Source organism: Anolis sagrei, chromosome 7 (assembly GCF_037176765.1).
Source record: "Anolis sagrei isolate rAnoSag1 chromosome 7, rAnoSag1.mat, whole genome shotgun sequence".
Classification (NCBI taxonomy): Eukaryota; Metazoa; Chordata; class Lepidosauria; order Squamata; family Dactyloidae; genus Anolis; species Anolis sagrei.
The window spans coordinates 10,996,481-11,272,395 of NC_090027.1; the positions used below are offsets into that span (position 1 = coordinate 10,996,481).

Genomic DNA, 275,915 nt, shown 5'->3' on the forward strand with positions numbered 1-275,915 from the left:
TACTGCTTTTCTCAGCCCTCAGGCGACTCAAAGCGGTGAACAACATTGATACAAAACATCACGAGACAAGTATAGGGCAATTAAAAACAATTGTAACATAAATCATTAAACATCCGAATAACAATCATTAGCGCCTCAACAGTAAAATCAGAATCCAGTCTCATCATTCATTATTCCGTATTCCTATGTTCAATTACACTGTTTAATCAAATGCTTGTTCAAACAGCCAGGTCTTCACTTTCCTCCAAAACGCCAGCAGGGATCCTTTTTTATTGAAGAAAAATGGTTACAAAATAAAGGAAAAATGCAAGTCAAAAGCCACAGCAAAATCAGCAAACATGAATTTAAATGGACAAAGCAAAACCAAAAGCCTCACTGGGAAATACTGGAACCTGTTAGCAATCCACTAACCATACTTGATATCCTAGAAATCTTCCCAAACTATGGCCAGGGAATCGGAAGAACTGCCAAGGTCTTCATCAATTCTGAAACGATGCCTGAACTGAGTCAGTCAGCCTGGCGTAAGGCAATTAAAACTCAAGAATTGGTTCCGTGAACCGCCCTTCTTTTTTAAAGCCAATGTTTTTAATTCTTGAATTAGGGAGGATCGATGCAAACTGAGTGATTTACTTCTGTCTTCCCAAATTTGGCCCCGTCTGTTGTCATTACAGTTAACAGGTGCAGAAGGGAGGGAAAGTTCAAGGTCTCCCTCTGGAACATTCTCATGAACACTGGTACTTTCATTTTCCAAATCTACAGAGTTCCTTCCTCACTAATTTCAGGAACATTGGCATTTTCCAAACCTACAGCAGATTCTTCCTCACTAATTTCAGGAGCATTGGCATCAAAAGGTACATTTCCATTAGCATCAGTAAATATACTTTCATTAGCATCAGGAGGAACAAACAGAGAATCAGGTTCAAGTTCAAACTCAGGCTGAACCCCAACACCTGTTAGCAACCTGGCTGCCGAACGCTGGACCATTTGAAGATTCCAAGCAGTCTTCAAAGGCAACCCCATATAGAGAGCGTTGCAGTAGTCTATACGGGATGTTCCCAGAGTGTGGACTACCGTGGCCAAGTCAGACTTCCCAAGGTATGGGCGCAGCTGGTGGCGGGGTATAAATAAAGCTTTATTATTATTATTATTATTATTATTATTATTATTATTATTATTAGTAGTAGTAGTAGTAGTAGTAGTAGTAACCCACTGCACCACTGGGGGCTCCACCATGAACAGGTGAATCAGCACAACTGAAGGTATATCAACAATAGTGTGATAATAGTGCAATAGCAGGTTTGTATGATAAAGTACTAAGTCTTGAGGGCACTCTGTAAATATAATCAAGCTTTGTTTAATTTATTTCCAAGGAGAGAAGTTGGTGATGATATCATTGAGGAAATGAAAAAAAAATGAATGTTTTGGGTCGGAAGTCTCAGAGCTCGATGTGACCCAAAACCTACTTCTCCAAAACACGGTATAGCTTCTACCTTCATATTGATGGAAGCCACAACCAAGTGACGATAACTTCCTCCTTCCTTTCCCTTTGCACTTAGTTTGCCGTCAAGGTGTCTCGTGAACATAACATGCCAGGCTTGAAAAAGATTACAGGATAGGTTTGGGTAATTCCTGTTTGGCAGGACAGAGGCCTTCAAGGAGTAACAGGATGACAAGGAGCAATTAATGGGTTGGGAACTTGAATGATGCAGGAGAGAAAATGTCTCCAAGATGTCTGTGTAAATGCTTATGGCTTTTTCATAGAATCATAGAATCAAAGAGTTGGAAGAGACCTCATGGGCCACCCAGTCCAACCCCCTGCCAAGAAGCAGGAATATTGCATTCAAATCACCCCTGACAGATGGCCATCCAGCCTCTGTTTAAAACTTCCAAAGAAGGAGCCTCCACCACACTCCGGGGCAGAGAGTTCCACTGCTGAACGGCTCTCACAGTCAGGAAGTTCTTCCTAATGTTCAGATGGAATCTCCTCTCTTGTAGTTTGAAGCCATTGTTCCGCGTCCTAGTCTCCAAGGAAGCAGAAAACAAGCTTGCTCCCTCCTCCCTGTGGCTTCCTCTCACATATTTATACATGGCTATCATATCTCCTCTCAGCCTTCTCTTCTTCAGGCTAAACATGCCCAGTTCCCTAAGCCGCTCCTCATAGGGCTTGTTCTCCAGACCTTTTATCATTTTAGTCGCCCTCCTCGGGACACATTCCAGCTTGTCAATATCTCTCTTGAATTGTGGTGCCCAGAATTGGACACAATATTCCAGATGTGGTCTAACCAAAGCAGAATAGAGGGGTAGCATTACTTCCTTAGATCTAGACACTATGCTCCTATTGATGCAGGCCAAAATCCCATTGGCTTTTTTTGCTGCCACATCACATTGTTGGCTCATGTTTAACTTGTTGTCCACGAGGACTCCAAGATCTTTTTCACACGTACTGCTCTCGAGCCAGGCGTCACCCATTCTGTATCTTTGCATTTCATTTTTTCTGCCAAAGTGGAGTATCTTGCATTTGTCCCTGTTGAACTTCATTTTGTTAGTTTTGGCCATTCATCTCTCTAATCTGTCAAGATCGTTTTGAATCATGCTCCTGTCCTCTGGACTATTGGCTATCCCTCCCAATTTGGTGTCGTCTGCAAACTTGATGATCCTGCCTTCTAGCCCTTCATCTAAGTCATTAATAAAGATGTTGAACAGGACCGGGCCCAGGACGGAACTCTGCGGCACTCCGCTCGTCACTTCTTTCCAAGATGAAGAGGAAGCATTAGTGAGCACTCTCTGTGTTCGTCCACTTAACCAATTACAGATCCACCTCACCGTAGTTTTGCCTAGCCCACATTGGACTAGTTTCCTTGCCAGAAGGTCATGGGGGACCTTGTCGAAGGCCTTCCTGAAATCCAGGTACGCTACATCCACGGCATTCCCCGCATCTACCCAGCTTGTAGCTCTATCGAAGAAAGAGATCAGATGAGTCTGGCATGACTTGTTTTTGATAAATCCATGTTGACTATTAGCGATGACTGCATTAGTTTCTAAGTGTTTGCAGACCACTTCCTTAACAATCTTTTCCAGAATCTTGGTGTCTAGCTCAATGGAATGAAGCATTCAGAGGGAGAACAGAAAACACTGAAGGAATGTTAAGGTGCCTTACTGACTCGGGGTGCATCTACACTACAGAATTAATGCAGTTTGACACCAGTTCAAGGTCATGGATCATTGACAAAAGTAGCTCAAAAAATTAATAGAGTATGAAAATTTACATTTATCTTGGTTTAGTAAAAATGAAAATACTTCCGAAGATAAATTTTATATTTCGAATGCTGCCACTTCAGATTACAGAAGAAGTTCTAAATAGATGGCAATAAATCTATATAAATAAAAATGTAATGTTCGTTTGTGGGATTAACATAACTCAAATACTACTGTATGAATTGCTGCCAAATTTGGCCACAAGACACCTACTAACCCAAGGAGTGACCATCACTCAAAAAATTGATTTTGTCATTTTGGAGTTGTAATAATAATAATAATAATAATAATAATTTATTTATACCCCGCTACGATCTCCCCAAGGGACTCAGTGTGGCTTACGTGAGGCTGAGCCCACAATACATAAATAATAAAAGCAATAACAAACAACAATACAAAACATTTAAAATAAATCTCATAAACAAAAAAATAAGCAATAAACATTGACAATAGCACAACAAACGTTTCAAAACCTGTGGAGTTGTAGCTGCTGGGATTTATAGTTCACCTACAATCAAAGAGTATTCTGAACTCCACCAGTGATGGAATTGAACCAATCTTGGCACACAGAACTCCAATGACAAACAGAGAATATTGTAAGGGTTTGGTGGGCACTGACCTTGAGTTTGGGAGTTGTAGTTCACCTACATCCAGAGAGCCCTATGGACTCAAACAAAGATGGATCTGGACCAAACTTGGCACTGATACTCCATATGCCCAAATATGAACACAGATGGAGTTTGGGGGAAATAGACCTTGATCAGGGCCGTAGCCAGAAAAATTTTTTGGGGAGGGTTGACAATTTGGGGGGGGGGGGGTGAAAGTTTCGGGGAGGGTTGAAAATTTTGGGGGTGGGTGGGGTTGAAACCTGCCTCCTAGCTCACGCTGAAGCAAAGAGCACAGCAGGGGGCAGAGCGACCTTCAATAGCCTGCAGCTCTGCCCCTGTCAACCACCTCCACCAAGTCTGGCCTCCTTAATGAGAGCATTCAACACACACACGCCCAACTTGGTTGCTTCACTACATCGGCTATTGCTGCAAGTAATGACAGTATGAATAAATTGTCAATATTTGCTTGAGATAGTGCTTACAGTTCTGGAGGGACTCCTAATTTTTTTTCATCTCATAGACTTAGCAGCATGGGAATTTGGTTAACCAGTTAAAATTCATGAGTAAACCAGGTTTTTTAAAAAAATCTGAAACATTTCGGGGGGGGGGGAGGTTGAACCCCTAAAACCACCCCCTCGCTACAGGCCTGACCTTGATATTTGGGAGTTGTAGTTGCTGGGATTTATAGTTCACCTACAATCAAAGAGCATTCTGAACACCACCAATGCTAGAATTGGGCCAAACCTCCTACACAGAACCCCCATGTGGGCCACAGCAACGCGTGGCAGGGGACAGCTAGTGATAAATAAATATTGTAATGGTAGTAAAATTTATTTTATTTATTTACAGCATTTCCACCCCTCTTCTCACCCCGCAGGGGGACTCAGAGCGGCTAACAATGGCAACGATTTGATGTCGCAATAATTACATTTATAAAAGCAAGATAAAATCATACAATACATTAAAACAACATTAGTTATCCAATCATAAAGGCATTTCCATTATAACAACCGTCTAGTCCAATTCACTGTTCAGGTGCCGTTATATCCATTAGTCAAAAGTCTGGTTTCTTTCAGAAGAAAACTGAAGACTGAGAGGAGATATGATAGCCATGTATAAATATGTGAGAGGAAGCCACAGGGAGGAGGGAGCAAGCTTGTTTTCTGCTTCCTTGGAGACTAGGACGCGGAACAATGGCTTCAAACTACAAGAGAGGAGATTCCATCTGAACATGAGGAAGAACTTCCTGACTGTGAGAGCCGTTCAGCAGTGGAACTCTCTGCCCCGGAGTGTGGTGGAGGCTCCTTCTTTGGAAGCTTTTAAGCAGAGGCTGGATGGCCATTTGTCAGGGGTGATTTGAATGCAATATTCCTGCTTCTTGGCAGAATGGGGTTGGACTGGATGGCCCATGAGGTCTCTTCCAACTCTTTGATTCTATGATTCTATGATTCTATGATTCTACGTGGTTGTGGAACCAGACTGTTTCGTATGATACGAAAGGTTGGAATGAAGAAGGAAATGATCAGGGAAGAATTTAGAGAAATAAAATCGACATGGTTCCATTGTTTACAATTAGAACAATGGTTTAAAAACTGGATAAAAAACAATAAAAATGGAAGTAAGCTTAATCAGTTTGAACGGTCATGGATCAATGCTATGGAATAATGGAGATTGTATCCCTTACATAAATTGGCAAAAGTGATGGCTAAATCCGTGGATTCAGAATCTATGAATGCTGACAATATGGGCCAATGGAGTAAGGCAGCGCATGCATGTTGCCATTATATTGTACAGTTTCCTCCCTATAATTGTACGTGGAGAATGATACGCTTTCTTGCTATTATTATGAAAGGGAGGGACAATAATGTTTTGCTCTGTTTTCCTAACTCACGCGTCTGCTAAGCTTTAAATACAACTTCAAAAGCACCTTATTACTATAGAACTATACTTTGTTTATTTACGTAGCAGTAGCCTACACCCCACTCATTTCCAGATCACGGTGTTACCAAACTGGCCCTGTTTTCAACATTTAGTAATGTTCAACAGAATGTCTAAGCATAGAATATGTATCTCTGTGCAACCTTTTTTTTCTTGACAGAGTGATAACATTTTGGAAAATGTTCATCATTCAGTGGAATAGTATATAGCTGGACGGCAAATTGGAAAATTCAAATTCAAGTCCTCATGGAGTAATTACATTTACAACTTGACCTGTTGTGGTGGTGGTGGTATGCATGCAAGCTACTTCTGACCTATGGTGGACCTATCCCAGGGTCTTCTTGGCAGGATCTGAGGCTGAGAGGGTGATTTTCCCAAGACTGCCCAGTGGGTTTCCAAGGTTGAACAAAGATTATAATTATGGTTTCCACAGGACTAATCTAACACCCAAAGCACTACACCACACTGGCTGTTTTGGAGCCCCCAGTAGCGTAATGGGTTACACCAGTGATTCTCAACCTTCCTAATTCTGCGACCCCTTAATACAGTTCCTCATGTGGTGGCCCCCCCCCCCCCCAACCATAAAATTATTTTCGTTGCTACTTCATAACTGTAATTTTGCTACTATTATGAATTGTAATGTAAATATCTGATATTTATTATTTATTTATTTATTTATTTACTACATTTGCAGACCGCCCTTCTCAGCCCTAGGGCGACTCACGGCGGTGTACAACATATAAAAACCAGGTACAATTTCAACAAAGCAATTACACATCAACAATAAACAACAGCACTATCAATAATACAGTTACACTAAATCATTCGCCACATCTCATCGTTGAATCATAATCCGAATCTCATTATCCATGTTCCGTTCTAATCGTCATTGCCAATTGTTGCAGCACTTACACAAATGCCTTCTCAAAGAACCACGTCTTTAGTCTCTTGAGGAATGTCATGAGGGAGGGCGCCACTCTGATGTCCACAGGGAGGGTGTTCCACAGCCGGGGGGCCACCACCGAGAAGGCCCTATCCCTAGTCCCCGCCAGGCGTGCCTGAGAGGCGGGCGGGATCGAGAGAAGGGCCTCCCCGGACGATCTCAAATATGCGGGATGTATTTTCATTCACTGGACCAAATTTGGCACAAATACCCGATATGCCCAAATTTGAATACTGGTAGGGTTGGGGGGTGGGTGGGTTTGATTTTGTCATTTGGGAGTTGTAGTTGCTGGGATTTAGAGTTCACCTACAATCAGAGAGCATTCTGAACTCCACCAACGATGGAATTGAACCAAACTTGGTGCCCAGAACTCCCATGGCCAACAGAAAATACTGGAAGGGTTTGGTGGGCATTGACCTTGAGTTTGGGAGTTGTAGTTCACCTACATCCAGAGAGCACTGTGAACTCAAACAATGATAGATCTGGACCAAACTTGGTACGAATACTCAATATGCCCAAATATGAACACTGGTGGAGTTTGGGGAAAATATATCTTGACATTTGGGAGTTGTAGTTGCTGGGATTTATAGTTCACCTACAATAAAAAGCATTCTGAATCCCACCAACGATAGAATTGGGCCAAACCTCCCACACAGAACCCCTATGACCAACAAAAAAAATTTCTGATGGTCTTTGGTGACCCCTCTCACACACCTCTCGTATGTGTTCCAACCCCCAGGATGAGAAACACTGGATTAAATGAGGATTGTTTTCAAGTTATTTTCACCCAGATGATTCTTGGAACCTTAAACAATGCCTACTGCCATTGGTTAAGGAATCATTTAATACACGGTGGAATTTTCCAGTAGAATTTTTTGTTGCATAGATCATTGTTTCAGTTGTCCAAATGTGAACACTGGTGGAGTTTGGGGAAAATAGACCTTGACATTTGGGAGTTGTAGTTGCTGGGATTTATAGTGCATCTACAATCAAAGAGCCCCTTAAACCTCACCAATGATAGAATTGAGCAAAATTTCCACACAGAACCCCAATGCCATACCTCCCTCCAGCCTCACACGCTCTCCCTTTCTCACACATATGCACCACACTGCCATGCATCAAGCATTCCTGTTCTCCACTCCGCCCTCCCCTTGACTGAGTGGCCAGCTGAGAGGGGCTGGCCAATCACAGCAGGAGGAGGACTTTTGGTGGGAGGATTTGCCCTCTGTTTCCAAAAAAGAAGAGAAGGACAGGTGGAGAGATCTTCAGCCTTCTCCCTGCAAAGGGGTTCCAGAGACCAACAAAAATATATGTTTTCTGGTGGTCTTTGGCAACCCCTCTGAAGCTCCCTCACAACCCGCCCCCAGCAGTCCCGACCCCAGTTGAGAAACAGTGTGCTAACCTTAAGAAATGGGGCTACAAAGTGGAGTCAACGACATGCAAGTGTGGAGAACAGCAAACCACAGACCACCTAATACAATACAACCTGAGCCCTGCCACATTTACCATGGTGGACTTTCTCACAGCGACACCAGAGGCTCTCTTAAGTGGCCAGCTTCTGGTCAAAGAACGTTTAGTTGTTGTAGGTTTTTCGGGCTGTATGGTGAGCTTTCATCTATCAGCTCCAGCTTCCCATGCAGGAACATGCGAGAAGCCTCCCACAAGATGGTAAAACATCTGAGGGTACCTTGGGCAATTCCCTTGCAGATGGCCAATTCTCTCACACCAGAAGTGACTTGCAGTTTTGAAGTCAATAGGAACTTTAAAAGGGTCTACCCCAGGAGGAGAGACCCTGCGGTCTCACCAAAGAGAGATCGCTACATTGGTGAGCAAAGAGAAGCCTAATTTTAAGCCATTTATTTTCCCTAAGTTCCCAAAAAGAATCTCATCAAATTTGAAGAAAGCGCCACTGAGATGTTTATTAGCGATTCAGCTGAAAAGGATGCAAAGTGGCAATCATTCGCTAAGCTAAGCATACATGTATACAAAGAAATGCCATTTTTATAGAAAAAACAGAGTGTGTGGTTTGAATCCCCCCCCCCCCCCTGGCCTGGTTTGAAGGTGATTGTCTGGTGCCTCAACAGCTATGAAGAGGCTTGTCTGCCCTTCGAGCGCCTGGGCCAATCACAGGGCTTCTGCCGCCTTGGCGCGTCAACGAATCAGGAGGGAGGGAGGTGGGACAAGGGAATACAATGCATTCTTGAATGGATTATGGAGTCACAGGAAATGTCCAGGGGGCCTAACGAGTCCAGACTGGCCTACAAGAAAAGCCAATCTATTGTGTCATGATTGATCTGAGAAAAAGATCGATGTGAGCGATACTCCTCTTGCGGTCAGGTAGGGGCACAATGGGGGAGATTTTGGTGAATGTCTTTAATGGAAAGGCTTGAAAGGAAATGGGTCAGAAGTAAGAAGACTTTCCAAAGGTCCTCTTTCCTCCTATTGTAATATGATTAAAAAGTCTGCCAAGTGATTATCCCCTTGATGGTCAGCCTCCGAAGTCAAGGAGATATTTCTTTGTTATTTTTCCATGCAAGAAATGTTCTAAGATAAGGGTTTCCACAATCGCTAATTGTCTCTTCAGAGGCAGGGCAACTTCCTTATACATTTTTCCTCAAGGAGATGGGAAGGGGGCAAAAGGGTCAGGGCCAAGTCAAATACATGAAGGGAAATACAGAAATACAGGAGAAAATATAAAAATATAGAAATCATAATACAGAGAGTAAACCCAACTACCCTCCCCCAGTGTCCATAGTTCATATTATTCATAGGAAGGTCCATAAAGGGAAATATATCCATGAGGGGGAAAGAGAGTCCCTTGCTTGTGAGATGGGGGACCATCAGGAGCCCAGGTGTGCCTCAGGTGGAAAAAGTCAAATACTTTTGTGGCATGATTTTCAGTAATAAATTGGTTACCTTCTGCTATAAACATATGAAAATAGGGCATAAAGCCTTTATTAAATGATACACACCAAACTGACCAAGGTTTAACCCTTATTTTTAGTGTCTAGATCTAGGGAAGGAATGCTACCCCTCTGTTCTGTTTTGGTTAGACCACACTTGGAATATTGTGTCCAATTCTGGGCACCACAATTCAAGAGAGATATTGACAAGCTGGAATGTGTCCAGAGGAGGGCGACTAAAATGATCAAGGGTCTGGAGAACAAGCCCTATGAAGAGCGGCTTAAGGAGCTGGGCATGTTTAGCCTGAAGAAGAAAAGGCTGAGAGGAGATATGATAGCCATGTATAAATACGTGAGAGGAAGCCACAGCGAGGAGGGAAAAAGCTTGTTTTCTGCTTCCCTGGAGACTAGGACCCGAAACAATGGCTTCAAACGACAAGAAGGGAGATTCCATCTGAACATGAGGAAGAACTTCCTGACTGTTAGAGCCGTTCAGCAGTGGAACTCTCTGCCCCGGAGTGTGGTGGAGGCTTCTTCTTTGAAAGCTTTTAAACAGAGGCTGGATGGCCACCTGTCAGGGGTGATTTGAATGAAATATTCTTGCTTCTTGGCAGAATGGGGTTGGACTGGATGGCCCATGAGGTCTCTTCCAACTCTTTGATTCTATGATTCTATGATTATCCAGTCTGGTGTCCTTGCCCTTAGTAAAACTATAAGTTACTATCTCTAATGGGGGGTCATGTTTGACTTCAGTTTCTCAAGTCACCACTGACACACACACATACACACAAACCTGGCTGTCTTATGTTTATCTTTAGCTTGGACTAAATGGTCTGCTCAAACCTGTCCAAATAGCTCTTCCTTTCCATGGTGTAAAATCTATTCCTATTCGCTCCATGTTATTTCTGCCTTTACTAGCAAAGTTTCTGTTACAGAGGTGATGCCTAAAAGAAAATCTCCATGTAACAGAAACAAAGTGAGCATTCCAAAGAAGGTGTATATATGAAAGGGAAGTTCACGCTGAAAACTTTCAAAAACACAAATACTGCACAGGTTTAAAATAAGAGATGGTAAGAACTTTGCATGTGGCAGAAATATTTAATATAATGGAAGGTATTTGTTTGACCAAGGACAAATACCTTACCTGGACCTTCCTTGCAGCGTCAAAAATGAATGGGCACCATGCTGCTTATTTGTGTTCAGAGACATCAAAAACAAGTACCTCTTTGATCTGTGGTATTTGAATAAATAAATACGACTGGCTCACTAGATCTGGTTTTTCCTCTTTGCTCCCAACTCTGTGTTTTCACCAGAAGGCAAACACATGTTGGGGAAAGAGATTGCATGAGCAGGCCACAAGATTATTTGATTCTTCTCCCTTATGAGTACTTCTTTATTTCTCCAGCTAAGCAATGAACTTGGTCATAAGCTAGAAACAAAAGCAGATTATCTTCAAAAATAAAAAAAAAATAGTCTAAAAAGTTTATTGTCGAAGGCTTTCATGGCTGGAATCACTGGGTTGTTGTAGGTTTTTTCGGGCTATATGGCCATGTTCTAGAGGCATTCTCTCCTGACGTTTCGCCTGCATCTATTTATTTATTTATTTATTTACTGTCCTTGTATACCGCCATTTCTCAGCCTAATTGGCGACTCAACGCGGTTTACAACAAAATATACAGTGCACAGTATACAATTAAAACCATAAAAAAACATAATACACAATATTACACGAAATCACAATCCAATACATCTCCTAACTAAAATCGTGGTCCAATTGCATCATCCATATTACCAATCTGTAATCAACACATTCATTGCACCGAATTAGCCAAATGCCTGCTTGAACATCCAAGTTTTTAGTCTTCTTCGGAATACCATCAGCGAGGAGGCTGATCTTACCTCCATGGGAAGGGCGTTCCAGAGCCGAGGGGCCACCACAGAAAAGGCACTGTCTCTCGTCCCCGCCAGCCGCACCTGTGAAGCAGGCGGGATAGAGAGCAAGGCCTCCCCAGAAGATCTTAGGGTCCTGGTGGGCTGATAGGCCGAGATACGTTCGGATAGGTAGGTTGGGCCAGAACCGTTTAGGGCTTTAAAGGCCAACGCCAGCACTTTGAATTGAGCCCGGTAGCAAATCGGCAGCCAGTGGAGCTGGTGCAGCAGAGGAGTTGTGTGCTCCCTGCGCTCCGCTCCAGTTAGTATCTATTAGTTAGTATCTATGGCAAGCATCCTCGGAGGTAGTGAGGTCTGTTGGAATTAGGAAAATGGGTTTATATATCTGTGGAAAGACCAGGGTGAGACAAAGGACTCTTCTCTGCTGGAGCTAGGTGTGAATGTTTCAACTGACCACCTTGGTTAGGATTTGATAGCCTGTCAGTGCCTGGAGCAATCTTTTGTTGTGAGATGATTAGATGTCCCTGATTGTTTTCCCTCTGCTGTTTTGCTGTTTTAATTTTAGAGTTTTTTAATACTGGTAGCCAGATTTTGTTCATTTTCAGGGTTCCCTCCTTTCTGTTGAAATTGTCCACATGTCAGACTACACAGAGAAGCCATTGAAATCCACAAGCATGTGGACAATCCCAGACTCAGGAAGCCAGAAGCATGCTGCGAAAAGCCAAGGAAAATCTCCAGAAGTTAACATGGGAAGAGCAATGTTGGACTGACAACTGCCTGTCAGCTACGAGACTAAATACCCTTTGCGAACATGAAAGCATTGCGTTGACCTTGGGCACCTTTGACTTCTCCGAAGCCTTAATTGCAAACGATCTTGTCTACTCATTAATTCATTATCTGCAAGGCTATGCAACCCCTTATCTGGGTCCAGCTGGGACGGATCCTCTACCTAGCCGTGTGGGATTTTACTCTCGCTATCAGTCTCTCTAACTGCAGGAACATTCCTTTCCCGGGGAACTGACTTGTTGTTTCTGTTTTTCCTTCAGCAGCCACACTATCAGCCCCGTCTGAAACATGCACAGGAATCTGTAACCCATCAGCCTCCTCGTCGTCCTGCAGGAAATCAGGCTCGGAAGACCCAAAGTCAGGCTCAGAAGGCCCAAACAGCTCAGCTTTAGACTCAGAGTCAAGCTGAGTCACAACACGATGGTCCTCCACCATCAACTTTGCTTGAACAGCCACATTGTCCAAATGCTCGATCACTGTCTCCCAAAGCAGTTGCTCTACTCCGAACTCAAGAACGGAAAATTGAAAAGTTAACTTGTGGAAACAAGTACTGACAATAAAGCTTCAGTGGAGACACCATTTCCCCCATGATAATTCTTTCAGGAGTAAATTTCCCTTCCTAGGGGTTGTTTTCTCTCACTTCCTGTTGTCTCATTCCTGTTCTTAACTATGAGTCATTTGTAAGTCGGATGTTTGTAACTCGGGGACTGCCTGTACATGTGAAGGGGAAAACTGGCAAAGGAAGGAGGGATTCAGCCTGTTCGTTTGATTCACATCTGTCAAGGCAAATTCTCTCTAATATATAAGTGTGTATGATAATTATTAGGTACTAGCTGTCCCCTGCCACGCGTTGCTGTGGCCCTGCCTGGTGATCTGAAAAATAAAGTAATGAGAAAGTGTTGGTTTCTAATATATGTAATTTATTTATGCTTGTAGGTAAACAGTATTTCTTCTTGTTTCTTTGTCATTGTTGATGTGATTTGCCTACTCTGGAAAATGCAACATATAATTGTCCTTCTTTAGGAGTCCCTTTCAAATCTGTGATACTATATCTCTCTCTGTGTGAAATATATATATATATATATATATATATATATATATAGCTGGATGGGTCTTTGTCAGGAAAGCTTTGATTACGTTTTCTTGCCCTGGTGAAGGGAGTTGGACTGGATGGCCTTAAGGCAGCATTTCTGTTGGTCATGGGAGTTCTCTGTGGGAAGTTTGGCCCAATTCTCTCGTTGGTGTGGTTCAGAATGCTCTTTGATTGTAGGTGAACTATAAATCAACTCCCAAATGTCAAGGTCTATTTTCCCCAAACTCCATCTGTATTCATATTTGGACATATGGAATATTCGTGCCAAGTTTGGTCCAGATCCATAATTGTTTGAGTCCACAGTGCTTTCTTAATGTAGGTGAACTACATCTCCAAAACCCAAGGCCAATGCCCACCAAACCCTTCCAGTATTTTCTGTTGGTCATGGGAGTTCTGTGTGCCAAGTTTGGTTCAATTCCATCATTGGTGGAGTTCAGAATGCTGTTTGATTGTAGGTTAATTATAAATCCCAGCAACTACAACTCCCAAATGACAAAATCATAATATTTTGAGTGATGGTCACTCCTTGTGTTGTGAGACATTTTGTTGCCAAATTTGGTGTGATTTCGTTCATTGGTTCTTTTGTTTTTAAGGTACTCATTATGCACAGAGCATTTATATATATATAGATTATAATTATAAGGTATAGCAGAGGTTACTGTAAGTTCTCTACTGGTGGTTTTCACCTACAAATGACACCCTCCAAATGCAAATTTGAGCACTCGTGTTTCGGGAAATGACATGAAGGTCCTTCATGACTTCCATGGCCACGTAATGATGGGAATCTAAGGACATTATCATATAGACCTGCCATCACACAGACTGCAGTTACACAATCATTGATTAAAAGATACATAAAGGACTAAGCACCTCCGTTATTGCACTTCTCATCAACCACCCAATTGTGATTGCTTTTACCCATCAGTAGCTAGAAATGGGATAATCACGGAGAGGGAGCACACTGGGAATGGGATGCACACTATGTCATGCTATGGGGCAGTGCTTCTCAGCCTGGGGGTCGGGACCCCTGGGGGGGTTGCAAGGGGATGTCAGAGGGGTCAACAAAGACCATCAGAAAACAGTATTTTCTGTTGGTCATGGGAGAAGGGAGAGCAGGCGTGCTTGGCGCATGGCAGCATAGTGTGCATGTGCGGGTGAGGGAGAGCATACAAGGCTGGAGGGAGGCTCATGCAAGTGAGTCCCTTCAAGGCATGGGGGTTCTGTGTGGGAAGTTTGGCCCAATTCTATCCTTGGTGCTCTTTGATTGTAGGGGAACTATAAATCCCAGTAACGACAACTCCCAAGTGTCAAGGTGTATTTTCCCCAAACGCCACCAGTGTTCACATTTGGGCATATTGAATATTAATGCCAATTTTGGTCCGGATTCATAATTGTTTAAGTCCACAGTGCTCTCTGGATGTAGGTGAACTACAACTCCCAAACTCAAGGTCAATGATCACCAAACCCTTCTAGTGTTTTCTGTTGGTCATGGGAGTCTCGTGTGCCAAGATTGGTTCAATTCCATCGTTGGTGGTGTTCAGAATGCTCTTTGATTGTAGGTGAACTATAAATCCCAGCAATTACAACTCCCAAATGACAAAATCACACACACACACACACCCCAAAACCCCACCAGTATTCAAATGTGGGCGTACCGGGTATTTGTGCCAGATTTGGTCCAGTGAATGAAAATACATCTTGCATATCAGATATTTACATTACAATTCATAATAGTAGCAAAATTACAGTTACAAATTAGCAACGAAAATAATTTTATGGTTGGGGGTCACCACCACATGGGGAACTATATTAAGGGGTCATGGCATTAGGAAGGTTGAGAAACACTGCTATAGGGGCTTTTGGTGATGGTCCAGCTACATTACCAGTAAGCCTTCCTCGTGCAGTAAAGTACTAAGTCAGAAGAAAGAGTCGGAAAACTTTCCAGTCCATTCCATTGCCTTCTGTAACTGCTAGGCACAAGTATACAGCTTTTGTGTACAAGGAAAACTTGGCACAGAAGGCTCTTCTTGGGCAGCTTTCCAAGCAGGTAAGGAAACAGGTGACACTCAGTCATGCACAAATGAATAACTATCCCCATTCTCGAATCAAGGAGCACCACACCCTTCAAAGCATAGCACAGCCATGAGACAACAAACACCGAAACTCCCCAGCACACTTTCCGCTTGCCTGCTCCCTTCTCTATAAAGAACAGTTCTGGTACTAAATTATTGGGTACACAATGGAGAAGGAAGAAGGAAGGAGCCATTGATACTAATTGTTCTGCATTATGTTTGTTGTTGGCCTATGTTGGTCGTTTCTGCGAAGCTGGGAGATTGAACAACTATTTCAGGCTGTTGGCAAGATATGTAGGTATACCTGGAAGGTGCACATGTGCTTGGGTAAATACAGCCACCGCCCTACATCTCCCAAGGTGGTTCTGTCATTGAATTATGATGGCGTGAGTTGGTCTTGTGCTGACAACTCAATTTTTGGGTTGCTCCAGAAGTCTGTTCTAACTATCAACAACCAATATTCCCAACTGATCACTCCCCAAACCTACCGCATAAACTACAAAAGCCTCCCCGCCAACATAGTCATTTCCAGGCTTTTGGAGAATGATGGGATCCATAGTGTCCTTAGTGCTATATGCCTACGAAACGTGGACTGTCTACAGACATCACATGCAACTCCTGGAACGATTCCATCAGAGCTGTCTCCGGAAAATCCTGCAAATCTTTTGGGAAAACAGGCGGACAAACGTCAGCATGCTGGAAGTAGCAAAAGACCACCAGCATTGAAACGATGGTCCTCCGCCATCAACTCCACTGGACCGGTCACACTGTCTGGATGCCCAACCACCGTCTCCCAAAGCAGTTGCTCTATTCCGAACTCAAGAACGGAAAATTGGGACATCTATTTACCTCTCAACAAAAGTTTGCTCCAGGCACAGTCAGCCCATTGTATGTTAATCAAGGTGGTCAGTTGAAACATTCACACCTAGCTCCAGCAGACAAGAGTTCCTTGTCCAACCCTGGTCTTTCCACAGATATATAAACCCCTTTTTCCTAGTTCCAACAGACCTCACTACCTCTGAGGATGCTTGCCATAGATGCAGGCGAAACGTCAGGAGAGAATGCCTCTAGACCATGACCATACAGCCCGAAAAAAACCTACAACAACCCAATAAGCACAGTATTAACAGCCAAATCATCATTCCAGTTGAATTCCATATCAAAAGACTATTTATGCCTGCTGTCCAAAAGCCTGGCCCCAGAACCAGGCTTTTGAAAGACAGGAGGGATGAAGGCGATCTTACCTCGGTGGGAAGTGAGTTCCATGGGGGGAGGGCACAGCCGAGAAGGCCCTGTCTCTCGTCCCAGCCAGATGCATTTGCGACGCTGGCGGGAGCGAGAGCAGGGACTCTCCGGATGATCTTAAACTGTGAGGCAGGATGTAGAGGGAGATGCGTTAGGACAAATAAGATTGAAGACTTCGTGGTTTCACCAGGCCTTTGAGAACGACTAGGACTAGCTCCAGCCCCTGGTCACTGTTCCGGCGGGAAGGTAATGGTGCTCCATGCAGTCATGCCGGCCACATGACCTTTGGAGGTGTCTACGGACAATGCTGGCTCTTCAGCTTAGAAATGGAGATGAGCACGACCTGCCAGGTTCAGACACGACTGGACTCTGGTTGAAGTAGTCTGCAGTGCCTTTCATGTTCCTTGATTCGTGTTTGGGCAACGCTGCGTTTAGCGGTCCTATGTAGACTTGTCCACAGCTGCATGGTATACGGTAGACTCCTGCAGAGGTGAGAGGATCCCTCTTGTCCTTTGCTGAACGTAGCATTTGTTGGATTTTCTTGGTGGGTCTGTAGATAGTTTGTATGTTGTGTTTCCTCATCAGCTTCCCTCTGCGGTCAGTGGTTCCCTTGATGTATGGCAAGAGCACTTTCCCTCTGGGTGGATCTTGGTCTTTACTCTTGTGGCTTGTTCTCGATCTTGCCGCTCTTCTGATGTCTGAGGTGGAGTCTCCATTGGCATCACTACCTCTGAGACCTCACAGACCTCACTACCTCTGAGGATGCTTGCCATAGATGCAGGCGAAACGTCAGGAGAAAATGCCTCTAGAACATGGCCATAAAAAACCTACAATAACCCAGTGATTCCGACCATGAAAGCCTTCAACAATAAATTGTATGTGGCTTTGTAAACCAGTTTAGCCTAACCTTTTTTTTTTTAATGTGTATCTCAGAACTAGCAACCCAGAGGAGGAAATTCCACACTGCGGAAGAATGTGCTGTGTCATACGTCGTTTCCTGCTGTGTCTGTCTTGCAACACGCTCAAACATCAGAAGAGAGATGGACCTATAAATAAAAGGGAATTCAGCAGATTAGACATGCGATACAGAAAAGAGGCTTAAACAAGGAAAATATTTGGCACGGGAGGGGAAAGGGATATTGTTGCATCCAAACACAGTGTTGGCAACAATGTGTTAGACTACAACTATTTTTGTGGTCTGACTATTATATTGGTTTTGCATTTTATGTATTTTATTTCTGGTTTTGTTATGCTTTTGTGTTATATTGTGTTACTGTATTTTTGGGCATGGCCTCATGTACGCCGCACTGAGTCCCCCTGGGGGAGATGGAGCGGGATATAAATAAAGTTCAATGTATTGTCGAAGGCTTTCATGGCTGGAATCACTAGGTTCTTGTGGGTTTTTTCGGGCTATAGAGCCATGTTCTAGAGGCATTTCTCCTGACGTTTCGCCTGCATCTATGGCAAGCATCCTCAGAGGTTGAGAAGGTCTGTTGGAAGTAGGAAAAATGGGTTTATATATCTGTGGAATGGCTGGGGTGGGGCAAGGAGCTCTTCCCTGCTGCAGTTAGGTGTGAATGTTTAGCTGATCACCTTCATTAGCATTTGAAGGCCTGCCTGAGTCTGGGAAAATCTGTTGCTGGGAGGTTTTAATCTGTGCCTGGTTTTTTCCTCTCTGTTGTTTAGCTGTGAAGGTGATCAGCTAAACATTCACACCTAACTGCAGCAGGGAAGAGCTCCTTGCCCCACCCCAGCCATTCCACAGATATATAAACCCATTTTTCCTACTTCCAACAGACCTTCTCAACCTCTGAGGATGCTTGCCATAGATGCAGGCGAAACGTCAGGAGAAATGCCTCTAGAACATGGCTCTATAGCCCGAAAAAACCCACAAGAACCTTATAAATAAAGTTTTTATTAGGTTGTTGTGGGTTTTTCAGGGCTATATGGCCATGTTCTAGAGGAAATTTTTCTCCTGACGTTTCGCCTGCATCTATGGCAAGCATCTTCAGAGGTAATGAGGATGCTTGCCATAGATGCAGGCGAAACGTTAGGAGAAAAATTGCCTCCAGAACATGGCCATGTAGCCCGGAAAAACCCACAACAACCCATGGATTCCGGCCATGAAAGCCTTCGACAAAGTTTTTATTGTTATTACTAGCCGCCCCCTGCGTTGCTCTAGCCCAGTCTGGTGATCTGGAAAATAATGAGAAAGTTTTGGTTTCTAATATAAGTAATTTCTTTCTGCTTGTGGGTAAACAGTATTTCTTACTGTTTCTTTAGCAGTGTTGATGCGGAGACTGTCTGGTTTGCCTGCTCTGGAACATGCAACATATCATTGTCCTTCTTTAGGGGTCCCTTTCAAATCCATGATACTATATATCTTTCTGTGTGTGAATCATATCTATCTATCTATATCTATGGCTGGATGGCTCTTTGTCAGAAGGGCTTTGATTACATTTTCTTGCCCCGGTGAAGGGAGTTGGACTGGATGGCCTCAAGTATTTTCTTTTGGTCCTGCAGGTTCTGTGTGGGAAGTTTAGCCCAATTCTGCCATTGGTGGGGTTCAGCATGCTCTTTGATTGTAGGTGAACTATAAATCCCAGAAACTACAACTCCCAAATGTCAGGGTCCATTCCACCAAACTCCATCTGTGTTCATATTTGGGCATATTGAGCATTCGTGCCAAGTTTGGTCAATATTCATCATTGTTTGAGTCGACAGTGGTCTCTGGATGTAGGTGAACTATTTATTTATTGTGTCAGGAGCAACCAGACAATTGTATTACATTTTTAACAAAGCAAACAAACAGACAGACAAAACGCAAAGTTTGCAAGCTTGGTAGTTGATTAAATTTCCTTTGACCAGTATCTGGCCACTCGGAGTGCCTCTGGTGTTGCTGCAAGAAGGTCCTCCCTTGTGCATGTGGCAGGGCTCAGGTTGCATTGCAGCAGGTGGTCAGTAGTTTGCTCCTCTCCACACTTGCATGTCGTGGATTCCACTTTGTGGCCCCATTTCTTGAGGTTGGCTCTGCATCTCGTGGTGCCAGAACGCAGTCTGTTCAGCGCCTTCCAAGTCACCCAGTCTTCTGTGTGCCCAGGGGGGAGTCTCTCATTTAGTATTAGCCATTGATTGAGGTGCTGGGTTTGAGCCTGACACCTTTGGACTCTCGCTTGCTGAGGTGTTCCAGCGAGTGTCTCTGTAGATCTTAGAAAACTATGTCTAGATTTAAGTTGTTGACATGCTGGCTGATACCCAAACAAGGGATGAGCTGGAGATGTCTCTGCCTTGGTCCTTTTACTATTGGCTGTCAGGGGTGATTTGAATGCAATATTCCTGCTTCTTGGCGGAATGGGGTTGGACTGGATGGCCCTTGAGGTCTCTTCCATTCAGCAGTGGAACTCTCTGCCCTGGAGTGTGGTGGAGGCTCCTTCTTTGGAAGCTTTTAAACAGAGGCTGGATGGCCATCTGTCAGGGGTGATTTGAATGCAATATTCCTGCTTCTTGGCAGAAAGGGGTTGGACTGGATGGCCCATGAGGTCTCTTCCATTCAGCTGTGGAACTCTCTGCCCTGGAGTGTGGTGGAGGCTCCTTCTTTGGAAGCTTTTAAACAGAGGCTGGATGGCCATCTGTCAGGGGTGATTTGAATGCAGTATTCCTGCTTCTTGGCAGAAAGGGGTTGGACTGGATGGCCCATGAGGTCTCTTCCATTCAGCTGTGGAACTCTCTGCCCTAGAGTGTGGTGGAGGCTCCTTCTTTGAAAGCTTTTAAACAGAGGCTGGATGGCCATCTGTCAGGGGTGATTTGAATGCAATATTTCTGCTTCTTGGCAGAATGGGGTTGGACTGGATGGCCCATGAGGTCTCTTCCATTCAGCAGTGGAACTCTCTGCCCCGGAGTGTGGTGAAGGCTCCTTCTTTAGAAGCTTTTAAGCAGAGGCTGGATGGCCATCTGTCAGGGGTGATTTGAATGCAATATTCCTGCTTCTTGGCAGAATGGGGTTGGACTGGATGGCCCATGAGGTCTCTTCCATTCAGCAGTGGAACTCTCTGCCCCGGAGTGTGGTGGAGGCTCCTTCTTTAGAAGCTTTTAAGCAGAGGCTGGATGGCCATCTGTCAGGGGTGCTTTGAATGCAATATTCCTGCTTCTTGGCAGAAAGGAGTTGGACTGGATGGCCCATGAGGTCTCTTCCATTCAGCTGTGGAACTCTCTGCCCCAGAGTGTGGTGGAGGCTCCTTCTTTGGAAGCTTTTAAACAGAGGCTGGGTGGTGATTTGTCAGGGGTGATTTAAATGCAATATTTCTGCTTCTTGGCAGAATTGGGTTGGACTGGATGGCCCATGAGGTCTCTTCCAACTCTTGGATTCTATGATTCTTCTGAATGTGCACAGACGACGTTGTCATCAGCATACTGGGGTTCTATGACAGTGCAAGAATAGGTAGCAAAGGAGGAAAGGGGAGAAAGGGGAAGGGAAAGAAAAGATGGGGGATGGAAGGGAAGAAGAAGAGAAGAAAGGAAGGAGAGAAAGAAGAGAAAGAGGAAAGGAAGGTTGACCACAGCAACGTGTGGCGGGTACAGATAGTGTTCAATCAAAATCTAATAAAAAAAGGAAGGTTGGGAACCACGGGGTTAGCAGATGCTGATATTTGTTTACACCCAGCATTAGCCCCGCCCCCAATGTCCACGCGGCCCCGCCCCTTCCAATGTCCCGTCAGGTGGCAACTCTCGCGAGAGCGGTCGCGTTAAAGGCTTTCCTTCTTCCGCCTTCCCTTCAGTGTTGTTTTGAGGCGACGCGATGACGGATTCTGGGCCTTAGGCCGGGCTTCCGCGTTTGAGGGGTTGGAAGGGAGCGTCCGCCATGTCTCTGCCGGGCTCGCCTTCGTCGTCCCTGGGCTCGCGGTGGGCGCCGACCCACGTCCAGGTGACGGTGCTTCAGGCGCGGGGCCTGCGTGCCAAGGCCAAAGGCGGGCAGGGCAGCGACGCCTACGCCGTGATGGCGCTGGGCAAGGAGAAGTTCGCCACCTCGGTGGCCGAGCGCTGCTCGGGCGCGCCCATCTGGCGGGAGGAGGCCACCTTCGAGCTCCCGCCGCCGCCGAGACAGCGAGGAGGAAGAAGAGGCGGCCTGGGCCTGGTCCACGACGAAGGGGACGCCGAAGGGCCGGCTCCGCTCGCCGCCCTCCACCTCACCGTCTTTCACCGCGCTCTGCTCGGCCTCGACAAGTTCCTAGGCCGCGCCGAGATCAGCCTGGCCGAGCTGCAGGCCCAAGGGGGCCGCCACGCCAAGAGGTGAGAACTTGGGCCTTCCCTCCAGCTCTTTTGGACTCGTGTTTTTGGGGCCTGGGTCTGGCCAGAACACACTACAGCAGTGGTTCTCCACCTGTGGGTCCCCAGATGTTTTGCCCTTCAACTCCCAGAAATCCTAACAGCTGGTAAACTGGCTGGGATTTCTGGGAGTTGTAGGCTAAAACACCTGGGGACCCACAGGTTGAGAACCACTGCACTACAGTGTTCCCTCACTTATCACGGGTGTTACGTTCCAAGATCACCCACAGAAAGTGAAAATCCACAAATTAGGGATGCTCCATGCAGTCATGCCGGCCACATGACCTTGGAGGTGTCTACGGACAACGCTGGCTCTTCGGCTTAGAAATGGAGATGAGCACCACACTCCAGAGTCAGACATGACTGGACTTAATGTCACCTTTACCTTTTACCTAGCTCAGTGTTTCTCAACCTAGGGGTCGCAAGGGGGTGTCAGAGGGGTCACCAAAGACCATCAGAAAACACAGTATTTTCTGATGGTCATGGGGATTCCATGTGGGAAGTTTGAGCCAATTCTATTGTTGGTGGAGTTCAGAATGTTCTTTGATTGTAATGAACTATAAATCCCAGCAACTACAACTCCCAAATGTCAAGGTCTATTTTCTCCAAACCCCACTAGTGTTTACATTTGGGTATATTGAGTATTTGTGCCAAGTTTGGTCCAGATCCATCATTGTTTGTGTCCACAGTGATCTCTGGATATAGGTGAACTACAACTCCTAAAACTCAATGTCAATGCATGCCAAGCCCTTCCAGTATTTTCTGTTGGTCACGGGAGTTCTGTGTGCCAAGTTTGATTCAATTCCATCATTGATGGAGTTCAGAAGGCTCTTGGATTGTAGGTGAACTATAAGTCCCAGCAACTACAACTCCCAAATGTCATGGTCTATTTTCCCCAAACCCCACTAGTGTTTACATTTGGGTATATTGAGAATTCATGCTAAGTTTGGTCCAGATCCATCATTGTTTGAATCCACAGTGCTTTCTGGATGTAGGGAAACTACAACTCCAAAACCAAAGGACACTTCCCACCAAACCCTTCCAGTATTTTCTGCTGGTCATGGGAGAACTGTGTGCCAAGTTTGGTTCAATTCCAACACTGGTGGAGTTCAGAATGCTCTTTGATTGTAGGTGAACTATAAATCCCAGCAACTACAACTCCCAAATGACAAAATCAAAACTTTTTGAGTGATGGTCACTTCTTGGGTTAATAGGTGTCTTGTGGCCAAATTTGGTGGCAATTTGTCCAGTGGTTTTTGAGTTATGTTAATCCCACCAATGGACATTATATTTTATTTATATAGATTTATTTTCAACATTTATATGTCGCCCTTCTCATCCCGAAGGGGACTCAGAGCGTCTTGCAAATAAAATGTTAATACATAGCACAGTATTAATATTTCATATTGCATTGTACTATAAAATTATACTGTAATATTATTAGTAATGTTACATCTAATATATAAATATAAATATACTATCATATTATTAGTAGTATTATATAGTAATACATTATAATATCAATATTTTATGTATATATATTCATAAATGCCATAAATAAATAAAGTAAATATATACAATATATTATATTATATTGTATTATATTATATTATAAGCACAGTGCAGGAGACAAGATGGAACTGGCTTTCTGACACCTCTCTTCTCTCCGATCTTAGAACAATAGTTGGTGCTGGGGGGGGGGGGGGTGCTTCCAACTGATGACACTGGAGGCAAGATGGATAACTGCCTTCCTGGCCCCTCTCTTCGCTCTGAAGAAAGGGGTCTGGCATCAGAAGATGATGTGCTTGGTGCACATCATCTTCTGAGGGGGGGGGGGGGGAGGAAGGGGCCTGGTGCTGAAAGAATGCACCGTAGTTTCTGGTTGCTTCAGAGTTAGTGTTAAAATAGACCTAGCTCATAAACCATATCATAAATTCTGTATTTATTTATTAAAACTTTGGTAATAGTATGAAAGCTGGGTCCGGAAGCTCTGAACCTTACGCTCTTTCCGCTTCGCTCCTTCGGGAGCGCTGTTTGCGCAACGCAGAACAGAACACTGATATTATAGAAGGAATGTAAGAATTCTTTAATGGTAAAACCCTAAGCATGACCCTTAACCCTAAGCCTAACCCCTAAGCCTCATTCTAACCCTCACCCTACGCCAAACCCTAAACCTTACCCTAAACTTAATCCTACTCCTCCCCTCCTTTCTATCCTTCCACCAAATTGAAGTACAGTATATTCCCGCCCTCAATGTGCCGCTCTCCCCTTCCCTTATTCACAACTGCCGTTGTAGAATGTGCATATCGCTCGGAGCTTCCAGACCCAACTATCATACTATTCACCAAAACTTTTGTATCCCAATCTTCTCTACCTCCATAGAGGTACGCAGACCAGCTAACAGCAAGTATTCATTGCTCACAAACAAACATTTAAAACATCATATAAAACAGTAAGTTAAAAATACGTAACAGATAAAAAGCATAATAAAACATTCTCCAGGATAAAAACAATGTCCAACTCAGTTGTGGTCAATACCTTAATCAATTACCGGTCTCAGCCATCACTCTGTAAATGCCTTGTTCTACAACTTCACTGGCTTCCTAAAGGTCAGGAGGGAGGGGGCTGATCTAATTTCATTCAGGAGAGAGTTCCATAGCCGGGGAGCCACCACAGAAAAGGCCCTGTCTCTCGTCCCCACTAAATGCGACTACGAAGGTGGCAGGACCAAGATCAGGGCCTCTCCAGAAGATCTTAACGCCCTTGAGGGTTCATAGGGGAGAATATGTTCAGACAGGTAAACTGTATAAATAGTATTTATACTGAAATACAGTAATAAAAATTAAGACTAACTTAACTCAATGTAATGCAGGTTGTATTATAATAACAGTTTAGTTTGAAGTATTATTTCCTTGATTTTTTTACTGTTTGCTTGAGAATTCTGGTTGCTTGAAATCCGGTTAACTGAAAACCTCTACTGTATTTAAAAGGATACTACATTGAGGAGGGGACAAGCTTATTTGCTGCTGGTCTAAAGACTAGGACACAGAGCAAATGATTCAAGTGGCAAGAAGACAAATTCCACCTAAACATTAGAGAAGTCTGGTGTTAAGAGCTGTTTCACTGTGAAATACGTTGCCTGAGAGTTTTCTGGAGGTTTTTATGACAAGGCTAAGTGGTAATCTGTCAGGAAGGCTTTGATTACATTTTCCTGCATGGGAGGGGGTTGGATTGGATAGTCCTTCAAATCTCCTCCAACTGTATAAGTCTAGGTTCGAAGCAGAAAAGGGAGAGAAGGAGAGAGCTTCCAGGGTAGCGTGACACAAAAATACCTGTGTCATGCTACCCATCTTTCCCTGCTATGGCAATTCTGGGATGTGTAGTGTGGTGAAGCATTGGAGCCCTTTGTTTGAAACGCAACTGGAGTATCCCTTGTCCAAAATGCTTGGGGACTGATGTTTTCCATATTGGAATACTTGCTTATCTGAGGAGAGCTCTTGGAGAAGAGATCCAAACATTTATGTTTCATATACATAGTATGAAGATAAATGTATGTGTGATACTTATTTGTTGCTGAAACCAAGTTTGCACACATTGAAGCATCAGGGAGCAAAGTTGCGATCGCAGCCACTCAAGTTGATGATTTTGGAAATGTGGTTAAGAGATGCTCAGCATGAGCTGTAAATCCAAGGATTTGACTGGAATGAGTTGTTCCCAGTCCTTGGTTTTTCAGATATTTTGGACTTCAGCTCCCACAATCCCACATGCCTGATAATTCTGACAAACTTATAAGAGTTGATGTACAAATCAGGCGGCGGTTCAAAGGTTGGGAAACTCTGGAATAAAACCATGGCAGTTAAAATGGAATTGTAGTGCTGTGATCACATAGAATGGAAGAGCCTTATATGTGCAAAGCAAAAGCTCACGTCGATGTGCAGACATGTTTCAGTTTAACAAAGCCTTTACAAATAAATTTGTTTTTCCAAAGTCTTTTTTTACTTCTTTTGGCCCACAAACTCTCCTTGGCCTCTATGTACAAGTGGCTTTGGCACTGAGATGGTGGAGGGCACCTGTAAAAGCACAAACTTCTGGTGCTGGGTTTCAGCAGTGTGTCCGCAGTAAACACAGCATGACAAAACCTGCATTGAGAAAGACTGGGATTCTACTTCAGTTAATCCTACTGTACCAGAATTTCCTTGCATGCAATGTGTGAGGTCGATAACAACTGGTTTGTTTTCATTGAGCATATTGCGTTTTGGATAGGGTTCTTCCCTAAACAGAGGACTAAATACCTGTTTTCAGTTATCAACTCTTCCATTTCCTAGAAAAAACAATAATTTTGATTTTTTAATCTTGTGCACTAGTTATTGTCTCTCCTTTTTGTCCTTTGTATGTGGGTTGTGGCTGTGTGCATACCTGAAGATTAGTCACCCAAGAGCATGGTGTATGATAATTGTTGTCTTACTAATTGAATCTAAATGCCATGTTTAGGTACAGTGTACCCACATGTGACCAAGTACATGTCAGAGAGTTAGATATGAGGCTATCAGCTTCATCCTTTCACATTTCACTCAGGTTTATACATTCCATCAGAAATTATAATTTAAGAGGAAAAATGTAAACAAATAGAATATGCTAAAATCAAATAAAACTGTTAGTATACTTTTATAAAATAAAAAGATCCTAACTATTACAACTATGCGCATGCAATAAGATGAGAAATACAAGGGTTATTTTTTAAGTAAGGTCCTTTGGAAGATAAGTACACAATGAAAGTTTGTTTCAAAAAAGGATGTTTATTTTCAGAAAGTACATACTTCACTCTATTTTTCGACATAGTTGCCAAGTTTGTTCAAACACTTCTCATACCTCTGAACCAATTTTAAAATACCCTCTTCATAAAAACTTGCTGCCACCAAAAGCCACCAAATAGTCTGTAATCAAAGAAGGGCGACCGGAGCAGTCCTTATCATGGACGTTGTCACGGCCATCTTTGAATTGTCGTACCCACTTACGCACTTTGCTTTCACTACAACAGTATCACCGTACACTTCACAAATCTGTTGATGAATTTCTGCAGCAGGCAGGTTCCTTACTGACAAAAACCGTATCACTGAGCGAACCTCACATGCGGAGGGGGAGTTGATAGTCCTAAACATTTTTAAAGCACAGAACAGAACTGTACAGGTTACCTACGGAGTGGAAACTAAGCACAGTTGTTCCCGAGGCATGCCGGTACACAACGCACGCGCTCGTTGCGGTATGCGCATGAACTACTAGTGTCTACAACAAAACGGACCTTACTTTAAAAATACCCCTCATAGTTTAGCTTTTACAAATGTCATTCTGTAGTCAATCCAAATAATGATTATTAAAATGAAGACACCAACATTTTAAAATGATAAGTACCAGTTGCAGATGAAAGTGAGGAGAGGATCAGAAAAAAAGAATAAGATAAAGAAAAAAACAAGATTCAATTAGTAATTTTAATGCTAGCATAGGGGAAGGAATATGAAATATTTGAGGCAAATGTGTGTTGTAGTTTGGTATGAAATAACTTTTGCATAGTTATTTATTTCCCCAGATTATTCACACCCCATGATCCAAGATGTTGTAGAACATTTTAAAAACAATACAGTTTAAAAAACTGTTAGTATAAAAGTTAAAACTATTCTTAAAATACCAGTTAAAAACAGTAATTAAAAAACTTAAACTGTACTGCCTCCCTAAAAGCATTATCAACCATGTGCACTAAAAACCAAAAGCTTCCGTAAATAGAGTTCATCAGTCTGTAACACTTGGTGGAAAGATAGCAGGAAAGTTATATTACCACAGAAACTTGTCTCTGGTCCGGTGCCTGTCTAGACCATTTGAGAGATAGAGTGAGGAGTGAACAAAGTATATTGTTACAGATGACTATATGAGGCGAAAGAAATGGAAAAACATCATGGCTGGAATATTAGCAGTACAGATGTATGGCAATACCTATTTTGAATGGCCACAAAAGACAGTTCCTATTATCCTCATATTGCAATGAAGGGCCCAGTAAATCCACTTATGGTCCTCATGCCACAGTGACCGTAGGGATTCCAGGTATGTTGTTTAGCAGCATATTTATACTTTCAAGTGAACTATCAGGACATTGTCATCCCTGCTGTTTGAAGACTTCCGCATCTAAAGACTGATTCGACTAAGTGTAAATAGAAATAAGTGTTATCCCAGTCATTGCTTCTCTATATCTGTTTTAGCAGATATTTTAAATGTATGTCGCACACCATATGAAACTGAAGTTCTACATCAGTATGCATTCTTGTTCGTTATGTACTAAGTAAAATGTCACTAAGCAAGAAAAAAAAGCATGAGCCTTCATTTGGCTCTTAAACTGAGCTCATACCCTCGTTTTTCAGTGTAAGTCATCATTTATGATGAGATCATTATTTATAAAAGACACTCCTTTATAAGTGTGTATCAAAGTACAAAAATTGCAGCTTTATGATACAGGAAGCTTGAAATATTTAACAATACAAGTCCAGCAAGCTTAACAAGTTTTGCCTTGTGAGATCATATGGTTTACACAGCAATTATATGTATGTGAAGTATGTTTGAAATTGATATTTCAAACATACTTCATATTTCAAAAGTCGTCTTCGTAATTCTTATCAGGATGAACAGCAAGGTTCAGATTCAAAGTTCCCAACTTATTTTACAAGTGAAAATTAAGGACAGAGTCCAGTGGTGTATTTCCAGTGGCAGAACCCATGGGATTTAGAAGAATTCTCTTTTTTCCCAGTTTAGCCCCTCTCTGTGTTCCCAAAACTGACTCAAGGACTGGGAGAACCTACAGAACTGGTTTTGGGTGGCAAGAAAGGCTACAGTACGGAAGAGCAGGAAGAAAATAGAGACCTTTGCAAAGGAGTAGTTCAGTCCAGAGCATACAAGTTTTAATTGATCAGAGGAATTTAAGAGAGACCAAATTACAAATATTTGACTAGACTGCCAGATAAAAACTTGCAGTCTAACTGGTTTCTGTGTTCTCCTCAAAAGCTGTCCGTATCTGGAATTTCAAATTTGTCATTGAGTATAAAGGATTGTGTGACAATGCAGATTTATAAACAAGACATGCTTCATTTCACAGATGTAAAGGGGTGATTTCTCATATTGTCTTTTTAAGTATAATGTTATAGTACAATGTAATATATAATATTAATATTGTGCTATGGTAATAATATAATATATTGTATTTACTTGTTACTTGTAAACCGCTCTGAGTCCCCTTCAGGGTGAGAAGGGCGGCATTTACTAGGGGTATTTTTTAAGTAAGGTCCGTTTGAACATAAGTACACAATGAAAGTTTATTTCAAAAAAGTAAATTTATTTTCAGAAAGTACATACTTCACTCTATTTTTCGACATAGTTGTCAAGTTTGTTCAAACACTTATCATACCTCTGAATGAATTTTAAAATACCCTCTTCATAAAAACTTGCCACCTGCTCCAATAACCAAGAGTTCACTCAAATCTTTGGTTTTTGTGGTTCTCTGTTAGGAGTTTCGGGACCCAACGGGAGCACAGTTTCCTAAACTTTAGGTGTTCAGAAACAATGTTGTAAAGCACTGATCTTGACACGTCAGGAAATTCGTTTGAGAGACCTGTTATTGTGAAGCGCCTGTTCTCACGAATCCTCGCATCAACTGAAGCCACCAAATCATCTGTGATCAAAGAAGGGCGACCGGAGCGGTCCTCATCATGGACATTGTCACGGCCATCTTTGAATTGTCGTACCCACTTACACACTTTGCTTTCACTCATAACAGTATCACCGTACACTTCACAAATCTGTCAATGAATTTCTGCAGCAGGCAGGTTCCTTGCTGACAAAAACCGTATCACTGAGCGAACCTCACATGCGGAGGGTGAGTTGAGAGTCTTAAACATTTTTAAAGAACAGAACAGAACTGTACAGGTTAGCTACAGAGTGGAAACTGAGCACAGTTGTTCCCGAGGCATGTCGGTACACGACGCACGCGCTCGTTGCTGTATGCGCGCGAACTACTAGTGTCTACAACAAAACGGACCTTACTTTAAAAAATACCCCTCATAAATGTCGTAAATTAATAAATAAAGACACATTTTGTTAGCTACAGAGAATATTTACAGAATGAGGAAGTTCTTAACTGTAGAGTATCCCACCGTGATGCATTCCACAATTGGTTTTGTCATCTTCTTTGTTCTTAGAAAGCATTTGGGGAAATCATAGCTTGTAAGTTGAGAGAGAACCACTTTCTTGTTTCTGATTCCTCTTGCTCTGCCATTCTACTCCTTTGTTTCCTTTCCTTGTCTGATGCGTAAACTGTCTGACATGCAGCATTTTGATAATATTATGGCAGTTCCTCTTATTTTGCAGAGAAAATGCTTGTTTCTGCTCTAAAATCTTTTCTGGTAATGACTTTCTCTTTTTCTCTCTTTCTAGTTCTGCTTTATGCTCTCCTGTTTCGAACTCCATTCAAGACTATCCTACAGGCCTTCACTTGGTTCTTATTGTGGCTATAAGGGAGCAAAAAGGTTAAATGAAGGTGACTTGCATTTTAGGCTTCAGCTCAGAAATAGCCTGTTTGCTCTCTAATTCTTTGATGCTATGTATGATCCTATGCAGTTGCCTTAAGTTTATAATCCTATGTGGAGAAGTGATTTTTGACTGTAGGAGTGCCCTTGTCATGTTCATAGGAAAGCTTAAATAGGATTTATAAGTTCAAGAGTACTTGGAGAGTGTACATTTCCCTCCCCTCCAAATGCATCTATATTGCAAGCAAAGCATTTCATACTAATTCGTCCAGCTTGTCCGGCTGTATATTGATGAATGGTTCTTTCGTTAAGATGCCCACAAATTTGTTGGCAGATATGTTCCATATATCTAACTGATTTCATCTGTATAATACAATCACATTTTAGGGGGAAACTTTTAAATGATTGCCTCTTTTTTTGTATATCTCTGTGAATACTCATTTGAATGTGTGACCATTTTTTTCCTAAAACATCTTGGGAGAATGTTTAGCATACCAACAGTAGGATTATTTTTTCTTCTGACACATGTGCAGATCCTCAATTCCTAGGATTTTTAGCATTTTATAAATTTTTCTCTTTGCAAAGTGTTTCTGAGAATCACATAGTAAAATATAGGAATAAATGGCAATGCAGAAGCACTACTTCATGGTTAACCAGACAGCTTTGATTCTTTTCCTTTTATGTTTATTTACAGTGCATTTGGCAATGATTTTCCTTTTGTTTTGTCAAATACAATTCAAATCAGTCTGCACCATCTGTCTGTTAATTTACTAAAATAGACAACTAATTTTTCTTAAACTAAACAGATGATTTTATTGAAGTCAGTTTCCTAAAGTGGTATTACCTAGTGGTAATTTGAATTCCTACTTGTTTATTTACTTATCCAGCTGGTACAAGCTTCACTCCAAACCAGGAAAGAAGGAAAAAGAGCGGGGTGAGATTGAAGTGGATATCCAATTCATGAGGAGCAACATGACAGCCAGCATGTTTGATCTCTCCATGAAGGACAAGTCCCGGAATCCATTTGGCAAGCTGAAAGACAAACTGAAGGGGAAGCGTGGCAACGGACTACCGGACACAGCTTCAGCCATTATTCCTAGCATTAGTCACTCTCCAGCCGACAGTGAGGAAGAATCAAATGAGAAAGAGAAGAAAAAATCAAAGTTCAAGACACTATTCTCCAAGCCGGGCTTGCAGAAGAACAATCTCTCCCAGTCTATGTCTGTGCTCCCCAGTCTTCAGCCAGTGTCAGAAAAAGTTGTACTTAGACCCAGTGACTTCCAGTCCAAGTGGGATGATGATGATGACGACGACGACAAAACTTTGACCCCAGTTTCAGACAGTAAGTATTTTCTCTTGGTAAGAGAAAAATTATTCCTTAAAATCTTCATGATTTTTAAATTATTTATTGAAATGTTGTATAGCAAAAGGTATTTTTATTTTTTGTATTGACATTTTCTCTTTATAAGCTCCATATATATCGAGGCACTATGTCAGGAATTGTCATGAGTGTAATAATTGTCACTAGAAACAAACAAGTCTGTGTAACATAGCACAGATGTTAGCAACCATATGAATGGTTGCTAATATCCCTAAGTTGGTTTAGACAGGAATTTTTGGGATCATTGGGACCTGTGCTTTCATAATTCTGGTACTGATTTCATTCTAATTTCATTCTATCTTTTCAGAACCTTCTAGAACTGAAGCTAATATTTTTTATCCCCCATCTGAAACATCTCACAAGAGAACAGGGAGTGGAGATAATAAGCAATTAAACCAGACAGCTGGTAGCAACACCAAAAAAGATTCCCATTCTCTGTTTGGTGGCCTGAAATCCAAAACTGATCCAGCTTCCCGGTCCAATGTATGTATCAATGGCAGCCATGTTTACATGGAAACTAAAAGTGACACTCTCCCAAAAGACAGCACTCCATCTTCCCCTTCCTCTCAAGCGTTTCAGCGGAAACGTCTCTTTCTCTCTCAGGAGAATTTGGCTTCTGAAGTCACTAAGGAACCTGAAGCTACTGGAAGATTGCCCCCTGAGAAGGTTCCACCTGGATCTTCCTCACTGGAATCATTTAAAGCCATGACTCTGCCATCATACAAACTGCTCAGTGGTGGGGATTTGCTTGAAAGCCACACTCCCACTCCAGTTATCTCAGACACTCCAAAAGAAACCAAAGAGAACAAAAAACCGGAGAATAAGAAACCCGGCTTGCTGTCTCTGGTGACAGGAAAAAAGGAAACTAAAATCACCGAAGAGGGGGACGAGAGTTCCGATAACTCTCTAAAGGCGAAGGGAGCAAAACATAATGAGAAGGAACTGCCAAAGAAAGAGACAAATCCTTTTGAAGTCCCTGTGGATCGCAAAAAAGGACATGGCCCAGAGAAGGGCAGTGGCACAGGTGTCCCAAATACAAAGGCATCTCTGAACCCTTTTAATGAAAGTGTTGTGGAAGAGGAGCAACCAGAGAAAAGTTCAGTTGCTGTGAAACCATCTCAGACCAAGCAAGTCAAGCCCAGGTTAGTTTTGACACACAAGTTCAGATTTGATCAGAAATTACTATTTCTATGGTCTCCTATTATGGGCCATGCTGTTAGCTGATGCAGGCCAGTGGTTCTCAATCTGTAGGTTCCCAGGTGTTTTGGCCTACCACTCCCAGAAATCCCAGTCAGTTTACCAGCTGTTAGGATTTCTGGGAGTTGAAGACCAAAACATCTGGAGACCCACAGGTTGAGAACCACTGTCATAGGCCAACACAACTTGGGGTGGGGAGAAGTTACCCACCACTACTTTAGCCTTTGTTGCCCATTCCCTTTCACTGTGTATGCGATCATTAGAAAATAATCATTTGTTTGAGAATGACCTATTGGTAACACTTCCCTAAGATGAGAGAGAAATGGTAACATTCTGGGTGCGGCATCCTGTAGTATGCGTGGCCTCTTTTTTAAAGGAGGGAAAGGGAGCGGGTCTCTCCTCCCCACAGAATGGAACCTTGTCTGATGAATTTGTTCCGCAGCTGGCCAAACCCATCCTTTTTTCTTTCCACCACAGGGAAAGTCATGGAAAGAAAAAACATGCAGCAGTCTATTGTTTCCCATCCTAGTTAAGTGTAGCTGAAAACAATCTTGCTCTTTTTGTGCTAAGATGAAAGGGAGGTCTAGAAGACCGAGGGACCTATATTTATAGTAATTTGCTGGCCCCAAAATTATGTTAGCAGTTGCTCTCTTTTTGGGGTTGTGGATCTGATAGAATCATGAATGTGCATTATAGGTTTGTCAACATATAATGGTCATTGTTTACGAACTGAGGTTCTTTAGTTCTTTCCAAGCTTAAGGACTTTTTCCTCCAGTTTGGGAAATACAAACTTCCACTAATGCTGTATGGTGACAAAGCAGGGGATATTAATAGCAGTAACAGCCTCTTTCTACCAGAGTTGGAGAACAATGTTCTAAGAGCAAAGGCAATAGTAATGTGTAGGAATGCCCTAGGTCAGTGGTTCTCAAACTGTGGGTCCCCAGATGTTTTGGCCTTCAACTCCCAGAAATCCTAACAGTTGGTAAACTGGCTGGGAATTCTGAGAGTTGAAGGCCAAAATACCTGGGGGGACACAGGCTGAGACCCACTGGTGAATAAAGTTGGGACAGGTCATGATAATTATCTAGACAAGGGGTCCTCAAACTTTTAAACCTATGGAACCGTTTTTGAAGGAAACGCTTTCCGTGGAGCCCCAAGAAACTTTTGGACATAGGGGCCGCATTGCATTTTAAAATTTGATAGATAGGCAGGGCCAGTGGCAGATGGATGGAGAATGTTTGCGCGAACTAATTGAAAAAAATTCCTATGCACGCTGCACATTTTGTTTGTAGTACAAAAGAGAAAGGAGAAATGGAGGAAAGAAAGAGGAGGGAGGAAAGGAATCAAAAAAAGAAGGAAGCAAGTTAGGAAAGAAGGAAGGCAAAGAAGGGAAGGGAGGGGAAAGGAGGGAAGAAAGAAAAGGGGAAGGAAGAAAGAAAGGCTGGAATAAGAAGGGGAGGGAAGGCAAGCAGGTACCCTGAGGTCTCAGTCACAAACCACATTCACCTTTTGTCAGCTGTGCCACGGACAAGGAGGACCAAGGGGCTGTGGCTGGCTGGCCACACCACTCCCAATGCCTCCTCCTTCGTAGCCACTCCTCCCTATGCACTTTAGAAACCTCGTAGGCTGTGCTGCCTAGGAAGCACAAAGCATTGCCAGCAGCGCACCCTATGAGGCCTCCCTAGCGCCACTGGTGCTTTGGAGACCTGGTAGGCCACGCTGCCAGCAGCGCTGATGAGTGCCTTTTGCTTCTTCTCTGTGACCAGGCTCTCAGATGGTGGTGCCTTGGAGGTCTGGTAGGCTGCTTTGCCTAATAAGGACTCCATGGAGCACAGTTTGAGAACCACTGATCTAGCCTATCTCCCATTACTTGAAGAAGGGATCTTCGGTGTTCATATGTGTCAGTTGATGTTTAAATAATTAAATTTCAACATACATATTTGTAATACTATAGTGACTTGCTTTATTATTTATGTGCATAACTGATTGTTTATAAAAACGCCTAGGCGTTGTAACATAACTCATTTCCGTTCTTTATAGTCTTAACATTTGTCATGATTGAAATACAGGAGTGATGGGTTTTTTGTTTCTATTTAATGCCTCAAATGACTAAGTTTTTGTATCCTTCTGCTGTATAAAATATTTTTTGCTATGGCTTGGGAAATACATTGTTTAAAAGCAGTAAACAGCAGAAGAAATTTATTGTTATCTATAGCCTTTGTATCCTCAACGAGATACATTTTGAGTTTGCCACTAATAAACAGTAAGGCTCCTTTGTCTGCAGATTCATTTTCCATGGTTTCATTGGAAATATAGGACTTTGGTTCTGCCCATGGTTTCAGGCATCCAAGAGTGGGAGAGGTTCTGGTAACATATCTCCTGCAGATGAGGGGGTCTTTCTGCAATATGTTATTTTAACTGGGATTTAAAGTATGTGTTTAATTGAATCTAGACCTTCTATGATTGCTTTCCCTCTTAAGAATTAGCTTTAGTTAAAACACATGCACATAGAGATATGTTTGTTAGTTTATTATGGCATCCTTATGTGTACGAAGTACATTTCTAAAATGAACCAGGCATAATAAACTTGTCTCCAGAATGTTTCTGCCTGTCTCATGTTGCATCTGCAACTGACATGCAGGTTTCATTTTGTCCCTTTTACAGACTGGGCGTGTCTTCAGAGGATGAAACCAAAGCCACTTTCTCTCTCCCTGTCTCTCCGTCTGCTTCTTCTTCATTCTATCCTTCTTATAGATCTCATAGTGAGAACAACCCTTTTACCTTTAAAGAGGAAGCTGAGCAGAAAAGTCAGGCTTCTGAAAGATTTGCTAATTTACAGCATCGCAGTAATCCTTTCTCTCCAACATGGGAAGAACAATCCAAACAACAAGACTCAGATTCGTCTGCAGTGACGTCTCTGCACCATATTTCTCCTGTTTCTGGGAAGGAAAACAACCCCTTTTCTCCTCATTGGGGACTAGAATCCCAGGCAGAGGGGCCTGAAAATGTTGCTAAACCCTCGTTGGATTTCCAACATCCTCCTGTAACTCCTGTTATTGAAACACAACCTTTTTCTTCTCAACCTTCTAATGTAAATGACTCTTTTGTATCTGAAGAGGGGAAAGACTCTGAAATTTTAGAGAGTGCTTCTACTTCTTTTGCTTCTACCTCTCTAGCTCCAAAGCTTTCTGATTCCTTGATCATTCATGTTGTGCCTTCAGAGAAGTCTCAGACTAAAGGTGTGAGTAATCAAACAGATCCTGAATCTGTCTCTAACTCTGCAAGTTCTTATGATCAAGTTGAAATGATAACGAATCGAGCTGATGAGAATGTACACATAGTGCCTCCATTTGAAGAAAACAATGGAAGAATGAAGAAGTCGGTGACCTTTGTCCTCAGTGAGCCAAAAGATAATGATGTCGAGAGTAGTGGTGATGAAGACGTTTTGGGCGAAGATCAAGTTGAGATGTGGTCTGATGATGAAAATGATGTTCTAAAATCTGCTGAAAGGGACCAAAGACAAAAACTTGAACTGGACATAGAGCCTAGCTCTGCTTCCGTGTCCTGTGATGCTCCTAACAACAAGAATGCTCCCAAAGATGAAGCTACATCAGATTCCTTACTTGATGTTGAGCCACCAGTCCCAGTTCCAAGGGTCCGTGTGCCTTTGCCAAAGGAAGTAACTACATCTAGTAGCAGTTCTCGCCCTGCGCCTCCAAAGCCAGCACCAAGAAGTGCTCCAAAACAAATAAATGCATCGCCTCCTCAAACCAGTGTTTCAGGAGCAGGTGATGTGCCTGTTTTTAAAGAATTATCTTCAAATAATTCAGTCTCCAGTGGAAAGTTAGCCAATACTAGTTCTATAACAACTTCAGACTCAACAGGAGATGTTAGCAATATAGATCATTCTGGAAGCGTTAGTAATCAACCCAACCATGTAATAAGCACACAAACTTGTATTGCAGTTACCGGAGAGCTGAATTTAAAATGCTCTGCCCTTCCTGTTATTCCCGAAGTAGGATCAGATGATGAACAGCTGAATGATGATCACAAGAGCACTGACAAAACGGGAGCTTGTGGAGATTTGCCAAGGAGTGGAAATGATTTCAGAGAGAAAAAGCCGGCATCAGTTCGAAAAGCTACTGATGAGAAGCAAACTCCGTCTGTTCTAGTGAAAGAGAATAGATCTGAGAGTTCTTTAAAGCCTGAAGACTTACCAGCCAGTCCTTCAGCAGTAATACAGAGTTCAAGGGGATTGGAGGAGAAGGATAGCAAAATTGTTAAGGAAAAAAGTCAAAATGATTGTCCTTTCTCTGATAAGGCTGTTCCTCTTTCTAATTCTTCTTTCCATTCTGATGGTCTTGGCTGTAATAATGCAGAACCTCTGAAAACAGCTACGACAGAAGGCTTGGATGCCAAAGTGGAGGTCTCTGGCCAGAAGAAGCTGCTTCAGGCATGGGTTTCACCCTCTGAAACACATCCCATTCAAACGCCTCAGAGTGGTGGATCATATCCTCCTAAGCTCAGGTGAGAAGAACTGGGGTGCTAACAAAGTGTCACACGTAACTCTGATTACCTTCCACCCTATATCTTAAAATATAGTATGAGGTTGGGTGACACAAAATTTACCTTGCCTGTTAATTTGGAGCAACTTCCTAAAGAGATCCAGTGTGATTGGATTTTGAGTCCTTACTAAGCCATGAAATTAGTAAATGAGTAGCCTTGGGCAAGTCATACTTCTCAGCTTGACCATGCCTTGTATAACTTTCTCAGAATCGCAGTGGATCAGTAGATTCAAAGAAAATTTTATTTTATAAAATAATCAGATTTAATTTTAACAGTGACAAATATCACAATCTATATAAATAAAAATGTAATGTTCGTTTGTGGGATTAACATAACTCAAAAACTACTGGACGAATTGACACCAAATTTGGACACAAGACACCTATCGGGCCAACGAGTGACCCTCACGCCTAAAAACACTGAAAAACACAACAAAAGAGACATAAAAAGCCAAAAAACAAAACAAGAAAAACATTACAGCACATGTGCAAAACCACATATATATATACGCCACACATATATAAATAATAAATAATATGAAATTGACTGGAATGATAATACAGCTATTAAACCTGTTTTTTACTGTTTTAATTAATGTTTTAATTGTTATTATATTGCTCTGCTATATGTAGTGACATCGAATTGCTGCCAAATGTAAGCTGTCCTGAGTCCCCCTTCGGGGGTTGAGAAGGAACGGGATACAGATACCGGAAATAAATAAATATACACACATATACACAGACTGGGCCACAGCAACACGTTGTGCAGGGGACAGCTAGTAGTGTATAAAAAGGTTCAAGTACGTTCTGAGTACTTTTCTTATTTTCTCAGTTTAATCATATTAAAATTTGATTTCATGGCTTTTCCATCACAGTAAGTAGCAACAGACAGATACATATTTAACTTGTTCTCAGTAACAAAGCTTGAATGTAGTAGCATTCCTTGTGGTCCAAATTTGTTTTGAACCTCTGAAAATGCTAGCCACAGATGCAGGGAAAAGGTCAGGAGAGAATGCTACTGGAACATGGCCATACAGCCTGAAAAACCCTCAGCAACCCTGTGGTTTTGGCCCTGAAAGTCTTTGACAACACATTTTTTGATTTGATCCGAACTATTACTTTAAACAGCCCCCCCTGGTGACGCAGTGGGTTAAACTGCTGAACTTGCTGAATGCAAGGTTGGTGATTCAAATCCAGGGAGTGGGGTGAGCTCCTGCTGTCAGGCCCAGCTTCTGCAGCCTAGCAGTTGGAAAACATGGAAATGTGAATAGATCAGTAGGTACTGCCTTGGTGGGAAGGTAACAGTGCTCCATGCAGTCATGCTGGCCACATGATTTTGGAGGTGTCCACTGACCACGCTGGCTCTTCGGCTTAGAAATGGAGATGAGCACCACCCCCCAGAGTCAGACACAACTAGACTTAGTGTCAGGGAAACCTCTACCTTTACTATTACTGTAAGCAGATACTGGAGTAAATGCATGCATTTTCCAAATTTTGAATTTAACATTCACTTAAGAACTATAGCTGAATTCAAATTTAGTCTGTGTTATAGGTCCTACACTGGGTAAACAACAGTCCCTGCTTTGAAAAAATACATATAAGATGAGAATATTATTTTAATAACTTGGCTCAAATAAACAAACAAAAAACAAAGCAAGTTTTCATTTGTGCACATGGCCTCAAGCAGAACCTCAAACCAAATTGTACAAAAGTGTTCAGTCATTCTGCTTTAAGGTGTTGCGATGGTGTTGCTTAAATTAAATCGTCTCTCTTTCAGACTTCAGCCTGTAAAGCCAATGAATACTACACCGAGCAAACCACCAGCAAAAACGTCAAACATAGCTACTAAGATTATGGATAACCGGAATGAAGCTAATCTAAAGGTATATGATCTAATATTTTAAAATTGAATTTGGTATTCTAAGACTTTAGCTACCTTTCTGGTAATTTAAGCAGATGAGATTGTCTAGTAAAACAGTGGCTTCCTAAAATTATTATATAAAACTAATTTAGAGAAAATCTATTTGTTGTGTTAGATAAAAGAGGAGAGAGAGATTTATTTGGAGACAGAAGTATACCTTAGTTCAGTGTTTCCTTGCAGATCTTTCTGATAAGGAAAGAGCTATTATAAGTTATTTTTAACAGGAAGGTAAAATATACATACATAAGTGGAAGTTGTGATTAAGATTTTATGATTAATGGTTTTATTGGGGGGGGTTCATGTCAGGAGCGACTTGAGAAACTGCAAGTCGCTTCTGGTATGAGAGAATTGGCCGTCTGCAAGGACATTGCCCAGGGGTCGCCTGGATGTTTTATCATCCTGTGGGAGACTTTGCTTATGTCCCCACATGAGAAGCTGGAGCTGACAGGTGGGAGCTCACACTGCTCCCCATATTCAAACCACTGACTTTTTGGTCAGCAGTCCTGCCAGCACAAGGGCTTAACCCATTGTGCCACTGGGAGCTCCTATTGCTAAATGATATATTGGATATTTGGCTATAGAACTTGAACAGTGTATTGACTAAAAACTGCTGCAGTTGTTTATATTTATATTTATCTGTAAAGGTAGCCTTGTCAACTGTTTTTCCTCCAGTGTTTGCCACTTGGCACAAAAGGTCAGAGATGGTCACACACTTATTGGCATATTTATATCTATGGCATACTGTAAAGATGGTACCGGGACTGTGGCGCAGCTGGCTGGGAGTCGGCTGCATTAAGATCACTACTGACCGAAAGGTCATGAGAGCAGGGAGGCAAATTTAACTAATTCTGCCTATATCATCAGTTGGGAGGCCCCTCCCCCCTCTGGCACCAATGGCTGCTCTGGCCAGAGCGAAGACAGAGGGGAGCAGAAGATGTTTCCATCTTGTCTTTACTAATAATATAATATAGTATATTGTATAGACACAGGGCCATAGCCAGAAAAAAAATTCGGGGAGGGTTGACAATTTGGGGGGGGGGGTGAAAATTTTGGGGAGGGTTGACAATTTCGGGGGGGGGGGTTTGAAACCTGCCTCCTAGCTCACGCTGAAGCATAGAGCACAGCAGGGGGCAGAACAACCTTCAGTAGCCTGCAGCTCCACCCCTGTCAACCACCTCCACCAAGTCTGGCCTCCTTAATGTGACCACTCAACACTCCCCCCCCCCCCAACTTGGTTGCTTCGCTACATCAGCTATTGCTGCAAGTAATGACAGTGTGAATAAATTGTCAATATTTGCTTGAGATAGTGCTTACAGTTCTGGAGGGACTCTTAATTTTTTTGCATCTCATAGACTTAGCATGGGGATTTGGTTAACCAGCTAAAATTCATGAGTAAACCAGGTTTTTAAAAAAAATCTGAAACATTTCGGGGGGGGGGGGGGGTTTGAACCCCCAAAACCACCCCCTCGCTACAGGCCTGTATATACATATAATATTTATAATATTATAATGTAATACAATATAATACTAGTAATAATAATACAATATTATAATTATTATTATATATTTACATTACATGTAATACTAATAATATTAGAATATAATTGTATAGTGCAATATAGTAATATATAATACTGATATTGTACTATGCTAATAATATAATATATTATAATTATAATATAATATATTGTATGAAAATATATATTGTAAGCTGAGTTCCCTTCGGGGTGAGAAGGGCGGCATATAAATGCCGTAAACAAATAAATAAATACATAATTTGCGAGGCCATAAAAATCTCCAAGCATGCAAAGAATGAGGAAGTACTTCATCAGTGTCACAAATGGTCGGTGAAAGAACAGCTCCCCTGGTGGCCAGAGTACCCTCAAGAGAAAGCTGGAATGTTAAATTGCTTCTGTGTCTGTCTATATATGTTGTGTGTCTATGGCATTGAATGTTTGCCATGTATATGTACATTGTAATCAGCCCTGAGTCCCTTGTGGGGTGAGAAGGGCGGAATATAAATTGTGTAAATAAATAAAGATGGCCTTATTAGCTGTTTTCCCACTAGTGTTTGCCACTTGGCACAGAAGGTCACAGAATGGCCCATAAACATACTTACTAGCAGATACTGAATTTACTGGTTTTGTTAATATATAATAAGTTTCAGCAGTTGTTTAGGATTGTGTCTTCGGGCAAACACAATTCCAGGGATTCTTCAGTAAGCCCTGAAACCAACACCCGTCCTTGGGATACCTCTGTGTCTCAAATGACTAACCTTTTCTCATTCTTCCTTCCTGAAGAAGTATGACTCTTCCGATCCCGCCTATGCTTATGCTCAGTTAACGCATGATGAGCTGATCCAGCTGGTTTTGAAGCAGAAGGAGTTGATTACCAAGCGAGATCTCCAAGTACGGGAATTGGAAAACTACATAGATGACTTGCTTGTCAAAGTCATGGAAGAAACACCTAACATTCTTCGGGTTCAAGCGTTCACAAACAAGAAAGCTGGAAAGATCTGAAATGGCCGTACTTACCGGTCGGAGGATTTTTGTTTGCTCCAGGGAGAATGTGTTCTTCAAATAATGATTGCTTGTACCAAAAATCGGGTTGTCTGTCTCTTAAGTTAATGACTAGCTTTATTTCGGAGACTGGTTAATATATTCTTGTAGTCCAAAGTGACCTTTAATATCACACAAACAAAAACAGCCTCATACGTTTCAGTACACCGTTTATATATTTTGCTGCTCTCTCAAGGTTAAAGGCCTTCGATTATAGTACTTTGGAAGGAGGTGTGAGCCAGTTTTTCGCTGTGAATTGGGACATTTTAATCGTCTTCTCTTTTAAAGTGTAGTTTTCAAACCCAAGCATTTGACTTGCGGTCCTTCCACACAGCCCAGAATATCAAGGCAGAAAAATCCCACATTATCTGAGTGTGGAATCAAAGCAGATATTGTAGGAATTTTCTGCCTTGATATTCTGGGCTGTGTGGCTTCTTTTAAAGGGTATTTTAAGTATTGGGTTATACTATAAGTGTTCCTATTCTAATTAAGATGTTGGACAAACTGATATCATCACAAAGTGCCTTGTTCTGATGGGAGTTTTGAGAAAATAAGGAACCAGGGTGCCCTTAAAGCAACAGAAGTCATTTGACTTTTTGCTGCACTACTTCAGTGATTTGTTCAAAGCATAGCTGTGCTGTTACGTTCTATGTTCCAGTTAGTTCAGTGGTTTCCCCTGCTCTTCACCAGCTCTACAGTCGTTCTGATATGGGGATGTGTGCTTTGGCTGCTGCAAAGGGAAGAAGGAAATATTAGCGTTTGCACAAGGCTTAGGCTAACTTAGACTTGTATCTACTATTAGACCATGCATGGGCAAACTTGGGCCCTCCCTCCAGGTGTTTTGGACTTCTACAATTCCTAACAGCTTCAGGCCCTTTCTTTTTCCCCCTCAGCCGCTTAAGCGGCTGAGGGGGAAAAAGAAGGGGCCTGAAGCTGTTAGGAATTGTAGAAGTCCAAAACACCTGGAAGGAGGGCCCAAGTTTGCCCATGCCTGTATTGGACATAAGGTATGTTCAGTATTTAGTAATCTGGCTATAGTTGTTTCAGATTCCTTGGCTGCTTTCTTTCCTAAACTATAATTATCTGAGGAATGGAGTTCTGAGTATGTTATTTTCATTTTTTTTGTATTCAGTTGAATTCTCTTGATTCAGGAGAGCTTCCATATGTGCCTTCGATCTGCATTTATTTCATCCAAGGCCCAAATAATAAATTTAATCACGGCTTGGAACATAATAGTATGTTGGTATCCTTGTATTTCTCTGTTGAAGGTTCCTAGCAGTTTTGCTCCTCTAGTTAAACTGGGGACAACTCTTCATAGTTATGAAAAAGGAAAAGTTCAGTTCTGCTGTGGTTGCTATAAAATGTAACTGATCTACAGCTCTATTATGCTTATAACTAATGCCATTATGCAAACTAAATATTAAACTGGAGAGTCATCGTTTAAAAGATGTATAAAACAGATTGGAGTTTGTATTGTTGAAGGGTTTCATGGTCGGAATCACTGGGTTGTTGTGAGTTTTCCGGGCTCTATAGCCATGTTTCAGAAGCATTCTCTCCCGATGTTTCACCCATATCTATGGCAGGCAACCTCAGAGGTTGTGAGGTCTGTTGGAAATGAGGCGAGTGAGGTTTATTTTTCTGTGGAATGTCAATATGTCTTCTTGAGGCAAGACAGGAGTTCTTTTCCCCACCCAGGACATTCCACAGATATATAAACTTCACTTGCCTAGTTTCCAACAGACCCCACAAGTTCTAAGGATGCCTGCCATAGATGCAGGTGAAACGTCAGGAGAGAATGCTTCTGAAACATGGCCATACAGCCTGGAAACCTCACAACAACCCAGACTGGAATTTCTTCCTGTCCTGGTTTATTAAAAAAATATATGTGTTACGATGTATTCCAAAGATGAGGATATAATCTCAGATAAAGGACAGCCTTTTACAATCTCATTGACTTCTTAAGCTGGTTTGATTACGTTTTCTAAAACAGTTCCAGAATGAACAAGTTTACCTAACGTTTTGCTGGGTTGTACTCTTGAGTTTTTTTTTAAAGTTTAAATTCAGTGAAATTTTACTATGAATCAAAGGAGGAAACTGGCATGTATTGGTTTTTGTTTCAACTTTGCTGTTTCTCTTTTTTTAGGGCTAGGCATTGCTCCATTACTTGGATTAATAAGATTCTAAGTTTTAATTTATTTCATAATCAAACGAAACTTTCCTTTATCAAGTGTGTTAAGTGAATCCATTAGTTTCTACAATACCGATGTCTGAGGTTAAATTGAGTGTTGATTGAAGTGCAATAGAAGATAGAAAAATATAAAGAATCACAAGGCATTTTGGCTGAGAGCAGCAGTGGCAATGAGAGAGCTTATATGTGCCCGTCTTGCCCATCGCAACTTCTCTTTCATTCCCAAGTAGCTTTACACACAGAGAAGCAGTGCGATCTAGCACTATAATAGTCATTTGGATTCCATCTTGGAACAACTGGAACATCCTGAAAATGGACTAGAAGTGATGAGAACATTATTAACGGTGCTTTGAAATGATGGTAGTGTGGCCCCTGCAGAATTGGCTGGAGTTACAAAATGTCCTTCATCCATCTTTGAATGCCCACCTTGATAGAGAGCCAAGCTATGTCCTCTTCACTTTTCATCCAGTTACATCTGCAAGCTGATTTCTATTAGTTTTAATAATAACTTGGAAACCTATATATACAATGGATTTTAAAAAAATACATTGATTTCCAGGACGTAGCTGCTCCAGCAGCTATTTGAAAGGTTGTTACTTTTGGGGTGTTTAACCTATACTTTTTATTGTGGTTATTATTCCTTCCATATGCACTTTACAGGAGGTGGGCGGTGGTTGGCACTGAATCACCTCAGTCCTGCCATTGCAGTCATGACACTGGACTATTAAGCTTTTCGGTTGAATTCAAAGATCTTGATGTTTGCTGAACGGTGCACTGTTAATGGATCTTGGTACTGTAAATTCTGACTTGTGTTCACCAAAGAATAGGTAACTTGAGCAGTTACAGTACATATTCTTCAAGAAGAGGTACTGTTTATATTTTTTGCGGCGATGCAATTATAGCCTAACTATTAAGATTTTGGTGTCAAGTCATGACTTTGAACACACAACTCGGAGTGAACAGTTATACTGTATTCCCTTTTGGCCTGTATGGAACGTGGCTTGTTCCCATCTCTTTTGCATAATAATACTTTTGAGTATATCCAGTTGTAACTAGAATTAGAACAATGGTTCCAGATATTTGCAAGGAGACAACCGGACATCTCTGGTGTTCAGGGTATGTGCAAATGCACACTTTGATGCAAAAGCAACGTTCTGTTGCTTGGTCATTCTAGTCAAAATTTCACTCTAAATATCTTGAGTTCTTCTGGAGTCATGCCTGCTAACACTGAAAGAATATACTTTCTGAGAATTCATATGCCCAGTTGGAATAATTTCCTAGGAATGATTCTGTCACAGCAAAGGGAGTTGTACACTTAAACTGCATTTGTATGGTGTTTCAATGACATGGGTTAACTTAATAATAGGGGATTCCATTGGGAAACCATCTTGGTGGATTGTGGAATCATATGAGGTCATAACTTGCCCTAAAATCTCCAATGACCTGGTGGTTAGTGGATAACTTACACTGGGGCAACATGCAGAGCAAACCTCTGTTGGACCACAATTCTAGTACACTCTGTTACACAAAAATCCCATCAATTGTATACTACTCAATAAGATATGAGCAATGGGCAGTGGGATTTGTGCCCAATGGGAGTTGTGCCTATAATTCATACCCATATGCTATATATCCTTTCAAGTGAAAGGATACATAGCTTACTTTCCCTTGTGCAATCATTTGCTCAGTGCTTAATATTGAAGGATTTGAATGTGTGTTACATTTTCTGCCTCGTTCTTGGTACGTTTTCCATTGGTTTTTATACAAAGACCTTCAGCCTAACGAACTATTGAAATAAAGTTATTTAAACCTGTTCACACACTTGTACTTATACATTTTTATGAATCTAAACGTATGCGGCATTTATAGTGACATGTTTGTTGTTGTTCATTCGTTCAGTCGTCTCCGACTCTTCGTGACCTCATGGACCAGCCTACGCCAGAGCTCCCTGTCAGCCGTTACCACCCCCAGCTCCTTCAAGGTCAGTCCAGTCACTTCAAGGATGCCATCCATCCATCTTGCCCTTGGTCGGCCCCTCTTCCTTTTGCCTTCCACTTTCCCCAGCATAATTGTCTTCTCTAGGCTTTCCTGTCTCCTCATGATGTGGCCAAAGTACTTCAACTTTGTCTCTAGTATCTTTCCCTCCAGTGAGCAGTCAGGCTTTATTTCCTGGAGGATGGACTGGTTGGATCTTCTCGCAGTCCAAGGCACTCTCAGCACTTTCCTCCAACACCACAGCTCAAAAGCATCGATCTTCCTTCGCTCAGCCTTCCCTAAGGTCCAGCTCTCACATCCGTAGGTGACTACAGGGAATACCATGGCTTTGACTAGGCGGATCTTTGTTGCCAGTCTGATGTCTCTACTCTTCACTATTTTATCGAGACTGGACATTGCTCTCCTCCCAAGAAGTAAGCGTCTTCTGATTTCCTGGCCACAATCTGCATCTGCAGTAATCTTTGCACCTAGAAATACAAAGTCTGTCACGGCCTCCACGGTTTCTCCCTCTATTTTCCAGATGTCCATCATTCTTGTTGCCATAATCTTGGTTTTTTTGACGTTTAGCCGCAACCCGGCTTTTGCGCTTTCTTCTTTCACCTTGATTAGAAGGTTCCTCAGCTCCTCCTCGCTTTCGGCCATCAGAGTGGTGTCATCTGCATATCTGAGGTTGTTAATGTTTCTTCCAGCAATTTTCACCCCAGCTTTGCATTCATCCAGCCCCGCACATCCTCGCATGATGTGTTCTGCATACAAGTTAAAAAGGTTGGGTGAGAGTATGCAGCCTTGCCGGACGCCTTTCCCAATCTTGAACCAGTCTGTTGTTCCGTGGTCAGTTCTGACTGTTGCTACTTGGTCCTTGTACAGATTCCTCAGGAGAGAGACAAGGTGGCTTGGGATGCCCATCTCACCAAGAACTTGCCACAATTTATTATGATCCACACAGTCAAAGGCTTTAGAATTTGAAGATTAATTCAGGTCATTTTTCTGTCTAGCAGGACAACTGAAACAATGATCTATGCAACAAAAAATTCTACTGGAAAATTCCCCCGTGTATTAAATGATTCCTTAACCAGTGGCATTAAGCATTGTTTAAGGTTCGAAGAATCATCTGGGTGAAAATAACCTGAAAACAACCTTCATTTAATCCAGCGTTTCTCAACCTGGGGGTCAGGACACATACAAGGGCTGTGTGAGAGGGGTCGCCAAACACCATCAGAAAGTATTTTCTGTTGGTCAAAAGGGTTCTGTTGGTCAAACATCTGGCCCAATTCTATTGTTGGTGGGCTTCAGAATGCTCTTTGATTGCAGGTGAACTATAAATCCCAGCAGCTACCAACTCCCAAATGTAAAGGTCTATTTTTCCCAAACTCCATCGGTGTTTACATTTGGGCATATTGAGTATTTGTGCCAAGTTTGGTCCAGATCCATCATAGTTTGAGTACACAGTGCTCTCTGGATGTAGGTGAACTGCAACTCCAAAACTCAACGTCAACGCCCACCAAATCCAGTATTTTCTGTTGGTCATGGCGGTTCTGTGTGCCAGGTTTGGCTCAATTCCATCATTGGTGGAGTTCAGAATGCTCTTTGATTGTAGGTTAACTATAAACCCCAGCAACTACAACTCCTAAATGACTAAATCAGTCGTCCCCCCAAACCTCACCAGTATTCAAATTTGGGCGTATCGGGTATTTGTGCCAAATTTGGTCCAGTGAATGAAAATACATCCCCCATACCAGGTATTTACATTATGATCCATAGCAGTGGCAAAAGTAAAGAAGTAGCAATAATAATAATGGAGAAAATGTATCTAGAACATGGCCATATAGCCTGAAAAAATCTACAACAACCCAACAATAATGTTATTATTGGGGAGGGGGGTGTCACCACAACATGAGGAGCGGTTTTAAGGGATTGCAGCATTAGGAATGGTGAGAACCACTGATTTATCAGTGTTTTCATATTTTCTCTGGTCACTTTTCCCCATTTTATTCTTGATTTTCCTGAATTCTCTTTATTTTCTGTGGCCAGATCTGGGAATCTATGAAATGGGCCAAAACTAACAAAATGAAGTTTAACAGGGACAAATGCAAGATACTCCACTTAGGCAGAAAAAACAAAATGCAAAGATACAGAATGGGAGATGCCTGGCTTGAGAGCAGTACGCGTGAAAAGAGCTTGGAGTCCTCGTAGACAACAAATTAAACATGAGCCAACAATGTGATGTGGCAGCAAAAAAAGCCAATGGGATTTTAGCCTGCATCAAGAGGAGCATCGTGTCTAGATCTAGGGAAGTAATGCTACCCATGCTCTATTCCGCTTTGGTTAGACCACACCTGGAATATTGTGTCCAATTCTGGGCACCACAATTCAAGAGCGATATTGACAAGCTGGACTGTGTCCAGAGGAGGGCAACTAAAATGATCAAAGGTCTGGAGAACAAGCCCTATGAGGAGCGGCTTAAGGAACTGGGCATGTTTAGCCTGAAGAAGAGAAGTCTGAGAGGAGATATGATAGCCATGTATAAATATGTGAGAGGAAGCCATAGGGAGGAGGGAGCAAGCTTGTTTTCTGCTTCCCTGGAGACTAGGACAAGGAACTATGGCTTCAAACTTCATGAGAGGAGATTCCATCTGAACATGAGGAAGAACCTTCTGACTGAGAGCCGTTCAGCAGTGGAACTTTGCCCCAGAGTGTGGTGGAGGTTTCTTTGGAAGCTTTTAAACAGAGGCTGGATGGCCATCTGTCAGGGTGATTTGAATGCAATATTCCTGCTTCTTGGCAGGGGTTGGACTGGATGGCCCATGAGGTCTCTTCCAATTCTATGATTTATTTGCATTCTTTACTCACATAATCTTCTCGATAAGCACTGCCTCTCTTCTGCCAACATCCAACATGTGTGAGTATTGCCAAGCATTACTATCACAAGGCCAATGCAATGCAACTGTAGAAAATAGACAGAATTCTGTTTTTTAAAAAGTAAATCTTCCCTTGGTGTATGGAACCAAAAACATGGGCACTCTCCAAAGTGAAGGGAAAGTCTTGCAGTAAGGCTTTGTAGTTCTCTTGCCGTTGCTTTTCTGTTTGGAAAATAAGCTTTATAGAGCTGTGAAAAATGGCCTATCTCATGCAAACATTCGTCCTAGTTAGTAGCAAAGAACAGTAGATATCTCAGTCCAGCCACATGAAAAATAAACATCCCACATAGAATCAAAGAGTTGGAAGAGACCTCCTCATGGGCCATCCAGTCCAACCCCCTGCCAAGAAGCATTCAATATTGCATTCAAATCATCCCTGACAGATGGCCATCCAGCCTCTGTTTAAAAGCTTCCAAAGAAGGAGCCTCCACCACACTCCGGGGCAGAGAGTTCCACTGCTAAATGGCTCTCACAGTCAGGAAGTTCTTCCTCATGTTCAGATGGAATCTCCTTTCTTGAGGGTTCCATGTGAAACTTCTACCAAGGTTAGGCCAGAGCTCTGGCTTGTAGTTAACCTGGATTACATATAAGTACTGGCTTTGACATCCTGTAGTATCAAATCAAATATGTACTCCCTTTGTGGCATGAAGCATAACTGAGCATGCCAAGCAAAACCAGCTTGAAAATGATTGTGAGAAACCTGCAGAGCAGGAAGGAACGGTGACTCATATGTCCCAATGAGATTGAAATGGAAATACAGCACATGGGAAATATTCAACGTAATACATTCCGTTTTCATAACATAATAAATACTTCAGATGATAATTCACTTAGGTAGGATCCAAATGACCAATCACTTCACATTCCAATACTGGAAACATTCATGACACTGATGTTTTGCCTGTTATAAACAGAGAAAAATGAATATAAACAATATATTAATTAGGGGGAAAATTAGACTGGATAAAACATTTTCTCATACGGAGCTTGTCTCAAATCTATATAAATAAAAATGTAATGTTAGTTTGTGGGATTAACAGAACTCAAAAACCACTGGACGAATTGACACCAAATTTGGACACAAGACACCTAACAACCCAATGTATGTCCTTTACTAAAAAAAATGATTTTGTCATTTGGGAGTTGTAGTTGCTGGAATTTAAAGTTCACCTACAATCAAAGAACATTCTGAACCCCATCAACGATGGAATTGAACCAAACTTTGCACACAGTTCTCCCATGACCAACAGAAAATACTGGAAGGGTTTGGTGGGCAGTGTCCTTTGGTTTTGGAGTTGTAGTTCACCTACATCCAAACATCATTGTGGACTCAAACAGTGATGGATCTGGACCAAACGCTACAAGAATACTCAATATGCCCAAATGTGAACACTGGTGGAATTTGGGGGAAATAGAATCTTGACATTTGGGAGTCGTAGTTGCTGGGATTTATAGTTCACCTACAATCACAGCATTCTGAACCCCACCAACGATGGAATTGGGCCAAACCTCCCATACAGAATCCCCATGTGGGCCACAGCAACATGTGGCAGGGGGTGGCTAGTACTAAATAAAATTAAAACAAAATATGTTTCAGTGCAGAATTTGTCCAGTTAGTTATCCATCATATGTGCTGTGATTGCTCTCCACAGTGACTTAGAAATTAAGTGTGTGATGCTCATGATGTGGTTGATGTAATAGCTGTTGACATGCCCAATGCCGAACCCTCCCTTAAAGCACATGAGTAGCCTTTTATAGCAAATCAGAGAGCTGTTCCCTTTTAAAAGTTTTAAGCAAATGCTGTGTGAATTCTATGTTACATCAAGAGTTTCTAGGCCAGTGTTTCTCAACCTGGGAGTTGTGAGGGGGTGTCAGAGGGGTCACCAAAGACCACCAGAAGACACAGCATTTTCTGTTGGTCATGTAGGTGCTGTGTGTGAAGTTTGGTCCAATTCTATCATTGGTGGGGTTCAGAATTTTCTTTGATTGCTGGTGAACTATAAATCCCGGCAACTACAACTCCCAAATGTCAAGGTCTATTTCCCCCAAACTCCACCAGTGTTCACCTTTGGGTATATTGGGTATTTGTGCCAAATTTAGTCCAGATCCATCATTGTTTGAGACCACAGTGCTCTCTGGATGTAGGTGAACTACAATTCCAAAACACAAGGTCAATGCCCACCAAAATCTTCCAATTACAATTCACAACAGTAGCAAAATTACAGTTGTAAAATAGCAACAAAGATAATTTTATGGCTGAGGGTCACCACAACATGAGGAACTGGAATAAGGGGTCGCGGCATTAGGAAGGTTGAGAAACACTGCCATAGAGTCATGACTCACAGTACTTTCAAAGATATTAGCTCATCAAAGACTCCGTATTGGAGGCTGGAGAAAATATTCCCTGACATGTTCCTGTCAAAAAGAATGGGTGAAATGTGAAGAGCCCCATTAAGTCAGAAAAAAATGTCCATCTAAACCAGTGTTCCTCAACCTAGGGGTCGGGACCCCGGGAGGGGGGGGTGTCGCGAGGGGGGTCAATTCTATCCTTGGTGAGATTCGGAACCCCTCTTTGATTGTAGGTGAACTATAAATCCCTGCAATAATAACTCTCAAATGTCAAGGTCTATTTCCCCCAAACTCCACCAGTGTTCACATTTGAGCATATTGAGTATCCGTGCCAAGTTTGGTCCAGATCCATCATTGTTTGAGTCCACAGTGCTCTCTGGATGTAGGTGAACTACAACTCCCAAACTCAAGGTCAATGCCCACCAAACCCTTCCAGTACTTCTGTTGGTCATGGGCGTTCTGTGTTCAATTCCAGCTCAGAATGCTCTTTGATTGTAGGTGAATTATAAATCCCAGCAACTACAACTCCCAAATGACAAAATCAATCCCCCCAACCCCACCAATTTTTAAATTTAGGCATATGGGATATTTGTGCCAAATTTGGACCAGTGAATGAAAATACACCTTGCATATCAGATATTTACGTTACAGTTCTTAACAGTTGCAAAATTAAGGGTTATGAAGTAGCAATGAAAATAATTTTATGGTTGGGGGGTCGCCACAACATGAGGAACTATATTAAAGGGCCGTGGCATTAGGAAGGTTGAGAACCACTGTTCTAGGTACATCTACAGCATTCAAAGTGTCTTCACTAAGTAGATATAAAGGGGAGCTGCAGGGAAATGTAGTGGGAATTGTCCGTGTTTACTCTTCCATTCACCATCCCATTATCCTCTTATTGTTATTAATCCCTCATGCACAACCTGGGGATCACAACCAGACACAGTGAATGAAATTACTTACACAGATATAAAATTACTTACCACAAGTAATGTCCCGACCTACAAGAAGCACTGCCTGAATATCAAGCAAAAAGTGGGCACTAGAAATAATATCATACGAAAGCTGACTAGCACAACCTGGGGATCACAACCAGACACAGTGAAGACATCTGCCCTTGCGCTATGCTACTCTGCTGCTGAGTATGCATGCCTAGTGTGGAACACATCTCACCACGCTAAAACAGTGGATGTTGCTCTTTATGAGACATGCTGCATTATCACGGGGTGTCTGTGCCCAACACCACTGGAGAAATTACACTGTATAGCCGGTATCACACCACCTAACATCCGCCGGGAAGTAGCAGCCAATCGTGAAAGGACCAAGGCAGTGACATCTCCAACCCATCCCTTGTTTGGGTATCAGCCAGCACGACTTAAATCAAGAAATAGTTTTCTAAGATCTACAGAGACACTCACTGGAACACCCCAGCAAGCGAGAGTCCAAAAGTGGCAGGCTCAAACCCAGAACCTGATACCAAATGAGAGACTCCCCCCTGGGCACAGAGAAAACTGGACAACTTGGAAGGCGCTGAACAGACTGCACTCTGGCACCACGAGATGCAGAGCCAACCTTAAGAAATGGGGCCACAAAGTGGAATCCACGACATGCGAGTGTGGAGAAGAGCAAACTACAGACCACCTGCTGCAATGCAACCTGAGCCCTGCCACATGCACAAGGGAGGACCTTCTTGCGGCAACACCAGAGGCACTCCAAGTGGCCAGATACTGGTCAAAGGACATTTAATCAACTACCAAGCTTGCAAATTCTGTGTTTTGTCTGTTTGTTTGCATTGTTAAAAATGTCAACCTGCATTATAAGCCTGCTGTGTATGCTGCACCCTCTTTACCCCACCCCTTTTTTCCCCATCAAGATTATGGTATTTATAGCTCTGCAAATACCAAAGCTTGGCTGACACATGCAGGCATTGTAATGATATCATGCTCCATTTCCATCAGAAGGCAAAAATAGTGTAATGATAAACGCTAGGAGATGAGAGCCATTCACTAACACCGTCCCACCCCCAGTGGAATGAATCCGGTGAATTGTAGGATAAAAGCCACAGCTGAAAGAATTGGACCAGAAGCTTCCTAAAGGCTTGGTCTAGAATAAACACAACAAGCAAAATTAACAGCAAGTTGGTGGAGGGAAGAATAATAGAATCAAAGAGTTGGAAGAGACCTCATGGGCCATCCAGTCCAACCCCCTGCCAAGAAGCAGGGATATTGCATTCAAATCACCCCTGACAGATAGCCATCCAGCCTCTGTTTAAAAGCTTCCAAAGAAGGAGCCTCCACCACACTCCGGGGCAGAGAGTTCCACTGCTGAACAGCTCTCACAGTCAGGAAGTTCTTCCTAATGTTCAGATGGAATCTGAACATTAGTAAAGGTAAGAGGTCCAAATCCTCACTGAAATAAACTTGATTGACACATAATAATAATAATAATAATCATCATCATCATCATCATCATAGAATCAAAGAGTTGGAGGAGACCTCGTGGGCCATCCAGTCCAACCCCCTGCCAAGAAGCAGGGATATTGCATTCAAATCACCCCTGACAGATAGCCATCCAGCCTCTGTTTAAAAGCTTCCAAAGAAGGAGCAGAGAGTTCCACTGCTGAACGGCTCTCAGTCAGGAAGTTCTTCCTAATGTTCAGATGGAATCTCCTTTCTTGTAGTTTGAAGCCATTGTTCTGCGTCCTAGTCTCCAGGACAGCAGTAAACAAGCTTGCCCCCCCCCCCTCCCTGTGGCTTCCTCTCACATATGTGTGAAAAAAATATATAGTAACATCCCCTCATCCAAATTGTACCTGGAATCAAGAAAGTGTCCTGCAAGCTTAATTAGAGTCATCCGGCATGGTGCAAAATAAATACATCTCCTATGGCAACAAAGGGACAAAGAAGCAATAGCTGTTTTCCTTTCCAAAAACATAAAAGCCAGATGTTGCTTGCATCTTTCTCTATCGCTGCTTGGAACACTCTTGTAAAACAGAAAGAAAATAGGAAAACATTGTAAACATATTAGCAAAGCTGGAGGAACATAGCGTACCCTTAGACTCCCATCTCCAGCGCCTGTCCTTTGATCTTTCTGTGAATATACCATCGTTGTTACTGGCAATTTTTCTTCATTTTCAAAGTCATAAGGAATAGGAGCTTATTTTGAAACGGGAAAGAAAAACACACCTATTCTTGATGTCCTATTCTCTATTCAGCTCCCAAATTCAGACTTATCAAGATCCATTGTATTACTATTATGGTATATACATTTTCAGCATTATGAGGATATGAAATAGTTGTTGTTGATGATGATAATGATAATAATAATAATAATAAACTTTATTTCTATTCCGTCCTCCTCCCCGAGAGGACTCAGAGCGGATTACAGCATTTACATACATTCAATGCCTTTACAATCATATACAGTGAGACACATAAAGAAAGGTAAAGGCTTCTCCTTTCATTTCCGGCTTCTGGAGACGGTGGTCATCTCTGGCTCTGTGGAGGTGCTTTCTCCATTTTCAAGCCAATTGTCACCTCCTGGTTGTGTGGCCAGCAAGATTGCTTGGAGAGTCTCTTTGCCTTTTTCCGCCGAAGCAGTACCTATTTATCTACTCACATTTACATGTTTTTGTACTGCTAGGTTGGCTGGAGCTGGAGCTGACAGATGGGAACTCACCCCATCTTACGGATTCGAACTGCTGACCTTCAGTTCAGCAGCACAAGGATTTAACCCATTGTGCCGCCCCAAAGGGCTTGGAAATATTTATCCTTACCCTTGTCCTCATTGGTTATATTGAGTAGAATATATGCAGTCAGCACATAAAAAGCAAGCTTCCTTACTTGCCCACAGTCAACATCATGATCATAGAATCATAGAATCAAAGAGTTGGAAGAGACCTCATGGGCCATCCAGTCCAACCCCCTGCCAAGAAGCAGGAATATTGCATTCAAATCACCCCTGACAAATGGCCATCCAGCCTCTGCTTAAAAGCTTCCAAAGAAGGAGCCTCCACCACACTCCGGGGCAGAGAGTTCCACTGCTGAACGGCTCTCACAGTCAGGAAGTTCTTCCTCATGTTCAGATGGAATCTCCTCTCTTGTAGTTTGAAGCCATTGTTCCGCGTCCTAGTCTCCAAGGAAGCAGAAAACAAGCTTCACTCTTATTTTGAGAGACTGTGAGAGTAACTTGCCTAATGCTGAGCAAAGAGCTTTCCAGACATTTCAAGTTGGTGACACTTTTTGAGACACGTATCATTTTGGGACACTGTAATGATGCTGACTCCAAGGATCTCCCAATGCACTGCAACATAAATCAGGTTTAAGCCAATTAATACATTTGTCCAGTGTACAGGTTTATATAAATCAGGCATGGGGAAAGTTCAGCTCTCCAGGTGTTTTGCACTTCAACTCCCACAATTCCTAACATCCCCAGGCCCCTTCCTTTTCCTCCTCAGCCGCTAAAGCCATATAGTTTATAGTACTTGACTGTACTTCATACTAGACTACGAAATTCTTCACTTTTATTGTGACGCCACCTATGTGTAGAACTGCTAGTTGCAAGATTTAAACTGTTGTATCATGCTTAATCCTGCCTTTTACCCTGCTTGAATTGATTGGTTATTTATAGCTGTCAATCAATGTTGTTTGCACCAGTTGAATTGCTTTCTCAAGCTCAATTGTTTGGCTCCACTTCTTCCTGGAGGAGGGGAGTGCTTCCCTTTTTTCATTCTGCCATCAGAATTTCTATCAGATGGACGTGAGTAAGAGACTTGGTTCTAAAAGCCTCTGCTTAAATTACCTTTCAGCACCAATTCTAAGGTTTTTTACCCTTGGGACTCATGCTTTATGTCCAGATCGTCCTGGACAACATTGAGGAGACCAAAGCGCCTTCAAACCGGTTCTTTTGGCACCAGAGGAAGGTCTTGTCCCTTCAACTTAGGCCATTGGACTGGGGTTGTGTTTATTCCGATATTCACAGCCATTGAGAAAAGAGGAAACAGGAAAAGCTTCTCAGCTGCAAACTCCTTGGACTTTATAGATTGTAAAGTATATTTCCTTTATCCCTGTTGAAACATCAAGCTTATGCCTGAGAAAGATAACTCACTGTGAACAATAAATACCATTTTGAGTTATCTGTTGTGTTTTGGTCTTTGGGAGTTCCAGTTTCCTAAAGGAGGGCAAGAAGCAATCCCCTGGGGAAAGATGTCACGTCCATGCCTCTTCCACTAAGAGCTATAGCCCCCAGGGGCAACGGCACATTTATATATAAAGAGACATGATAACCATGCATAATATATGAAATGATGTCACAAGGAAGAGGGAGCAGGCTTGTTTTCTGCTACCCTGGAAACTATGAACCATGGGTTCAAATGACAGGGAAGGAGATTCCGCCTGAACATTAGGAAGAACTTCCTGACTTTAAGAAGAGATGTTCAACAGTGGAACTCTCTGCCTTGGAGTCTGGAAGCTCCTTCCTTGGAAGCTTTCAAACAGAAGCTGGATGGTAATCTGTCAGGTTGCTTTGATTGTGTTTTTCCTGAATAGCAGGGGGTTGGACTAAATGGCCCATTTGGTCTCTTCCAACTCTGTTATTCTGTGTGGGCTGCTGTGAGTTTTCCAGGCTGTATGGCTGTGTCCCAGAAGCATGCTTTCCTGACATTTCACCTGCATCTATGGCAGGCAGCCTCAGAGATGGAGAAGTCTGTTGGAAGCTAAGCAAGTGAGGTTTATATATCTGTGGATTGTTCAGGGTGGGAGAAAAAACTCTTCTCAGTTGGAGGCAAGTGTGAATGTTGCAACTGGCCCCCTGATTAGTATTGAATGGCCTTGCAGCTTCAAAGACTGGCTGTGGAAGGTCCAGGGTGGGAGAAAGAACTCTTATCCGTTGGAGGCAAGTGTGAATGTTGCAATCAGCTACCTTGATTAGCAATGAATGGCCTTGCAGCTTCAAAGCCTGGCTGCTTCTATTATTCTAACTTACTTAGGTGATCCTCATAGTCCGAGGATGATGGTCCTCCAAGTGATGTGTCTTGGCGGTGGATACGTAAGCGACTCTGGAGCCCTATTCCTGACCTGCATGTTCTCCCATAGCGAGGGCACTGCTTTCCAGGTGGAAAGAGGTCATCAAGCCAACCCCAACCGGGACCGCCTTGCACCTGGAAACCGATGTCCTCAGTGCAGGAGAAGATGCAGGTCAAGAATAGGGTGCCATAGTCACCTACGTACCCACCGCCAGTACACTACACTTGGAGGACCATCATTCTCATACTACGAGGAATCGCCTAAGTAAGTATGCTAATAATATAATATATTGCATGTATGTATATTTTGTAAGTCGCTCTAAGTTCCCTTCGGGGTGAGAAGGGTGGCATATAAATTTCACAAACCAACAAACAAACAAATAACATGAGGAAAACTTCCTGACTGTGAGACCTGTTCAGCAGTGGAACTCTCTGCCCCGGAGTGCGGTGGAGGCTCCTTCTTTGGAGGCTTTTAAACAGAGGCTGGATGGCCATCTGTCAGGGGTGATTTGAATGCAATATTCCTGCTTCTTGGCAGGGGGTTGGACTGGATGGCCCATGAGGTCTCTTCCAACTCGAGGATTCTATGATTCTATAAGTCAGTGTTTCTCAACCTTCCTAATGCCATGACCCCCTTAATACGCTTCCTCATGTTATGGTGACCCCCAACCATAAAATTAGTTTCGTTGCTACTTCATAACTCATTTTGCTGCTGTTATGAATGGTAACATATTGGGGAAGGATATTGATTTTGTCCTGGGAGAGTTATAATTGCTGGGATTTATAGTTCACCTACAATCAAAGAGCATTCTGAACTCCACCAACAATGGAACTGAATCAAACTTGGCACACAGAATTCCCATGACCAACAGAAAATACTGGAAGGTTTGGTGGGCACTGACCTTGAGTTTTGGGAGTTGTAGTTTACCTACATCCAGAGAGAACTGTAGACTCAAACAATGATGGATCTGGACCAAACTTGGCACGAATTCTCAGTATATCCAAATGTAAACACCAGTGAAGTTTGGGGGAAATAGACCTTGACATTTGGGAGTTGTAGGTGCTGGGATTTATAGTTCACCTACAATCAAAGAGCATTCGAACCCTACCAAGGATTGAATTGGGCCAAACTTCCCACACAGAACCTCCATGACCAACAGAAAATACTGTGTTTTCTCGTGGTCTTTGGCGACCCCTCTGATACCCCCTCGTGACCCCTCCAGGGGTCTCGACCCCCAGGTTGAGAAACATTGCTAAAAGTAAACAGGTCCAATCCGGAACCTTTGTCCGCTCTTTGTTTCCCTACCGGAAGCATTTTCTAGTCGTTCGCTCCTCAGCTTAGTGAGTGCCCGGTTGTCATGGCGCTTGCTTTTAAAAAGTGGGTCCGACGTGGAAACAGTTCCCCCGCGCGACGACTTCCGGTCTCAGAAGGAAAACAACGGGGCTGCGTAGGAGACGTTGGAAGGTGATTCTTTGAGGCTGGCAGGGAAAGTCCGTCCGCGGCCCTGCTCTGGGGCAGGTTGGGAAAGGCTTGTGCTGTTTCCTGGCTGTTCCCTGCCTCCTTTTCCAGGCTGCAAAGATGGCGGGCCCCAAAAAGTGCCCAGACTGCGGCTCCCTGGACATCGTGGAGGACTCCCACTACGCCCAGAACCAGCTGGTGTGCGCAGACTGTGGCTTCGTTCTCACCGAAGGGCTCCTCACCACCACCTTCGCCGAGGAGCAGCACCTCCAAGGTGAGGCAGGCCGAGAGTGGCCACAACGTTGTGGTTTCCCCTGCCACGCGTTGCTCTGGCCCAATCTATGTATATGTGTTTTGTGTGTGTGTATATGTGTGTGTTTGCATATATATATATATATATATATATATATATATAGTTTTGCACATGCATTGTAATGTATTTTGGATTTTTAAATCGCTTCTGCGGTGTTTTTCAGTGTTTGTATGAATGATGGTCACTCATTGGCCTGATCTTGTATCCAAATTTGGTGTCAATTCGTTCAGTGGTTTTCGAGTTATGTTAGTCCCACAAACAAACACCCCTTTTTTCATTTATATAGATGCTAGCCGTCCCCTGCCACGCGTTGCTGTGGCCCACATGGGGGTTCTGTGTGGGAGGTTTAGCCCAATTCTATCATTGGTGTGGTTCAGAATTCTATCATTGGTGTGGTTCAGAATGCTCTGTGATTGTAGGTGAACTATAAATCCCAGCAACTACAACTTCCAAATGTCAAGATTCTATTTTCCCCAAACTCCACCAGTGTTCACATTTGGGCATATGGAGGATTCGTGTAGAGTTTGGCCCAGATCCATCATTGTTTGAGTCCACAGTGATCTCTAGATGTAGGCGAACTACAACTCCAAAACCAAAGGGCACTGCCCACCAAACCCTTCCAGTATTTTCTGTTGGTCTCTCTTCACTCTGACCCAGAGTGGCAGAAAGTTGTGTGATCAGAATTGAACTGAACAGCAGCTGTGGCAGCATGAGCTGAGGTTTATACTGAAGCCTTTTTGTGCCCAGAATACGAGGGAAAGGAGAAAACTCCACATATCATAGAATTATAGTTGGAAGACTCCATGGACCATCCCAGTCCAACCCCATTCTGCCAAGAAGCAGGAAAATCACATTCAAAGCACCCCCAACAGGTGGCCATCTGGGTGATTTCAATACTCAGTTTTTGAAAGGAAGAAGAAAGAAAAACAAAATAGTAGTTTGAGAAATGAATTTCACACCATTGAGTCTCTGCATCTGACATTTGGGGGATATCCAAACTATGGATGGTTAGGTTGATACCATGGTTCCAATTTGCTCTGAATAAGTATATCTACACTATATCTGTGTATCTGATGTGGTAATTTTTCTTTCTTTTCAGAAGTGACATACTCACGCAGTACTGGTGAGAGCGAGCAGTTGGGCCATTGTCTGCAGAGAGGCAAGTATTTTGCATCTTCCATCAGTACCTTTTGGTGTATTCCAAAAATGAATGTCAGCGCCAGTATGGTGTAGTGGCAGGAGTTTTAAACTTGGACTCTTGGAAACCAGGGTTCAAATCCCTACTCAGCCAGGGAGACCCACATTTGGAGAAAGGGGGGGGGGCAACGGAAGAAAAACCTTATTAGATTACCTTAATGCATTAGCAAGAGAGCCATTGTGGTGTCAGAGTAGCACAATACAGTAATTTGAATGTTGAACCAAAACTCCAGATTAGGTTTCAACTCTCTGCTCAGCCATGGACAAGTCATACTGTTTCAGTCTCAGAAGAAGACACTGACAAATCTCTTCTGATAAGAACATCCTGTATTTGATGTTATCATAAGTGAGTTGATTTGAAGGTACATAGTAAGTAGTAGGTCCTTTTTAACTTGTGGAATTGTGCAATATAATAATTTTATTCAGCCAGCACCTTAAACACTCTGACATGGACACCACCTCAGCCCTGTTGACATGTAAATGCCTTTTTACTTTTAATGTTTTGATTGGTTTCTATTATTAGATCTAGTAGTAAACATGTTCTAAATGTTTGATTTATATATTTAATTTTCTAAGTTTGTTATTTTTGAGTTGTTCTATAAGTACACTTGATGTTGTTTATTTTATATTATATGATTTAATTTGTTTTTTATGTTATGCCGGCATTGAATATTTGCCAATTTTAATCCACCCTGAGTCCCCTCAGGGAGATAGGATGGCATAGAAATAATGTTGTGTATTATTATTGTTGTTGTTATTATTATTATTATTATATCCTTGGAAAACTCTGAGCAGCATGTGAAAAATAAATGCAAATGTGTATTATACGGTGTCTCCCTTACAGGAATCAAACGTGTCCGGGATCTCTGCAAAGTTCTCCATCTTCCTTCTCTGTTTGAAGAAACAGCAGTGAGTTATTACCAACAGGCCATCAAGCGTCCCTGCTTCAGATTGGTCAGCTTGGAGAAGAAGGAGATGATTGTGGGCTGCTGTGTCTTTGTCACCTGCCGGCAACACAACTGGCCCCTGACTATGGGCACAGTCTGCTTGCTACTCTATGCTGATAAAGAATTGTTTGCTGGGGTATACTTGCAGTTTTTGAAGGAAATGTCATTGGATGTTCCTTCTCTGAGCTTGATAGATTTAGTGAAGACACACCTCAACAGGTACGTTATTATCCCTCTTCCCTTTTCCTGATATATGTCTCAAAGTTGGGAATGTTTTTTTGAAATGAACACGTAGTGTGCATTGCTTCCATCATGGAAGAAAGACTCTCTCTGTGTGTGTAATAATATAATAATAATAAAACTTTATTTATACCCCACCACCATCTCCCCAAGAGGACTCAGGGTGGCTTACATGAGGCCAAGCCCACCAACACATCAATAAACAACAAAGCAGCAAGCAAATAAAACAGTACAATTAATATAACTTACATATAAAAAATAACACAGAGAATTTAAAACCTTATGGCCAGGCCAGATGTGTTAAATTAATTTTTTTTAAATAAACACTGGGTGTGAACAGAGGTAGGATGTATCTGAGCAGGAGAGTTTTAAAAGATAATGTAGGGAGAGCAACCCAATGGGTAGTAAAGTGCAGAGAATTAATCAGAGCAGGGCATTGTTTCCTTATTCAGGGAAGGCACACTGGAACAGCCACGTTTTCAGGCTCCTCCTAAAGACTGCCAATGTGGGGGCTTGTCTGATATCCTTGGGGAGTGAGATCCAGAGTCGGGGGGCCACCACAGAGAAGGCCCTCTCTCTCGTCCCCACCAATCGCACCTGCGAAGGGAGTGAGAGCAGGGCCTCTCCACCCAAGAGATCGCATAGGTTCGTACACAGAAATGCGGTCACGCAGTAGGTGGGTCCCAAACCATTCAGGGCTTTGTAGGTAAGAACCTGCACCTTGAATTGGGACCGGAAAATGAACAGCAGCCAATGGAGCTCCTTAAACAGGGGGGTTGACCGCTCCCTGTAAGTCATTCCAGTTAATAACCTGCCTGCTGCCCATTGTATATACATATATACTTTTTTGTAAAGACTGGTGGCTATCTGTTTGATTGCATTTGACAGGGGCATTGGGCCTTCTAACATGGTAGAGAAGGTACAGTTTGAATTCTAAATTATGTGGGAAACTCTTGGATAGATATTTCATCTGCTTTAAAACAATAGAGATGTTAGCTGCTTCAAATACAAAAAGCTCTTGGAAAATCCGACATTGTGATCTAGAAGTTTGAAGGTTGGACACAATGGTTGAGCTTGGGCCCATCACTTTTTCAGGCTATCCTTCCACACCAGGTACTTATTGAGATCAAGTGGAGAGGAGTTGTGTATGGCATTTTATTTATTATGTTAGGATTCTGGGCAAGTGCAATGTGCAGAGAGTCTTAAGCTCTAATAAAGTGCTTCTGGGACGTAGTGCTGGAGGTTATACTATTCAGGAAAGGCACATCGGAATAGCCAGGTCTTCAAGTTCTTCCTAAAGACTGCAACATAGGTGCTAGTCTAATGTCTTTGGGGAGGGTGTTCCAAAGTCGGGGGCAACCACAGAGAAGGCCCTGTCCCTCGTCCCCACCAAACGTGCCTGTGACGCAGGTGGAATCGTGAGCAGGGCCTCTCCGGATGAACGGAGGGAGCGCGTGGCTTTGTATACGGAGATGTGGTCACGCAGGCAGGCAGGTCCCAAACCGTTTAGGGCTTTGTAGGTAAGCACCTGCACCTTGAATTGGGCTCGGTGGGTAAACGGCAGCCAATGGAGCTCCTTAAACAGGAGGGTTGACCTCTCTCTGTAAGGGGCGCCAGTTAACATCCTGGCCACCGCCCGTTGAACCAGTTGGAATTTCCGAGCCGTTTTCAAGGGCAGCCCCACGTAGAGCACATTACAGTAATCCAACCTAGAGGTGACTAAGGCATGGACCACCCTGACCAGATCAGCCTAGACTGCTGATTGACCATAGTAACTGATAGGGTGGCCGTAGCCAGTTATACTCGGCTGTTCTCAGAGAATGGCAATCCCCTCTGAACAAATCTGGCCATGAAATGCCCATTATGTGACTGCTGAAAGTCAGGAATGAAGGCACACAACATCGTTATGTCAAGTGCTTTCCTCTGCTACCCATGTACCAGCTTGCCTTTGCATACTACAAACATGGCCATATTTGCTCAATCACTTTTGCTCTCAGCACCTCCCATCATATGTCTAGACAGAGTAATCCTTGTAAATAGCATGCTTGCTTTCCTTCCTTTCCAGTTTCAAGCTTTTTCAGCAGTCATCAGGCATCCCACCCAAATTTGTTGAAGACAAAGAGCAGCTGGTGGAGAGGACTATTCAGATGGTGGAGCTTGCCAGTGAAACATGGCTGGTGACTGGCCGGCATCCCATCCCCATTGTGATGGCAGCAGCCTTCCTGGCATGGCAGTCTCTGCGACCCGTTGATCGCCTCAGTTGCACTCTTTCTAAGTTCTGCAAACTTGCAGGCACAGATGCGCCCCGGCCAGCTCACCAGAGGCTGAAGGAGCTGCATAACATCCTTCTCCAGATGGCTTCTCATTTGGCCTGGCTGCGAGTGCTCAAGGTGGATCAGAGGACTGTGGCAAAGTATGTTGGTGACCTGCTGCAGCATCGCCGTGTGCTTTTGCAGTCTGCCTTTTCCAGAATGGATAGCACTGATGGCTGTAATATAGAGGGCTCAGAACCAGGGACACCACAGCAGCTTATAAAAGAAAGTTCTGTAATGACAGAAGAGATTTCCCTTCCAGGAGAGGGGCAGAAAGGGGGCAATAAGCGGGCACCTTTGCTCCCACCTTGCATGCTGAATCCCAAGAAGAAGTTGAGGACTCCCGATCTGCGCCCTGAAGACTATGCTATCACCGGGGATGAGGCCATTTCGGATAGCGAGATAGAACAATACATCCGAACGTCAGAAGAAAAGGAGGCATTTAGGGAGGCTCAGGGATCCTTAAATAGACACAAATGATTCTGGGAATGTACAACCAGCAGTCGGCGTTGGTTCATCCTAGAGCTATTTCCTTTTATTTTAGGGGCTCTTGCACCCACATCAAAAAGGGTATGTATGAAACAAAAGAACTTCATATCCCAGTTAATAAAGCCTTTCTTTTGGCCCCCAGCTTTTCTTCTTCGTCCTCTATAATATAATTGTGAAGAAAGGCTGGAGATAAACACAAGTCTTCCTGACTTGTTCGTTACATTTCACATGTAGATATTATTGGTTCTGAATGAAATTAGTTGAAACTCGGAGAATTGTTCTTCTTTTTTGTGATGTTTATTATTTATTTACGACATTTATATTTTGCCCTTCTCACCCCGAAGGGGATTCAGAGCAGCTTACAAGGTATAGATACATAGGTAAAGGTAGTCCCCTGACACTAAGTCCAGTCATGTCTGACTCTGGGGTATGGTGCTCATCTCCATTTCTAAGTCGAAGAGCCAGCGTTGTCCGTAGACACCTCCAAGGTCATGTGGCCAGCATGACTGCATGGAGCGCCGTTACCTTCCCACCGGAGTGGTACCTATTGATCTACTCACATTTGCATGTTTTCGAACTGCTAGGTTGGCAGAAGCTAGGGCTGACAGCGGAAGCTCACGCCGCTCCCCGGAATCGAACCTGCGACCTATCGATCAACAAGCTCAGCAGCTCAGTGCTTTAACCCACTGCGCCACTGGGGACTCCTTATATATACATACAATATATTATATTATTAGCATAGTGCAATATAAGTATTAAATATTACTATATTGTACTATACCATTATTTTGTTGTTCATTCATTCAGTCGTCTCCGACTCTTCGTGACCTCATGGACCAGCCCACGCCAGAGCTCCCTGTCGGCCGTCACCACCCCCAGCTCCTTCAAGGTCAGTCCAGTCATTTCAAGGATGCCATCCATCCATCTTGCCCTTGGTCAGCCCCTCTTCCTTTTACTTCCCAGCATAATTGTCTTCTCTAGGCTTTGCTCTCTCCTCATGATGTGGCCAAAGTACTTCAACTACTATACCATTATATTGTAATATTATTAATAATATTACATGTAATATAAATATATAATTATAATATATTAGTAGTAGTATATTGCCTTACATTATAATATTATAAATATTACATGTATATACATTATATTATATTAATACATTGTAATATATTATAGATTCAGGTTGAATATACCTTATTCAAAATGCTGAGATAAGTATTTTGTATATTTTTAAGATTTTGGACTAACTGTTGCAGCATATATATGATGTTCCTATTCTTTCCACATTGCATTCTGCATTCTCTGTGATGCCCAGGAACACTTTACTACATTAACTGAGATATTATTGTACTAGCTGTGCCTGCCATGCGTTGCTGTGGCCAACCTTCCTCTCTCTCTCTCTCTCTCTCTCTCTCTCTCTCTCTTTTTCTCTCTCTCCTTCCTTCTTTCCTTCCCTCTCCCTTTCCTTCCCTTTTTCTTTCCTACTCTCCTTCCTTCCTTCTCTCCTATTCTTCCCCTTTCTCCCCTTTTTTTCCTTTTCCCCCTTTTCACCCTTTTTTCTGCCTGTTCTTGGACTGCAACTCCCAGCAGTCCTCCTGATCTGTCTATCTACCTACCTACCTATTTATCTCCATCTAATCTATCTATCTGGAGGATTGCTGGGAGTTGCAATCCAGGAATAGGAAATTGGAAATATGCAGGGATTGGGATGCTCTCAAAAGAAATCTAAAGAGAAGAAAGCTTGTATCTTGGAAGCAGTGCATTTGGATCATCCTCCTCCTCTCCTAAAGGGCCTGGTCTATGGGATGCTGAGAGCGGTAGTCCAAAAAGAGAGTGTGGGTATGCTATTATTATTATTATTTACAGCTTTTATATTCCGCCCTTCTCACCCCGCTGGGGACTCAGGGCGGATTCCAGTGTACATATATATGGGAAACATTCAATGCCAATTTTGACATACAACATATACAGACATAGACAGAGGCTATTTAACTTTTTCTGGCCGCCAGGGGAGTTGTCACTTTCATCATCCATCTGCGACACTGATGAAGTAATTCCGCATTCCCCGCATGCTTTTTGCTGGAATGCTTTCTGGAGTCTTTTTTTATGGCCTCATAAATTAGTTAATTTAGCCTCCCCAAACTTTAAGGTGGTACCTAATTTTCCTACTTGACAGATGCAACTGTCTTTCGGGTTGCAAAGGTCGACAACAGGCTACACAATTGGTTGGGAACCCACTCCAACCCGGGCTGGCTTCAAACTCATGACCTTTGGTCAGAGTGATCTTACGTGTTTTGTTTGCCAGAGGGAGTCGTTTTTGCACATGCACTGTAGTGGCTTTTTGCTTTTTTTGGCTTTTTAAGCCTCTTCCACTATGTTTTTCGGTGTTTTTATGAGTGATGTTCACTCATTGGCCTGATAGGTGTCTTGTGTCCAAATTTTGTGTCAATTCATCCAGTGGCTTTTGAGTTATGTTAATCCCACAAATGAACATTACATTTTTTATTTATATAGATACCATTTCACATTGCCTTGAATTATCTCCCCATTTTTGCGCTTAAGGAAAAGCTACTTTTATTTCACAGAATGGACGAATATCGTATATACTCGAAGATAAGTGAGTTTTTCAGCCCTTTGTTTTGAGCTGAAAAAAGCCACCCTTGGCTTATAATGGGGTCAAGGCTAGGCAGCAGAGCCTATTTTTTTGTGTATCTAAATGTATTAACTTTATATGTACATTTTTTTTACCTTGGAAGTTTTCCCCTCATATGTTTGCAGGTCTTTGCAAATCCTATACATATAGATATCTAAATATTTCCATGTACCTGTATATCTATATCTATACATTATTTTCATATGAATTTTCCCCTCACGTTTGCAAGTCTCTGCAAATCCTATATAGATATAGTTATCTATATATAGAGAGATATCTAGATAGATAAATATGAACATAGATATATAGGGCTTGTAAATATTGCAGGAGGGGAATGCACATATATAGAGGGAGGATTTGCAAATGTTTCAGGGGAAAATGCATATGTGCAATTAGTATATTTAATTATAGATCTATATCTAGCTCTGCATTGTTTATATGGGCATTGAATGCCTGTTACTATGTTGGTAGCTAGCCTAATTCCCCATGGGGAGATAGGGCGGGATACAAATGAAGTTCTATTTATTATTATTATTATTATTAGTAGTAGTAGTAGTAGTAGTAGTATTTGAAACACAACAAGATGTGTCCACAGCAAACACTCTGCTGGCTGTTGTATTGGATCACATGTCGGACACTTCCCAAGTGTCTAGGACTGTGTGATATATGGCTGAATTATTTATTTATTTATTTATTTATTTATTTACTATTCTTGTATACCGCTGTATCTCAAGCCCAAGGGCGACTCACAGCGGTTTCCAGACAGCAAACAACAAAGACAATAAAAACAGCAATAATTAATATACCATAACAGTTAAATTACACATTTCCATTACTAGCTAATAAACAAACATCAATACACAGTTATCACAAAACCCACCCCCGATCGCCTCATCATCCAAGCGTGATCCAAATTCGACGTCCATTGTTCCATTCCTATGTTCAAATTACCAGAATTGCACTGAATTACTCAAACGCCTGCACAAACATCCAGGTCTTCAACTTTCTACAGAATGTCATGAGGGATGGTGCCAGCCTAACATCTACAGGAAGGGCGTTCCACAGCCGAGGAGCCACCACCGAGAAGGCCCTCTCTCTCGTCCCTGCCAACCGCGCATGAGAGGCTGGCGGGATCGAGAGCAGGGCCTCCCCGGAAGATCTCAAAGTCCGGGTGGGTTCATAGGCCGAGATGCGGTCAGCTAGGTATCTTGGGCCGGAACCGTTTCGGGCTTTATAGGCCAGTACCAACACCTTGAATTGGGCCCGGTAGCAAATCGGCAGCCAGTGGAGCTGGTGCAACGGGGGGTTGTGTGCTCCCTGCGCTCCGCTCCTGTTAGAATCATGGCTGCCGCGCGTTGGACTAGTTGCAGCTTCCGGGCCATCTTCAGGGGCAGCCCCACGTAGAGAGCGTTGCAGTAGTCTAGGCGGGATGTGACAATAATGTGTGCAGATCCCAGTAAGGTGGCCTTTTGCAGCTAGCAGATGGTAATTTTGTTAGCGCCGATTGTGTTTAAGTGTATTCAGGGTCTTTAGCCACTGCACCCAGTGTTCCAGTCACCACTGGGACCACCTTTACTGGTTTATGCCAGAGTCTTTGCAGTTTGATTTTTAAATCTTCATATTGTGTTATCTTTTCCAGTTGTTTCTCTTCAACCCTGCTGGCAACTGGAATTGCAACATCAACAATCCATATTTTGTTTTTTAACATGATTGTGAGGTCAGGAGTATTGTGCTCCAAAACTCTGTCTGTCTGAATCCGGAAGTCCCAGAGTAACTTGACGTGTTTGTTTTGTGTAACTTTTTCCGGCGTGTGGTCCCACCAGTTCTTTGTCGCAGGCGGATAGTATTTGTGGCACAAGTACCAATGAATTATTATTATTATTATTATTATTATTATTAGATTATTCTTGATACTATATTTTTGTTGATTCCACTTTTCCACTCACAGGGCTAGTTTACTGTTTTTCTTTGAAATACGATAAATATTCAAAAACATTTAACCTACTGATGCCTCAATTAGTGTGATTTGATTGGTATCTATTTTTATATTGAAATTTAGCAGTATCATAGAATCATAGAATCAAAGAGTTGGAAGAGACCTCATGGGCCATCCAGTCCAACCCCCTGCCAAGAAGCAGGAATATTGCATTTAAATCACCCCTGATAGATGGCCATCCAGCCTCTGGTTTAAAAGCTTCCAAAGAAGGAACCTCCACCACACTCCGGGGCAGAGAGTTCCACTGCTTCCACGCGGGGCTTCTTTCTCATGCAGATAAACAGCTTCGCTCTCACAGAGCCTCTTCTCACATCAAACTTACACAGGAGCATCATACAGTAGCGTTTTACACACAACAGTCTTCACACTGGAGCTTTACACATGAGGCCTTCAACCTGGGGCTTCTCTCACTGAAGCCTTCTCACACGAGGCCTTACGCACACTAAAGGTCTACTAACTCTGAGGCTTACCTCACACTGAGGCCTCTCTCAGAGTCATTGCATTCATTTAAAAGCTTCCAAAGAAGGAGCCTCTACCACACTCCAGGGCAGAGAGTTCCACTGCTGAATGGCTCTCACAGTCAGGAAGTTCTTCCTCATTTTCAGATGGAATCTCCTCTCTTGTAGTTTGAAGCCATTGTTTCGCGTCCTAGTCTCCAAGGAAGCAGAAAACAAGCTTGCTCCCTCCTCCCTGTGGCTTCCTCTCACATATTTATACATGGCTATCATATCTCCTCTCAGCCTTCTCTTCTTCAGGCTAAACATGCCCAGCTCCTTAAGCCACTCCTCATAGGCCTTGTTCTCCAGACCCTTGATCATTTGAGTCGCCCTCCTCTGGACATATTCCAGCTTGTCAATATCTCTCTTGAATTGTGGTGCCCAGAATTGGACACAATATTCCAGGTGTGGTCTAACCAAAGCGGAATAGAGCATGGGGAGCATGACTTCCCTAGATCTAGACACTAGGCTCCTATTGATGCAGGCCAAAATCCCATTGGCTTTTTTTGCCACCACATCACATTGTTGGCTCATGTTTAACTTGTTGTCCACATGGACTCCAAGATCTTTTTCACACGTACTGCTCTCGATCCAGGCATTGTCTCCCATTCTGTATCTTTGCATTTCGTTTTTCCTCCCAAAGTGGAGTATCTTGCATTTGTCCCCGTTGAACTCCATTGTGTTAGTTTTGGCCAATCATCTCTCTAATCTGTCAAGATCGTTTTGAATCCTGCTCCTGTCCTCTGGAGTATTGGCTATCCCTCCCAATTTGATGTCGTCTGCAAACTTGATGATCATGCCTTCTAACCCTTCATCTGAGTCATTAATAAAGATGTTGAACAAGACCTTCAGTTCATACTCGAGTCAATAAGCTTTCCCAGTTTTTTGTAGTAATATTAGGTGCCTCAGCTTGTATTCGGGTCGGCTTATACTCTGGTATATATGTTACTTGGATTTTTGGAAAATGCATGCGTTGCTAGAAGCATCAGAAATTCCAGAAAAGTATAGCTCACATATTGGATGTTGCAAATCTTTAATATATTAAAGAAGAAACATCTGCTAGAAACAGTTCATTTATATAAAATGCAAAACAAAACAAGAAACCCAACCAAACACACAAAACAACTATTTTAAATGCTTTCTTTGGCACAGTTATCTCTCAAAGAGCTTTCTGTCTGATATGTCATTTTTGCTTATAATGTAAACAGATGAACAAATACAAAGCTTTTCCAATAATACTGTTTCGGTGTAGCAAGCATATATAAACAAGTTCAGCACCGCCGATATGTGAGTTGTAGTACTGACCTATAAATGATTGAGGCTTTATTAAATATACATATAAAACCGAGAAGGCTTTTCTTTCCAGAGATGGGAGGGAAGGAGTAACTCTCAGGCAAGACCGAAAGAAGCACCTGTCAACAGTTTTTGGAAGATTCAGGGATTAAGTGCTATATAACCTCATCGGCTACAATTTCCAAAGGCAGGCCTGAGCCCATGGCTCCTTTCTCTTGGCTTGAAGCCCCATACAAGTTGGGCTAAAACAATCCTGTAGTTCCTTGGAGGTAGGTTTTTATATAGGCAAGGAAGTGGCTCGTATGTGCTCATACATACAGAAGGCCATTTTTACTTTTTTTGCTTTCAGTTAGGGAAATGTGTTTTTCTGCTTATCATGCAGTGGTAAGAATAAGGCACAAGAGTTTTGTGTAGGCATGTGGACCAAGAATACGTTTGTTTCCCATTTGTAGTCCCTGCCCACACGTTTCTCCACAATTCTCTTCTCATTTCTTTGCAAGAGAGTTGGAACAGTCTGTCCCCCTTTCCATGTCAGTTGTGTTTCCAAGGTTTTTTTGTCGTGTCAGGAGCGACTTGAGAAACTGCAAGTCGCTTCTGGTGTGAGAGAATTGGCTGTCTGCAAGGACGTTGCCCAGGGGACGCCCGGATGATTTTGATATACCTTTTCTGTTCATTGTGGGAGTTCTGTGTGCCATATTTGGTTCAATTCCATCATTGGAGGAGTTCAGAATGCTCTTTGATTGTAGGTGAACTATACATCCCAATAACTACAACTTGCAGAAACAACAACAACATGGGGGTTCTGTGTAGGAAGTTTGGCCCAATTCTATTGTTGGTGGGATTCAGAATGATCTTTGATTATATAGGTGAACTATAAATCCCAACAACTACAACTCTCAAATGTCAAGGTCTGTTTCCCTCAAACTCTATCAGTGTTCACATTTGGGCATATTGAGTATTGGTGCCAAGTTGTTGTTGTTTTTTTTGTCGTGTCAGGAGCAACAGCTCCTGTTGTGAGAGAATTGGCCGTCTGCAAGGACATTGCCCAGGGGACGCCTGGATGATTTTTTGATGTTTTATCATCCTTGTGGGAGGCTTCTCTCATGTCCCCGCATGAGGAGCTGGAGCTGATAGAGGGAGCTCATCCATCTCTCCCAGGATTCGAACCTGCGACCTGTCGGTCTTCAGTCCTGCCGGCACAGGGGTTTAACCCACTGCGCCACCGGGGGCTCCAAGGTGATCATAGAGAAAAAGGTAGGTTTGCTTATTGCGACTAAAGGTGCTACTAACCTGCATCCTATTTATTTATTCACCTGCTCAAAATTTGTGGAAACCGATAGCTTTTAAGTCATTATACTGAGTTGTGCAGTGGGTTAAAGCACTGAGCTGCTGAGCTTGTTGATCGAAAGGTCACAAGTTCGATTTCGGGGAGCGGCATGAGCTTCCGCTGTCAGCCCTAGCTTCTGCCAACCTAGCAGTTCGAAAACATGCAAAATGTGAGTTAGCGGGAAGGTAACGGCGCTCCATGCAGTCATGCCGGCCACATGACCTTGGAGGTGTCTACGGACAACGCCGGCTCTTCGGCTTAGAAATGGAGATGACCACCACACCCCAGAGTCAGACATGACTGGACTTAATGTCAGGGAACAACCTTTACCTTTACCTATTGGTTATTGATTGTGCTATATGGAGCTCAAGTGCCCAATCACGCCTGTTAATTTTTTTTTATAAAACTAAAAAACCAAGTGATTTTTTATTTGTAATAAAGAAAAGGTAATACCTTTAGGTAAAGGTTTCCCCTGACATTAAGTCTAGCTATGTCCGATTTTGGGAGGTGGTGCTCATCTCCATTTCTAGGCTGAAGAGCCAGCATTGTCCATACACACCTCCAAGGTCCTGTGGCCAGCATGACTGCATGGAGCGCCGTTACCTACCCGCAGAAGTGGTACCTATCTATTAAGGTAAAGGTTTCCCCTTGTCTTTAAGTCTAGTCGTGTCTGACTCTGGGAGGTGGTGCTCATCTCCATTTCTAAGCTGAAGAGCCAGCATTGTCCATAGACACCTCCTAGGTTATGTGGCCAGCATGACTGCAAGGAGTGCCATTACCTTCCTGCCAGAGTAGTATCTATTGATCTACTCACATTTGCATGTTTTTGAACTGCTAGGTTGGCAGAAGGTGGGACTAACAGCGGGAGCTCACCCCACTCCCCAGATTTGAAGCACTGATCTTTCAGTCAGCAAGTTCATCAGCTCAGCGGTTTAACTTGCTGAGCCACTTTGGGGGGGGGGGGGGTGTAATTCCTTTAGTGGCTACTAAAAACATTGCCAAAAAGAGGAAATATGTTACCCAAAAAGGAACAGGTTTGTATTAAAATTTCAAAAGTATTGTAAGAATTTAAATCAAAATGCAGTACATTTGTAACCAGGTGACTTGTAGTTCTGCTACTCAGGCGTACTATTCATTGGCAAATTCAGGGACCCTGTATTGGGTTCTTTATAAACCAAACTGGCCCTTTACAGAGGACTCTGTGTAAAGCAACACATACGGCTAACCTAGACTCCACGCTCTTGCTGCCCTTTTAGACTATATGTGTTATTGTGGAAGATAGTCTTTGATGGCTTCATCCCTTCTGAAATAATGTGCTGGCATGGTGGGATATACTGACTTATGAATGCACACAAACAAACCTTGGTGTCTGTATCATTTGTGTGATTTCGTATTGAACATGCAGAAGAACAACATTTCTGAAAAAAGCATACTTGGCATTAACAGGCAACATGGCCAAGAGAACTCTTCACGACAGAAAGGAGAATGATGCTTTTAAGCAGTTCTGGTAAGTGCTTGTATGTAACTTAGGTTATTAATCTGTTACCTAAACTAATCTGCAGTCCAATTAACCATTAATTTCATTTATATGGCAATCTAAGGACACATTCAGACAGGCCCAAAAAAACTGGGATCTGTCTTGGGGAGCCACCGGTGGCGCAGTGGGTTAAACCCCTGTGCCAGCAGGACTGAAGACCGGTTGCAGGTTCGAATCCAGGGAGAGCGTGGATGAGCTCCCTCTATCAGCTCCAGCTCCTCATGCGGTGACATGAGAGAAGCCTCCCACAAGGATGATAAAACATCAAAAACATCCGGCCATCCCCATGGCGATGTCCTTGCAGACAGTCAATTCTCTCACACCAGAAGCAACTTGCAGTTTCTCAAGTTGTTCCTGACATGACCAAAAAAAATATTACTACATGTACAACAACAACAACAAAATTAAAAGGAGATCAGAGTACATAGATCAGATAGGGGTGCTGTGTAGGGGAGACGAGGATAGTTGATGCATATATCTATGGCTAAGCTACATTGGTTTTAAGTTGATAAATTCCTATATATTTGTATTCTATTTTAATAGGACCAGATGTATGTTGTATGTTGTGCTTGCACTGTCTGTTTTTGATAAGGCCAACTGGCTAATCAATAAAAATTGTTGTTGTTGTTGGGATCTGTCTTGGGTTTTACCAGCGGCACCCATGTGACGCCTCCAGTAAAAATAAATTAATTCGGAACAAACCAGGGTTTTCTTGGCTTGTTCTGAATTAATTAGATACCGCATTAGATCCGGGCCTTCCTGAAAGTTTGTTAAAAGTTGTTGTTTTTGTCGTGTCGGGAGCGACTTGAAAAACTGCAAGTCGCTTCTGGTGTGAGAGAATTGGCCGTCTGCAAGGTTGATGCCCAGGGGATACCTGGATGTTTTGATGTTTAACCACCCTTGTGGGAGGCTTCTCTTATGTCCCCGCATGGAGAGCTGGAGCTGATAGAGGGAGCTCATCTGTGCTCTCCCTAGATTCAAACCTGCGACCTGTTGGTCTTCAGTTCTGCCAGCACAAGGGTTTAACCCAATGTGCCATTAAGGTTTTCCTCGCATCCTCCTGGCACGAGGAAATGATGTGTGAGAAGACCGGAAAGGGGGAAGGGGGAGGATTTTCCTCCTCGTTCCATCTCCCAAAGTGTAATTCCCTCATACCAGGAGGATGTGAAGACCTTTATTGCATCAAGGTACTTTTTAATTAACTTTTAGGGGGAAATTGGGGGGCTTAAGGGTGGCTTCATACCATCCCAATTTCAATAAGGATGACACGTAGCCACTTCCCCAGGAAAGCCTGGGGTTTTGATGGGGGAATGGGAACAGGAACCAATGCTGAAGTGGGTTGCTTAAACCCACTTCAGCATGGGTTTTGGCACTGTGTGGAAGTGCCACAATACATCCGTTTTCAGAGGAAAGTCCCACTAGTAAGAATTCCAACTCTTTCCTCCCAACTGGAGAACTGCTGCTTGTGTGGCCCATGCTCTCCTTCAGCCTTTAAACTGATTTTGCAAGGAAGTTCAGTGTTAAGAAATTTCTGAGTATGTTACCAACAGGATCTGGCCCATTTCTGCTATGCTTTCTGCCAATCCTCCAAGTCCAAACGTAGGAGGAAACCTGGGGATTGTTTGGAAGCTGCATGTTTTCCTCGCTCCAAGTAGAATTCATTGGCAACTCATATTCCCCAACTCGATTTCATGTTCCTGAGCAAGAAAGATGGGTAATAGAAAGCATTGTCTGCTGTTTCTTGGATATACAATAATACTTCTGGGCAATGGCACACAGCATTCCTTTCTTTTGGAAAAGACTAGCAGGAGAGAGGGGCACATGGTACTATGTGCATTTTTTGGGCAGCAATACCCATGCTCTTCTTATCCGGCCTTTCTCAAAAATATATGGGGACAGCTTGGCCAGCCAAAATTGCTGACTTTTTGATCATGGTGCAAACATTAATAACAGATTTTGCAAGGGTTGTTGTAGGTTTTTCCGGGCTATATGGCCATGTTCTAGAGGCATTTTCTCCTGACGTTTTGCCTGCATCTATGGCAAGCATCCTCAGAAATAGTGAGATCTGTTGGAAATAGGAAAATGGGTTTATATATCTGTGGAATGACCAGGGTGGGACAAAGGACTTTTGTCTGCCGCAGCTAGGTGTGAATATTTCAACTGACCACCTTGATTAGCATTTAATGGCTTGGAAGTGTCTGGGGGAATCTTTTGTTGAGAGGTGATTTGATATGCCTGATTGTTTACTCTCTGTTGTTTTGCTGTTGTAATTTTTGAGTTAATACTGGTAGCCAGATTTTGTTCATTTTCATGGTTTCTTCCTTTCTGTTGAAATTGTCCACATGCTTGTGGATTTCAATAGCTTCTCTGTGTAGTCTGACACGGTGGTTGTGAGAGTGGTCCAGCATTTCTGTGTTCTCAAATAATATGCTGTGTCCAGGTTGGTTCATCAGGTGCTCTGCTATGGCTGACTTCTCTGGTTGAAGTAGTCTGGAAAGGCACTCTCAACAAAAGATTCCCCCCAGGCACTTCCAAGCCATTAAATGCTAATCAAGGTGGTCAGTTGAAACATTCACACCTAGCTGCAGCAGACAAAAGTCCTTTGTCCCACCCTGGTTTTTTTTTTTTTCGTGTCAGGAGTGACCTGAGAAACTGCAATTCGCTTCTGGTGTGAGAGAATTGGCCGTCTGCAAGGACGTTGCCCAGGGGACACCTGGATGATTTGATGTTTTATCATCCTTGTGGGAGGCTTCTCTCATGTCCCCGATGAGGAGCTGGAGCTGATAGAGGGAGCTCATCCGCCTCTCCCCGGATTTGAACTTGCGACCTGTCGATCTTCAGTCCTGCCAGCACAGGGGTTTAACCCACTGTGCCACCGGGGGCTCCCACCCTGGTCATTCCACAGATATATAAACCCATTTTCCTACTTCCAACAGACCTCACTACCTCTGAGGATGCTTGCCATAGATGCAGGCGAAATGTCAGGAGAAAATGCCTCTAGAACATGGCCATATAGCCCGGAAAAACCTACAACAACCCAGTGATTCCGGCCATGAAAGCCTTCGACAATACAGATTTTGCAAGCTTAGATGCAAAATCCTGCAAGATACAGGTGTAGTTTTCACTTTTCTTCAATGCTTAACTGGTACAAAATTAAAAGTAAAACCCTTCTATTTAGGAAAAAAGGGGTGTCAAGGAGAATGGATTCTCAACCTGTGGATCATGGAATGGAAATAATATGTGTGCACATCACCTTAAATTCCTCATGCATTGCAGAGCTGTGTCAAAACACCTCGCCAAGCAGGTTCATTCAAGGCACCCAAAATGAGCCAAAACTTAGACACGTGATGTGGCCCTGAGCTCAGCCGGAGTAGACACCCCCTTTACAGAACATGGGATTGTTTTGGCAAAAAGTCTGCAGGCACTTTCATCAAATAGCACATTTGGCCTATACACATGGACACATGATACTAGAGCTTTCAGCTTATAAATAATACTGCCTTTGGTATATTATACAAAAGCGACTGAGGATCTATGTGACATGCAAAAGGGATATAAGATTGCAACGCTCCAGAATGCTTTTTAAAAAGCCTAAACGATTGTCTTCCACCTTACAAACCTTAGTGCCTTGCGGGATACTCATCTGCTTCTCATTCCAGGGAAACGGAAATGTTCCCCTCGGACCAGCATTAGCTGGTGAATTAAGCAACAGAGATGGGGCATGCACTGCGATGCTTGTGATGTGATACACAGACATGCCCAACCACCTCTGCCACTCAAATATCTGTGGACTTTCCTCCGTATTGCAGGCACTCTGGCAAGGAGTGCGACCACTCCCGCTAAAACTGCCTGAGCGTACATAGTGCATAACAGCCACTTTGGCAGCTTGCTCTGGCAATACTATGTCTTACATCTTCCTGTCTGGGAAGTAAGGGCTGGGGCAGTTTAAATGGTAGTCACCCGGCCCTTTGGGCTTCCCCTATACTGTCGTCTCGCTCTTCCAGAGGCCTGTTTTCATGCCAGCTGCACTGTCAGCACTTGTGAGGTTAATGTCATATTTGCTGCCTTTCAGGCCGCCATTCTGATTGGTGGTATTGAGCGGGAACGATCGCCTCTTAGTCTCTTTTTCCATAGCTTGGTGCTTGAGGTTGTCTCTGCTGGTGCTTCTCTGCTTGGCACGGCCAAAATCTGACGACTGATGCCCACCGCTGCCATCGCTCAGGTCGGACTGCGTCAGGGCTGATTCCAGGTTTGGTACCATCCCTGGGTACCAATTGTTCAACGGGCTGTTCCGACTACTTTGGTAACTCTCCGAATGGCTGTTGTGGAGACTCCCACTTTCACTGGTGGGGTGTTCTGCGGAAGGCCCCCGTAGCACCTTCAGACGTTGGTGTTTCCCTTCTCGGTACTGCTTAGTCCGACTTTTGTGGTGCCGATTGCGCCCATGCAAGTTGTTGGCATACCTTGCCGGTGGGGTGCTCTTGCTATTGGAAGGCTCGGCTTCTTCGCAGCAGACAGGTGGCAAAGGGTTCACATCTGCCTGGCTAAGGGCCACTTGCAAGTTGTTGAGCTTGCACGGTCCTGGGGCTGAGTTAGTGCTGCTGGGGGAGGATGAAGACTTGACAGATGGGGCCACCTCGGGGCTGCAACCAATGAAGATCTGGGAACCATCCTCCACACCCACCCCAGGGTGCACATAAGCTTGCATGGGTAAAGCATTCCTATAAGATGGGCAGCAGGCAAACCATGAACTCTGCACATCCTGACGACGGGCACAGTGGTAAACAAAGATGAAGATCCCCAAAGCACCAGCTATCACTCCATAGAGGCAACTGAAGATGACTTTGAGGAGGAACCAGCGCTGGGAAACCGCCATGGCCCCAAACATCCAAAGAGTGATGTACAGAAAATGGGTGATCACGAGGGCCCAGAATTGTACTCCTAGGGAGTAGACACCATCTACTTCGACAGTGTGTGGCCCAGAATTCAGCGTGACAGAGATGGAACCTGAGTCAGTTAAAAGATTGCTGCTGCCACCGAGGTGCTGCCGAGTTTCCAGGGGCTTGGGCATCTCTTTGGGTTTCTTGGATTGGCACTTCAAACAGATTCCGGCGCACAGGAAATAGATCCAGGTGACAAGCACAATGAAAGCTGCAGGCACGTAGAAGGCCCCAATGCTTGGACGACAAGCCAGCCAGCAACTGCGTTGGGTGATGTTGCGGAGGAAAGAGAAAAGAAAAAGACAGATTCAGAAAAGTTAGCAATAGTCATGCTAACCTATGGCTTGCAGCAAAAAGAAGACTATAATAACAACCTTACTGACCTCAAACTAAGATTTGCATCACCTCAATTTGTTATGGAATTGTTAAAGATACAAGGTTCTTGTGGGTTTTTTCGGGCTATAGAGCCATGTTCTAGAGGCATTTCTCCTGACGTTTCGCCTGCATCTATGGCAAGCATCCTCAGAGGTAGAGGTCTGTTGGAATTAGGACAATGGGTTTATAAATTAACACCTCCCAGCAACAGATTTTCCCAGGCGCAGGCAGGCCTTCAAATGCTAATGAAGGTGATCAGCTGAACATTCACACCTAACTGCAGCAGGGAAGAGCTCCTTGCCCCACCCCAGCCATTCCACAGATATTTATAAACCCATTGTCCTAATTCCAACAGACCTCTACCTCTGAGGATGCTTGCCATAGATGCAGGCGAAACGTCAGGAGAAATGCCTTTAGAACATGGCTCTATAGCCCGAAAAAACCCACAAGAACCTAGTGATTCCAGCCATGAAAGCCTTCGACAATATGTTAAAGATACAGTTCCAGGAGCTTAAGATCGTCTGAGGAGGCCCTGCTCTCGATCCCGCCCGCTTCACAAGCATGTTCACAAGCATGTTATGTCAGCTCCACTGGCTGCCGATCCAGTTCCGAGCACAATTCAAAGTGCTGGTTTTGACCTACAAAACCCTATACGGTTCCGGCCCAGCGTATCTGTCCGAACGCATCTCTTCTACGTCCCATCTCGGAGTTTAAGATCTTCTGAGGAGGCACTGCTCTCGGCCCCACCTCTATCACAAGTGAGATTCGTGGGGACGAGGAGCAGGGCCTTCTCGGTGGTGGCCTCTCACCTGTGGAATTCACTCCCCGGGGAAATTAGGTCATCGACATCCCTCCTCTCTTTTAGAAGGAAATTAAAAACATGGATATGGGACCAGGCTTTTGGGTAATCTGGCAGATAGACAAAGGACAAAGGACGACCAGAATTGATGGATTTGACAATATGGAATGAATTTACGGACTCTGAGCTGGCAAACGTTGAGCACTAGACTGGTTTTTATTGATTATGATGTATAATGGATTGTTTTAATTGTTTTAATCACGGTTTATATATGTTTTATTTTTATCTTATTGTTGTGTTGGCATCGAAGTGGGCCTTTTGTAAGCCGCCCTGAGTCCCCCGTCAGGGGTTGAGAAGGGCAGGGTAGAAGTGCGAGAAATAAATAAAGAAATGTTTGGCGGGGCCGAGAGACAGGGCCTTCTCTGTGGTGGCCCCTTGGCTGTGCAACTCCCTACCTAGGGATATTAGATCAGCCCCCTTCCTCCTGACCTTTTGAAAAAGAGTGAAAACCTGGCTCTTTGAGCAAGCGTTTGGAACCACAGCATGACCAGAAAAACTCAAATCGGAAAATGAACTAGGAACAGCTAAGACGATGGAACGGATGAGGATTTTAACAAGATGAGGATTTTAACAAGAAGATATAGTTATTTATTGTTTTAAGGTTTTAAATGCATTTTTTGCTTTTTATGGATGTATGTCTTTTATATATGGCATCTAATTGTGCCGACTTGTACACCGCCCTGAGTCGCCTTTCGGCTGATATGCACGGACCATAAATAAAGTGCTACTGAGGTCATTTAGTGCAATTTTTGGTCAGGGAGTACTTTACGTTCAATCACTGAAGGAACATTGGAATAACCAGGTTTTCAGATTCCTCCTGAAGATTGCCAGCTTGGGGGCTTGCCTAACATCTTTGGGAAGTGAGTTCCAGAGTCGAGGGGCCACCACAGAGAAGGCTCTCTCTCTTGTCCCCACAAATCGCACTTATGATGCAGGCAGGAGCGAGAGAAGAGCCTCTCCAGAAGATTGAAGAGATTGTGTGGGTTCATAAATGGAAATGCGGTCATGAAGGTAAATGACTGAGCTGTCAAACTTGCTGACTGAAAGGCTGGCAGTTCAAATTCAGAGAGCTGGGTGAGCTCCTGCTGATAGGCCCAGCTTCTGCCAACTTCACAGTTCAAAAACATGCAAATGTGAGCAGATCAATAGGTACCGCTTCTGTAGGAAGGTAATGATGCTCCATGCAGTCATGCTGGCCACATGACCTAGGAGGTGTCTACGGACAACGCCGACTCTTCAGCTTAGGACTGGAGATGAGCATTACTCCCCAGAGTCAGACACAACCAGACTTAATGTCAAAGGGGAAACCTTTATCTTTAATATGTGGTACTACAGTATAAAAAATAGAGATTGCGATTACTTACTAGAACTCATGATCTCCATAATTGTGGATATTGACTGCAGCTGTAATCCCGCAGATAATTAGAGGAATCCCACCAGCAATCAGGTAGAATCTGAAAATATAAAGAAAGCCACCATTGCAGAACTTGCCTCCCAGATAAGGGATTTAGGTAAGCACTGGGACATAGCACTGGGACAAAGACTAAAATTGGTATCTATCAAAAGAAGCACTCTAACTGTGGAGAACAGAAGAGTTGGGCCCTGCACTGGATCTGGGGCATCTCAAGTGGGCCAGCAAAACGGCCATTATGCCTTCCCCTATGATCTATAGTCCCTCCCCTCCCCAAAAGCTGTCTTTCTTCCTCCGTACCGCAGCATTGGGCGTGGGGCTGGCGGGGGTGTCTCCCCTTCCTGTAGCTGTGGCGCCTTCCACGTGGCCTCCTTATAGATCACTCGTGCCATCACTGCCATCCATAAAAGTGTGGATAAGGAGGAATAGTGGAGAATGATGCCAACCTGTGAGGGAGGAAACACACTTATTAGAACACGGCAATAGGGAGTGCTGGGGGTCGGTGGTACTACTGCCAAAAGCTTCTGCATGGGTGCAGATAACCTATTTGTGTGGATCCCGGACACCATGAAGAAGAATCTGTGACCCTCCAGATGTTGCTGGACAAAAAATCCCATTACTTATTAATACCAAAAGCGTTACGAAACAGTTTTTGGTCAACTTTAGATTCAGTTTGGTTATTTGGGATGGTGATTCAGAAAATTGCATTGGATAGACCACATCAGCTCTAGTTTCTGATACAGAACATATGCCATCCCGTAGTTGCCACCTGCTCGCCCACAGAAAATAATCTTAAATAAGCCTCGTCACTATAAGAGGGTTTTGCAAGATTAGTCACTCTCGTTGCAATGGTGAAATAACTAACAGTGAGTTTGTGGACCATATTTTAGTTCTTGCGGACCACTGGTGGTCCACGCACCACAGATTGGGAACTACTGAGGTACATGAATTCCAAAATCTGGAAAAAATAAATCAAATTCCAAAACACTTCTGCTTCCAAACATGTTGGATAAGGGATACTCAATCTGTACATAGCTGGGTAGAACATCTTCATGTTGACAGTCATGTCATAGAATCATAGAGTTGGAAAAGACCTCGTGGGCCATTCAGTCCAACCCCATTCTGCCAAGTAGCAGGACAATTGCATTCAAGGCACCCCCAACAGATGGCCATCCAGCCTCTGTTTAAAAGCCTCCATAGAAGGAGACTCCACCACACTTTGGGTTAGAGAGTTCCAGTGCTGAACAGCTCTCACAGTCAGGAAGTTCTTCCTAATGTTCAGGTGGAATCTCCTTTCCTGTAGCTTGAAGCCACTGCTCCACGTCCAAGTCTCCAGGGCAGCGGAAAACAAGCTTGCTCCCTCCTCCCTATGACTTCCTCTCACATATTTATACATGCCTATCATGTCTCCTCTCAGCCTTCTCTTCTGCAGGCTAAACATGCCCAGCTCTTTAAGCCGCTCCTCATAGGGCTTGTTCTCCAGTTTAAATGGGATAGGAAGAATGTTTTAGGAAAGGTGGACGTGCAGACAGTTCTAAATCTCTCATAAAGTGCATTGAGGACATATTGCTTAAGATTCCTTATTCTGGGAAGGCACACTGGAACATCCAGGTTTTCAAGCTCCTTCTAAAGACTGCCAATGTTGGGGCTTGCCTGATGTCTTTGGGGAGGGAGTTCCAGAGTCGTGGGGCCACCACCGAGAAGGCCCTGTCCCTCGTTCCCTCGTTGCGCCTGTGAAGCAGGTGGGATTGTGAGCAGGGCCTCACCAGATGAATGAAGAGACCGTGTGGGTTCGTATACAGAAATGCGGTTGCAAAGGTAGATGGGTCCCAAACTGTTTAGGGCTTTGTAGGTAAGCACCTGCACCTTGAATTGGGCCCGGAAAATGAATGGCAGCCAATGGAGCTCCTTAAACAGAAGGGTTGACCTCTCTCTGTAAGGAGCACAAGTTAACAGTCTGGCCGCCCCCCGCTGAACCAACTGGAATTTCCGAGCCGTTTTCAAGGGCAGCCCCATGTATAGTGCATTACAGTAGTCCAATCCAGAGGTGACTAAGGCATGGACCACCCCGGCCAGATCCATCTTCACGAGGTACGGTCGCAGTTGGCGCACGAGTCTCAATTGTGCAAAGGCCCTCGCAGCCACCACCGACGCCTGAGATTCAAACGTAAATGATGAGTCCAGGAGGACACCCAAACTGCGGACCTGTGACTTCAGGGGGAGTGTAACCCCATCCAGCACTGGTTGACCACTCTATACCTCGATCTGGTTTACGATCGACCAGGAGGACCTCTGTCTTGTCAGGATTAATCTTCAGCTTGTTCCTCCTCATCCAGCCAGCCACAGCGGCCAGGCACCCATCCAACACCCGAGGGGCTTCCTTGGAATTAGGTGGAAAAGAATAGTAGAGTTGTGTGTCATCTGCGTAGAGCTGGCACCTAACTCCAAAACTCCGGATGACCTCTTCCAGCGGTTTCATGTAGATGTTAAAAAGCATGGGAGACAGAATGGAGCCTTGCGGGACCCCACAGGTCAAAGGCCAGGGTTATGCTGCTGTTGTGCTGAATTTGCCTTCTAGAGCAAATGCTCCAATAGGAGTGAAATAATTCTTGGCAAAACATAATAATAATAATAATAATAATAATAATAATAATAATAATAATAAAATACATAAAACTTTATTTGTACCCCGCTACTATCTCCCCAAGGGACTCGGTGTGGCTTACATGAGGCCGAGCCCAAATACAACAATATAAGCAATAATAACAACAATACAAGTAATTAAAGTAAATTTATAATTTCTACGCTTCCCCCTACTCCAAAATTACAAAAGGAACATTGCAAAGGCCATTGGGGATTTGGAAGATCCCCTTTGTGGTATTCTCTTTGTGCACCATGCAAGTTTATCCTTGTATTGTCAAAGGCTTTCATGGCTGGAATCACTGGGTTGTTGTAGGTTTTTCGGGCTATATGGCCATGTTCTAGAAGCATTCTCTCCTGACGTTTCAGCTGCATCTATGGCAAGCATCCTCAGAGGACCTCACAACCCCTGAGGATGCTTGCCATAGATGCAGGCGAAACGTCAGGAGAGAATGCTTCTAGAACATGGCCATATAGTCCAAAAAATCTACAACAACCCAAGTTTATCCTTACTACAGTACTGCATAAGGTGTGTGTGAAGCCATCAGAAATGCCATTGTTAAGAGCTCTGGGCCCTTCATCATACTTACCGCTTGGCAGATGGCCACATAGTTGGTGAGGGTGATGCCGCCTGCAAACACGGCCGACGTCATGGCGATGTGGAAACACAGATTCAGCAGCATGTGCCAGCACTTACGGGAGATGTGAATGGTGCTAAAATAAAGAAACAGATGAATGCCAGTAAGGAAGTTTGGGAGGTACAATACGGCACACATGTTATGGATGCAGAAAGTCTCTGACAAAAAGGCAAAAGGAGAGAACATTGGAGTAGTTCTGTCTTCCAGGATATACAATGTTGGGCTAGATCAGGACTGGGATGCACACAAGTTACATGTGGCACCCCAGGGTAGTGTTTGCAGTCACTAAAAGGTTCCCAATGAGCCCCGGTGCTGCAGCAGGTAAAACTGCCAAGCTTGCTGACTGAAAGGTCAGCAGTTCGAATCTGGGGGGTGGAGTGAGCTCCCACTGTTAGCCCCAGCTTCTGTCAATGTAGCAGTGCTGCTTAGCTTGCTGATCAGATGGGATCTGGCACCTTTAGGATATTTAGGATAATACTCTAAATACCCTAAAGTTAACCTGCTTTAGTTTACCTGGGTTAAATCGCTGAGCTGCTGAATTTGCTGACTGAATAGTTGGCAGTTCAAATCCAGGGAGCAGAGTGAGCTCCCGCTGTTAGCCCCAGCTTCTGCCAACCTAGCAGTTCGAAAACATGCAAATGTAAGTAGATCAATAGGTACCATTCTGGCAGGAAGGTAATGTCACTCCATGCAGTCATGCTGGCCACATGACCTTGGAGGTGTCTACGGACAACGTTGGCTCTTCAGCTTAGAAATGGAGATGAACATCACTCCCTTTGACTTAATGTTAAGGGGAAACCTTTAAATTTATTACATCTGGCCGGCCATAGGTTTTTAATCTTTGTGTGTTACTGTTTATATGTGAGTTATATTAATTGTATTGTTTTATTTGCTTATTGCTTTGTTGTTTTTACTGATGTGTTGTTGGGCTTGGCCTCATGTAAGCTGCCCCGAGTCCCCTTGGGAGATGGTGGTGGGGTATAAATAAAGTTTGATGATGATGATGATTATTATTATTATTATTAACCTTTACTTAAAAGGTCCCCTGGACTTCCAGAACTTTCCCACCCTGGGCTAGATGGTGAAATAATATGACTGATGGCAGCTTTCCTTGGCTGATTTACATATTGCAGATCAAATCCAATTGTAGTCCCAACAGGAGTAAACAGGTTGAAATGAATTAAAATTGTTAACCATTGCTTGTGCAGATTTGAGTTTCAATATGCCTGCCCTAGTTGTGTCTAAAATTAGATTTAGATATTTTTTTTTAGAATGAAACAAGAACTGGGGCATTGTGTAAGATGCACTCTCTTCCTATTATTATTATTATTATTATTATTATTATTATTATTATTATTATTAAAAACTTTTATACCCCAGTCTTCTCAACCTCCGCAGGGACTCAGGCCAGCTTACAGCATAAAATTAGTACACAAATACAATTAAAAACATAATCACATCAAAAGTTAAATACAACAGAATAAATACAGAAACCAAGTCTCCAAGATAAAATCACGTTCATATCAATCCGCCAGTGTGGTCAGTAGTTATTACTATTAGCTAATTGCTGAACTTCCCAATCATTCTGAGAATGCTATGTCCCAGAGCCAGGATTTCACTAGTTTTCTGAATGTCAAGAGGGAAGGGGCAGATCTAATCTCCATTGGGAGAGAGTTCCACAACCGAAGGGCCACCACCGAGAAGGCCCTGTCTCTCGTCCCCACCAGACGTGTTTGCGAAAGTGGTGTGACTGAGAGCAGGGTCCCTCCAGAAGATCTTAACAACCTTGATGGCTCCAATGCAGTTGTGTGTCTGGCAGCATACACAAACATGTAGGAAGAAAAAGAAAAGCCATCCCCTTATGAAAAACTAGCCGTCCCCTGCCACGCGTTGCTGTGGACCACATGGGGGCTCTGTGTGTGTGTGTGTGGGGGGGGGGGGGGGGGGGTTGGCCCAATTCTGTCATTGGGTGGGTTCAGAATGTTCTTTGATTGTAGGTGAACTATAAATCCCAGCAACTACAACTCCCAGATATCAATATTTTCCCAAATTCCACCAGTGTTCACATTTGGGCATATTGAGTATTCGTGTAGAGTTTGGTCCAGATCCATCATTGTTTGAGTCCACAGTGCTCTCTAGATGTTGGTTGAACTACAACTCCAAAACTTAAGGTCAATGCCCACCAAACCCTTCTAGTGTTTTCTGTTGTTCAGGGGAATCCTGTGTGCCAAGTTTGGTTCAATTCCATCATTGGTGGAGTTCAGAATGCTCTTTGATTATAGGTGAACTATAAATCCCAGCAACTACAACTCCCAAATGACAAAATCATAATTTTTGAGTGATGGTCACTCCTTGTGTTGAGACGTTTTGTTGCCAAATTTGGTGTGAATTCGTTCATTGGTTCTTTTGTTTTTAAGGTACTCATTATGCACAGAGCATTTATATATATATAGATAGATAGATAGATAGATAGATAGATAGATAGACAGACAGACAGACAGATAGATAGATGATAGATAGATAGATAAGCTCAGGTGCCCCACAATATTTTGGGATCAAAAGCCCTATCTTGTTCCTTGACACTAAAAGGTCTCTGATTCTGCAAATTGAATACATCTGGCTTCTATTTATGTGGCAAGACGTCTTCCACAACACCAGAGGGCAGCAAGCTACCTTACGGGCACACTGTGGTTAACTGCACTGAAACTCCGTTCTCCAAATAGTTCCCTGCCTCAAAGTCCTCTGCTAATCCATATGGAGAAATGTAAGGCCCTCAGAAGCAGACCTTTTGCGACAACTCACCTGTGGTTAATGATGTAGGTGATGATGGTGGTGAAGAGGCACAGGAGGAGGAGGGCGGTGCAGCTATAAATGACAGGATGCAGCACTTCTGTTGGGCTCTGCGACTCATGCGGGAAATTGCTTAGCTCCTGCATTCGAGAAAACGGTTCAAAAGTGTGCAATGTCAAGTAGGTGGCAGTTTAGAACACTTCCCTGTATGTGTGAGCGGATGATGGTATTGTCCTCCAAGCAGAGGCCATGTGGTATCTGGGTTTTAAGTCTATCAATCATAGAATCCTAGAGTTGGAAGAGACCTCATGGGCCATCCAGTCCAACCCCATTCTGCCAAGAAGCAGGAATATTGCATTCAAATCACCCCTGACAGATGGCCACCCAGCCTCTGTTTAAAAGCTTCCAAAGAAGGAGCCTCCACCACACTCCGGGGCAGAGAGTTCCACTGCTGAACGGCTCTCACAGTCAGGAAGTTTTTCCTCATAGTCAGATGGAATCTCCTATCTTGTAGTTTGAAGCCATTGTTCCGCATCATAATCTCCAGGGAAGCAGAAAACAAGCTTGCTCGCTCCTCCCTGTGGCTTCCTCTCACTTCAACGCACACCGCACTTATACTTTAATCTCATATCCCCCCGACACTTTTTTCAGCACTTTTAACCCTGTACCCCACTTCAGCCGGCTCAGTTTTTAATAATGTCCTGTTGTATTGTTATCGCTGTTGTTTTTCTTCTTTAACTGTTTTATTTGCTATATATTGTATTGTTGTACTGTTGTATTGTGTTGTGTTGGGCCTGTTGTAAGCCGCATCGAATCCCTTGGGAGATGCTAGCTGGGTACAAATAAAGTTTAATAATAATAATAATAATAATATTTATACATGGCTATCATATCTCCTCTCAGCCTTCTCTTCTTCAGGCTAAACATGCCCAGCTCCTTAAGCCGCTCCTCATAGGGCTTGTTCTCCAGACCTTGATCATTTTAGTCACCCACCTCTGGACTCATTCCAGCTTGTCAATATCTCTCTTCAATTGTGGTGCTCAGAATTGGACACAGTATTCCAGGTGTGGTCTAATAGAAGGGTAGCATGACTTCCCTAGATCTAGACACTATGCTTCTATTGATGCAGGCCAAAATCCCATTGGCTTTTTTTGCTGCCACATCACATTCCTGGCTCATGTTTAACTTGTTGTCCACGTGGACTCCAAGATCTTTTTCACACGTCCTGCTCTCGAGCCAGGCATTGTCCCCCATTCTGTATCTTTGCAATTTGTTTTTCCTGCCAAAGTGGAGTATCTTGCATTTGTCCCTGTTGAACTTCATTTTATTAGTTTTGGCCCATCATCTCTCTAATCTGTCAAGATCATTTTGAATTCTGTTCCTGTCCTGTCCAAAAATCCTCCCTTTTGTCCAAAATCTCTTAAGAAATGACAGCTCAGTATCAAACAGAGGTAAGTCAGAGAGGCTGAGATATTCTGAACTGAAATGTCTGGTCAGGATTACAGGTTTAGACTTCCTGAAAGGTATAGCTGACATGTGTACACGTTTCAGGTACCGTAACTGAAGAAATCTGATGTTACCTCTTTCATTTCTGAATCTATCTAGGAGCCCCAGGTGGTGCAATGGGTTAAACCCTTGTGCTGGCAGGACTGCTGACCGACAGGTCAGCGGTTTGAATCCGCGGAGCGGGGTGAGCTTAATCTGTCAGCTCCAGCTTCCCACGTGGGGACATGAAGGAAGCCTCCCACAGGATGGTGAAAACATCCAGGCATCACCTGGGCAATGTCCTTGCCGGCGGCCAATTCTCTCACACCAGAAGCAACTTGCAGTTTCTCAAGTCGCTCCTGACACAAAAAAAAAATCTATCTATCTAATCTAGTGCATTGGAGCCCCCGGTGGTGCAATGGGTTGAACCCTTGTGCTGGCAGGACTGCTGACTGACAGGTCAGCGGTTTGAATCCAGGGAGCAGGAAGTGCTTCATCTGTCAGCTTCAGCTTCCCATGCAGGGACATGAAAGAAGCCTCCCACAGGATGGTAACAACATCCAGGCGACACCTGGGCAACGTCCTTGCAGACGGCCAATTCTCTCACACCAGAAGCAACTTGCAGTTTCTCAAGTAGCTCCTGACATGAAAAAAAATCTATCTATCTATCTATCTAATCTAATCTAGTGCATTGGAGCCCCTGGTGGTGCAATTGGTTAAACCCTTGTGCTGGCAGGACTGCTGACCGATAGGTCGGCGGTTTGAATCCAAGGAGCGGGAAGAGCTTCGTCTGTCAGCTCCAGCTTCCCATGCAGGGACATGAAAGAAGCCTCCCACAGGATGGTAAAAACATCCAGGCAACACCTCTCTGCCCCGGAGTGTGGTGGAGGCTCCTTCTTTGGAAGCTTTTAAACAGAGGCTGGATGGCCATCTGTCAGGGGTGATTTGAATACAATATTCCTGCTTCTTGGCAGAATGGGGTTGGACTGGATGGCCAATGAGGTCTCTTCCAACTATATGATTCTATGACTCTCCTGCCATCTCACTCCAAGTCATAGCCATGTTGATTCTATGATTCTTTGATTCTACCTGGGCAACGTCCTTGCAGACGGCCAACTCTCTCACACCAGAAGCAACTTGCAGTTTCTCAAGTAGCTCCTGACATGAAAAAAAAACCTATCTATTGATTCTACTGCATCAAAGCCCCCGGTGGTGTAATGGGTTAAACCCTTGTGACGGCAGGACTGAAGACCGACAGGTCAGAGCTCCCTCTGTCAGCTTCAGCTCCCCATACAGGGACATGAGAAAAGTCTCCCTCAAGGATGGTAAAACATCAAAACATCCAGGCATCCCCTAGGCAATGTCCTTGCAGATGGCCAATTCTCTCACACCAGAAGCGACTTGTAGTTTCTCAAGTCACTCCTGACATGGAAAAAAAAAATCTACCGCATCCAACTGGGCTCCAAAACAAACTTCGGAAAACTACTGTTGAGTTGCTTTATAACCATTATACTATTTTACATATTACTTCCAAGAGCTACTGTGCCCTTGAAAACATTTTGGAACACTTCAACTACTGGACTCCATTGGCATCCCACCAGCCTCTCCCATACCTACCATCAGCACAGCCACATTACTGAGGTGCCGGCAGCTCATGGTGGTGACGTTGGGCCCCATGCCAATCAGTTGACAGCCTTCCATTCTCCATCCACCGTAGCCCCCCAGAATGTCAAAGTTCCAATAAGCAGCCACACGGTCCATCCCTTCGTCCAAATGCCGCAGAGAAATGAGGACAGGCTCAGTCAGGTTGCTCACTCCACAGCCACCTGGGTTTGGGAGAAGCAAGAGTTTTTGTTGGCTTCTTAAAGCATTCTGCATGCAGGTTGGTTCTTAGAAAGAGAAAAGTAGCAGATTTGGGAACTCAGTCTATGGTGTCTTTTCTTGAAGCAGAGAAATAACTTGATTCTAGTGACAAGAGGGACTTGCAACAAGATGTCATCACACGGAATTGCTCCTGCCCAGCCTTCAATCTATGAGCTAATTGCACAAGTTTTTCCCCCCTGAAATTGTAACTGTCTCTGTAGCAAATTTGTTGATCTATGTTAAATTTTTGATGTATAGCTCTATGTTGCAATTTGGGAGAAATGGCAGAAATAGGGTAGCAATAGTAGAGGCAAGATTAATTTGCATACGTGCAGTAGATTGGTCGTATGCAGATGAGTGTAGGCCAGGATTTGAAAGGGCCACTGAGCCAGAATGACAGTTGAGGGGAAGAGAGCTGAACATTCCAAAAGGGCGGAGTTAAGTTTAAAAATAGGTGGTTAGAGAGTCAAAAAGTTTCAGTTAGGGATTCCTGTTTGTGAAGGACAGTTAGGAACTTCTGTGAGAGAAAAGCAGTTAGGAAAATGGAGCTTAAGTTTTAAGGAAAATAAAGAAGTGCCAGTGTGGTTTAAGGCGGAATATAGTTCTGTCAAGAGTGTATGAAAAAGTAACATATTTGTGGATGTGAAACAGTTGAAGTTTGATAAGAAAAGTTAACTAAGTGAATGATATTGAATGTAAGACTCAAGACTGTAACAGAAGACACAAATGTAACCATAAGCATTGGAGCCAGAAGCTATAAATAAACTTTGTTACTTTGTTTACTACAAGAGTGTCTCAAGCCTGTAATATAAAAGCCTCAAGGAAAAATCTCACAAGAAAGCCTCAGCCAATTTAAAAAGGGGATATATCAATATAAAATATATCAATACAAGGCAGTAAAAAGTTTTAAAAGAAAATATTTCTCCCCCCCCCCCCCCCCCACATCGTCACATGTAAAAAGACACCTGAAAAAGGACTAAAGTAGTGAAAGGTCGTCACAGCCTCCCACTCCATTTTTCAATTTCCACACCTAACAAACATGTTCAATTCTCATAAGTATGGGATTTTATGCTTGAGTCAAGGTTATTTATTGTTTTACTTACTGTTGTTGTTGTTATTATTATTATTTTAATTTCATTTATTCTTTTATTCTATTTATGATTATTGCATTTATCATTTTACTCTACTATTATACATTTATTCCATATGCCCAAATATAAACACAGATGGAGTTTGGGGGAAAATAGACCTTGACATTTGGGAGTTGTACTTACTGGGATTTATAGTTCACCTACAATCAAAGAGCATTCTGAACCCCACCAACAACAGAATTGGGTCAAACTTCCCACACAGAATTCCCATGACCAACAGAAAATCCTGTGTTTTCTGATGGTCTTTGGCGACCCCTCTGACATCACCTTGCGACCCCCCCCCCCCCGGGCTTCCGACCCCCAGGTTGAGAAATGCTGTACTACAGCCTTCATTCCATGCAGACTGGGGCTAAAGAGAGTTGTAGCCCAAATGTAGCTGTAGGACAGCAGGGTGCGCCCTCTCCCTCTCCCTGCCATTGCAACCAGGTCCTTACGTGTGCCTGCATAGATCACTGGCGTGGCCACATTGCGCCGCTTGCCGTCATCAGCCAGATGCGAGGAGTTTCCAATGCTGCGGAAGAGCTTGCCATTTCGGAAAACCAGGAACTGCAGCTTACACTGGGGAGGTGTGGGGTGGGAAGGAGCCGGTGGGGAGAAGAGGCCAGGAGGCAGCTGAATGGAGGCCAGAGCGATGCTGTTCTGATGGGAGAGGGAACCAAGGGGTCAGTGGTGGAACATAGGGCATCTCAATCCCACCCCGGGAAAATAAGACTGGACACTTCTGTACAAAAACTGCCTTTCAACTCCATTAGATTACTGTCCATTTCACCTGCTACGGAAGGCTCAAAACTATATAAATCTCATAAATAAATAAATAGTGCAATACTATGTATTGTCGAAGGCTTTCATGGCTGGAATCACTGGGTTGTTGTAGGTTTTTTCGGGCTATATGGCCATGGTCTAGAGGCATTTTATCCTGACATTTCACCTGCATCTATGGCAAGCATCCTCAGAGGCAGTGAGGTCTGTTGGAACCAGGAAAATGGGTTTATATATCTGTGGAATGACCAGGGTGGGAACATTCACACCTAGCTCCAGCAGACAAGAGTCCTTTGTCCCACCCTGGTCATTCCACAGATATATAAACCCATTTTCCTACTTCCAACAGACCTCACTACCTCTGAGGATGCTTGCCATAGATGCAGGCGAAACGTCAGGATAAAATGCCTCTAGACCATGGCCATATAGCCCGAAAAAACCTACAACAACCCAGTGCAATACTAATTTGGGATCCAATTATATCTTTGAATGAAAAAAAATTCTTGCAGTGTTTTTTGCATAGATAAAGGTTTCCCTTGACATTAAGTCCAGTCGTGTCGGACTCTGGAGGATGGTGCTCATCCCCATTTCTAAGCCAAAGAGCCGGCATTGTCTGTAGATATCTCCTAGGTTATGTGGCCAGCATGACTGCAAGGAGCGGCGTTACCTTCCCGAAGAAGCGGGTACCTATTGATCTACTTACATTTGCATGTTTTTGAACTGCTAGTTTGGCAGAAGCTGGGCCTAACAGCAGGAGTTCACCCCACTCCCCAGATGTGAACTGCTGACCTTTCGGTCAGCAGCTCAGAGGTTTAGCCAGGTGTGCCACCAGGGCCTCCCAAAAAGCTCTAGTAGCTCCTTCAAAAGTCTCATGCTATTTTCTGTAATTACAAATAGCAGGAACCGAATCTGGAACTGAGTTTAACATCTGCATAAAATGGCGAAAGATTTATACGATCTGAAGAGAAACCAGAGTATACCCACGGGATAAGTTTGCAATTTTCTATTACAGTTTTGCAACTTTAAATACATAGAATAAAGAGTTTGCAACTTTATATCCATGGGATAAGTTTGCAATTTTCTATTATAGTTTTGCAATTTCAAATCCATAGAATAAAAAAAAAATCTGCATAAAATAATAATAATAATAATAATAATGCTTGCCATAGATGCAGGCGAAACGTCAGGAGAGAATGCCTCTAGAACATGGCCATATAGCCCGGAAAAAAAACTACAACAACCCAGTGATTCCGGCCATGAACGCCTTCGACAATACAATAATAATAATAATAATAATGCTTGCCATACATGCAGGCGAAAGGTCAGGAGAGAATGCTTCTAGAACATGGCCATATAGCCTGAAAAAACCTACAACAACCCAGTGATTCCGGCCATGAAAACCTTCGACAATACAATAATAATAATAATAATAATAATGCTTGCCATAGATGCAGGCGAAATGTCAGGAGAGAATGCTTCTAGAACATGGCCATATAGCCCGAAAAAAACCTACAACAACCCAGTGATTCCGGCTGTGAAAGCCGTCGACAATACAATAATAATAATAATAATGCTTGCCATAGATGCAGGCGAAACGTCAGGAGAGAATGCTTCTAGAACATGGCCATACAGCCCGAAAAAAACCTACAACAACCCAGTGATTCCGGCCATGAAAACCTTCGACAATACAATAATAATAATAATAATAATAATAATAATAATGCTTGCCATAGATGCAGGCGAAACGTCAGGAGAGAATGCTTCTATAACATGGCCATATAGCCCGAAAAAAACCTACAACAACCCAGTGATTCCGGCCATGAAAACCTTCGACAATACAATAATAATAATAATAATAATAATAATAATGCTTGCCATAGATGCAGGCGAAACGTCAGGAGAGAATGCTTCTAGAACATGGCCATATAGCCCGAAAAAAACCTACAACAACCCAGTGATTCCGGCCATGAAAACCTTCGACAATACAATAATAATAATAATAATAATAATGCTTGCCATAGATGCAGGCGAAACGTCAGGAGAGAATGCTTCTAGAACATGGCCATATAGCCCGAAAAAAACCTACAACAACCCAGTGATTCTGGCCATGAAAACCTTCGACAATACAATAATAATAATAATAATGCTTGCCATAGATGCAGGCGAAATGTCAGGAGAGAATGCTTCTAGAACATGGCCATATAGCCCGAAAAAACCTACAACAACCCAGTGATTCCGGCTGTGAAAGCCGTCGACAATACAATAATAATAATAATAATAATAATAATAATAATGCTTGCCATAGATGCAGGCGAAAGGTCAGGAGAGAATGCCTCTAGAACATGGCCATATAGCCAGAAAAAAACCTACAACAACCCAGTGATTCTGGCCATGAAAGCCTTCGACAATACAACAACAACAATAATAATAATAATAATAATAATAATAATAATAATAATAATCTTTATTTATATCCCGCCACCATCTCCCCAAAGGGAACCTGGGCGGTTTACATGAGGCCAAGCTCAACAGTACATTACAACAAAACAAAACCAAAACAACAAAACAAACATCACAATTAAATAAATAAAAACATGAGAATGCAATAAAACAATACAATATAACACAATGTGTATATTCCACTCTTCAGCTATGGCCCCTCGCCAATTTATTTATCAATTCTGGCTACTCCTATGAAGTTTACATGTTAAGTCTATTTCGAGTTGACGGGTCGCAGAATTCAATTAATTCTGCTCATCCTACCATACAAGTCTACTAGAATAGGTTCTTGTGGGTTTTTTCGGGCTATAGGGCCATTTTCTTCTGACATTTCGCCTGCATCTATGGCAAGCATCCTCAGAGGTAGTGAGGATGCTTGCCATAGATGCAGGCGAAACGTCAGGAGAAAATGCCTCTAGAACATGGCCCTATAGCCCGAAAAAACCCACAAGAACCTAGTGATTCCAGCCATGAAAGCCTTCGACAATACATTCTACTAGAATACTTTCTGCCCCTTCTTCTTCTCCACTTCCACCTCACCTTGATGTGGAAGCTGGTCAGGGAGATGTTTGGCCGGCCTGTTGTGCAGCGGAACTTGATCTGTTGGTCGGCCAAGGGTTCAGTGTACCGCTCCTGCCGTGGGGGCCGGCCACCGAGCATCATGTCCCGCTTCTGAAAGGCTGTGCAACTCAGACCCACATAACTATCTGGCTTGATCAGGTAAGCCTCAAAAGCGATATTCCTGGAGTTCTGTAAATGGAAAGTCAAGAGAATCAATACAGCAGTGGTTCTCAACCTTCTTAGTGCCACGATCCCTTAATACTCTTCCTCATGTTATGGTGACTCCCAACCATAAAATTAGTTTCATTGCTACTTCATAACTGTCATTTTGTCAGTTGATTTTGTCCTGTAGTTGCTGGGATTTATAGTTCACCTACAATCAAAGAGCATTCTGAACTCCACCAACGATGGAATTGAATCATACTTGGCACACAGAACTCCCATGACCAAGAGAAAATACTGGAAGGGCTTGGTGTGCATTGACCTTGGGTTTTGGGAGTTGTAGTCCACCTACATCCAGAGAGCACTGTGGACTCAAACTTGGCACAAATTCTCAATATACCCAAATGTAAACACTAGTGGGGTTTGGGGAAAATAGACCTTGACATTTGGGAGTTATAGTTGCTGGGATTTATAGTTCACCTACAATGCCAAACTTCCCACACAGAACCAACAGAAAATACTGTGTTTTCTGGTAGTCTTTGGTGACCCCTCTGACACCCCCTTGCGATCCCTCCAGAGGTCCCGACCCCCAGGTTGAGAAACACTGCAATACAGCAAAGGGTTGTAGGAGTCAGAATCAGGACAGCTTGGCTTTCATGTCTTCTTGGGTTCACCCCCACCCAAATTGCAATTCTTTTAGTATTTTTTCCAAGGTTCCCTGACAACATGTCCTGTGTTGTGCTTTCTTCTTTCACCTGTTGCTTCTACAGGCCCACACTTTTCTAATAGTAGCATATAAGAGGTCAACCCTCTTGTTTAAGGAGCTCCGTTCATTTTCCGGTCCCAATTCAAGGTGCAGGTGCTTACCTTGATTTTGTCATTTGGGAGTTGTAGTTGCTGGGATTTATAGTTAGCCTTCAATCAAAGAGCGTTCTGAACTCCAGCAATGATGGAATTGAACCAAACTTGGCACACAAAACTCCCATGGCCAACAGAAAACACGGGAAGGGTTTGGTGGGCAATGACCTTGAGTTTGGGAGCTGTAGTTCACCTACATCCAGAGAGCACCGTGGACTCAAACAATGATGGATCTGGACCAAACTCTACATGAATACTCAATATGCCCAAATGTGAACACTGGTGGAATTTGGGGAAAAACAGACCTTGACATTTGCGAGTTGTAGTTGCTGGGATTTATAGTTCACCTACACTCAAAGAGCATTCTGAACCCCACCAACAATTAAATTGTACCAAAATTCCCACACAGAACCCCCATGACCAACAGAAAATACTGTTTTCTGATGATCTTTGGCGACTCCTTTGACACTCCCTGGCGACCCCCGCAGGGGTCCCGACCCCCCAGGTTGAGAAACACTGCCATAAAACAATGTGGCTGAGATAAAAGTCATAGCTGGATTCAGGCTCAGTGAGTGTAACAATTCCTAAAAGGAGCCAATTAAAAGTGCGGAGATCAAATGTGTGGGACTAGGGCATAACCTTAATAAAGTGACAAAGAGGGCCGGAATAAAGTGCCGGATTTAGAGTGGGTTGAGATAATACTCTAGTGAAACTGTCTAATCAAAGGCACAACAGGTTCAATCCTCAAGACAGGACACCTGACTCTTCACAACCACCTGGACTCTAGCAGTTGTCAAAATCCTGGTGCTGACTGCAATTTTTGATACTTGTCAATCTACAATGCTTTCCCCATCATCTCAGACTGAAGTTCTTCCAGGTCATCAGTTGGTTCTTTTCTCCTCTAAACTTTTGTCCATGTTCTTGATCAGAAACCCCCTTCAGCTGAACATTGTGCTTTCTCTACTCCTTTCCCAGCTCACCATCCCAGAAAAACTTGGATCTTTACCACGGCCACATGCTGAGAATTCGCGCTGAGGGTGTAGCTGGCAATCTTTTCCAGAGAACGAACGATACTGGTGCAGGCCTTGTCCTCGATCTGTGCCAGCCAAAGAACGTGGTCATCCACTAGCATCATGTTGCTGGCCATCTCCACAATCACATCCATGAGCTGGGAAAACATAGACAAGTGAGAAACAAAGCATTAGCAGGAAGCCTCAAGGCAGCAGCAGCTAAATATTTGGGTTCTTGTAGGTTTTTCGGGCTATATGGTCAAGTCTAGAACCATTATCTCCTGACGTTTCGTCTGCATCTATGGCAAGCATCCTCACAACCTCTGTAGGTGAAACATCAGGAGAGAATGCTTCTAGAACATGGCCATATAGCCCAAAAAAACCTACAAGAACCCAGTGATTCCAGCCATGAAAGCCTTCAACAAAGTTAAGTATTTGTTCAAATGCTCTGTGTTATGTATTGTGTAAAAGCAATTTTGCCCCCGGTGGTGAAGTGGGTTCAACCCCTGTGCCGGCAGGACTGAAGACCGACAAGTCGCAGGTTCGAATCCAGGGAGAGCGTGGATGAGCTCCCTCTGTCAGCTCCAGCTCCTCATGTGGGGACATGAGAGAATCCTCCCACAAGGATGGTACAAACATCAAAACATCCGGGCATCCCCTGGGCAACGTCCTTGAAGACGGCCAATTCTCTCACACCAGAAGCGACTTGCAGTTTCTCAAGTCGCTTCTGACATGACAAAAAAAAAAAAGCACTTTTACCCAGCAGGTAAAAAAATGGACAAAAATGGAACAGGAAAAAGGCTCAAGAAGTTGGGAGGAACAAGATAACACTTCTCCAATTCCGTATACAGGTTGTGTGTGCCTTATCTGAAATCTGAAATATAACAAATCTGTCCTCACAGATGACTTAGTGACACTTTTGCTCTCTGATGGTTCCATGGTCCCAAACTTTGTCTTATGCACAATTTTTTTAACAAATATTGGGCCTATGTATATACAGTGCATATGATGCTATTTATTTATTTATTTGTTTGTTTGTTTGTTTATTTATTTATTTCGGGGGGTGGGGTGGGTCAGGGTGGCTTCCAGCCGGCACATATTCGATGTCTACAATTAAACTCAATAAAACACACAACAAACAGTAATGATAAATAATCAAAACATTACATTAATACAATAAAATCTACTAGAAAAGAAGCCAGCCTGGTGGCCATCGTTTCATTGAGTTCTGTAATTCATAAATCCATTCAGGTTATAATCCATTTCCAAAGCTCTTGTTGTCATTGTCCTTGTCAGTCTGCCAGATTACCCAAAGGCCTGGTCCCATATCCATGTTTTTAATTTCCTTCTGAAAGAGAGGAGGGATGATGATGATCTAATTTCCCTGGAGAGTGAATTCCACAGGCGGGGGGCCACTACCAAGAAGGCCCTGTCCCTCGTCCCAGCCAGTCTCGTTTGTGACAAGGACGGGGTCAAGAGCAGAGCCTCTCCAGAAGATCTTAAATTCTAGGCGGGACGTAGAAGGAGATACGTTCGGACAGGTATGCCGATACCAGTGAGTGTTGTGTGTAGACCTGGTCCGGTCTTTGTGACAACTTGTCATGTATTGCAAAATCCATACAAATCCAAAATACAAAATATGTCTGGCCCCCATGCATTTCAGATAAGAGATGCCCAACCTGTATACTATAGTTGGAAGAAAGGGCTATCAGGGATATTTCTCAGCATGCTCGAGACCTTCCTAATGCCGTGACTCCTTAATACAATTCCTCATGTTGTAGTGACCCCGAAACCGTAAAATTATTTTCGTTGCTACTTCATAACTGTAATTCCGCTACTGTTATAAATCATAATGTAAATATCTGATTTGCAGGATGTATTTGGCACAAATACCCGATATGCCCAAATTTGAATGCTGATGGGGTTTGGGGTGGTTGATTTTGTCATTTAGGAGTTGTAGTTGCTGGGATTTATAGTTCACCTACAATCAAAGAGCATTCTAAGCTCCACCAATGATGGAATTGAAGCCAACTTGGCACACAGAACTCCCATGACTGGATCAAACTTGGTTTGAATATTCAATATGCCCAAATGGTGGAGTTTGGGGGAAATAGACCTTGACATTTGGGAATTGTAGTTTCTGGGATTTATAGTTCACCTACAATCAGAGAGCATTCAGAACCCCACCAATGATGGAATCATTTCCACACAGAACCCACATGACCTAAAGAAAGCCAAACTTTCCACACAGAACCCCCACGACCAACAGAAAATACTGGAAGGGCTTTGTGGGCATTGACCTTGAGTTTTGGAGTTGTAGTTCACCTACATCCAGAGAGCACTATGGACTCAAATAATCATGGACCTAATTTGGCACAAATATTCAATATGCCCGATTGTGAGCACTGTTGGGACTTTGGGGAAAATAGACCTTACCATTTGGGAGTTGTAGTTGCTGGGATGTATAGTTCACCAACAATCAAAGAACATTCTGAACTCCATCAATTATAGAATTGGGCCAAACTTCCCACACAGAACACCCATGACCTACAGAAAATACTATGTTTTCTGATGGGCTTTGTTGACCTCTCTGACACCCCCTCACACCCCTCCCCACAGGGGTCCCGACCCCCAGGTTGAGAAACGCTGCTCCAAACCATCATCAAAGCCTTTTACTTTGTTTTTCTATAGTTTCAACCCTTTCCCAACATCTTTAGTGAAGGCCATCACAGTGTAAACGTTACAAATGACACAACCTCTCTTTCTCAATTAGAGGGTAATTTCAGATTGTTCAGATTACGGATAATTTTTGGAAGCTTGTTCAAACTATTGCAAAAAAAATGGCAAGATCTTTTGTAACAGAAACCCTCATTAATTACCAGTTGGGACTTCCTGGAAAAACATTTCCCAACTGGCAAAGGAGACAGGATGAAGGAAGCTGGGTTAGTTAGCAGTTAGGTCAACAAACATTTGGATTTCATAATGGCAGAGACAATGGGCCAATCACGGCTCTCTCCTTTGCTCTGAATCCAGCAAAGAGTCCCATCAAAAATAGGTAACTCCATCGTATCTTTTTTACCTGCTTAATCTGGTCCACGTAGCCAGTGAATTTTTCAATCATCTGGGACACATAGATTACATCCATCATGTCTGAAAAGTTTGCAGCTTCGGCTGTGTAGACACGCAGTTGGTGAGCCAGGGTCAGTGCGTTGGAAGCATTGATGGGCATCTGTGAGGATGGAAAAAGAGTGCTAGTGATCTTTGCAATGAATTCAAGACCGAGGATTTGTTTTTAAACAGCAATTACTTTACCACTGCTTCTGGCTATGGCCGTATTCCAGTCTTTGGTCCCCCCAATGTCTTAGATTTCAATTCTCAGAGGTCCCAGAAAGTGCGGCCAATCACCAAAGATTCTGGGACTCATCTCAAATATAAGAACTATGGCCATAGACAATGCAAAAACATGTAGAGCAAGAATGGGGAATCATAGAATCATAGAATCAAAGAGTTGGAAGAGACCTCATGGGCCATCCAGTCCAACCCCATTCTGCCAAGAAGCAGGAATATTGCATTCAAATCACCCCTGACAAATGGCCATCCAGCCTCTGCTTAAAAGCTTCCAAAGAAGGAGCCTCCACCACACTCCGGGGCAGAGAGTTCCACTGCTGAACGGCTCTCACAGTCAGGAAGTTCTTCCTAATGTTCAGATGGAATCTCCTCTCTTTTAGTTTGAAGCCATTGTTCCGCGTCCTAGTCTCCAAGGAAGCAGAAAACAAGCTTGCTCCCTCCTCCCTGTGGCTTCCTCTCACATATTTATACATGGCTATCATATCTCCTCTCAGTCTTCTCTTCTTCAGGCTAAACATGCCCAGCTCCTTAAGCCGCTCCTCATAGGGCTTGTTTTCCAGACCCTTGATCATTTTAGTCGCCCTCCTCTGGACAGAATGTTCCAGTCTGTGGGTTGGATACAACCTATGGGCCAGTTATATCTCATGGGAGTTCTCCATCTGCCTTACAAGTTGCTTTTCCATCTATCTATCTATCTATCTATCTATCTATCATCTATCTATCTATCTATCTATCTATCTATCATCCTATCTATCTGAAGTCTCATCTGGCCACAGTCGTCCACGCTCTGGTTACATCCTGAATAGATTACTGCAACGCGCTCTACGTGGGGCTGCCTTTGAAGACAGTTCGGAAACTCCAGCTAGTCCAACGGGCGGCAGCCAGATTACTATCTGGGGCGGCATATAGGGAGCATACCACTCCCTTGTTATGTCAGCTCCACTGGCTGCCGGTCCATCTCCGAGCCCAATTCAAAGTGCTGGTTTTGACTTGTAAAGCTCTATACGGTTCTGGCCAAGCTTACTAGTCCGAACACATATACCCCTACGTCCCATCTCGTAATCTAAGATCATCTGAGGAGGCCCTGCTCTCGCTCCCATCAACAGCGCAAATGCGCCTGTCGGGGACGAGAGACAGGGCCTTCTCGGCTGTGGCCCCCCGCCTAAGGAACACTCTCCCAAATGAGGTAAGATCCGCTCCGTCCCTCCTGGCTTTTAGGAAAAAATTAAAAACATGGATTTGGGACCAGGCCTTTGGGCAGTAGAAACAAATCTATGTAGCATTTCGGAAAGACAATGACTGGAACGGCGATTCGACGGATGAGACTTTTTTACTGTTTTAATGATTGTTCTACTGTTTATGGATGTATTTTAATTTGATTTATGTCTAACTGTAATTGTATAATTGTAATTGTTTGTGCTGGAATTGAATTTTGCCATTACCTATGTGGAAACCGCTTTGAGTCCCCTTCGGGGTGAGAAAAGCGGTATACAAATACTGTAAATAATATCTATCTATCTATCATCCATCCATCCATCCATCTGAGTGCAGCAGGTAAAATCACTGAGCTTCTGAACTTGCCGATCTTTCGGTCAGCAATTCAAATCCAGGGAGCAGAGTGAGTCCCCGCTGTTAGCCTTAGTTATGCCAACCTAGCTGTTCGAAAACATGCAAGTGTGAGTAGATCAATGGATACTACTTTGGCAGGAAGGTAATGACACTACATGCAGTCATGCTGGCCACATGGCCTTGGGGGCATCTACCAACAACACGGGCACTTCAGCTTAGAAATGGAGATGAGCACCACCTCCCAGAGTTGGACACTACTAGACTCAAAGTCAAGGGAAAACCTTTACCATCTCTCTATCTCTATCTATCTATCTATCTATCTATCTATCTATCTATCTATCATTTTATCTTTCCCTTCTGCAAGCTGCTTTTCATCTATCCTATCTATCTATCTATCTATCTATCTATCTATCTATCTATCTATCTATCTATCTATCATCTATCTATCTATCTATCTATCTATCTATCTATCCATCTATCTAGTGGAGGCCCCGGTGGCGCAGTGGGTTAAACTGCTGAGCTGAACTTGCTGACTGAAAGGTTGGCGGTTCGAATCTGGGGAGGAGGGTGAGCTCCCAATGTTAGCCCCAGCTTCTGCCAACCTAGCAGTTTGAAAACATGCAAATGTGAATAGATCAATAGGTACCACTTCAGCTGGAAGGTAACGGTACTCCATGCAGTCATGCTGGCCACATGACCTTGGAGGCGTCTACGGGCAACGCCGGCACTTAGGTTTAGAAATGGAGATAAGCACTAACCCCCAGAATAGGATACACCTAGACTTAATGTCAAGGGGAAACCTTTACCATCTATCTATCTATCAATCATTTTATCTTTCCCCCTGCACAACAACAGAAGTAGCTACCTGAATACAGCTCTCCTTTACTGTTTTACTGACCCTCAATACACATGTGTGGAACTGATTTGTTTTGTATGTTGGCCATTAAATGCTCCATTTGGTAAACATGACATTGCTTTAACCCAGGGGTCCTCAAACTAAGGTTAAACACAAATAATCCACTTATAAGGATAAGATAATGAATAAGTCCAACAGATAGGTAAATTGTGAAACTTAGACTGTTCAATTCACAGTAATCACAAAATTAAGCAATATGCAATAAGTTCTGTACAAAGCAATATGAAATAAGTTGTGTACAGTCTTTTAGTGATGTCGTTGTATGTTCATAAATCAGCCTCCCACGACCGGTTTCGGCCTTAGCTTCAGGCCTTCTTCGGGTGGTCTGCAATTTTACATACATAAATACATTTTACAATTGTATGGGTTGAACATAATGTAATAGAATGCATTTAGAAATACTTACAAAGTTCAGTCTTTTACATATGTTCTCATAAGAGATACTTAAGTTTTTTGTAATGGGATCTAGGTGAAAGGAACAAATTGTGGCTATTAACATTTAAAAATTACATATATCAAAATAAATATTTTCCCAATATATTTCACCAATTTACATACATAAATACATTTTACAATTGTATAGGTTGAACATAATGTAATAGAATGCATTTAGAAATACTCACAAAGTTCAGTCTTTTACATATGTTCTCATAAGAGATACTTAAGTTTTTTGCAAAGGGATCTAGGTAAAAGGAACAAATTGTGGCTATTAACATTTAAAAATTACATATATCCAAATAAATGTTTTCCCAATATATTTCACCAATTAGGTGTATACTCACAAGATACTCTGCTTCTGAGTTTGATTCTAATTGCGAGTATGAACAGGATCTGGGGGTTTCCTCTATTTAAAGAGGAAAATGAACATCAGATGTAGAGGAGACAGAAAAGTTGATTTAAGGTTCATTTAAAGTTATAGGTGTGGAAAATGTCAACACTAGATGGCGTTGTGAGTAATGTACTTCCCAGGGATGTGTAGTATACAAGGGATAATGCAAAAAACCTCAAAGTTATATATAGCAACTGTATGAATTATGTTCATTGAGACCATATGGGTGTTCCGTCCGTAATCTGAAGATCCAATATGTTTCCCTTTGTAGGAGTTTAGTGTTAAAGTCCATGTGTTTGGATTGTGTGACTACTTCTAATATGTGGTATTTAAAAGATTCAGGGTTGTGCCGTAGATCATCAAAATGTTTATACAGTATGGAATCTCTGGAATTAGTTCTAATTTTGCTCCGGTGTTCTATAATCCTAGACTTCACTTCTCGACGAGTTTGGCCAACGTACATCAGATTGCATTCACAAATAATCCCGTAAATAACCCCCTTGGTTGTGCATGTGGCAAAATGGGAGAATTTAATTATCAATGGTGGGTGTTGGTGTGTAAAGATTTTAGTCTCCGAACATTATGTGTTAAATCTGAATGTACCAAAAAATCCCCAATGCTCTTGGTTCTTTTATATGCTATTAGTGGGGGTCTTTCACAGCCCGGGATGTCCCTTATTCAAGACTAGACCTAGAGTAGAAAGATTAATATGGCCACTTACTCTCACTAACATGTCCAATTTAGCCATCAGAACAATTAAAAAATACTGGAACTTAATAAGGGACATCCCGGGCTGTGAAAGACCCCCACTAATAGCATATAAAAGAACCAAGAGCATTGGGGATTTTTTGGTACATTCAGATTTAACACATAATGTTCGGACCATGAAATCAAATCTAATTGGCAATTATCGGTGCCATCATTGCTCAGTGTGTAACCAATTGGTGGAGACTAAAATCTTTACACACCAACACCCACCATTGATAATTAAATTCTCCCATTTTGCCACATGCACAACCAAGGGGGTTATTTACGGGATTATTTGTGAATGCAATCTGATGTACGTTGGCCAAACTCGTCGAGAAGTGAAGTCTAGGATTATAGAACACCGGAGCAAAATTAGAACTAATTCCAGAGATTCCATACTGTATAAACATTTTGATGATCTACGGCACAACCCTGAATCTTTTAAATACCACATATTAGAAGTAGTCACACAATCCAAACACATGGACTTTAACACTAAACTCCTACAAAGGGAAACATATTGGATCTTCAGATTACGGACGGAACACCCATATGGTCTCAATGAACATAATTCATACAGTTGCTATATATAACTTTGAGGTTTTTTGCATTATCCCTTGTATACTACACATCCCTGGGAAGTACATTACTCACAACGCCATCTAGTGTTGACATTTTCCACACCTATAACTTTAAATGAACCTTAAATCAACTTTTCTGTCTCCTCTACATCTGATGTTCATTTTCCTCTTTAAATAGAGGAAACCCCCAGATCCTGTTCATACTCGCAATTAGAATCAAACTCAGAAGCAGAGTATCTTGTGAGTATACACCTAATTGGTGAAATATATTGGGAAAACATTTATTTGGATATATGTAATTTTTAAATGTTAACAGCCACAATTTGTTCTTTTCACCTAGATCCCATTACAAAAAACTTAAGTATCTCTTATGAGAACATATGTAAAAGACTGAACTTTGTAAGTATTTCTAAATGCATTCTATTACATTATGTTCAACCCATACAATTGTAAAATGTATTTATGTATGTAAAATTGCAGACCACCCGAAGAAGGCCTGAAGCTAAGGCCGAAACCGGTCGTGGGAGGCTGATTTATGAACATACAACGACATCACTAAAAGACTGTACACAACTTATTTCATATTGCTTTGTACAGAACTTATTGCATATTGCTTAATTTTGTGATTACTGTGAATTGAACAGTCTAAGTTTCACAATTTACCTATCTGTTGGACTTATTCATTATCTTATCCTTATAAGTGGATTATTTGTGTTTAACCTGTCTACCAAGGAACCCATTCATATTGTATTGTCCTCAAACTAAGGCCCGGGGGCCAAATATGGCCCTCCAAGGTCATTTACCCGGCCCTCGCTCAGGGTCAACCTAAGTCTGAAATAACTTGAAAGCACACAACAACAACAACAACAACAACAATCCTATCCCATCATGCAAAAGCAGGCCCACACTTCCCATTGAAATACTAATAAGTTTATATTTGTTAACATTGTTCTTCATTTGAATTATTGTATTGTTTTAAGTGTTCTTTGCACTACAAATAAGATATATGCAGTGTGTGTAGGAATTCATTCCTGTTTTTTTCTTTTTTCGTATTATAATCCAGCCATCCAACAGTTTGAGGGACTGTGACCTGGCCCTCTGTTTAAAAAGTTTAACCCAACCCAGTATCCAAACCCCTTTCTTGATGACATCCTTCTCATCCGAAGATCCTTTCCAAAAAGTCCTACAGACTTGTTTTTAACATTTCCCTGCCCTTATGTGGAAGAAGCTCACCAAAACAAAGGTGTAGAGAACGCGGGTAATATCATTGGTGTACAGGCAATGGGAGTAGTTCCCCTCCTCCCAGCGCCCTGTGCGGTCGCAGCGCCTCCACGCTTGCTTCTCGCGGCCGGGTCCGCCATTCCCGGAGGTGAAGGGGTGCTGGAGGCAGGACTGGTATGCTGTAATGCCCGCCAACGTCCGTGGCCATCTAAAGGAAGAAATGAAGAAGAAGATGAGTAAAAATGCTATCTCCCTTTGTGCTGGTACGGCTATACCAGGAGCTCCAAACTCCCTTTCGTTCTTTGAGCATTTGCATGTGCTTGTTCTGGCCTTGCATTTTGCAGTTGGATGGTTCCTGCTAGGCTGCAGTCATGGGGCTAGCCACCTGTCTATCATCGTTAAGTTTTAGTTCCGCCCTTTTTTCCAGGTTCAGGAGGGAAAGGGAACCGTTTTAGTTCAGTCTTACAGTTGGAAGCTCAGCTACAGGACGTGAAAAGTTTCTACCTGTAGAGAAATTATTTTCATTGTTACTTTGTAACTGTAATTTTGCTACTGTTATGAATCGTAATGTAACTATCTGATGTGCAGGATGTATTTTCATTCACTGGACCAAATTTGGTACAAATTCCCAATATGTCCAAATTTGTCATTTGAGAGTTGTAGTTGCTGGGATTTATAGTTCATCTGCAACAGTGGTTGTTGTTATTATTATTATTATTAAACTTTATTTGTACCCCGCTAGCATCTCCCAAAGGACTCGACGCGGCTTACAAAGGCCAAGGCCTCAACACAACAACAGCAAACAATAACAATACGATACAAAGCAAAAATTAAAACATAAGCAATGACAAAACATTACACTATTACACAGTAAAAACCAGAGCCGGGTCAGTGATGGGTACAGGTTAAAAAGTGCTGGATGTGACGGTAGTATGTTGGAATTCTGGGCAAGTGCAATGTGCAGAGAGTCTTAACTCTAATACAGTGCTTCTGGGACATAGTGCTGGGGGTTATCCTATTCTGGAAAGGCACATCAGAATAGCCAGGTCTTCAAGTTCTTCCTAAAGACTGCCAACGTGGGTGCCTTTGAGAGTCGGGGGGCAACCAGAGTCGGGGGGCAACCACAGAGAAGACCCTGTCCCTCGTCACCACCAAACGCGCCTGTGACGCAGGTGGGATCGCGAGCAGGGCTTCTCTGGATGAACGAAGGGAGCGTGTGGGTTCATAAACGGAGATGCGGTCACGCAGGTAGGCAGGTCCCAAACCATTCAGGGCTTTGTAGGTAAGCACCTGCAAAGGTGGTTCTCAACCTATGGGTCCCCAGGTGTTTTGGTCTACAACTCCCAGAAATCCTAGCTAGTTTACCAGCTGTTAGGATCTCTGGGAGTTGAAGGCCAAAGTATCTGGGGACCCACAGGTTGAGAACCACCAATGACAGAATTGGGGCAAACTTCCCACACAGAACCCCCATGACCAACAGAAAATACGTAAGGCCATCCAATCCAACTCCCTTCACCAGGGCAAGAAAACGTAATCAAAGCCCTCCTGACAAAGAGCGTGCTGGTACGGCTGTACCGGGAGCTCCAAACTCCCTTTTGTTCTTTGAGCATTTGCATGTGCTTGTTCTGGCCATGCATTTTGGAGTTGGATGGTTCCTGCTAGACTACGGTCATGCAACATTCACACTGTTGCAATTGGCCACCTTGATTAGCATTAAGAAGTCAGTTTCAAGGTCTGGCTTCTTACTGCCTGGGGGAATCCTTTGTTGGGAGGTGATTATTTATTTATTTATTTATTTATGTATTTCCTATATTTATACCTTACCCTTCTCACCCCCAAGGGGGGACTCAGGGCAGCCTCACAAAAGCGAATGCTGCAATTGGCCTCCTTGATTATCATTTACGCAATCGCCTTGCTAACACCTCCCAACAAAGGATCCCCCAGACTGCAACCAGCCAGACTTTGAATCTGCAAGGCCATTAAATGCTAATCAAGGTGGCCAACTGCAACATTCACACTGTTGTAATTGGCCTCCTTGATTAGCATACACGCAATAGCCTTGCTAACACCTCCCAAAAAAGGATCCCCCAGGCAGCAACCAGCCAGGTTTTGAAGCTGCAAGGCCATTCAATGCTAATCAAGGCAGCCGATTGCAACATTCACACTGTTGCAATTGGCCACCTTGATTAACATATATGCAATAGCCTTGCTAACACCTCCCAAAAAAGGATCCTCCAGGCTGCAACCAGCCAGACTTTGAATCTGCAAGGCCATTAAATGCTAATCAAGGTGGGCAATTGCAACATTCACACTGTTGCAATCGGCCACCTTGATTAGCATATATGCAATAGCCTTGCTAACACCTCCCAACAAAGGATCCCCCAGGCAGCAACCAGTCAGGTTTTGAAGCTGCAAAGCCATTAAATGCTATTCAAGGTGGCCAATTGCAACATTCACACTTGCCTCAAACAGACAAGAGCTCTTTCTCCCATGCTGGACATTCCACAGATATATAAACAGTAAACACCACTTGTCTACTTTCCAACAGACATCACAACCTCTGAGGATGCCTGCAGTAGATGTGGGCGAAACGTCAGGAGAGAATGCTTCTGGAACATGGACAGACAGCCCAGAAAACTCACAACAACCCAGTGAGTCTGGCCGTGAAAGCCTTCGACAATACATCAATCATACTGTCCCTATCAAATCAGGGCAGTTGGAGGATATATCTCAGAATTCAGATGTGGGCAAAACGTCAGGAGAGAATGCTTCTGGAACACCGCCAGTAAGCCCAGAAAACTCACAACAACCCAGTGAGTTTGGCCATGAAAGCCTTTGACAATACATCAATCAAACTGTCCCTACCAAATCAGGGCAGTTGGAGGATATACCTCAGAATTTAGATGTTGGCAAAACATCAGGAGAGAATGCTTCTGGAACATGGCCAGTCAGCCCAGAAAACTCACAACAACCCAGTGAGTCTGGCCATGAAAGCCTTCGGCAATACGTCAATCATACTGTCCCTACCAAATCAGGGCAGTTGGAGGATATATCTCAGAATTTAAGTTTTCCCCTAAATTTGGAAAAGTTTTGGATTACAGCTTGCAGTTAGAATCATAGAATCATAGAATTGAGTTGGAAGAGACCTCATGGGCCATCCAGTCCAACCCCCTGCCAAGAAGCAGGAATATTGCATTCAAATCACCCCTGACAGATGGCCATCCAGCCTCTGTTTAAAAGCTTCCAAAGAAGGAGCCTCCACCACACTCCGGGGCAGAGAGTTCCACTACTGAACGGCTCTCACACTCAGGAAGTTTGCTCCAGGCAGCATGGCCAAAAAAAGTAACTTGCCCAAGCTCTGGCCTCCAAGTATATCAGAAATCCCCATTGTCCACAGCAGCTTTATCAGTGTCATTGAACACAGATGAAAGAACCCTGATTGGGAAAGGAAGGCTTGCATGCAAGCAGATACAGATTGATGCAATTGCAAAGAAAGGGATGAGGGGGATGAGGCAGACTGTTGCATATGTAAAAGATAAAAGTCCCATCGTGGGGGTGGGGAGAGGGGGTGGAATGCCTTCATGTGATTCCTTAGAGTTCTCAGCAAGAAGACAACATCAGATGCCAAGAGATATTTTTTTTATGGGGGGAATTTATTTCCTTCCCTGGAACGCAGTACTTGGCCCAGCTGCTTCCACATCTGGCTTCTAAGACTTTTCATACATCCCTTCCCTCTTTCCAATTCCAACAGCTGGATGGACTGAAGAAAGGCATATGTTGGTCACATGGCCTTCCCCTATACATATTTCTAAGCCAAGAGGTCCCTCCTCACAGCTCTCCCACTCATTTGAACTAGAATGCAGTTGTCTCCACTGAAAGATGGCTTCATCCCATGCGGGCAAGAGGAGTCAGAGTTGTAATTGTTAGAGCAGCTGTAGCCAATCAGAGAGACCGCCCCACCAAAACACAAAAAGCCCTTTCATCGAGTGTCAGAAAAATCCACTCTGAAGTACATTCCTGTAAAAAAATTATTATTATTATTATTATTATTATTATTATTAGAAACGCAACAAGATGAGTCCACAGCAGACACTCTGCTGGCAGTTGTATTGGATCATAGAATCATAGAATCAAAGAGTTGGAAGAGACCTCATGGGCCATCCAGTCCAACCCCCTGCCAAGAAGCAGGACAATCACATTCAAATCACCCCTGACAGATGGCCATCCAGCCTCTGTTTAAAAGCTTCCAAAGAAGGAGCGTCCACCACACTCCGGGGCAGAGAGTTCCACTGCTGAACGGCTCTCACAGTCAGGAAGTTCTTCCTCATGTTCAGATGGAATCTCCTCTCTTGTAGTTTGAAGCCATTGTTCCGCGTCCTAGTCTCCAAGGAAGCAGAAAACAAGCTTGCTCCCTCCTCCCTGTGGCTTCCTCTCACATATTTATACATGGCTATCATATCTCCTCTCAGCCTTCTCTTCTTCAGGCTAAACATGCCCAGCTCCTTAAGCCGCTCCTCATAGGGCTTGTTCTTCAGACTCTTGATCATTTTAGTCGCCCTCCTCTGGACACATTCCAGCTTGTCAATATCTCTCTTGAATTGTGGTTCCCAGAATTGGACACAATATTCCAGGTGTGGTCTAACCAAAGCGGAATATAGGGGTAGCATTACTTCCCTAGATCTAGACACTAGGCTCCTCTTGATGCACGCCAAAATCCCATTGGCTTTTTTTGCCGCCACATCACATTGTTGGCTCATGTTTAACTTGTTGTCCACGAGGACTCCAAGATCTTTTTCACACGTACTGCTCTCAAGCCAGGCCTCCCCCAATCACACGTTGGACACTTCCCAAGTGTCTAGGACTCTATTATTGCTTATTATTATTATTATTATTATTATTATTATTATTATTATTATTATTACAATTACAACAGCAAAACAGCAGAGAGGAAACAACCAGGCACATCTCAACAAAAGATTCCCCCAGGCTCAGCCAGGCCTTTCAATGCTAATGAAGGTGGTCAGTTGAAACATTCACACCTAGCTCCAGCAGTCTTTGCCCCACCCCAGGCATTCCACAGATATATAAACCCATTTTCCTAATTCCAAAAGACCTTACTACCGCTGAGGATGCTTGCCATAGATGCAGGCGAAACGTCAGGAGAAAATGCCTCTAGAACATTGCCATATAGCCCAAAAAACCCCACAAGAGCAGCATTTATAGCATTTATAGCAGCATTTCTCAACCTGGAGATCAGGATCCTGGGGGGGTGGTCACGAGGGTATGTCAGAACAGTCGCCAAAGACAGTCAGAAAACAGAGCAATTTCCATTGATCATGGGGATCTCTGTGTCAGAAGTTTGGCCCAAGTCTATCATTGGTGGGGTTCAGAATGCTCTCTGATTGTAGATGAACTATAAATCCCAGTAACTATAACTCCCAAATGTCGAGGTCTATTTTCACCAAACTCCACCAGTATTCACATTTGGGCATATTGAGGATTCATGCCAAGTTTGGTCCACATCTTACATTGCTGGAATACAGAGTGCTCTCTGGATGTAGGTGAACTAAAACTCCAAAACTCAAGGTCAATGCCCACAAAGCCTTCCAGTATTTTCTGTTGGTCATGGGCCAAAACTAACAAAATGAAGTTCAACAGTGACAAACGCAAGATACTCCACTTAGGCAGAAAAAATGAAATGCAAAGATACAGAATGGGGGACAATGCCTGGCTCGAGAGCAGTACGTGTGAAAAAGATCTTGGAGTCCTCGTGGACAGGAAGGTGAACATGAGCCAGCAAAGTGATGGGGTGGCAAAAAAGCCAACGGATTTTGACCTGCATCAATAGGAGCATAGTATCTAGATCTAGGTAAGTCATGCTACCCCTCTATTCTGCTTTGGTTAGACCACACCTGGAATATTGTGTCCAATCCTGGGCACCACAATTGAAGGGAGATGTTGACAAGCTGGAATGTGTCCAGAGGAAGGCGACTAAAACGATCAAGGGTCTGGGGAACAAGACCTATGAGGAGCAGCTTAAAAACTGGGCATGTTTAGCCTGGAGAAGAGAAGGCTGAGCGGAGATATGATGAGAGCCATGTATAAGTATGTGAGAGGAAGCCACAGGGAGGAGGGAGCAAGCTTGTTTTCTGCTGCCCTGGAGACTAGGATACGGAACAATGGCTTCAAACTACAAGAAAGGAGATTCCATCTGAACATTAGGAAGAACTTCCTGACTGTGAGAGCTGTTCAGCAGTGGAACTCTCTGCCCCGGAGTGTGGTGGAGGCTCCTTTGGAGGCTTTTAAACAGAGGCTGGATGGTCCACGCTCTTGTTACATCCCGGATAGATTACTGCAACGCACTCTACGTGGGGTTGCCTTTGAAGACTGTTCGGAAACTTCAATTAGTCCAGCGGGAGGCAGCCAGACTGCTCACTGGAGCATCATACAGGGAGCATACCACCCCACTGTTATGCCAGCTCCACTGGCTGCCGATCCAGTTCCGAGCACAATTCAAAGTGCTGGTTTTGACCTACAAAACCCTATACAGTTCCGGCCCAGCGTATCTGTCCGAATGCATCTCCCTTTACGTCCCATCTCGGAGTCTGAGATCCTCTGGGGAGGCCCTGCTCTCAGCCCCGCCTCTGTCACAAGTGAGACTGGCGGGGACGAGGGGCAGGGCCTTCTCAGTGGTGGCCCCTCACCTATGGAATTCACTCCCCGGGGAGATTAGATCAGCAACATCCCTCCTTTCCTTCAGAAAGAAATTAAAAACATGGATGTGGGACCAGGCGTTTGGGCAATCTGGCAGATGAATAAAGGACTGTGACGATGGATAGGAATTGGACAAGGTGGAACGAAATATGAACTCTGAGTTGGTGAACGCTGTGTCTGAGATTGGTTATTGATTGTGTGATATATTGTTGTTTTAATTGTTGACCATTTAATTGCTGGTTTTATATGTTATTGTATTTGTGTAGGCACCAAGATGTGTCTTTTTGTAAGCCGCCCTGAGTCCCCCCTCGGGGGTTGAGAAGGGCGGGGTAGAAGTATACAAAATAAATAAACAAATAAATAAACAAACAAATAAATAAATAAATAAGATGGTCATCTGTTGGGGGTGCTTTGAATGCAATATTCCTGCTTCTTGGCAGAATGGGGTTGGACTGGATGGCCCATGAGGTCTCTTCCAACTCTAGGATTCTATGATCCTTTGTTGGGAGGTGTTAGATGGGCCCTCGACATTATTCCACAGATATATAAGGCCCATATGCCTAATTTCCAAACGATCTCACAACCTCTGAGGCCACCTGTCGGGGGTGCTTTGAATGCAATTTTCCTGCTTCTTGGCAGAATGGGGTTGGACTGGATGACCCATGAGGTCTCTTCCAACTCTAGGATTCTATGACTCTCCTGCCATCTCACTCCAAGTCATAGCCATGTTAAGGAGGAGGAGGAGGAGGAAGAGTTGGAGACGGGAAAGGAAGGAGGGGAGAAGAAGAGAAGACAGGCCCACTGTTAATTTAAGCCACATTGACTTCACAGTAATTTATATTCCATCAAGACCCCGCCAAGGTTACAGCGGGCTCCATAAGCCTTTTTTCTCTTGCCAGAGAAATTCCAACACCTCCTGCTTCTGGAGTCTGTCTGCGCTGCCAGAGCGAGGCCTCTTCGGCGGCCTCCCTCCCGCGCAACAGCAGACGCTTAATCATTCCCAGGCCCCCGTCGCCAAAGCCTTCCCACCAGCACTTCTTCCCTACCATTGGGGCTCCGGGGCAGCCCAGTCAGACCAGTTTACCCCTAGCCCAGTGGTTCTCAACCTTCCTGATGCCGCGACCCCTTAACACAGTTTCTTATGTTGTGGTGACCCCCAACCATAATTTTCATTCCTATTTCAGAACTGTAATTTTGCGACTGTTATGAATCGTTCACTGGACCAAATTTGGGACAAATACCCAATACACCCAAATTTGAATACTGGTGGGGTTGGGGGGGGGGGGGGGGGTTGTCATTTGGGAGTTGCAGTTGCTGGGATTTATAGTATACCTATAACTCTGAACTCCACCAACAATGAAATTGAACCAAATGAACCAAACTTAGCACAAAGAACTCCCATGACCAACAGAAATTACTGGAAAGGTTTGGTGGGCATTGACCTAGAGTTTTGGAGTTGTAGTTCACCTACATCCAGAGAGAACTGTAGACTCAAAGCATGATGGATCTGGACCAAAGCTGGCACGAATACACAATATGCCCAAATGTGATCACTGGTGGAGTTTGGGGAAAACAGAGCTTGACATTTGGGAGTTTTAGTTGCTGGGATTTATAGTTCACCTACAATCAAAGAGAATTCTGAACCCCATGAACAATAAAATTGGGCCAAACTTCCTACACAGAACCCCCATCAACAACAGAAAATGCTGTGTTTTGTGGTGGTCTTTGGCGACCCCTCTGACACCCCCTAGCGACCCCCCCAGGGGTCCCGACCCCCAGGTTGAGAAACCCTGCCCTAGCCAAACCTCACTGCTGAATGGGATTTGGTGACTGGGGCTCCCACCGAAATGAAAAACACTAGGAGTCACGGAAAGCCAGTACAAACGATTTGCATCCCCAGGCAAAGCCTCTGTACAAAATCTGCATGCGAAGAGAAGAGGAGGGACAGCATTACTGCACTATTTAAATACTTAAAAGAGATACTTAAAAGAGATGTCACGCAACACCACTATCCCAATTGCATGATCACAGATAGTAGCGACGTATTGGGATTACCATCCTTGCCATTGCACTTCGCCGCATTCATGCAATTGCACTCATTCTTGGCCCCACATCTGTACTTTCACTTAGCCTTGCAAACTTGCTCTCTCACAGGGTTGTTGTAGGTTTTTACGGGCTATATGGCCATGTTCTGGAGGCAATTTTTCTCCTGACGTTTCGCCTGTATCTATGGCAAGCATCCTCAGAGGTAGTGAGGTCTGTTGGAACTGGGAAAAATGGGTTTATATATCTGTGGAATGACCAGGGTGGGTCAAAGGACTTTTGTCTGCTGGGGCTAGCTGTGAATGTTTCAGCTGATCACCTTGATTAACATTCAATGGCTTGGAAGTGCCTGGGGGGAATCTCTTGTTGAGAGTGATTTTATGTGCCTGTTTGTTTCCAATGGCACTTCCAAGCCATTGAATGCTAATCAAGGTGATCAGCTGAAACATTCACAGCTAGCCCCAGCAGACAAGAGTCCTTTGTCTCACCCTGGTCATTCCACAGATATATAAACCCATTTTTCCTACTTCCAACAGACCTCATTACCTCTGAGAATGCTTGCCATAGATGCAGGCGAAACATCAGGAGAAAAATTGCCTCCAGAACATGGCCATATAGCCCGGAAAAACCTACAACAACCCATGGATTCCGGCCATGAAAGCCTTCGACAATACATTGCTCTCTCACAGTTCTGTTGGGCAAGTGGGCCTACTAACAAAAGACCTTCCTCATAAATGTACAGCAGAGTAACTTATTACCAGTAGTGTGACCCAGTACCATTAACCAAAAGTGATAAAAAGAACAAAAACACACAGACCGATGTTATATCTTCCATAGGAGGCCTTTCTTTATAGCAAAATAATATGGTTGCACTATTTACGAAAACAAGGTTTCGATAAAATCAACGAAGTACTTTCTACTTCCTTCTTTGCTTCCACGCTGGGCTTCTCTCTCATGCAGATAAACAGCTTCACTCTCACAGAGTCTCTTCTCACATCAAACTTACACAGGAGCATCATACAGTAGCCTTTTACACACAGCAGCCTTCACACAGGAGCTTTACACATGAGGCCTTCAACCTGGGGCTTCTCTCACTGAAGCTTTCTCACACCAGGCCTTTCACACACCAAAGGCCTACAAATTCTGAGGCCTCTCTCAAACTGAAGCCTCTTCAAACTAACTCTGAGGCCTACCTCACACTGAGGCCTCTCTCAAAGTCATTGCATTCATTTAAAAGCTTCCAAAGAAGGAGCCTCCACCACACTCTGGGGCAGAGTTCCACTGCTGAATGGCTCTCACAGTCAGGAAGTTCTTCCTAATGTTCAGATGGAATCTCCTTTCTTGTAGATTGAAGCCATTATTCCACACACAGCAGCCTTCACACTGGAGCCTTACACATGAGGCCTTCAACCTGGGGCTTCTCTCACTAAAGCCTTCTCCCACCAGGCCTTTCACACACTGAAGGCCTACTAACTCTGAGGCCTCTCTCAAACCGAAGCCTCTTCAAACTAACTCTGAGGCCTACCTCACACTGAGGCCTCTCTCAAAGTCATTGCATTCATTTAAAAGCTTCCAAAGAAGGAGCCTCTACCACACTCCAGGGCAGAGAGTTCCACTGCTGAATGGCTCTCACAGTCAGAAAGTTCTTCCTAATGTTCAGATGGAATCTCCTTTCTTGTAGATTGAAGCCATTGTTCCACACACAGCAGCCTTCACACTGGAGCTTTACACACAAGGCCTTCAACCTGGGGCTTCTCTCACTAAAGCCTTCTCCCACCAGGCCTTTCACACACTGAAGGCCTACTAACTCTGAGGCCTCTCTCAAACTGAAGCCTCTTCAAACTAACTCTGAGGCCTACCTCACACTGAGGCCTCTCTCAAAGTCATTGCAGTCATTTAAAAGCTTCCAAAGAAGGAGCCTCCACCACACTCCGGGGCAGAGAGTTCCACTGCTGAATGGCTCTCACAGTCAGGAAGTTCTTCCTAATGTTCAGATGGAATCTCCTTTCTTGTAGATTGAAGCCATTATTCCACACACAGCAGCCTTCACACTGGAGCCTTACACATGAGGCCTTCAACCTGGGGCTTCTCTCACTAAAGCCTTCTCCCACCAGGCCTTTCACACACTGAAGGCCTACTAACTCTGAGGCCTCTCTCAAACTGAAGCCTCTTCAAACTAACTCTGAGGCCTACCTCACACTGAGGCTGCTCTCAAAGTCATTGCAGTCATTTAAAAGCTTCCAAAGAAGGAGCCTCCACCACACTCCGGGGCAGAGAGTTCCACTGCTGAATGGCTCTCACAGTCAGGAAGTTCTTCCTCATGTTCAGATGGAATCTCCTCTCTTGTAGTTTGAAGCCATTATTCTACGTCCTAGTCTCCAGGGCAGCAGAAAACAAGCTTGCTCTCTCCTCCCGATGACTTCCTCTCACATATTTATACATGGCTATCATGTCTCCTCTCAGCCTTCTCTTCTTCAGTCTAAACATGCCCAGCTCTTTAAGCTGGTCCTCATAGGGTTTGTTCTCCAGACCCTTGATCATTTGAGTCGCCCTCCTCTGGACACATTCCAGCTTGTCACTATCTCTCTTGAATTGTGGAGCCCAGAATTGGACACAATATTCCAGGTGTGGTCTAACCAAGGCAGAATAGAGCACGGGTAGCATGACTTCCCTGGATCTAGACACTAGACTCCTATTGATGCAGGCCAAAATCCTGTTGGCTTTTTTTGTCACCGCATCACATTGTTGACTCATATTTAACTTGTTGTCCACGAGGACTCCAAAATCTTTTTCACACGTACTGCTCTCGAGCCATCACATTGTTGGCTCATGTTTAACTTGTTGTCCCAGAGCCTCTTCTCACACTAAACTTATATAGGAGCATCATACAATAGCCTTTTACACACAGCAGCCTTCACACTGGAGCTTCTCTCATCGAAGCCTTCTCACACTGAGGCCTCTCTCACACTGAGGCCTACTAACTCTGAGGCCTATCTCACACTAAGGCCTCTCTCAAACTGAAGCCTCTTCAAACTTAGGGCAACTAACACTGAGGCATACCAAGCCACAGGCACACCTGCTTATATTGAACTGCAGCTTTTCCTGAGTCATTGCATCCATTTAACCCTTTCAGTGGACTCACATTTTGTAATTAAAAATATCTAGTTAATTTTTAATATTTCTAACAAATATTCAGTAACTATTTTGGGGGACTTTTAAAAATAGTTTTCCACACTGCGGTTTTCTATCATAAACAAGCCTTTGAAGAGATGCTCTTTCTTACTCTGGCCTTCTTTAAAATACAAGCACCAAGGCAGCAGAGGGCAGACGAGAGAAGATATCCCAATGTTCATGCAACAGTTCCTGCCAGCTTCCTGTGAAGCACTGCGTCCCAGTTGTTACACTGCTGGACAAACTGGTGGATGTGAGTTTGGTACAATAATGATCCTCACCTGAAATCTCCACGGTTGTTGGCAACCCGCTCTGGTGGGCAGTAGGACGCTGACGTCTCCAGCACAACGATCTCCACTTTCTTGCTAACGTTGCCCTGAGCAGTGAGGATGGTGCATTCCCATTCGCCACTGGCCGAGACATGGATGTTGGACAGGATGAGCTCACTGAGGACAGATCATGCATGCTTTCAGAAACTGTGCAGGTTTGGTCATTTGTAACCAACCACCCTTCCCACATGGCATAACATATTCCTTCTACACCAGAGTCTCAATATTTTGATTCACAACATTTCACTGACAAAAGGCTTGGAAAACACCATTCAAGTAGCAGAGAAGTTAAATGGTTGAAGATGGTGATTACCAAGTGCGACGATGTGTAACTTTTATTCTTATGGTTATGGGTTGTTTAAACAGTAGTTAATAAATGGTAAGTATGTAGGATTATATTTTGTTAGAGATAGTGGCTGATTTAGCCTGAGCTGAGTTGCCATAGCAACGGGGGCGGAGCCAACTGTCACTTCACGGCACAGCTTTTTGAAAGTGGCAGTCTGTAAGCCGGTGAGCTACAGGGAAGACTTGATTTCTCTAGTGAGAGAATCAGGGAAGAGTCTGTGACCAAAGAGTTACAGGAGAAGGTAGTTGATCCTGTGGTGTGTGGAAAACCATCAGGAATACTATAGTTAGAGAACTATAGGGAGGACTGGTTCTTTAATATTTGGGTTTGGCTGGGAGCCAATATAGTTAGATAAGTCAGGTGGCTTATTTGTAGTAAAAGAACGCTTGTTGAAGAAAGATATATCTACTCAAAGAAACCTCTTAAAAGTCTGTACCTAAAGTTACTCATGAAACCTTACTGATGTAACCTATTAAGATTTGTGCCTCTAGAAACATCGAATCTGTTATACCTTGCTTGTTCCAATAAACTTGTTACTGTTTTCCTCAAGCCTTACCTGATACAGTTTCTCCTAAGTCAAACAGCCTGCATAAGTAGTAAAACCAAACCAGGGACATTAAACACTACGCTATCAAATAAATAAATACTTCTGTAAATAATAGTTCCTTTATAAACCAGCTCCTAAGTTGATGCTGAGAACTACTGGGCTTCCTCACAGATTAGGTGGCAGTAATTTTACCCTCCTTCACACCAAGGAATTTCCTTAGGAAGGACTTCACCCATAAACGTATTTTTATGAAGATAGATGGTGGAAGTGCTGCCTTCAAATTATTTATCAGATCCCCCTGACTCACTCCCTCGCCCTCCAATCCACCCAAGCTAGGCTCCAGTACCTTGTGATAAAGGTGCAATCGTGGACAAGGCTCTCTTCCAGGATTACACCACTGTGTTCATCTTCCTGGACCAGGGCATGGTTGTGGTACCAAAGGATGTGTGTACTATTGTCCAGGTAGGTGGCTGTACACTGGAAAGGTAAGCGGTCACCTTGGAAAACAACCTGCCGCAGGGATGGGATGAGCTGGTGGGTGTGTAGCTCCGGAGCACCTTCTGTAAGATGGAGAAGGAGAACTCATTGAAGTTATATTAGAAGGAAGAGGGAGAAGATCTTGATGATGGCTGTGTAATGGGAACAACATCACAGTTCTTGGGAAGCTGCCCCTTCACTGTCACTCCCTCAGATGCCCACAAATGTTCACAAACACCTTCTAGTTAATGTGGGGTTGTTTTTGTCATGTCACTGAACTATAACCCCTGACCTGACCAAACCTTGCAAAATAACGTCCTCAGAAGCACTTTATTTTCTACTTATTAGTGCAATTAAACCCTACTTTCGTCCCTCTGATCCCCTGTCCAGATACAATACATTGCCTTCTCACATAGTGTTCTGTCGCCGCTGGACCTGAAATGAAGTGCCTTTAAGAGAGGATATATGGCTTGAATCCAGCGGGAAGCCAGGGGACCCGAAAAGGAGCCTTTAGAGAAATGTCCCTCATTAAACAGTCTTTAGGAGGCTTGAGCTTAAATATAACAGTCTTTTATTGATGAACAAACAGGAATTGTAAAGCTTTCTAGGTAAAAAAAAAACAGTTCTCTCAAACTTGTCCACAGGGAACAGGCACTATCTTCAATAACTTTGTTCAAAGGAAAATTCCCCTTTCTAGCTCCTCCCAGGCTACTGTGAACCTAAACCTGACTGATTTGAATCCACTACCAGCTGAACTGCGTCTCAGAACCAAGCAGACGTACCAGCAGGCCTGTAGTCACTTAGCTGGAGATCTTGACGATTAGAGCTGTTATTCCCTCTGAAATTCCTCAGGGCTGTAAGGCTGTTTCCCTGGAACCTTTGGGAATCTTTAGAGGCTCTTAAGACTGTTCTCCCCCGGAAAGTCTTAAAGGACGAAGCCTTTGTACAGGAGGACGTCTGAATACATCCTCTGCATTGACTTCCTTTGCTGAGACTAACTGAAAAATGGCCCCTTCCCTCCAAAAAACCCAGAGAGGGGCGGGACCAGGGATCCTAACTATTATTGACAGGTGGCTTGCCCTATGAATGCAGCCAAAGGAAGCCACCTATCTGCAAAGTCCCTGCAATTTAGGACTATGAACAAAATTGGAGCCCCTGGAACAGCCGTTCCAGAACACATAGTGTTTTTAAACTTTTTAATCCTTGCTATCAGCCCTGCCAACTGTGATATATTTTCTGTGTTTAAATTATTGTGATTTTACATTGTTTATGTTTATTTATATTGGTTTTAGTATTTATTTTTAATTTTTAGTTTTTTACTGTCATTGTACGTTGTTTATTTGCATTGCTGTATTGTTGGGCTTGGCCTCATGTAAGCCACCCCGAGTCCTCTTGGGAAGATGATGATGATGATGATTATTATTATTATTAGAAACACAACAAGATGAGTCCACAGCAGTCACTCTGCTGGCTGTTGAATTGGATGACATGTTGGACACTTCCCAAGTGTCTAGGACTGTGTGATGTATCGGCGAATAATGCGTGCAGATCCCAGTAAGTTGTTGTTGTTGTTATTATTATTATTATTATTATTATTATTATTATTATTATTATGTTTTACACTTCTTTGGGCCATTTCAGGAAATAAGATGTGCAAGTGAAAGTCCTTTTCTCGGCCTAATTTGCAAAAATGGCAAAAATGTTCCCATGCTCCCGAAAGGGATGTTGAGAGCATCTTGGTGCAAATTTCTTTAGGGAGTCTAAGTCCATAAGTACAGCCTTGTACAGATAGCAAGTTGTCCATATTTCACACTTTGCCTACCCTTGTCTTAGAAGCTCTATAGCGTCAAGCCTGGTTAGGACTTGGAAGCTGGGGACACAGAAATTTCAGTTGTTTTTTTCTTTGTGTCAGGAGTGACTTGAGAAACTGCAAGTTGCTTCTGGCGTGAGAGAATTGGCTGTCTGCAAGGACATTGCCCAGATGCCCGGATATTCAATGTTTTACTATCCTTGTGGGAGGTTTCTCTCATGTCCCTGCATGGGGAGCTGGAGCTGACAGAGGGAGCTCATCTACACTCTCCCCGGATTTGAACTTCTGACCTGTCGGTCTTCAGTCCTGCCAGCACAAGGGTTTAACCTACAGCATCACTGGGGACTTGTATTTCCTATTCTTTCAAAGGAAGAGAATGGCAAACCACCTCTCAGGGTTCTTTAATAATAATAATAATAATAATAATAATAATAATAATAATAATAATAATTGGAAACAATAAACATCAACAAAATGACGATCTGTCAACTGCAAAAGGCCACCTTACTTGGATCTGCGCACATCATTCGAAAATACACCTACCTTACTTAGGCGATCCCTCGTTTTCCGAGAAGGATTGTCTTCCAATATTCTTGTGGGTCCGTATGTGGCTGTGGAGCCCTATTCTTGCTCTGCATCTTCTTCCGCAGTGAGGACATTGGTTTCCAGGTGGAAGGCGGTCTCGGTCAGGGTTGGCTTGACGCGTCTTCCTCTTGGCACGCTTCTCCCTTTCACCCTCCATTCGTGCCTCCTCGAATTCTGCAGCACTGCTGGTCACAGCTGACCTCCAGCTGGAGTGGTCACGGGCCAGGGCTTCCCAGTTCTCAGTGTTTATGCTGGAGTTTTTAAGGTTGGCTTTGAGCCCATCTTTCAATCTCTTTTCCTGCCCACCAACATTCCGTTTTCCATTCTTGAGTTTGGAGTAGAGCAACTGCTTTGGGAGACAGTGGTCAGGCATCCGGACAACGTGGCCGGTCCAGCGGAGTTGATGACTACCAGACTTCAAGACTGGTAGTCTTGAAGTCTGGTAGACTACCAGACATCGCACAGTCCTAGACACTTGGGAAGTGTTCGACTTGTGATTTTGTGATACGAAATCCAGCATATAGATCTCGTTTGCTGTGACATACTGTGCTTTTGTGTCAATAATAATAATAATAGTAATAATCTTTATATATAACCCACCACCATCTCCCCAAAGGGAGTGGCTAACATGAGGCTGGGCCCAAAATAATAATAAATAGTTGTTGTTGTTATTATTATTATTATTGCCTAAGAAAACCTTCTGAGATTAATGGAGTTGCCCTAAGTTGGTAAGTAACTTGAAGGCATATACACATACTCCACAAAAGTAACTTTCCCAACTCCTGCTGCAATGTAAACAGCCAGGCCACTCACCACAACGCATCTGGCCCTCTCTGGTATTCCGAAGCGGCTTCCCATGTAGGCTGCTGGGGTAGATGCACAAGGTCTTGTCGGATATCTGGATGGAATGATTCTTTGACCAGGCCAGGACCCAATGCAAGTTGCAGTCACATGTCAAGTGTTCTGTGGCAAAGTCTCTGGAGAGGGGCAGAGCCACATTTTGTGGTTGGTAGGGATGGATAGAAAGGTTCCAGGAAAAAAAGCAAAACAAGAAGCAACATATTTAAGGAACTCTGCATCCATAGCCTTCCGATTTTGGAAAGGCATAACCTTTCAGAGAATATAACCTTTTGGAAAATATGATCTTCCTAAGAAGAGTTAAATACTTGTATTGTCGATGTGCTGTCGCACGCTGGGCCTGTGCATAAGACTGTAGACAGGACATACATTCTGTGTGCCCAACGGGACGCCGGGGCTGCCTCAGATTAAAGGCCTTTGAATTTCCTTAAAACAGAGTCTTTAGATTGCTTAAAGGTTCAACAATGTTCTTTATTAATGAAAACAAACAGGTATTTCAAGGCTTTCTTAACAGTCTATTGGCTCTCTCTCAATCTTGTCCACAGGGAACAGGCACTATCTTCATAATTGTAACTAGTGGGGAAATCCTTAACTTCTAATCTGGGCAGTCTGTCTTTGCCTCTGATGGCGTGGAGCCCCTACACCCGGTACCAACTGCTTCTGGCTTCCGCGAGTGACCCTTACCAAGCAGAGCTTTGTAGACTTCCAAGGGAAAAGGAGTTCAGGTTTCAGTGATGGCTGACTGAAGTCCCTCCGCAAAGGAGCTGTAAGGCTGTATGATCCTCAGCCAAGTTGTGGGCTGTATAACCCTGGCCAAGCTGTGGGGCCTTTTCTCCCCGGCCAAGCCATAGGCTGTATATCTCCCCAGCCAAGCCGTAGGCTGTATATCTCCCTGGCCAAGCCGTAGGCTATATATCTCCCCAGCCAAGCCTTAGAAGACGAAGCTTTCTACAGGAGCTCTTGGTATTATGTCCTGTGCGAAAGGCTTCTCTGTGTGGACTGAACCCAAAAAGGCTCCTATTCCCTCCAAAAACCCCAAAAGGGGGTGGGACCAGGGAACCTAACTATAATTGACAGGTGGCTTGCCCTATGATTGCAGCCAAAAGAAGCCACCTATCTGCAGAGTCCCTGAAACTCAGGACTACAAAAACATTCAACGCAAAGCAAACAAAATTGGAACTCCTGGTACAGCTGTACCTGCACAGTCGAAGACTTTCATGGCCGGAATCACTGGGTTGTTGTAGGTTTTTTCAGGCTATATGGCCATGTTCTTTCCCCCCCAATTTTTTTCCCCAACCACCATGTCAGACTATACAGAGATGCCATTGAAATCCACAAGCGTGTGGACAATTTCAACAGAAAGGAGAAAACCATGAAAATGAACAAAATCTGGCTACCAGTATTAAAAAACTCTAAAATTACAACAGCAAAACAACAGAGGGGAAACAATCAGAGACATCTTTCTCTCTTTCTCTCTGCCATCCTCCAAGTCCTTCTCCTGTTCCTTCCCGAAGTCTTGCTTTGCTTCCGAGCACAAAGAAGAGCCAGACTTTGGCAAGAAGGACATTTGCATCTCAAGCAAAAAGACCGGGTCGCTGCTAAAGGATACCAATGTAGGCGCAACGTCAGGAGAAAATGCCTCTAGAACATGGCCATATAACCTGAAAAAGCCTACAACAACCCAGAGACATCTAATCACCTCTCAACAAAAGATTGCCCAAGGCACAAACAACAGTCAGGTCATCAAATGCTAATCAAGGTGGTCAGTTGAAACATTCACACCTAGCTCCAACAGACAAGAGTCCTTTGTCCCACCCTGGTCATTCCACAGATATATAAATCCATTTTCTTAGTCCCAACAGACCTCACTACCTCTGAGGATGCTTGCCATAGATGCAGGCAAAACGTCAGGAGAGAATGCCTCTAGAACATGGCCATATAGCCCGAAAAAACCTACAACAACCCAGAGACATCTAATCACCTCTCAACAAAAGATTGCCCCAGGCACTAACAACAGCCGGGCCATCAAATGCTAATGAAGGTGGTCAGTTGAAACATTCACACCTAGCTCCAACAGACAAGAGTCTTTTGTCCCACCCTGGTCATTCCACAGATATATAAACCCATTTTCCTAGTCCCGACAGACCTCACTACCTCTGAGGATGCTTGCCATAAATGCAGGCAAAACATCAGGGGAGAATGCCTCTAGAACATGGCCATATAGCCCGCAAAAAACTACAACAACCCAGTTAAATATTTGTTTGAGTTAATCTTCTTCTTAGGGGCAAATATCCAATAGTATTCATGCAAGGCAAATTAGGCTTCTCAGTTGTTAGACTGATATACCTGGTTATCTCTGCAATATGCAAATACACTCTGCAATATGCAAATATATGTAAATATGCAAATATATGCAAATACACAGAATATATAGCAGATCTTCAGCTATACAGCTACTCTCCCATAAAATATATTGCTTTTAAATCATGTTCTCAAGAGACCATAGTTGATTTACTTATAAACTTCATGTATTCACCATTAGCGTTTAAACAGTCTGTTCTCTAAAGCATTTTGTTTAATCTCTTCTCTGTTGCACTCTCTTCAGTCTAATACATTAATGAACATTCACTCAATACAGACTGACTACTCACTGCAGCATACTGACACTACCAACTGCATACTGCACTGATTTCTAAAATGGAGTCTCAGTCTCATTAGTCCCAGATCTGGTCACATGGTCTGTAGTCCCTCCCACAACCGTAAACAACATAGAGTTAAGGGGAAAGCTGCATATCAATATATATATATATATATATAGATATAGATATAGATATAAATATAGATAGATAGATAGATAGATAATATAGTAAGCAATCACAATTATATACATAACAAATAACTACTATAGGAGGCTTGTAGAAGGTTGCTATTTCCAACACCTGAGAGGTTAGCAACGGTTCTGAGACTAGTTCCAGTTTGCATAAGAAGGCCTTCACTTTGTTGACATCTCATGTCTAGCACCAATCACTTTGAAAGCAACTCTCTTCCCTGCCTTCCCTTTCTTTTAAATGCACATAAAAGGAAATACTCACAGTACTTTCAAAGATATTAGCTCATCGAAGACTCCGTACTGGAGGCTGGAGAAAATATTCCCTGACATGTTCCTGTCAAAAAGAATGGAGGAAATGAGAAGAGCCTCATAAAGTCAGAAAAAATGTCCATCTAGACCAGTGTTGTCAACTTGGGGGTCGGGACCCCTGGAGGGGGTCACAAGGGGGTGTTCGACCATGCTGTGTAGGAAGTTTGGCCCAATTCTATCCTTGGTGAGGATCAGAACCCTCTTTGATTTTAGGTGAACTATAAATCCCAGCAACTACAACTCTCAAATGTCAAGGTCTATTTTCCCCAAACTCCACCAGTGTTGACATTTGGGTATATTGAGTATTCGAGCTAGGTTTGGTCCAGATCCATCAGTGTTTGAATCCACAGTGCTCTCTCTAGATGTAGGTGAACTACAACTCCAAAACTCAAGGTCAATGCCCACCAAACCCTTCCAGTATTTTTTGTTGGCCATGGAAGTTCTGTGCAGGAAGTTTGGTTCAGTTCCATCGTTAGTGGAGTTCATAATGTCCTTTTGATTGTAGGTGAACTATAAATTCCAGCAACTACAACTCTCAAATGACAAAATCAATCCCCCCCCAACCCCACCAGTATTCAAATTTGAGCATATTGTGTATTTGTGCCAAATTTTGTCCAGTGAATGAAAATACATCCTGCATATCAGATATTTACATCACGATTCATAACAGTAGAAAAATTACATTCTGAAGTGTAATGGTTGGAGGTCACCACAACATGGGGAACTATATTAAGGGGTCATGGCATTAGGAAGGTTGAGAAACACTGATCCAGATAAACAAGTTACTTTCCTCAAGAGCCTGGAAACTGCTTGTTATGGGTATGTTGGGCAACTGCACAGACAGAAAGGACTGAGAGTCAGTCTTGGGAACCTATGGCTTCCATATTGATGGATTCCAGAATCCCTACTCTTATCCTAAGGTGTATCTATGCTGTAGAAGTTCCTCGAGTTTTGGACTACATGATATAACTCTGAGTTCCATCAATTCACAAACATAATTCAGGGTGAGAAGGGCGGCATATAAAAGTCATAAATAAATAAAAATGTCTATATAATTTCGAGGTGGGCAATATGGCAGCTCCATCTGAAGGACATCTACTCAATTAGACCAAAGATCTTTGTAGCCCAGCAATTCTGTTTCCTGTAAGATATTGATGAGGTCCTATAGGTAAGATTTCAGGGCAATTGACTTCTCCCATGGCTAGTGTTCAGAGGCATTTGTCTTTTTTCTGAACCGTGGATACGGAAACCCATCGGGTCCCTGTATCCACGGGTCTACGGATCGCTCGAAAATCGGTGCCATTCTTCTAGACTAATTTCAAGACTATCAAGGCTATCTCACTTTTGCTCCGCTAACCTCTCCGCCCTGTGAATAACCCTTTTTGCCCCCCAAACCCGACATACTACATAGCCAGAAGGCATTAGTAGCGTCCTCATGTAGTTTAAAGGCAGGCCTGCATAACCTATGGCTCTTCAGATGTGTGGGTCTCCAACTCCGAGAAGCCTTAGCCAGTTTGTCCAATGGCCAGAAATTCTGGGATCTGAAGTTCGAAACACATGGAGGGTCACTGGTTGTGCAGACCTTATGTAAGGAGAATTAACTAGTAATTTGAGCTACTCCATTTAGGCATGATGGTACTACTGTGGGTTGTGTGTGCTCATGCACATCCACACAAACTTTTGTGACATTCACTGCAAACCTGAAGTTGCCTCCACTGGCTATATCTATGGCTCACTCCTACTAGAGAGTTACAACAGGAGAAGACCAAAACTAGAAAGATGGAGATCTTTAATACAGCTTTGTCAGCAAAAGGGATCATTCAGATGATTGGGAGGAAGGCATGCCAGGGACTTGGATTGAAAGATCATCACCACCCTCCATGCTACCCACTACTTACAAACGGATGAGACTGGTCAGACCCTGGAAGATGCCAGTGTTGAGGCAGCCGATGCGGTTGTTAGAGAGATCCCTGTCAAAAAAACAGAGGAAGCAAAGAATATAGAACGGGAACCATGGCGGATCTGGTAAGATCTGGCATTGCAACATTTGAAGACCAAGGAGGGAAGCTACATGCATTTTTATGCATGTGTGACTATCTGTAGATACATAGATGGTCACACATTTTGAGCTACATGGTAATTACTTGCTTGGAGTTAGGAGAGAGAGCAGAAGAGGGTAAGAGTGTGTGAGTGAAATGTGAGTGATAAGATTAATTTGATAATGTGAGAACTGGACCGATGAGTAAGGTTTTGGGTTGGTTTAGAGTGGAACATCACTCTAAGAGTGTCTCAACTTGAGAGTGTTTTGAGTTAAGCACCACTGCTCAGCCTAGATTTAGCTTTGACATCTGAGCAATGTTTTGAGTTAAGAGCCAGCGCCAGAGGGAAAGTGTTATGTATCATGTCCTGCAGTTGATGGTGGTTGGTGTTGGTAGGTCTGGCAGTTGGTGATGGAAAGGTAAATGTAAGTCTTAGTTCTAAAGGGTTGAGTAATTTGTAAGTAAGAGTTCATAGGTGAAAGCAATTAAGGGTGGAGGTACGCAAGAGATGGGTTGCAGCTGGGTGTTTCAGGATATAAGGAGCTAGCCTTGGGACTGATCTTCGGGAGAAAAGTATTTGTCTTATTTTGGTGGTAGGTGCTGCTGGTCTCCCCCCAGGTTTGTTGGATTTTCAGTATCCTGACCTGTCTCCTGTAATCTTGGAACCCTAGAACCTTGAACCTCTGGACTGGACAAAAAGTATTTGTCTTATTTTGGTGGTAGATGCTGCTGGTTTCCCCCAGGTTTGTTGGATTTTCAGTATCCTGGCCTGTCTCCTGTAATCTTGGAACCCTGGAACCTTGAACCTCTGGACTGGCTTTTGACTATGATATACACTCTTGATCCCTGGTCTTTGTTTATTGAACTCTTGGCGTTTGACCACTGGACTGGACCCTTTGTCTACGGTATAGCATTTGCTATCAGTTTTTGTTTATTCTGTGGCTGAGTGCTATCTTTACGTTTTATATTTTGGACTATTAAAGCAGCCAGAAAGTAAGTACTGTTTTAATTAAATTGTTTAACACAAACTGGGTGTTTGTTTGATTCCTTCCTTCCCTCTTTTTTCTTTTCCTTCCTTTTTCTCTCCTTCTCTCCTCCTCTGCCTTTTTCCTTCCTCCCTTTGCTCTTTGCCTCCCCACTTCCTTCCCTCTTTCCTTCTTTCTTGCTCTTTCTTTCTCTCTTTCTCTCTTTCTTTCTCTCCTTCCTTGCTTCCTTCCCTCTTCCTTCCCTTTTTTCTGTATGTCATTTAGCTGTTTTGGGTTTTTAAGTCCTTTCTGCCCTTTTTGGGGTGGGGTGGTGGTGGTGGTTATGAGTGATGGTCGCTCGTTGGTCTGTTAGGGGTATGGTGTCCAAATTTCATAACAATTCGTCCAGTGGTTTTTGAGTTATGTTAATTCCACAAACGAACATTACATTTTTATTTATATAGAAAACAAATATATATATAATTACATGTAAAAACATGTAACAATTGGGGGGGGGGCATCAGGGGGCCGGCATTTCAATTGGAAAATTATATTTGAGATAAGAGCGATTTGAGTTAAGAGCTCAGTCACGGAACAAATTAAATTTTTAACTCAAGGTATCACTGTACTTACAGACGTTTCAGATCGGAGAGACCAAGGAAAGCTCCAGGCTGGATGGTGCTGATCAGGTTGTTCTTTAGATCCCTGGAAAAAGGGAAGCAAATCCATTAGGTTTGAGGGTTATGTGGGAACTGACAGAACTGGAAAAAGTATGTGGTTAAATGCAAATTCTCAGAATTCCCCAACCAAGCCCGTGACCAGGCTAGAGACTTCTGGGGATCATCATTCCCCAGAGTTATTGCTCTCAATGTGTCAGTTCTGTGAAGGATTGAAGCAAAATGCCCTGCTCAATGAGATGCTTCTAGGTCATATCAGATTACAATTAGGCTCTGCAGTGTTGACCTAGTTAGCTTTCCACATTCAGTGGGGTTAGAGGTACAGGGTCCCCCTTTATTTTCATGTCAGGAGTGACTTGAGAAACTGCAAGTTGTTTCTGGTGTGAGAGAATCAGCCATCTGCAAGGACATTGCCCACAGAACGCCCAGATGTTTTGATGTTTTACCATCCTTGTGTTCTCTTATGTCCCTGCATGGGGAGCTGGAGCTGACAGAGGGGGCTCATCTGCACTCTCCCCAGATTCAAACCTCTGACCTGTTGGTCTTCAGTCCAGATAACACCTTCCAACAAGAGCAGCAACCAGCCAGGCTTTGAAGCTGCAATACCATTAAATGATAATCAAGGTGGCCAATTCCAACATTTATTTATGTATTTATTTATTTAGATCTTTTATAACCCGGTCTTCTCGACCTCCGAAGAGGGACTCAGGCCGGCTAACAGCAGAAAATTCAACACAAATATAGTAAAAATAATAGCATCATAATACATTAATACAAAATACACTAAAATACAGATCACACAATATCATACAATTACAAAAGCCACGTCGTAAGAATAAAATCACAAATTCATCACCATCGGCCGGTGTGGTCAGCCGTTATTGATTCGATTATCATTCTGCAAATGCTATATTCTAAAGTCAGGTTTTTACTAGCTTTCTGAAAGTCAGGAGGGAAGAGGCGGCTCTAATCTCCAATGGGAGAGAGTTCCAGAGCCGAGGGGCCACCACCGAGAAGGACCTGTCCTTCGTCCCCACCAGACGCGATTGTGAGGGTGGTGGGACCGAGAGCAGGGCCCCTCCAGAAGATCTTAACAACCTTGATGGTTCATAGAGGAGAATCCGTTCGGACAGATAAACTGGGCCGGAGTCGTTTAGGGATTTATAGGTCAGCACCAGCACTTTGAATTGTGCTCAGAAGCCGATTGGCAGCTAGTGGAGCTGACGCAGCAGAGGAGTAGTATGCTCCCTGTACCCTGCTCCTGTTAGTAATCTGGCTGCCGCTCGTTGGACTAGTTGAAGCTTCTGGGCAATCTTCAGAGGCAACCCCACATAGAGAGCGTTGCAGGGATGTAACCAGAGCGTGGACCACTGCCTCCATCCGATAAGAGTTTTTTCTTCCACCCTGAACATTATTCCATAGATTTATAAAACCCACTTGCTTAGTTTCCAACACACCTCACAACTTCTGAGGATGCCAGCCATAGATGTGGGTTATTTATTTATTTATCGTGTCAGGGGCAACCAGACAATTGCATTACATGTTATAATATAATATATTGTATATACATATAATATTTATAATATTGTAATGTAATGCAATATAATACTAGTAATTGTTTTTAAATGCATAATGATTTTGTATTCTGTATATCTAAACTGTTGTAAACCGCTCTGAGTCGCCTAAAGGCTGAGAAGAGCGGTATACAAATAAAGTAAATAAATAAATAAATAAATAAATTTCTAACAGAACAAAACAAACAAACAGACAGACAAAACACAAAATTTGCGAGCTTGGTAGTTGATTAAATGTCCTTTGACAAGTATCTGGCTACTTGGAGTACTTCTGGTGTTGCTGGAAGAAGGTCCTCCATTGTGCATGTGGTGGGGCTCAAGTTGCATTGCAGCAGGTGGTCAGTGGTTTGCTCTTCTCCACATTCGCATGTCGACGATTCCACTTTGTGGCCCCATTTCTGAAGGTTGGCTCTGCATCTCGTGGTGCCAGAGCGCAGTCTGTTCAGTGCCTTCCAAGTCAACCAGTCTTCTGTGTGCCCAGGAGGGAGTCTCTCATTTGGTATCAGCCATTGGGTTTGAGCCTGCCACTTTTGGACTCTCGCTTGCTGAGGTGTTCCAGCGAGTGTCTCTGTAGATCTTAGAAAACTCTTGATTTAAGTCATTGATGTGCTGGTTGATATCTAAACAAGGGATGAGTTGGAGATGTCTCTGCCTTGGTCCTTTCGCTATTGGCTGCTACTTCCCGGCGGATGTCAGGTGGTGCAATGCCGGCTAAGCAGTGTAATTTCTCCAGTGGTGTAGGGCGCAGACACCCCGTGATAATGCGGCATGTCTCATTAAGAGCCACATCCACTGTTTTAGCGTGGTGAGATGTGTTCCACACTGGGCGTGCATACTCAGCAGCAGAGTAGCATAGCACAAGGGCAGATGTCTTCACTGTGTCTGGTTGTGATCCCCAGGTTGTGCCAGTCCGCTTTCATATGATATTGTTTCTAGCACCCACTCTTTACTTGATGTTCAGGCAGTGCTTCTTGTAGGTAAGAGCATGGTCCAGAGTGACTCCCAGGTATTTGGGTGTGCTGCAATGCTCCAGTGGGATTCCTTCCCAGGTAATCCTCAGAGCTCGGGATGCTTGTCTGTTCTTAAGGTGAAAGGCACATGTCTGTGTTTTAGATGGGTTAGGGATCAGCTGGTTTTCCCTGTAATAGGCAGTAAGGGCACCTAGAGCTTTGGAGAGCTTCTGTTCAACCATCTCAAAGCTCCCTGCTTAAGCAGTAATGGCACGATCATCAGCATAGATGAAGCTCTCTGTCCCTTCTGGTAGTGGCTGGTGGGATTCCTTCCCAGGTCATCCTCAGAGCTCGGGATACTTGTCTGTTCTTAAGGTGAAAGGCACATGTCTGTGTTTTAATAGATTTAGATAGATGTGGGTGAAACATCAGGAGAAAACACCTCTGGAACATGGACATACAGCCCGGAAATCTCACAGAAACACAGACTTGCCCTTCCCTCTATTTGTTCTCAATTACCATTGAATTTGACTTAATGAGATGCCGCCAGATGACCCTTCCTTCTACAGTCTTGCTAAAGTCTTCCAAACCTGTGGCTTCCTTGATGGAGCCTATCAACCTGCAATGTCATCTTATCCTTCTCCCTATTTTGTTTCTTTCCCCACCTCTTTCTTTTCCTGGGAAATAAAGTGTTGGATTTTCATCCCATGGAGACAAGGAGACAAGACTACAGAGCCTACAGGCACTTGGTACTATTAACTTGACATCAAAGCATGCTTGGAACTGCAGGAGGTTTGCTCTTGCTCTGCAATTCATTAAAGTCCCTCATTGGGCCTTTCCTCACTCCAGTTAATTGTTACTTCTCCATCACAATCACAATTTGCGCTATGTAGTAAGGCACCAGCAACATACAGGCACACTTGGCTAAAAGCTCTGGTAAGGCAGAATGAATGTGGCAAAAAGAAAGCCCATCCACCCAGCTCTCGGAAAGGAGAGAACCTCTTGGCTTGACATGCACCCACCTTTGAAATATTTTAATCTTAGAGAATCAAATAGAGACCAAATTTAGAATATAATAAAAGGATCCAGGGCTATCTGATTATTTATAATAGGTTCAGCATCTATTATCCAAAATACTTGGACCCAGAAATATTTCGGGCATGTGTTTTTGTTTTTATTTTCAAATACTTGTATTTACATATACAGGCAGTCCCCAAGTTATGAACAAGATAGGTTCTATAGCAATGTTTCTCAACCTGGGGGTCGGGACCCCTGAGGGGGTCGTGAACAGGTGTCAAAGGGGTCACCAAAGACCATCAGAAAACACAGTATTTTCTGTTGGTCATGGGGGTTCTGTGTGGGATGTCTGGCCCAATTCTATTGTTGGTGGGGTTCTGAATGCTCTTTGATTGTAAGTGAACTATAAATCCCAGCAACTACAGCTCCCAAATGACAAGGTCTATTTTCCCCAAACTCCACCAGTGTTCACATTTGGGCATATTGAGTATTCGTGCCAAGTTTGGTCCAGATCCATCATTGTTTGAGTCCGCAGTGCTCTCTGGATGTAGGTGAACTGCAACTCCAAAACTCAAGGTCAATGCCCACCAAACCCTTCCAGTATTTTCTGTTGGTCATGGGAGTTCTTTGTGCCAAATGTGGTTCAATTCCATTATTGGTGGAGTTCAAAATGCTCTTTGATAGTAGGTGAACTATAAATCCCAGCAACTCTCAAATGACAAAAATCAGCCCCCCACACCACCAGTATTCAAATTTGGGCATATCGGATATTTGTGTCAAGTTTTGTCTAGTGAATGAAAATACATCCTATGTATCATTTATTTATAATTCATAACAATAGCAAAATTACAGTTATGAAGTAGCAACAAAAATAATTTTCTGATTGGGGCTCACCACAACATGAGGAACTGTATTAAGGGGTCACTGCATTACGAGGGTTGAGAACCACTGTTCTATAAGTTTGTTCTTAGGTTGAATTTGTTTAAAAGTCGGAACAGGTACATTTTTAAAAGCACAATTCCATATATATGTGTATGTGTAAAGGTTTCCCCTTGACATAAAGTCTATAGCTGCCATTGTCCGTAGACACCTCCTAGGTCACATGGCCAGCATGACTGCATGGAGAGCCGTTGCCGTCCCACAGAAGCGGTACCTATTGACCTACTCACATTTGCGTGTAGTCGAACTGCTAGATTGGCAGAAGCTGGGGCTAACAGTGGGAGCTCACCCTGCTCCCCGGATTCGAACCACCGACTTTTTGGGAGCGGTAGTTTTTCATGTCAGGAGTGACTTGAGAAACTGCAAGTTTCTGGTGTGAGAGAACTGGCCGTCTGCAAGGATGTTGCTCAGGGGATGCCTGGATGTTTGATGTTTTACCATCCTTGTGGGAGGCTTCTCTCATGTCCTTGAATGAGGAGCTGGAGCTGATAGGAGGAGCTCATCTGCACTCTCGCCAGATTTGAACTTCTGGCACAAAAGCCTAACCCATTGTGCCACCAGAGGCTCTGGAGGCTTCTGGGAGTTGTAGTTTTACAAAGTCTTTATCCTTCTCAGCCAAAGAGTGTTGCAGCTTTACCAAACCACAATTTCTAGGGTTCCATAGCACCGAGCCATGGCAATTAAAAGTGGTTTTAAACTGCATTAATTCCACACTGTAAGTGCCCCCTAAAGCAAAAAACAATAGCAACAACAGCTGCAGTCCTTCCTAATTTATGTCTTCTTTCTCATAAATACATTTTTCCCATTTTGACCACTCTCTGATCTTACTTGGCCATATGTTCTGGTTTTCATCTGTGAAATATTGGAGGGCATGCTACCACACTAAATAAATCTCTCTTTCCCCTCACAATCTCTAGAGACAGGCAAAAAACACGGGCACGTTGCCTGAAAATTACTCATTTTGGAAACTTGTGGGTGATAAAATCGGAATCTGTAGCCTTCCAGACAAATATTAACCTGTTGCTGTTCCCTTCGCTTCCTCTGCCCGACTCTGGGGAAAAGGAAAGATGAGCAAAGTCGGGCAAGCCACGTTGTCCGCAGCTGCTGCCCCGAATCATACTTTAAAGCCGAAAAAGAACAAAAGCTGCAAGAGAAACCATTCCCCTAATCCCAAGAAGACAGCTGGACTCAGAAACCGGGATTGGAAAGCATTAAGAGAAGGCTCTTCTTCAAACGCCTGACTCACAGAGAGCCATACACAGCCCAGTGCGTGTGTCAAGTAAACCATCTTTCCAAGAGTCCTATTGTCCAATACTTCACAAAGACAAATGGGTGTGCTTGCAACATCCTCAGTTCTCCAACTACAAATCATTGCCAGATTTCATTGTTGCTATTGCTACACATGCATGAATCCTTCTATTCAGGATCCAGGTCCGACAGCTAAGCCCAAGTCCATTGCAGGCCATCCTCTTTCTTTTCTCTGAGTCAGGCAAGCAATATTCTGTGTCCACTAATACGACTTTCCCATGAATTTCAACTAGTTGTCAAAATCCATAATCTGATCAGTTTGCTTCTAAATACCAGTTGAGCATCCCTCTAGGGAATTCCAAAAAAGTCTCCATGTGTGGCTGAGATGACGATGCCTCTGTGTTCTGTACAAAAACATTGTACAAAATTACTTCCAGGTTATGTGTCTAAAGTGTATATGAAATACAAATTGATTTCATGTTCTGATTTGGGTTGCCAGCTATATCATGTAGATCAGTGTTTCTCAACCTGGGGGTCAGGACCCATGGGGGGGGGGGGGTTGCGAGGGGGTTACCAAAGACCATCAGAACACATAGTATTTTCTCTTGGTCATTGGAGTTCTGTGTGCCAAGTTTGGTTCAATTCCATCGTTGATGGGGTTCAGAATGCTCTTTGATTGTAGGTGAACTATAAATCTAGTTTCCCCAAACCCCACCAGTGTTCCCATTTGGGCTTATTGAGTATTTGTGCCAAGTTTGGTCCAGATCCATCATTGTTTGAGTCCACAGTGCTCTCTGGATGTAGGTGAACTACAACTCCAAAACTCAAGGTCAATGCCCACCAAACACTTCCAGCATTTTCTGTTGACCATGGGAGTTCTGTGCACCAAGGTTGGTTCAATTCAATCATTGGTGGAGTTCAGAATGCTCTTTGATTGTAGGTGAACTATAAATCCCAGCAACTACAACTCCCAAATGTCAAGGTCTATTTTCCCCAAACTCCACCAGTGTTCACATTTGGGCACATTGAGTATTCCTGCCAAGTTTGGTCCTATCCATCATCATTTGAGTCCACAGTGCTCTCCGGATGTAGGCGATCTACAACTCCAAAACTCAAGGTCAATGCCCACCAAACCCTTCCAGTATTTTCTGTTGGTCATGGGAGTTCTGTGCACCAAGGTTGGTTCAATTCCATCATTGGTGGAGTTCAGAATGCTCTTTGATTGTAGGTGAACTATAAATCCCAGCAACTACAACTCCCAAATGTCAAGGTCTATTTTCCCCAAACTCCACCAGTGTTCACATTTGGGCACATTGAGTATTCCTGCCAAGTTTGGTCTTATCCATCATCATTTGAGTCCACAGTGCTCTCCGGATGTAGGCGATCTACAACTCCAAAACTCAAGGTCAATGCCCTCCAAACCCTTCTAGTATTTTCTATTGGTCATGGGAGTTCTGTGCACCAAGTTTGGTTCAATTCCATCATTGGTGGAGTTCAGAATGCTCTCTGATTGTAGGTGAACTATACATCCCAAATGACAAAATCAATCTCCCCTCAACCCCACCAGTATTGAAAATTGCGTGTATCGGGTATTTGTGCCAAATTTGGTCCAGTGAATATACATCTTGCATATCAAATATTTACATTATTATTCATAACAGTTCTGAAGTAGCAATGAAAATAATGTTATGGTTGGGGGGCCGCCACAATATGAGGAACTGTATTAAGGGGTTGTGGCATTAGGAAGGTTGGGAAACACTGACGTATATGATGCGTTCCCTTCTGATGCTACATTGGGCATGCTCCAATGAAACTCTTTTCCCATTTGGCACAAATCCTTCCCAGCCAGGACTGTGGAACATAGAGCCTTTGTTTAAATGAAGTTTTATTTCAGAGAATTAATAAACAAAGAGAAACAAAGAGAAGAAGGAAAAAAACAGGATGGAAGCTTCTTGGCAATTCAAATGGCTGGCAGTCATGATAACACGTGGGAGATGTCTCCTCTCCAACTTCTGGGAGATAAGGAATAAAACCAAACAAAGGAAGAAGCACAAAAAAAAACCAAAAAAAAAAAAAAAACAAGAGATTCATGCATTCTGTAATGTCAACTGCCTGTGCCAACAACCTTCATGGCTGACTTTGCTTACATTGTTTTGCCACAGATGCTTCAAGGTTTGAGAAAATTTACTAATTGAAATTCAACAAATTGAAATTGAATCCAGACAAGACAGAGGTATTCCTGGTTAGTCGTAAGGCCGAACAGGGTATAGGGTTACAGCCTGTGCTGGACGGGGTCGCAATCCCCCTGAAGACGCAGGTTCGCAGTTTGGGTGTGATCCTGGATTCATCGCTGAGCCTGGAACCCCAGGTTTCGGCGGTGACCAGGGGAGCATTCGCACAGTTAAAACCCGTGCGCCAACTGCGCCCGTACCTTGGGAAGTCTGACTTGGCCACGGTAGTCCATGCTCTGGTTACATCCTGTCTAGACTACTGCAACGCTCTCTACGTGGGGTTGCCTTTGAAGACGGCTCGGAAGCTCCAGCTAGTCCAACGCTCGGCAGCCATGATACTAACAGGAGAGGAGCGCAGGGAGCATACAACTCCTCTGCTGCACCAGCTCCACTGGCTGCCAATCTGCTACCGGGCTCAATTCAAAGTGCTGGCGTTGGCCTATAAAGCCCTAAACGGTTCTGGCCCAAGTTACCTATCCGAACGTATCTCTGCCTATCAGCCCGCCAGGACCCTAAGATCTTCTGGGGAGGCCCTGCTCTCTATCCCACCTGCTTCACAGGTGCGGCTGGTGGGGATGAGAGACAGGGCCTTTTCTGTGGTGGCCCCCCGGCTGTGGAACGCCCTTCCTATGGAGGTAAGATCAGCCCCCTCGCTAATGGTGTTCCGAAGAAGATTAAAAACTTGGATGTTCGAATGGGCATTCGATTAAACAGTGCAATGAATGTGATGATTACAGGAATGGAAATTTGGACGACGGATTGGATCACGACTCCAGTTATGAGACGTATTGTGTTGTCTATGGTTGTGTCAATATTGTATATTATGCTTTTATGGTTTTAAATTGTATATCATTGATTGTTTTTTATCCTTGTTGTAAACCGCGTTGAGTCGCCTGTTGGGCTGAGAAACTGCGGTATACAAGTAAAGTAAATTAATAAATAATAAATAAATAAATAGTTCCCTACATAGAATGAGAATGCTGGACTAGGATTCTGAGAGACCAGGGTCCACATCCCTGTTTAGCCATGGAAATTTCTTGGGTGGCCTTTGGCAAGACATATCTTCTCAGCCGCAGAGACTAGGCAACTCCCTCTAATCCTGTGGTCCTCAACCTGAGGGTCGCGACCCCCAAGAGGGTTGTGAGGGGTTGTCAGAGGGGTCGCCAAACACCATCAGAAAACACAGTAATTTTTGTTGGTCATGAGGGTTCTGTGTTTGGCCCAGTTGTTGATGGGGTTCAGAACTTCAGTAGTTCAGAGGTGAACTACAACTCCAAAATTTAAGGTCAATGCCCACCAAACCCTTCCAGTATTTTCTGTTGGCCATGGGAGTTCTGTGTTCCAAGGTTCGCAGCTTGGGTGTGACCCTGGATTCATCGTTGAGCCTGGACCCCCAGGTTTCAGCGGTGATCAGGGGAGCATTTGCACAGCTTAGGCTCGTGCGCCAGCTGCGCCCGTACCTCGGGAAGTCTGACTTGGCCACGGTGGTACACGCTCTGGTCACATCCCGCCTTGACTACTGCAACGCTCTCTACGTGGGGCTGCCCTTGAAGACGGCCCAGAAGCTTCAGCTAGTCCAGCGCGCGGCAGCCATGCTACTAACAGGAGCGGGACGCAGGGAGCATACAACGCCCTTGTTGTTCCAGCTCCACTGGCTGCCGATATGCTACCGGGCCCAATTTAAGGTGCTGGTGTTATCCTACAAAGCCCTAAACGGTTCCGGCCCAAAATACCTTTCGGACCGCATCTCGGCCTATGAGCCCACGAGGGCCTTGAGATCGTCTGGGGAGGCCCTTCTCTCGATCCCGCCTGCTTCACAGGCACGTCTGGCGGGGACGAGAGAGAGGGCCTTCTCGGTGGTGGCCCCCTGGCTGTGGAACACCCTCCCTGTTGACATCAGGCAGGCGCCCTCCCTTATGCCGTTTCGTAAGAGCCTAAAGACATGGCTATTCGAGAAGGCATTTAACTGAGTGTACATCAACTGGTAATGACAACTGGAACGGAATATGGACTACGAGTTTGGTTATGATTCTATGATAAGACGGAGCGGATTATTTTAGTGTAATTATATTAGTGTGTATTAGTGATATGTTGATTTTTCGTCGTGCTTTATTGTAAACTGTCTTTTATATGTTGTACACCGCCGTGAGTCGCCTTAGGGCTGAGAACGGCGGTCAACAAATGCAACGAATAAAATAAAATAAATTTGGTTCAATTCCATCATTGGTGGAGTTCCGAATGCTCTTTGATTGAAGGTGAACTATAAATCCCAGCAACTGCAACTCAGAAATGACAAAATCAACCCTCCCCCAACCAGAATTCAAATTTGGGTGTATTGAATATTTGTGCCAAATTTGGTCCAGTGAATATACATCCCGCATATCAGATATTGGAGCCCCCAGTGGCGCAGTGGGTTTTATCAGAAATGACAAAAACAACCCTCCCCCAACCCCACCAGAATTCAAATTTGGGTGTATTGAGTATTTGTGCCAAATTTGGTCCAGTGAATATACATCCCGCATATCAGATATTGGAGCCCCAGTGGCACAGTGGGTTAAACCCCTGTGCCGGCAGGACTGAAGACCGACAGGTCGCAGGTTCGAATCCAGGGAGAGGCGAATGAGCTCCCTCTATCAACTCCAGCTCCTCATGCGGGGACATCAGAGAAGCCTCCCACAAGGATGACAAAACATCAAATCATCCGGGCATCCCCTGGGCAACGCCCTTGCAGACGGCCAATTCTCTCACGCCAGAAGCAACTTGCAGTTTCTCAAGTCGCTCCTGACACGACAAAAAAAAATCAGATATCTACATTGCGATTCAGAACAGTTCTGAAGTAGCAATGAAAATAATGTTTGGTTGGGGGGTCACCACAACATGAGGAACTGTATTAAGGGGTCACGACAATAGGAAGGTTGAGAAACACTGCCTTAGAGACATCTGGAGAACCTGGAAAAATCCCAAAGAAGACATATTTTGATAGATACAAGTAGGTGAAACCCAGACCCTGGTTCCACAAGTATAGGATTCATGATATATCACCAATTCTACATCACACCTTGTGGAGAGCCATAACTTAGTGACTTAGTAGCCAAAGTTCCATGCTACAACATCAGCATGTCCACATTTAACAATCGGGTTCCATCCAATATTAATTTCTTGTCTCTATATGTAGAAATCAGACATCATAGCAAACTTGCTCTTTAGACCAGCTGGCAATGCTGAGCAGAGCAGTTGAAGGAGCAATGAACACATGCCAAAGACCTTAGGGCAAAGTTGTTACTTCAGCTGCAACTATCTCATAAGCATGTGATAACTAAGCATGAAGGGCTCTTCTCAAGGCAGCCAACAAAGGTTCTCTGTCTAGAGTTCTCTTTGGAGGAAGCTCAAAAGTTTTCATTAGCTCTCTCTTGGAGGATCTTGTGGGTAAATGCAGATGTGTGAGAACTGTGATGGAGCAAGACTGAATGCACAATATAGCTACCCATAGCTGCGATGGACACTATGTAGATCTCTGCAGGGCAGTAGTAGCCCTGTTTTGTGTCATAACGACAAGTTTGATTGTTGGTTGGGAAACGACTGAGTCATGGAATAGAAGACGGTAACTTCAGGAGAGCATATCTCACTTCAATAGATACTAATGTATTTTGAGACTAATCCCCCAACATCAACATACTGTCATTTAATGTATGGTGATCTGATTCCATGCATGCAGGATACACAACTCATTTCAGTGCCAAGCCAAGTTCATCAAGTAATTCCTGCATGGATCCATTAATCTTCAATAATTTTTTTTGTCGTGTCAGGAGCGACCTGAGAAACTGCAAGTCACTTCTGGTGTGAGAGAATTGGCCGTCTGTAAGGACGTTGCCCAGGGGACGCCCGGATGATTTGTTGTTTTATCATCCTTGTGGGAGGCTACTCATGTCCCCGCATGAGGAGCTGGAGCTGATAGAGGGAGCTCATCCATGCTCTCCCCGGATTCGAACCTGCAACCTGTCGGGCTTCAGTCCTGCCGGCACAGGGGTTTAACCCACTGCGCCACCGGGGGCTCCTTCAATGAACTGATGAAGAAGCTGCTTGGGGAAGTGGAGTTCAGGGGATTTGGAAAAGATACTTCTGATGAATCTTCTGCTACTCCACTTTCTGCATTGCTTTTAAAGATGTCCCAGTATCTCTCTCCTCCTCCCAATTTCTCCCTCTTTGCTATCCACTTGCTTCAATTACTGCAAAATAAATTCAAATTGCAAAAGGGAGGGGAGAGCATAAGTGTGATCAAAGGAGAGGCAGCACCTTGCTCTTCTATGTAGACCAGCGTTTCTCAACCTGGGAGTTAGGACCCATGGGGGGATCGAGAGGGGGTGTGAGAGGGGTCGCTAAAGACCATCAGAAAATGCAGTATTTTCTGTTGGTCATGGGGGTTCTGAGTGGGAAGTTTGGCCCACTTCTGCCGTTAGTGCGGTTCAGAATTCTCCTTGATAGTAGGTGAACTATAAATCACAGTAACTACACCTCTCAAATGTCAAGGTCTATTTTCCCAAACTCCACCAGTGTTCACATTTGAGCATATTGAGTATTCCTGCCAAGTTTGGTCCAGATCCATCATTGTTTGAGTCCACAGTGCTCTCTGGATGTAGTGAACTACAACTCCAAAACTCACGGTCAATGCCCACCAAACCCTTCCAGTATTTTCTGTTGGTCATGGGATTCTGTGTGCCAAGTTTGGTTCAGTTCCATTGTTGGTGGAGTTCAGAATGCTCTTTGATTGTAGGTGAACTATAAATCCCAGCAACTACAACTTCCAAATATCCAGGTCTATTTTCCCCATGCTTTTTTTCAAATTATAATCCAGCCCTCCAACAGTTTGAGGGTCTGTGACATGGCCCTCTGTTTAAAAAGTTTGAGGACACCTGATCTAAAGTGTATATGAAATATAAATTAATTTCATGTTCCGATTTGGGTTCCAATCTCTATCATGTAGACAAATGTTTCTCAACCTGGGGGTCGGGACCCATTGGTGGTGGGTGGGGGTGTGTTGCGAGAAGCTGTCAGAGGGGTCGCCAAAGACCATCAGAACACACAGTATTTTCTGTTGGTCATGCGGGTTCTGTGTGGGAAGTTTGGCCCAATTCTATCATTGGTGGGGTTCAGAATGCTCTCTGATTGTAGGAATACTATATATCCCAACAACTACAACTCCCAAATGTTAAGTCTATTTTCCCCATACTTCACCAGTGTTCACATTTGGACATATTGAGTATTCATGCAAGTTTGGTCCAGATCCATCATTGTTTGAGTCCACAGTGCTCTCTGGATGTAGGTGAACTACAACTCCAAAATTCATAGTCAATGCCCACCAAACCCTTCCAGTATGTTCTGTTTGTCATGGGAGTTTTATCTGCCTAGTTTGGTTCAATTCCATCGTTGGAGGAATTCCGAATGCTCTTTGATTGTAGGTGAACTCTAAATCCCAGCAAATACAACTCCCAAATGACAAAATCAACCCTCCCAACACCATCAGTACTCAAATTTGGGTGCATTGGGTATTTTGCCAAATTTGGTCCAGTGAATGAAAATACATCCTGCATATCATTTATTTACATTATCATTCATAACAATAGCAAAATTACAGTTGTGAAAAAGTAAAGAAAATAATTTTATGGCTGGGGGTCTTAACAGCCGACAATTCCTATCGAATGTTAGGAATTGAGGGAGTTGAAGTCCAAAACACCTGGAGGGCCAAAGTTTGCCCATGCCTGGTTTATAACATCACTGGCAATGAACATGGCAGGGGGACATTGCTGGGGTAGCAGCGAGAATAACAATTCCTGCTTGAACATGGTTGATGGGTGATTTATTTATATGTCGTGTCAGGGCAAGCAGTCAATTGTATTACATTTCTAACAGAACAAAACAAACAAACAAACAAACAGACAAAATACAAATTTGATAGTTGATTCAATGTCCTTTGACCAGTATCTGGCCACTTGGAGTGCTTCTGGTGTTGCCGCAAAAAGATCCTCCATTGTGCATGTGGCAGGGCTCAGGTTGCATTGCAGCAGGTGGTCTGTAGTTTGCTCTTCTCCACACTCGCATGTTGTGGATTCCACTTTGTGGCCCCATTTCTTGAGGTTGGCTCTCCATCTCGTGGTGCCAGAGAGCAGTCTGTTCAGCGCCTTCCAAGTCGCCCAGTCTTCTGTGTGCCCAGGGGGGATTCTCTCATCTGGTATCAGCCATTGATTGAGGGTCTGGGTTTGAGCCTGCCACTTTTGGACTCTCGCTTGCTGAGGTGTTACAGCGAGTGTCTTTGTAGATCTTAGAAAACTATTTCTTGATTTAAGTCATTGACGTGCTGGCTGATACCCAAACAGGGGATGAGCTGGAGATGTCTCTGCCTTGGTCCTTTCACTATTGGCTGCTACTTCCCGGCGGATGTCAGGTGGTGCAATACCGGCTAAACAGTGTAATTTCTCCAGTGGTGTGGGGTGCAGACACCCTGTGATAATGCGGCATGTCTCATTAAGAGCCACATCTACTGTTTTAGTGTGGTGAGATGGGTTCCACACTGGGCATGCGTACTCAGCAGCAGAGTAGCATAGCGCAAGGGCAGATGTCTTCATTGTGTCTGGTTGTGATCCTCAGGTTGTGCCAGTCAGCTTTCGTATGATGTTGTTTCTAGCGCCCACTTTTTGTTTGATGTTCAGGCAGTGCTTCTTGTAGGTCAGAGCACGGTCCAAAGTGACTCCCAGGTATTTGGGTGTGTTGCAATGCTCCAGTGGGATCCCTTCCCAGGTAATCCTCAGAGCTCGGGATGCTTGTCTGTTCTTAAGGTGAAAGGCCCATGTCTGTTTTAGATGGATTAGGGATCAGTTGGTTTTCCCTGTAATAGGCAGTAAGAGCACCTAGAGCTTCGGAGAGCTTCTGTTCTACCATCTCAAAGCTCCCTGCTTGAGCAGTAATGGCACAATCATCAGCAAAGATGAAGCTCTCTGTCCCAGTGTGAGGCGAGGGAGAGAGACTATTTCCTCTTTAAAAACCTCTTTGCTGTCTTATACTGATTCAGTTTCTTCTTTTATATTGGCTGGGACTTTCTGCGTGCTGTTAAACCTTTGTACTTCATATCGCAGACAATGAAACACTCTTGTGTGTAACCAAGTGACACAGTTTATTTATCACTTCTGGCTCCAACGCTTGTGGTTACATTTGTGTTTTGTTGCAATCTTGAGGCTTACAGTCAGTATCATTTACTTGGTTAACTTTTCTGAATAAACTATCAATGTTGCACATTCACAAACATGTCACTTGCTTTACACACTCTTGGCTGAATTATCTTCTGAACTAAGGCAACACTAGCCTCCTTTATGTTCCTTAAAACTCGAGCACTATTTAGCTAACTGCTTCTCTATATCAGAAGTCTTTAACACATCTTCATAACTACTTATTTCTATCAGGCACTAAAAAACCAACTCTCCTCTTCACACACAGATTCCTAACTGTCATTTTCAAACTCCCTCACTCTTAACTGCCTCTTTCAGAACCTTAGCTCCGCCCCTTTGGAATGTTCAGCTCTGCTCTCCCCAACTGTCATTTTGGCCTAGCAGCCTTTTCAAATCCTGGGCCTACACTAATCTGCATATGACCAATCGGCTGCACATATGCAAATGAATCCTATCTCTGCAGTTGCTACCCTGTCTGTGCCTATTCTTCCCTATTTGCCATATGTAAACATAGAGCTATACACCAAAACTTTAACATAGAGTAACAATTTCACTACACAGTGGCTGGTCATTTGTGTAGATGTTGAACATGGATGGAGCAAGCACGCTCCCCTGAGGCAGGGGATGATGATGGGTGATGATTTTGCCTGAAAAAGAGGAGGGCATGGCAATCTCTACCCCAGTTAATGATGAAAGGCTGAAAGGGAAGGAAAGGGAAATAGCTCCTTCTCAAAGTTCTGGCTGTTAAATTTATTGCACACATCTGGAATGGGCAGCTGGGTAAGGACTTACTACAGAGTCAGCAAGCACAGGAAGGAAATCCATCCAGATTTCACAAGGAGCGAAAGGGGGAAAGGAAAGTGAGCACGCATGTTTTCTATGCAGACAATACCATCAGGTTATATTCAAATGGGGTCAGAAGGAGCATTTCTCATTTTTTTCTTCTCTTGTTTTAGTTTCAAGATGGGTGAAAAATAGGAGAGGAGGGTAGGATAGCTCCTTGGCCGTCTGCCAGGAGGGGTTGGGTGGTGTCCTTCCCAAGAACTGAATGGGTTGGAGGTGCGGTCTCCCAGCTCAAAGAGCAGCAGCCCAGGCCTGAGGCTTCCTCTCTTGTTGTTGTTGTTGTTGTTGCTATTGTTTATTTCTCTTCCCTGCCTTCAAAGCCAGGTGATTCAGGGCACCACAAAAAGTGGGATTCATAGTTTTTGAAAACTGCCATAGAGAAGCCATGGAGAGCCGGTAGTTCTGAACACAGCTTTCTTATATCGCATTACTTGGATACCAGAGAAGGAAATTACTTTTGCTTTGAAGTAAATAGCCTTGAAATGCATTTTGGGGGGTGGGTTGATTTTGTCATTTGGGAGTTGTAGTTGCTGGGATTTATAGTTCACTTGCAATCAAAGAGCATTCTGAATACCACCAATGATAGAATTGCGACAAACAGAACTCCCATGACCAACAGAAAATACTGGAAGGGTTTGGTGGGCACTGACCATGAGTTTGGGAGTTGTAGTTCACCTACATCCAGAGAGACTCAAACAATGATGGATCTGGACCAAACTTGGCATGAATACTCAATATGCCCAAATGTGAACACTGATGGAGGTAGGGGAAAATAGATCTGGACACTTGGGAGGTGTAGTTGCTGGGATTTATAGTTCACGTGCAATCAAAGAGCATTCTGAACTCCAACAACGATGGGATTGATTCGAACTTGGTGCACAGAACTCCCATGACCAACAGAAAATACTGGAAGGGTTTGGTGGGCATTGACCATGAGTTTGGGAGTTGCAGTTCACCAACATCCAGAGAGCACTGTAGACTCAAACAATGATGGATCTGGACCAAACTTGGCACGAATACTCAATATACCCAAATGTGAACACTGGTGGAGTTTGGGGGGAAATAGACCTGGACATTTGGGAGATGTCGTTGCTGGGATTTATAGTTCACTTACAATCAAAGAGCATTCTGAACTCCACCAACAATGGAATTGATTCAAACTTGGTGCACAGCACTCCCATGACCAACAGAACATGCTGGAAGGGTTTGGTGGGCATTGACCATGAGTTTGGGAGTTGTAGTTCACCTACATCCAGAGAGCACTGTAGACACAAACAATGATGGATCTGGACCAAACTTGGCACAAATAAAAATATGCCCAAATGTGAACACTGATGGAGTTAGGGGGAAATAGATCTGGACTATTGGGTGGTGTAGTTGCTGGGTTTTATAGTTCACTTACAACCAAAGAGCATTCTGAACCCCACCAATAAAAAGAAGGGTACTTTGAGGGAAGAAACAGACTGGAAACAAGCATCAGCATATTTAATAATATCAGTATCAATGCTTTTGCTGCAGAAGTGGAGTATTCAAATAACTGGGGATTGGAAATCCATGAGCTCACAGCCGTTGCCAAAGTATGGATTCCTCTGAAGCCTTGTAAACAGTAGCCATCGCATAAAGGAAGGGGAAGGGAACCCCTTGCCCGGCTCTCCTTGTAATTCTAGCTCTGCATTCCTGCCTTGTCCCTCTTCATTTCCTGCTCTTTTCCTATCAAACAGCTGCCACACGTCACCCTACAGATGGTTACAGCTGCATGGTGTTTAAAAGCAATTACTCGCAAGGCGCAGACACAAATGGAGATTGTAGGCGCATGTATGGAGATGCACACACACACATATATTTCTCTGCCTTCCACAACACAAAGGTCTGTTAGGAGGACTTTTTTTCCATCTTAAAGGCAACATCTGTCAACATAGCGGCCTGCTGTAAATAAGATTAAATAGCCAGTCGTGGTTGCTGGCACCAGTGGGATAGCTCTTAAGCTAGCTGGAGTTTCAGAGAAGTAAACGCAGGATGTCAAAGACAATTCACAGGGTTGTTGTAGGTTTTTTCGGGCTATATGGCCATGTTCTAGAGGCATTCTCTCCTGATGTTTCGTCTGCATCTATGGCAAGCATCCTCAGAGGTAGTGAGGTCTGTTGGAACTAGGAAAATGGGTTTATATATCTGTGGAAAGACCAGGGTGGGACAAAGGACTCTTATCTGTTGGAGCTAGGTGTGAATATATAAAAACCCTTTTTCCTATTTCCAACAGACCTCACTACCTCTGAGGATGCTTGCCATAGATGCAGGCGAAACTTCATAAGAAAATGCCTTTAGAACATGGCCATATAGCCCGAAAAAACCTACAACAACCTAGGTGTGAATGTTTCAACTGACCACCTTGATTAGCATTTGATAGCATGGCAGTGCCTGGAGCAATCTCTTGTTGAGAGATGATTAGATGTCCCTGATTGTTTTCCCTCTGCTGTTTTGCTGTTTTAATTTTAGTTTTTTTAATACTGGTAGCCAGATTTTGTTCATCTTCATGATTTCCTCCTTTCTGTTGAAATTGTCCACATGCTTGTGGATTTCAATGGTTTCTCTGTGTAGTCTGACATGGTGGTTGTGAGAGTGGTCCAGCATTTCTGTGTTCTCATAGAATCATAGAATTATAGAATCAAAAAGTTGGAAGAGACCTCATGGGCCATCTAGTCCAATCCGCTGCCAAGAAGCAGGAATATTGCATTCAAATCACCCCTGACAGATGGCTATCCAGCCTCTGTTTAAAAGCTTCCAAAGAAGGAGCCTCCACCACACCCCGGGGCAGAGAGTTCCACTGCTGAATGGCTCTCACAGTCAGGAAGTTCTTCCTCATTTTCAGATGGAATCTCCTCTCTTGTAGTTTGAAGCCATTGTTTCGCGTCGTAGTCTCCAGGGAAGCAGAAAACAAGCTTGGTCCCTCCTCCCTGTGGCTTCCTCTCACATATTTACACAATGCTATCATGTCTCCTCTCAGCCTTCTCTTCTTCAGGCTAAACATGCCCAGCTCCTTAAGCCGCTCCTCATAGGGCTTGTTCTCCAGACCCTTGATCATTTTAGTCACCCTCCTCTGGACACATTCCAGCTTGTCAATATCTCTCTTGAATTGTGGTGCCCAGAATTGGACACGATATTCCAGGTGTGGTCTAACCAAAGCAGAATAGAGGGGTAGCATTACTTCCTTAGATCTAGACACTAGACTCCTCTTGATGCAGGCCAAAATCCCACTGGCTTTTTTTGCCGCCACATCACATTGTTGGCTCATGTTTAACTTGTTGTCCACAAGGACTCCAAGATCTTTTTCACACGTACTGCTCTCAAGCCAGTCGTCCCCCATTCTGTATCTTTGCATTTCGTTTTTCCTGCCTAAATGGATTATCTGCTTTGAACTGGATTATATGGCAGTGTAGACTCACATAATCCAGTTCAAAGGAGACTATGTGGATTTGATAATCTGGATGATATGACAGTGTAGAAGGGGTCCTACTATCGCTAAAGGATTGTCTTTCCCCACTTTCTAGGTGACTCAACTACTAAGTAACTGCATGGCACCAGCAAATGTCTCTTAAGGAAGGGGTAACCTTGTTGTAAAAACCACCTGCTGCTAAAACTCCCCCACTGCTGGCAGTTGAATGAAGCCACAGTCCCCCAGGAGACAAAGGAGGCCTTCAACTAAGAGAAGTCCACCACCAAGGTCAGGAAAAAACAAGCTGGGAGAGGAGGCCTTTATTGTCGCAAAGGAAATGAACATCCATCGAACGAGAACAGGGCGATCTTTGTTCTGGGAGGTTACGTGAGCCCTGTGGGTTGACTCCTGGCTGAGTGTATATGCATTGCCCAGGCTCTCAACTCTGTATGTGGTGGAATATGGTTTGTTCCTTTCCAGCTCCAGCTCCTCTCAAGCCATACTTGAAATGGAGGCATGCTCCCAGCTGGTTTTTCCAGATGGGAATGTGTTTGCATGGCGAAATGGGGCGACGATCCGAAAGAGAAAGGAACTCCAGTTTTGCAACTGAAATGTGCTATCCATAATCACAACAATAACAATTTATTTGTAGTCCGCCCTATCTCCCAGAAGGGACTGAGGGCAGATTCCAGCATATACAGAGACATAAGGATAACATTCATTGCCTCGAAACAATGAAACACAGACACACACCCTTCACTTCCAGCTCTGGGGGTGATGCTCATCTCCATTTCTAAGCCAAAGAGCCTGTGTTGTCCGTAGACACCTCTAAGGTCATGTGGCCAGCATGACTGCATGGAGTGCCATTTACCTTCCTACCAAGGCTGTACCTATTGATCTACTCACATTCGCATGCTAGGTTGGCATGAGCTGGGGCTAACAGTGGGAGCTCACCCTGTCCCACAGATTTGAACCGCCAATCTTCTGATCAGCAAGTTCAGCAGCTCAACGGTTTAACCCACTGCACCTCCTGGGCTACAGTGCTGACACGAGACATTTTGCTACTTGAGCCAAAGCACCAAGTGATCGGTTCCCTGTCTTTCTGCTCCAGATACAGAAGTTAACAGAGCTCTGAGTTAAATCTTACCAAAACATCCCCAACAGGATCTTATTTATGTACATGTATAAATATATATACCATTTCTATATCAAAAGGATTTCAGTGCAGCATGCAAATAACATTAAAACAACAGAATTGCGGCAGTAAAAAGCCAGACTTTGAAACTGCTAGGCCATTAAATGCTAAAGGTGGGCAATTGAAACAGTCACACCTAATTTCTTCCATCCTGGACATTCCACAGATATAGGTAAAGATAAAAGTTTTCCCCTGACATTAAGTCCAGTCATGTCCAACTCTGCGGGTTGGTGCTCATCTCAATTTCGAAGCCGAAGAGCCGGCGCTGTCCATAGACACCTCCAAGGTCATGTGGCCAGCATGACTGCATGGAGCACTGTTACCTTCCTGCCAGAGTGGTATATATATCTATTTATATAACCACAGATATATAAACCCCGTTTTCCTAGTTTCCAATGGACCTCACAACCTCTGAGGATGCCTGCCATAGATGCAGGCGAAACATCAGGAGGTGGGAACATCTGACTTTCATGACAAACAAAGAGTTGGTTGTCCTGTGACAGCAACCACTGAATTTCACAAGCAAAAGGTTGACAGATTGATTCAGGGCAATCATCATATCACTCAGAGAGGAATTTCAAGCAAGTTAAAGAGCACATTCTAAGGATTATTCCTGCATTTGATTTATTAAAATATTCCCATCCAAACCCAAGTAACGAAGGTGGAGGCATTACTTTTCATTCAACCCTAATAGTAGCTATTTCAGAATATAACACTCCAGGTAAGGCTGGTGCTGAAAGGACAGCTCCCACTCACCTGGGTAATGTCTAAGCAGGTAAATAAGCAGCAAGAAGAAGAGGAATCAAATAGCTAACTTAAAAACATCAACTGCTCTGCAAGCAAACAGGCTCTGTATTCTATTTATATTCATCCACTGAATCCATGGATCTTAATTCTGAGCAGAGACACTGAGGGCTGAAGCAACAATATACGAGGGTCGAATGAAAAGTAATGCCTCCACCTTTGTTACTTGGGTTTGAATGGGAATATTTTAATAAATCAAACACAGAAATAATCCTTAGAATGTGCTCTTTAACGACCACTATTCACTTTTCCACATAATCACCAGACAATTAGATACATTTCTGCCAACGATGAACAAGTTTTCTGAAGCCATCACGGAAGAAGTCGACACTCTGTTTCCACAACCCATCGTGCACAGATCCTCCGATAGCCAAGCAAAGCAATAATGTGACCCACACATTCTTGTGAAATGCTGATTATGTTTGAAATTTCTCTCTGAGTGATACGACGATCGTCCTGAATCAATCTGTCAACTTTTTCTTGTGAAACTCGGTGGTTGCTGTCACAGGACGTCCAACTCTGTCACGCAAGTCAGATGTTCCTACCTCAACATCTTTAAACTTACTCGGCCAACGACGCACAGTACTCACATCAACACAACAACCATAAACAACTTGCATTCTCTGATGAATCTCTTTTAGGGTGACACCTTCTGCTGTCAAGAATTCAATGACTGCACGTTGCTTAAGTTGCATTGACTGACTGCGCAGGGTTCCATACTTCGCACTTTAACAACACAACCATTCAATGCTAAGGCTTCTCACCAAAATGAAACTGTAGAAGAGAGTCTACTGAACAAGCCAGAACCTGCTGCATACCAGTACTGCCATCTGTTGAGGAGTTACGAAGGTGGAGGCATTACTTTTCATTCAACCCTCGTAGTTGCCCAAAAATATCTACACTCTCTTAAAATATATTTCCCTTTAAATCATGCTTTTGAGAGACATAAATAAGTAGACTTTTTTTAAAGGTTACATAGTTGGTTTACTCACAAACGTCATGTATTCCGCAGTGTTCGCAATGGCAAGGGTACTATAAAATTCCATATCTTCTGAACAACCCTGATGCATTCTTTCGTGAGACTGTTGCAAATTTTATCCTTGAGATGTGTAATTTTTATGTATGTTTTTTTTTTAAATCAGTGACTTCCTCTTGTTGTATATACCTGTGTTGTGATTTTGTTGTTATAGACCAATCAAAGCTGTGTGTGTGACTCACGCAATCCACAGTTGAATGATAAATCAACATATAAACCCCACAAACCTCACAATCCTCTGAGGATGCCTGCCATAGATGCAGGCAAAACGTAATGAGAAAATGCTATTGGAACATGGCCATAAACTCTGAAAAACACACAGCAACCCAATAAACCCCACAGATCCCAATATGTATTGTTGCTAGTTGGGTATCAATTAGCAACAATACATATTTATGGCACCAGCATAGAACCATTTTCAAAATCAAAGGCAGTATCAAACTCTGAACAACACTTCTGTTGAAGTTCATTTCCATGTAAAGATAAACATTAAGTCCAGTCTGACTCTGGGGGTTGGTGCTCATCTCCATTTCCAAGCCGAAAGAGCCGGTATTGTCCGTAGACACCTCCAAGATCATGTGGCTGGCATGACTGCATGGAGTGCCGTACCCTTCCTGTTGGAGCAGTAACTACTGATCTGCTCACATTTGCATATTTTCAAACTTCTAGGTTGGCACCGGGACTGTGGCGCAGCTGGCTGGGAGTCAGCTACATTAAAATCACTACTGACCTGTCAGCAGCCTATGATACTGTGAACCACCGCCTCCTCCTGAGAAAAATGTAGAAAATCAGAAAGGACTACCACCTCACACACCTCATAGGAAACCTGCTACAAAACAGGAGCTTTTTTGTTGAGTGCCAGGGCCAAAGAAGTAGATGGCGGAAACAGAAGAACGGCCTGCCTCAGGGGAGCGTGCTTGCTCCATCCATGTTCAAATGACCAGCCACTGCCAGAAGGGACAGAGAGTTTCATCTATCCTGATGATAGTGCCATTACTGCTCAAGCAGGGAGCTTTGAGATGGTAGAACAGAAGCTCTCCGAAGCTCTAGGTGCTCTTACTGCCTATTACAGGGAAAACCAGCTGATCCCCAACCCATCCAAAACACAGACATGTGCTTTTCATCTCAAGAACAGACAAGGCAGTGACATCTCCAGCTCATCCCCTGTTTGCGTATCAGCCAGCACTTCAACGACTTAAATCTAGAAATAGTTTTTGAAGATCTACAGAGACACTCGGCAAGCAAGAGTCCAAAAGTGGCAGGCTCAAACCCAGAACCTCAACCAATGACTGATACCAAATGAGAGACTCCCCCCTGGGCACACACAAGACTGGACAACTTGGAAGGCGCTGAACAGACTGCACTCTGGCACCACGAGATGCAGAGCCAACCTCAAGAAATGGGGCCACAAAGTAGAATTCACAACATGCGAGTGTGGAGAGGAGCAAACCACTGACCACCTGCTGCAATGCACTGTGAGCCCTGCCACATGCACAATGGAGAACCTCCTTGTGGCAACACCAGAGGCACTCCAAGTGGCCAGATACTGGTCAAAGAACATTTAATCAACTACCAAACTTGCAAATTTTGTGTTTTGTCTGTTTGTTTGTTTTGTTCTGTTAGAAATGTAATACAATTGACTGGTTGCCCTGACACGACAAATAAAAAAAACCTACTGACCAAAACGTCATGAGTTTGAAGCCAGCCCAGGTCAAAGTGAGCTTCCGACCAATTTGTGTAGCTTGCTGTCAACCTTTGCTGCCTGAAAGACAGTTGCCCAAGTAGGAAATTTAGGTACCGCTTATGCTGCTTATGCAGGGAGGCTAATTTAGGATACCATAAAAATCTCCAGCAAGCATGTAAAGAATGAGGAATTACTTCATCAGTGTCACAAATGGACGGTGAAGCGACTGCTCCCCTGGTGGCCAGAATACCCTCATGAAAAATCTGGAATGTTAAATAGCCTCTGTGTGTCTGTCTATATATGTTGTATGTCTAATTTATAATATTATATTGTAATACAATATAATACTAGTAATAATAATACAATATTATAATTATATATTTACATTACATATAATATTACAATATAATGGTATAGTGCAATATAGTAATATAATATACTGATATTGTACCATGCTAATACTATAATATATTGTATGAAAATATATCTTGTAAGCCGCTCTGAGCCCCCTTTGGGGTGAGAAGGGCAGAATATAAATACTGTAAATAAATAAGTAAACAAATATATAAACCCATTTTCCTATTTCCAACAGACCTCACTACCTCTGAGGAAGCTTGCCATAGATGCAGGTGAAACGTCAGGAGAAATGCCTCTAGAACACGGCCCTATAGCCCGAAAAAACCTACAAGAACCTAGTGATTCCAGCCATGAAAGCCTTCGACAATACAAGTAAACAAATGGCAGACACTGGGGCTAAAAGCAAGAGCTCACGCTGCTCCCAGGATTCAAACCTGCAACCTAAATGCCATATAAATGCCATAAATAAATAAATGAATAAATAATTGGCATTGAATGTTTGCTATGTATATGTACATTGCAATCTGCCCTGAGTCCCCTGCGGGGTGAGAAGGGCGGAATATAAATACTGTAAATAAATAAGTAAACAAATGGCAGACACTGGGGCTAAAAGCAGGAGCTCACACCGCTCCCAGGATTCGAACCTGCGACCTTTCGACCAGCAAGTTCAGCGGTTTAACCCACTGCGCCACCGGGGGCTCCTTTTTTCCATGAGGAACACTCAAATTAGAGCTTTTTCACAAAGGGTTAATAAATCCTCCTGCATTTTCCTTCAAGCAATGACTGTTGGCAAAGCCCTCGCAGAGCCGGCTCATATTCTACTACAGAGATTGCAATTTGGACACATACCAGAGACTTTCCTAGTATGAACATAAGCAGCCCAAGATAATATAAACTCCCGCTGCCCCGTAGGACCCCTGGGACAGCTGTGTCTCTGGGACTTTAACCCCACATTCCACCCAGAGCATAAGCAAGGGATAGCCAAAGGGCTGAGCCAAACAGCGCCTCTCTGTTCAAGTCAACCCTTGCTTCCTGGGAATGCTAGAGGCAAGTACTGTGTAGGTCCTGGAAGGCAAAAAATGGCATTTATGCTTGGTGTGCTCAACAAGGCTGCATTCAGGATGACTGGGGTTAATGGCAAATGCCATTCCCAGACCAGCTGCAAAAGGCAGCAACAATAAGCAGACTCCACAGCTGGCACAAGCTGGCACATTGCGTGAAACCCGTGAGACCAAGAGATTAAGGATCTGGACCAGTTATGTTAAGTATGTGAAACCACAAGTACTAGACCAGTGGTTCTCAACCTGGGGGTCGGGACCCCTGGAGGGGTCATGAGGGAGTATCAGAGGGATCACTAAAGACCACCAGAAAACACAGTACTTTCTGTTGGTCATGGGGGTTCTATGTGGGAAGTTTGGCCCAATTCTGTCATTGGTGGGGTTCAGAATGCTCTTTGATTGTGGGTGAGCTATAAATCCCAGCAACTACAAAATATCAAGATCTATTTTCCCCAAACTCCACCAGTGTTCACATTTGGGCATACTGAGTATTCATGCCAAGTTTAGTCCAGATCCATCATTGTTTGAGTGCACAGCGCTCTCGGGATATAGGCGAACTACAACTCCAAAACTCAAGGTCAATGCCCACCAAACCCTTCCAGTATTTTCTGTTGGTTAAGAGAGTTCTGTGTGCCAAGTTTGGCCCAATTCCATCGCTGGTGGAGTTCAGAATGCTCTTTGATTGCAGGTGAACTATAAATCCCAGCAACTACAACTCCCAAATGACAACATCAATTTCCCCGCAACCTCACCAGTATTCCAATTTGAGTGTTCGGGTAATGGTGCCAAATTTGGTTCAGTGAATAAGAATTCATCCTGCACATCAGATATTAACATTATGATTCATAACAGGAGCAAAATGACAGTTATGAAATAGGAAGGAAAATAATTTTATGGTTGGGGGTCACCACAACATGCGGAATTGTGTTAAGGGGTCACAGCATGAGGAAGGTTGAGAACCACTGTACTAGACCTTTAAGATAATGAAAAAGATCTTGGAGTCCTCATGGACAACAAGTTAAACATGAGCCAACAATGTGATGTGGCAGCAAAAAAAGCCAATGGGATTTTGGCCTGCATCAATAGGAGCATAGTGTCTAGATCTAAGGAAGTCATGCTACCCCCTCTATTCTGCTTTGGTTAGATCACACCTGGAATATTGTGTCCAATTTTGGGCACCACAATTCAAGAGATACTGACAAGCTGGAATGTGTCCAGAGGAGGGCGACTAAAATGATCAAGGGTCTGGAGAACAAGCCCTATGAGGAGTGGCTTAAGGAGCTGGGCATGTTTAGCCTGAAGAAGAGAAGGATGAGATATGATAGCCATGTATAAATATGTGAGAGGAAGCCACAGGGAGGAGGGAGCAAGCTTGTTTTCTGCTTCCTTGGAGACTAGGACACGGAACAATGGCTTCAAACTACAAGAGAGGAGATTCCATCTGAACATGAGGAAGAACTTCCTGACTGTGAGAGCCGTTCAGCAGTGGAACTCTCTGCCCTGGAGTGTGGTGGAGGCTCCTTCTTTGGAGACTTTTAAACAGAGGCTGGATGGCCATCTGTCAGGGGTGATTTGAATGCAATATTCCTGCTTCTTGGCAGGGGGTTGGACTGTATGTCCTATGAGGTCTCTTCCAACTCTTTGATTCTATGATTCTATGCATAACCTTCGAGCGAAGGAGGAAGTAGCAATGACATAACATCTCAGAAGAAAGAGAAAAGGGTGGTGACAATAAAGTCCAGTGGATGTGGATTTGATGCCAAGATGGAAATCTCATGTTTGTAATAGATTCACTGCAAGGTCCTCTGCTGAGTTACTCCTTCACGTTATCACACAAAACCTCTATGAGTAAAATCAGAAAGACTGGGGTCTCAAAAGACCTTAGTGGTGACCAAGTATACAAGCTATTTACAATATAAACAATAATGGAGTCTTCATGTGGGGTGATGACAGAAGCCCCACAGAGAAGGAAAACAAGAGGGAAAATGAATGTTTACTGAACATGAGTCAAGATTACAACATCCTCAGTGACCACACCATCATCCAACTCTCCTTATAAATCTTATGCACTGGCAAGATGTAGCTGCATTAATGTGGAGCAGAGTTTTTCAATCTGGGGGTCGAGACCCTTGGGGGAGTTTGCAAGGGGGTGTCAGAAGGGTTGCCGAAGACCATCAGAAAACACAGTACTTTCTGTTGGTCATGGGAGTTCTGTGTGCCAAGATTGGTTCAATTCCATCGTTTGTGTTCTGAATGCTCTATGATTGTAGGTGAACTATAAATCCCAGCAACTACAATTCCCGAATGTCAAGGTCTATTTTTCCCAAACTCCACCATTTGGGCATATTGGGCATATTGAGTATTCATGCCAAGTTTGGTCCAGATCCATAATTATTTGTGTTTTAATGTTTGATTTTATATTGCTGTGTTGCTTATTACATTGGTTTTGCATCTGATGTATTTTATTTTCTGTTTTTTTGTAATGCTTTTGTGTTATATTGTGGTTACTGTATTGATGGACATGGTCTCATGTAAGCCGCCCCGAGTCCACTTGGGTGAGACGGAGGCGGGGTATAAATAAAGTTGTTGTTGTTGTTATTATCATTATCATTATTATTGTTGTTATTGTTATATATTGAGCATTCGAGCCAAGTTTGGTCCAGATCCATCATTGTTTGAAACCACAGTGCTCTCTGGATGTAGGTGAACTACAACTCCAAAACTCAAGGTCAACGTCCACCAAACCTTTCAGTATTTTCTGTTGGTCATGGGAGTTCTGTGTGCCAAGTTTGGTTCAATTTTATTGTTAGTGGAGTTCAGAATGCTCTTTGATTGTAGGTGAACTATAACTCCCAGCAACTACAACTCCCAAATGTCAAGGTCTATTTTCCCCAAACTCCACTAGTGTTCATATTTGGGTATATTGAGTATCTGTGCCAAGTTTGGTTCAGATCCATCATTGTTTGACTCCACAATCTCTCTGGATGTAAGTGAACGAAAACTCCAAAACTAAAGGTCACTGCCCACCAAACCCTTCCAATATTTTCTGTTGGTCATGGGAGTTCTGTGTGCCAAGTCTGGTTAATTTCCATCATTGATGGAGTTCAGAATGCCCTTTGATTGTAGGTGAACTATAAATTCCAGCAACTACAACTCCCAATTGACAAAATCACACTCCCAACCCCACCAGTATTCAAATTTGGGCGTATTGGGTATTTGTGCCAAATGTGGTCCAGTGAATGAAAATACATCCTGCATATCAGATATTTATATCACAATTCATAACAGTAGCAAAATTACAGTTATGAAGTAGCAATGAAAATAATGCTATGGTTGTGGGTCACAACAACATGAAGGACTGTATTAAGGGGTCACGGCATTAGGAAGGTTGAGAAACACTTATGTAGAGTGATGACTGCACAAGAATTATATGACTTGCATATATAGAGGCCACCCTTGCAAACCTAGTCCTGCCATAATTTTTCTAAAAATTGCCATTAAAAGTAACATAATCATAGAATCATAGAATCAAAGAGTTGGAAGAGACCTCATGGGCCATCCAGTCCAACCCCTTTCTGCCAAGAAGCAGGAATACTGCATTCAAATCACCCCTGACAGATGGCCATCCAGCCTCTGTTCAAAAGCTTCCAAAGAAGGAGCCTCCACCACACTCCGGAGCAGAGAGTTCCACTGCTGAACGGCTCTCAGTCAGGAAGAAACTAACTAGAACTATTTATCCATATGCTAAAAATGTAACTTAGCTCTTGCTCTTGTTACACTGATTTAAAGACCCAGCTCCATCACTCCTTTGTTGCAGCTAGTTACAAGTAACCATCTTCCTTGTAACTTATTTGTTTTGGACCCAAAAGAAGTATAAATCAAGGAAATAAACAAATAACAATTCGGAGAAGAAGCAGTACATAAGTCAAGTTGCATGCATTGACGCATCAATCAGGACCACTGATCAAACTATTGGAATGCTCAATCCAAATAGAACACATAAACACATCACGGTTGTGCAAAAGCTAAGACATCTTCCAAAATATGTTATTGCCAGTTGCGCAGCTGCTCAGTCTAATTGGCCTTTCATCTGAGGTTGTTGTTTTCTAAAGCCAAATAATCCCAACGAATAGAGATAAGAATGTCCTGGGAGGAGGATGTGTTCCTTTGCTGGTCTCTGTTAAGTTTCAGCTTTAATGCTGTCTTTAGAGATCTGAGCAACAACCAAAACTGGGTTGTTGTAGGTTTTTCCGGGCTATATGGCCATGTTCTGGAGGCAATTTTTCTCCTGATGTTTCGCCTGTATCTATGGAAAGCATCCTCAGAGGTAGTGAGGTCTGTTGGAAGTATAAACCCATTTTTCCTACTTCCAACAGACCTCACTACCTCTGAGAATGCTTGCCATAGATGCAGGCGAAACGTCAGGAGAAAAATTGCCTTCAGAACATGGCCATATAGCCCGGAAAAACTTACAACAACCCAGTGATCCCGGCCATGAAAGCCTTCGACAATACAACAACCAAAACTGTTTACATGTATTTGCTGTAAGCAACCTTTGGAAGGTCTATGACCCAGCACACTTCGATATGGAACCCACTTGTATTTGAAGGCTGAATTGCAGCTAAAGTTATGAGGAAAAGACAAGTGTAAGTGGAACTGCAGATGACATTTATTTATATTGTATCAAAAGCATTGCATAAATTAGTAGGTTGTTGTAGGTTTTTTCGGGCTATATGGCCATGGTCTAGAGGCATTCTCTCCTGATGTTTCGCCTGCATCTATGGCAAGCATCCTCAGAGGTAGTGAGGTCTGTTGGAACTAGGAAAAAGGGGTTTATATATCTGTGAAAGACCATGGTGGGACAAGGAACTCTTGTCTGCTGGAGCTAGTTGTGAATGTTTCAACTGACCACCTTGATTAGCATACAAAGGCCTGACAGTGCCTGGAGCAAACTTTTGTTGAGAAGTGATTAGATGTCCCTGCCTGCTTCCTCTCTGTTGTTGTGCTGTTGCAATTTTAGACTTTTTTTTAATACTGGTAGCCAGATTTTGTTTATTTTCATGGTTTCCTCCTTTCTGTTGAAATTGTCCACATGCTTGTGGATTTCAATGGCTTCTCTGTGTAGTCTGACATGGTGGTTGTGAGAGTGGTCCAGCATTTCTGTGTTCTCAGATAAAATGCTGTGTCCAGGTTGGTTCATCAGGTTGGTTCATCTAATTACCTCTCAACCAAAGTTTGCTCCAGGCACAGTCAGCCCACTGTATGCTAATCAAGGTGGTCAGTTGAAACATTCACACCTAGCTCCAGCAGACGAGAGTCCTTTGTCTCACCCTGGTCATTCCACAGATATATAAACCCTTTTTCCTAGTTCCAACAGACCTCACTACCTCTGAGGATGCTTGCCATAGATGCAGGTGAAACGTCAGGAGAGAATGCCTCTAGACCATGGCCATACAGCCTGAAAAAACCTACACCAACCCAGTGATTCCGGCCATGAAAGCCTTCGACAATACATTAGTATTTAATTTATCGTGTCATCAGCAACCATACCATTGTATTACAATTCTAACAGAGCAAAACAAACACACAGATTAAAAAGAAAAAGAAAAAAAACACACAGATTTTGCAAATTTGGTAGTTGGTTAAATGTCCTTTGACCAGTATCTGGCCACTTGGAGTGCCTCTGGGGTTGCCGCAAGAAGGTCCTCCATTGTTCAATACATTAGTATATAACCGATAAAAATAGAAGAAGCGCAGGTGACTAAATATCTTTTGACTAAAAACAGGCAACAGCAGTGGCGTTGTCTGTAGCCTCCACCAATTCTTCCTCTGTGCATGAGGCAGGGCATAGTGGACAAGCATCCAGATGAGTTGTCTGTTCTGCTCCACAGTCACATAAGGTATGGGATTCTTTTAGGTCGTACCATTTTGCCAGGTTGTCTTTTGATCTGCCCACTCCATTTCTGAGTCTGTTCAGGGACTTCCAAGTTGCCCATTCTTGGTTTGCCCCTGGAGGAAGACCCTCGTGGGGGGCCAACCAGTTGGGATTCCCTGGTTTAGATACCCAGAGGGATACCCTTGCTATTGCTGGGGGAATGCCAAGAGGAATGATAGATCTCATAAAGCTTTTCCTTGATTTGAGTCTACTGGGAGGAGGCTGTTAGCCATGTAGTGGATGGCTTTCACAGTGTTCAACCTTATTTCTCTCTCATTTAGTAGCAACTTCCCATTGCACATCGGGGGGGGGGGGGGGTGTCGCAACTCGGGGTAGTTTTCACCTTGCTCAAGACACCATCACACACCAAGGCTGTAGGTTTTGTAATTTATTGAGAAAAAGCAAAAATCAAAACAGAGAAATAAAGATGCAAAAGTTCAACAGGCAAAACGGAGTCTTAAATGCAAAGGCAAAGTTTCCAAGATCCAAAGGCAAATAACATGAAGCATAATCCCTTAGCAATGGTCCAACAAGAGTCCATGGTAGACAGGTAACATCAGGATCAAAATCCAAGTCTCAAAGAAGCCAGAAGCGTTCTGCAAAAGCCAAGGTATTTCCACAGAAGTTAACAAGGAAGGAGCAACATTGGACTGACAGAAAATGCCTGTCGGCTTCATCATTAAATAAGTTTCCCTGACATGAACGCATTGCATTGACCTTTGGCTTCATGTTTGCTAGCAAGGTGTGTGCTTCTGTGAACTCTTAACTGTAAACGATCCTGTCTACTCATTAATTCACTATTATCTTCAAGGCTAGACAACTCAATATCTTGGCCCAGCTGGGCCTGATCACCCTGGGAACTGAAAGGAGTCTCCACCTGCAGTTGTGGAGTTTCACTATCTTTATCTAAAGACACATTCCTTTCTCCAGGGTTTCTTCCTCAGAAGCCACACTATCAGCCCCATCTGGAACATGTACAGAAATCTGTAACCCATCAGCCTCATTGTCATCCTGCAGAAAGTCAGGCTCAGAAGGCTCAGCAGGTCCAGAAGGCCCAGTATAAGGTCGACAGACTCAGTCTCAGACTAAGTCACAATGGGGGTGGGGGGGCATGCTAGCTAGCTTGTAGAGTTTATCAACAGGTATAGGTTTAAGACTTCCTGTGATTATTCTGCATGTTTCATTCAATGCTATGTTCACTTGCTTTGCATGGGCAGACCTATGCCAAGCAGAGCAGGCATACTCGGCAGTTGAGTAAGACAAAGCCAGGGCTGATGTTCTTACTAATTTTGGGTATGCACCCCATGTGCTGCCAGTAAGTTTACGAAGGATGTTATTGCATGCAGATACTTTGTGCTTGGTGTTCAAGAAGTGTTTACTATATGCTAGTGTTTGATCTAAGGCGACACCGAGATATTTAGGATGGAAACAGTGTTCAAGCTCTTGACCTTCCCAGGTGACTTTCAATTTCCTGTTGGCTTCATGGTTGCATAGGTGGAAAGCACAGACTTGTGTTTTGGCAGGGTTAAGCTTCAGGTGGTTATCTTGGAGTAGCTGGAGAGATCTTTCAAGGCATTAGTAAGTGTTTCAAAGGGGGACACGGAAAGAGCCTCCTCGAAGACTGAGTAAATACAGTCGGGCGTCCCCCGGGCAACGTTTCTTATAAACGGCTAATCTTTCCAAACCCAAAAGCATTATTTTTTAAACATTTGAAACTTTTTAAATTGGAGGTGTGTCCTTTTTTTCCTCCACATATGGATGAACACCAAAGGTCTTTATCACGACCATTCTAACTATTGTGTCTATTAATGTGCTGTCACACATTAATAGCAGTTGGCAGTTGGCTTTTGAACAGGATGTGCTCTTTGTGCCCAGCGGGAAGCCGGGGTGCCTCGAGTGAGAGGCCTTAAGGATTTTCCTATACAGAGGCTTTAGAAGCTTGAAAGGATTAACAAAGTCCTATTATTGCTTAAGTCTTCAACAAACAATCAAATACTTCTTAGATCTTTGACAAATTAAACAAATGCTTCAAGGCTTTGAATCAACTGGTGGCTTTCTTAATCTTGTCCACAAGGGACAGGCAACTGGCTTCATGAACTGTTTCTTTTCTTTAAGAGGAAAACCCTTTTTAACCCCTCCTTGGGCAATCTACTTTCTAAACTTTGCTGGTGTGGGCTCAACTCCCGGCTCCAAACTGCTTCTTGGGTCCCAAGTAGACCTACCAGTCAAGGCTTTGTAGATTCTCCAGCTGGAGTCCTTTGCAACTGTTTTCCTTCGGAATTTCCCCCGGATGCTGTGAGAAACGAAGCTTCTCTACAGGTGGAGCTAATCCACGTCCTGTAGCTAAGCTTTCCAATGCAAGACTGACCTAAAATGGCTCCCTCTCCTCCCAGAGCCCTGGGGAAAGGGGCGGAACCAAAACTTAACAATGATTGATGGGTCATTGGCCCTATAATTGCAAACCAAGAGAAGCCACCTTAATGCAAAATGCATGGAACTTTGGAATACATGCAAACACTCAAAGAAAGAAAAGGAAGTTGGAGCTTTTGGTACAGCCGTACCAGTACAATTAATATAGAAGGGTTGTCACTTGCAGATGACATAATAGCTTCTGGGGATCAGAAAGTCCTGTCACTTGGACCCTTTGAGCCCTGGACACCATAACATCACTGACTCAAAGGCCAACATGGGAACTGCAAGCTCACAAGATATGTAAGCCCTCAAATATCCCAATCCTGGACTGAGGGGAATTGCAAGCCCACAGATAAAGTAATTCTTCCACATTTTTGGTTTTGAATTTTGCAGATTTGATTACTTGTGGACTTGATTTAAAACTCTCTCAGAAAACCATCACAGAAAACCTGATTCTGCAGAAGACATCAACCATAACAGAAAGACCGGTTTTGAGAGCAAGTTGGCAATTTGGCAGATGTCATGATCCTTCTGCCACTATTTCAGGCATTGGAAAGAAAATCTCTCTCTCTCTCTTTTATACACACACTCTCTTTGCAATTTATCGGCACAGGACATCTGGTTACTATCAGCCAACACATATTTATAAGTTCAGTGTGAGAGTTCGCAGCTGTCACTTTTCATCAGGATTAACTCTTCATATGACACAGAAATCCTTTACAATTTCCCTAAATTCTGCTTTTCTTCCACAAAGAAGAATGGAAACAGAAAGAGCAGAAAGAAACTCAAATGCCCCTTGAACCCAAAGGAGTGATGGACAAGGAAGCAATATCGCAAACTGAGAATATACACAAGTTTCAAAATGCATAAAAATGGGGTGGAGAGGACTTTTATAAACCATTCCTTTTCGAGGATGACCAGGTATAAGAAACAGTTTTTTTTCCCCATGTCAGGAGCAACCTGAGAAACTGCAAGTCGCTTCTGGTGTGAGAGAATTGGCCGTCTGCAAGGATGTTGCCCAGGGGATGCCCAGATGTTTTGATGTTTTACCATCCTTGTGGGAGGCTTCTCTCATGTCCCCGTAAGGCAGTGGTTCTCAACCTGGGGTCCCCAGATGTTTTTGGCCTACAACTCCCAGAAATCCTAACAGCTGGTAAACTGGCTGGGATTTCTGGGAGTTGTAGGCCAAAAACATCTGGGGACCCAAGGTTGAGAACCACTGCCATAAGGGGAGCTGGAGCTGACAGAGGGAGCTCATCTGTGCTCACCCTAGATTTGAACCTCCGACCTGTCAGTCTTCAGTCATGCCAGCACAAGACTTTAACCCATAACACCATTGAGGGTCCTATAAGAAATTATTATTATTATTGAGTCCACAGCAGACAAGATCACTCTGCTGGCTTTTGAATTGGATCACACGTCGGACACTTCCCAAGTGTCTAGGACTGTGTGATGTATAGGCAAATAATGTGTGACGATCCCAGTAAGGTGGCCTTCTGCAGCTGGCAGATGGTAATTTTGTCAGCACTGATTATGTTTAAGTGCAGGCCAAGGTCATTAGGCACTGCACCCAGTATGCCCATCACCACTGGGACCACCTTGACTGGCTTGTGCCAGAGTCTTTGCAGTTCAATCTTTAAATCCTCATATCGTGTCAGCTTTTCCAGTTGTTTCTCTTCAATCCTGCTGTCACCTGGGATTGCACCATGAGATGCAGAGCTAATCTTCAGAAATGGAGCTACAAAGCGGAGTCCACAACATGTGAGTGTGGAGAAGAGCAAACCACAGACCACTCACTACAATGCAACCTGAGCCCTGCCACATGCACATTGGAGGACCTTCTTACAGTGACACCAGAGGCACTCCAAATGGCCAGCTTCTGGTCAAAGGACATTTAGTATAATGCTAAGTTCTTAACTTTGTTTGTGTTTTAAAATACATTATAACTGTACCCAGTGTGGAATACATCTCACCACATTGAAATCATGAATCTTGCTCTTAATGAGACATGTCACATTATCACAAGATGCCTACTCCCTACACAACTGGAGAAATTATATTATTTAGCTAGTATTGCACCACCTGACATCTGTCCAGAAGGAGCAGCCAATAAAGAAAGGACCAAGGCATTGGCATCTCCAGCCCATCCGCTGTTCGGATATCTGCCAGCACACCAATGCCCCCTCAACGTCCCGCCTCAGAGTTTAAGATCTTCTGGGGAGGCCCTGCTCTCGGCCCCACCTCTATCACAAGTGAGATTGGTGGGGACGAGGAGCAGGGCCTTCTCGGTGGTGGCCCCTCACCTGTGGAATTCACTCCCCAGGGAAATCAGGTAATCGACATCCCTCCTCTCTTTTAGAAGGAAACTAAAAACATGGATATGGGACCAGGCTTTTGGGTAACCTGGCAGATAAATAAAGGACAATGACGACTAGAACTGATAGGATTTGACAATGTGGAATGAATTTACGGATTCTGAACTGGCGAACATTGAGCATGAGATTGGTTTTATCGATTGTGATGTATACTTTATTGTTTTAATTGTTTATAATTGCTGTTTATATATGTTTTATTTTATTGTTTGTGTAGGCATCGAATTGTGCCTTTTGTAAGCCGCCCTGAGTCCCCCCTCGGGGGTTGAGAAGGGCAGGGTAGAAATGTACGAAATAAATAAATAAATAAATAAAATGAAGAAATAGTTTTCTAAGATCCACAGAACCACTCACAGGAACACCTCAGCAAGCGAGAGTCCAAAAGTGGCAGGCTCAAACCCAGAACCTCAATCAGTTGCTGATACTGGATAAGAAACTCCCTCCTGGGCACACAGAAGACTGGATGTCTTGGAAGGCACTGAACAGACTGTGCTGTGGCACCACAAGATGCTGAGCCATCCTTAAGAAATGGGGGCCACAAAGTGGAGACCACAACATGCGAGTGTGGAGAAGAGCAAACCACAGACCACTTACTATGATGCAACCTGAGCCCTGCCACATGCACAATGGAGGACCTTCTTACAGCAACACCAGAGACACTCCAAGTGGCCAGCTTCTGGTCAAAGGATAATTAGTATGAATCCAAATAAAATGGCAAGGACAAACTCACCAAACACACCAATCAAATGGGAGGTGTCAAATGACTGAACCAAACTAAACCTGGAAAGACTGGAAGAGGAGATGGAAGATAAGGCAGATGAACAATCAAAAGATGGAGTGGAGGCTTAAATGTTTTTCTAACAACGCTAACAGTTTAAATTCGCCCAACAAAAGGAGAAAGATCTTTAGTCAAATCAGAAAAGGGAATTACGACGTAATTGCACTTCAAGAAACACATATTTCACAGAAACATAGCGCACTCCTAACACAAACACATCTAGGAAAGGAATTTCATTCATCCACGACTGAAAAAAAGAAAAGAGTAGTGATTTATGTAAAAGAAAACCTACCACCAAAAATGGCATTCAAGGACTTAGAAGGAATTGTTCATAAACCAAAAATTAAAACTTGGGAAATTGAGACTAAATGAAACTCTGCTAAGATCTGAAGAAGAGATAGATAAGAATAGGAAAATCTTGAAAGAAAACTTTGTTTGTGTTTTTAAATACATTATAACTGTACCCTCAATTCTCTTCTGACACAATAAATAAAATAAATAGTTATTTTTCAGTTTGCTCGTATATAGAATGCCCTCTTCTCTCTTCTCCGCAGACCATTATGTGTTTTCCAAATCACAACAACATTCCACAGATCAAACCAAACTATAAACCGAGGCAAAACATGAGTGTGATGTCCTACAGGGACCTATTAAAAGAAGCTGCAAAAGTGGCATGCTGGATGTAATGACGCAAGCCCATTTTGAAAGAAGAGTTAAGCACTCAAAGCCTTGGGCTCCTAGTGAATCAATCTGCAATTTTGGTTTCTGCTGCATTCCATTTCGTACATACTTTCAAAGTTGTTTCCATCTTTGAATATGAAAGAAGTGCCAATTTTAGTAAGCTGCTATCAAAAATGAACTGAAAGAAAACGTCCCCTTGTCCTTAGTGGGAAAATGACCGTGGAACAAGACGCACTGTTAACGGCTTTTTTTTTTTTTTGGTCGTGTCAGGAGCAACTTGAGAAACTGCAAGTCACTTCTGGTGTGAGAGAATTGGCCGTCTGCAAGGATGTTGCCAAGGGGACAACCAGATGTTTTGATGTTTTACAAGCCTTGTGGGAGGCTTCTCTCATGTCCCCGAATGGGGAGCTGGAGCTAACAAAGGGAGCTCATTCGCCTCTCCCCGGATTCGAACGTGCGACCTGTCGGTCTTCAGTCCTGCCGGCACAGGGGTTTAACCCACTGCGCCACCAAATTTCGGGTACAGAACCATAAAGACATCCCCTAGGACTGTGGTTCTCACCTTCTGAATGCCGTGACCCTTTAATACAGTTCCTCATGTGGTGGTAACCCCCGACCATCACATTATTTTCATTGCTACTTCATAACTGTAATTTTTCTACTGTTATGAATCGTAATGTAAACATCTGATATGCAGGATGTATTTTCATTCACTGGACCAAATTTGGCACAAATACCCAATAGACCCAAATTTGAATACTGGTGGGATTGATTTTGCCATTTGGGAGTTGTAGTTGCTGGGATGTATAGTTCACCTACAATCAAAGAGCAGACTGAACTCCACCAACGATGGAATTGAACCAAACTTGGCACACAGAACTCCCATGACCAACAAAAAACCACTGGAAGGGTTTGGTGGTTATTGACCTTGAGTTTTGGAGTTTTTTGTTTTGTTTTGTTTTGTTTTTTTCTCATGTCAGGAGCGACTTGAGAAACTGCAAGTCGCTTCTAGTGTGAGAGAATTGGCCGTCTGCAAGGACGTTGCCCAGGGAACGCCCAGATGATTTGATGTTTTTATCATCCTTGTGAGAGGCTTCACTCATGTCCCCCATGAGGAGCTGGAGCTGATAGAGGGAGCTCATCCGCCTTTCCCCGGATTTAAACCTGCAACCTGTCGGTCTTCAGTCCTGCCGGCACAGGGGTTTAACCCACTGCGCCACAAGTTTTGGAGTTGTAGTTCACCTACATGCAGAGAGGACTGTGAACTCAAACAATGATGGATCTGGACCAAACTTGGCACGAATACTCAACAGGCCCAAATGTGTACACTGGTGGAGTTTGGGGAAGATAGACCTTGACATTTGGGAGCTGTATTTGCTGGTGACCTCTCTGACACCCCCCTTGTGACCCCCCCCCCGAGGTCTCGACCCCCAGGTTGGGAAATGCTGACCTAAGAGGAAAACAACAGCAATCCAACTCCGAACATATCCTTCCAAGAAAATCCTGTGATAGCTTTGCCTTGAGGCTGCCATAATTCAGAAACAACTTGAAGGACCGAAACAACAAACTACAGACGAATCATTCTTTAGAATACCAGTTTGCTCAAGGATGTAAACAGAAGGCTGCTTCAAAAGTAAAGTCCTGCTATACAGATATAGAAAGGTTGATTAAAAAATATAGAAAATCCTCCCTTTTCCTCCCTTTTCCTAGTTTACCTGGAATCAAAGCGCATTCTGAACTCCACCAATGATAGACTTGGGCCAAACTTCCCACATGGTCAACAGAAAATACTCTGTTTTCTGATGGTCTTTGGAGACCCCTCTGACACTCCCTCGCGATCATGGCTCTTTTCCAGTGGAGGAAATGCATCTACACTGGCCCAGTTTCCCAGCTTACCTGTCTGAATGGATTCTCCCCTATGAACCATCAAAGTTGTTAAGATCTTCTGGAGGGGCCCTGCTCTCAGTCCCAGCACCCTCGCAATGGCGTCTGGTGGGGATGAGGGACAGGGCCTTCTTGGTGGTGGCCCCTCAGCTCTGGAACTCTCTCCCATTGGAGATTAGAACTGCCCCTTCCCTCCTGACCTTCAGAAAGTTGGTGAAAACCTGGCTCTGGAACCTGGCATTTGATGAGTGAGTCAATAACCCTTGACCACACGGACGGATGGTGATGAATTATGATTTTATTCTGACGACTTGGCCTTATGTAATTATATGATTGTATTTTAATGTGTTTTATATAGAGTTTTATAGGGTGTGATGTTTTAACTATTGTGTATGAACTCCTCTGTTGTAAACCGGCCTGAGTCCCTAGTCGGAGGTGAGAAGACCTGTATATAAAAGTTCTAAATAAAATAAATAATAAATAAATAAACATTCTCAACTCCATCAAATGTTAGCAAACTTAGAATTACCAGCTTTCCTCACTGTTTTCTTTAGGCGGCTTTCACTTCATGCTATCATTCAGACCGAAACCGCCCTGGGTGAGGATAAACCCCACCCAGCATTTCTGGAAAGGAAAAGGCTCAAATTATAGCTGCCACACTAGGCACACAAGAGACCAAGTGCCATTCAGGTTTTCCTCAACAGACAGAGGGGTAATTCTTTCGCCTCCCCTACGGCAAGAGCTTTCAAGCCGCTGCAAAAGGCTGAGCTTAGACACAAGGGGCTGCGATGACGCCAAGCCTCCACTTCATCCCAACCCAAAGGAGCTGTTGACCTTGGCATTGCCACTGTGTGTTTTACATCTATTCTCTTCCGTGGCAGCAGGTGGCCAAACGCCATGGGATGTTTGCTCTGAAGAGCCCCGATGTGGGGGAACGGCTTGCCTTGATGGACTCCGGAGATGCCTGAAATGAGTCGGAGTTTGTTTGCTCCACTGTGATACAAGCTCTTGGACGATCACGCAAAGCACACATGGACAAAGGAATGGATGGACACATTCAAAACTCTGGAAAGTTAACTTTATGGATCACAATGCCATAATCCAGGGATTCAAGGAGTTGTTTGAACCTTTCACACAATACTATTAGAGCACTACCCTGGCCATCACACATTTTGGTGTCTCAAGTGTTATTATTTATTTATTATTTACTTTATTTATATACTGCTTTTCTCAGCCCTCAGGCGACTCAAAGCGGTGAACAACATTGATACAAAACATCACGAGACAAGTATAGGGCAATTAAAAACAATTGTAACATAAATCATTAAACATCCGTATAACAATCATTAGCGCCTCAACAGTAAAATCAGAATCCAGTCTCATCATCCATTATTCCGTATTCCTATGTTCAATTACACTGCTTAATCAAATGCTTGTTCGAATAGCCAGGTCTTCACTTTCCTCTGAAACGCCAGCAGGGAGGGGGCCGATCTGATATCTGCAGCCGAGGCCACCACTGAGAAGGCCCTGTCTCTCATCCCCGCCAAGCATGCCTGTGATGCAGGTGGGATAGAAAGCAGGGCCTCCCCAGATGATCTTAGTGTCCTAGCCGGTTCATAGGAGGAGATGCGTTCGGAGAGGTAAGTAGGGCCAGAACCGCTTAGGGCTTTATAGGCTAACGCCAGCACTTTGAATTGTGCCTGGTAGCAAACTGGCAGCCAGTGGAGCTGGCGCAACAGAGGAGTAGTATGCTCCCTGGCGCAACAGAGGAGTAGTATGCTCCCTGAGTGCCACTCCTATTAGCAACCTGGCTGTCGGGCGCTGGACCATTTGAAGCATCCAAGCAGTCTTCAAAGGCAACCCCATGTAGAGAGCGTTGCAGTAGTCTATACGGGATGTAACCAGAGCGTGGACTACCGTGGCCAAGTCAGACTTCCCAAGGTACAGGTGCAGCTGACACACAAGTTTTAACTGTGCGAATGCTCCCCTGGTCAGCGTTGAAACCTGGGGTTCCAGGCTCAGTGACGAGTCCAAGATCACACCCAAGCAGTTAGGCTTGTTCCTGGGTATATTTGATCTGCTGATTCCAAAAATGGTGCCAGTTTCATGGATGGCCCATGAGGTCTCTTCCAACTCTATGATTCTGTCAGAACCCAGAAACCTTATAGAGCCAGACACAGTAGTATGTCCAAAAGAAACAGTTTACTAAAGCAAACAGAAGGACTCAGAGACACTTACTTCAGTGCCTCTGGTCAAAACTCAAAAATTGCAGCAATTTCCAGCTTGAAAAACGAACTTAAATAATAATCCGGATTATCTTGGCAAAAAAAACGGATTAAACAGGAGTAGGGTTGTTGTACCTTTTTCGGGCTATATGGCCTTGGTCTAGAGCAGTGTTTCTCAACCTTCCTAATGCCGCGACCCCTTAATACAGTTCCTCATGTTGTGGTGACTGCCAACCATAAAATTATTTTCATTGTTACTTCATAATTGTAATTTTGCTACTGTTATGAATTGTAATGTAAATATCTGATATGCAGAATGTATTTTCATTCACTGGACCAAATCTGGCACAAATTTGAATATTGGTGGGGTTGGGGGAAGGATTAATTTTGTCATTTGGGAATGTTGGAGTTGCTGGGATTTATAGTTCACCTACAATCAAAGAGCCTTCTGAACTCCACCAATCATGGAATTGAATCAAACTTGGAACACAGAATTCCCACGACCAAGAGAAAATACTGGGCGCTATATGCCCAAATGTGAACACTGGTAGCGTTTGGAGAAAATAGACTTTGACATTTGGGGGTTGTATTTGTTGGGATGTATAGTTCACCTACAATCAAAGAGCATTCTGAACCCCAATAATGATGGTATTGGGTCAAACTTCCCACACAGAACCCCCATGACCAACATAAAATACTATGTTTTCTGATGGTCTTTGGCGACCCCTCTGACACCCCCTTGCGACCCCCACAGGGGTCCCGACCCCCAGGTTGAGAAACACTGATCTAGAGGCATTCTCTCCTGACGTTTCGCCTGCATCTATGGCAAGCATCCTCAGAGGTAGTGAGGTCTGTTGGAACTAGGCAAAAGGGTTTATATATATGTGGAATGACCAGGGTGGGACAAAGAACTCTTCTCTGCTGGAGCTAGGTGGGAATGTTTCAAATGACCACTTTGATTACCATACAATGGCCTGACTGTGTCTGGGGCAAACTTTATTGAGAGGTAATTAGATGTCCCTGCCTGCTTCCTCTCTGTTATTGTGCTGTTGTAATTTTTAAGTTTTTTCATACTGGTAGGCAGATTTTGTCCATTTTCATGGTCTCTTCCTTTCTGTTGAAATTGTCCACATGCTTGTGGGTTTCAATGGCTTCTCTGTGTAGTCTGACATGGTGGTTGTGAGAGTGGTCCAGCATTTCTGTGTTCTCAAATAAAATGCTGTGTCCAGGTTGGTTCATCAGGTGCTCTGGTATGGCTGATTTCTCTGGTTGAAGTAGTCTGGAATGCCTTTTGTGTTCCTTGATTCGTGTTTGCTACATTCAGCAAAGGACAAGAGGGATCCTCTCACTTCTGCAGAAGTCTACCGTGTACCATGCAGCTGTGGACAAGTCTACAGAGGGACCACCAAACGCAGCAGCATTGCCCAAATCCATTGGCGTCTTCCCTCCAAGAGTCAAACATTTGCCAATTTTGATACACCTGACCAAAAATGAACAAAAACAAATTCCTAATCCACCGAATGTTTTAGGCAACGCACTAAACAAGTTAAGACAAGTCGATGAAATCCGATTAGCAATTCTACCTAATGCAAAACCAAATTACCTTGGATTCTGTGGCAGGGGAATGGCAGGAGATTAATCCATCAGAATTACTGAATCTATTGTTGAACGGTTCAGGTATAATTTAATAAAACATTCAGAAAAAGTATTCAGACCAAGTTCTTGGAGTCACAAGCACAGGAAATACACACACGCAAACACAGCAACATAATCCTGCCTCTTTTTAGAATGATCAAGGAGTCTGGAGATGTGCCGTCACACGCTGGGCCTGTAGCAATTGTCTATTAACAGGACGTGATCTTTATGTGCCCAGCGGGACGCCAGGGTGCCTCGGCTGAGAGGCCCTATGAATTTCCCTATACAAAGTCTTTAGAAGCTTGGAAAGTTTAACAAAGTTCTTTATTGGTGCAAGAAATCAGTCAAATACTTCTTAGATCGTCAACAAATCAACCAAATATTTCTTAACGCGTCCACAATGGACAGGCAACTAGCTTCATGAACTGTTTCTTTCTTCTATGAGGGAAATCCTTTTGATCCCTCTCTGGGAAATCTGTCTTTTAGGCTTAGCTGGCGTGGGGCGCTACTCCCGGTTCCAATTTGCTTTATGGGTACCCAAGTAGACCTTACCGGCTAAAACTCTGAAGATTTTCCAGCTGGAGTCCTTTGGATTGTTTCCACGAATGCTGTGGATCTGTTTCTTTAACCCCAACAAGGGCTGTGCTGTATTTCTTAGTAAAGCTGTGAGAATTGTCTTCCCCAGCCAAGCTCGTAAGAAACGAAATTTTTCTACAAGAGGAAAAAACTCACACGTCCTGTAGTTGAGCTTAGGCTTGGGCAATCCATGGTTCTAAATGGTTCTAAAGTACTTACAAAACTAAAGTTCTGGTGGTAAAAATTTCAGAACTCTAATAAAACTTTCAAAATTTAATTATTATTTCATTATTGGTGATTTTAATGACAGAACCAATTAGGAACTGCCATTTATTATGAAATTTTGAGAGTTTTGTTAGAGTTCTGAAATTTTCACCACCAGAACTTTAGTTTTGTAAGTACTTTAAAACCATTTAGAACCATGGATTGCCCAAGCCTAGTTGGGCTTCAAACTGTAAGACTGAACAAACTGTCTCCTTTTCCCTCCTGAACCTGGGGAAAAGGACGGTTCCAAAAGCCCCAGTGATGATAGGCAGGCTGCTAGCCTATGACTGCAGCCTGGAGGAAGCTGCTTAACTGCAAAATGCCTGGCTAACAGAAACACGTGCAAACTAACTATGCATAGAAAAAGAAAATTTAGCTTCTGGCACAGCTGTGCCAGCACAGGAGATGTGTCCAGAGGAGGGTGACTAAAATGATCAAGAGTCTGGAGAACAAGCCCTATGAGGAGTGGCTTAAAGAGCTGGACATGTTTACCCTGAAGAAGAGAAGGCTCAGAGGAGACATGATAGCCATGTATAAATATGGTGAGAGGAAGCCACAGGGAGGAGGGAGCAAGCTTGTTTTCTGCTGCCCTGGCGACTAGGACACAGAACAATGGCTTCCAACTGCAGGAAAGGAGATTCCACCTGAACACTTGGAAGAACTACCTGACTGTTAGAACTGTTCAGCAGTGGAACTCTCTGCACAGGAGTGTGGTTGAGACTCCTTCTTTGGAGACTTTGAAACAGAAGTTGGATGACCATCTGTCGGGGGTGCTTTGAATGCGATTTTCCTGCTTCTTGGCAGAAAGGGGTTGGACTGGATGGCCCACGAGGTCTCTTCCAACTCTAGGATTCTAAGTTACCTTGAGATCCTTAGGAGGAGACGTCCAAGGCTCTGAAAGTCTAAAGAGCTCATTGGATGTTTTGCATGGAAATATATTTTAAATCTCTCTTTGATTATTTATCAAAGGAGAGATGTTGGATCGCTCGTCTGCCATTCCTTCTTCTGGTTGCCAAACATATGTAGACTTTGTACATGCTATTAGAACTCATACTGGATTACTGATTACATAGGTATATCCTAAGCACACAGGACTTTAAACAGGACCAACTTTGATCAAGCTTAGACTTTAATCAGTCCTTGAAGGCCACAGTTTAGGGGTCCACATCTCCAGCACGCTCTAGGTCAGTGTTTCTCAACCTTCCTAATGCCACAACCCCTTAATACGCTTCCTCATGTTGTGGTGACCCCCAACCTTAAAATTATTTTTGTTGCTACTTCAAAACTGTAATTTTGCTACTGTTATGGCTCGTTGTGTAAATATCTGATATGCAGAATGTATTTTCATTTACTGGACTAAATGTGGCACAAATACCCGGTGAGGTTGCGGGGAGGGGATGTATTGATTCTGTCATTTGGGAGTTGTAGTTGCTGAGATTTATAGTTCACCTACAATCAAAGAGCATTCTGAACTCCACCAATGATGGAATTGAACTAAACTTGGCACACAGAACTCCCATGACCAACAGAAAATACGAGAAGAGTTTGGTGGGCATTGACCTCATGTTAGTCGCCCCGAGTCCCCTTTGGGGAGATGGTGGCGGGGTATAAATAAAGATGATGATGATGATTGTTATTATTTGTAACACAACAAGATGAGTCTACAGCAGACACTCTGATGGCTGTTGTATTGGATCATATGTCGGACACTTCCCAAGTGTCTAGGACTGTGTGATGTATCGGCGAATAATGTGTGCAGATCCCAGTCAGGCCTTTTGCGGCTGGCAGATGGTAATTTTGTCAGCGCTGATTGTGTTTAAGTGCAGGCCAAGGTCTTTAGGCACTGCACCCAGTGTGCCAATCACCACTGGGACCACCTTGACTGGTTTGTGCCACAGTCTTTGCAGTTCGATCTTTAAATCCTCATATCGTGTAAGCTTTTCCAGTTTCTCTTCTATCCTGCTGTCACCTGGGATTGCAACATTGACAATCCATACGATAGTGAGGTCAGGAGTATTGTGCTACAAAACTCTGTCTATCTGAATCCAGAAGTCCCAGAGTAGCTTGACATGTTCATTCTCTGTAACTCTTTCCGGCTTGTGATCCCACCAGTTCTTTGCCGCAGGCAGATGGTGTTTGTGGCACAAGTTCCAATGAATCATCCGAGCAAGGGTGTTGTGCCTCTGCTTGTAGTCTGTCTGCGCGATCTTCTTGCAGCAGCTGAGGATGGGATCTATTGTTTCATCTGCTTCCTTGCAGAATCTACGTTTGGGATCTGTCATCGACTTTTCAATTCTGGCTTTGATGGCATTGGTTCTAATGGCTTGTTCTTGGGCTGCCAGAATATTATTATTATTATTATTATTATTATTATTATTATTATTATTATGCTGCAAGTCGCTTCTGGCCCAGTGTGGAACACATCTCACCACACTAAAACAGTAGATGTGGCTCTTAATGAGACATGCCGCATTATCACGGGGTGCCTGCGCCCCACACCACTGGAAAAATTACACTGCTTAGCTGGTATTGCACCACCTAACATCCACTGGGAAGTAGCAGCCAATAGTGAAAGGAGTGACAAGGCAGTGACATCTCCAGCCCATCCCTTGTTTGGGTATCAACCAGAACGTCAGCGACTTAAATCTAGAAATAGTTTTCTAAGATCTACAGAGACACTCGCTGGAACGCCTCAGCAAGCGAGAGTCCAAAAGTGGCAGGCTCACACCCAGAACCTCAACCAATGGCTGATATCAAATGAGAGACTCCCCCCGGGGCACACAGAAGACTGGGCGACTTGGAAGGCGCTGAACAGACTACGCTCTGGCACCATGAGATGCAGAGCCAACCTCAAGAAATGGGGTCACAAAGTGGAATCCACGACATGCGAGTGTGGAGAAGAGCAAACCACTGACCACCTGCTGCAATGCAACCTGAGCCCTGCCACATGCACAATGGAGGACCTTCTTGGGGCAACACCAGAAGCACTCCAAGTGGCCAGATACTGGTCAAAGGACATCTAATCAACTACCAAACTTGCAAATTTTGCATTTTGTCTGTTTGTTTGTTTTGTTCTGTTAGAAATGTAATACAATTGACTGGTTGCCCTGACAAGAAAAATAAATAATAATTATTATGGTTGATAAACACTGCCTAAAGGGCCAGTCCTGGAGTAAAGTGTCACAAATCCCAAATCGTATGCTTTCAACCAGATCTGTGTAAGAGAGAGAACTGGGAGAGTCACTAGAAGGAAGGAGGGGGCATTGTCACAGCATGATTTCTTTCCACAGGGTTCAAAATGGAGAGGGAAAAGCCAGGAAAGGCTGAAGAAAAAGGGGAATCCCACCTCTGCCGGGTCAGGGGTTCAAGCCCAGCTCAGGTTCGCTGGGGCGGAGTGCTGCGTTCCCATCTGCTGGCTGCTTGTCAAGCTTGAGCGAAATGCGCAACAGGGCGCAGCCTAGTTAGAAGTGTCTGCCACACAAAGGCCATCATCTCAATTGGCAGTAATTGACCCTCGTTGCTGGTGCCATCAGCAGCCAGGCCAAGTGGCAAATGAATAAGCGCCGGAGAAGAAACTCTTCTCCCCCTCCCGGCCCTCAGCCTTTGCTGGCTCCATACCTTCGCAGAAGCATACGAGAAGCTCGGCCTGTCACTGAACATCGAGAAAACCAAAGTGTTCTTGCAGCAGTCACCAGTCAATCTCTCTCCAATGCCAGAAATACAGCTTAATGGTGTAACATTAGAAAAAGTTGACCATTTCCCTTGGGAGCCACCTCTCCACCAAAGTCAACATTGACACTGAAATACAACACCGCCTGAGCTCTGCGAGTGCAGCATTTTCCCGAATGAAGCAGAGAGTGTTTGAGGACCGGGACATCCGTAGGGATACCAAGGTGCTTGTTTATAAAGCTATTGTCCTCCTAACCCTGCTCTACACCTGCATGAAACCTATTGACCAAAGTGTCTCCATCTTGTACCTCAGAGTCCGGCCCAGCATCCCCCCACATAAGAAGCAACAGGGGACTGATTTCCCTCCTCATTACCCACATCAGACACAGAAACATCAGGAGACTGAAACACATTCACAGGTTCAATCACAGGCTGAGTCCCAACACTCTCCTTAATTCCAGCATAGTGGTTTGACACAACAACATTTGTTATAGAACTCCAATATGCTGATGATAACGTAGTGTGTGCAAATTGAGAAGAAGACCTACAAGCCACTCTAAACACCTTTGCAGAAGCATACGAGAAGCACGGCCTCTCACTGAACATAGAGAAAACTAAATGATAATATATTATTATTATTATTAACTTTATTTGTACCCTGCTAGCATCTCCCAAAGGACTCAATGCGGCTTACAAAGGCCAAGGCCTCAAAACACAACATAACAATACAAAACCTAAAGCAAATTAAAACAATTAAAGCAATATTAAAACAACAAGCAATAAACAATACACCAAGACACACTAAAACTGGGCCGGGCCAGAGTAATGGGTACAGAATTAAAAGTGCTGATGTGACAGATGATATGTAAGGATTATGGGGTAAGTGCAGTGTGCAGCAATCTTAATTCTAATAAAGTGCTTCTGGGACTTGGTATTGGAGATTTCCTATTCTGGAAAGGCACATCGGAACAGCTAGGTCTTCAAGTTCTTTCTAAAGACTGCCAATGTAGGGGCCTATCTAAGATCTTTGGGGAGGGTGTTCCAGTGTCGGGGGGCCACCACAGAAAAGGCCCTGTCTCGCGTCCCTACCAAACATGCCTGCAACGCAGGCAGAATCACGAGCAGGGCACATAGTCTGTGCGCATTCAGAAGAAGACCTATAAGCCACTCTAAACACCTTGGGAGAAGCATACGAGAAGCTCGGCCTGTCATTGAACATCGAGAAAACCAAAGTGCTCTTCCAGCAGTCACCAACCAATCCCTCTCCAATGCCAGAAATACAGCTTAACGGTGTAACATTAAAAAAAGTTGACAATTTCTGCTCCCTTGGCAGCCACCTCTCCACCAAAGTCAACATTGATACTGAAATACAACATGTCCTGAGCTCTGCGAGTGCAGCATTTTTCCAAATGAAGCAGAGAGTGATTGAGGACCGGGACATCCATAGGGATACCAAGGTGCTTGTTTATAAAGCTATTGTCCTCCCAACTCTGCTATACGTGGATGATCTACAGACGTCACATGCAACTCCTAAAACGATTCCATCAGTGTTGCCTCCGAAAAATTCTGCAAATCTCTTTGGAAGACAGGCAGACAAATGTCAGTGTGCTGGAAGAAGCAAAGACCACCAGTATTGAAGCGATGGTCCTCCGCCATCGACTCCACTGGACCGGCCACGTTGTCCAGATTTCCGACCACCGACTCCCAAAGCAGTTGCTCTACTCCGAACTCAAGAATGGAAAACGGAATGTTGGTGGACAGGAAAAGAGATTTAAAGATGGGCTCAAAGCCAACCTTAAAAACTCTGGCAAAGACACTGAGAACTGGGAAGCCCTGGCCCTTGAGTGCTCCAGCTGGAGGTCAGCTGTGACCAGCAGTGCTGCAGAATTTGAAGAGGCACAAATGGAGGGTGAAAGAGAGAAACATGCCAAGAGGAAGGTGCGCAAAGCCAACCCCGACCGGGACCACCTTCCACCAGGAAACCGATGCCCTCACTGCGGGAGAACATGCAGATCAAGAATTGGGCTCCACAGTCACCTACGGATCCACCACCAGTACAGCGATCTTGGAAGATTATTCTACTCGGACAATGAGGGATCGCCTAAGTAAGTAAATTGGTAGTACTATCCCGGATCATTGAAATTTTGGATGCCCATTTCGATACTATAGTAATTGCAGGTAAGAGACATAAATGTTCAGGAAACGCATATTTTCCATCACAGAGATGGCGAGCAAAGCAAAACCAGCTGGAAATTCCTCACTCTGTGTTACATCAAGACACTGGAAACTATCCAAAATCTGGCAACCCAAACCATCTGGTAACTCAAGCATTTTTTTAAAAAACCCACACAAATTACTAGGGATGTTGCAATAAGGAATATGCAGTAGTCCAGCCTGGATTTCAGTCTTTAGACTGAGTGAGTGTGGGTTCATCTCCATGTAGACTCAATGCAGTTTGACACCACTTTAGCTGCTATGGGAACCTTTGGTGAAACGGCAGCACTCTTTGGCAGAGGAAGTGAAAGACAAACTATCAGCGACACCTAATAATCTCTCAACAAAGGATTCCCCCAGGCAGTAAGAAGCCAGACCTTGAAACTACTAGGCCATTAAATGCTAATCAAGGTGGCCAATTGAAACATTCCAACCTAGCTCCAACAGACAAGAGTTCTTTCTCCCACCCTGGACATTATTCCACAGATATATAAACGCCACTTTGCTAGTTTCCAACAGACCTCACAACTTCTGAGGATGCCTGTCAGGAGAGAATGCTTCTGGAACATGGCTCAACTGGCAAAAAAAACCATTGATCCCTGCCATGAAAGCCTTGGACACAGTATTGATGCAGTGTGACACCACTTTAACTGCCCAGGTTCAACAATGTAGTGAAAGACCTTGTAAAACAACAACTCCCAAGATTCCACAGAACTGAACTAGGGCAGTTAAAGTTGTGTCATACTGCATCAATATTGTGTCCAAGGCTTTAATGGCTGGAATCAATGGGTTGCTGTGAGTTTTCCGGGCTGTCTGGCCCTGTTACAGAAGCATTCTCTTCTGATGTTTTGCCCACATCTATGGCAGGCATCCTCAGGGGTTATGAGGCCTGTTGGAAACTAGGCAAGTGGGGTTTATATATCTGTGGAATGATGTCCAGGGTGGGAGAAAGAACTCTTGCCTGCTTGAGGCAAGTGCGAATATTGCAATTAGCCACCTTGATTATTTATTTATTTATTTAAAAGTTTTATATATTGACCTTTTCACCTCTCTTGAGGGACTCAGACCGGTTTCCAACCATAATATCATATACAGTCAATAAAACATCATACTTCATATTGCAATAAAACATTAAAACATTAAAAACAGCAATTACATTCAATAAATACACTACAATGGTCAGTCGTCCCACTAAATTTGATGTTCATCATCCTCCATCCATATCTCGGGGTGTTGGCTCACTCATCAAATGCCTGTCTCCATAACCACGTCTTCACCTGCTTCCTGAATGTCAGGATAGAAGGGGCAGTTCTGATCTCTGGTGGGAGAGAGTTCCAGAGTTGAGGGGCCACCACCGAGAAGGCCCTGTCCCTCATTCCCACCAGACACACTTGTGAGGCCGGTGGGACTGAGAGCAGGGCCTCTCCAGACAATCTTAATAATCTTGATGGTTCATACGGGAGAATACGTTCGGAGAGGGCCGGAGTCATTTAGGGCTTTATAGGTTAACACCAGCACTTTGAATTGTGCTCGGAAGCTAACTGGCAGCCAGTGGAGCTGGTGTAACAGCGGAGTGGTGTGCTTCCTGTACCCAGCACCCGTTAGTAGTCTGGCTGCCGAGTGTTGGACTAGCTGCAGCTTCCGGGCAGTCTTCAGAGGCAACCCCACGTAGAGAGCATTGCAGTAATCTAAGCGGGATGGTTCTAAGCGGGATGGTTCATAGGGGAGAATACGTTCGGAGATTAGCACTGAATGGCATTGCAGCTTCAAAGTCTGGCTGATTGTTGCTTGGGAGAATCTGGCTACCAGTAAAATCAGGACAGTAAAAAAGGAACAACACTCAGAAAACAGGGGAATTCCCGACAGGAAACTATCAAGGCCAGCTAACACCTCCCAACAAAGGATTCTCCCAGGCAGGAAGCAGCCAGGCTTTGGAACTGCAAGGCAATTCAGTGCTAACCAAAGTGGCCAATTGCAACATTCACACTTGCTCACTACCTCTGAGGATGCTTGCCATAGATGCAGGCGAAACGTCAGGAGAGAATGCCTCTAGACCATGGCCATATAGCCCGAAAAAATCTACAACAACCCAGTGATTCCGGCCTTGAAAGCCTTCGACAATATATATTCACACTTGCCTCAGAAAAACAAGAGTTCTTTCTCCCACCCTGGACATTATTCCAATACTACTGTGTAGATGCACCCTATATCTTCCTTTCTCTGCAGCTTCGGGATGATATAACCCAATGAAGAAAAGCTCTGACGCAATCCCAGCTCTTCAGCAAACCTTCTTATGGTTCTACATCTGCCATTGCCAGAGCTATGGAGATCTGGGGTGCAGAAGTTACAACCCTGTGCGGGCAGAAAGGCATGAGGGCGGGCCTTTCGGTGTCCTCTGACGGACAGCTCTGGTCTCCCAACATAATTTGAACATTCCAGAGGTGACCGCAGGGTTAATGCCATCTGGAGCACACCGAGGATCAGGTCTGGCTGTTTGTTCAGGTCTCCCAGAACAATGAGACTTTAAAGAGATTTTCAGCACCCCGGGGTCCAACCCAATTAGACACAGTTTTCCAGGTTGGCAGTCGAAAAGGGAGGAGGGAATGGGGAGGGGGGATGCCAAAAGAGACACGGCTCGGGAGTCAAGTTCAAGGGGTGCCTAACACACCCAAAGCCAGTGACACTGTGAAAAGAGGGCAGGAAGACTCTTTCATCTGGGGGTCGGGACACCTGGGGGGGGGGGGGTTGCAAGGGGGTGTCACTAAAGACCATCAGAAAACACAATATTTTTTGTTGGTCATTAGAATTGGAAGTTTGGCCCAATTCTATTATTGGTGGGGTTCGGAATGCTCTCTGATTGTAGGTGAACTACAAATCCCAGCAAATACAACTTCCAAATGTCAAGTTCTAATATCCCCAGACAATACCAGTGTTCACATTGGAGCATATAAAGTATTCGTGCCAAGTTTGCTCCAGATCTATTACTGTTTGAGTCCACAGTGTTCTCTGGATGTAGGTGAACTACAACTCCAAAATTCCAAGTCAATGCCCACCAAACTCTTCCAGTATTTTCTGTTCCTCATGGGAGTTCTGTGTGCTTAGTTTGGTTCAATTCCATCATTGGTGGAGTTCAGAATGCTCTTTGATTGTAGGTGAACTATAAATCCCAGCAAGTACAACTCCCAAATGTCAAGGACTATTTCCCCGAATTTCTACCAGCATTCACATTCGAGCATATTGAATATTTGTGCCAAATTTGGTCTAGATTCATCATTGTTTGAGTCCACAGTGCTCTCTGGATGTAGGTGAACTACAACTCCAAAACTCAAGGTCAATGCCCACCAAATCCTTCCAGTATTTTCTGTTGGCTATGGGAGTTCTGTGTGCCAAGTTTGGTTCAATTCCATCATTGGTGGAGTTCAGAATGCTCTTTGACTGTAGATGAACTATAAATCCCAGCAACTACAACTCCCAAATGTCAAGAACTATTTTCCCCAAATTCTACCAGTGTTCACATTTGGGCATATTGAGTATTCATGCCAATTTGGTCCAGATCCATCATTGTTTGAGTCCACAGTGCTCTCTGGATTTAGGTGAACTATAACTCCAAAATTCTAGGTCAATGCCCACCAAACCCTTCCAGTATTTTCTATTGGTCAGGGGAGTTCTTTGTGCCAAGGTTTGGTTGAATTCCATCATTGGTGGAGTTCATAATCCTTTTTGATTGTAGGTTAACTATAAATCCCAGCAACTACAACTCCCAAATGTCAAGGACTATTTTCCCCAAGCTCCACCAGTGTTCAGATTTGAGCATATTGAGTATCCATGCCAAGTTGGTCCATATACATCATTGTTTGAGTCCACAGTGCTCTCTGGATGTAGGTGAACTGCAAGTCCAAAATTCTAGGTCAATGTGAACAATAAATCCCAGCAATTACATCTCCCAAATGACAAAATCAATCCCATCAACCCCACCAGTATTCAAATTTGGACATGTCAAGTATTTGTGCCAAATTCGGTCCAGTGAATGAAAATACATCCTGCATATCAGATATCTACATTTTGATTAATAACAGTAGCAAAATTACAGTTATGAAGTAGCAACGAAAATAATGTGATGGTTGGGGGTCACCACAACATTAGGAACTGTATTAAGGGGTTGCGGCATTAGGAAGGTTGGGAACCACTGATCTAAGGGACGTACTGGCAGCAGTCTGGAAGGATGACTTTTGAAGAGACACAGCCATTCCCAGGAATTCAAACTACAAGAGAGGGGATTCCATCTGAACATGAGGAAGAACTTCCTGACTGTGAGAGCCGTTCAGCAGTGGAACTCTCTGCCCCGGAGTGTGGTGGTGGCTCCTTCTTTGGAAGCTTTTAAACAGAGGCTGGATGGTCATTTGTCAGGGGTGATTTGAATGCAACATTCCTGCTTCTTGGCAGAATGGGGTTGGACTGGATGGCCCATGAGGTCTCTTCCAACTCTTTGATTCTATGATTCTATGAATTCCCAACTGAGGGTTTTTGGAAGAGGCTGTACCAAACACAATCCCTTTTCCAAATGTTGATACTGATTTGCTAAGACTCGGCTTTGGATGTCCCAGGATGGGGGGAGCTCACTAGCTCCAAACAGCTCCAAGTGGCAGCATTGTGGCCCCTCATTGGGCGAACAGTAATCCCTTCCCATTAATGAGAGCTCTGTGCCAGGATCCAAGGGGTGCAACCGAACCTCATAAAATGTGGGGAAGGGCATATGAAAGAAATCAGAATTAAAGAAACAACAGCTAATGCGTTCAAGCCTCTTTCCACCTCCCCGAGTCTTTGGCCAATCTACCCTATAGTTTGGAACAGGGGTAAATGGCTCTGATTGCAGCATTCAGACTTGGGTGGGACAGCACAACTGCACATCTGTTTGTGGATCTTTTTATTGCCCATGTTTCTTGCAGATGGTCTTCTAATATGCATGTGGGCACATTTTGCACAGCAGAAAAATAGATTTTTTAAAAGAGAAGTTGGCAGCCTGTGTTTTAAAGAAGAATACGATTTCGTTTCAAAACGAAACAGGAAAAGGTAAAGAAATACAAAATTAATGAGACAACTCTTACTTTTTAGGCTTTGGGTGCATCTACCATGCAAATTTTTGTATTTTGACCCCACTTAAACTGCCAGGGCTCAATGCTATGGAAGCCTGGGAGCTGTAATTTAGTGAAGCACCACACATCCTTTGGCAGAGAAAACTTTCAACCAATCCTAGAAGTGCATATCATTGACTCATGGCAGCTAAAGTGTTGCCAAACTGCATTCAGTCTACAGTTTAGATGCATTCTTTGTAAGCTTAAATTAATAACCACTGAGCTGCTGAACTTGTTGACCAAAAGTCACAAGTTCGAATCCGGGGAGCGGGGTGAGCTCCCGCTGTCAGCCCCAGCTTCTGCCAACCTAGCAGTTTGAAAACATGCAAATATGAGTAGATCAATAGGTACCACTCTGGCGGGAAGGTAACGGTGCTCCATGCAGTCATGCTGGTCATATGACCTTGTAGGTGTCTATGGACAACACCGGCTCTTCAGCTTAGAAATGGAGATGAGCACCAACCCCCAGAGTCCTACTCGACTGAACTTAATATCAGGGAAAACATTTACCTTTACATTTACTATTATTATTTTATTATATTGTATTACATTATAATATTATTATCAATATTATATGTGTATACAATATATTATATTATCACAGCACAATATTAGTATTATATATTACTATATTGTGCTGTAATATATTAGTAATACTATATTAGTGTAATATTATTAGTAATATTACAAGCAATATAAAATATATGATTATTATATTGTATTATTGTATTGTATTACATTATAATAACATTATCAATATTATATGTGTATACAATATATTATAATATTATCACAGCACAGTATTAGTATTATATATCACTATATTGTACTATACCACAATACTGTAATATTATTAATGATATTACATGTAATATTAAATATGATTATTATATTGTATTATTATTGTATTGTATTACATTATAATAACATTATCAATATTATATGTGTATACAATATATTATAATATTATCACAGCACAGTATTAGTATGATATATTATTATATTGTACTATACCACTATACTGTAATATTATTAGTAATATTACATGTAATATTAAATATGATTATTATATTGTAGTATTATTATATTGTATTACATTATAATAATATTATCAATATTATATGTGTATACAATATATTATATTACTACCACTTTTGATCCAGCCATGTTGTGGTAGATGCTGCATCCAGCACAGAATTCCCAAATTCCATGGTCTGGACTTTGTTCTCTAGTCCTCCGGGCAAGAGCAGCGAAATAAAAAGTGTGCCCATGTAAATTTCACAGACTTCTTTACTTGACCTTTTAAAAAAGGAATTGGAAGGCATGTCCTTCTGAATGGTGGTTGATGCTGAATATCTCATGCTTGACATACCCACACGCCTAGTCCCATGATGTCTGGACCTTAGGCTTTAGTGCTGTAATGTTGAGCTAGCTTTCCACAGATCTCTCTGCAATGGATAATGGTTGGCCAATGTCCAACAGTCCATTTTGGGGCAATAAATTAGAACTGGAGTTGGCCTCCAATTTCTGGGACTCTTTGATCATCTTGTGCTCTATCTATCTCTTGAGGTCTGAAATATTTTTTTGCTCTGTGCCTTCATGTTGACTCTGACTTATTTGCCATTGTCTTCCTCTGAGGCTAAGACAGTATAATTTGTCCATGATCACACAATGGGTTTCCATGGTTGAATGGGGATTTGAACACTACTCTTCTGGAGTCCTACTCCAACTCTCATTCTAGGTATTGTCAAAGGCTTTCATGGCTGGAATCACTGGGTTGTTGTAGGTTTTTCAGGCTATATGGCCATGTTCTAGAAGCATTCTCTCCTGACGTTTCACCTCAATCTATGGCAAGCATCCTCAGAGGTTGTGTGAGACCTCACAACTTCTAAGGATGCTTGCCATAGATTGAGGTGAAACGTCAGGAGAGAATGCTTCTAGAACATGGCCATATAGCCCAAAAACCTACAACAACCCAGTGTGGTTCATGTTATTTCGCATTGGAATTCACAAAGAACACAATCCCTTAACCATCCCTCTGTCTACAACAGATCTAGGCCAGTCTCTCTCTCTTTCTCTTTTCCTCTGCTTCAGTTTGGATATCTTCATCCTTTTAACCATGTAACCCAGCGTTTCTCAACCTGGGGGTCGGGACCCCCGGGGGGGGGGGGTCACGAGGAGGTTCCAGGGGGTTACCAAAGACCATCGGAAAACACATATTTCTGATGGTCTTAGGAACCCCTTTGGCAGAAAAGGTTGAAGATCTCTCTGTCTGTCCATCTCTTCCCTTTTGGAAACAAGATGGCAAATCCTCCCATAGAAGGCCACCCCCACTTTTTTTTTTGTTGTGTCAGGAGTTGCTCCGGTTGTGAGAGAATTGGCCGTCTGCAAGGACGTTGCCCAGGGGACGCCCGGATGATTTTTGATGTTTCTATCATCCTTGTGGGAGGATTCTCTCATGTCCCCGCATGAGGAGCTGGAGCTGATAGAGGGAGCTCATCCACCTCTCCCTGGATTCGAACCTGCGACCTGTCGGTCTTCAATTCTGCCGGCACAGGGGTTTAACCCACTGCGCCACCGGGGGGGGGGGGGGGGGAGGGCGGGGCTCCCAGCCTCTCAGCCAAGGGGAGAATGGTTTCTGAGACTCCAAGTGGGAGAGAGGAGAGCAGGCATGTTTGGCGCATGGCAGTGTGGCGTGCATGTGTGGGCGAGGGGGAGCGTAAGAGGCTGGAGTGAGGTGCATGCCAGTGAGTCCCTTCAAGGCATGGGGGTTCCACGTAGGAAGTTTGGCCAAATTCTATCATCGGTGGGGTCCAGAATGCTATTTGATGTTAGGTGAACCATAAATCCCAGCAACTACAACTCTCAAATGTCAAGGTCTATTTTCCCCAAAGTCCACCAGTGTTCTCATTTGAGCATATTGAGTATTCATGCCAAGTTTGGTCAATTGTTTGAGTCCACAGTGCTCTCTAGATGTAGGTGAAATCAAGGTCAATGTCCACCAAACCCTTCCAGTATTTTCTGTGGGTCATGGGAGTTCTGTGTGCCAAGTTTGGTTCAATTCCATCATTGGTGGAGTTCAGAATGCTCTTTGATTGTAGGTTAACTATAACTCCCAGCAACTACAACTCAGAAGTGACAATTGGGTGTATTGGGTGCATTTGTGCCAAATTTGGTCCAGTGAATACACATCCCGCATATTAGATATTTACATTACGATTCAGAACAGTTCTGAAGTAGCAAAGAAAATAATGTTATGGTTGGGGGTCACCACAACATGAGGAACTGTATTAAGGGGTAGCGGCAGTGGGAAGGTTGAGAAACACTGCTGTATCCCTCAAGAAGCTGGACTTGTAAGGCTTGAAGACATCATCACACATTTCCTCTTGGAATGCAAGAGGTTTACTTAAACTCAGGCTCTTGGAACAAACCCTCCTCAGTGTAGCAACGGGACCCCTTCCTCACCCACCCAATACCTACGGATCAAATACGTATGGGAAGGAGGAGAGGGGGCATATGCACACACATAAATCTCTCCTTATAAAACCCTTGCACTATAAAGATGCCTTTCATGAGGAGATAAGAAAGTTGACTTTGTTGGAGAGGGGACAATGTTCCTTTTCACGCTGAGCCCCACAGATCCGCCTTGTCTTCCGACAGAGGAACAAGGCTGGTTCCTCCTTTGGAGGCATGGAGGCCACCCAGTCTCCGGACTGGCTCTGCACATGTCCAAGATGAAATAGATGTGAATGTGGGAAATCCATCATAAAATGGGGGCATGTGCCTGTGGAGGCATTTCCTCCAACATCTTGAAGGAGGGCTTCCATTTGTGTTTGGAACAGCTGTGCTAGGGAAAGAAAAGTTTCCCAGGAACTTGGCATTTTTTTAATTTTCCCTCCTGTTTCCAGTTCATTAGTAATTCAAATAGGGAGGACGGAAGTTATAATATCCCTCCATCTCAAGTCAAAATGTGCTTCACCCTATATGTATTTATTAGCTAAATTTCTGTTGCATTTATTATCTGCTTAGCTTAAATTTACATATGTAACTGTCTGTTGTATGTCAGCCTGTTCAGCCTGTGGTTGTGTCTGATGTTCATGCTGGGAATGGGGATGATATTCTTGATGATGTGCCTAGGTCTGTTGACATTGAGGATGAGAGTTTCCCTGGGCCTGAAATAAGCTTAGATAATGTATTGTCGAAGGCTTTCATGGCCAGAGTTATTGGGTTGTTGTAGGTTTTTTCGGGTTATATGGCCATGTTCTAGAGGCATTCTCTCCTGACGTTTCGCCTGCATCTATGGCAAGCATCCTCAGAGGTAGTGAGGTCACCTCACTACCTCTGAGGATGCTTGTCATAGATCAGGGTTTCTCAACCTGGGGGTCGGGACCCCTAGGGGGGTCATAAGGGGGTGTCAGAGGGGTCGCCAAAGACCACCAGAAAACACAGTATTTTCTGTTGTTGATGGGGGTTCTGTGTAGGAAGTTTGGCCCAATTTTATCGTTCATGGGGTTCAGAATTCTCTTTGATTGTAGGTGAACTATAAATCCCAGCAACTAAAACTCCCAAATGTCAAGCTCTGTTTTCCCCAAACTCCACCAGTGATCACATTTGGGCATATTGTGTATTCGTGCCAACTTTGGTCCAGATCCATCATGCTTTGAGTCTACGGTTCTCTCTGGATGTAGGTGAACTACAACTCCAAAACTATAGGTCAATGCCCACCAAACCTTTCCAGTAATTTCTGTTGGTCATGGGAGTTCTTTGTGCTAAGTTTGGTTCATTTGGTTCAATTTCATCGTTGGTGGAGTTCAGAGTTATAGGTGTACTATAAATCCCAGCAACTACAACTCCCAAATGACAAAAACACCCCCCCCCCCAACCTCACCAGTATTCAAATTTGGGTGTATTGGGTATTTGTGCCAAATTTGGTCCAGTGAACGATTCATAACAGTCGCAAAATTACAGTTCTGAAGTAGGAATGAAAATAATGTTATGGTTGGGGGTCACCACAACATAAGGAACTGTGTTAAGGGGTCACGGGATCAGGAAGGTTGAGAACCACTGCCATAGATGCAGGCGAAACGTCAGGAGAGAATGCCTCTAGAACATGGCCATATAACCCGAAAAAAAAACCTACAACAACCAAGCTTAGATAAGCTTTGGAAGATTTACAAGGTCACATTCCTGGGAGAGGCCCTTCACCGTCTTTCTCAGAGCAACTGTCTGGAGATGATTTGTGTCCTGATTTGCCTTTCAAGAACAGTCTTACTACAACGTTGAAAGTAAAAGAAAAATGCTTTACTTCAGCAAACACAAAAGAACAGCAAATGCAGTTGAACAATGCAAAAGAAAGCAAGAAAGTCTTAATGCAGACACAAAATTAAAGTATTGTCGAAGGCTTTCATGGTCGGAATCACTGGGTTGTTGTAGGTTTTTCGGGCTGTATGGCCATGTTCTAGAGGCATTCTCTCCCGACGTTTCACACAGTCAGCCCATTGTATGCTAATCAAGGTGGTCAGTTGAAACATTCACACCTAGCTCCAGCAGACAAGAGTCCTTTGTCTCACCCTGGTTATTCCACAGATATATAAACCCTTTTCCCTAGTTCCAACAGACCTCACTACCTCTGAGGATGCTTGCCATAGATGCAGACGAAATGTCAGGAGAGAATGCCTCTAGGCCATGGCCATACAGCCCGAAAAAACCTACAACAACCCACAAAATTAAAGTCTCAAAGTCCAAAAGAGACAGCAGCCTTACATCAGACAACGGGAAATGATAACTAAATCTTTAGAAGCAGACTTGAAGCAGGTTCAATTGGAGAGAAAACATCAGCATCAGAGTCATTGTTACCTGCGAAAGCTAATTGTTCCTGCTTCTGATTTATAGCAGGAGGTGCTAGGGAGGCTCCCAATTAACTCAGCGTTTCTAGCAGCTATTCTAGCTGAACGCTGTCTGTGCTCTGTTTCCTTTCGCCTCTCCAGAAATGTGGGCACTAGCAAAACCTCCTCGTCTGATTCCTCTTCCCTCTCCAATTCCTGAGCACTTCCCTGCTCCCTTTCCTCTTCTGAAGATGAGGAATCTCTAACAATTTGTCAGGTGTGAAAGTTAGTGAGACTCAAGTTAATGAGAGTGTAGAGAGAAAGCGAGGCTTTTGTAAACAACGATAGAGTGCTCAGGAACAAATAAGAACAGTTCAATCGGAGTGAAAACATCAGCATCAGAATCATTGTTACCAGCGAAAGCTAATTGCTCCTGCTTCTGATTTATAGCAGGAGATGCTAGGGAGGCTCACAATTAACTCAGCGTTTCTAGCAGGTATTCTAGCTGAACACCGCGTGTGCTCTGTTTCCTTTCGTCTCTCCAGAAATGTGGGCACTAGCAAAACCTCCTCATCTGATTCCTCTTCCCTCTCCAATTCCTGAGCACTTCCCTGCTCCCCTTCCTCTTCTGAAGATGAGGAATCCCTATCAATTTGTCAGGTGTGGAAGTTAATGAGAGTCAAGTTAATAAGAGTGTAGATAGAAAGCGAGGCTTTTGTAAACAGCAATAGTGTTCAGGAACAAATAAGAACAGTTCGTTTACAGGAAAAGAGAGATAGAAAATCTTTATCTGGAGGGAAGGTCAAGCAAAATGCTTTCCTTTTCAGTTTTGGGTCATATTGAGTTATGGGAAAGAATTGCCTCTGTTGGATCAGCGTTGGAATTTTATATGTGTTCTTAATTTCATGTACCAAGTTTTTACCAGGATCCTGATTTGTGTATTAGATTTTTCATGCTGCCTTGTCTCATGGATTCTTGTGTCTGTTTCATGGATTTATATACCTACTAGCTTGGGGACCCGGCGTTGCCCGGGTTATTAGAGAAAGTGGGTAATGGCGGTTCTGTATGCCAAGTTTGGTCTTTATTGGTCTTTGGATAACCGCTGCATTATTTTCAGGAAGTGAGTGAAGGTACTTGAAGTCCCATCATCCATGGCCCATCCTCCTACAAATAGCAGCAGGATATAGAGTGGGTCATGGGGGCTCTGTGTGCCAAGTTTGGTCTTTATCAGTCATTAGATGAGGGTGGCAGTGGTGTCAGTAAGTGAGTGAAGGTACTGCAAGTCCCATCACCCAAAGTCCATCCCCTTTCAAACTGCAGCAGGACGTAAAGTGGGTCATGGGGGCTCTGTGTGCTAAGTTTGGTCTTGATCAGTCATTGGATGAGGATCACAGCAGTCTCAGAACATGGGTGAAGGTACTGCAAGTCCCATAATCCATAGTCTCCCTCAAACATCACCAGAATGTTGAGTTGGCCATGGGGGCTCTCTGTGCCAAGTTTGGTCTTTCTTGGTATTTGGATGAGTGTCACTGTGGTTTCAGGAAGTGAGTGAAGGTACTGCAAGTCCCATCATCCATTGTCCGTCCTCCTCCAAACAGCACCAAGATGTAGAGTCGCTCATGGGGGCTCTGTGTGCCAAGTTTGGTCTTGATTGGTCATTACATGAGGGTTGCACCAGTCTTAGGAAGTGAGTGGAGGTACTTGAAGTCCCATCATCCATAGTCTGTTCTCTCCCAAACCTCACCAGAATGTTGAGTTGGCCATGGGGGCTCTGTGTGCCAAGTTTGGTCTTCATCAGTCATTGGATGAGGGTCTCAGTGGTTTCACTGAGTGAAGGTACTCTAAGTCCCATTGTCCATGGTGTATCATCCTCCAAACTGTACCAGGATGTAGAGTGCATCATGGAGACCCGGTGTGCCAAGTTTGGTCCTTATCGGAAATTGGATGATGTTTTGCAGTGGTCTCAGGAATTGACCGAAGGTACTGCAAGTCCCAAAATCCATGCACGATCCACAGTCAAACCTCACCAGGGCATAAAGTGGGTCATGAGAGGTCTATGTGCCAAGTTTGGTGTTGTTCAATCATTGTTGAGGGTTGCAGCAGTCTCAGAAAGCGAGTAGAGGTACTTCAAGTCCCATCATCCATGGCATGCCCTACTCCAAACCGTATTAGGATGTAGACTGGGTCATGGGGGCTCTGTGTGCCAAGTTTGGTTTTGTTTGGACATTAGATGAGGGTTGCAGCAGTCTTGGGAAGGGAGTGGAGGTACTTCAAGTCCCATCATCCATGGTCTGTCCTCCTCGAAAGTGCACCAGGATGTAGAGTGGGTCATGGGGACTCTGCTTGCCAAGTTTGGTCTTGATCAGTCATTGGCGAGGGTCGCAGTGATCTCAGGAAGTGAGTGAAATGATTGCAAGTCCCATCATCCATTGCCAAATTCTTCCAAACCGCACCAGGATGTAGAGTGGGTCATGCAGGCTCTCAGTGTAAATTGTGGTCCTGTTCCATCATTGTTGGCAGTTGTAATGGTCTTAGGAAGGAAGTTTAGGTATTGTAAGTCCCATCGTCCATGGTGCATCCTCCTTCAAACTGCACCTGGATGTAGAGTGCGTCATGGAGACTCAGTGTGCCAAGTTTGGTATTTATCGGTAATTGGATGAGGGTTGCAGTGGTCTGAAGAATTGAGCAATGGTACTGCAAGTCCCATAATCCACGGTCCATCCCCGGCCAAACCACACCAGGACGTACAGTGGGTCATGAGAGGTCTATGTGCGAAGTTTGGTCCTGATTAGTCATTGGATGAGGTTAACAGCGGTCTCAGAATGTGAGTGGTGGTACTGCAAGTCCCATCATCCATGGTTCATCCTCCTCCAAACTGCAGTAGGATGTAGAGTGGGTGATGGGGGCTCTGTGTGCCTATTTCGGTCTGTATTGGTAGTGTTCTGACCCAGCCCCCGGCCTTTCCTTTCCTCTCTTTGTCATCTCGGAATGTTGGGTTCGAGGCTGGCCAATCAGAGACCATATGCAAATTTCCTTCTGTCATGCCCCGTTTCTGCCATGAACCCTCTTCTCCACCTGGGGCTCCTATTGAAGCTGGCCAATCAGAGACCATATGCAAATAGCACCACTGCGGCAGCCAATCCGAATGTTGGAACTTTCAGGCTGGCCAATCAGAACGCTGCCACATACCCCTTCCGCCCTATGTCCGCCCTCTGTCCTATACAAACGAACACTCTTCTTTATTATATACTAGCTTGGGGACCCGGCGTTGCCCGGGTTATTAGAGAAAGTGGGTAATGGCGGTTCTGTATGCCAAGTTTGGTCTTTACTGGTCTTTGGATAATGGCTGCATTATTTTCAGGAAGTGAGTGAAGGTACTTGAAGTCCCATCATCCATGGGCCATCCTCCTACAAACAGCAGCAGGATATAGAGTGGGTCATGGGGGCTCTGTGTGCCAAGTTTGGTCTTTATCAGTCATTAGATGAGGGTGGCAGTGGTGTCAGTAAGTGAGTGAAGGTAGTGCAAGTCCCATCATCCAAAGTCCATCCCCTTTCAAACTGCAGCAGGATGTAGAGTGGATCATGGGGGCTCTGTGTGCCAAGTGTGGTCTTGATTGGTCATTAGAAGAGGGTTGCAGCAATCTTCGGAAGGGAGTGGAGGTACTTGAAGTCCCATCATCCATGGTCTGTCCTCCTCCAAACTGCACCAGGAATATAGAGTGGGTCATTGGATCTCCATGTGGCAAGTTTAGTTTTGATGAGTCATTGGCGAGGGTCTCAGTGGTCTCAGGAAGTGAGCAAAGGTACTGCAAGTCCCATCATCCATCTCCAAATTTTTCCAAACAACACCAGGACGTAACGTGGGTCATGAGAGGTCTATGCGCCAAGTTTGGTCTTCATCCGTCATTGAATGAGGTTTGCAGAGGTCTCAGAATGTGAGTGAAGGTACTGGAAGTTCCATCATCCATGGTCCACCCTTCTCCAAAACTGCAGCAGGATGTAGAGTGGGTCATGGGGGCTCTGTGTGGCAACTTTGGTCTTGATTGGTCATCAGATGAGTTTTGCAGCAGTCTTGGGTAGTGTAGGTACTTGAAGTCCCATCATCCATGGTCTGTCGTCCCCCAAACTGCTCCAGGATGTAGAGTGGGTCATTGAAGCTCCATGTGCCAAGTTTAGTCTTGATGAGTCATTGGCGAGGGTCTCAGTGGTCTCAGGAAGTGAGTGAAGTGACTGCAAGTCCCATCATCCATTGTCAAATTCTTCCAAACCGCACCAGGATGTAGAGTGGGTCATGCTGGGTCTCTGTGTAAATTGTGGTCCTGATCCATCATCGTTGGCAGGTGCAATGGTCTTAGGAAGGGAGTGCAGGTATTGCAAGGCCCATCGTCCATAGTGCATCCTCCTTCAAACTGCACCTGGATGTAGAGTGCGTCATGGAGACTCAGTGTGCCAACTTTGGTATTTATTGGTAATTGGATGAGGGTTGCAGTGGTCTGAAGAATTGAGCAATGGTACTGCAAGTCCCATAATCCACGGTCCATCCCCGGCCAAACCACACCAGGACGTAAAGTGGGTCATGAGAGGTCTTTGTGCGAAGTTTGGTCCTGATCAGTCATTGGATGAGGTTAACAGCGGTCTCAGAATGTGAGTGGTGGTACTGCAAGTCCCATCATCCATGTTTGCAGCAGGATGTCGAGTCAGTCTTGCAGGCTCTGTGTGCCAAGTGTGGTCTGTATTGGTAATTGCCTGACTCAGCCCCCTCTGGCCTTTTCCTTTCCTCTCTTTGTTAGCTCGGAATCTTGGAATTGAGGCTGGCCAATCAGAGACCATATGCAAATTTCCTTCTCATGTCCCCGTTTCTGTCATGAACTCTTTTCTCCACCAGGGGCTCCTCTTGAAGCTGGCCAATCAGAGACCATATGCAAATAGCACTGCTGCCCAGCCAATCGGAATCTTGGAATTTCAGGCTGGCCAATCAGAGACCACAGCGGTAGCCAATCAGAACGCTGCCACATACACCGCCCGCTGCCCTTCCTCTGTCCGATACAAACACTCTTCTTTATTATATATATAGAGTAGCTTGGGGACCCGGCGTTGCCCGGGTTATTAGAGAAAGTGGGTAATGGCGGTTCTGTATGCCAAGTTTGGTCTTTATTGGTCTTTGGATAACGGCTGCATTATTTTCAGGAAGTGAGTGAAGGTACTTGAAGTCCCATCATCCATGGCCCATCCTCCTCCAAACAGCAGCAGGATATAGAGTGGGTCATGGGGGCTCTGTGTGCCAAGTTTGGTCTTTATCAGTCATTAGATGAGGGTGGCAGTGGTGTCAGTAAGTGAGTGAAGGTACTGCAAGTCCCATCATCCAAAGTCCATCCTCTTTCAAACAGCAGCAGAATGTAGAGTGGATCATGGGGGCTGTATGTAGCAGGTTTGGTCTTGATTGGTCATTAGAAGAGGGTTGCAGCAATCTTTGGAAGGGAGTGGAGGTACTTGAAGTCCCATCATCCATGGTCTGTCCTCCTCCAAACTGCACCAGGATGTAGAGTGGGTCATGGAGACTCAGTGTGCCAAGTTTGGTCTTTATCAGTAATTGGATGAGGGTTGCAGTGGTCTCAAGAATTGAGCAATGGTACTGCAAGTCCCATAATCCATGGTCCATCCCCAACCAAACCACACCAGGACGTAAAGTGGGTCATGAGAGGTCTATGTGCCAAGTTTGGTCCTGATCAGTCATTGGATGAGGTTAACAGCGGTCTCAGAATGTGAGTGATGGTACTGCAAGTCCCATCATCCATGGTTCATACTCCTCCAAACTGCAGTAGGATGTAGAGTGGGCCATGAGTATTCTGTGTGCCAAGTTTGGGCCTGGTCTGTGATTTGTAGGGGCTACAATGTTCTGTGGGAAGTGAATCGGGTGAAGGTACTGCAAATCCCATCATTAGTGGCCCATCCTGCCCTGAACTGCACTGGAAGTCCCATCATCCATCGTCCGTCCTTCTCCAAACAGCATCGGGATGTAGAGTGGGTCAAGGTGGCTCTGTGTGCCAAGTTTGGTCTTGATCGGATATTAGTAAGGGTTGCAGCAGTCTTGGGAAGGGAGTGGAGGTACTTGAAGTCCCATCACCCATGGTCTATCCTCCTCGAAAGTGCACCAGGATGTAGAGTGGGTCATGGGGACTCTGTGTGCCAAGTTTGGTCTTCATCAGTCATTGGCGAGGGTCTCAGTGGTCTAAGGAAGTGAATGAAGTGACTGCAAGTCCCATCATCCATTGTCAAATTCTTCCAATCCGCACCAGGATGTAGAGTGGGTCATGTGGGCTCTCTGTGTAAATTGTGGTCCTGATCCATCATTGTTGGCAGTTGTAATGGTCTTAGGAAGTGAGTGCAGGTATTGCAAGTTCCATCGTCCATGGTGCATCCTCCTCCAAACTGCACCAGGATGTAGAGTGTGTCATGGAGACTCAGTGTGCCAAGTTTGGTCTTTATCGGTAATTGGATGAGGATTGCAGTGGTCTCAAGAATTGAGCAAAGGTACTGCAAATCCCATAATCCATGGTCCATCCCCGGCCAAACCACACCAGGACGTAAAGTGGGTCATGAGAGGTCTATGTGCCAAGTTTGGTCATGATCAGTCATTGGATGAGGTTATCAGCGGTCTCAGAATGTGAGTGATGGTACTGCAAGTCCCATCATCCATGGTTCATACTCCTCCAAACTGCAGTAGGATGTCAAGTGGGTCATGAGGGCTCTGTGTGCCAAGTGTGGTCTGTATTGGTAATTCTCTGACGCAGCCCCCTCTGGCCTTTTCCTTTCCTCTCTTTGTCATCTCGGAATCTTGGAATTGAGGCTGTCCAATCAGAGAGCATATGCAAATTTCCTTCTCATGTCCCCGTTTCTGCCATGACCTGTTTTCTCCACCAGGGGCTCCTATTGAAGCTGGCCAATCAGAGACCATATGCAAATTTCCTTCTCATGTCCCCGTTTCTGCAATGAACTGTTTTCTCCACCAGGGGCTCCTATTGAAGCTGGCCAATCAGAGACCATATGCAAATAGCACCACTGCGGCAGCCAATTCGAATGTTGGAACTTTCAGGCTGGCCAATCAGAACGCTGGCACATACACCGCCCTTCCGCCCTCCACAATTCCTCTGTCCGATACAAACACTCTTCTTTATTATATACTAGCTTGGGGACCCGGCGTTGCCCGGGTTATTAGAGAAAGTGGGTAATGGTGGTTCTGTATGCCAAGTTTGGTCTTTATTGGACTTTGGATAACGGCTGCATTATTTTCAGGAAGTGAGTGAAGGTACTTGAAGTCCCATCATCCATGGGCCATCCTCCTACAAACAGCAGCAGGATATAGAGTGGGTCATGGGGGCTCTGTGTGCCAAGTTTGGTCTTTTTCAGTCATTAGGTGAGGGTGGCAGTGGTGTCAGTAAGTGAGTGAAGGTACTGCAAGTCCCATCATCCAAAGTCCATCCCCTTTCAAACTGCAGCAGGATGTAGAGTGGATCATGAGGGCTCTGTGTGCCAAGTGTGGTCTTGATTGGTCATTAGAAGAGGGTTGCAGCAATCTTTGGAAGGGTGTGGAGGTACTTGAATTCCCATCATCCATGGTCTGTCCTCCTCCAAACTGCAGCAGGATGTAGAGTGGGTCATTGGAGCTCCATGTGCCAAGTTTGGTCTTGATTAGTCATTGGCGAGGGTCTCAGTGGTCTCAGGAAGTGAGCAAAGGTACTGCAAGTCCCATCATCCATCTCCAAATTTTTCCAAACCACACCAGGATGTAAAGTGGGTCATGAGAGGTCTATGTGCGAAGTTTGGTCCTTATCAGTCATTGGATAAGGTTAGCAGCGGTCTCAGAATGTGAGTGGTGGTACTGCAAGTGCCATCATCCATGGTTCATGCTCCTCCAAACTGCAGTAGGATGTAGAGTGGGTGATGGGGGCTCTGTGTGCCTATTTCGGTCTGTATTGGTAGTGTTCTGACCCAGCCCCCTTTGGCCTTTCCTTTCCTCTCTTTGTCATCTCGGAATGTTGGAAATGAGGCTGGCCAATCAGAGACCATATGCAAATTTCCTTCTGTCATGCCCCGTTTCTGCCATGAACCCTCTTCTCCACCAGGGGCTCCTATTGAAGCTGGCCAATCAGAGACCATATGCAGATAGCATCACAGTGGCAGCCAATCAGAACGCTGGCACATACACTTCCGCCCTCCACAATTCCTCTGTCCTATACAAACAAACACTCTTCTTTATTATATATACAGATATAGATAGATATAGATGAGCCTTGTTTTGCCTTGAAGCTCATGGACTAACCTTTGTTTTGGAACTTTACTGTTTTGCTAATTTTACTACTTTGCTTTATTATTTATTTATTTATTTATTTAGTATATTTGTACCCCACCCTTCTCAACGCCCTGGGGGGGGGGCACATATTTGTTGCCTACAAACACAATAAAATACATGTTGTTGCTGTTGATTCATTCAGTCACTTCCAACTCTTTGTGACCTCATGGACCATCCCACGCCAGAGCTCCCTGTCGGCCATCACCGTTCCCAGCTCCTTCAGAGTCAAGCCAGTCACTTCAAGGATACCATCCATCCATCTTGACTTTGGTCGGCCCCTCTTCCTTTTTCCTTCCTTTTTCCTCAGCATAATTGTCTTCTCTAAGCTTTCCTGTCTTCTCATGATGTGGCCAAAGTACTTCATCTTTGCCTCTACTATCCTTTCCTCCAGTGAGCAGTCGGACTTTGTTTCCTGAAGGATGGACTGGTTGGATCTTCTCGCAGTCCAAGGCACTCTCAGAACTTTCCTCCAACGCCAGAGTTCAAAAGCATCTACCTTCCTTCACTCAGCCTTCCCTATGGTCCAGCTCTCACATCCGAAGGTGACTATGAGGAATATCATTGCTTTGACTATGCAGATCTTTGTTGCCATTGTGATGTCTCTCTACTCTTCACTATTTTATCGAGATTGGACATTGCTCTCCTCCCAAGAAGTAAGCATCTCCTGATTTCCTGGCTGCAGTTTTATGTATGCAATAAAATACATACCAAAACCAATAATTGTAAATAGTTAAAAACATTGAGTTAATACAATAAAATCTACAAAAAATAAACCAGCCTAGTGGCTATTGTCTAGCCGAATTCTGTAGATTTGAGAGTCCATCAAGCTTGCCCATAATTCATTTCCATAGCAATTGTCGTCATTGTCATAGTTAAAGTCTGCATAGATTACCCAAAGGCCTGGTCCCACATCCACATTTTTAACTTCTTTCTAAAGGAGTGGAGGGATGAAGATGACCTAATTATCCCGGGGAGTGAATTCCACAGCCAGGGGGCCACCACCGAGAAGGCCCTGTCCCTCATCCCCACCAAGTGCGTTTGTGACAAAGGCGGGGCCGAGAGCAGAGATATTAAACTCTTAGGTGGGATGTAGAAGGAGATACGTTCGGACAGGTACACTGGACCGGAACTGTATAGGGTTTTATAGGTCAAAACCAGCACTTTGAATTGTGCTCGGAACTGGATCGGCAGCCAGTGGAGCTGACACAACAGGGGGGTGGTACGCTGTCTTATACTTATATCCTTCAATAGATTGCTTGCTGATTTTACCAAGTTGGTGTGGTGTTTAAAGTCAGAGGTGTTCCTGCTCTGGAGGACGACACTGCCCATCTTCCCAGTTTACCCTCATGCCAATCCTGTGAGCCAAGTGAGGATGGTTAGTCTCCGGTCACTTAGTAAGTGTTATGGTTTGGTGGAGACAAGAAACCACCTCTCTTAAATCCCATCCAGCATCCAAACATTACATCACATTTGTTTACTCATGGTACTCCTACCACCCAAAGATTCTCCTTTAGATACAAAAGGATTCAACATTTTTTCTTGCCCAAACTTTTGGCTTTAGATGGGAAAGTATGAGTCCTACTTTCTCTTGCACGGGATTTTTCTTAAAATAATACGATCTTTCCTTCCCAAATAAGAAGTTTGTGCAAGTTGGTTAATTCTTTCATGATAAATAGAAACAACGTATAAACAAACTTAACTTATACATGAGTATACATGGTAAAATGAATATCTTACCCAAACTTGTCTATCCTCTAATATTCAAATAGGAATAAGAAACTGTATATTTATTTCCTGGATACCCAGGAAATAACATTCAACTTGTAGGAAATAACTATTGCGTAAAACTCAAAACATAGCCTTCTTTTGCTATCCTGCCAGGAGCCCTGTTGATGCAATGGGTTAAACCCTTGTGTCAGCAGGACTGAAGACTGATAGGTCGGAGGTTCGAATCCAGGGAGAGTGTGGATGAGCTCCCTCTGTCAGCCCCAGCTCTCCATGCAGGAACATGAGAGTAGCCTCCCACAAGGATGGTAAAACATCAAACATCTGGGTGTTCCCTGGTCAACATCCTTGCAGACAGCCAATTCTCTAACACCAGAAGCCACTTGCAGTTTCTCAAGTCGCTCCTGACACGAAAAATAAAATTACTATGATAAAATCTAAGTACTCTTCTTCACTGCTTCTTCTTATATGAGCTGATTGTGTGTCCCCAGCCTTCTGACTGATAATTCCCGAATTCTTCATAAGGAACCCAGAACTGCATACAATACACAATGGCACTTACAGCTTCTCAAGAGCGTGTAGTCCAAAGAAAGAGGCATTCTTTAGGGTTGTTATCTTGTTGTTGCTCAAGAGCCTGCAGAGAGAAAGAGAGAGAAAGAGAGTGAGTGAGTTATTAATCCTATGTTAACCAGACAACCATGGCTTGAAGTCAGTGGGTGCTAGTTGTGTGGTCCTCGGCCACACACTATGGGGAGAGAATGGCAAGGAACAACATGTATGATTAATGTATGAAATGACTGTCAACATGAAGATGTTCTACCTAGCTATGTACAGATTGAGAATCCTTTATCCGACGTGTTTGGAACCAGAAGTATTTTGGATTTGGATTTTTTTCCCCAGATGCTGCAATTTGTGAGCATCAGTGGTTCCCAGTGGTTTGGGTATCAGCCAGCACGTCAACGACTTAAATCAAGAAATAGTTTTCTAAGATGTATAGAGACACTCGCTGGAACACCTTAACAAGCGAGAGTCCAAAAGTGGCAGGCTCAAACCCAGAACCTCAACCAATGGCTCATACCACAACTAGACACAGTGAAGACATCTACCCTTGCGCTATGCTACTCTGCTGCTGAGTATGCATGCCCAGTGTGGAACACATCTCACCACACTAAAACAGGGGATGTGGCTCTTAATGAGACATGCCGCATTATCACGGGGTGTCTGCGCCATACACCACTGGAGAAACTACACTGCTTAGCTGGTATTGCACCACCTGACATCCCCCGGGAAGTAGCAGCCAATAATGAAAGGACCAAGGCAGAGACATCTCCAGCTCATCCCCTGTTTGGGTATCAGCCAGCACATCAACGACTTAAATCAAGACATAGTTTTCTAAGATCTACAGAGACACTCGCTGGAACACCTCAGCAAGCGAGAGTCCAAAAATGGCAGGCTCAAACCCAGCACCTCAAGCAATGGCTGATACCAAATGAAAGACTCCCTCCTGGGCACACAGAAGACTGGGCGACTTGGAAGGCGCTGATTAGACCGCTCTGGCACCACGAGATGCAGAGCCAACCTCAAGAAATGGGGCCACAAAGTGGAATCCACGACTTGCGAGTGTGGAGAAGAGCAAACCACAGACCACCTGCTGCAATGCAACCTGAGCCCTGCCACATGCACAATGGAGGACCTTCTTATAGTAACACCAGAGGCACTCCAAGTGGCCAGCTACTGGTCAAAGGACATTGAATCAACTACCAAGCTTGCAAACTTTGTGCTTTGTTTGTTTGTTTGTTAAAAAATGCAATACAACAGTTTGGTTCGCTCCTGACATGATAAATAAATAAATCGTGGTTCCCAATTTGTGGTCTGTGGTCTGCAAGAACAAAAGTATGGTCCACGGCCTCATTGTTACTACACTGTATAGTGCTGAGGCTTATTAAATATGGTTTTCTGTAGGTGAGCAGATGGAAACTACTGGATGGCATATGTTCTGTATCAGTAACTAAAGCTAATGTGGTCTATCGTAAGTCGTAGCAGGATCAAGTGTGTGTTAAAGAAAAACCTTATGATGTTAATTATTATGTGCAGCTGGTAATGTAGGTCAGCTAGCAGTGAGATATAACTGTATGGATTTTAGAATACAGTTTGGAGAAGCAATATGCTGTAATGCTGCTATGCACTAACAGCGATGCTCTTTACTATGGTAGAATAGCTATTTACTCAAGGTTTATGTTTTGCTCTCTCATTTGAATGAAGGTGAAGAAGCCTTATTCTGTGTTACTTACAAGGACTATGTAAGTTTGTTGCACTGTTTGATTTTGTATGCAACACTGCAAGTTTATGCCTTTGCTGATAAGAGTAAGTTTTTCTGTTCCTTTTTTCCTCTTGCCTGTGTGTCTTTTGCACAGGACTTGGCTAAAATGTGCTTATGCACAACATAACCTGCTTGCCTGTAATTGGGCAAACTGCAAGTACAGGGGAGAGCCTTGCGCTGGAATTGACAAACTATTAGCAGAGCCAGGAATGCTGCATCTTTCCAGGAGGCGAGAGGGGTTTCCCTTGGGATGGCCAAAGCAGGAACACCATCTCTCATTGTAACCAAACACAACACTGTGGCTTTGCTCCAATGCCTGCCAAAGGGTCTCTTGAGAGAAAGAGAGAGGCATTCCGACTGAAAGGATGGGAAGAGTTTGGAGTGGCTCTCTGCCGCACGCTGTCAAAAGCTGGGGGGTTGCCCGGTGGCCCTCCTGACAGAAGGCGCTGTTCAGGAATGCTAATTGCTCATTAGAAAAGCTCTTAATGAGCGGCTGAGAGAACTGGTGGGTGCTTGCCTTTTCTCCCTCTCCTTTCAGCACAGCTGGCTTCTCCATCGTGGGACTAAGACCCAAAGAAGGCTGCTTTTGTGGTCCACTAAACTGTTTACTTTACGATAAAGAGGCCCGGAAAGCCCTCTGCTCTGGCTCGGGCAAAGCCCTAGAATCATAGAATCAAAGAGTTGGAAGAGACCTCATGGGCCATCCAGTCCAACCCCCTGCCAAGAAGCAGGAACATTGCATTCAAATCACCCCTGACAGATGGCCATCCAGCCTCTGTTTAAAAGCTTCCAAAGAAGGAGCCTCCACCACACTCCGGGGCAGAGAGTTCCACTGCTGAACGGCTCTCACAGTCAGAAAGTTCTTCCTAATGTTCAGGTGGAATCTCCTCTCTTGTAGTCTGAAGCCATTGTTCTGCGTCCTAGTCTCCAGGGAAGCAGAAAACAAGCTTGCTCCCTCGCCCCTGTGGCTTCCTCTCACATATTTATACATGGCTATCATATCCCCTCTCAGCCTTCTCTTCTTCAGGCTAAACATGCCCAGCTCCTTAAGCCGCTCCTCATAGGGCTTGTTCTCCAGACCTTTTATCGTATTAGTCGCTCTCCTCTGGACACATTCCAGCTTGTCAATATCTCTCTTGAATTGCGGTGCCCAGAATTGGACACAATATTCCAGGTGTGGTCTAACCAAAGCGGAATAGAGCATGGGGAGCATGACTTCCCTAGATCTAGACACTATGCTCCTATTGATGCAGGCCAAAATCCCATTGGCTTTTTTTGCCGCCACATCACATTGTTGGCTCATGTTTAACGTGTTGTCCACGAGGACTCCAAGATCTTTTTCACACGTACTGCTCTCGAGCCAGGCATTGTCCCCCATTCTGTATCTTTGCATTTCGTTTTTCCTGCCAAAGTGGAGTATCTTGCATTTGTCACTGTTGAACTTCATTTTGTTAGTTTTGGCCCTTCATCTCTCTAATCTGTCAAGATCGTTTTGAATCCTGCTCCTGTCCTCTGGAGTATTGGCTATCCCTCCCAATTTGGTGTCGTCTGCAAACTTGATGATCCTGCCTTCTAACCCTTCATCTAAGTCATTAATAAAGATGTTGAACAGGACCGGGCCCAGGACGGAACCCTGCGGCACTCCACTCGTCACTTCTTTCCAAGATGAAGAGGAAGCATTGGTGAGAATCACCCTCTGGGTTCGTCCATTTAACCAGTTACAGATCCACCTCACCGTAGTTTTGCCTAGCCCGCATTGGACTAGTTTCCTTGCCAGAAGGTCATGGGGGACCTTGTCGAAGGCCTTCCTGAAATCCAGGTACGCTCCATCCACGGCATTCCCCGCATCTACCCAGCTTGTAACTCTATCAGATTAGTCTGGCATGACTTGTTTTTGATAAATCCATGTTGACTATTAGCGATGACCGCATTTGTTTCTAAGTGTTTGCAGACCGCTTCCTTAACAATCTTTTCCAGAATCTTGCCCGGTATCGACGTGAGGCTGACCGGACGGTAGTTGTTTGGGTCATCCTTTTTTCCCTTCTTGAAGATTGGGACCACATTGGCCCTCCTCCAATCTGCTGGAACTTCTCCCGTTCTCCAAGAACTCTCAAAGATGGTTGCCAATGGTTCCGAAATGACTTCCGCTAGTTCCTTCAATACTCTTGGGTGTAGTTGATCTGGCCCTGACTTGGTTGATGGAGGAAGTTGGAGGACGTCGGAACCAAACAGGATAAAGGGACTTTACTAGCCAGAGAAGCTCTCCCAGCAGCAAGCCGATGGATGTCAGGAAAGCAAACACAAGACCAAGTTTCCGACATACTTTGCAAAGGAAAGGAACAAGCTCACTTTAAAATGCCTTGCTTTCTTGGCTGATAAGAAACACAAATGGAGGGTTTCCAGAACAGAGCATTTCTGGTAGTGTCACCAAGATTACAGAATGTCCTAATACATTTTTTTAAATGGCTCATTCACAAAATATGTGCAGGAACTAGGAGAGAAATCACATTGTTCTTCCTCCCTTGCGTGTCATTTGATGGACTACCAATAAAATGTTGCTGGTTGCTGTTTTTAAAGTATTCCTATTCGGTTTTCCACCAGCCACCATTTCCCTCCACTGCAGACATGGGCAAACTTTGATCCTCCAGGTGTTCTGGACTGCAACTCCCACAATTCCTAAGAGCCGGTTTTGGAGTTGTAGTTCACCTACATCCAGAGATCACTGTGGATTCAAACAATGATGGATCTGGACCAAGAATACTCAATACACCCAAATGTGAACACTGGTGGACTTTGGAGAAAATAGAATCTTGACATTTGGGAGTTGTAGTTGCTGGGATTTATAGTTCACCTACAATCACAGAGCATTCTGAACCCCACCAACGATAGAACTGGGCCAGACCTCCCACACAGAACCCCCATGTGGGCCACAGCAATGCGTGGCAGGGGATGGTTAGTCTATATAAATAAAAATGTAATGTTCATTTGTGGGATTAGCATAACTCAAAAACCAATAGACGAATTGACATGACATTTGGACACAAGACACCTAACAGTCCAACAAGTGTCCATCACCCCAAACACACACACACACACCCAGCAGAACACATGCACATATTCATACACAGTTGTTCATTCGTTCAGTCGTCTCCGACTCTTCGTGACCTCACGGACCAGCCCACGCCAGAGCTCCCTGTCGGCCGTCACCACCCCAGCTCCTTCAAGGTCAGTCCAGTCACTTCAAGGATGCCATCCATCCATCTTGCCCTTGGTCGGCCCCTCTTCCTTTTACCTTCCACTTTCATACACAGACACGTATGTGTATACATATCTATATATATAAATTTGTTAGGGGCATCCAACGAGGAAACAAAACTCAAAAACCCCCCAACAAAACTTAACCAAAATTCCCATGCCCATAACACAACCCACAAGGTACAAACATATCTACTCAAAATGAAAAACAACACAACAACACACTCACAAAACAGCAAAACAACAAAACTCAAAAAAACCCCAACGAAACTTAACCAAAATTCCCATGCCCATAACACAACCCACAAGATACAAACATATCTACTCAAAATGAAAAACAACACAACAACACACTCACAAAACGGCAAAACAACTGAGCATGCGCATTGGCGCCCAGCTGCAAGTTCCCTGGCGCGCGCACATGGCCTTCCGGCCAACGTTCCCTCTGCGGAAACCATGCCCACTCCAAGCCCCGCCGCGCCGCTTCCCGCACACACACACCCCCTGCCGCACACACACACGCAACCCCACGCTCCATCACTCCCCCCGCTGCCGCATACACACACGCAACCCCACTCCCCCTGCCGCCACACACACACGCAACCCCACGCTCCATCACTCCCCCACCGCCGCACACACACGCAACCCCACTCCCCCCGCCGCCGCACACACACACGCAACCCCACTCCCCCCGCCGCCGCACACACACATGCAACCCCACACTCCATCACTCCCCCCGCTGCCGCGCACACACACACGCAACCCCACGCTCCATCACTCCCCTGCCCCAATCTTACCTCCTTTTACTTCACGCCACCTCCAAACCCCACCCCGCCCCTTCCCGCCCTGTCAAAATCTAGGAAAGACAGGAAGGAAGGAAAGAAGGAAGAAAGAGAAAGGGAGGTAAAGAAAAAGGGGGAAGGAAGAAAAGTTAGAGGAAGAAGAAAAGGAAAGAAAAGGAAAGATGGAAGGAAAGAAAAAAGAGACAGCAGAAGAGAAAGAAAAAGGGGGAAGGAAGGAAAGAGATAGAGAAAGAAGAGGAGAAGGAAAGATGGGAAGGAAGGAGGAAGGAGGAAGGAGGGAGGGAGGGAAAGAAGGAGAGAAAGAGGGAAGATTGGCCACAGCAACACGTGGCGGGTAAAGGTTGTTATTTCTATTATTATTATTATGCTATTGTTCCTATGAGACCCTTTTAGGGGGAATGGGAGAGGTGTCAGGTCCCGGAGGCAATGCATTGCTTTATTGTTATTGTTATGATGGTGGTGAAATAAAAGGAAATAAAAAGTGAAAGAAGGAAGCAAACAGGGAGGGAAGAAAGGCAAAGGAAGAAAGGGGGAGGGAATGAAGGAAAGAGAGAAGGATGAAACCAAGTAGTGAAAGAAGGAAAGAAAGAAAGAGGTAGAGAAGAAAAAAGGAGAGAAAGGGGGAGGAAAAGGGGGAAGGAATAGGTAGGTACCTCTCTTTCATAATAGTCCAGATATCTACCTCAACTTTGATAAGTTTTACTATAGGCCACAGCAACGCGTGGCAGGGCACAGCTAGTATATATATATATATATATATATATATATATATATATATATATATGCACAAACACACACAAATGTACGCATATACACACACATACATATACATACATACATATATGCTTATACACATGCACACACATATACATATACACATACTGCCGAGTCCATCGACAGAGGTGAGAAGAATCATAGAATCATAGAGTTGGAAGAGACCTCATGGGCCATCCAGTCCAACCCCATTCTGCCAAGAAGCAGGAATATTGCATTCAAATCACCCCTGACAAATGGCCATCCAGCCTCTGCTTAAAAGCTTCCAAAGAAGGAGCCTCCACCACACTCCGGGGCAGAGAGTTCCACTGCTGAACGGCTCTCACAGTCAGGAAGTTCTTCCTCATGTTCAGATGGAATCTCCTCTCTTGTAGTTATTTAGTATACAAAACTGCTAAATAAATAAATACACACATATACACCAATATGCATATAGACAAGCACACACATATACACAATATGCATGTACACATATAAACACACAAATACACACACACACATATATATAAACACACATATATACACACAAAACGCATATACACAGTCTGGGCCACAGCAATGCGTGGCAGGGGTCGGCTATTAATAAATAAAATTACTGAATCTACAAAGAGGACTAAAGTAAGTAATAGTTTAAATCTGTGCTAAGTTGAAGTTCTATGGTTAATAGTGTGCCATATAGACAGACAGTTAGACAGACATTCAAGGGGATTGCTCACTCCACTTCCCAGATTCGAACTGCCAAATATACATTGCACTTCTAGAAACTCTGGGGTTGTTCAAAGTCTGTGGATTCCTCGCTCTTGTTCACAAATAATGCCATTATCGCTATACTTAACTAGCACTAAGGAATGAGTTTGCCATTATTATGTTGGCTGTCACAGGTACTATGGACATTCCCTGTGAAGTTTCTCAATCTATATAAATAAAAATGTAATGTTAGTTCGTGCTACCATCAGAACTCAAAAACCACTGGGTGAATTGACACCAAATTTGGACACAAGGCACCTAACAGTCCAATTTATGTCCTCCACTAAAAAAAAAATGATTTTGTCATTTGGGAATTGTTGTTGCTGGGATTTATAGTTTACCTACAATCAAAGAGCATTCTGAACTCCACCAATGATGGAATTGGGCCAAACTTAGCACACAGGGCTCCCATGACCAACAGAAAAAACTGGAAAGGTTTGGTGGACATTGACCTTGAGTTTGGGAGTTGTAGTTCACCTACATCCAGAGAGCACTGTGGACTCAAACAATGACGGATCTGGACCAAACTTGGCACGAATATTCCATATGACCAAATATGAACACAGATGGCATTTAAGGGAAATAGACCTTGACATTTGGGAGTTGTAGTTGCTGGGATTTATAGTTCACCTACAATCAAAGAGCATTCTGAACCCCACCAATGATGGAATTCAACCAAACATGGCATACAGGACTTCCATGACCAACAGAACACACTAGAATGGGTTGGTGGACATTGACCTTGAGTTTGGGAGTTCTAGTTCACCTACATCCAGAGAGCACTGTGGACTCAAACAATGATGGATCTGGACCAAACTTGACACAAAAATTCCATATGCCTAAATATGAACACAGATGGAGTTTGGAGGAAATAGACCTTGACATTTGGGATTTGTAGTTACTGGGATTTATAGTTCACCTACAATCAAAGAACATTCTGAAACCCACAAACGACAGAAATGGGGAAAACTTCCCAAACAGAACCCCCATGACCAACAGAAAATACTTAAGGCCATCCAGTCCAACTCTCTTCCCCAGGGCAAGAAAATGTAATCAAAGCCCTCCTGACAAAGAGCCATCCAGTCATAAATATAGATAGATAGATATGATTCTCACACACACAGAGAGAGATATAATATCACAGATTTGAAAGGGACCCTTAAAGAAGGACTATGATATGTTGCATATTCCAGAGTAGGCAAACCAGACACTCTCCACATCAACACTGACAAAGAAACAACAAGAAATACTGTTTACTCACAAGCAGAAAGGAATTACATATATTAGAAACCAACACTTTCTCATTACTTTATTTTCCAGATCACAGCAACGCGTGGCAAGGGACAGCTAGTTCTGGACTAAAATAGCTGGAATGCGCACTTCTTTTAGAAATTCCAAATGTTTTCTGCAAGACTCAAGTCTCATCCCCTGGCAGTCTTTAAGACTACATAATGACTAGATCAACTTTGCACATTACATGTGTGTGAATATCTTACTATGGGGCCTCGGCGCAGCTGGCAAAAAAAGGCGTCTTGTCTCGTAAAGGCAGCTGGAATTTCCTCTTTGAACAATAGGAAACTCTAAACTCTATTTTCCACTATTTGTTTTCTTAACGGCTTCCTCCAGTTCTGAAGCACATTTAAGTGCGCAAAAGACGAGGAAACAGTGTATCTCGTGCTATCATCTGATTATGGGATTTTCTTTTTCAGTGTTTAGATCGGCGTTTCTCAATTTGGGGGCTGGGATCCCCAGGGGGGTCGCGAAGGGACTTCAGAGGGGGTGTCAAAGACCATCATATATTTCTGATGGTCTTAGGAATCCCTTTGGCAGACAAGGCTGAAGATCTCTCCGTCTGTCCTTCTCTTCCTTTTTGGAAACAGACGCCTAATCCTCCCACCAAAAACCCTCCTCCACTGTGATAGGCTGGCCTCTCCACCATGGGGAGGGCTGTTTATGAGACTCCAAGTGTGGAGGGGACAGCAGGCGTGCTCAACACATGACAGCATGGTGTGCATGTGTGGGCGAGGGAGAGCATGCGAGGCTGGAGGGAGGCTCTCATCAGCGAGTCCCTTCAAGGCGTGGTGGTTCTGTGCGGGAAGTTTGGCCCAATTCTGGGTTCAGAATGCTTTTTGATTGTAGGTGAACTATAAACCCCAACAACTACAACTCCCAAATGTCAAGGTCTGTTTTCCCCAAACTCCACCAGTGTTCCCATTTGGGCATATTGAGCATGTGTGCCAAGTTTATATAATTATTTGCGTCCACAGTGCTCTCTGGAGGTAAGTGAACTACAACTCCAAAACTCAAGGTCAATGCCCACCAAATCCTTCCAGTATTTTCTGTTGGTCATAGGAGTTCTGTGTGCCAAGTTTGTTTCAATTGCATCGTTGGTGGAGTTCAGAATGCTATTTGATTGTAGCTGAACTATAAATCCCAGCAACTACAACTCTCAAATGTCAAGGTCTATTTTCCCCAAACTCCACCAGTCTTCCCATTTGGGCTTATTGAGTATTTGTGCCATGTTCAGTCCAGATTCATCATGGTTTGAGTCCACAGTGCTCTCTGGATGTAGGCGAACTACAACTCCAAAACTCAAGGTCAATGCCCACCAAACACTTCCAGCATTTTATGGGAGTTCTGTGTACCAAGGTTGGTTCAATTCCATCATTGGTGGAGTACAGAGTGCTCTTTGATTGTAGATGAACTATAAATCCCAGCAACTACAACTCCCAAATGTCAAGGTCTATTTTCCCCAAACTCCACCAGTGTTCATATTTAGGCCTATTGAGTATTCGTGCCAAGTTTGGTCAAATCCATCATTATTTGAGTCCAAAGGTTTATCTGGATGTAGGTGAACTACAACTCCAAAACTCAATGTCAATGCCCACCGAACCCTCTCAGTATTTTCTGTTGGTCATGGGAGTTCTGTGTGCCAAGTTTGGTTCAATTCAATCGCTGGTGGAGTTCAGAAGTTCTGAATGTAACTACAAAAATTTCCTCATTACATCAATGACCCTTTCCACACAACTGTATAAAAGTTGTGAACTGGATTATATGGCAGTGTGGACTCACAATAGTCCAGTTCAAAGCAGATATCTGTAGATTATCTACTTTGATATTTTGAGTTATGTAGCTATGTGGACATTTGTTATCAAACAGTATCTAGTTACCAGGAGCGTGCAACTTCTTACTTCCCAGTTCTAACCCCATGTTGTCCAACCGAATTCAAGGAAGACCTTTGTTCTGATCCTGCAGAAATAATTGTTTTGAAGCTCCTCATGTCACCCTTTTTATTGCCAGGAGAGAAGACCACATGCATCTATTGCTCCTCATATATGGACAGCAATCTGGCAATCTAGCTGGGAATGGAAAGATCCCAGTGACCTAGAGTCAACGACCCAGAGCTTGCTACCTTTGTACATGGATGTGGGAGTGTGGGTTCACAAGGGGGTTGTTTTGTTCAGCTTGTAAGACAAACTAGGGACCTTCCAAGTTTCTGCCACAAGATCCAGATCACCTCCCTAAAAAGGCAAGGAACTGGATACTTGAGATGAAATCAGTAGTCTCTCTGATCTGCCGCCAACATGGCCTCCAAGAATTCTTAACCCTTTCTATCTCTGCACCCATTCCGCCTTGTCTGAACTTCCCCAGAGTCCTTTTTTTAGTCCTTTTTTAGTATAGCTTTTAGTATAATAGAAGTAGCAGGCAATAGTGAAAGGACCAAGGCAGAGACATCTCCAGGCTACCCGTTGTTTGGGTATCAGCCAGAATGTCAATGACTTAAATCAAGACATAGTTTTCTTAGATCTACAGAGACACTCGCTGGAACACCTCAGCAAGCGAGAGTCCAAAAGTGGAAGGCCCAAACCCAGCACCTCAATCAATGGCTGATACCAAATGAGAGACTCCCCCCTGGGCACACAGAAGACTGGGCGACTTGGAAGGCGCTGAACAGACTGCGCTCTGGCACCACGAGATGCAGAGCCAACCTCAAGAAATGGGGCCACAAAGTGGAATCCACGACATGCGAGTGCGGAGAAGAGCAAACCACTGACCACCTGTTGCAATGCACCCTGAGCCCTGCCACATGCACAATGGAGGACCTTCTTGCGGCAACACCAGAGGCACTCCAAGGGGCCAGATACTGGTCAAAGGACATTTATCCAACTACCAAGTTTGCAAAATCTGTGTTTGTTTTTTTTAATCTGTGTGTTTGTTTTGTTCTGTTAGAAATGTAATACAATGGTATGGTTGATGACACGATAAATAAATAGTATAATATAGTATCGGAGCTCCTGGTGGCACAGTGAGTTAAACCACTGAGCTGCTTAACTTGTTGACCGAAAGGTTGCAGATTCGAATCCGGTGAGCAGCGTGAGTTTCCGCTGTCAGCCCCAGCTTCTGCCAACCTAGCAGTTCAAAAACATGAAATATGAGTAGATCAATAGGTACCTCTCAAGTGGGAAGGTAACAGTGCTTCATGCAGTCATGCCGGCCACATGAACTTGAAGGTATCTATGGACAATGCTGGCTCTTCAGCATAGAAATGGAGATGAGCACCAACTCCCAGAATAGGATGCAACTAGAATTGATCTAGATAGATATAAAATGCTCTGAGCATAATGAGTACCTTAAAAACAAAAGAACCAATGAACGAAATCACACCAAATTTGGCAACAAAATGTCTCACTACACAAGGTGTGACCATCACTCAAAAATTATGATTTTGTCATTTGGGAGTTGTAGTTGCTGGGATTTATAGTTCATCTATAATCAAAGAGAATTCTGAACTCCACCAACGATGGAATTGAACCAAACTTGGCACACAGGTCTTCCCTGACCAACAGAAAATACTAGCAGCGTTTGGTGGGCATTGACCTTGAGTTTGGGAGTTGTAGTTCACCTACATCCAGAGGGCACTGTGGACTCAAACAATGATGGATCTGGACCAAACTTGGCACAAGCACTCAATATGCCCAAATATGAACATAGATGGAGTTTGGGGGAAATAGACCTTGACATTTGGGAGTTGTAGTCACTGGAATTCACAGTTCACCTACAATCAAAGAGCATTCTGAACCCCACGAATGACAGAATCGGGGCAAACTTCCCACACAGAACCCCCATAACCAACAGAAAATACTCAAGGCCGTCCAGTCCAACTCCCTTCACCAGGGCAAGAAAACATAATCAAACCCCTCCCGACAAAGAGCCATCCAGCCATAGATATAAACAGATATATATGATTCACACACACACAGATATAGTATCATAGATTTGCAAGGGGCCCCTAAAGAAGGACAATTATATGTTGCATGTTCCAGAGTAGGCAAACCAGACACTCTCCACATCAACACTGACAAAGAAACAACAAGAAATATTGTTTACCCACAAACATAAAGAAATTACATATATTAGAAACCAACGCTTTCTCATTACTTTATTTTCCAGATCAGCAGACTGGGCCACAGCAACGCGTGGCAGGGGACGGCTAGTAATAATATAATAATAAACTTTATTTATACCCCTCATCATGGTCCTCATGATGAGGGGTATAAATGATGAGCGCTCCTCATCATGGACGTTGTCACGGCCATCTTTGAATTGTCGTACCCACTTGCGCACTTTGCTTTCACTCATAACAGTATCACCGTACACTTCACAAATCTGTCGATGAATTTCTGCAGCAGGCAGGTTCCTTCCTGAAAAAAACTGAGTGAACCTCACATGCGGTGGGGGAGTTGATAGTTTTAAACATTTTTAAAGCACAGAACAGAACCGTACAGGTTAGAAAGAGCGGAAACTGAGCACAGTTGTTCCCGAGGCATATCGGTAACACGACATACGGGCTCGTTGCGGTATGCGCGCGAACTACTAGTGTCTACAACAAAACGGACCTTACTTAAAAAATACCCCTCGTGTGTGTGTGTGTGTATATATATATATGAGAGATTATACGTTCCAGTTCAAAGCAGATAATGTGAATTATCTGTTTTGATAATCTGGATTATATGACAATGTAGAAGGGGTGTAAGACTCCATGATTCTGGCATCAGCTTCCCTTCGCTAAGATTACAACATTCTTGCAATTGGCTTGCATTCTCCTATTTACTTTGGCAATAAACAACATTGTCCAAATGATGAGGACAGAGAGACCAGGATGATTAGAAAGACGGCGAAGAAGGGTATGGATGCCTTGCATGGGCTCAAGCAGGAAAGAGCTGGGAAGCATAGGAAGAAACCCAATCCTGAGCCTGCGCTGGATCATCCTGGAGGTCCATCTCTTTCCAGCATCTGTCTGCATGAGGCTGATCTTGCATGAGAAAAAACACACACGCAGCAGAATTTTGGCTCATTTGTTTAAAAGGGAAGCTATGCTAATGAAAAAAGTATGTACCCGAAAGATTACGGCAAGAATGGGAGGGGAAAAAAACTTTTTTTCCAAGGCGCCTAAACAATTATGGGGGCTTTAGTCTCACTTTCAAAAGAGACTCAGACCCATCAAAGGCAATTATATTTGGAGGGGTAAAGAGGGGCCCAAAGGAGCCGGGTCAGGGTTGCGAAATATCAACTGAGCGAAATCCTGACTGGGTTTTGAATGCGGTCCAAGCAAACGAGAGAGAGAGAAAGAGAGAGAGAGAGAGAGAGAGAGAGGATGCAGACCGCATTTCCTTCCTGGCTGTTTCCTCTGTCCCTTTGCTCATCCTCTTATCTCGCAGGCCAGACAAGACAAGGCAGCAACGGGGCGAAAGCAATGTAATGGGAGGGAGAGAAAACTATTCCTGCCCACTTCAAATGATCAGAGCTCAGAATGCTAAAAAATAAATGATTTGTTTCTATTGCTCAATGCAACTGTTTCGAAAATAATTTACTGCAATTGCAGTGCCGTTTCTTATGGTGTTATGTGTTCCTTTATATTGAGGAAAGGGTGGCACAAAATTGGGACAAAACACTTCTAAAAATGTCTCTAGATCAGTGGTTCTCAACCGTCCTAATGCCGCGACCCCTTAGTACAGGTCCTTATGTTGTGGTGACCCCCAATCATAACGTTATTTTCATTGCTTCTTCATGCAACTGTTATGAATCGTAATGTAAATATCTGATATGCAGGATGTATTTTCAGTCACTGGACTAAATTTGGCACAGATACCCGATATACCCAAATTTGAATACTGGTGGGATTGGGGGTGATTGATTTTGTCTTTGGTAATGCTGGAGTTGCTGGGATTTATAGTTCACCTAAAATCAAAGACTCTTTTGAACTCCACCAATGATGAAATTGAATTAAACTTGGTACACAGAATTCCCATAACCAAGAGAAAGTACTGGGAAGGTCTGGTGGACATTGACCTTGGGTTTTTGGAGTTGTAGTTCACCTACATCCAGAGAACACTGTGGACTCAAATAATGATGGATCTGGATTAAACTTGGCACAAATACTCAATATGCCCAAATGTGAACACTGGTAGAGTTTGGAGAAAATAGACCTTGCCATTTGGGAGTTGTCGTTGTTGGGATATATAGTTCACCCACAATGAAATAGCATTCTGAACCCCACCAACGATAGAATTGGACCAAACTTTCTACACAGAACCCCCATGACCAACAGAAATACTATGTTTTCTGATGTCTTTGGCGACCCCTCGGACACCCCCCCCCCCGCGACCCCCACAAGGGTCTCAACCCCAGGTTGAGAAACACTGCTCTAGATGCTCTTTAAATTACTTTAGAAAGTAAATAGAAACACCATGCCTTCTGGAGTATTGGCTGTCCAAATTGGGAGGGATAGCCAATACTCCAGAAGACAGGGGCAGAATTCAAAATGATCTTAACAGATTAGAGAGATGATTGGTCAAAACTAACATAATGAGGTTCTGGCCATTGAGTGCTCCAGTTGGAGGTCAGCTGTGACCAGCAGTGCTGCAGAATTTGAGGAGGCACGAATGGAGGGCGAAAGAGAGAAACGTGCCAAGAGGAAGGAGTGTCAAGCCAACCCTGACTGGGACCGCTTTCTACCTGGAAACTGATGCCCTCACTGTGGGAGAACATGCAGATCAAGAATAGGGCTCCACGGTCACCTACGGACCCACCGCCAGGATACTACACTTGGAGGACCATCATCCTTGGACTACGAGGGATTGCCTAAGAAGTAAGAATGAAGTTCAACAGTGACAAATGCAAGATACTCCACTTAGGCAGAAAAAAATAAAATGCAGAGATACAGAACAATGCCTGGCTCGAGAGCAGTACGTGTGAAAAAGATCTTGGGAGTCCTCCTGGACAACAAGATAAACCTGAGCCAACAATGTGATGTGGCGGCAAAAAAAAAAGCCAATGGGATTTTGGCCTGCATCAATAGGAGTCTAGTGTTTAGATCCAGGAAAGTCATGCTACCCCTCTATTCAGCCTTGGTTAGATCTGATCTGGAATACTGGGCACCACAATTGAAGAGAGATATTGACAAGTTGGAATGTGTCTAGAGGAGGGCAACTCAAATGATCAAGAGTCTGGAGAACAAGCCCTATGAGGAGAGGCTTAAAGAGCTGGGCATGTTTAGCCTAAAGAAGAGAAGGTTGAGAGAGCACATGAGGGCCATGTATAAATATGTGAGAGGAAGTCATAGGGAGGAGGGAGCAAGCTTGTTTTCTGCTTCCCTGGAGACTAGGACGCGGAACAATGGCTTCAAACTACAACAAAGGAGATTCCATCTGAACATGAGGAAGAACTTCCTGACTGTGGGAACAGTTCAGACATGGAACTCTCTGCCCCAGGGAATGGTGGAGACTCCTTCTTTGGAAGCTTTTAAACAGAGGCTTGATGGCCATCTGTCAGGGTGCTTTGAATGCAATTTTCCTGCTTCTCGGCAGAAACTGGATGGCCCATGAGGTCTCTTCCAACTCTTTGATTCTGTGATTAAGTAGCATTATCACACTAGTTGTGGAGTGAGTTCAATATGCTATCGCCATTGAAAAAAAATAATTTAACACATTTCATTTTACACTCATCCCTTCACATTAATAGTCTTGACTTTTGCATATTTGACTACCATATACACTCAGGTATAAGCCGACCTGAATATAAGCCAAGGCACCTAATTTTAGCACAAAAACACTGGGAAAATGTATTGACTCAAGTATAAGCCAAGGGTGGGAAATGCAGCCGCGAATGGTAAATTTCAAAATGAAAATAGATACCAATAAAATTACATTAAACTGAGGCAGCCATGGGTTAAATGTTTTTGAATATTTACATAAAACTGTAATTTAAGATAAGACTGTCAAACTCTGATTAAACAGTTATTTTAACCTTCGTCAATGTAAAAGTGCTTAAGTAGCCTTCCAATAATAATAGAGTAAAATAATAAATGTAATAAAAATTATAGAGTAAAATAATGTAAATGTAATAATAATAGAGTAAAATAAAAAATATAACAACAATAATAGAGTGAAATAATAATTGTAATAGAAATAATAATATAATAAAGTAATAATAAAATAATAATAAAGTGTCAGTAAAATAATAAAGTAAAATAATACATTTAATAATTAAAATAGAGTAAAATAATATTTAACAATAATAAATAGAGTGAAATAATAAATGTTATAATAATAAATACAATAAAATAATAAATGTAATGATAATGTAGAGATATGTTTATTATAAAGTGTTATTTATAATGTGTTTAAACTGTATTTATGTTTTACATTGGTTGCCATGTCCTAGCTGTGAGAGATAGGTTGCCATGGTGACAAGGCAAGAAGAGGAGGTGGGCGGAGCTTAAGGAGAAAAAGGTTTGAAAGTGACAGTTAATTTTCAGTCAGGAGGATGAGACCCTGAGAGGAGGAGCAGAGTCAGTTAGGGCTCTGTGGAGTGAAGCAGTATAGATTCAGTTAGTTTTAGTGTTTGTGAATATTTCTTCAGCAAGGTAGCTGAAGGGAAACCTCGTTAGATTGCTTGAGTTAAAAAGAATCTAACAGAGGGGGTTTTAGGATCGCCAGTAGTGGAAGACTGGAGATCAGTGGTTTGATCCGGTATAGGACAAACAGTGTGAATATTCACAACAGGGAACACTGAAATAATAAAGCACTTCACTGAAGAAGGAGTTTATAAGATTGTAACATCTAAAGCCTGAATGTATCTCAACCAAGCCATTTTGTAACCATCAAGCATATGCCAAGCTCAACATCTCAATATTGCAACAGTTACGCTTTGTTTAATAATAAACTTGTTCTCTTTGTATTTTAAATCTGCCTCCTCCATTGATTTTACGTTCGGTGCATTCCACTCTACCAAAGTTACCTCACAACGCAAATAGGGATAAATAGAGACTTTAAGACCAGCGTCTCTAAACTTATTGGTGGCAGTTTAATTTAATAGCAGTCTAGGAACTTTCTTACAATTTTGGTGGTCCCATTTGGTGGGATTAACACCACGTCTTTACATTTTATTGGTGGCATTGATACGTTCTTTACAATAATAATGGAGTAAAATAATAAATTTAATAGAGAAAAATAATACATTTAATAATAACAATAGTAAATAGAGTACAACAATAAATAATAATAGAGTAAAATAATAAATGTAATTATAATATTAGAGTAAAATAACAAATGTAATAATAATAGAGTAAAATAAATTATATAAAATAATAAAGAGGCTCCTTTTTTGGAAGCTTTTAAACAGAGACTAGATGGCCATCTGTCGGGGGTGCTTTGAATGCAATTTTCCTGCTTCTTGGCAGAATGGGGTTGGACTGGATGGCCCATGAGGTCTCCTCCAACTCTTTGATTCTATGATTCTATGATATTAATAATAATAGTAAATAGAGTAAAACAACAACAACAATAATAATAAAGTAATGTAAATGTAATCATAATAATAGAGTAAACTATTAAATGTAATAAAAATAAAAATAATAACAGAGTAAAATAATAAATAAGTTTGACTTGTGTATAAGCCAAGGGGGCTTCTTCATCCTAAAAAAAAGGACTGGAAAACTCGACTTATGCTCAAATATATAAGGTATTCACAGACTCAGTAAAAATATGCTCTCTAATAATCTCTACGTCCTCCGGTATGAATCTGTTGTCAATGTCCTCCAAGTGTCCTCCAAATCAATGTCCTCAATGTCCTCCAAATCTGTTGGAGGATCTAGAGCAGAGATTCCAAAACTCCAGTCTTCCAGGTGTCTTTACGATCAGGTCCATTTATATACATTGTGCCTATCCATATACATTTATGGATGTAACCCATTTCTCATTCCTCTCTCCTACATCACTCACTCCACCCAAGAAACACATTCTGGAGGAATCCATGTCAAGCTACAAGCTAAAACAGAAAGTCAATCCAAGCAGAGCTTTCCTTATTTGTCCCAAAGAAGCTTTTCCTCAGAACTAGCCATTTCCGGAGGTTTGTGATTGAGTGCACAGGATTATATGACAGACCCAGATTGTGAATAGGCACAGCCTGTTTGGCGATGGAGCGTTGACTAAACTGCTCTCCTGCCTGCGCTGACCAGCCAGTTTCCTGTTATTGACCCGCTTCTTGTTCTGTTTATTTACACAGGGCTTGTGCACTCTGGGTTTGGCTTAGAACTGGGCTGATATTGTGAAGGCTGGAAGGAGGTTGGAAGGAGGACTTGCAGGAAGCCATGTCTGCCTTAGAAAGCCTGAGAGCAAATCAGGCTTTCAGTAACTGGATACTGGTTCAGGCCCAACTGAGTGCCTACTTAGTGCAGGATGGGGATAACAGAGCAAAATATCATGAGTATTTTATGAAAGAGAGCAAAGTTTCCAGCTGCAGATCCTCCAACATTTTACAGGTGAAAAACAGAACATATGTGATCAAGTGACATCAGAGCGTGGTTCAAAATGACATGCAATACATATCATGAAGAGAAGAAGAAAAGACAAACAAGGAACCCGAAGTTTGTCCATAGTTCATCAATAAATATATATTGAAAACCTTTAATATATGTGTGTTATGGTGACAATTTTTATGCTTATATTTTGTTTTGTTAATCTTATGGTTATGTTGTTTTTACTTTGTATGTTTTGTGATGTTACCTGGGAACCGCTCTGAGTCCTCTCAGGGAGATGGAGAAGTATATAAATAAAGTATTATTATTATTATTATTATTATTATTATTATTATAATAAATGTGTTGAGGAAAGTTCAGAAACAGACCATTAAGCAAACTCTGTGACGGAATGAAAATCATACATAGGTTGTTGTAGGTTTCTTCGGGCTATATGGCCATGGTCTAGAGGCATTCTCTCCTGACATTTTGCCTGCATCTATGGCAAGCATCCTCAGAGATGGTGAGGTCTGTTGGAACTAGGAAAAAGGGTTTATATATCTGTGGAATGACCAGGGTGGGACAAAGGACTATTGTCTGTTGGGGCTAGGTGTGAATGTTTCAATTGACCACCTTGATTAGCATATAATGGCCTGACAGTGCCTGAAGCAAACTTTTGTTGAGAGGTGATTAGATGTCCTTGTTTGTTTCCTCTCTGTTGTTGTGCTGTTGTAATTTTATAGTTTTTTAACACTGGTAGCCAGATTTTGTTCATTTTCATGGTTTCCTCCTTTCTGTTGAAATTGTCCACATGCTTGTGGATTTCAATGGCTTCTCTGTGTAGTCTGACATGGTGGTTGTGAGAGTGGTCCAGCATTTCTGTGTTCTCAAATAATATGCTGTGTCCAGGTTGGTTCATCAGGTGCTCTGCTATGGCTGACTTCTCTGGTTGAAGGAGTCTGCAGTGCCTTTCATGTTCCTTGATTCGTGTTTGTCTGCTACCGGGACCATGGTAAATAGAGACACCACATCGAAGCTGATCAGTTTGTCGTTGGTATTGTCCCGTAGCAGACACCGTTGCACTAATCAACCAGAGGTTCCCAGAAGACATCACAGCTCTGTTTCACCATTGCCTCACCACTAGCTACTTTCAGTGGGACAATGACTTCTACAACAGCACAACAGAGAGGAAACAAACAAGGACATATAATCACCTCTCAACAAGTGTTTGCTCCAGGCAGTCAGGCCATTATATGCTAATCAAGGTGGTCAGTTGAAATATTCACACCTAGCTCTAGCAGACATGAGGCCTTTGTCCCACCCTGGTCATTCCACAGATGTATAAACCCATTTTCCTAGTTCCAACATACCTCACTACCTCTGAGGATGCTTGCCATAGATGCAAGCAAAACGTCAGGAGAGAATGCCTCTAGACCATGGCCATATAGCTCAAAAAAACCTACAACAACCCAGTGATTCCGGCCATGAAAGCCTTCGACAGTACAAAATAATACATAGTTCACGTCTTTACCAATCCACACTCCTCTTGCTAGAGAAAAGATATGCCACGCAGATGATAAGTAAAGAATAAGGTGTTTAGTTTATGTTAGGCAGAGCAACATATATTTAGTGAACTGTTGGATTGACTCACACAATGTCCTTAGTAGTCCATGTGAGGAACCTTCTTCCAGCAGCCCAGAAGCAGAAATACGAAACTGTCTCGGCAAGCTCCTGCACTTAAAACCTAAACATGTAACTGTTGCCAAAGTCCTGGGCTCAGCTAGTATCTCAGGCATGGCCCGACCAATCAGCTTCGTGTTTTGCATTTTTCAGTTAACACACTGACCAATTCATTTTTACATGCTCCAACAAACCCATCCACTAACATCTACATCAGGGACTTGGGGAACTTAGTCTTCCACAAATATAATTTCACTGCTTCTATCAAGCATAAAGCAGTGGTGAGAGATGATGGGAGATCAAGTCCAACAACTTCTGGAGAGCCATTTAGTCCCTATCCCTCGGCAAGCTCCTGCACTTAAAACCTAAACATGTAACTGTTGCCAAAAGTCCCAGGCTCAGCTAGCTTCTCAGGCATGGCCCAACCAATCAGCTTCGTGATTTGCATTTTTCAGTCAACACACTGACCAATCCAACAAACATCTACATCACGGGCTTGGGGAACTTGGTCTTCCACAAATATAATTTCACTGCTTCTATCAAGCATCAAGCAGTGGTGAGAGATGATGGGAGATGAAGTCCAACAACTTCTGGAGAGCCATTCATTCCCCATCCCTCGGCAAGACCCTGCACTGAAAACCTAAACATGTAACTGTTGCCAAAAGTCCCAGGCTTAGCTAGCCTCTCAGGCATGACCCAACCAATCAGCTTCGTGCTTTGCATTTTTCAGTTAACACACTGACCAATCCAACAAACTCATCCACTAACATCTACATCAGGGGCTTGGGGAACTTGGTCTTTCACAAATATAATTTCACTGCTTCTATCAGGCATAAAACAGTGGTGAGAAATTATGGGAGATAAAGTCCATTCCCTGTCCCTCGGCAAGCTCTTGCACTGAAAACCTAAACATGTAACTGTTGCCAAAAGTCCCAGGCTCAGCTAGCCTCTCAGGCATGGCCCAACCAATCAGCTTCGTGCTTCGCATTTTTCAGTTAACACACTGACCAATCCAACAAACCCATCCACTAACACCTACATGAGGGGCTTGGGGAACTTGGTCTTCCACAAATATAATTTCACTGCTTCTATCAAGCATCAAGCAGTGGTGAGAGATGATGGGAGATGAAGTCCAACAACTTCTGGAGAGCCATTCATTCCCCATCCCTCAGCAAGACCCTGCACTGAAAACCTAAACATGTAACTGTTGCCAAAGTCCTGGGCTCAGCTAGTATCTCAGGCATGGCCCGACCAATCAGCTTCGTGTTTTGCATTTTTCAGATAACACACTGACCAATTCATTTTTACATGCTCCAACAAACCCATCCACTAACATCTACATCAGGGGCTTGGGGAACTTGGTCTTCCATGAATATAATTTCACTGCTTCTTTCAAGTGGTGAGAGATGATGGGAGATGAAGTCCAACAACTTCTGGAGAGCCATTCATTCCCTATCCCTCGGCAAGCTCCTGCACTGAAAACCTAAACATGTAACTGTTGCCAAAAGTCCCAGGCTCAGTTAGCCTCTCAGGCATGGCCCAACCAATGAGCTTCGTGCTTTGCATTTTTCAGTTAACACACTGACCAATCCAACAAACTCATCCACTAACATCTACATCAGGGGCTTGGGGAACTTGGTCTTCCACAAATATAATTTCACTGCTTCTATCAAGCATCAAGCAGTGGTGAGAGATTATGGAAGATGAAGTCCATTCCCTGTCCCTCGGCAAGCTCCTGCACTGAAAACCTAAACATGTAACTGTTGCCAAAAGTCCCAGGCTCAACTAGTATCTCAGACATGGCCCGACCAATCAGCTTCGTGCTTTGCATTTTTCAGTTAACACACTGACCAATCCAACAAACTCATCCACTAACATCTACATCAGGGGCTTGGGGAACTTGGTCTTCCACAAATATAATTTCACTGCTTCTATCAAGCATCAAGCAGTGGTGAGAGATTATGGAAGATGAAGTCCATTCCCTGTCCCTCGGCAAGCTCCTGCACTGAGATTATGGGAGATGAAGTCCATTCCCTGTCCCTCGGCAAGCTCCTGCACTGAAAACCTAAACATGTAACTGTTGCCAAAAGTCCCAGGCTCAGCTAGCTTCTCAGGCATGGCCCAACCAATCAGCTTCGTGCTTTGCATTTTTCAGTTAACACACTGACCAATCCAACAAACTTATCCACTAACATCTAAATCAGGGGCTTGGGGAACTTGGTCTTCCACAAATATAATTTCACTGCTTCTATCAAGCATCAAGCAGTGGTGAGAGATGATGGGAGATGAAGTCCAACAACTTCTGGAGAGCCGTTCATTCCCTATCCCTGATCTACACTGGTTTAGACAAGGCTCTTTCCTAGAGTCCTTGTAAGATGCCAGGAATGTTTTCTAGACTTGGTATCTTTTCTAAACAAAGAATGCATTCTGTGCTGAGCTATAACCCTTCCCCAAACTGCATTTTCATAGCATCTAAACCACAAAATAGCACTGCTTGGAAAACACAATTCCCCCATCCTCAGCCAGCACATAATTGATGCCAGAATGTGGGATGCGCTGCTTGGTAAATTATTCCACTCAACATAATCCACCAAGGTTCTTCACACGAAAGAAAGTTCCTCTTTCACTTTAAAACCCAACTGGCTGTATCAACTGGCTACAGACAAAAATGACTATTAAGCATAAACATAATGTACGGAATTTGAGTTTAAAACGTAGCAACAATCACTAGCATTAAGGCACGTTGGGGGTTGAAAACAAAGGGAAAAGTATCCCAAAGGTCAAGTTCTATTTTCCCCATGGGAGTTCTGTGTGTCACGTTTGGTTCAATTCCACCATTGGTGGAGTTCAGAATGCTCTTTGATTGTAGGTAAGTATAAATCCCAGCAACTACAACTCCCAAATGACAAACTCAACCCCATCCCAATCCCACCAGTATTCAAATTGTGGCCTATCAGGTATTTGTGCCAAATTTGGTCCAGTGAATGAAAATACATCCTGAATTCAAATTATCTTCACAGATTAGGGAGATGGGCCAAAATTAACAAAATGAAGTTCAACAGGGACAAATGCAAGATACTCCACTTTGGCAGAAAAAATGAAATGCAAAGATACAGAATGGAGGACGACGCCTGGCTTGAGAGCAGTACGTGTGAAAAAGACCTTGGAGTCCTCGTGAACAACAAGTTAAACATGAGCCAACAATGTGATGCGGCGGGGGAAAAAAAGCCAATGAGATTTTGTCATGCATCAATAGGAGCATAGTGTCTAGATCCAGGGAAGTCATGCTCACCATGCTCTATTCTGCCTTGGTTAGACCACAGCTGGAATATTGTGTCCAATTCTGAGCACCACATTAGAAGAGAGGTGTTAACAAGCTGGAATGTGTCCAAAGGAGGGCGACTCAAATGATCAAGGGTCTGGAGAACAAACCCTATGAGGAGCGGCTTAAAAAGCTGGGCATGTTTAGCCTGAAGAAGAGAAGGCTGAGGGGAGACATGAAACCCATGTATAAATATGTGAGATTAAGTCATTGGAGGAGGGAGCGAACTTGTTTTCTGCTTCCCTGGAGACTAGGACACAGAGCAATGGCTTCAAACTACAAGAAAGGAGATTCCATCTGAACATGAGGAAGAACTTCCTGACTGTGAGAGCTGTTCAGCAGTGGAATGTGTCCAGAGGAGGGCGACTAAAATGATCAAGGGTCTGGAGAACAAGCCCTATGAGGAGCGGCTTAAGGAGCTGGGCATGTTTAGCCTGAAGAAGAGAAGGCTGAGAGGAGATATGATAGCCATGTATAAATATGTGAGAGGAAGCCACAGGGAGGAGGGAGCAAGCTTGTTTTCTGCTTCCCTGGAGACTAGGATGCAAAACAATGGTTTCAAACTACAAGAAAGGAGATTCCATCTGAACATGAGGAAGAACTTCCTGACTGTGAGAGCCGTTCAGCAGTGGAACTCTCTGCCTCGAAGTGTGGTGGAGGCTCCTTCTTTGGAAGCTTTTAAACAGAGGCTGGATGGCCATCTGTCAGGGGTGATTTGAATGCAATATTCCTGCTTCTTGGCAGAATGGGGTTGGACTGGATGGCCCATGAGGTCCCTTCCAACTCTTTGATTCTATGATTCTCTGCCCCGGAGTGTGATTGAGGCTTCTTCTTTGAAAGCTTTTAAACAGAGGATGGATGGCCATCTGCTGGGGGTGATTTGAATGCAATTTTGGTGGAAACCCAAATAGGGGTTGGACTGGATGGCCTTTGAGGTCTCTTTCCAGCTCTATGTTTCTATGATTCTATATCAGGTATTTACATTACGATTCATAACAGTAGCAAAATCATAGTTATGAAATAGCAACAAAAATAATGTTATGGTTGGGGGTCACCACAACATGAGGAACAGTATTAAGGGGTTGCGGCATTAGGAAGGTTGAGAAACACCGATTTAAATCAAATGTGGAAATCAATGGGAAGGAACCCCACTGGAGCACTGCAGCGCACCCAAATACCTGGGAGTCACTCTGGACCGTACTCTGACCTACAAGAAGCACTGCCTGAACATCAAGCAAAAAGTGGGTGCTAGAAACAATATCATATGAAAGCTGACTGGCACAACCTGGGGAACACAACCTGATACAGTGAAGACATCTGCCCTTGCGCTGTGCTACTCTGCTGCTGAGTACGCATGCCCAGTGTGGAACATATCTCACCACACTAAAACAGTGGATGTGGCTCTTAATGAGACATGCTGCATTATCACGGGTGTCTGCGCCCTACACCACTGGAGAAATTACACTGCTTAGCCTGTATCGCACCACCTGACATCCGCCGGGAAGTAGCAGCCAATAGTGAAAGGACCAAGGCAGAGACATCCCCAGCTCATCCCCTGTTTGGGTATCAGCCAGCACGTCAACGACTTAAATCTAGAAATAGTTTTCTAAGATCTACAGAGACACTAGCTGGAACACCTCAGCAAGCGAGAGTCCAAAAGTGGCAGGCTCAAACCCAGCACCTCAACCAATGGCTGATACCAAATGAGAGACTTCCTCCTGGGAGACTTGGAAGGCGCTGAACAGACTGCGCTCTGGCACCACGAGATGCATAGCCAACCTCAAGAAATGGGGCTACAAAGTGGAATCCACGATATGCGAGTGTGGAGACGAGCAAACCACTGACCACCTGCTGCAATGCACCCTGAGCCCTGCCACATGCACAAGGGAGGACCTTCTTGCGGTAACACCAGAAGCACTCCAAGGGGCCAGATACTGGTCAAAGGACATTTAATCAACTACCAAACCACAAATTTTGTATTCTGACTGTTTGTTTGCTTTGTTCTGTTAGAAATGTAATATAATTGACTGGTTGCCCTGACACGACAAATAAATAATGGTGACGCCCCACACATTTCCACACCTGAATGTTTTGTCGTTAGGGAGAGAAAGAGACCGCAATTGCAATTTGGGGGCAGGAGTGGAAGCAACATCCCACGATCTGTGCCGGCCAATGTCTGGGAAACGCAAAGCCAAACAATAAAGTCATTGCCTAATTGAGCGAAGGATGGAGAGATCCCATCAAACAATGTGCGGCTTAGGAAGGAAAAGACCGCGGTCAGGCTGAATAACCAGCAAAGTAGGCCACTAGGCAAACATGTACTGTCGTGCGGGGCTTCCCCTTGGACAAAGCAAAGGCCAACACGATCCTTTGGTTAGAAAATGGGATTTCCTTCAAAACCTTGATCCAGTGCCACGTCCCACTCTGAGCCAACCCTCTCCAAAGCAGCCTTAACAGTCACCTCGAGTTTCTTGCAGTTTGAGGCTAATGCCATTTAATTGCCGGGCACAAATCTCTTGTGGCCACACCATTTGAGAGCTGCGCACACACACTGGCCACGAAAGGACCGAAAAGTCTGGCTTATTTGGGGCAATGCACACATACACACACACCCCTCCCTGTCTAATCCTCAAATGAGAATCTGAAAGGAAAACACAAGGTTATTTTCTCAAGCACACTGGAATCCACTTGGATAAATAATAGCTCCAGAAACGGGCCGCTAAAACAATAAACTTCCTCTGCGCCAGACCTAAAAAGGATGTAGGGAAATTCAGTCAGAGAGCCGCCAGGAGGACCGAGGTGTGCCGCAAAAGATGGGGGGAAGGAAATGGCAAAAAAAAGAAGAGAAAAAGGCAGGCCTCCCCTTGACCACCTTTGGATAGCAAAAGAGGGAGTTGAAAGAGAAGGGGCTTAGGCTTCCTTCGCTTTCCGAGCTCTGCTCTTGCTTGTTGTTAAGACTGCAGTAATTCAAAGCACATGCACACAAAGCTAATGAGAGACAGGCCGTTTTCAGTGCATGGAGAGTGTGTAGGTGGGGAGTGTCCTACCAAGATTTTGGAAAGTCATTTTTCAGATTATGGCTTCTAAAATTCCCCAGAACAACAAGGTCCAAAAAGTATTTATTTATTTACTGTATTTGTATACCGCCTTTCTCAGCCCGCAGGCGACTCAAGGCAGTTAACAGGGCAAAATTCAATGCTTACAATGTCATGTTGTTGTTCATTCGTTCAGTCGTCTCCGACTCTTCGTGACCTCATGGACCAGTCCACGCCAGAGCTCCCTGTCAGCCGTTACCACCCCCAGCTCCTTCAAGGTCAGTCCAGTCACTTCAAGGATGCCATCCATCCATCTTGCCCTTGGTCGGCCCCTCTTTCTTTTGCCTTCCACTTTCCCCAGCATCATTGTCTTCTCTAGGCTTTCCTGTCTCCTCATGATGTGGCCAAAGTACTTCAACTTTGTCTCTAGTATCCTTCCCTCCAGTGAGCAGTCGGGCTTTATTTCCTGGAGGATGGACTGGTTGGATCTTCTCGCAGTCCAAGGCACTCTCAGAACTTTCCTCCAACAATGTCATAAATACAATTAAAAACATAATCTATAATAAAAACTAAACAAATCAATAAAATATATTGCCTTTGACAATAAATAAAACTAAACAAATCAATAAAATATAAATTCATAGTGTCTCCTTGTTAAAAACGTTGTCCGGACTCATTGTCTATTCGTTCCATTCTCCTGTGTCAGTTACTCTGCATTTGGAAACGCTTGTTCAAAAAGCCACGTCTTGACTTTTTTCCCAGAATGTTAATATCTATAGGGAGGGCGTTCCACAGCCAAGAGGCCACCATCTCGGTGGATAGAGACAGACAGATCAATAAGGTAGGTAAATTGAAAGATAGTTCTGTACTATATACGTGTTTCAGAACATTACGATCAATATTAAGATAGATAGACAAATAGGGTTGGTTGGTTGGTTGGTAGGTAGTTATGATAGATAGATAGATAGATAGATAGATAGATAGATAGATAGATAGACAGACAGACAGACATGGTAGGAAGGTAGGTAAATCAATAGAGAGATGGATGGATGATGGATGGACAGACGGACAGACAAATATGATAGGTAGGTAAATAGATAGATAGATGATAGATAGATAGATAGATAGATAGATAGATAGATAGATAGATAGATAGACATGGTAGGTAGGTAGGTAGGTAGGTAGGTAGGTAAGTAGGTAAATCAATAGAGAGGTGGGTGGATGGATGGATGGACAGATGGACAGACAAACAAGGTAGGTAGGTAGGTAGGTAGGTAGGTAGGTAGTTAGATAGATAGACAGACAGACATGGTAGGTAGGTAAGTAAATCAATAGAGAGATGGATGGATGGACAGATGGACAGGCAAACATGGCAGGTAGACAGACAGACAGACAGAGACAGACATGGTAGGTAGGTAAATCAATAGAGAGATGGATGGACAGACAAACATGGTAGGTAGGTAGGTAAGCAAATCAATAGATGGGTGGATGGATAGATGGACAGACAAACATGGTAGGTAGGTAAATCAATATAGAGATGGGTGGACAGACAAACATGGTAGGTAGGTAGGTAGACAGAAAGACATGACAGGTAGGTAAATCAATAGAGAGATTGATGGTGGGACAGACAGACAGACAAACATGGTAGGTAGGTAGGTAGGTAGGTAGGTAGGTAGATAGATAGATAGATAGATAGATAGATAGACAGACAGACAGACAGACAGACAGTATAAATATGTGAGAGGAAGCCACAGGGAGGAGGGAGCAAGCTTGTTTTCTACTTCCCTGGAGACTAGGACGCGGAAAAATGGCTTCAAACTACAAGAGAGGAGATTCCATCTGAACATGAGGAAGAACTTCCTGACTGTGAGAGCCGTTCAGCAGTGGAACTCTCTGCTCTGGAGTGTGGTGGAGGCTCCTTCTTTGGAAGCTTTTAAACAGAGGCTGGATGGCCATCTGCAGGGGTGATTTGAATGCAATATTCCTGCTTCTTGGCAGAATGGGGTTGGACTGAATGGCCCATGAGCTCTCTTCCAACTCTTTGATTCTATGATTCTATGATAATGTCTGACCTTGGACTGACCTTGGACTGACCTTGAAGGAGCTGGGGGTGGTGATGGCCGACAGGGAGCTCTGGCGTGGGCTGGTCCATGAGGTCACGAAGAGTCGGAGACGACTGAACGAATGAACAACAATGATAATGTCCTGAGTCTTAGAATTGGGAACAAAATGGTATAAAATAAATGATCTTCGTGCTTGTAATGGTGATGTGGTTGATCTTTTTGGAACTATTGCTATCCACTTCAAGGGGGGTTCTGGGATTTTTAGCCCCCAAAACAACTTTTCCAAAGCTCTTCGCAAATGTTTTGGGGAAGTTATTTCCTGCGGTTCCGAACCCATCATACGTTGCAGTATTGACAAAACCTAAGATTTGTCTGCAAAGTAGTCTTTGGGTCTATTTTAAACCGCATAATGCACTCTTCGATATCCTTTTGACGATGGCAGAGGCGTGAGTCCCCCCCTCGAAGAGCATGTCCCATCCCGTAGACGTGAACTAAACCCTGCTACGTTTCCGCCATTCAGCTCTCCCTTCGACCCAACATGCTTTCAGTGGAATGTCCGATCAAACATTTGCTCAGTGCGTTTAAAGCGCAGAGGGATTGCCCGGTTATTATTTGTGAATGACACATGAGCAGTCAGACTGTACTCTTGACGCTGCCAAGCTCTGAAAAGAGGCAGGACACTTGGTTAACTATTGCTGGACTGTGCCAATCCATTGGCAAATCAAACTAGATACCAAATGCTAGTCTGGCCCAAAAGAAGTGGTTAGTTGCATGTTTCGAACTCTCTAGAGCAGTGGTTCTCAACCTTCCTAATGCCGTGACCCCTTAATACAGTTCCTCATGTTGTGGTGACCCCCAACCATAACATTATTTTCGTTGTTACTTCATAACTGTCATTTTGCTACTGTTATGAATTGTCATGTAAATATCAGATATGCAGGATGTATTTTCATTCACTGGACCAAATTTGGCACAAATACCCAAATTTGAATGCTGGTGAGGTTGGGGGGGAGGGATTGGTTTTGTCATTTGAGAGTTGTAGTTGCAGGGATTTATAGTTCATCTACAATCAAAGAGCATTCTGAACTCCACGAATGATGGAACTGAACCAAACTTGGCACACAGAAATCCCATGATGACCAACAGAATATACTGGAAGGTGTTGTCGAAGGCTTTCATGGCTGGAATCACTAAGTTCTTGTGGGTTTTTTTCGGGCTATATGGCCATGTTCTAGAGGCATGCCTCTAGAACATGGCCATATAGCCCGAAAAAACCCACAAGAACTTATACTGGAAGGGTTTGGTGGGCATTGACCTTGAGTTTTGGAGATGTAGTTCCACTACATGCAGAGAGCATTGTGGACTCAAACAATGATGGATCTGGACCAAACTTGGGACAAAGACTCAATATGCCCAAATGTGAACACTGGCGGAGTTTGGGGACAATACACCTTGACATTTGGGAGTTGTAGTTGCTGGGATATAGTTCATCTACAATCAAAGAGCATTCTGAACTCCACCAATGATGGAATTGAACCAAACTTGGCACACAGAACTCCCATGACGACCAACAGAATATACTGGAAGGGTGTGGTGGGCATTGACCTTGAGTTTTGGAGTCGTAGTTCACCTACATTCCAAGAGCACTGTGGACTCAAACAATGATGGATCTGGTCCAAACTTGGGACGAATCCTCAATATGCCCAAATGTGAACACTGGCTGAGTTTGGGGAAAATAGACCTTGACATTTGGGAGTTGTAGTTGCTGGGATTTATAGTTCACCTACAATCAAAAGAGTATTCTGAACTCCACCAATAGAATTGGACCTAACTTTCCACACAGAACCCAGATGACACCCTCTCGTGACCCCCCCCCCCCCAGGGTTCCGACCCACAGGCTGCTCTAGAAGGCTAGGTGGCTGTAGCTATACAATATGTGTCTATATGTATGAAAGACATGGCTGGAATCACTGGGTTTCTCTGATGTTTCTGGGCTGTATGTGATCAAGCTTTTGGACAACTAAGTTCTTAATGCAATAAGAGAATAAGGAATAGCCTCGCCTCTGGAACTCCCTCCCTAAAAACTTAAAACTGCCCCTTCTCTCCCCACCTTTAAAAAGCTGCTAAAACATACTTATGCTCACTTATGCTTATGGCCGGGAGAGCTTTTGCACAATTAAATCTTGTGCGCCAGCTGTGCCCATACCCTGGGAAGATGGATCTGGCTACGGTGGTCCACGCTCTTGTCACATCCTGAATAGATTACTGCAATGCGCTCTACGTGGGGTTGCCTTTGAAGACTGTTTGGAAATTGCAATTAAATAAAACCCTAAGGCATACCTGTCCGAACGTATCTCCTTCTTAAGATCTTCTGGAGAGGCCCTGCTCTCAGCCCCGCCTTTATCTCAAACACGCTTGGCAGGGATGAGGGACAGGGCCTTCTCGGTGGTGGCCCCCTGCCTGTGGAATTTGCTCCCCAGGGAAATTAGGTCATCGTCATCCCTCCTCACCTTTAGAAAAAAGGTTAAAACGTGGCTGTGGGACCAGATATTCGGGCAATCAGGTTAAAGGACAATTGATAATGTTTGACTATGGCATGGAAGAGGATTTGGATAAGTTAAGCGGAGTAATCATTAGTAGATGGCTAGCTAAGCAGCCACCAGACGGGCAATAGCTAATCAGAGTGTAAGTATACTGTTTTAATCTTTATTTATTAATGTTCATGTTTAATTATTATATTTTTTATTCTGTGTTTTATGATGCAGCATTGAATTATTGCCAATTGTAAGCCGCCCTGAGTCCCCCCAGGGGTTGAGAAGGGCGGGGTAAACATGTTAGAAATAAGTAAAACCTCTGAGGATGCCTGCTATAGATGCAGGTGAAACGTCAGGAGAGAATGCTTCTGGAACATGGCCATACACCTCAGAAAACTCACAACAACCCAGTGATAAAAGCCTTCCCATCCTCCCCTCTCCTCCCTAATTCAGTTTTACATTTTGAATTTGATTTGCGGTAATTGAAGTAAACTGTGGACAAAAGGGAAGGATGAGAGAGAGAAACCGGGACAGTTTAAAAGATGCTGAAAAAGTAGGATGATTAAGGATTAATTGGAATCTTCTCTATCCAATCAAAACAGTTGGAGGGTTTGGAATGTCAGAAATCCAAGCAGCACGAGTTTTCAAATCCTACATTGCAATCATTTTCTACCACAAATCTATCTATCTATCTATCTATCTATCTATCTATCTATCTATCTATCTATCTATCTATCTATCTATAAATGCTTTGTGCATAATGAGTTCCTTAAAAACAAACGAACCAATGAACGAAATCGCACCAAATTTGGCAACAAAATGTCTCACACCACAAGGAGTGACCATCACTCAAAACATTATAATTTTGACACTTGGGAGTTGTAGTTGCTGGGATTTATAGTTCACCTATAATCAAAGAGCATTCTGAACTCCATCAACAATGGAATTGAACCAAACATGGTACACAGGACTCCCATGACCAACAGAAAATATTGGAAGGGTTTGTTGGGGGTTGACCTTCAGTTTGGGAGTTGTAGTTCACCTACAACCAGAGAGCACTGTGGACTCAAACAATGATGGATCTGGACCAAACTTGGCAGGAGCACTCAATACGCCCAAATATGAACACAGATGTAGTTTGGGGGAAATAGACCTTGACATTTGGAAGTTGTAGTCACTGGGATTTACAGTTCACCTACAATCAAAGGGCATTTTGAACCCCACGAACGACAGAATCGGGGCAAACTTCCCACACAGAACCCCCATGACCATCAGAAAATACTTAAGACCATCCAATCCAACTCCCTTCATCAGGGCAAGAAAACGTAAACAAAGTCCTCCTGACAAAAAGCCATACAGCCACATAGATGGATGGATGGATAGATATGATTCACACAGATATAGTATCATAGATTTGAAAGGGACCCTTAAAGAAGGACAGTGATATGTTGCATGTTCCAGGGTGGGCAAACCACAACACTGACAAAGAAACAGCAAGAATCATAGAATCATAGAATCAAAGAGTTGGAAGAGACCTCATGGGCCATCCAGTCCAACCCCCTGCCAAGAAGCAGGAATATTGCATTCAAATCACCCCTGACAGATGGCCATCCAGCCCCTGTTTAAAAGCTTCCAAAGAAGGAGCCTCCACCCCACTCCGGGGCAGAGAGTTCCACTGCTGAACGGCTCTCACAGTCAGGAAGTTCTTCCTCATGTTCAGATGGAATCTCCCTTCTTGTAGTTTGAAGCCATTGTTCCATTGCGTCCTAGTCTCCAGGGAAGCAGAAAATAAGCTTGCTCCCTCCTCCCTGTAGCTTCCTCTCACATATTTATACATGGCTATCATGTCTCCTCTCAGCCTTCTCTTCTTCTGGCTAAACATGCCCAGCTCCTTAAGCCGCTCCTCATAGGACTTGTTCTCCAGACCCTTGATACTCTTTACCCACAAGCATAAAGAAATTACATATATTAGAAACCAACATTTTCTCATTCCCTTTATTTTCCAGATCAACAGACTGGGCCACAGCAACGCGTGGCAGGAGACAGCTAGTCTCTTTTATAAAAAACTTTAAGCAGACCTGCAAGGTAACTTGGAAATTTGGAATCTCCTTAAGATTGTACCCACTGAGATAAAGGCACAGAATTAAAAGGGACCTCAGCCGAGTGTTCTAATAGACCTAGAAATTGAGATTAAGCTGAAACTTTATCTTCCCTTCTCTTCCCCACACTCTCCGCACCTCTCACCCCTCCCAGACAATGTGCAATTTCAGAGCAATCACGCTGGGCGCATAAATGAGGCCTCACTCACAAATTCCACATCTGGAAGAGGTTTGGGCTCCTGCGTGAGAGACAGCCCGGCTGGCTATGACCTTATAGAGCTATCTGTCTCTTGTTAGGAATACAGTACTTTTTCCATTAAGCTATTAGCACAGGGGTCAGCCAGCGAAGGAGAGAATTAAAACCTTGTTAGTACATGCCCAGATAGGTCCTGCCACCTCACAGCCTCTTGAAAGACAGGCATCGCAGGCTGCCCAAAGGGCGAAACCACGAGATATGTGCCAGCAAAGTCCTTTTGCAAGCCAGGAGGGTTCTGGGCGCCAACATGCCCTGATTTCTGATTTGGCAGGGACTGCCCCAATTCATCCTCTGCCATCTCACATTTTCAGGAACCTTTACAAGGTCCCAGTTTCTCTCTTGTCCTCCCACTTTCCCTCTCTGTCTCCAAATTACTTCAATTGCTGCAAACTCTGTCCAAAGTGCACTCAGTCAGCTTAGGACAGAGGCGAACAAAAAGCAGCATCGTGTTCTGACTACAGTTCCCAAACTCAAGGTCAATGCCCACCAAACCCTTCCAGTATTTTCTGTTGGTCATGGGAGTTCTGTGTGCCAAGTTTGGTTTAATTTCATTGTTGGTGGAGTTCAGAATGCTCTTTGGTTGTAGGTGAACTATAAATCCCAGCAACCACAACTCCCAAATGTCAAACTCTATTTCCCCCAAACTCTAACAGTATTCATTTCTGGGCATATTGAGTACTTGTGCCAAGCTTGGTCCATCAGATCCATCATTGTTTTGAGTCCACACTCCTCTCTGGATGTAGGTGAACTACAACTCCAAATCTCAAGGTCAATGGCCACCAAACCCTTCCAGCATTTTCTGTTGGTCATGGGAGTTCTGTGCGCCAAGTATGGTTCATTTCCATCACTGGACTACAGAATGTCCTTTGGTTGTAGGTGAACTATAAATCCCAGCAACCACAACTCCCAAATGTCAAACTCAATTTCCCCCAAACTCCAACAGTGTTCATTTTTGGGCATATTGAATACTTGTGCCAAGTTTGGTCCATCAGATCCATCATTGTTTTGAGTCCACAGTGCTCTCTGGATGTAGGTGAACTACAACTCCAAATCTCAAGGTCAATGCACACCAAACCTTTCCAGTATTTTCTGTTGGTCATGGGAGTTCTGTGTGCCAAGTATGGTTCATTTCCATCACTGGAATACAGAATGCCCTTTGGTTGTAGGTGAACTATAAATCCCAGCAACCACAACTCCCAAATGTCAAACTCTATTCCCCCCAAACTCCAACAGTGTTCATTTTTTGGCATATTGAGTAAGTGAACTACAACTCCAAAACTCAAGGTGAATGCCCACCAAACTCTTCCAGTAATGCACTTTGATTGTATGTGAACTATAAATCCCCGTAACTACAACTCCCAAATGACAAAATCAATCCCCCCCAATCCCACCAGTATACAAATTGGGGTGTATCAGGTACTTGTGCCAGATTTAGGTCAGTGAATGAACTCCACCAGTGGGCATATTGAGTAGTCGTGCCAAGCTTGGTCCAGATCCATCATTGTTTGAGTCCACAGTGCTCTCTGGATGTAGGTGAACTACAATTCCAGATCTCAAGGTCAATGCCCCCCAAACCCTTCTGGTGTTTTCTATTGGTCTTGGAAGTCCTGTGTGCCAAGTTTGGTTCAATTCCATCATTAGTGGAGTTCAGAATGCTCTTTGATTGTAGGTGAACTATAAATCCCAGCAACTACAACTTCCAAATGTCAAGGTCTATTTCCCCCAAACGCCATCTGTGTTCATATTTGGGAATATGGAGTAGTCATGTCAAGAGTGGTCCATATCCATCATTGTTTGAGTCCACAGTGCTCTCTGGGGGTAGGTAAACTATAACTCCAAAACTCAAGGTCAGTGCCCAACAATCCTATCGTTTTCTGTTGGTCTTGGAAGTCCCGTGTGCCAAGTTTGGTTCAATTCCATCATTAGTGGAGCTCAGAATGCTCTTTGATAGGTGAACTATAGGTGATTTATACGTGAACTATAAATCCCATTGGGTTGTTAGGCATATTCTGTCCAAATTTGGTGTCAATTCGTCAAGTGCTTCTTGAGTTATGTTAATCCCACACACAAATATTACATTTTATGTATTTATATAGATGATTATTAGTATTATATTGTATTACATTATAATATAATAAATAATAAACATATCGACAACAGACAAGAGTTCTTTCTCTCACCCTGGACCTTCCACAGCCAGGTTTTGAAGCTGCAAGGCCATTCAATGCCAATCAAGGTGGCCAATTGCAAGATTGCCTCCAACAGGCAAGAGTTCTTTCTCCCTCCCCGAACCTTCCACAGCCAGTCTTTGAAGCTGCAAGGCCATTCAATGCCAATCAAGATGGCCAACTGCAACATTGCCTGCAACAGGCAAGACTTCTTTCTAACACCCTGGACCTTCCACAGCCAGGCTTTGAAGCTGCAAGGCCATTCAATGACAATCAAGGTGGCCAATTGCAACATTGCCTCCAACAGGCAAGAGTTCTTTCTCCCACAATGGACTTTCCACAGCCAGGCTTTGAAGCTGCAAGGCAATTCAGTGCCGATCAAGGTGGCCAACTGCAACATTCACACTTGCCTCCAACAGGCAAGAGTTCTTTCTCCCACCCTGGACCTTCCACAGCCAGGCTTTGAAGCTGCAAGGCCATTCAGTGCCAATCAAGATGGCCAATTGCAACATTGCCTCCAACAGGCAAGAGTTCTTACTCCCACCCTGGACTTTCCACAGCCATGCTTTGAAGCTGCCAGGCCATTCAATGCGAATCAGGATGGCCAACTGCAACATCACACTTGCCTCCAACAGGCAAGAGTTCTTTCTCCCACCCTGGACTTTCCACAGCCAGGCTTTGAAGCTTCAAGGCCAATCAAAATGTCCAATTGCAACATTGCCTCCAACAGGCAAGAGTTCTTTCTCCAACCGTGGACCTTCCATAGTGAGGCTTTGATGCTGCAAGGCCATTCGGTGTCAATCAAGGTGGCTCATTACAACATTCACACTTGCCTCCAACAGGCAAGAGTTCTTTCTCCCAGTCTATACCTTCCACAGCCAGTCTTTGAAGCTGCAAGGCCATTCAATTGCAACAGTCACACTTGCCTCCAACAGACAAGAGTTCTTTCTCCCACTCTATACCTTCCACAGCCAGTCTTTGAAGCTGCAAGGCCATTCAATTGCAACAGTCACACTTGCCTCCAACAGACAAGAGTTTTTTTCCCACCCTGGACCTTCCACAGCCAGTCTTTGAAGCTGCAAGGCCATTTAATGTGAATCAAGGCCCGAGGCTGTTAGGAATTGTGTGAGTTGAAGTCCAAAACACCCGGAGGACTGAAGCTTGTGCTACAAGCATGTTTCCACCCTGAAGTCCCTCATTAGTAAAGGAGAAAGCGAGGAATGCATGCCCCGCTCCCCTTTATGAGCCTTGAATGCGAGGCATTAACTTTCTGCGTCTCAAGCTGAGTTCCCCCGTCTTGCTGCCAAAACTCAGCTGCAGAGATTTCCTTGAAGGCCGGGCTGCAAAGAGGCACGGCAAGCGTGAACCCCTCTGGCAGGAAGGTCCCTTCCTCCACTAAAAGGAAAATTGGCACAAGGGCCAGACTTTTATGAAAAGAGACAGGCGCACCGCTTTCCTGATTTCTGACAGAGGAAGGGAGGAGGAAGAACCACACGCTTGGGATACACAACTTTCATTATGCGCCATCATTGTGGTTCGAAAAATGGAAAAATATATTTTTTCTCAAACCATACAGGGTGGCATCTCGGCACAGCACAGACGGACTCATGCAGCCTCATTCTCTCTGACAGTATTCACTGGCTTTGAATGGAAACGTTGCGGTGAGTTCCAGAAGCATTCTCTCCTGACGTTTCCCCCACATCTATGGCAGGCATCCTCAGAGGTTGTGAGATCAGCATACATTCAACAGCATACAAGAGTTCTTTCTCCCACCCTGGACCTTCCACAGCCAGGCTTTGAAGCTTCAAAGCCATTCAGTGCAAATCAAGGTGGCCAATTGCAACATTCACACTTGCCTCCAACAGGCAAGAGTTCTTTCTCCCACCCTGGACATCATTCGTTGCCTAGTTTCCAACAGACCTCACAACCTCTGATGAGCATTTAATGGCCTTGCAGCTTCAAAGCCTGGCTGGTTACTGCCTGGGGAGATTCAATGGATCAAGAGAACAATGGCTTCAAACTACAAGAAAGGAGATTCCATCTGAACATTAGGAAGAACTTCCTGACTGTGAGAGCTGTTCAGCAGTGGAACTCTCTGCTCCGGAGTGTGATGGAAATTAGGCATATGGGGTTTATATATCTGTGGAACGGAGCCCCCAGTGGCGCAGTGGGTTAAACCCCTGTGCCGGCAGGACTGAAGACCGACAGGTCGCAGGTTCGAATCTGGGGAGAGTCGGATGAGCTCCCTCTATCAGCTCCAGCTCCTCATACGGGGACATAAGAGAAGCATCCCACAAGGATGATGTTGTTGTTCATTCGTTCAGTCGTCTCCGACTCTTCGTGACCTCATGGACCAGCCCACGCCAGAGCTCCCTGTTGGCCTTCACCACCCCCAGCTCCTTCAAGGTCAGTCCAGTCACTTCAAGGATCCATCTATCCATCTTGCCATTGGTCGGCCCCTCTTCCTTTTACCTTCCACTTTCCCACAAGGATGATTAAAAACACCTCCCAACAAAGGATTCTACAGGTAGCAACCAGCCAGGCCTTGAAGCGACAAGGCCATTCAGTGCGAATCAAGGTGGCCAATTGCAACAGTCACACTTGCCTCCAACAGACAAGAGTTCTTTCTCCCACTCTATACCTTCCACAGCCAGGCTTTGAAGCTGCAAGGCTATTCAGTTGCAACATTCACACTTGCCTCCAATAGACAAGAGTTCTTTCTCCCACCGTGGACTTTCCACAGCCAGGTTTGAAGCTGCAAAGCCATTCAGTGCGTATCAAGATGGCCAGTTGCAACAGTCACACTTGCCTCCAACAGACAAGAGTTCTTTCTCCTACCGTGGACCTTCCACACCCAGTCTTTGAAGCTGCAAGGCCATTCAATGCCAATCAAGGTGGCCAATTGCAACATTCACACTTGCCTCCAACAGACAAGAGTTCTTTCTCCCACTCTGAACATTCCACAGCCAGTCTTTGAGGCTGTGAGGCCATTCAATGTCAATCAAGGTGGCCAATTGCAACATTCACACTTGCCCCCAACAGACAAGAGTTCCTTTCCCCTCTCTGGACCTTCCACAGCCAGTCTTTGAAGCTGCAAGGCCATTCAATGCAAATCAAGATGGTCAATTGGTACATTCACACTTGCTTTCAGCAGGCAAGAGTTTTTTTCTCACCCTGGACCTTCCACACCCAGTCTTTGAAGCTGCAAGGCCATTCAATTGCAACATTCACCCTTGCCTCCAATAGACAAGAGTTCTTTCTCCCACCCTGAACTTTCCACAGCCAGGCTTTGAAGCTGTAAAGCCATTCAATGTGAATCAAGGTGGCCAATTGCAACATTCACACTTGCCTCAAGCAGGTAAGAGTTCTTTCTCCCACTCTGGACTTTCCACAGCCAGTCTTTGAAGCTGCAAGGCCATTCAATTGCAACAGTCACACTTGCCTTCAACAGACAAGAGTTCTTTCTCCTACCATGGACCTTCCACAGCCAGTCTTTGAAGCTGCAAAGCCATTCAATGCAAATCAAGGTGGCCAATTACAAAATTCACACTTGACTCCAACAGACAAGAGTTCTTTCTCCCACTGTATACCTTCCACAGCCAGTCTTTGAAGCTGCAAGGCCATTCAATTGCAACATTCGCACTTGCCTCCAACAGACAAGAGTTCTTTCCCCTACCCTGAACATTCCACAGCCAGGCTTTGAAGCTGTGAGACCATTCAATGCCAATCAAGGCGGCCAATTGCAACATTCACACTTGCCTCGAGCAGACAAGAGTTCTTTCTCTCACCCTGGACCTTCCACAGCCAGATTTTGGAGCTACAAGGCCATTCAATACAACATTCACACTTGCCTCCAACAGACAAGAGTTCTTTCTCCCACCCTGGACCTTCCACAGCCAGGCTCTGAAGCTGCAAGGCCATTCAATGACAACCAAGGCGACTAACTGATTAAGCGCCTGCTACTCACAGGGCGACGGTTCCGTTGGGCAGGAGGGCGGCGGGCGGGGGCTGGGCGGCGTCTCCTCCGGTGCAGCTGACCCTCCTCCGTCCCGCCGAGGCGCCCTTGCCCCGCTCCCCGCCCGCGCACTTGCAGCCCCGCACGGGCACCGGGCAGCAGCTCCGCAGCGGGACCCACAGAGCCAGCAGGAGCAGCGCCGCCAGACCCAGCCCCGGGCAACGCATCCTCCTCGGCGGGCGGAGAGCCCCGCTCAGCCCATCCTCGCCGACGACGCGCCCCGAGAGCAGACTCTCCGCCGCCCGCCCGGCCGATGCTGCCCCCGCGGCATGGCCCGAGCCAGGCTCGGCGGAGCGGACGCCGGAGGAGGAGGAGGAGTAGGACGGCCAGGGCGCCCCACGCCCCTCTCCCGCCCCGCGCGGCCCTAGCGCCGCCCACCCCTTCCTTCCCTCCCTCCTTCTCCCTTCCCTCTTTCCTCCTTCTCTTCCCTCTTTCCTTCTTCTCTCTTCCCTCCTTCTCTCTGTCTTCCCATTATCCCTTCTCTTTCCCTCCTTCTCTCTTCCATCTTTCCTTCCCTCTTTCCCTCCAGATCGCTTCCCTCTTCCTTCCTTCTCTCTTCCCTCTTTCCTTCTTCTTTCTTCCCCTTCTTCTCTCTCCCCCTCCCTCTCCTCATTCTCTTCCCCTCCATCTCTCTTCCCTATTCCTTCCTTCTCTCTTCCTTCTTTCCCTTCTTCTTTCTCCCTCTCTCTCCTCCTTCTCTTTCTCTCCTTCTCTCTCCCCTCTTTCCCTCCTTTTATCTTCCCTCTTCCTTCCTTCTCTCTTCCCTCTTTCCTTCTTCTTTCTTCCCCTTCTTCTCTCTCCCCCTCCCTCTCCTCATTCTCTTCCCCTCCATCTCTCTTCCCTATTCCTTCCTTCTCTCTTCCTTCTTTCCCTTCTTCTTTCTCCCTCTCTCTCCTCCTTCTCTTTCTCTCCTTCTCTCTCCCCTCTTTCCCTCCTTTTATCTTCCCTCTTCCTTCCTTCTCTCTTCCCTCTTTCCTTCTTCTTTCTTTCCCTTCTCCCTCTCCCTCCCTCTCCTCCTTCTCTCTTCCGTCTTTCCTTCTTCTCTATCCCACTTTTGCTCTTCCCTCCTTCTCCCCCTCTCTCCTCCTTCTCTTTTCCTCCTTCTCCCTTCCCTCTTTCCTCCTTCTCTTCCGTCTTTCCTTCTTCTCTCTTCCCTCCAGCTCTCTTCCCTCTTCCTTCCTTCTCTCTTCCCTCTTTCCTTCTTCTTTCTTTCCCTTCTCCCTCTCCCTCCTTCTCCTCCTTCTCCCTTCCCTCTTTCCTCCTTCTCTTCCCTCTTTCCTTCTTCTCTCTTCCCTCCTTCTCTGTCTTCCCATTCTCCTCTTTCCCTCCTTCTCTCTTCTATCTTTCCTTCTCTCTTTCCCTCCAGCTCTCTTCCCTCTTCCTTCCTTCTCTCTTCCCTCTTTCCTTCTTCTTTCTTCCCCTTCTTCTCTCTCCCCCTCCCTCTACTCATTCTCTTCCCCTCCATCTCTCTTCCCTCTTCCTTCCTTCTCTCTTCCTTCTTTCCCTTCTTCTTTCTCCCTCTCCCTTTCTCCTTCTTCTCTTTCTCTCCTTCTCTCTTCCCTCTTTCCCCTCCTTTTATCTTCCCTCTTCCTTCCTTCTCTCTTCCCTCTTTCCTTCTTCTTTCTTTCCCTTCTCCCTCTCCCTCCCTCTCCTCCTTCTCTCTTCCCTCTTTCTTTCTTCTTTCCTTCCTCTCTACCCTCTTTTCTCCTCTCTCCCTCTCCTCCTTCTTTTTCCCTCCTTCTCCCTTCCCTCTCTCCTCCTCTCTCTTCCTTTTGTCTTTCCCTCATTCACCCTTCCCTCTTTCCTCCTCCTCTCTCCTCCTTCTCTTCCCTCTTTCCTTCTTTTCTCTTCCCTCCTTCTCTCTCAATTCCCTTTCTCCTCCTTCCCTCTTTCCTTTTCTCTTTCCCTCCTTTTCTCTTCACTCTTCCTTCTCTCTTCCCTCTTTCCTTCTTCTTTCTCCTTCTCTCTCCTTCTCCCTCTCTTTCCCTCCTTCTTTTTCTCTCTCTCTTCACTCTTTCCTTCTGCTCTTACCCTCTTTTGCTCTTCCCTCCTTCTCTCTCCCTCACTTTCTTCTCTTTCCCTCCTTCTCTCTTCCCTCTTTTAAATTAAATATTACTATATTGTACTATAATGGTATAGTACAATATAGTAATATTCAATACTGATATTGTACTATGCTTATTTATTTATCGTGTCAAGAGTGAACCAAAACAGTTGCACTGCATTAAAAAACAAACAAATGAAGAAAACACAAAATTTGCAGACTTGGCATGCTATTAAATGTCCTTTGACCAGTATCTGGCCACTTGGAGTGCCTCTAGTGTTGCCACAAGAAGGTCCTCCCTTGTGCATGTGGCAGGGCTCAGGTTGCATTGCAGCAGATGGTCAGTGGTTTGCTCCTCTCCACACTCGCATGTCGTGGACTCCACTTTGTGGCCCCATTTCTGAAGGTTGGCTCTGCATCTCGTGGTGCCAGAGCGCAGTCTGTTCAGCGCCTTCCAAGTTGCCCAGTCTTCTGTGTGCCCAGGGGGGAGTCTCTCATTTGGTATCAGCCATTGATTGAGGTTCTGGGTTTGAGCCTGCCACTTTTGGGCTCTCACTTGCTGAGGTGTTTATTGATTTAAGTTGTTGGCATGCTGGCTGATACCCAAACAAGGGGTAGGCTGGAGATGGCACTGCCTTGGTCCTTTCACTATTGGTTGCACTATGGTAATAATATAACATATTGTATGTGTTTATGTATGTGTGTGTGTGTGTGTGTGTATATATATATATATATATACACACACACACACACACACATACATACACCTTGTAAGCTGCTCTGAGTCTCCTTCGGGGTGAGAAGGGCGGCATATAAATGTCATAAATAAATAAATAATATATTTTGTAGAAATACATTTTAATATGTGCATTTTGTGAAATGTCTTTAGGTGATTGTGCTTTTGGCGATGTTGTAAACCACCCCAAGCCACAAGGAGAGGTGGTTTAAATAAATAAAATCATAATGATAGTAATTTAGGCCAATTTAAATTCATTTTTTGTTTATGGAGGGAGGAGCAAAGAGAGGTTTTGAAATATCTTGCTTTAAGCATGGAGACCGAATGCGTTCTCCCATTATATAATTTATGTTACATGGCATTCCTGACATTGCCTGTCATCTGATTTCCTAAAAAGCACATCCTCGTGGCATGTGGCTGGGTTTTGTAACTGCATTTTTTGTGTTCAACTGCTCTGTAAAAAAATTTAAAAAATTAAGAGTCTTCTGAAAACCCTGGGAGGCTTATGAAAGAGCCCTCTCATCCAATTTTCTTCTTTAATGCTTTGATTTCATTGATATGAGTAATCCCTCCACCAATGGAGATTACAACTATTCCATGTAAAAAAATAAACTCTGCTCTGTGACTTCATAAAGAATCCATTTTCTCACAGCCTTTAGTGTTCTAGACCATTCAAAGCACAAAAGTAGATTGCACTCAGTAAACAGAGGAGAGGAGAAATCTTTATTTTCCCAGTAGGTTCGGGCAAAAGCAAACTGCTGCACTCTTCCCCATCAATACCTTTTGTTGACCAAGTCTTATGTTGCTTGGTCTCATGTGTCTCACTCTTTGAAAAACCAGAGGGTATGTTTCATTTGGTTTCTGGGGAGAAAGTCAGCCGTTTGCCAAGATGTGATAGTGTTCCAACTTTGAAGGATCTCTTAACTGGAACCAGCTGAGTTAGTATGTGGCTATTCTTACAAAAACGGATTAAGAGATTTTTGTCTTCATTTGTACGTGATTAGGGAAATCCTCTGGCTCCGATGCAGCATTTAACCGTTTGGTTACCACTGCTGATTATTCTGGGCCATTATTAGGTAAGGTAAAGGTAGTCAGTCCCCTGACATTAAGTCCAGTCGTGTCCGACTCTGGGGGTTGGTACTCATCTCCATTTCTAAGCCGAAGAGCCAGTGTTGTCCGTAGACACCTCCAAGGTCATGTGGCCAGCATGACTGCATGGAGCGCCGTTACCTTCTCACCGAAGCAGTACCTATTGATCTACTCACATTTGCATGTTTTCGAACTGCTAGGTAGCCAGAAGCTGGGGCTGACAACGGAAGCTCACGCTCCCTGGATTCGAACCTGCGACCTTTCGGTCAACAAGCACAGCAGCTCAGTGGTTTAACCCATTGCGCCAACGAGGGCTCAAAAGCATTGCATAGATTAGTATGAGCTCTCCTCCGTAAATTACCTGCTTCTCTCTTTTATCTCGCCTGAGTTTTTAATTAGTTTTAATTAGTTTGTCTCTTAATCATGACATGTAGCCTGCCCATTGTTATTGTACCTGTGTTTACTGTAATTTTCACATTGTTATGTATTCATACGTTTTATGTAACTACTAGCTGTCCCCTGCCACGTGTTGCTGTGGCCCAGTCTGTTGATCTGGAAAATAAAGTAATGAGAAAGTGTTGGCTTCTAATATATGCAATTTCTTTATGCTTTTTGGTAAACAGTATTTCTTGTTGTTTCTTTGTCAGTGTTGATGTGGAGAGTGTCTGGTTTGTCTATTCTGGAACAGGCAACATATCATTGCCCTTCTTTAGGGGTCCCTTTCAAATCTATGATACTATATATCTCTCTGTGTGTGAATCATATCTATCTATCTATATTTATGATTGGATGGCTCTTTATCAGGAGGACTTTGATTACATTTTCTTGCCCTGGTGAAGGGAACCGGACTGGATACCTTAAGTATTTTTTGTTGGTTGCGGTTGGATCTTCTTGCTGTCCAAGGCACTCTCAGAACTTTCCTCCAACACCACACTTCAAAAGCATCTATCTTCCTTTGCTCAGCCTTCCCTATGGTCCAATTCTCACATCTGTAGGTGACTATTGGGAATACCATACTTTTGCCTTTTTTGAACTTTTTATCTTTTACTTTAATAAACCATAAAGACTATTGCTTGTGTGCTGTTTGGTGTCTGAAGCAAGGTGATTCTACTCCAAGGTGTGACAACCATTAGTTTGTGGACTGCAAACTGATGGACGAGCAGCAGCGGACAAAACTATCCGGTACTTTTCAACTATTGTGCATCCAACTTCTCATCTTCTGCCCCTCCGGGACATTTCACATTTTCGGACTTGATCTGCAACCCTTAAGAACTCACTGGTTGCTTGTTTTTGAGATTGACACAAATCTTAAGACATGATGCCTGTGCCGTTACACTCAGACGCTTTTAAAAACAAAACTATGATGTGCTGTTCCCTATGTCTGGGTGAACTGCTGGTGCTTTTCTTGAGAAGATTGAGATTCTCAGCAACTGAGTCTATTACAAGGTCTGAACATAAAAAATGATATTTATTTCTCAAAGTTGCAAACAGAACAGTCAATTGAGAAACCAAATAGATATTTCTTCTTTCTCTTCTCCACCAGTTACTGAGTCAGCCTTTCCCCAAGTGGCAAAGGGATCCAGGGATCCTTCACCCTAATCCAGAGCTGTTGTCTTTTAGAAAGAACAAATCTTTCCTTATCTATCTAAGCTCCAGATTAGCCTTGGAGATAGGGCAATGCAGTCTCTCTCTCTATAAGACTCTGTAAAACTCAATTCTCAAAGCTCAATATCTATTTTTCTTTATACTCTATAACTCTCTTATAATCTATCTAACTATAGCTCAATTCTTCTCAATAAACTTCTGTCTATCTTAATTTCTCAATTGTTCTTACAGTGGTTTGTCAGAGCTACCTGTCTGGCCACCAGCACATCAGATTCCTTCTTCAGAACTGAACAGGCAGGGAGGACTCCAAAATGGAAGTCTTTCCCCGGGAGTAGGGGCGGGCTCAAAGAGCTGCTCCCTAGGCCAATCATTGCAAAGAGTTTGCAGACTGGCTTTCCCCACCTTTGGCTGTTAAAACTCCTGGCTTTGCAAGGCTGCAGCACCTCCTGAGAGAAAGGCAAGGGGCAGCCACTCCAAGCAACTAAAAAAGCAATACAAACCGGTCTCCTGGGAGACGGAACAATGCCCTTGATGCCAAATGCCCATGTTTGAGAAGAGAGCTAAAAAGGGGAAATGGCTGGTCTTCTCCACCAAGCCATTCTAAACAGTACTGGAGCCACCACGAACGAACACATCCCTGCCCTTTCCTTGCCTCAAATACAGTGGTGGCATTCTCTGCAAGCCAAACAGGATGGCCTTTGCAATATCCGAGAGGATGCTCAATTCTGCCGTTACTATTCCAGCTCCTCGGCCATTTCCTTTCCAATCTCCTCTCCCAAGTCTTTGGCTCCACTGATCCAAAGGGAACCGAAATGTGAAACTCCCCGGCCCATCCCTGCCTGAGGGTTACAATCCAAACACTGCTTCCCAAAGGGCCTGAGATCTGTGCAGTGTAGGTTCCTTTCAACTCCCTCCAAATCCTCTCAACGCGTTCCCAGATAAACACTGACTCCAAGCCCTTGGAAGCCTCCAGCAAAGGCAAACAGAAAGGTGACTTACGCGGTGTTGTAATAACACCAGGCTCGCCATTATCAAAAGGGCTTGGCATTTCTCAAAGCAACACCGCTTGGAAAACATTCTGGGTTCATTTAAAGACTGAGCGAAGGATTATAATATATTTTGATACAAAATAAATATGTGAGAATGCCTAGTTTTTCTGAACTAAGCAGTTTCAAGTCTGCAAGCTACAACTGTGGCCAGTAGGCATGTGCAATCCATGCTTCTCAAGCACTTACGAAACTAAAACTCTGGTGGTGAAAACTAGGGGGCGCTGGTGCTTTGCTTTTACAGTGTTGCTAAAGTTCTGGTGGTGAAAATTTCAGAACTCTAACAAAACTTTTAAAATTTCATCATTTCAAAATTTCATCAGCAGACAAAAGTCCTTTGTCCCACCCTGGTCATTCCACAGATATATAAACCCATTTTCCTAGTTCCAACAGACCTCACTACCTCTGAGGATGCTTGCCATAGATGCAGGCGAAACGTCAGGAGAAAATGCCTCTAGACCATGGCCATATAGCCTACAACAACAAAACCTACAACAACCCAGTGATTCCAGCCATGAAAGCCTTCGACAATACAATTTCATCATTATTTCATTATTGATTATTTTTATGACAGAACCAATTAGTAACTGCCACTTATAATTAAATTTTGAAAATTTTGTTAGAGTTCTGAAATTTTCACCACCAAAACTTTAGCAACACTGTAGAAGCAAAGCACCAGCACCCTAGTTTTCACCACCAGAACTTTAGTTTTGTAAGTACTTTAGAAGCATTTAGAACCATGGATTGCACCTGCCTAGACAGGCATGATGAAATGCTACCAAATTTGTTATCGAACGTGACCACCTCCACACCTAATAAAAGAGATAGTTCTGCCACCAAGAGAATCATAGTTTCCCCAAGGGCGCGAGGCAAACGTCCCTATTTTTGGGGGGACCTCCTAAAAAGGACATTGTTAACCAACTTCCAGCATCCTATTAGCAACTTATGGCATCTAGATTGATAGAATTGGAAGGTCAAGTAATCAAACTATTTTAATTGTTCCCATTACTGATTGTGAACGTTTCCCCAGTGTTTAACATCATTACATTAATTTTAAAATTTAATATTTCAACCTCAAATGGGCATTGAAGAACAGATTTGGGCAGGACAAAAGTAAGGCCCCTTCTATGGTTAAGCCGTTGAGCTGCTGAACTTGCTGACCTGAAGGTTGGCAGTTCAAATCCGTGGGACAGGGTGAGCTTCTACTGTTAGCTCCAGCTCCTGACAACCTTAAAGTTCAAAAACATGCAAAATGTGAGTAGATCTCCTTAGGTAATTCCTAAGGAGATCCTGTCTTGAATCACTATTACCTGCCTCTCACAAATACTAAAAGGCTGGATGTACACTGCCATATACTGCCATTTCAGAAGGCAGATTCACTGCATTGAACTGTATTATTATTTGTTTATTTACGACATTTTTATGCCACCCTTCTCACCCCGAAAGGGACTCAGAGTGGCTTACAAGATACACACACACACACACACATATATAGACAAGGGAGCCCCCGGTTGCGCAGTGGGTTAAAGCACTGAGCTGCTGAGCTTGTTGATCGAAAGGTCGCAGGTTCGATTCCGGGGAGCGGCGTGAGCTTCCGCTGTCAGTCCTAGCTTCTGCCAACCTAGCAGTTCGAAAACATGCAAAATGTGAGTAGATCAATAGGTACCACTCCGGCGGGAAGGTAACGGCGCTCCATGCAGTCATGCCGGCCACGTGACCTTGGAGGTGTCTACGGACAACGCTGGCTCTTCGGCTTAGAAATGGAGATGAGTACCACACCCCAGAGTCAGACATGACTGGACTTAATGTCAGGGGACTACCTTTACCTATACACACACACACATATATATACATACATTATATTAACATAGTATAATATCATTATTATATATTACTATATTGTACTATACTATTATATTATAATATTAGTAATGTTACATGTAATATACAATATATAATTATATCATATTATTATTGGTATTATATTGTATTACATTATAATATTTTAAATATTATATGTATATACAATATATTATATTACATTATATTATTAGCATAGCACAGGAGACAAGGTGGAACTGTCCCCTGGTCCCCTCTTTCTTCACTCTGACCCAGAGCAGTGGTTGGTGCTAGGGGGAGGGGTCCCCAACTGATGACATATTATATGGCATCCTGTTCAATGTGGTTAATCCACCTTCTGAAACTGCATTATATGGAAAGAAGAATCCAAAGGAATGTCCTGCTACCCCCTACTGGCCAGAGTGCATATTGCATTGCATGACACCTTTTTTCATGCACCAGAACCCAAAACAGTGGTTGGTGAAACTCCATAGGGAGCTCATTTGCACGAATAAGAAATAGTGGTGTATTTTTGATGCACTGTGTTAATATATCACATACTGGTGAATTCAGTGCATGCAGCTACTGGCATTCTAAGCCATTTTATTCATTTCCAGGCGGTTAGAACACCAAAGTTTGGGAGCCACTCTTTAGGGAATGTGGCCTTTTTAGGGGAGAAAACGTGGAGGTAGTAACAGACTTTGTATTTTTAGGCGCAAAGATGACTGCAGATGCAGATTATTATTATTATTAAACTTTATTTGTACCCCGCTACCATCTCCCCAAGGGACTTGGTGCGGCTTACATGAGGCCGAGCCCACAATACAACAATAAAACAATAGCAACAGTAATACAACAATAAATAAAGTTCATAAAGAGAAAATAGCAGTAAACATTAACAATAACACAGCGACATTTAAAAACCTATGGCAGGGCCAAACGTACTAATTAAAAATTTAAAAAATAATGCTGAGCGTGACCAAGTGACATATAACCAGGATAGAAATTTTGGAGAGGGACAGAGCGTGCAGACAATCCTAGATCACTACTAAAGTGCATTTAGGGACATATTGCTGGGAGTTTCCTTATTCTGGGAAGGCACACTGGAACAACCACGTTTTCAGGCTCCTCCTAAAGACTGCCAACATTGGAGCATGTCTGATGTCCCTGGGGAGTGAGTGTAGGTAAACTACAACTCCCAAACTCAAGGTCAATGCCTATCAAACCCTTCTAGTGTTTTCTGTTGGTCATGGGAATCAGGTGTGGCACGTTTGCTTCAATTCCATCATTGGTGGAGTTCAGAATGCTCTTTGATTGTAGGTGAACTATAAATCCCAGCAACTACAACTCCCAAATGTCAAGATTCTATTTTCCCCAAACTCCACCAGTGTTCAAATTTGGGCATATTGAGTATTCGTGTAGAGTTTGGTCCAGATTCATCATTGTTTGAGTCCACAGTGATCTCTGGATGTAGAACTACAGCTCCAAAACCAAAGGACACTGCCCATCAAACCCTTCCAGTATTTTATGTTGCTCATGGGAGAACTGTGTGCCAAGTTTGGTTCAATTCCATCATTGGTGGAGTTCAGAATGCTCTTTGATTGTAGGTGAACTATAAATCCCAGCAACTACAACTCCCAAATGACAAAATCATAATTTTTTGAGTGATGGTCACTCCTTGTGTTGTGAGACATTTTGTTGTCAAATTTGGTGTGATTTCGTTTATTGGTTCTTTTGTTTTTAAGGAACTCATTGTGCACAGAGTATTTTTATATATATAGAATATAGAAGATAAGATTATTATCTCCACATCAACACTGACAAAGAAACAGCGAGAAATACTGTTTACCCACAAGCTAAAGAAATTGCATATATTGGAAACCAACATTTTCTAGATTGTATTGTCGAAGGCTTTCATGGCCGGAATCCATGGGTTGTTGGTAGGTTTTTCCAGGCTATATGGCCATGTTTTGGAGGCAACTTTTCTCCTGACGTTTCGCCTGCATCTATGCATCAGAGAGGAGGGAGCAAGCTTGTTTTCTGCTTCCTTGGAGACTAGGACGTGGAACAATGGCTTCAAACTACAAGAGAGGAGATTCCATCTGAACATTAGGAAGAACTTCCTGACTGTGAGAGCCGTTCAGCAGTGGAACTCTCTGCCCCGGAGTATGGTGGAGGCTCCTTCCTTGGAAGCTTTTAAACAGAGGCTGGATGGCCATCTGTCAGGGATGATTTGAATGCAGTATTCCTGCTTCTTGGCAGGGGGTTGGACTGGATGGCCCAGGAGGTCTCTTCCAACTCTTCGATTCTATGATTCTACCTCTTCCTGCAAGAGGGGAGAGCTTCCTTTTTCTTCTTCATTCTGCCATCAGAGTTCCTGCCACATGGACGTGAGTAAAAGACTTGATTCTAAAGGATCCTGATTTAAGTTACCTCTTAGCACTAGTTCTGAGGTTTTTTACCCTTGGGACTTATGCTTTATGTCCAGATCGTCCTGGATAACATTGAGGAGACCCCAGCGCCTTCAAGCCGGTTCTTTTGGCACCAGAGGAGGATCCTGAGTCTTCAAGACATAGGCCATCTGAACTGGGGTTGTGGTTTGATTCGGCATTCACAGCCATTGAGGAAAGAGGAAACTTGGTGAGGCTTCTCAGCTTCAAACCCCTCGGACCCAGGACTAACTGGGACTGCAACATATGTTTTCCTTCCCCCTCTAAAGTTTTCCAGCTCATTGCTTTGAAGAAATGACTTTGTGATAAATAAAACTTATTTTGAGCTATTTACAGTGTTTGGGGTTTTTGGGAGTTCCAGTTTCCTATAGGAGGGCAAGAAGCAATCCCTTGGGGGAAAGGTGACACGTCCATCCCTCCTTTATTGAGAATAATAGCCCCAGGCGTGATGGCACAATTAATAAGTTATTAAATATTAAATAAAATAGTCAAAGCCATGGTATTCCCTGTAGTAACCTACGGATGTGAGAGCTGGACCTTAGGGAAAGCTGAGCGAAGGAAGAGAGATGTGGTGTTGGAGGAAAGTTCTGAGAGTGCCTTGGACTGCGAGAAGATCCAACCAGTCCATCCTCCAGGAAAGAAAGCCCGACTGCTCATTGGAGGGAAGGAGACGAGAGACAAAGTGGAAGTCCTTTGGCCACATCATGAGGAGACAGCAAAGCCTAGAGAAGACAATGATGCTGGGGAAAGTGGAAGGCAAAAGGAAGAGGGGCCGACCAAGGGCAAGATGGATGGATGGCATCCTTGAAGTGACTGGACTGACCTTGAGGGAGCTGGGGGTGGTGATGGCCGACAGGGAGCTCTGGTGTGGGCTGGTCCATGAGGTCATGAAGAGTTGGAGACGACTGAACGAATGAACAACAACATATACTCTGATAGCCATGTATAAATATGTGAGGGGAAGCCACAGGGAGGAGGGAGCAAGCTTGTTTTCTGCTTCCTTGGAGACTAGGACGTGGAACAATGGCTTCAAACTACAAGAGAGGAGATTCCATCTGAACATGAGGAAGAACTTCCTGACTGAGAGAGCCGTTCAGCAGTGGAACTCTCTGCCCCGGAGTGTGGTGGAGGCTCCTTCCTTGGAAGCTTTTAAGCAGAGGCTGGATGGCCATCTGTCAGGGGTGATTTGAATGCAACATTCCTGCTTCTTGGCAGAATGGGGTTGGACTGGATGGTCCATGAGGTCTCTTCCAACTCTTTGATTCTATTCTATGATTCTATGTGATTCTGATGATGTTGCTTGTTGTTTATGTTCTGGTTTTATTTTGCTGTAACATGTTGTCCGGGCTTGGCCCCATGTAAGCTGCTCCGAGTCCCCATTGGGGAGATGGTGGCAGGGTATAAATAAAGATTATTATTCAGTTCTTGTGGTTTTTTTCAGGCTATATGGCCATGTTCTAGAGGCATTTCTCCTGACGTTTCGCCTGCATCTATGGCAGGCATCCTCAAAGGTGAGGTCTGCTGGAACTGGGAAAAAAGGGGTTTATATATCTGTGGAATGGCCCGGGGGAGACAAAGGGCTTTTTGTAAGTTGGGCTAGGTGTGAATCTTAGCATACAATGGGCTGACTGTGCCTGGAGCAAACTCTTCCTGAAAGGTGATTAGATGTCCCTGCCTGTTTTTCTCTCTGCTGTTTTTGCTGTTGCAATTTTAGAATTTTTTTTAATACTGGTAACCAGATTTTGTTCATTTTCATGGTCTCTTCCTTTCTGTTGAAATTGTCCGCATGCTTCTTGTGGATTTCAATGGCTTCTCTGTGTAGTCTGACATGGTGGTTGTGAGAGTGGTCCAGCATTTTTGTGTTCTCAAATAAAAATAAAAAGATTATTATTATTATTATTGTTGTTGTTGTTATTATTGGAAGGCTGAGCGAAGGAAGATCGATGCTTTTGAGCTGTGGTGTTGGAGGAAAGTGCTGAGAGTGCCTTGGACTGCGAGAAGATCCAACCAGTCCATCCTCCAGGAAATAAAGCCCAACTGCTCACTGGAGGGAAAGATACTAGAGACAAAGTTGAAGTCCTTTGGCCACATCATGAGGAGACAGGAAAGCCTAGAGAAGACAATTATGCTGGGGAAAGTGGAAGGCAAAAGGAAGAGGGGCCGACGAAGGGCAAGATGGATGGATGGCATCCTTGAAGTGACTGGACTGACCTTGAGGGAGCTGGGGGTGGTAACGGCCGACAGGGAGCTCTGGCGTAGGCTGGTCCATGAGGTCACGAAGAGTCGGAGACGACTGAACGAATGAACAACAACAACAACAATTGTTATTATTATTATTGTTATTATTATTATTTTATTTTCCAGATCACCAGACTGGGCCACAGCAACACCTGGCAGGGGATGGCTAGTAAATGAAATAAATGATGAGCTTCAATCCTTGTGCGCAGGCGCAGTCTTCTCCCTCCCTCCCTCCTCCCTCCCTAAGTTGCGCATGCGCCCTGAGACCTCGCGAAGAGACCGGTCTGTGGGGCCATGAGGGAGAAGCGAGGGCGCGCCGGCGTGGGCAAGGGCTCGGGTCCCGGGCTCTACGCGGCCGCCGCCTCGGTGCTGTCGGGGCTGGAGCAGCGCTCGGGCTCCCTGAAGGGCCTGGTCTACGGGAGCGGCTTTCCTGGGCCTCGCCTGCTCCTGGCGCTGGTCTCGGAGACGCTCCGCTTCGGTCCCGTGCTGGAGGCCTTGTTCGAGGCGTCGGGCCTGCTCCGCGCGGAGAAGAAGCTCCCTCCTCAGGTGGCGAAGGTCCTGGCCTACGACCTGCTCTTCGGGAGAGGCCTGCGGGGAGGCGGGCCTTGGAAGGCGGCGCTGCTGAAGCACCGGGCTCGCCTGCAGGCCGAGCTGGCCCGCCTCAAGGTGCGCCGGGGAGTCAGCCAAGACCAAGACCTCCTGGCGGCCCCTGCTGGCGGAGACCGGAACTGCACCCCGCCGCGCTATGTTCGAGTCAACACACTCAAGGCGCGCGCTGATGACGTCGTGGACTACTTCAAGCGCCAGGGCTTTGTTTACCTAGGAAGGGCCACCCCTGAGATGAAGGAGGTCGCCTCCTTGGCCGGGAAATCCTTCCTTTTGGACCCCCACCTCCCTGGATTGCTTGTCTTCCCTTCAGGGACGGATTTCCACCAGGATCAGCTCTACAAAGCAGGGCACATTATCCTCCAGGACAAGGCCAGCTGCCTCCCGGCTTTCCTCCTTGACCCGCCATCCGGGTCTCACGTTCTTGACGCCTGCGCCGCTCCCGGCAACAAGACCAGCCACTTGGCCGCCATCATGCGCAACAAAGGGCGCATCTTTGCCTTCGACATCGATGCCAAGCGCCTGTCCACTATGAGCACCATGTTGGCCAGGGCTGGTTCCACCTGCCATGAGCTGGCACACCAGGACTTCTTAACAACTGATCCCAACGATCCCAAATACAGCCGAGTGCAATACATCCTCCTGGATCCGTCCTGCAGCGGGTCTGGCATAGTGGGCCGGCTGCCGTATGAAGAGGAGGAGACAGACGCCCAACGGTTGCAGGCACTGGCCGGGTTCCAGCGCAGGATGCTTGAGCACGCCTTGAAATTCCCAGCTCTGCGCCGTTTGGTGTATTCCACCTGCTCCTTGCACCAGGAGGAGAACGAGGAGGTGGTGCGCGATGTCCTGGAGCAGCATGGAGAACATTTCCAGCTGGTGGAAGCCCTCCCTTCTTGGACCCCTCGGGGCCTAGGGGTCTTCGCAGAGGCCAAGTGCTGCCTCCGAGCATCGCCCAAAGAAACGCTGACCAGTGGGTTTTTTGTGGCAGTGATGGAAAGGCGGCAGGTGGGAACTGAGGGCCAGAGCTCCCCGACAGTGCTCCCTGAAACTGGCAGCCAAGGAGGAGCTGACAAACCCAAGAAGAAGAAGAAAAAGAAACAGAAGCTCCACTGAGTAAGCAATATCTTTCCAAATGCACCAGGACTTCTTGATAACCGATCCTGGCGATCCCAAATACAGCCGAGTACAATACATCTTTCTGGATCCATCCTGCAGCAGGTTTGGCATAGTGGGCCGGCTGCCATACGAAGAGGAGGAGGAAACGGACGCCCAAAGGTTGCAGGCGCTGGCCGGATTCCAGCGCAGGATGCTTGTGCACGCCTTGAAATTCCCAGCTCTGCGCCGTTTGGTGTATTCCACCTGCTCCTTGCACTAGGAGGAGAATGAGGAGGTGGTGCGCGATATCCTAGAACAGCATGGAGAACATTTCCGGCTGGTGGAAGCCCTCCCTTCTTGGACCCCTCGGGGCCTAGGGGTCTTCGCAGAGGCCAAGTGCTGCCTCTGAGCATCGCCCAAAGAAATGCTGACCAATGGGTTCTTTGTGGCGGTGATGGAAAGGCGGCAGGTGGGAACTGAGGGCCAGAGCTCCCTGACAGTGCTCCCTGAAACTGGCAGCCAAGGAGGAGCTGACAAACCCAAGAAAAAGAAGAAAAAGAAACAAGCTCCACTGAACAAGCAATGCAGTGTATCTCTGTGTTTGTTGATGTACTGCTACTCCCTCAATTCCTACTCCTGGTAGGAATTGGGATCCAGTAATATCTGCAAGACCTAATGTTCCCAATACCTCAACTGCCACAGAAAGACTTTGAGGCTATTTACACTATGGCAGTGGTTCTCAATCTGTGGATTCCCAGATGGTTTTGGCCTTCAATTCCCAGAAATCCTAACAGCTGGTAAATGGCTAGGATTTCTGGGAGTTGTAGGCCAAAACACCAGGTTGAGAACCAATGCACTATGCAATTATAATTTTCATATTACAGTTTAGCTGCCATGGCTCCTCTATCCTGTGGAACTCTAGGATTTGTTTCCCTGAGTATCACTTCCTAAACTGCCAATACCAGGGTTCCATAGGACGGATGGCAGTCAAAGAGGAATAAAAATGCTATAATTGTGTGGTTAGAGGAGTTTACAGTTGAGCTGACCATCAGGGGTATGGGTATATTGCATCGCTTTTCCATCTAAACCATCGATTCTCAAATCTGTGGGTCCCCATATGTTTTGGCCTTCAACTCCCAGAAATCTTAACAGCTGGTAAACTGGCTGGGATTTTGGGAGTTGTAGGCCAAAACACCTGGGGACCCACAGGTTGAGAACCACTGATTAGGACTTTGTGATGGTAAGCCATCAAGCAGTGGGATATGCTGCCTTGAAGCTTAGTGGAGTTGTTGTGGAAGTTGTAATGTAAATTATATGGAAAGCACAAGGCTTTGTATCTTTACTTATTTGAATTACGAGATGGCTCACCATGAGGGTTATGTTTGCCTCATTGTCAAAGGTTCTTACCTGGTAACTTAAAAAAATAATCACTTCCATTCCTCTGTTACTAAAAAGGAAATAGGGTTGAGAGAGAAAATGAATTGACCTTGGTTTTGTGGTTCCTGTAGAGTGGAATGATTGTTCATTTCTTAAAAGACCACCATATTGCCATTTTGATAATTAATTCAAAACGTGAGACCTACTTACACTCATCTGTTGTCTTAACAGTGTAAAATAGGAATCAGGAAAACAGGAATCTGGCATGCAGCTCCTATTATCCATCTGTGCCTGATGGGAAATAATACCAACACACCTGGACCACAAACAGTTTAAACTCTCTTGACTGGAGATTTGGCAGATGCCTGTGCGTTTCTCTCACATGCAAAAACAAAGCATAGGATTATCAGAATATAATTATTTTATAATCTAGTCTTCCTCAGCTCAGCCTCTTCCATATACTTTGGACTGAAACTCCCACGATCCCTTACCATGGGTGATTATTACCAAAGATAAATAGCCTGCATTTTTCTGCTGACAAGATGACAGTGCCTTTTGCTATTAGCAGCCATTCCATGCAGGCTATGTTATTTGTTTTAAGTTGTATGGTTGGGATTTGTATATTTTATATTGTGATAGTGGTTGTGTAAATTAAACGAAAAGAACATACCTGAATGAAGTGTTTTACCCATTCTGATATTTTGTGTTTTTAGTGTCAATGAAAATGAGTGTGGGAGAAGTGTGGTTTCTGATCCAACAACCAACACAAATGTTGCAGATTCTAACGTCACTACATCCTTACTGTATCCTTACAGTCACTCTGATATGTTTGTATGAGCATGATCCTGTCTTTAAGAGTCTGAGAAACTGATATGCAGGAGCCCCCTGCAGACCTATTTTTAAGCCACTGGTATATTTTGTATGAAGAATGTGGTAGTGCAGTGGGTTAAACTGCTGAGCTGCTGAACTTGCTGACCAAAAGGTTGGTGGTTTGAATCCAGGGAGCAGGGTGAGCTCCTGCTGCTAGGTCCAGCTTCTGCCAACCTAGCAGTTTGAGTAGATCAATAGGTACTGCTTTTGCGGGAAGGTAATGGTGCTCCATACAGTCATGCTGGCCACATGACCTTAGAGGTGTCTATGGATGACACCTGCTCTTTGGCTTAGAAATGCAGATGAGTATGACCCCTGAGTCGGACTAGTCTTGACTTATTGTGAGGGGAAACCTTTGGATTTAGTATATTGGCTAAAATTTGGTCGTGCCATTTAAATGATGTTGCTTTTGAAACAGGGTGGCCAAACTAGCACAATACTTGTTCTCAGTGAATTCAGTTTTTTTAAGCCTGTTCTCATAAAAAGGTTGGAACAAGACATTATTATCTCAAGAATCCTTAAGAAAAACAGAGCTCTTGTTTGAATTATAAAAGGGACACACACTACCCTGATGTTCTGTTCCCGCTAATTGCTCTGCTCCCACTTCTGTTAGGCAAGAAATTCCCAAAGCCGAACTCTTTCAGAAATAAAACCTGGGCTGTGACTATTCAGAAAGCTAGGGACCTCTGCAATCTAGTGCCCAGTTCATATATGCTTCTCAAAACTCAGGCACCTAGGCCAAACTCACTTTGTTCACCATCCAGTTTGATCCATTCATAATTTCACCAAATATCAATAAAAATAAAGATGGCTAAGGAAAAATATATGAGAAACATTAGCTAATGTTGATATTTAATAATTTATAGATTGTTAACTTTTCTCAACAAAATATGGATAATCAGAGGGGTTCCCTGGTGGTGTGACAGGTGAAATTGCTGAGCTGCTGAATTTGCTGACCGAAAGGTTGGTGGTATGAATCTGGGGAGCAGGCTGAGCTCTCCCTGTTAGCCCCAGCTTCTGCCAACCTAGCAGTTTAAAAACATGCAAATCTGAGTAAATCAATAGGTACTGCTTCTGTGGGACGGTAACTGCACTCCATGCAGTCATGCTGGCCACATGGCCTTGGAGGTGTCTACGGTCAACGCCAGCTCTTCGGCTTAGAAATGGAGATGAGCAACCCCCCCCCCTTGCGTTGGACATGACTTGACAATGTCAAGGGAAACTTTTACCTTATTATAATTAATAATAATAATAATAATAACAACAACACATTTTATTACGCAGAGTCAGACACGACTAGACTTCGTGTCAGGGGTAACCTTTACCTATGGGTAATCAGATAATCCTAAACAAATGTATTTCAAGATGTATTTGTAAGACTGACACTTATTTCCACTCTTTGCTGTGCAAAGTACTTCTGAAAATCCACCCTTTCCCCCTCATTTCTATGCCATATTCCTTCTCCCAGTCTATGGGCACTCTGTCAACGCCCATAGCTGACCACCAGCATCCTTGGACCTCTGTGTCTCTGCCCCCTTAGCCACCTTCTCAGCATGTTAATCAGGTGTTTTTGCAAGACTTACTATGATTTGCCTTTGCAAAATCAGTCTCCAAGACCAGCCCAAGGAGGGTGATCTAAGAGCTTTTCAAAACGTCTTTGTATTTTTGGCTGGACAGCCAGGAACCCTCTGGAACAAGACCTTCTTGTCCTTTTGACAGAATGAGACAATTTGTCCAGCCAAGTGCAAGCCCACAGCCCCTGCTTTTTCCCTTTGTAAGCAAGTCACAACACCAGGATCAGGAAAAAAATAACATCTTTTAATAGCTTAGTAACTGGCACAGATGGTACGGTATTTGGATCCACAACTAGTTTTATTCTTCACACACAATGAAAACACTGCACTGTGGAGCTCAGGGGAGAGAGCAGCTGGGACGGTGTTTAGCACTGCACCTACGGAGTGGGGCAGGAGACGTGGATGGCGCGCCTGGTTCTCTGCAGTTGTATCCATGGGGTGTGAAAAACAAAGTGACCCCCACATCTAGGGATGAAGGAAGCTGCCTTTCGCCAAGTCAAACTATTGGTCAGTATAACTTTCCAAATGGCAGAAATCACTCCCAACATCTATAACCTGAGCTTTTTTTGCTAGAGATGATGGGGATTGAACTCGCATGATTTCTACACCAATGGTTCACATCCTTTGTCCCTCCAAATGTCTGGGGATTTTGAACTTCTGCAAATTTCATAGTTTGGGGATTCTGAGCACTGAATCCCCCCCCCCCCCCAAATGTTAGAAGATCAAAGTCTGAGAACTACCGTATATTCCGGAATACAAGGCGACTGGGGCTATAAGACGACCCCCCAACATTTCATCTCAAAATACAGAGTTGGGGATATACTCGCCGTTTAAGACGACTTTGCATTCAGCTCCTCCGTAGTTTCCTGACTTCTTTGATAGGTTCAGCAAGCCATGGCCCTGCCTTGAAGCAGGGGCTGCCGCTGGTTGCACCAAGGCAGCAAGGCTTCCTGCCTTCTCAGGCAGCTCCAGAGCGCCATCGCTATTGCACTGGAGATCCTGGACTTTAGCACTCTACGTGGGGCTGCCCTTGAAAACGGCCCGGAAATTCCAGTTGGTACAGCGGCCGGCAGCCAGGCTGTTAACTGGTGCTCCTTACAGGGAGAGGTCAACCCTCCTGTTTAAGGAGCTCCATTGGCTGCCATTCATTTTCCGGGCCCAATTCAAGGTGTAGATGCTTACCTACAAAGCCCTAAACGGTTTGGGACCCATCTACCTTCGTGACCGCATTTCTGTATACGAACCCACACGATCTCTTCGTTCATCTGGTGAGGCCCTGCTCATGATCCCACCTGCTTCACAGGCGCGATTGGTGAGAACGAGAGACCACCTTCTCGGTGGTGGCCCCGCGACTCTGGAACTCCCTCCCCAAGGACATCAGGCAGGCCCCAACACTGGCAGTTTTTAGAAGGAGCTTGAAAACATGGTGTGCCTTCCCAGAATAAGGAATCCTAAGCAATATGTCCTTAATGCACTTTATGAGAGATTTAGAACTGTCTGCACGTCCACCTTTCCCAAAATATTCCTCCTATCCCCTTTGAACTTCCCAGCTTTTAACTTTTAAACCTTTCACATTTGGCCCTGCCTCATGTTTTTAAAATGTGTTGTGTTATTATTGTATTGTTTTGCTTTTTAAGAGTTATTTATTGTTTTGCTGTTATTGTTTTCAATATGTTATTGGGCTTGGCCTCTTGTAAGCCGCTCCGAGTCCTGCGGGAGATGGTAGCGGGGTATAAGAACCCCTCTTGAATGGAGGGTGTGTGCGGCACAAGGAAGCCCTCGAGTCTGAAGGCAGAGGGAGGTATGGCCCAAAGGTGGAGGTGGAGCCAGCGCCAAGCTCTCTGCCTCTTCCTCACATGCCTCCAGCATGGAGGGACTCGGGATGGATGACATGGGAGAGTCAATGCCGGCGGAATAGCAAGTGACTATCATCCGAAGGCGCAAGGAAGCCTGCAGTCCTGGGTGGCTGCATGCCTGGGATGGGCTTGCTGAGGCATTCTGGGAGCCGTAGTTTCTGTCTTCGGACTCGAGGTCTTCCTTGCACCGCCAATGCACGCACCCTCCATCCAAGAGGGCTAAAGCCCAGGATTGCCAGTGCTTTGAGGCACGGCCATGGCTCGCTGAACCCAACGAAGGAGTCAGGAAACTATGGAGAGCTTCCTTGGGCCTAAGGTGAGCCTAGCGTGCCTGGGATGGGATTGCTGAGGCATTCTGGGAGTCGTAGTTTCTGTCTTCGGACTCGAGGGGCTTCTTTGCACCGCCGATACACACACCGCCCATCCAAGAGGGCTAAAGCCCAGGATTGCCAGTGGTTTGAGGCACGGCTATGGCTCGCTGAACCCAACGAAGGAGTCAGGAAACTATGGAGGTGCTTCCTTGGGCCTAAGGTGAGCCTAGCGTGCCTGGGATGGGATTGCTGAGGCATTCTGGGAGCTGTAGTTTCTGTCTTCGGACTCGAGGTCTTCCTTGCACCGCCGATGCACGCACCCTCCATCCAAGAGGGCTAAAGCCCAGGATTGCCAGTGGTTTGAGGCACGGCCATGGCTCGCTGAACCCAACGAAGGAGTCAGGAAACTATGGAGGCACTTCCTTGGGCCTAAGGTGAGCCTAGCGTGCCTGGAATGGGCTTGCTGAGGCATTCTGGGAGCTGTAGTTTCTGTCTTCGGACTCAAGGGCTTCCTTGCACCGCCGACACGCGCACCCTCCATCCAAGAGGGCTAAAGCCCAGGATTGCCAGTGCTTTGAGGCACGGGCATGGCTCGCTGAACCCAACGAAGGAGTCAGGAAAGAATGGAGGTGCTTCCTTGGACCTAAGGTGAGCCTAGTGACCTTTAGAAGAGGTGAGTGGCAGGGACCGCGGGGACAGCCGAATGGACGATCACCCCCCATGGCAATACGGCCTGCCAGTCCTCCTCCCTCCTTCCTAAGGTAGTTGGATTTTATTCTTTTCTTTTAATTATTATTATGTTAATTTTATACCTGGCATAATTTTATACCTGGCACTGGAGCCCCTGGTGGCGCAGTGGGTTAAACCCCTGTGCTGGCAGGACTGAAGACTGACAGGTCGCAGGTTTGAATCCGGGGAGAGACAGATGAGCTCCCTCTATCAGCTCCAGCTCCTCATGCGGGGACATGAGAGAAACCTCCCACAAGGATGATAAAAACATCAAAATCATCCGGGTGTCCCCTGGGCAACGTCCTTGCAGACTGCCAATTCTCTCACACCAGAAGCAACTTGCAGTTTCTCAAATCACTCCTGACACGACAAAAAAAACAACAATCCGGCATACTAGATGAGCCCCAACTTTTCTTATGATTTTCCAGGCCTAAAAAGTTGTCTAGTACCCTGGGATATATGATACTATTCTACACCACTGATGGATGGTTTCTCCCTTAGTGAGCTACCTAGATGAACCTAAAATCACGCAATGCTGGAAGCTTTTTCTGCGCTGGGGAAAAGCGAGAAGGCGGGCCTAAGGGAGGAGGAGGCCTATTTCTATGGGACCTAAAGTCATTTATAGCAGCAGTAGAAGTAGATTGTCAACATATTAAGATACAAAACAGACTCCACTGTAAACATTGTCACTGAGAGGGGGGTGCTGCAGAAGGAGGATGAGATATTCAGAAAGGCAGAGTCATGGCTGGTTTAACAGGATCTCTTTGAAAGGTGACAGAGCACTATGTACAGATGGGACACAGCTCCTGGTTAGGTTTTGCCACTTGGGACCCTGCATTTAAGATGGTGGTGATGTTTTTGTTTTCCAACTTAAGGGGTGGTTTGTAACATGGGGCGACAATACTTTTGAGTACATGCCATGTGCAGACCTGCCTCTCCCGGTGCCCTATTTCTCTCACACGCACCCAATTGTGTGCATCAGATGACGCCTGGCCTTCTCCATCGTTACTGCATTTCCTCTGATGGTAACAAGGAGGCATTTCAAAGAACTTTCCATGCATGGCAAACCTTTGGGTTCGCCACGTGAGGTAGGTCAATCCCATTTCTCAGAGAGGGGATGCAGGCACAGCATGGTTACGTAAGTGACTTGGCCAAGATTACACAACACGTCAGCGGCAGAGCCAGACACTTCCAACCATCGTTTTGCTTGGGAGGTGGGTGAATCGGGTTTGTAAAGCAGGGAAAGGAAACAAAAATATGATATGATCTTAAAGTATCCCTTCAAAGAGGAATGGTTAGCCTAAGTGGAAGAAAACAATCAAAAAACTAAACATTTCTCCTGTTAGTAATCAATGTGCAATGGTTATGGCTGAAAATGTTTCCTGTCCAAACCTAGTAGGGCTTAAGTCAGCTGGTTATCTGGTATAGCTATCTAAAGTCATGGTAGCTAAGGTACCAAAAGTCACTTGTCAATCACAGGTGTTGATTTGCTGGTTTGTTTAAGAAAAAAAATTCCAATCTCTATGGACACAGGAATAAAGTTACAGGTGACGGAGTGCCTGCGACACTCTCTGGTTACCTGATAGTGCCCCACAGCTGTCAGCGCAAAGGGAAAGTCAAGTGCATAGTAAGGTCCACCAGACCGGATTCCCTCAGCTGTGGAAATCCCTTGGGCCTCCTCAGCTAATGCTCTTGCACCGCCAAATTCTCCCGTTTGTCTTTGATCTCTCTTGGGGCTTTGTCGCTGGAAGGTTTGTTGGAATAATCGCGTTCTCCGAAGATGGTGCTCCCAATCCGAACATTGGTGGATCCGACTTCAATCTGTGCGGAAGGAAAAGCAAAAGGACAGGCGTGGGACCAGTTTCTCTCGCGTTAGTGCAGACTGCACTGCTCCCAATATTTATTTATTTACGACATATATATGCCACCCTTCTCACCCCGAAGGGGACTCAGAGTGGCATACAAGTCATATGTACATACAACATACTATATTATTAGCATAGTACTAATACATCATTGATAATATTAGTATTATATATTCTATTTTGGATAATGAAAACAGATAATACTTTGGATCACACAGTATTCACACTTGGGTAGGAATTTGGGTCTGAAAGAGCACATCTATCAGAACTGCCACTCTAGGCCAGAGTGAAGATAGAGGGGGTCAGGGGACAGTTCCATCTTGTCTCCTGGATATGTCATCAGTTGGAGACCCCTCCCCCCAGGACTAACTGCCACTGTGGAAAAGAGTGAAGAGAGGGGGGCCAGGAGACAATTACATCTTGTCTCCTGGATATGTCAGCAATTCCTACCCCCCCCCCCCCCCCCTCACCAACTGCCGCTCTGGGCAAGAGGGAAGACAGAGGGGGCCAGGGGACAGTTCCATCTTGTCTCCTGCATATGTCTTCAGTTGGGGACCCCCCCCCTCTTCCCCGGCACCAACTGCCGCTCTGGGCAAGAATGAAGACAGGGGGGCCAGGGGACAGTTCTACTTTTTCTCCTGCATATGTCATCAGTTGGGGACCCCTCCACCCAGCAGCAACGCCTGCTCTGGACCAGACTGAAGAGAGAGGGGACCAGGGGACAGTTCCATCTTGTCTCCTGCATATGTCATCAGTTGGGGGACCCTCCCGGGCACCAACTGCTGCTCTGAGCAAGAGTGAAGAGAGAGGGGACTAGGGGACAGTTCCATCTTGTTTCCTGCATATGTCATCAGTTGGGGACCCCTCCACCCAGCACCATTGGCAGCTCTGGGCCAGAGTGAAGGGCGGGGGGTAGGGGACAGTTCCACCTTGCCTCCTGTGCTATGAATATAATATAATATAATATAATATAATATAATATAATATCTATATAAATAAAATGTAATGTTCATTTGTGGGATTAACATAACTCAAAGCCACTGGATGAATTGACACAAAATTTGGACACAATACATCTATTAGGCCAACAAGTGACCACCACTCATAAAAACACTGGAAAACACAGCAAAAGAGACTTAAAAAGCAAAAAAAAAAAAACCCACAAAAATACATTACAACACATGCGCAAAGCCCTATATGTACACAAACACACATATATACACATATTCACAAATATATACAGAAATATATACACACATATATACACACACAAAACACATACACAGAAAGGGGGAGGGAGGGGGGAGGGGGGAGGGAGGGAGGGAGGGAAGGGAGGGAGGAAGGAAGGAAGGAAGGAAAGAAGGAAGGAAGGAAAAAAGGACAGAAGGAGGGCGAGAAAGAGGGAAAGAAGGAAAGAAAGAAAGAGAAGGAAGGAAGGAGGGAATGAAATAAAACAGTGAGAAAGGGAAGGAAGGAGAGAAGGAACGAAAGAGAGAAAGAGGGAGGGAAGGAAGGAAGGAAAGAGACAAGGAGGGATGGAACCAAAAAGCAAAGGAAGCGAGAAAAGAAACAAGTGGAGAAGGAAGAAAGAAGAAGGGAAAGAAGGAGAGAAAGAAAGGTAGAGAAGGAAGGAGAGAAAGAAATAAAAAAGTGAAAGAGGGAAGGAAGGAGAGAAGGATGAAAGAGAGAAAGAGGGAGGGAAGGAAGGAAAGAGACAAGGAAGGATGGAACCAAAAAGCAAAGGAAGCGAGAAAAGAAACAGGTAGAGAAGGAAGAAAGAAGAATGGAAAGAAAAAGAGGGAAGATAGGAGAGAAAGAGGGAGGGAAGGTTGGCCACAGCAATGCATGGCGGGTACAGCTAGTAATATAATATCTAATACAATATATTGTATATACATATAATATTTATAATATTATAATGTAATATGATATACTACTACTAATAATATATTAAAATTATATATTTTATATTACATGGAATATTACTAATAACATTACAATATAATGGTATAGTACAATATAGTAATATATAATATATATATTATAGATTATTATATATTATATATTATTATTATATATTATATATTATTATTATATATTATATATATTATAATACACAATATATAATACTGATATTGTGAGAAGGGCGGCATATAAATGCCGTAAACAAACAAACAAACAAACAAACAAATAAATAAATAAACAAACTGGAATAGCAGTGAACTCTCCCAACGTATCCTTTCCCCACCAAAAAAAAAAAGGGGGGGGGGGGATCTGCACATACAGCACTTGTAGAAACTGCAATCATTCATAAAAGTATAATACGTATTTATTATAAATCCAATAGTGGCTGTCAAATAGGAAAGACAGCAAATGCAAAATGCTGCTACAATAAACAGTGGCAAAAACAAAGCCAACTTACTGCGTGCTGGAAGTCTGTAGACATCCCCATGCTGAGCTCAACGTTTTCAATGGGGATGTTGAGTTTGTCGCACATCTCCTGACGCAGCGATATTAACATCTAGAGAAGGAGAGGAAAAATACTGCTAAGCTCTCCCCTTTTTATTTAAAAGCCAAACCTCATGCAGGACAATCCCTATTTCCTATGACACATCAGATGTACCTGGAAGTCAGGATTGGGCCCCATACTGAGGTCATGCCCAAAGCTGCCAATGGTCATCAGGCCCACAAATTCCAGGCCAGGACACTTCTGGAGGATGTGCGCCACCGTCGTCACAGTTTCTCCAGGAGGGAGGCCATGTTTACCTTTCAAAGAGAAGTCATGTTTATTTGTATATGACATGTTTGCACTGATTTCATTTATTTAACCTTTGCTACTAACATGAGCACTTCCTTGGGTTCTACCCTGAGGGCATCAAACATGGGGACCTTCTAGATGCCCTTGTGGTTCCCATGAGAGACTTCATTCATCTAAATCTCCCCAGCGGAAGCCATAGTGTATCTAAACTCAACCTTCACAATATCCTTTATGTAGCATTGCCAGAGGCAGTATACTTACTGTCTTCTCCACTAGTGTTTATTTGAACCATGATTTTTAGCTTCTCCGAACAGCCCTTCTTCTGCCAAGAAGCATTCACTCTGTCTGCCAGTTTAAGGGAATCCACTGTTTCCAGCATGAATAGGTTAGGCACCCCTAAAGACATAAAAAGGCAATTTGAGCAACGATTGGCTTACACACGAACCCAACAAACAAGAATTATCTTACATTGGTGAAGGGAGACAACTGGCAACTTGCTCTTGTGTAAAGAGTGGTCTTGAGGTTGCCTTTCGCCCCGTATAAGGCTCTCTTGTGTGAAAACTCAACCCACTATCTATCTATCTATCTATCTATCTATCTATCTATCGTATTTATTTTCCACCCTTTTCACCCTGCAAGGGACTCAGGGCGGATTATAATGTACATATACATGGCAAATATTCATTGCCATAGACATAAAACATATATAGACAGACACTCAGAGGCTATTTAACATTCCAGCTTTTCTTGAAGGTATTCTGGCCACCAGGGGAGCTGTCGCTTCACCGTCTATTTGTGACAATGATGAAGTACTTCCTCATTCTTTGCATGCTTGCTGGAGATTTTTATGGCCTTGTAAATTAGTTAAATTAGCCTCTCCACATAAGTGGTACCTAAATTTCCTACTTGACAGATGTCACAACTCACAGGGTAGTTTTCACCTTGCTCAAGACACCACCACACACCAAGGTTTTGTAATTTATTGAGAAAAAGCAAAATCAAAACAGATAAATAAAGATGCAAAAGTTCAATAGGCAAAACAGAGTCTTAAATGCAAAGGCAAAGTTCCCAAGATCCAAAGGCAAATAACATGAAGCATAATCCCTTAGCAATGGTCTAACAAGAGTCCATGGTAGACAGGTAACATCAGGATCAAAATCCAAGTCTCAGAGAAGCCAGAAGCGTTCCGCAAAAGCCAAGGTAATTCCACAGAAGTTAACAGGGAAAGAGCAACATTGGACTGACTGGAAATGCCTGTTGGCTACATCATAAAATAAGTTTGCCTGACATGAAAGCATTGCGTTGACCTTTGGCTTCACGCTTGCTTGCAAGGCGTGAGCTTCTGCGAACCCTTAATTGTAAACGATCATGTCTACTCATTAATTCACTATTATCTTCAAAGCTGGACAACTCATTATCTTGGCCCAGCTGGGCCTGATCACCCTCCACCTGCGGTTGTGGAGTTTCACTATCTTTATCTAAATGCACATTCCTTTCTCCGGGGAACAGACTTGCTGTTTCCTCTTCAGGAGCCACACTATCAGCCCCGTCTGGAACATGTACACAAATCTGTAACCCATCAGCCTCATCGTCATCCTGCGGAAAGTCAGGCTCAGAAGGCCCAGACAGTTCAGTCTCAGATTCAGACTCAGACTGAGCCACAAAAACAGATGCAATTGTCTTTCGGGCTGCAAAGGTCGACAACAAGCTACACAAATTAGTCGGAAGCTCACTCCGACCTAGGCTGTCTTCGAACTCATGACATTTCGGTCAGTAGTGATCTTAATGCAGCTGTCTCCCAGCCAGTTGTGCCCCATCCCGCCACAGACATAGGAGCCCAATCACTTCCTATGTCTTATGCTGTGCATCAAAACTTTATTCACAACATTTACATTTCCTTAACGCAGCACATGAAGAGTACATTTTTTAAACTCCCAAATCAGCATCAAAACCAATACAAATACAATGTTCTGGTTGCGGATGACACGATAAATAAATAGCATCAAAACCAAGTTGTGTTTACCTATCAGTTTGTTGACATTGTTCTTCTGCAGGTGGCCTATGAAATGCCACTTGATGTCTGGACACGAAGAGAGAATCTGGGGAGAAAAATCAAGAGTGAATAAATGTTAGCATCCAATGCCATTCACAGTGCATTTTCAACAGACAGATACCCTATATCAGCGTTTCTCAACCCTGCGGGGTGTCACGAGGGGGTGTCAGAGGGGTCCCCAAAGACTATCAGAAAACACAGGGTTCTGTGTGGGAAGTTTGCCCCAATTCTATCATTGGTGGAGTTCAGAGGGCTCTTTGATTGTAGGTGAACTATAAATCCCAGCAACTACAATCTCCAAATGTCAAGGTCTATTTTCCACAAACTCCACCAGTGTTCACATTTGGGCATTTTGAGTATTTGTGTCAAGTTTGGTCTAGACGTATCATTGTTTGAGTCCACAGTGCTCCCTTGATGTAGGTGAACTACAACTCCAAAACTCAAGGACAATGCCCACCAAACCCTTCCAGTATTTTCTGTTGTTCATGGGAGTTCCGTGTCTCATGTTTCCTTCAATTCCATCATTGGTGGAGTTCAGAATGCTCTTTGATTGTGGGTGAACTATATATCCCAGCAACTGCAACTCCAAAATGCCAATACCAATCCCTCCCACCCCCAGTATTCAAATGTGGGCATATTCGGTATTTGTGTTAAATTGGTCCAGTGAATGAAAATACATCCTGTATATGAGATATTTACATTACGATTCATAACAGTAGCAAAATTAGTTATGAAGTAGCAACGAAAATAATTTTATGGTTGGGGGTCATCACAACATGAGGAATTGTATTAAAGGGTCACGGCATTAGGAAGGTTGAGAAACACTGCCCTATATACATCTATTTAGGAATTTCTATCAGGTTTTTTAAGTGCATGGTTAGTACAAATGTCACCCAATGTCATTCATAGTGCGTTTTCAATGGACAGATACCCTATATATGTATATTTAGGGATTTGTAACAGGTTTATTTAATACATGGTTAGTACAAAATGTACAACTAGAAAAAGGTGCCGTTGGAAAAGTCCGGCAAAAACTAAACAATTTATTAAGAATCTAACTGAGGTCCCTTCCACACAGCTGTATATAATCCAGATCTGGACAAAATTTACCGCACAGACCCAACATAGAATCATAGAATCAAAGAGTTGGAAGAGACCTCATGGGCCATCCAGTCCAACCCCATTCTGCCAAGAAGCAGGAATATTGCATTCAAATCACCCCTGACAAATGGCCATCCAGCCTCTGCTTAAAAGCTTCCAAAGAAGGAGCCTCCACCACACTCCGGGGCAGAGAGTTCCACTGCTGAACGGCTCTCACAGTCAGGAAGTTCTTCCTCATGTTCAGATGGAATCTCCTCTCTTGTAGTTTGAAGCCATTGTTCCACGTCCTAGTCTCCAAGGAAGCAGAAAACAAGCTTGCTCCCTCCTCCTCCCTGTGGCTTCCTCTCACATATTTATACATGGCTATCATATCTCCTCTCAGCCTTCTCTTCTTCAGGCTAAACATGCCCAGTTCCCTAAGCCGCTCCTCATAGGGCTTGTTCTCCAGACCCTTGATCATTTTAGTCGCCCTCCTCTGGACACATTCCAGCTTGGCCAACTGTGAATACTGGCAGGGTTTGAAGGTGATTGTTCTGGAAATCTGGGAGTTGTAGTTCATTTTTCTTCAGAGAGCACTGAACCCAGCTGACGATGGATCTGGACCAAACTTGGCACCCAGACCTATCATGGTTAACTGTGCATACTGGCAGGCTTTGGGGGTTATTACCCTGGGAATCTGGGAGTTGTAGTTCACCCATGTCCAGAGAGCAATGAACACGGCCGACGGTGGATCTGGACCAAACTAGGCACCCAGACCCAACATGGCCAACTTTGAATCTTGGCAAGGTTTATTTATTGATTTACGACACTTATTTATTTATTTATTTACTTACTTACGACAATGGGGACTCAGAGCGGCTTACAAGGTATATATTACATACAATATATTACATTATTAGCATAGTACAATATCAGCATTAAACATTGCTATATTGCCCCATACCACTATATTCTAATATTATTAGTAATATTACATGTAATATAAATATATAATTATAATATATTATTATTATTATTATTATTATTATATTGCATTACATTATAATATTATAAATATTATATGTATATACAATATATAATATATAATATAATATAATATAATATAATATAATATAATATAATATAATATAATATAATATAATATTATATTATATTATATTATTAGAATAGCACACGGAGACAAGGTGGAACTGTCCCCTGGCCCAGAGTGACAGTTGGTGCTGGGGGGAGGGGTCTCCAGCTGATGGCATATCCGGTTTGGGGGTGAATGCCATGGGAATCTGAGAGTTGTAGTTCACCTGCCTCCAGAGAACACTAAACCAAGCCGATGACGGATCTGGGCCAAACTTGGCACACAGAACCAACATGGTCAACTGTGAATACTGGCAGGGTTTGGGTGTTGTTTCCCTGGGAATCTGGGAGTTGTAGTTCACACTTATCCAGAGAACCCTGAACGCAGCCAACAACATATCAGGACCAAACTTGGCACACAGATCCAACATGGCCAACTTTGAATACTGGCAAGGTTTGGGAAGGATTGACCCATGATAATGGAAATTGTAGTTCACCCAGATCCTAATGCATTTTCAAATGGGAGCATTCATAAAAAAAAACAAAATCAAGGACTGGCCTTTTCCTTAAAATAACATTACAAATTATCTAAGTGATATTAGAAAACTTCCCAAAACAAACAATGCCTTCTTTGAATAACTCGGGCACCTCCGGGTCCCCAAGCTATTTGGAATAAAAATGTGATGAGGCAACACTAATGTAAGTATAAATGTAACTGAGGCAGCTTTAGGGTTAGGTACCTAACTCACTGGAATTATCCTGTTCATAAGTGAACTGAAGAAGATTTCTAAGTCCTAACTCAGGACTATGCTCTGAGTCTCCTTCAGAGTGAGAAGGGCAACATATAACATGAGGAAGAACTTCCTGACTGTGAGAGCCGTTCAGCAGTGGAACTCTCTGCCCCAGAGTGTGGTGGAGGCTCCTTCTTTGGAAGCTTTTAAACAGAGGCTGGATGGCTATCTGTCAGGGGTGATTTGAATGCAATATTCCTGCTTCTTGGCAGAATGGGGTTGGACTGGATGGCCCATGAGGTCTCTTCCAACTCTTTGATTCTATGATTCTAAATAATAATAATAATAATAATAATAATAATAATAATAATAATAATAATTCCTGGCAGTATAATAGTATAATATAGTTTATACATGGATGTATTGATGTTATATTGATGTATTGATGTATCGTTATATTGATGTAGTTGCCTTAGTTACTGTTTTAAATGCTAATGTTGTGCACTTTGTATATTGACCTGGCTGTAAACCGCACTGAGTCGCCTATGGGCTGAGAGAGTGCAGTATACAAATAAAGTAAATAAGTAAATAAGTAAATAAATACATATCATGTTGACGAAAAAGGGTTTATATTCAAGAATATAAACATATATTCAAGAATATAAACAAGAATATAAACATATATATACATACACACACACACACCACTTAGAACCTCTGAAGATGCCATTAGCCACAGATGCAGGAGAAACGTCAGGAGAGAATGCTACATGGCCACACAGCCTGAAAAACTCACAGCAACTCAGTGATTCCTCTGTGTGTGTGTGTGTGTGTGTGTGTGTGTGTGTGTACACACACACACACCACTTAGAACCTCTGAAGATGCCATTAGCCACAGATGCAGGAGAAACGGCAGGAGAGAATGCTACATGGCCACAAAGGGTTTATATTCAAGAATATGCAGTGTATTTTATTTATTAGAACATTTATATCCACAGTAGAAGACCTATATGCAGTATTTAAAAAAATATCAAAATAATAAAAAATAGTATTTTTTTCATATTAGGAGCAACTTGAGAAATTGCAAGTCGCTTCTGGTGTGAGAGAATTGGCCGTCTGCAAGGACGTTGCCCAGGGGATGTCCGAATGTTTTGATGTTTTACCATCCTTGTGGGAGGCCTCTCTCATGTCCCTGCATGGGGAGCTGGAGCTGACAGAGGGAGCTCATCCATGCTCTCCCTGGATTCGAACCTCTGACCTGTCGGATTTAAGTCCTGTCGGCACAAGGGTTTAACCCATTGCACCACATGGGGCTCCTAATAAAAAATAGTCTTTTTTTCGTATTAGGAGCAACTTGAGAAACTGCAAGTTGCTTCTGGTGTGAGAGAATTGGCCGTCTGCAAGGATGTTGCCCAGGGGACGTCCGAATGTTTTGATGTTTTACCATCCTTGTGGGAGGCCTCTCTCATGTCCCCGCATGGGGAGCTGGAGCTGACAGAGGGAGCTCATCCATGCTCTCCCTGGATTCGAACCCCCGACCTGTCGGATTTAAGTCCTGTCGGCACAAGGGTTTAACCCATTGCACCACATGGGGCTCCGATGGCACAATGGGTATATCTAAATAACAGTATTAAAAAGTATATCAAAGATCAAACAATGCAAATCTAAATAATGTTATAATGCATTTAATAACTTTAAAAGTTAAGGTTTAAATCCAAGTGTACTTACTCTTGAGTCTGATGCTTTTTCCAGTAATTCTTGGACCTACAGGAATCAAGACATTGGATTTAACTTTTGTTAAACTGACAACTTTTGATTGGGACTCATTACAATGAATGGGCCAGGGATGAGCCAAAGA

The 275,915-nt window shown here is 43.9% G+C and overlaps 5 protein-coding genes across 6 annotated transcripts in view; 3 read left to right on the top strand and 2 right to left on the bottom strand.

The window, feature by feature from the left end:
• The first annotated feature begins 21,454 nt into the window (after positions 1 to 21,454).
• RAB11FIP1 (RAB11 family interacting protein 1) lies at positions 21,455 to 42,282 on the top strand. 2 transcript variants are annotated; one of them, XM_060787093.2, is made up of 6 exons: positions 21,455 to 22,019; positions 31,504 to 31,958; positions 32,305 to 33,139; positions 35,859 to 37,721; positions 39,537 to 39,642; positions 41,981 to 42,282. In XM_060787093.2, exons 1-6 carry the CDS (start codon positions 21,592 to 21,594, stop codon positions 42,197 to 42,199), a joined length of 3,906 nt encoding a protein of 1,301 aa, XP_060643076.2. In that variant the 5' UTR covers positions 21,455 to 21,591; the 3' UTR covers positions 42,200 to 42,282. The 2 variants fall into 2 exon arrangements, with proteins under 2 accessions (XP_060643076.2, XP_060643077.2); XM_060787094.2 differs by lacking the exon at positions 35,859 to 37,721 and having other exon boundaries at positions 21,462 to 22,019.
• A 16,795-nt stretch (positions 42,283 to 59,077) lies between these two features.
• Positions 59,078 to 64,801, top strand: BRF2 (BRF2 RNA polymerase III transcription initiation factor subunit). Its single transcript, XM_060787602.2, has 4 exons — positions 59,078 to 59,443; positions 60,582 to 60,641; positions 61,524 to 61,845; positions 63,932 to 64,801. The coding sequence occupies exons 1-4, from the start codon at positions 59,290 to 59,292 to the stop codon at positions 64,656 to 64,658; spliced, it is 1,263 nt and encodes a 420-aa protein (XP_060643585.2). The 5' UTR covers positions 59,078 to 59,289; the 3' UTR covers positions 64,659 to 64,801.
• A 6,031-nt stretch (positions 64,802 to 70,832) lies between these two features.
• On the bottom strand, positions 70,833 to 243,333 carry ADGRA2 (adhesion G protein-coupled receptor A2). Its single transcript, XM_060787760.2, has 19 exons — positions 242,966 to 243,333; positions 202,708 to 202,779; positions 130,842 to 130,913; positions 129,103 to 129,174; positions 127,158 to 127,229; positions 124,021 to 124,184; positions 120,682 to 120,895; positions 119,395 to 119,559; positions 107,198 to 107,393; positions 101,054 to 101,203; positions 97,971 to 98,132; positions 95,924 to 96,133; positions 92,560 to 92,764; positions 90,729 to 90,937; positions 87,639 to 87,766; positions 84,789 to 84,912; positions 81,859 to 82,004; positions 81,512 to 81,601; positions 70,833 to 79,174 (listed from the first exon to the last, which is right to left on the bottom strand). Exons 1-19 carry the CDS (start codon positions 243,178 to 243,180, stop codon positions 77,953 to 77,955), a joined length of 3,888 nt encoding a protein of 1,295 aa, XP_060643743.2. The 5' UTR covers positions 243,181 to 243,333; the 3' UTR covers positions 70,833 to 77,952.
• A 12,992-nt stretch (positions 243,334 to 256,325) lies between these two features.
• Positions 256,326 to 259,813, top strand: NSUN5 (NOP2/Sun RNA methyltransferase 5). Its single transcript, XM_060787293.2, has one exon. It carries the CDS (start codon positions 256,355 to 256,357, stop codon positions 257,777 to 257,779), a length of 1,425 nt encoding a protein of 474 aa, XP_060643276.2. The 5' UTR covers positions 256,326 to 256,354; the 3' UTR covers positions 257,780 to 259,813.
• A 1,992-nt stretch (positions 259,814 to 261,805) lies between these two features.
• The window catches only part of PLPBP (pyridoxal phosphate binding protein), an 18,190-nt gene continuing 4,080 nt past the window's right edge, over positions 261,806 to 275,915 (bottom strand). Inside the window, exons 3-8 of the mRNA XM_060787026.2 lie at positions 275,786 to 275,821; positions 271,125 to 271,200; positions 269,363 to 269,497; positions 268,967 to 269,109; positions 268,766 to 268,864; positions 261,806 to 266,299 (exon numbers count right to left, since the gene is read on the bottom strand). Of these exons, the coding sequence (XP_060643009.2) occupies positions 266,162 to 266,299; positions 268,766 to 268,864; positions 268,967 to 269,109; positions 269,363 to 269,497; positions 271,125 to 271,200; positions 275,786 to 275,821 (627 nt within the window). The 3' untranslated portion in view covers positions 261,806 to 266,161. The remainder of the gene's footprint in view (positions 266,300 to 268,765; positions 268,865 to 268,966; positions 269,110 to 269,362; positions 269,498 to 271,124; positions 271,201 to 275,785; positions 275,822 to 275,915) is intronic.

Bases quoted from the DNA above. Each gene is read 5' to 3' on its own strand.
- NSUN5 (XM_060787293.2), top strand. From the start codon at position 256,355: ATGAGGGAGAAGCGAGGGCGCGCCGGCGTGGGCAAGGGCTCGGGTCCC.
- RAB11FIP1 (XM_060787093.2), top strand. From the start codon at position 21,592: ATGTCTCTGCCGGGCTCGCCTTCGTCGTCCCTGGGCTCGCGGTGGGCG. The intron at 31,959-32,304 runs GTAAGTATTTTC...CTATCTTTTCAG, and splicing joins TTTGACCCCAGTTTCAGACA to AACCTTCTAGAACTGAAGCT. The intron at 33,140-35,858 runs GTTAGTTTTGAC...TCCCTTTTACAG, and splicing joins ACCAAGCAAGTCAAGCCCAG to ACTGGGCGTGTCTTCAGAGG.
- BRF2 (XM_060787602.2), top strand. From the start codon at position 59,290: ATGGCGGGCCCCAAAAAGTGCCCAGACTGCGGCTCCCTGGACATCGTG. The intron at 59,444-60,581 runs GTGAGGCAGGCC...CTTTCTTTTCAG, and splicing joins CGAGGAGCAGCACCTCCAAG to AAGTGACATACTCACGCAGT. The intron at 61,846-63,931 runs GTACGTTATTAT...CTTCCTTTCCAG, and splicing joins GTGAAGACACACCTCAACAG to TTTCAAGCTTTTTCAGCAGT.
- ADGRA2 (XM_060787760.2), bottom strand. From the start codon at position 243,180: ATGCGTTGCCCGGGGCTGGGTCTGGCGGCGCTGCTCCTGCTGGCTCTG. The intron at 119,560-120,681 runs GTACTGGAGCCT...ATCTGTCCTCAG, and splicing joins GATTGCACCTTTATCACAAG to TGAGCTCATCCTGTCCAACA. The intron at 107,394-119,394 runs GTGAGGATCATT...TTCTTCCTTTAG, and splicing joins AACAACCGTGGAGATTTCAG to ATGGCCACGGACGTTGGCGG.